Raw genomic sequence first — 207,148 nt, forward strand, 5'->3', positions numbered from 1 at the left:
CCAAAGAGGAACCTCTTTGGTTCCTCCTTAGATTAGAGAATCATATTCATGTTCTAAGGGTTACTCTTTGGTAATGGTAAATTTCGACTTTCTTTCCGAAGTGCACTGCAGCCCACAAATTGATTACGAATGCAGTTTTATTATTTTAATTTAGTTTCAAGAATGAGTATAAAAGTTCAGATCAATAAAAAATTTATTCATCTGAAAAGTTGAAAGCCATTGAACTAAACTTTCTTCAGTTCAATGTTGATAGCTCTTTGAAATCGGCAAAAAATATTATTTCGTACTCTGTGCGCGTTCTTGATTCCAAACCATAGACATAGAGACATAGAGTCTATATGTCTATGTTCCAAACACAGAACACTAATATAACCTGTAAATAGAAATAACCTCACATTTTAAATTTGAAATATTTACCCACTACAAGATATTAAGTTTTTTTATTAAAATTATTAGTTGAAACGCTACTTAATTGAAAAATGGATACAGTGTGTGATATGGATTTAGACAAAGAAACTGAAACGCATAACAATTCGGATATTCCTACCTTTGAAAAGAAATTGAGGAAATTCTCTGGCAAAGAATTCAGAAAACGATTGAAAAGCAATGAAAAATTGAAAGGTGAGAGGTAATATAACTATGTGAGTTTTTTTCTCATGATTCATTTTAGCTCTACAGGAATTCCTTCATAATATTCAAGGGAACAGCTCTCAAGATGTTGCTCTTGAATATCTACAACATGGGGGAAGTCTTCAAGAACTACTACAATGCTTAGAAGAAGACTCATCGTTGTCTCCAGTTTTGGTATTGGATATTGCTAATAATTTACTATTGAAAATAATCAAATGTAAATTACAATGTGAAGACATGGCTTTCCAAGCATGCCAATATTTTCTGCAAAATTTTGCTTTAGTTATTGATAAAATGTTGAGCCTTTCTTCTTCTGCAGCCGAACGAATTGTGGTTCTAAAATTCCTAACAACAATGGCAACAAATTCTTCTCATCTATCTAAAGATATTTTAACACATGTTAATTTCAATCTGTCAAGAATTGAGTTTTTGAGTCTGAGCAAAATGGAAAACAAGGCTGTGAGAAAACATTTTGTATACTTTCTGACTGCTCTATTGATTGATATTGAGTATCCTGTGTTGTCCTTGCTATTGAGCAAAAAGGGTTTGTTAACCAGCATAATTCCTGGACTTACCTATGATGAAGCCGATACTGTTTGTTTCATACTAACAGCAATGAAAAGTAGTATATTGGAAAATCCAGCTGTATCAAAAACTATTAAGATGAAGACCTTTAATACAATTGTAGTGAAGAACATTGTGAATCTTTACAATTGGAAAGGACCTAGAAATTTGAAGTCTTTGAAGGGAGAAGAGCCAAAAATATCGGTGAGTTTATTAAAATTGAAAAATTCCAAATAATTAGAACTTTAATTAATGATTGTTTCAAAAAGTAAACTTTTTACGAATTATATGAAAAAAGTGTTCGTTGAAAGAACCGTCAACTTCTGGTACATTTTTTGACTGTACCAGAACTTATAAATTACTTGAATGATCTTGAACAAGTAAATCAAGCATGCAGTTGATGCGGAGATAATTGGTTTAGAGCATAATGCATGAGTCTCTCTGAGTAAATTCAAAGGCTTATCTTATGTTGGGTTATGCAGCCTGGTAAACCTGTAAAATCAACAAGTGACCTTGAGATGCCATTAAGTGCATAGATATAGAGACATGGACTGTGCCTTCCCTTTCTATCTATGCATGAAATACGGTAAAAAAAGGGACAGAGAGAAACTGAACATCTGGCATGCAGTTGTCTTTTTCTAGAATTTTGATTGGTCCTCACTCACCTCTATGTGAACACAAAAGAGACGATCATTTCTCTCTTTCTATAAAATAGGCAATTTCATGCTGGCATTGCTCAGTCCATGTCGCTATGTCTATGATTTACTTATTTTAAGTGTTACGACAAAGTCACAGCTATGTTGCCAGATCTGAAAATTTATCGGGCATTTGACGAATGTTGGTTCATATTCTTTTGCATAATGAAAAATGATGTACATATATTATATGGTCTGTAAATTTGAGAAAGTTCTCAGTGAATGTTTTATTTGCTCCTTAAGCCAAGCAAGTCGAAAATTAGAATAAATTTCTTTGAAAAATGTTTCTTCTATATACATATATATATATATAGAAATATATCAAAAGAATATATGTATATATATATTATATATAGGGTGAGCAAATTATCTCTGGTCAACTTTCACAGAATAATTCTATAGGAAATTTGTCAGAGATGTTTTTCTAGAGTATGGACCTATTATTTTCCATCTTAAAGTTACACAAGACTCTAATATTCAGTGAGGTTTCATATTTTTTCTGTTGAACATAGCATAACTTGAAAACAATAATCTATAATTCACTGTATATTCCTATTGCATAGGAGTCATTGCCGATATGGATTCAAGATATGCCTATTTTGAGTAAAAAATATCGAGGAAAAATATTTGAAGCAATACAAAATATGAGTTATTATTATTGTAACGTTTTCTTCGCTTGATTAAAACGTCCAACTTATTAAAATTATTTATTTACACTTAATACACTTACGACTCACAAACTAACTATTACACTACTATTTATTTCCACTCGCTTGCTCTGTTAACTATAGGCGCTTTCTTTTTGGTGCTTCATGCACCGGTACAGCTCCGGGCTTCTCGCCCCTGAGCTGTTCCAAATAAAACGGTTATTAGTGCGCCAACTGCGCGCAGCGAGTTGGATGATCAGCTGTTGAGCAAAATCATGATATAAGAAGTGTTCTTGTATCATGAGCAAAATGACAAGAGACAAGTCCGGATTCGCGGTTATTTGGATTATTTGTTTTCAGTTTGACGTTAAAGTCGTTGATTATTAATAAGTTTCACTATTTTTTCGGAATCTATTGCCATATATTTGGTTGAAAAACTTGATTTACCGGGTAAACATTACCCTTTCTTTGCTATGGAGAGTAAAAATATACGAAATACTGGATATGTCTGTAGATATAAAACTTGAAAAAATTAATAACAATGATTTCATCTCTTAAACCTTCGTTAATAATCCTCTTTGGTAAACGTAGGTAAAGAGTGTTCTGATTTTACGAAAATTGCATTCAAGTACGTGAAATATCAACTTATTTGAAAAGAAATGCTACATTTCACTGATGGGCACTACTAAACTGAAGCTTGTCGTTTATTCATTTGATCGATCTCTAAAAATTATGCATTCATGAAAAAAATGATTAGTTCACTCTTCAAACCTGAAAGAACGAATCCTATCTTCATTCAAAATCATTCAGTTCTAATTCCATCTAACATTGATTCTTTATTCATTTACTCTATAAAAAAACTAACTGACAGCTTCAATTGACGAAAAAATCAATCTTAGGTGGTCCATACGGTGTATTACAGCCTTTTTATAGTATTAATCCACAAATTTCAACAATACACGACTTCTAATATTTGTTGACATATGTAAACATAACCAAAAAGTTTGTTTACGGGCTTCAAGCCCTCGACGTGCACCAGCATTTCGGTTGGTGCAAGAGGGGGCAGGGGAAGGGAACGCGAGCTGCTCCGGTGCTTCACGCCCCAATCAAAAAGAACGCGTCGGTGCTCGAGTGAGATGCACCGGAGCTGCCCAGGAGCTGCTCAAACGGTCAAAAAGAAAGCGTAATATATCTGTACTTCTACTTGTACTTGCCTTTGCCTACCTGCTCCTCCGCTGGGCTTATATAGGCGCCGGAAACATTCAGGTACCTTCGCGAACCTTTCGCGAATCTTCCAGAAGGAAGCGACCGCCCTGGTTCTCGAAAGGTCCGACCGCAAGGGCCGGACTGTTTACATTATTATTCTATACAATCAATCTGTGAAATTTGGCCATAGATAACTTGCACATATATAGGATGACAAAAATTCTTTAGAAAAACCCTCTAGAAATTAAAAAGTTGACGAAAGATTCCCAAGCCGTAGATAATAATAAGAAAATTTCCTTTTCCTTACCTTGTGTTTGAGAAAAAAGGCCTAAATTGATCCAAGTTATTTAGATTATTAAGAAATTTTGTATAAGTAACCTATCAGTTTACACCTATGTCTCAATTTATAATTGCCTGAATGACTTTACTAGGATTTACCTTTGAAAAAAGAAATGAAAATATAGTTATCAACTATGAAATGAAATAATTTTATTCCAATCAATTATATAGATACAGTGTACTGTGTGCGCAATCTGAAAACAAAAACGCAGAAATGACCTTGTCGTGGCATGCATTTTATGTTCCTTATGTGGCTCTTGAAGGCCACGTGACGATTCTGCAGGATTGCAGCCTTCCTAAGCACTTAGAAATCAATCTATTGGAGATTTCTCCTCAATTTGGGTTATAAGTTGGAAGTTAAAACTGAATTATTGTGAATAAGTTATCTTAATAAATTTTTCAAATGCTCTATTCAAATATTATGTTCTTTTGTGTTCTGATGAAAATATTTTTCTCACAGGTAAATGAAGTTCAAAAAGCAAGAGTTAGCCAATGTGTTCATGAGTTTCTTATGATTCTGTGCACTTCCCATAAATATGGAGTTATATTTAGAGATCCTCTGGTTGGGATTGGTAAAAAAACACAAAATGCCTTGATATATACTGTTGTAGATAGTATGGATTCTCCTTGGGAACATTCCTATGCCTCTGAATTGGTGATTAAGATTTGTTCTGCATGTCCTGATATCACTAAATATATATGGAATAACATCAAAACAGTATTAGAACCTAGGTTTTCGCCTAAGTGGTTGAAACTTGTTGAGTTCGTGAAGAGATTACTTGTGGAGCTGAATGCATCTTGTTTGGAACCATGTATAAAAAAATTGACTGCTCAGCAGGTAGGTGGAAAATTGAAATTGTCAACTATTTAGTTTCTATCTACCAACTGGGATCAGAAGTGATATCAAAATGTATATTCTTCAGCCTGTAAGATATACTTGGGGCCGTGGGATATTAGGTTGTTAAATATATATTTATTTTTTTATTAAATATATATTTTACAATTCAATTGATCAATGTTGATTAGATTTTAACAGTTTTACGAATTTCGAATCATTTTTATAGGATCTAAATTCTAAATGATAAGAGCTGAGTATTTCTTTATACCTTCCTACTTAAATGGGACTCTCCAACTCAGTGTTAACTTTCTCAAGATGAAAAATATTCTTGTTTCTTGTGTTATGTCCATGGGCGTAGCCAGAGTTTTCTTTCTAGAGTGGGCCTGGGAAGCTTAATGTAGTTTTATGCTTGCTTGCTCGAAAATTAAGTCGATTTCAGTACCTTTGATGGTGGGTGGCACCAGGAATGCTGAGGGGGGAGGACCGTGTCTACCATGGCCCCAACGTTCATGTCGTTATATTCCACCTACTTTTTCCAACACAGCCTCTTACTTTTCATTAAGAAAGGCAGCTAGTTTGAATTTTCATTTTTTGTTACTACATTTCGTTTGAACTACTCATTAGAATTTTCCCTACGTTCTTGATATTATTTTCTGCTGCATCGATTTGCTCTGTTTCGTTATAATTAAGCCACCTTCATTTTTGCTCGCTTGTTGCTAGTAAAAAGTTCTTTATCATTTCCCCAAATGTCTGTAATTTTGAGCTGATACTGGCCTCAAACGATTGTTTCTTAAGATACGGTGTAGACCCACCGTTTTAGTGGTCAGTTCAAAAAGAGAAAATGAATATCTTACGTCAAAAACCACTAATTTATATAGGGTTTTCATTATTATTCAATTCAATCAGTTCGTCACCTCGAAAAGTCAGAAATTTTTTTATTCGTGAAACGAAAAAAAAATTTTTTTTTCAAAACAAATATTCATTCATATTATTAACTTTCCGAGTGGCAATTATCTCTTCTATGAATTTCCACATGAAAAAATTTCTCGAAAAGTCTCGCCAGTGGCAACAATTCGTATCCTGGTGAAATTGAAAAAAGACGTTCTTTAAGAGCTGCCATGTTTTCGACGAAAATGAAAACTATTGTAATATTCTTAACTTCTACTTATCGTTCAAGTGTTCCGGCAACACCCCACATTCTGGTAGTCTTTCCCCCTTTACGCCTTGTACGGATGGCGAGAAAGTCCCGTGGTATAAACTCCTCTTAAACATTGATGAAGAATTCATAAAAGAAAAAGAAAGAGCTAGGGACGTATAAACGAGGCATCAACGAACCCAATGTTCAATTTGGTTTACAAAAACTTGCCAAAATGGTATTCAAAACACGATCATTAGGGTTTATCAGTGCTTCATTCTTAAATTTCATAAATACAGGGTGCCGCAAAACAAGGTAAATGGACATACTCATGTTTTTTTATGGAATACTCCGTTCTATTACATTTTCAGATTGCATTGGAAAATGGACCCAAGTTTGTGGAACATTTCTCGTACTTCACTCCTCATAATCGGCCGTTTTCAATAAACCTATCTATCTGTTGTTTCAGTTACTGAAGATTTTAGAATGGTTTCCAATCCTCAGTCAGTGAAACGATGGATAAATAGGTTTATTGAAAACGGCTGTATGTCTCTAATGAATTGAAAAACTATTTTGTTTTCCCTTAAATTTGGATGTGACACACTGAAAGAATATTTTTCAGATATCTGAGAAAGAAATTGACTGCGAAAATTTCAGTAGAGTTGGATTTTCATAACTTCACCATTAGGGAGAATAATAAAATAGATAACGCCTTGAAGACCAAGGCAGGCGTATAATGAGAGAAATCAATTCAGATACATAACATCTATTGATATAAAAATTAACAAATTTTACCATCTAAATCGCACTAGCCTCAAAGTATGAACAGAGTCCATTCCGACGTGGTAGAGGTCGTAAGATTTATTGATTTTTATATTGATGGATGTTATTTGAATTAATTTCGTTCATTAGAAAGAATAACAAAAAATATCTATAAGCCCATAGAGATAATAACATCTATTTTGTTCGCTTTTTTTTCACATGTGTACCCAATCGATTTCTTTTCAGATTTGTACGGTAATAACAGCTCTTGTTGCACCAATTCCAGTCTTAAAGGTAATGATTTCCGAAAATGGCACTTATGATTTACAGTCTGTGAAGTATCAAGTCTTCTCATTGATATCCTTAATGTTAAAATCAATAGAAAGTTATCTTTCAGCGTGTAAAAATTGGCTGAGTATAGAAAAATACAATAAACTGAAAAATTACTTGGCTATTCATATTGAGAGAAATTTTCCAATGAGTGATGTATTACTCAAGAATTGGAACACTGAAACGAAAAAGGAAGAGGACAAATCATTCAACTTGCTTGAAGGTTTATCTATAGTTTTTGATATTTTTGAGCATTATATCAATCTGTGCCCAGAATTGTTGAGTACTCTGGGCTTTTCACATGATGATTTGAAGAAATTTCTAGAATCTGTAATGTCCTTGAGCAGCGGTGATAGTAATGGAGAAAAAGAAAAACTTCAAGTTCAAATAATTGATATCTATCTCAGTTGTAATCCTTCTCTTTTTGCTTTAGAGTCGGATTCTTTTGATTTTTTCTTATCTCTTTTGTTCAGAATCTGCTATGAAAATGTGGAAAATAGTGATTTCAAAGGTATTTCTGTTCTGAGAAAGCTTCTTAAAAGTACTGGAATATTTGACTATGCATTAGATAGAGAACTGAATGTTTGGATCAATGGTATATTCAGTCTCAAGTCTTATAAAGACACAGTACCTGAATTTATAGCCGCTTCCATAAAACTTGCTAATCTCAAAGCTACAGAATATTTTGAGGTAATTTCTCAATACCAGGAATCATTTGACGATGACAATAATTATCCAGTTTCTGGTTTGGGTCCCATGTTTCTCGGAATTTTAGATCATTTTTGTACCATTACTGCTGAAAAAAGTATATTGTCCTACATGAACTTTGTAATTCCAAATTTGATATTCCTTCAGTATGATTTTCGTATTATTTCTCAGATTATTACAAATCGACAATCATTGTATAGTCCCCTTCAGGAGTATATTGATTCAATTCTATCTGATGTACCAGTTTCATTCGAAATTCCAAAAGTTTTACGGATACTTGGTAAAGAAAATGTGTTTAACTGTTTCAATGTAGCACTTGCAAATGATTCCTTCGAATCATTTCTTAATGAAAATCTTAAAATACTGTATCCAGATTTACAATTGGATTTATTGCAAATGGGTATATTTTATCTTTCAAGATTAATGGTTTCGGACAATCCGCAGAAAGTGAAGTACTCTAAAAATTTGACGATTTACATAAATTTTATATTAGATAAAACCCGTTTTGATCCTGATATCATATTAAGTAATTCATCGTTCATCCAAAATTTCTCTATTCTAGAAATGGACTCTAATGGAGAATTGAATTTTTGCACCAATTTTTTGATAGATTTCATCAAATGCTATACAGAAAAATTTGATTTACTTGACTCTCATATGAAGTTTTTCCATAAAAAAATTCTGAGAATGACCTTCAAAATTCTTAAGCACCCCAAGAAATATAATGATTTTCAAGTCACACATATAATGAACTTGTTTAGACTGAGTTCTGAAACATACTTGAAGATTCTGATTAAAATTTCGGACTGTGTTCATGAAAATATTGATAAATGCAAATTCAAAGTTTTTTACTCAATTTTGGTACACTCATTGGAAAAATATTGTCAATCAAATGTAGAGCAATTTCAATGTTTATCCGAAGATGTTTTATCTAATTTACTCACGTTTTGTATATCCCTGAATCAACAAGGAGAAATTAAATCATTCGAATTATCAAAACAATTTTTGACCTATTTCTCTTTATTTCCTGAAAAAATTGAATGCGTAGGTTCAGATTTTGTCAGTTCTATAGTGAGTCTGAAGGAATATCAAAAAGCAAATACAGATCTGATTGTATTTATCCTCAAAAGAAGGGATGATCTATTCCCCTCTGTTGAGGAAAAATTAGAGGATATAATATTTGTGAAAGGAATGTTTTATCCAATTTTACAGTTATTGAATGACAAATATTTGGAAGTTCATAATAACAGAAAAGAATGGCTTCAAGAACTTTTTCGCAAAATTTATAATAATTTTGAAGAGGTCCTTCACAAAACGTTGAGAAAACCGCAGAAGGCCAGTCAACATCTTGATGACAATTATCGGGGCGTTTGTCTTTTGATTGATCTAAATTTTCAAAAGGAAAAATTTCAAGAATATATTTCAAAAGTTTTGAAATTTGAAGTTACTAAAATTTTTCATGTTCACCTTCTGAATACAATATTTAGAAAATTTATTGCAACTGAAATCGATAGCTCTGAAGTTAATAATCAGATACTAACTTTTGTCCATCTACTTCTAAATGCTCTAAAAAGAATTCCCAAAAATGAAGAACATATTGAAGAAACACTCAATACTGTTTGTGATTGTCTCATAACTTATTTGGATGATTTGAATGGGTCTAAAAATAAATCAGATTTCACAATTATACGGAATAATGAATCCTTCAAAGTGATGTTAAAGTTTCTATTGAAATACGGAGTCTGCGATTATGAAAAACTTTTACAATTGCTGTGTAGTTTTATTTCCATTTTTGATCGAAAATTTGATCACAGTCAAATAGAATTGATTATGGAAATGCTGATTTCACATTCTGGATTCTTGGATGTGCTTCTGAGTGAAAATCATAAGTGCAAAAAGGGAGTTTTATCTTTAATGACAATTATTTGTGAAAGCTGGCCCCAGTTCATGGCAAGGAGTCACATTCCGAAATTACTTGCTTCTTATGGAGCTACTATGACTGAAACTGATCGAATGATTTTGAAACTCATCAAGATGTAAGTACAACATTCTTATTATCAAATAATTATATTCTTCAGTCAAATTGTGTTTTATAAATTTTTCAACGGAGGGTTTTACCAATTTTTCATTACCTGATTTATCATTTGACCAACCCCTTGGTTGAAGCTCAAAATCCTACCACTTCGTATTCTACATCTTTACCCTCACAGAGACAAAATACATGATGTATCATTACTGAATGGAGTTATTTCATCTATAGAATCCCTCAAAATATGAATTTCTAATCAAAATCATGTGCAGGGTGTCCAAATTGCTTGATTTTAGGTTTTTCTGCTACTTCTAGGCCAGATAGACCAAAATGTTGAATGGACATTCATTTGTTTAGGAGATATGGGGCATTTCGTATTAGCTGTCTTTGACAAGACAGCTATTTTTCCAAAGGGGCTGAAATTTTACCTTATGAAGTGTGGGTTCAGTTCTTTTTTTGTGATTTCAAATGGTTTTTAGAAATTTTCTGTGAAAATTATGTTCACTGAATATTATTCAACCCTCACTGGTGGAGTGAAAGTGCGGTTTTGGGATCATAAATGTCACAGCTGGTGTCGCTGAGAGGCACACAATCCGAAATGCCTCATATGCCCAGTTGCAGAAACGTCCGTTAAAACTTAATGCTCCATTAAAATTGTAATCCTCCATTATTCCCTTAAAAAAGGACAGTTGCAAATTTTAATGGGACAAGTTCCTGCAACTGGTCTATAGTCAAATTTTTATAATTTGTTAATTTCAATGCAGTATGTTGCCCGTATTCACAAAGCTTGATCGGGAATCACACATTGTAGAAGGCGGGAATGGGAATGGGAACCTCATTCGAGTATTCGCGATCGCTATCATAACGCATATACAGTGTGGGCCATCCATATTTTTCCACCACGAATTTTGAGCTTTGGGATGGAATAACGAAAAAACGCTCAGACAGGTCAAATTTTGTTGAAAGGGGGACAAATAAGGGTGTTCAAATGAGTTTGATATCACTACCCTTCTACAGAGTGACTCAGTATTCCATCAATAACTTTCACACGTCGAATTTGGATCTATGAGATGGAAAAAAAGCTCGGACGGGTCAAAAAATGAATTCGATATCACTTCCCACCTAGCCGCTACACCCTAACAGCAATTATTTCAATTTATCTCTGTTCAAAAATAATTGCTAGGTAGCGGCTAGATGGGAAGTGATATCGAATTCATTTTTTGACCCGTTCGAGCGTTTTTTCCATCTCAAAGATCCAAATTCGCCGTGTGAAAGTTATGGAATGGAATACTGAGTCACTCTGTATAATAATCAAGCGATTAAAAAAAATACACTCATGCAGGAAATTTAATTGCCTTTCCAACAAGGTGCTGCTCGACCTCTTTTCCCTATTTAAAAATGAGAGAGGGGTTGCGGCTAGAGGGGTAGTGATATCATTTGAACACCCTTATTTATCCCCATTTCTACAAAATTTTACCTGTCTGAGCGATTTTTCGTTATTCAATCCCAAAGCTCCAAATTCGGAGTGGAAAGTTATGGATGGCCCACCCTGTATATTTCGTGCCTTACATCACTTTTCGACGATTGCGACTGTATTTCAGTTTACTCTCTTTTAGGCGCTGAATAACCTATACGTCCAGCAACATCTCTGTAAATCTACAGATAATGCTTTTTTTCCATTGTCATACTTAACTGATTAAGTTTTTCTGTACTCAGGTATGAATCTGTTCGTGATGAAGTATCTTTCCAAGACTTTCGTCCTTATTTATGGGGAAATGCTGGGGCAATCCACTATTCAGTGAGAATCGATATTGGAGAAGCCCTTTTGAAACAACCAAAAATAAAAGATGTACTTAATATTTTGCAAGAACATATGGTCCTATCAACTATAAAAAATTATCATTTGTACAAAAATGGTAAAAATTCAGAGGAATTGGATGCGAATACAATTTACGATTTGGAGTTCTTGCTACCACTTTTCATCCATTTACTTTCCCCGGAAAACGTAGTTCAAACATACCAATTTGCTAGAAGTGGTGCCTTGTCACTAACACTCTTGGGACTGAGTTGTCCTGAAGAAAATATGAGAGCAGCTACATGTGATGCGCTCTCAAGGTTTTATTTCCATTTGGAGGCCAGACAAAAGGGAAAAGATAATTTCCTATATATGAAACTTATAACTGGTATTTGCATGTGGATGTCTGATACTGAAATTCCTATGAATAATTTTGCGTCAATATTTCTTTCACGGACTGCGTTGATATTGTCCAAACCATCATATAATCAAATAATGTTGCCCCAGTTATCGCACTATCTTGTTGCCAAGGATATTTTAGATCTTTCAACAATACCTGAATTATATACATATCTCCATAGTCCTGATGTCCACTATAAGGATCATCGTCAGTTCATATTTGAAATTTTAAAGGATGGTTTAATTGTTGAAAACGATTTTAAAATATTCTCGAGATCTATGTCATTGAAGCTATTAACAGAATTATATTCTACTAGAACATGTGATAGAGAAACCAGACTATCAATTTTAGATATTTTCATTGCTCTTTGTAGATCCCGTTTAGGTGTCGAATTATTTTGTACACATTCTAGTTTATTGCAATTTTTTTATATGGAAATGGAGGAAACTTTAGCTTTGAAAGAATTTGATAATTCTATAATAATCAAGATGAAAGAACTATTCAGAAGGATAAGTTTATATTTAGATTTTCTCAATGTATATGATAAAACGACTTACACAATGATTATGAACAAAATCGATAAATGTATTTAAACATCTTGTGAATATTTTGTCATTAACAATAATAATTATCATTAATAATATTTCGTAAATTGTACATCAATGTGTTGTTATTTTTAAGCTTTTTATGTACTCTCTACTTTATCTTTGTAAATAAATTATAATTTTTGAATAAATCGTTACTTGTTATTACGAAAGAACTTTGTTTGGTATTGCCTATGATGGCTTCCACCATCTAACATTTTCCTTTGTTCCGTTACTTTCCATGATGGCTTCCACCATCTAAAATTTTTCTTTGTTAATTCATATTTTCAGACAACTCATCAGTGGCGGTCCTTAGAGAAAATCAATTGGGCACTATGGAAAAATTTTATGTCACAAATAATAAGATTCTTATTATAGTATCTCTACCACTCACTTTCAGAAGTGATCATCGGCAGTTGATACCTCATCAAACTTAGTTACGTTTCATTTTCTGCAGTCAGTGGTGACGATTGCAGTTTGTCCTACCAGAGCAAAATACAGGACGTGCTTAAGGTCATTTTTCAGTAATGTTTAGTTGAGCGTGTGGCGAGTTGCGTGCGAGTTTCGAAATAAAGTAGTTTTTTTAACTTGACTACTTACAGTGTCGTTGTTGTAATTCCATACAGAACAGAACAGATTATGCGATTTTCACAAAATGAGTTTTTAAACTAACTATGACACTTTTTTCGCTATCACCCACATACAGGTGGATGAAGGTAAACTGTAAGTTAATCTTTACCCAACTAAAGACGCTATTGTGATGAACGAAACACGTGTCTTGGTCCAAAAATTTATTTTGTGAAAATCGTAGAATTTGTTTTACCTTCAATTATATTGATTTTTATCGAGTATCGTCCACATTAATTCAATAATTTCATACAGAATAAAAAATTTGAAGGTATGAGCATAAACGATGTCAGCTCATACTTATAATTATATTAATTTTGCGAGTAGCGAAGAATCGGCAAATGTGTAAATTGCGATAAGTGGAACTTCTAGCTTTGTTTGATCCTAGATGCGTATTTGAGACAAAAAATGTTCACTCTGTAATGTAGTAGAAAAAATTGGACTATTCTTCATTTACGTATGAAGCTGGAACGGAAGTGAAAGTATCCAAAATATAAAAAGAACAATTAAAAATTTTCTACCTAAAAGTTCATCATTAAGTCGAGGTTCAAAGCTCCAAGGGGTAGCATTTGGATCCTAGCGACCGCGACCTAGCATCCAAGCTGCCATAGTGCCTGTCGCCATGGTATATGCAGAGACAAGTTGTTGTCTCCGGGACGCGACCAAGGCTTGCGACACATACTGTCAAGGCCCGGGCCCGAGTCCCTGTTTATTCAGTTGAGAGAGGGTAGTTTTGCGGGTCGGTTGTTTACACACCTATATCAGACAATATCAGTGCAGACATTTCTTTCAAAATTTTAATGTACAGGGTGGGCAAAATTCGTTGTCTACTGAGAGGATTTCGAGAACTATAGCAACAAGAAGAAAACGGATGACAAATTTCCTAGCTCTTTTTCAGAGAAACAAAGAATGGTGAAAACTGCAGCCTCCTACGATACTTCGTTTTTGAGTTTGACTTGACGATTTCTTTTTTGTCTTTGAAGTTACAAGTCTGAAACTTGAACCTCCTGCAGGCACTTTTTTTACGTAGAATCCAATGATGAGCTCAAAATAAATGCCTAATAATAAATAATAAATGAATTATTAGGCAAACTTTAATCTTTGAATGCAAACTTTTATTGAATTTGTTATTTTTGAATTGGAAAAAAATCTTTTGTCAGTAGATTCAACGTATGAGAGTGCCTAAGAAGGTTCAAGTTTCAAATCTGTAACTTCAAAGACAAAAAAGTTAAGAGAACTTTTCAAAATCGTCCAAATCTCAATTTTTGTTTATAACTCGAAATCTAAAAATGATAAGCCGATTCTGTTTTCAGATTTGGATTAGTCATGAAAAAAGAGCTCGAGAATGTTTCATCCATTTTCTCTTTCTTGCTGCTATAGTTCTCGAGATCCCCGCAGTAGACAAGGAATTTTGCCCACCCTGTACAATTAAAATATATTATTGAAATCGATCACATAATTTCGGCAGTGTCAATCAATAGATTCGATTAAATTTCATAAGTTTGAACATCACATTTTTCATGAAACTAAGGGTTACTTTGAATTCACAATTTTCGTTCTCAATCTCTAACTTTTTGTTATAGAAGTACTGTCTCTTAGCAGCAAATATTTACGGCCTTAATGCTTTCTGCTCTAGCAACCGGAGTTCTAGACAAACTTCTGAAATTAAAAAAGTTTTCAATTTTATCCATTTTAAACGTTCTTTTGGTCTCTGCGCCTTTTTTTTTAATTCCGCTCCTGATGGTTTGAACTTTTTTTCGTACGAATCCATAATACGATTAAATAGTTTCAGATTTTGATTATTTATATAGGTTCGTTGATAAATTTATTTGAGGATTCAAAGTTTTTATTTCTTTGTTTATTTATTGATCAATTCGGGGGCTAGGAGCTAGATCCAATTTACATTTACGACGGGCCTTGGGTCACCATGGCTGTGGTCCGTATATATACTTTGGTTTCTTCTGGTTCTGTATCTTGTGTTCTGTAATGACAACCATAGAGAAAGGGAAAGTCTCTGATGACAACCGTCAACTTTCGCACATTTTGCTCACACACATGAGAGAGAACGTACATAGAGAGAGAAGAACGCGAAATAGTGCGCAAACAACACTTATAATAATAAATAGTAGTAGGCAAAGATTATAGACTTAACTCTTACTTCTTTGGTGGTAGGCAAAGAGAACCTTGGGAGGCACAGGGACATGTCCTCTCAAGCGTCGAAAAGCTGATTTTGCCATAGTTAAAAACCTTGAAAAACGCATCCGGAACTACTTTCATCATTCATTTAATATCATTCTGGGTGCGCTACTGTATTACTGTATACTTTTCTTAAGGAAATAATCGAACGAAAAACCTTGTTTTATACCTATTATATTAAAATTAGCTTTCTACTTTTACTTATTGAATTCGGGATTTGAAAAGCTTTTTAATCATGCCATTTTATATGGGGTGTTCCATTTGAAAATGTGGAAGCTCTCAGAAATGATCTGTAGATAAAAAGAATTTAAAGTTTAGATGTTGCTAATTTTTTTTTGGCAAAAACTCAAATTCGATAGCTAAAAAGATAATCTTTCTTACACTTTATCGAATATTGGACCATCTATAGATTCGCGTATAAGGTATACTGTCTTTTTCTAGCAGACAAAATTTAATAATAGCATTGAGTACTAGTAAGCCCAGCGATCTATTTTTTTCGGTGGATCCATCTTGTACCACCAAATCAAAAAAAAAAAAATCATAATCGAAAATGTAATCAAAATGAATCAAATCAATCCGTTTTATACTCCGTAGTTATATGTTTAGGTACTCCCGGCCGTCCAGTTTCAAGAAAGACCCTTAGAACATAAATAGATTCCACCACGGTCAATACTGTATGTCTGATATCAATTCTGCAGTCTGTTAATTTTTTCCCTTATTTAGAATAAAATGCTGAAGCGAATAATAAGCTATATGCAAAGACGGATGCAGTGACTGCTTACGAAGGATTATAAATTAGGCTTTATAATCTATAATTTTATAAGTTTTTTTTTCTATTCAGAATATTTTACGGATTACTTCTCCGGGAGAAATATCAGTTCAAAATAGACGGTCAGAGAAATTGATGGATAGAGTAAATAGAGGGATGAATAAAATATCCGGACATAATTTTTTTGTTCATACTGAAAGCCCTAGAGCTCCAACTCCATTTGCCATTTTGAATTTTGAAAAAAAAACATCCGCTCCATCGTAAAAAGAATATCGGTCCGTTTTCATCGTTGGAGGTGGTTTTTTTGAGTACATTCTAATACATTCTGTTAAATATTCGAAAATCACCTACCCGGTGACTGAATTTCTCAATGTAGGACTAAGTAATATGGAGCTATCTACATTGAGATATTGTCACCGGGTAGGTGATTTTCGAATATTTAACACATTCCTTTATCCACCATTTTTTTGGCCGGCCATTTTAAACTTCTAAAATGAGGAATATGAGCTTCATCGTAGACTGAATAGTTCATTTCGATCCTCGGAGCTGTAGTATGAACAAAAAATTATGTTAGGATATTTTAGTCATCCCTCTATGTACTTTAGCCATCAATTTCCTTCGTCGGATGTTTTGAACAGATTTATCTTCTGGAGAAGGAAATCCTTGAAACATTCTGAATAGAAAAAAAATCGGTTCATTTGATCGTTGGAGGTGGCCGTTCTAGGGCTGTCAGAATGAAACAAAATTTTCTTCTGAATACATTCTGATACATTCCTCTACCAACCAATTTTCTTGGCCGGCCATTCCGAACTTGAAAAATGAGGAATAGAGGCTTCATCGTGGACTGAATAGTTCATCTTGATCCTCGGAGCTGTAGTATGAAAAAAAATTATGTTAGGGATATTTTACTCATTCGATTCTCTATGTACTTTAGCAATCAATTTCTTTGGTCGGCTATTTTAACCTATCTTGTGGAGAAGAAATCCTCAAAACTTTCCTCTATCCACTAATTTTCTTGGTTGGCCATATTGAACTTGAAGAATGAGGAATAGGCGCTTCATCGTAGACTGAATAGTTGCACGAAAAAACTTTATGTTAGGGATATTTTAGTCATCCCTCATGTACTTTAGCCATCAATTTACTTGACGGGATGTTTTGAACTGATTTATTTTCTGGAGAAGGAATCCTTAAAACATTCTGAATAGAAAAAATCGGTTCATTTGATCGTTGGAGGTGGCGTTCTAGGGCTGTCAGAATAAAACAAATTTTTTTTCTGAGTACATTCTGATACATTCCTCTATCCATTAATTTTCTTGGTAGGCCATTCTAAACTTAAAAAAATGAGAAATATGTGTTTCATTGTAGACTGAATAGTTCATTTTTATCCTCGGAGCTGTAGTATGAACAAAAAATTATGTTACGATATTTTAGTCATCCTTCTTTAGCCACCAATTTCCTCGGCCGATCATTTTGAACTGACTTATCTTCTAGAAAGGAATTCTTAAAACATTCTGAATAAAAAAAAACAGAATATCGGTTCATTTTGATCGTTGGAGGTGGGGTTCTAGGGCTGTCAGAATAAAACATTCTACATTCTGATACATCCCTCTATCCTCCAATTTTCTTCGACGGTCATTCTGCACTTGAAAAACAGGAGGAATATGCGCGTCATCGTAATATGAAAATCAATAATGATAATGAAATCAGGGATTATAAAACATGATCTATAATCCTTGGTATGAAATGAGTCCATCCCTCCTTATATATAGCTAATTATTCGCTTCACCATATTTTTATGAATAAGGGAAAATAAATTAGTTGATTGACTGCAGCATTGATATGAGGGATCGGCCGGGAGCAAAAACACGATTATATGAGTTGAGGGAATAATATTAATTCGAGGAGGATCATACGTTGTACCTATGTATTAAAACAAATATGGTTCCATCAGGACAATAGTCTTAATCATGAATTAATTTGGAATGTTTAGAACATTACATTTTAAATGTTCCATGAGCTGTGATTTTCAGCATCAATACATTTTAGATTTCAGGATAAATAATATATCCTAACATTGAATAATTTTCCTCAGATAGATAGCTGAAAAATGTCGTCTGAGAGTGCATAAACTCTTTACTTTCTCAAGATGTTTGATTTCTATATTTTCCCTCATAAACTGTGTTAATTTGATTGTTTACGAAATTGAACATAACCTCTCAATGTAGTAATTTTTGAAAGATCTTCATTTTTAACCTACTGTATATAACTGGCATGGGAAAAAATTGTTGGGCAGTGAAAATAATGAAGATTCGAAGTTCATATTATTGCAATTTTAGGTCTAACTGAAATATAAAAGTACAAATCTTGGTCAGTTGATGACTGAAGTTAGGTCTCAGATCAATAAAAAACATTATTGATCTGACAGTTAGGTACATATACTTCATTCACTTTTATTTTAGCAGTCGGTTGGCCATGGAAATTTGACGAATTTCACTCTGTATAGTACGAAAATGTGGGGTTATGAAGCTTGTCAAAACATTTTTGGGTTTTAAATCAACGCTATGTTGCCCGTTCTACGTATTTTAGCACAATGTCGAATCTCTTCAGAAAATATGTGACGCACATAATTGAAGTTAAAACAAACTGATTGAAGTCATACCAAATCCAGTTATTTGCATGGAAAATACAAGAGATCAGTATAATATCATAATATGCACTAGCTTGAGGAGAGTTAATGTTCGTTATCTTCTTTGGCTCACATCATTTGTAGATTTCAAAAATATTAGATGAAATGCATATGATGCCAGTGGTTGGGAATGGGTATGTCTCGAAGGAATTAACAGATATGTAATTACAAGAATGTTAAATTCTTCAACAAAAATCATCTTGCATCAATATATAATAAGTAAGAGGCAGGCCCGGACTGGGACCACTTGGGGCCCTCAGCTGAGACCTTTTAAGGGGCCCTATATCGGGGGATCCGGGGCTCTACGCGGAAAATTTTTTAAAACGAATTAGGTGCTTGAAAACAATGAAAATTCATTTTTACGCTAGGTATTTATGCGAATATTATGATTTTCGACTTTTATTGACTTTATTTTTTATTAAAATTAGAAATTTTAAAATACCACTAGGAAACACATTCTGTAGAACTCAATTGTCCATGAGGTGTTAAAAAAAAGTGGAGTATTGAATTGATGTGGCCGATACATCCATAATTGAACTTGAAACAGATTATATGATTTTCACAAAAAAGGGTTGTCAAATCACGACACTCGTTCCGTTATCACAATACCATCTTTAGGTGGGTAAAGGTGAACTGAAATATATGGTACCGAACGAGAAGATATTTGAAAAAGCGCTTTACTCTATTCTAAAAATCTACAGGGGGCAGTGACAGTTTCCAGAACATCCAGAGCAATTTCATTTCAGAGTTGGTGAAAATCGGACTAGAGGGGGTAATGGTAATTTTCGGAACGTTCAGATCAATTACAAAATAGGTACCAATCGGATGATCGGTCATTAAATTATATAGCAAAGGAAACCTTCTATCAATGCATAATGATATAGAAAACTATCATCTTTCCCTAGATTTCATTTTTTATTCCTTTCGCATACAATTTTTTTAAATTTTTTTTGACAGTTTTTTTGGTTTGCTTGTTTGTTTCATATTAGCAACTAAGCAGACGAAAAAATCCTGAAATCGCTCTGAATGTTCTGATGTTCTGGAAACTACCCCCGCCCCCTCTATATTTTGAAGAGTAGAGAGTTAAATACAGAGTGTTCTCAAAGGTGAGGCTTTTTTTTTGACATATAATAGAACTCCTCAAAATAAGTCATGGTACCAAAAATCATTTATATAAAATATTCACCAGGGCTCAAGGTATGATTTCGGTAGTGCTTCGGATGCAATGCTACAGTGCTACATAATGTGACTGCAGCTTGGTAATTGCATATGGGTAGTCACATTCTGCAGCCACTATATGCATCCGACGCACTACCGAAACCATACCTTTATGCGTAGGCTTGTGCCAGCGAAAGGTCAGTATACTGGAAACCGTCAGAGTCAGCGTAAGATCTTTGTGAATTTTCGGAGTATCGCAAAGTAATTGAAAAATGCCTCACGTTTTCTCAAACAATGAAGTTGTTGACATGATTTTAATTTATGGTGAATCCAAACAGAGTGCCAGTCCGGCGTGCAGATTGTACAGTAGACGATTTCCGTGAAGAAATCACCCAACTCCTCGGATGTTCATAAACTTGGTGCAAAGATGTAGGGATACTGGACGTTTGCACTAATCCCGGGGAGCAAATGTTGGCAGGCCTGTAACATCGCAAATGGCAGAAATCGAGGAGCAAATTCTGGACAAAGTTGAGGAACAGCCGACAACAAGTACTAGATCCATAGCCAGGGTCGTCGGAGTGAGCCACAGTAGAGTTTGAAAGACTCTAAGACAAGAGCAACTGTACCCCTATATACCATTTCCAGAAAGTTCAAGCACTCCAACCAGAAGACCATACTCGAAGAAAAGAATTCTGCCTGTGGCTTTTAAATCACCAATATCTAACAACATCCATTCTGTGTACTGACGAAGCCCTTTCACAAGAAATGGAGTAAACAATTTCTACAATACCCATGTATGGTCTACAGAAAACCCTCACGCTATCAGAAGAACAAGCAAAGGTTTTTCTTGAATGTCTGAATCGGACTCCTACGTGGAATGCTTATTGGGCAATAAGTCAGGTGAAGACTTTCTCCATTTTCTCCAGAACAATTTGCCAGGATTACTAGAAAATGTTCCTCTCAATATTCGACAGAGAATGTGGTTGTTACTGGATGGAGCACCACCCCACTTTCGAAGAAACGTTCGAAATTATTTAAATAATGTGTTTCCGAATAGGTGGATAGAACGTGGCGCATCCATTTCTTTCCCCAGATCTCAACCCCTGTGATTTCTTCCTTTGGGGTCATTTGCAAACATCAGTGTACAGTGACGGTGAAGTGGATAGTGCGGACGAACTAAGAAAACGCATTGAAAATGCTTGTGAAAGCCTCACCGTAAAAACAACCTGTATTTGTCTATAAATCTCCTCGTTCGGTACCAAATTTTTCAGTTTACCCCCAACAACCTGAAGAGATCTTATTGTGATCACAAAACACGTGTCGTGGTTTACCACTCATTTTATGTGAAAATCATATATGTGATCTGTTTCTAGTTCTAAAATGCAGTATTGTAGTCACACCAAATATATGAATGAATTAGGTGAAAATAATTTTTGTAATAAAAATAATGAAAAACGGATTTTAGTGATTAGAAAAATAATACTAAAATTAAAAACAAATCTGTGTGTTTAACAGTAACAATGCTGTTATACTGGAATAGAAGGGGCTTAACTAAGATGCTTCAACATGTTACTCCACTTGGCCTGAAGTAACAGCTTCTTTGTGTGCCACTCACTTGTTGAAGCTACTTCATCTATTATCTTTATCTACGTTAGTGGGGGCCCCTCAGGCCGGGGGCCCTCCGCGATCGCGGACCTGCGGACCTGGCCAGTCCGGGCCTGGTAAGAGGAATCGAAGGAAGTTTCAAGTTAAGATGAACTTCACCTCTGAACAAAAATTTCACATGAATAAACAATGTAAGGGCAACTTGCGCGTATTTGTGGCTATTTATCTTAATACATTGATGTAATAATAATAATTATAGGTATTTATTAGTACCTCAAGACATTTACATTGTGTAGGACAAGTCAAATGAAAAATAGAAAAATCCATTGTAGGGAACTTATTCTCCGATGACATTTATCGAAAATCCTGTAGTAAACTTTCCGCATTAATTCACTCAAACATAAAATTCTCAAATGCCACCACTTTTTTTGGGTCTCCCAATAGAAGGAAATTCTTTGTCATTCTCTTCATTCACAATCTTTCTGATTGTGGAAATATCCAGCTGAAATATATGTCGTTTAGATTCAGATGAAACGTTATATAAATTCTCTTACATTGAATATGTTCGCTACCGTCTGACGTATTGTGGATTTTAGAATATCAGGGTATAACTATTTTAATGAGCGGACCTGAATTCTAAATAGCACTTCCTGAAACCCTGTCTCTTTTTTCACTCACTTTCGGCATTTTCGTAATAAAAATTGATATTAGTTGTGGCAACGGCGTTATGACATTAACGACATTTCATGAGTGCCAACCTAACTTCGTTCTAGTTACAAAAACTTGAGAAAATTATTTCATGGCCAACCGACTGCTAAAATAAACTTGAATGAAGTATACATAGATAGGTTACGTAAATGACAGTTGGTGATTTCCCTTGGCTGTTTCGCGAAAATGGATCTTATCGACTTGAGTGAATGGCACGAAGGGATCTCGAATTTTCTAAAATTCACAATTCATCTAGATAATTTGCGTCCGAATTTGGGTCACGGATTCTGCTACGGGATATGGAGAATGATTTTCTTGCAATCAGTTGTCGTTTTCTGCTTGGTTTCGTGTAGAAAAGTAGGTGGTTCTCAGAAATAATAAAACTACTCCGAAACTATAAGAAACGGCAACAGCCCCGGGTGAAGCTGGATGCGTTTACATTCGTGTTGAAAAATCTCGAATTTCTGAAGCTTTTTTCTCGTATTTCCCAGCTGTTTTCCGAGTCGAGAGTAGAACGCGCCTATGTTCCGGTTATTCGTCTTTCGTTTTGCATTTTTCGCGAACACGGACGTGCGGCTTTTCGAAGAAACAGAGAATTCCCGAACCTCTAAATCAGCTGATTTTTCCCTCTTACCTCTCCCACTCGGTGCTCACGAAATTGGTAGTACGAGATTAACCTGGGGTTGAATACTCAAAGATTATAGGTAACTAATAGGCGGGCACCAGCTTCTACTTCGCCGAACTCTACAGACCTATGGTCTACACCAAACAGGCTTCTTGTGCCTGAAGGTCCCACTTGGTACACCGATGGCTCTGTGATGCCCACAGGCAATGGAGTGGGAATAGTGGGATCTCGTTTCAATCTGTCCATCCCCCTAGGAAAGGATTGTTCCATAGTGCAGGCTGAACTGTATGCTGTTCTGGGCTGCACACTGAAAAATATCCGCAGTGGGTACTCCGGTAAACACATCTATATTTGTTGTGACAGTCAGGAAACCCAAAATCCCTTTATTCTGAGGAAAGGGTTAACTCACACCTAGTAGAGGAATGCAGGGAGGCTCTGCGGGAGCTAGGCTCTGATAACTTTGTGAATGTTATCTGGTGTCCGGCGCACGCAGGAATTCCGGGAAACGAGAAGGCATACTTGCTAAGCGGGGAGCCCGCTCAGGTTTTGTTGGTCCGGGACCGGCGCTGCCTATCTGTCGTAGATCTGTCAAGAACTCCTTTAATATATGGCTGGACTGAAAATTCTCCTTCGAATGGAGCATGAGAAGTGGTCTCTGGCAGTCGAGGCTTCTCATTGAGAGACTGTCCTCTGTATCTGAGGTCAAAAAACTCTTGGCTCTTGAAAGGAAACAACTGAGTCTAGCGACTGGAGCAATGACTGGCCATTTGTTTAATAAACACTTAGATAGAATGGGACTGACTGGCTGTTCCCTGTGCCGCTGGTGCAGCAGCACTGATGAAACGGTTGAACATATTCTGTTCATCTGCAGCAACCTTGAAGAGTTAAGGATGACACACCTAGGAAAATAAAACACACAATTCCTAAGGTGAGAGGAACTCCTCTCTTTCCACTTGTGGCCTTATTTTTAGCATGTCTCAGGCTTTGAGTCTCTCCAACTACAAGCGGACGAACAATGGGTCACTTAGGCCTCAGTTCAGCCCAGTGGGGCACCGCACGTAGAAGGAAAAGAAGAACTAATAGGCCGGTACCTACCAATGTGATCAAAATTACCTATATGATGACTCAGATAAAAAAATTTTATACTATACTGAATCATGGACTCCAATTTCCATTCGAAGAATCAACATTTTCGACCACTTATTGTCGATTGGGATATGATAAAAGATTAGATTCAATATTGTCGTTCAGGAAAAACTGTTTTATGAGTCAGTCGATTATTATAATCTGAGATAAAAACGTATATTATTGTTTAAAAATTTTTCGTATCTTATCGATCTATGAATCGTCCCTACGATCTAGAATAGAAAGTGTTGCAACTTTGAATGTAACCTAGAAGACCATATCACGAATCATTGGAATCATATTGTTGCAGTTCATACAAAAGTGCGAGAGTTAAAAATATGTGCAACTTTTGAAGAAAGTGGTGAAAATGCAAAGAAACCGAGGATTCTATAACGATAATGACACAAAACCCACCTTTGAACGCCAGGAAACAATGTAAGTGTCGTATATACGCCAAATTTACATTGAAAATGTCATAGTGTATTTCTTGGATTGTCATCGATCATAGCGAATGGCCTATATAATTTGCTCGGACAATCTAATATTTATCTGGTCTAAAGCAGATTCCAGATTCCTTACTTACTAAGGCTTGGTTGTTCAATTCAGGTTTAAGCCGAGATTTAAGTTAATCATGGATTAACGTGACAGATTTGAAGGGAAATGTCAAAATTTATCCAATATTAACTTTAATCACGAATTGGACAACCGGGCCTAAGGGTTTAATTTTTGTGCCTTTATTTCAATACTGAATTATTGGATAAGTAACGCAGTAAAATTCATAGGTACCTTCGGTGTTTACTATTTCGAGAAAAATCCTCCAAGAGGGCAATTTATATTTCAAATAACCTTACTACTCCTTTTCAATTGTAATTTCGGTATATATGTAATATTTTGGAAACTAACTGGTAATTAAGATAACAATTGAATTTTTCATCAGAGAGTATAACATGTAATTCAAAAACCGTGGTTGTTATTCAGAATTTGGTAATTCAGAAATCAAGAAATAATAATAAACAATTGCTTGTTCTGATATTCCCTATTTCTTACTTATCGCAGATGCAGATGGTTTCTAAATTACAAGTGATGTTTTCTGAATTTCAATTGACCCTTTCTGAAAAATATTTCTCTAATCTGAAACTGAAATTCAGATTACACTTTCTGAAATACATTTTACTGATCTGCATTAAGCCCGTTTATAACGGTTTCTGAAATCCAATTAACAAATATGAATTTCAAATTATACTTTCTGAGTTAGATACATTTTATTAATCTGAATTTCAAGACATACTTTCTGAATAAAAACTGTAGTAGAATTTTTTTTGAATAGGAGCCCTAACTTTTTTTGTGCCAGGAATAGATGTAGGTACTGAGTAGGTTGTTGTCCCTAGTGGTTTGGACGTTGACTTTTTTTATCTACCTTGTTTTATTAATGGTTAAATTCATTTAATTCGATTTTTTTTATATATTTTGAGGTCAATGACATACACTTTAGGAATGATTGATGTTTATGCAGTATTATCGAAAACATATACGATTATACATATAAAAGTGTCTAAGAAGGTTCAAACTTCAGATCTGTAACTTCAAAGACAAAAAAAGTATGAGAAATTTTCGAACTAGCCAAATTCTCATTTTTTGCTAATAACTCAAAAACTAATAATTGTAGGGGGCTGCGGTTTTCACCATTCTTTGCTTCTTTGAAAGAGAGTCATCCGTTTTCATCTAGCTCTTATAGTTCTCGAGATCCCCTCAGTGGACAACTAATTTTGCTCACTGGATCGGAATTAATTTCGCAATGTTTAATTTACTCTATTCCATCCATTATATTTCCGATCCGGTATCAACCCCTGACAGCAAAATCACAAAGATTCCAGAATTCGAGTTTACCACGAAGCCCTTAAATCTAAATGAACCTGTAAATAGCCAACGGAGCTCAGCCTCCTTTGCCCTATTAAAAGCTCGAAGCTCGAATATTCCCTTCAGTCCGCAAGCTCATGAGAACTGTGAACGTTCGTGCAATTATATACAAACGGTGCGGCGGAGTCAAATTGCCGAATAGACTCCACTTATATGTGTTACGGCTAAAGATAGGTGTGAGCATAAACTTAAGTTTAGCCGGCTAAACTTATGTTTATATCGGACGATCGGCAAAAGTTCGATAAAGAGTTTATTTGCGTCGCGGAATTTCATCTTTAGCCGGCTAATGTGCACATTAGCCGAAACGAACCAGCTAAAAATGTATTCGATGGACACGCGGGGCTCTGAAGTCTCGTGAATGGTCGGATAACAATAGAAGAAACAGACTACTACCAATTACTCCATAGCTCCAAAAATAGCACTCCTGGCGATGACAATATTCCATAGATTGTACTGAAAAAACTAGAAGATACAATTCATAAATATCTGATAAAAAATTATGCATTCTGTCTAAATAACTGCATATTCCCGAATATATGGAAAACAGGACACATAATAAATATCCCCAAGGCCAATTTGGACAGACAGAAAGTTGACAAATATAGACCCATCACTTTATTACCAGTACTTGGAAAATTATATGAAAAAGTTATCAAAACAATTCTTTCAACTCATATCGAACGACACATACCACAGTTTCAGTTTGGATTCAAGAATAAAAGATCCACATATCACCCACTCACCATTCTCACATCCAATATACAGAACTCAACATTGAAAGGATGGAAGACCGCGGTGTTGAGTCTTGATATAGAAAAAGCATTCGACTGTATGTGGCATAGAGGACTTCTGTACAAATTGCATAGAATCCAACTTCCATATCACCTAATCAAACTATGCAAGCACTTTCTAGAAGGCAGAACATCAGCAGTTAAAGTTGGATTATTTGAGTCTGTATACATTGCCTTGCTCAGAGCAAGGCACTCCTCAAGGTTCTCCTCTTTCGACACTCCTTTTCAATTTCTTCTGTCATGATATCATCTTGAATCACATGAACTCCTGCTACATTTTGCAATTCGCAGACGACACAACTCTGGTATTCCATGCGAGAACATTACAAAACTGCATACAGAAGCTCCAGGAACTCCTTGATGAGGTCTCCAACTGGTTCCGGAAGTGGAGAATGAAAATTAATCCTGGCAAGTCGCAGTTTATAATTTTCGACCACAAAATCTCCTCTACATCACAAATTCTTAAAATCAATGATAAGATCATAAAAGCTGCTCCTTCTATCAAATACCTTGGTGTGCACATTGACAATAAATTGAACTTCAACCTGCATACCAAGTCGATGAAAAGAAAAACCATATCAAGAGCCAAATATTTTTCCAAATTGGTTTACAGAAAGCAAGGAATAAGCATTAAAAGTGCGTCACTAATATACAAAACAATCTGCAGACCCATATTAGAATACGCCCACCCATTATTCGCAAACTGCAAGCCTCCAGCGATTAAAAATCTCACAGTAGCAGAGACAACAGCATTGAGAGCCATAACTCGAATGAGACACCCTAATAATCAACTTCATAATCCTCCGAACCATTTACTCTACCTGAAAACCAGAATAGAACCTATTGACATAAGAATGAGCAGACTTAATAAGAAATTCTATAATAAGTTACGGCAGTTAGACGATGTCATCGCCCAATATCATGAGGAAGGAAGGAACACATCCAAAAGAAAACATCCAAAATTTCCACTATTAACTCAACTCAGAAATATTCAATAGAGAGATGTAAAATATTTAACTTTCAGTTTTCACCATAAGCAATATAATTGATGTACTAAAAATTGTTAGTATTAAATTTAATTAAATGTACCAAAATTGTAAAATACAGGCTGAAGGACCGCTGGTCGATGGCCAATTGCATAGGCATTTAATAATAATAATAATGGTCGGATGGAAGGCGATAGGCGATGCGCACGTGTTGCAATTTGCTTGCAATGCTATTTTCCAGTACTGCGTCATCTTTCATAGGAATTGCTTGAGCGCCGGTCCTTTGCATTCGTTCCCATGTCAGCGTCGTCGCATAATCTAGCAGAGCTTAAAGCAAAGTTTGATAGTAAGTTTTGTGAGTTACTGACATCAAAACGAACTGATAATAGTTTTTATTTGAGTGAAGAACAATACGATAGAGTAATCCAAGAAATAAGGTCAGCAAAACTCGCCGCTAAGCGTTCAACATTGCAGTATAGACGGTTAAAAGATTTGATATTTGCACCATTGGCGGCGTAGAAGAGCTAATAGCACCAGTGACAGGACAAGACAATAGTACATATCTTATATTATGTTGAAAATTCAGATATGTTTGACGCATTGCATACCATACACATTGATACTGGTCATGGCGGAAGAAATCGCATGATAAATGAAAAAAAAGTATAAGAATGGGACACAAGAAGGATTATTATTTTATTTGAGTTTATGCGAATCTTGTCAAATGAAATCAAAAACTAATAGAAAAGGAATAGTCGTTAAACCAATAATATCATCCCAAATAAACAGCAGGTGTCAAGTGGATCTTATTGATATGCAGAGCGATCCTGATGGTGATTTCAAATTTATTTTAGTGTATCAGGATCATTTAACTAAATTTGTTCAAATCCGCCCTCTACGTACAATAACAGCATTAGAAGTAGCAAACGTACTTCTTGAAATATTTTGCATATTTGGTGCACCATCAATTCTACAATCTGATAATGGTCGTGAGTTTGCCAACAGAGTTATTACAGAATTATGCTCTTAATGGTCAGGCTTGAAGATGGTACACGGCAAACCTCGCCAATCACAGGGCAGTGTGGAACGAGCCAATCAGGATATTCAAAACATTTTGATGACGTGGATGTCCGATGAAAAATCCTCAAAATGGTCAGAAGGTCTCAAATTTGTACAATTACGAAAAAATTCAACCTACCACGACGGTATCAAGAGAACACCGTATAAAGCAATGTTTGGAAGTGAAATAAAAGTTGGTTTGAAGTCATCGTCTCTGCCCGAGGAAGTGATAAGCCAGTTAACAACGGAAGAAGACCTAGAAGAAGTTGTAGATAACTTGGATGATAACGACTTGAATGGGAAAAAGCAGACCTCTGAACTTCATATCCCAGACAATACCTGCACGCTTTGTGAAGAACATGGCATTCTAATTGAGGAAAAGACATGTCCCTCTGTACAAAAGAAGCAGATATCGAATACAATCGTTCAGAAGCAAAATTGAATTTACAGTATCAAGCCATTAAAATGAAGCAAGGTTCTGCTTCGAAGTTTCCAGAATGTCATATAGGCGATACTGTGAGAGTGAAAATACCGGAAGTAGACCGTGGCCGAGGTGATTTTAGGAATATTTTGTTGGCAGTCTTAGAAAAGAACGACGATAGACAGTATAAATTGGGCAACGAAAACGGCAGAATCGAACAGTTATTTTCGCGAAATCAGTTTGTGAACAAAAATTTGTACAATTAGAAAAAGTCTCGTCATTGAAATCGACTATTCGACAGCTTGCTAATGAGCAGTCAACATCAGGTGGACAAGGATACCAAAGACGTCACTGTAAAACAAATTGTGGTACACGAAAGTGCCGCTGCCGAATTAATAATATTCTTTGTAATTCGAAATGCCATTCTAGTTTGTCATGTCCTAACAAATAGTTCATAATTGCATTTTAATGAAGTTTTTTATTTTTTAATATCTACATAAGATTTGTAAAAAGAGTGATTTTTTTTTTTTTGATGAAAATTTTCGTTATGAAATGTGTAGTATATGATATACTGTTTTTCAAGGCCTGATCAGACCTATATGATCCCCTAAGCCAATAACAATTCACCGTGAATCATTGAAAAGCATACTAATTTGTTGAATTCACTCTTCAAAAAAGAAGTTCATAAATGAAATAAACTGTCACGAATATCGGAAAATTGCATTCCTTCACAATATTCCTTTTTTCCTGCAAACTTCTGCGATACAAACTCCGAAAACTTGCCTTCCCTAGAATCCTGCCAATGCTTTCGTTTCCTTCACATTTTTAGCCGAGGGGCTACGGTTAAACTCAAGTTTAGCCGGCTAAAGATAGAAGAAACTAACATTAGCATCTCCTCGAAGATAAACCTAAGTTTAGCCGGCTAACCTTAAGTTTATGCTCGCACCTATCTTTAGCCGCCCTTGACTCCTCTGACGGGCCGCCGTTGATATTTACTCCTTTCTCGGTATGCGGAACCTGATTTTTCATCCAAATTTCAACCTATTACCCCCGAAAGTTTCTAGTGAAAAAACTCGACTGTTCGAATTTCATGGAAGGTTGAGTACTGCCTTTATCTGACCCTATTCGAAGGATTAATAGAGATAAGAGATGAGATTTATTGTGTCAGATTGTTCCGCATGAAATATGTATTTTGGTGGTTGATATTTCGTCGACATATTTATCAGTAGGTTTTCATTAATTCGATTAGGATTCATCTGTCTCTGTGTGAAGTAAATAAATGCAGGAAATTCCTTCTATAGATAAGATTTCCAATCTCCTACTTCCAAACGTTATTTACGTTCCGAGCACTTCATTTTGGTACGTCATTTCCAATAAAATTTGAATTGAGCATATTCCTTAAATATCCATAGTCATGTGTATAAAATAAAACAATAAAAATAATATTGATAATCTGAAATGATGTGAATTTATCAAGTAATGTCATTACCTAAGGTAATGCCGTGTAACGTGTGAGGGCCACTCAAACTTCTGAAATCAGAAATTATTTTGAAAGAATATTCACTCAACATTGTTTAGTTTAATTAACATGAAAATTGCAGTTGTCGTAAATTCCGTGTATTTTTTTCTCTATACGACCCATTCGTCCCATTCATACATGTTTTAGAAAGACCGAATTTATGAAAACTTGTATAGGATTTGGTTATTATAATATAATATATCATATATAATATAATATATCATATATAATATAATATATCATATATAATATAATATCTGCTAGGTTAAGGGTGTAGTGACTCAGCAGATATTAAAAAGAAAAGGCTCTTAGTCCTGTTGGCTTTATAATATAATATATAATATTATAATAAGAATAGGCCACTCTAACCCGCTGTCAGATAGAAGTCAAAATAAAATTGTGGAGGACAAGCAAAGGTGTTGTGTACGTAGATATAACACATAATTTGGAATATTATTGTACTTTTAGTTAATCTACGTACATTGAAATAGCATTATTTTTGTTTAAAGTTTGCTAGTGGTGTTAGTCCTAGTGATTTTTCCGCTAACAGCGTTAAATTTACGTTAGTAATGGTAATTAAAGGATTCAATAACTCGGGCTAGCTAGTTACACAGTATTTTAGAAGTGAGTGAATAATTATGCCATTTTTTGCCGTGTTGTTGGATGTGGAGGCAGAGGAAACAGAGAGACTGTTAGTGCTTTCGTATTTCTGGAGGAATTTCTGTATTTTAGCATAAGGAGCTTCACATAGAAACAACTCTGGCTTCATATAAAAGACTTGACTAGGAGACAACAAATGTTTGGATGCTATCATAAGGAGAGCTGACTCATACCGGTTATATTTTTATACTCATTATATTTATGCTGTTTATTTTCTTACGAGTTGTTTTTGCACCGATTATATTTTTATACTGTTCCTGCTTTATATGTATTTATACACATAAGTGTCAGTTATGGCTGAATCCCTTAGTTGTTTTTACCAGAATGTGCGTGGTCTCAGAACTAAACTGAATGATTTTAAAACATCCTCTAGTGCAAACGATCACGACTTGGTGTTCATCTGCGAGTCCTGGCTAAATGATGGTGTGTTTGACGGTGAAGTTGTCGATCCAGCACATCCACTACATCAAGTACTCGGAGAGACGGAGGTGGTGTGTTCATTGCGGTCAAGAACAAGTTGAGGCCTTATCGAGTCCATGAACTCGAGAGTGACGCCGAGGACGTATGGGTGAAAATCTCAATAAATAATACCAAAATTTTGCTCTGTTGTGTATATGTTCCACCGACTGATTCTAATATTGTCACTATTTTCTGCAAAAAACTCTGTTCTATTATGCACGATCTTAGAGACCACATTGTATTAATTGTGGGAGATTTTAATTTTCCCAATTTAGTGTGGGAGAAGGGTACCAAGGGCGATTTTAAGGCCATTAATGTTGATAGTAGGAGTGAAAAACTTTTAGATACTTTATGTTTTTTAGAGTTATGTCAATTCAATGCCAATAAAAATAGTAATGGCAAAACACTTGATTTGATATTCTGCAATAGTTATGTAGTGAATAATGTTCAGAAATGTGATTCTCCTGCTGTCTCGGAGGATAAACACCATCCAGCGCTCGAGTTTCTGCTGGAGCTTGAAAATATCAAATCTTTGAAGAAATCGGATGAATACTTTTTCAATTTTAGAAATGCCGATTATGATTTTATCAATCGAACATTGCTTGGAATACCATGGACTGAATTGTTAGATTGCAGTGATGTAGATTCTGATGTCGAGACTTTTTACGGTTTTATTTACGATATTATTGAATTATGTGTTCCAAAGTTCAAAGTAAGAAAAAAATTCCCTTCCTATATCTCTTATCAATCAATTAAACTCATCAAGCGTAAGAATAAAATACACAAAAGGTGGAAGATTTATAAGAATATAGCGGACGAAGTTGAATATAAAACATTACGGTCCTTATGTAAATATAATATTAAAAAAGATTTTATGAAGTATAAAAATATAGCTGAAAACGAAATTAAAATTGATCCTAGGAGGTTTTTTAAGTTTGTTTCCGTCAAAAGTAAAGTTTCCGGTTTTCCCAACTCTATGTCTTTCAAAAATAAAACAGCAAATGCATGGAGGGCAACAAATAAGCGATTTATTTGCTGAATACTTCGAAAGTGTGTATGCTCATTCACATCTCCACAATCAATCTGGTAATACTGATACTCCTGATGAACTCAACAACTATTTTCTTAGTGGAGTTGAAATCGACGTTGGAGATGTGGAAAAGAGTCTTAATTCGTTAAATGTGAACAAGGGTGCAGGACCCGATTTGATACCCATTTGTTTTATTCGAAACTGTAGCGAAGCACTTTCTATTCCCCTAACTATAATATATAATAAATCATTAAAAACAGGAGTGTTTCCGAAAAAATGGAAGGAGGCTACCATTGTACCTATTTATATACAAATCAGGTAAAAAGGATTTTATAAACAATTATAGACCTATCAGTAAACTCTGTATTTCTGGTAAAATATTCGAATCAATTGTGTATCCTCACCTCCTTCATCTAGTTCAAACTCAAATAATTCCCGAACAACATGGATTTTTTAAAGGACGGTCCATTGAGACTAATTTAACTACTTTCACTGAATACCTTCTTGAAAGTTTAGATAAAGGCATTCAGGTCGACGCTGTTTACACTGACTTTAGCAAAGCCTTTGATAAAATAAATATTCAATTTCTGATCACCAGGTTGAGGGAGGTTGGAGTATGCGGTTCCCTTTTACGTTGGTTCATATCCTACTTGAATAAAAGATCTCAATATGTTTCAGTAGAGGGATTCAAATCTCGGTATTTCGCACCGACTTCAGGGGTGCCTCAAGGATCCCACCTGGGTCCACTCTTATTTATTATATATATAAACAATATTATAAGGTATTTCAATACTTGTAAAATACTCCTCTTTGCCGACGATCTCAAAATTTACTTCAGAATCAATGACTATAATGATTGTACAACCCTACAGAGAGAACTATGTAAATTTGAGGAATTCTGCAAAAGGAGCGGACTCATACTGAACTTGAGTAAATGTCAGGTGGTCTCTTTCACAAGAAATAAAAATATTATTCTCTTTCCCTACTCAATTCAGGACGTCGTGCTTGGTCGTTCAACTCATGTGAAAGATCTGGGAGTTGTATTTGATTCTAAGCTCAAATTTGATTTACATATCGACCATGTCACCTCATCCTGTAACGTGTTGCTGGGGTTTATACTGAGACAGAGCCAATGGTTTTCCGACCGAAGAACTGCAGTTATTCTCTACTATAATTACGTTTTCAGTAGACTAAATTTTGCCTCTTGTGTTTGGAGTCCCAAATACGACGTATACATAAACCGTCTCGGGAAAATTCAAAGAAGGTTCCTCCGCACTTTGGGGTACAGATATAACTTGAGTCTGACTCGGGGAGATCCCAGTAACTACTCCACTAGATTGAAGTTTTTTAACATGATAAGCCTCGGTGATCGCAGAGTTGTTGGCGATATTGTTTTTGTCTCTAAATTGTTGAGCAATCGTGTAGACTCTCAAGACATCACTGGGCTGATTAACTTGCATGCGCCAATTCGAAGATGTAGATATCCGGAAACCTTCCATCTACCTTTAACGCACACCAACAGCGCGAAAAATTCCCCTATTTCCAGGATGCTGCGTCACTGCAATCATCTAAAAGATCAAATCGATGTATTTTTCCAGAGTGAAAAAACCTTGAAAAATTCACTTAAAAGGGCTTTTCTATCCCGCTATTGAGTTGCCTCACCCCTAGCTCTACATTTGTTATTTTTCTCTTTTTTTTTTTCTTTGTTCCAATCTTTCACTTATTATTAGGTATATATATAGGGTATTAGTAATAAGGCACTTTTGTTGATTTTTTGTACTATTACTTTGTGAACACTGATTTGGGTATTGGGTTACCTGTTTGTGTTCCTTGTAAATAAATAAATAAATAAATACACCTTTTCAATAAAACATTGCATCTTTTAATTCCTTTTCAAGAGTATTTTAATACAACTAAATTGCATAGTTCGGATTCAGAGGCGTTTTTTTATCAGCCTATTCACTGAACTCGCACCCAAAATACATATTATTTCTGAGCATTGGAATGGAAAAGATTATTGAGTTATTTCGGAGACACCCTATCATAAAATAGGGTGCCTCATATAAATGATCTTTCTCATGAGGATTACGAAAATATTCGGAAGAAAGAAAAGTTTTGGGGAGAAATCGGAAAAGAAATTTGTGAAGAGGGTGAGTGTAATAATGTATGATTTTTCGAGATTACGTATAGGTACTTATTTCCATACAAACGGAAAAGTATATGAAAGTCTAATTTATCATCTTTCTGTATTAAAGAAAGTAACAAATTGATCTCGTACAGAGAATGCCAATCTTGATGCTCTCCTTGGATCATTTGCGAAATTTTGAAAAGCGCCAGGTTCTGGTCCTACTGGATCTAAAAGTTCAATCAATCCATCGTCAGATTTTTTCGTTATTAAGAAATTATGTATATACATGTTGATTTCCCTACAAGAATGCTTGTATCATCTTTTGTCCCCATTGGTCTGAAGAAAACACGCCATTTTTGAACTAATATTATATTCCAGAAGCGTTTTCTACCACTCTTCTTGTCCTACAAAGTCTGCGATTAGAATTTCCATTACCATTATCCACTTTACTTTGTTTACAAGGGAAGGGTCTTAGCAAATATGGTTTTAATGCAAATGCTTCGTCTCCCTATCCCTATAATTTGTGTCCCACTTTCGGATATCATTTTCTATAATATTTAAAAGTTCATCGAAACACTCTATTGTCATTCTAAAATATACGTAGAATCATGTCTGATCCTCTCTTAACAGTGGCATTAATGTATGGAATTCCCCATATTGTTGTGTTTCTTGATTCATTTCGTGAATCCATTTCCTCGTTTTTCTACTATAAAATACGTGGTATATTGAACCTATGTATATAGAAGCTTTTTCCGTGAACTATCTTCCTGCACTGCAAGCAAAAATAGTGCTCCTTCTTGATCTGATACATTTTTCAATTAATGATTTTCATATACCGTTACGTTTTTCGACAAGAGTACCTCTACTTATGTCAGATGATATTCGTTTTGGTATTCCAAAGGATATTCGCAACGAATTTTCGTCACGAATTCGGCGCGGTTTTTCGCGTTGGTTTGTGGGAGCCTTTAATCTTCAACAAAATACATCTTTGATGGAAATAATTAGAAACAATCCATTCTGAATGAAACTACAAAAAACGGTTTTCATTTTTTTGTAACGTTCGTCCACCGTCTTTATCCTAGAAACAAATCTTGATAAAAATCCTTTGAATTTGATAAATAAATCGAAGACTTACCTAACTTATAATATTTCAATTTGATTTTAGCGCTCCCAAAAATAGCGAAAATAATAAACCTATGTCTGAAATCTGTACTTTCTAACTTGACCATATTTTTTCAGACAAGAGCCGGAGGAAGATGCCTCTTGGAACATATTCGAAGATACTCCAAGAAAACCAGACACAGGTTCAAGCAATGATTCTGAAAAATACGAGTTTATGGTGAAATCTCTCAAAATAGTGGCGTACATAGTTGTTTTTCTCGTCGTTCTCTCTAGTGCAGTAGTATCAAAGGGGACGCTTTTGTTGATGACATCACAAGTGAAAGCGAATACAATAAGACCGTTCTGCAATCAAAGCTTGGGTAAGTTATGGAGCAATTTTTTCCATCAAATACATCAAATTTCACCAAATTATGGAGCGTTCGGTGTAAAAATAAAAACGGAAAATCTTTTTCTTAGTGTTATTGAAAGAGATACTTAACTATTACAACGTGTGTCTGGATGCTCCGAAGTGATAACAGAATTCTCTTAAGCAAATCAAACCCGACATACATTTTCAATTCAGGATTATAAACTCCTGACATCCCGGATTTTGGATGAAGAGAAAAAGTTTAGATTATACAGTAGATCTATTGTAAGTGAGGCGGTGTTTTTGCTTGAGGTATAAAGGAATGTCAGATAGAGACAATATTTAAAGGACACAACGTAAGACCACTAGAGTCCAAACGAACTTTCGGTTTCGTTTTCGGTTTCGGCCTAGTTTCGGCCAAAAAAAACAGGTTTCGGCTCAGTTTCGTTTTCGGCCAAAATCCAGCCGAAACTACAGCCGTAACCGAAAAAAGTTCGGTGCAGCTGCGCTGCTAAGGGTTATCCATAGAATGGGCAAGTTTCCTAAAACTCCAAAACCGAATTTGAGATTATTTATGGAAAGCCTTTTCTACTAGTTATTCAACACGTAAAAGATTCGCTTCCAAATTCAGACATTTCAGAAATACACCCTTCGAAACTTCGACTATGTGAAAGCTTGTGACGTAGAATGCCTTTATTAAAGTATAGTAATTTTTGTTAATTCGACAACGCTGGAACCGATCAAGAAGATATCCACAGATTACAAAAAATTGTTTCTGTAATCTGTGTCTTTACCATAGACAACTTGTCTATGGTCTTTACCTGTTTAAAACCGATGACATTTTGTGTCATTGTGTGTTTTTCTTGTCAAATGTGAATAATGTGATCATCAAACTTGATATTTATTACATCTATGGTTATCAGAAAACTTTCATGACCATTACTGACACAAATGGGCGTTGCCGGATTGTAAAAATGACGTAGAATGTTCACAAGAGCATTTCTGAAATCAGAATTTTCGTAATCGAATACAGACAAAATGCAATATGTTAAAATTCGAAAAAAATATATTTTGAGATATTTGAGTTATAAGGATTTTTATGACATATATTTTGAAATTTAGGAAAATACCCCATTGTTACCCTTTCGTTATTCATGCGCTCATTGTAATTGTCCTCGCTGGATGATATCGAATCATTTGCGTGACTGGTCTTGGCGCAGCGAACTTTGCATTAGTGCTGTTTGCTGTTAAATTTCGGTACGGCTATCATGACCTATAAATTACAACATTATCTCGAAACGATAGAAGAAGACGAAGACAAAAGTCTTATTTTCTATTGGTTTCATTCACATCATGTATATGAAATAAAATCTACAATATCATTCACGTTGTCGTCAATAGCGGATTTGCAACCCGCTAGGCACTTAGCCCTATTGAATTTAGTCAAATTATTTTCACCTACTCTGTTTTTGTCACGAACAGCCGCCCTATCAGACCTACTTTTTGGCCTTAAGGCAAATCCGCCACTGGTTGTCGTTAAATAACGTTGAATAAAGATCTCTACAGCTTTTTTGATCGGCATTCTGAGTTAACTTTGGTTCGTTGACAAGATAGTCATCAAAATGAGCAAAATTTAGAAGATATTCTCTTTTCCTAAAGCATTATTGAAGTTTCGGTTTCGGTTTCGTTTTCGGCCGAAACTGAGACCGCAGCCGAAATTCGGTTTCGGTTTCGGTTTCGGCCGTAAAAACTAGTTTCGGTCGGACCCTAAAGACCACTAAACATAAAGATACAAGGAATGACACTGCTGAGCCAAGATGCGATCCCAGATAAGAACAATACGAACGCAAAAAAAAACAAAAATTAAGCTAAATGACAACGAAGCTGATAGTAGGAGAAAAGAGTAATATGTACGGACATAACAAAGACGTAATTAAATAAGTGACGGAAAGAGTTATAAATCCAGCCACATTGTATGATTCTGAATATGGTAATTAAAAGCAGATTAGAGGCAAAATAAGAGATAAGAGGCATACCGTTCTGGTGGCTTGAGGGAATAATCCGCCACGCCACAAAAAACTGTATGCACAACGAAAAAACAATACGAGAGACTTGGACCAGAACTATATAGATCACACCGTTCATGGACACATTTAAAGACCATATCAACAAAGCAACATAGGTAAAAAAGAACCATACACGAAATACAATGAATGGTAACAAAACTGCGACGAAGTTGTGACAAAAAATTCACGAGCACTACATAGAGACTGGCGACAGGTCAGAACTTCTCAATGAGATGGCAATAAGATGTTTGAATACCTGAAAAAGGTACACACTGACGGACACTGATAGCAAACGTACAAGCACAATCGATAATGGATAGGATGAAGATTCACAACACGTAAAGAACAATTGAACGCTGATGCACAGACAAGACAAAATATTAGTCATAGTATGACTGAGAGCAAATGGAAAGTGAAATGAGTGGACATGAATAAAATAAATGAGTAGCAGAGCAGAGACTGTCATTCTGAACAAAAGACAGCCTAGAAACTAAAAAATAATTTCCCTTTCCAGGTCTTCCACATTCAACTACCTACTATTTTCCTCGCCTTTTCCAAAGGTATATATTTTCCATGAGACTTTGGGTAGAGTGGTAGATGTTGGAAATTCAAGATGATTTTGTTAGTATGTTTTCTTACTCTCAGCCCGCAGGCCGTTCTCAAGCATATTTGAAGTTGTCCAAATCGATGTCATCAGTCGATAAATACGAAAATTTCAATACTCTTGGGAGTTATATATCAACTCTTACTCTTTGAATTAAGAAGATCAGGGCCAAATAGATCGACAGATCTTTTAAACAGCGTCCGCAGCTTGGTGGTTAGAAACGTCGGCTCAGTATTCGCAACCGCAAGGTACCTACCACAGAACACAAATATCACCTATTGAGTTCGATACCGGGCTAGAGAAGGAATTCTCTAGTCCATTCGGGTACGGGCCACCATTCACTGTTGGGTTCAGATTAACAGTGCTGTGCCTAAGGTGGCTTAAGGACACGGTAACAAAGCCTACACAGAACACAACTGGTTCTCCGAACTCGTACAAGCTCACAGAGCTTCTGAGGGGTACTTCGGTACCTACAGAGAATCAGGATAATATGATGATATCTTTCATCCCCTTGAACTTGTATTCAATTGAATCATAATATCATAATTACAAGAACCTTTCTCCATCTTGCAGATTTGCTCATTTCAAATTGTAGATATGGTTTCGTACATGAAAAAACAGGAAAATATTCCTCATGATTACTGATTATCCTTCTGAAAAATTAAACACATTTTTGGCATACTCTGGTTCAATATAGCATCTTCATACTGTTTAGGTACGCATTATGTTAATCTACATATAATCTTTTCTTTGATTTCAGACGTAGAAAGAAAATTTACCGTTGAATTACCGAAAGAGGAAAGAGTTGTTTGGATATGGGTACTAGTTTTCGTTTACTTCATACCTCAGTTTGGAACATTCTTTAGGTCATTACGCGTGTGCCTATTCAAAACATGGAAAAAGGATAATTTACTGGAGATGTTTCTTCCACTTTTCATTACTGAAACTCTACCAGCCATAGGTAGTGCAATTCTAGTCTTTTGTGTCTTACCTGAATTGGATGTCCTTAAAGGAGCTATGCTCACTAACGCATTCTGCTTCGTACCGGCAGTTATAGGTAAGTAAAGACTGAGATCATAAGAAGACAGTTAGTTATCTAATGAATATGTGAAATAACTTTTATCGGCAATAGATCAGTTTATCTAGCTGCACTTTTCGGGTAGGTATTTACTAAATATAATAAGTACCTAGGTACTTACTTATTCCACTTTTCTGGATAGCATGTGTAACTTCCGTTACCTATAAGTGTGTATTACTGGTTCGTAATTTTTATCCTTCGATTTCAAAGGTTCATTTGAAGAAAAAAATTCACTTGAATAGGTCACCCTTCTGGAATTATCAGAATATTTAGCCATAGAAAAGAAAATCTATAGGTACACTTCACGAATTTGTTTGGCAAATAACCATTCTACTGTTGAATGAACATCTTGAGTCTGTAATCTTTGTTTATTTTCTCACTTGCTGAACTTTTTCAGCGTTTATATCCAGAAATCCCGATAACGTGAAGAAAATTGACGCATCAACAGTGATGATCTTGGACTTTCTTTGCATTCTGGCACAATTAACATCCTTCTTCATGTGGCCTTTAATAGAACGGAATTCGACGTTGATCCTAATACCAATTTCTGGAATCTTCATCTCGTTCGGTTGGTGGGAGAATTATGTAGACGAAAATGCCAAGTTTGAATTTATTCGAAAGTTGGCCATTGATAGAAGAGTTTTCGATAATAAGACTTATTTCCTGTACATATTCACCTCTATCACCAATTGTCTTATCTTTTTCGCCACAACTGTTGTGATTTTCTGGATGAAGGAGGGAGAATTCAATTTTCTTTTCGAAAATTTCGATGACGCATTTTCCAACAGATTGATCAACGTAACTGAGGTAAGTTCATACCACAATTATCTAATACTATTCTATACTATTATTATATAAAGAGGTGAAGTTTGTGAGTTTGTGGGTTTGTAGGAACTAGTTTCGGGAACTAACGAACCGATTTTCAAAATTCTGTTACCTGTAACGGACTGGCATCTTTGTTGATAATATTTTGTTTTCAGGTTAAAATGTATGTGGAAGAATTGTCCCCAGCAGGCTTAGATGACACATTCACTACTATCAACCCAACTGTAGAAGCCAACGTATGGACCCCCCTGACCATCCTTATAATCAACTTCCTTTCTTCCTATATATGCTATGCATTCACAAAATTCGCTTGCAAAGTTTCAATACAGGAATTCAGTTTCGCTTTCGCAATTAACCAGACTGTACCAGTTCTTATTAGCATTCTGATTGTGATGACGGGAAAATATCTCGAGGATGAATGCTCGCATACAGATCTATTTCCTGCATATCTATTTTTCAACCCTCCACCTTTCTATGTACTCAAAGATTTTCTGAAACAACAGTATGCTTGGATCTGGTTGATTTGGCTGTTCTCCCAAGTATGGGTTACAATGCACATATGGAATCCTAAATGTGAAAAACTCTCCAAAACGGAGAAACTGTTCATGAAACCAATGTACGATGCGTTCCTCATTGACCAATCAGTTTGTATGAACAGGAGAAGAAACGACAGTACTTTGCAGGCAGACAAAATGGAAGAAGGTAAGGTTTCTGCATATACCTGTATAATAACTCTAATATCCTTGATAATAATGCATCCGAGTGATTATAATTATCGATTGAATGTGGCAATCTTAATATTACCATCATAACGAGTATAACCAACAAGTATGCCATTGAGTATTATACTCGATGGTTAAGCTCAACTATTAACTGGATTACGCCGTTCAATACCTTTCGAGTAGCAGTGTAGTTTCAAAGGACATGCTTTGTAGTCTAGTCTTCCTCTTAGCATAATATCTATGTGAAAGGAATTCATGAACCCACCTAAGATAAAAGAATAATTACATACATACTACATAGTCTTTATAAATGATAATAACATCCCAGTTGTCTTTGATTTACTCGCACTGCTCTTCTCAATGTCCAATATTGAAAATCTTGTTTGAAGGCTCTGTATTGTATAACAACGCCTTAGGCCACCTACATTATACATCAAATACTCCGGCTGGGCTCCGATTTCATAAATAAATTGGACGAAGTACATTGCGTTTTCGAGAAATACACAGCTTCTTGAAGGTGTTCAAAAGTTATTTTTATATAAAGAAATGGTGAAAAATTAAAAAAGATAACTATAGGAAAGTACACAAAATTAACGTATATCAAAAAATATATTAGAATATGCAATAAAATAGTGGATAAACCTAGAAATTTGAGTTACTCAAAAGGAGGGAGGAGGTATGTGAATTACATTGCACTGCGAAATCTCCAATCCAATTGATATAATTATTTTAAATGGGAGGCGACTTTACAGAGATTGAGGCATTTATTTTTCAGCTACAAACCCTAAAGTCTATGTATGTGCAACCATGTGGCATGAAAATGAAGAAGAAATGCAGACCTTCCTCAAATCCATAATGAGACTTGATGAAGACAATTGTGCACACCATATAGCAAAATATCACATGCATGCTGATGTACCCACCTTTTACGAACTGGAATGTGAGTATGAGTTAGATGTACGTACTCCAAACCAAATAATATAGGCCATCTTACAAAATCATTGCACTTGTAGATGGATGCATTGAATTTTGATCATAAATTACATCCATTGTATGTTATCAGAAGATATTCAATCGACATTTATAAATAATTGAATCATGTGAAGAAGCATATGTTGAAGTTAGTGCAGTAGTCGTTCAGTAGGAGCGAATTATTCCTACTCTCGAAATGATAGAACCCTACTGCTCAAAATTCCAAATGACTGCAAAAAACACGTATCTACGATAGTTTTATTGAATGCACATGATTTTTCTTAATATGTTGTGGCCATGTTGGCAAATTGTCAATAAAAAACTTCTGCGCATGCATTCTTGTAGTTGAATTTGTATTGGGTTTTCGTGTCGAGATGTTAATCTTTTTATTTTCAAGAACAAATCCGATCAAAAGTATTTGCTTGATTCCTGAAACTTTCGAGAATAAATCTCTGGGTTTTCTGTAATATCGAAAATTTTCCAACTTTGCAGGTAACATATTTTTCGACGACGCTTTCATACGAAAGAAAATGAAAGATGAGAAGAAAATAGATAACGATCCTATGCTGAACAGCTATGTATTGACACTGTTTTCCCAACTTACGAAAGCAGCTTCAGATGTTCATGGGGTGGATATGGAATTGAGGCCACCAAAGATATACTCTACTCCTTACGGGGGTAGAATTGTGTGGACACTTCCCGGTAGAACGAAACTGATTGCACATTTGAAAGATAAGGCCAAAATCAGGGCTAAGAAGAGATGGTCCCAAGTGATGTACATGTATTATCTTCTAGGTTATAGGTGAGACTATTTCCAGAATATTGACTAAATCATGCCCACATCACGCCAACTTTAATTGGTTGAGTATCCACCAACCTACGAACCTTTCATTCATTGCTTCCAAGGTCGGTCCATTAGTTGGTATGTGAGTAGCCGGTTGCAGGAACCTTCGAAACAATACCCTCTTCTCGAATTTTTCAGTCCTTGAACAAACTCGGTACCCTGATTTTAACTGCCTCCTAGTATCTGGAGCTCTGTCTATTGGGCTACAACTTCGAGTATCACCCGCACAACTTTCTGATCAAGTTGATCAAGATCACCACCCAACTTTGATATATTCAACCAGTATCTGAATTTTATTTCCGGTGTATAGATGATTTGGGAATTAAGTTGGTGCCACTTGATTCAAGCCGATACCTGAAGGAAGGAACTTAAAACATACGATTTACACAAAATGAGTTTTATAGTCCATACATAGACATTTGTATCGAAAACTTTAATGTTTGCTTGAAGATAAGATTTAAATCTAAACCTACATTAGGCTTTATTAAGCTAGCTATCTTTATTTAGATATTGGAATAACGCTCATTGATGACAACAGCTATAGGCTCTCGTGAAAAACTTGTGATTCCAATTTAGTAATGAAACCACGTGATGGGTTATAACGCCTGTGTGTTGGACAATGGCGCCCAACAGTTAACTGGGCGTTATTATGGAAGTGGACGGTATTGCTATGCTATTTTGAACGTTTTCCACAAAACCACGCAAATAGACTTTAAATTATTCGAAACGTGAAGGGTAGTTACCAACACTAAGACACAAATATGAAATTTTATAACAAACATAATAAAATAAATAAAATTTTACAACTTTGGCGGAGCAGTTTTTATAATTACAACATCCGTGACCAAAAGTGATTAAAGTACAGCTTGTTTCTGGTAAGCTGTCGGATTGTGAGAATTGCGCACAGGCTAGGCGTTTTCCTATTGGTCTGCTGTATGTGTGCATCAGTCAGTATGAATAGAAACATGTTTTTTTTTGGTTTAGCGATATTTAACAGAGACTACAGAGAGTCTTAATTGGCTCAAGTACCTTATGAAATGTCTTTTCTAAAGTTGAGTATCCAGTATATTGGATTTTCTTAGCACTCATTTATATTTTTCTGGAAAGGCATGATCACGTGTTATTGTATTTATTTGAAAATACTCTCCAATTTCAGGCTAGTTCCAGAAATGAAACGGGGTAAGGCCTCTTCGAAGAATACATATATTCTTGCGTTAGATGGAGATATCGACTTCAAGCCAGAAGCTATGCACCTTCTCATAGAATACATGAGGAAGAACAATAAACTAGGAGCAGCCTGTGGCAGAATTCATCCGGTTGGGAGTGGGGCTATAGCTTGGTATCAGGTCTTTGAATACGCTGTAGGTCATTGGTTGCAAAAAGCTACAGAGCACGTAGTTGGGTGTGTCCTTTGCAGTCCTGGTTGTTTCTCTCTCTTCAGAGCTGAAGTACTCATGCAGGATCGGGTTATGAAAAAATACACTTCGATAGCAAATCTAGCTAGGCATAGGGTGCAATATGATCAAGGTAAATGTCTAGAATGATAAAACTTTACGACTATTATACAAATACTCAATAATTGAATTGATGTTGATTGATGATGAGAATCTATAATAATCAAACGCAAGACTGAATTACATGAACGTTCCCATATGTGAAGTTATCAAACGAATATAATGTACGACACAGCAAACCCAGATGGAGAACCTGAAGATACCCTGCGCTGAATGGCCGTAAACACTCGTGTGTTTTTGATGGCTAGTCAGATAATAAGAATGATACTAAGCAGGATAACTTGCTTGTTGTTATTTTTGGTACTTCAAGCCGAATTATTCGTCCTCCTTTCTATAAATTTTGATTAATCTTGTGGCTGCTACAGTTCATTTTACTCGATCGCGTCAGGAAAATTTTCGTTCGCATTTATATATATGTACTTATGTACTATGTTTTAACACGTTCTTTGATCTCTACACCAAATGGCTTATTGTCTTTCAACTTATGCAGTGTCTTTATGTTCGTCCTAATTGTGTTATTTTTTGAATTCGTTTTCATGAATTCCTTGTTATATGAAGTACGTTGAAATAGTTTGTCGTCGAGTAGGACAGGTAATTCAGAGGGTCGATAATGATTGCTTGAATGTAAAGCAGGGCTTAGACGAAGCGCGTCTACTAGCTCACCAGCCTCCCTTTCGGTTTCGCATAGTGCAGTGACCAAAGATTATAGAAACTCTATAATCTTTGGTAGTGACGGTTTTTAGTCGCGCATTAAAGAAGACTGGATGTGCTGGTAAATCGGACGAGACAGGGAAAAGGGAATAGGGGTCACCACTAGCGGCGTTACCCTAGCAGGAGTAGCAGGGCATCTCAAAGAATTTTTAAAATTTCAATTCCCCCGTTTCGCTCTCGTTTTGCTCACAACTCAGTTTATTTTGCTCAAAGTGCCCTGCTGGTGTAATATTACACTAGCAGGGCACCTCAACGAATCATTCATTCCATTATTGGTTTCAGTCGAAAGCTCTCGTTTTGCTCATTATTTTTTCAGCTTGTGGGATATCTACGTTTTGCTCTCATTTTGCTCTTTTCAAATCTGCATTCAGTTTTTCTCTACCACTTACCGTTACCGAGATATAGATAATTAAAAGTGCCCTGCTGGTGTAATATAACACTAGCAGGGCACCTCAACGGATATTTCCAATATTGAATTCAATCGAAAGCTCTCGTTTTGTTCATCACTCCGTTCGTTTTGCTCATTTATACTTTACGAGTATTTGGAGAATTTTTTTTTCACCTCCAGGGAAATATGTAGGCGTTTCCTCTGGTCTCTATGATTTGTTCTTTCAATTTTGATTTGGTGAAGCTAATACTACGAATATAATGCGAAGACTATGGAAATAACGAACCTTTATGTATGTGTATACTCTGCAGAATCTTCATTTGTTTTTAGGAATCTATATGTATCAAAACGAAAACTGCGAGAATTTAATAGTGTTTTTTTAATTGCAGGGGAAGACAGATGGTTATGTACCCTTATTCTACAAGCTGGCTATCGTGTCGAATATTCAGCAGCATCGGACTCCTATACTCATTGCCCAGAAGGTTTTAATGAATTCTACAATCAGAGAAGAAGATGGATACCCTCAACCATGGCTAATATAATCGACGTACTGAGTGACTACAAGCATATTGTCGAAATTAATGACGACATTAGCATGATATACATATTCTACCAGGTTTGTTTTCTAATATACGTCTTGATCTTTTGACAACTCGACGGTCCCATATGCACATTATTTTACATCAACACAACATACACTATTAATTTCATATTAACAAAATAGTGAAACAATATCAAGAATTAATTCAGATACATACCGACATATCGACAGGTGTTACGATCTGAATGAGCTTGTCTATTTGTCAACGTCAGGGCTACCAAATGGAGTACGCTCCACCGAAGAAAAGCATATGCTGACCATGGTTTCGGTCTCGAAACTAACCTAACTTAACCTAACCTAGCTTCTTCTCTAATAGAGTAACGTGTGGAATGGGCGCACCCTTATTCAATACTGGCACGGGCTACTATCCATGTAAACCAAGAGCGCCACCCAGTATTGCCACTTCAGTTTTAAACCCAGACCCCCCACACGCAAAGATTATAGAGTTATAATAACTATAATCTTTGCCCAGACGAAGACAATAGCATATGGTTTCAAACTGGAGGGGATTGAATCGGTTCACGTTTCATACTGGGTAGCGCTCTTGGTTACTGGATAGTACTCAGTAGCGCGTGGCAGTATTGAATAAGGGTTCGTCAATTCCAAAAAGTACTTTCTCGGAGAAAAAACTATCTTGCTCTGATGTGGTCAAATCATCAAATCATCATCATCAAATCAAATATTGAGAATGATCTTGAATAAAAACAAATATACAAGAACAGCGACTCTCCACGATTCTTCTGGAATTGTGATATTTAAGGAACACATAGACAAATTAGCTTCCAAATTTTATGAAAAATCATGTAATGTGAGCGATTCCGTCAGTCGGATAACAATAACTCGATCAACAAATAAGAGTCGAAATGAAAAGCATGTTCTCCCTTACGAACATCTGCCAATCTTTCTCGAAAAATACGAGCAATATCCGAGTTCTTTCATTGATTGAAAGTGCATAATTAAATAATGAAAATACAATTCTGAAGAAATTGTAAAACCAAGAGCAGGGTTTTTTTACTTTTATTTTCCCTGCAAAATTAATCAAAATCACAGTATTCTAACACAACGTAAAATATGTTAATACTTTGAATTATTATAAGGTTTTGTACCATTGTTCCAAAAAGATAGGTAAACATATATATGTAGGAACTATCATTGGTGTTCTTTATAACACAAAACAATTTCATTGTAAATACTGTATATAATAACGTTTAATAAAGTCTATCTCTCTCTCTCTCTCTCTGATGTGGTCAAAGAAGACCGTACCATGGTCAGCATCTGCTGATCTGCTTTTCTTTGGGGGAGCGTTTTGCAGCACTGACGATCTGCTCATTCAGATCGTAACACCTGTCTATATTCATATCGGCGGGTGGTATGCATGCATCTGAATTAATTCTCATTATTTTATCCATTGCCTCTAGGCGTGATCCTTTCATTAGTGTAAAACAATATTTTTTAATACTCATTTCGAAACTTGCCAGGTGGTTTTGTTGATTGGTACAGTGATAGGACCTGGAACCATTTTCATGATGTTGGTTGGAGCAGCCGTAACAGTTTTTCAAATGGATCAATGGACAAGCTTTCTGGTTAACTTAGTGCCAATTCTAATATTCATTTTCACGTGCGCTTTATTCAATGACAAAATACAGGTAAGAATGTGAATTTAATAATTCAATGAGACTTGGTTCATTGCAAATGAATTGTATTTAGCTCATGGTTGCCGGAATCCTCAGTAGTATTTATGGATTGATAATGATGGCAGTGATGATAGGAGTCTTACTGCAGATACATGACGACGGTGTCTTGGCCCCTAGTTCACTTTTCTTCTTTTTCATGTTATCGGAGTTCTTTGTTGCTGCCATACTTCATCCTAAAGAGTTCTATTGTCTCAAATATGGAATCATATATTATGTCACAGTGCCGAGTATGTACATGCTTTTGATGATTTTTTCAGTTTTTAACATGAACAATGTAAGTTGGGGGACAAGAGATATAACAACAGTACCTGAACAAGTAAGAGAGAAGCAAATATTTAAGAATGAATTCTTACTAGAATAATTTCAAGGTTCCACAAGAAGAGAAGAAAGAATCTGCCACTGGAGAAAAGAAAAAAGAAGGATTTTTCGCTTTTCTCGAGGATCAAAAAGACAAAATAAAAGAGGAAGGATCTTTAGGTATTGCTTGCTCAGGATTATTCAACTGTCTTTTCTGTACACACCCCAGTGAAGAATATGAAAAATTGATAGCCATCAAAGTAACTCTTGAAGAAATCAATAGAAAGTTGGGAATCATTGAGCACAAACGAATTCTAACAGAGCAACCTGTAAAGGTGGAAGCAACTACAGAAAAGGAACCATCAGATGATTTCGTCATGAGCAATAGTTGGTTTTACCATAAGGAGATCATGAATGGACAAGTTGAGTGGCTAGATGATAGAGAGGAAAAATTTTGGCATTCCCTCATAAAGGAATATCTGTCTCCTCTGGATGAATCACATAAACAGGTACCAAGACACGTTAGGTAATTGATAAACATAAATTTCAGCCTATTAAACTTAATAGGGATCATATATTTGTTCAGTTCGAATATATTACAAGGATACACGATTATTAATAGAACAGATCATAATGTGAAAGTCTATGGCTCGTGGCTCTCTAGGGACATGAACCTTTTTCTCTCCATTTGGATGATATTCCGTAGATTTCCGAAATAAACAACATTTGTTTGAAGTTGACTCAGTGAATGCAGATTGCTTGAATTTTTATAATCCTCATTGTTGATTTTGTTTGTTTTTAGAAAGCAATAACACAAGATCTCAAGAACCTTCGGGACAAAATGGTTTATACCTTCTTTATGATCAATGCTCTCTTCGTTTTAGTGATATTTATACTCACTTTGAAAAAGGACATCATCCATCTTAACTGGCCCTACAACCCGAAAGTCAATTTCACTTATGTGGATAATGAAAACGAGGTGAATATTATTATATATGAGTAGGTATTGGAACTGTTTCATCTTTATTTCTTCAAGGTACGAATAATGAAAGATTACCTCCACCTAGAACCCATTGGATTCGTATTTCTGATTGGTTTTGGAGGATTACTCATAACACAAAGTATTGGAATGTTTGTTCATAGATTTTCAACATTTTCTCAAATATTATCCAACACTGTAATAGAATGGAACATACTGAAGAAAGACGTGAGTGCGAACAATTTTACTATCATTTCGAAATGCTCCATGAATCTCAAACTTTCAGTTGAGTAATGACCCAGATGCTCTTAAAAAAGGTGTGACTAAGGAAAATGCAGTTAGAATTGCGAAACAGTTGCAACGGCTCTATGAGGTGAACAAGAGTAAAGATGAAATCGAAAATGAAAAATTACCAGCTGGAAAGAGAAAATCTGTGATTATGACAGCTTTACCGAACAAACAGAAGCAACGGATATTCGATCTTGTGATAGCTTATAAAGCCAAAATGAAGATGTATGATGACGAAGGTAACTTTTTTCATACTAAATGATACGAAAACACACTCACAACAGTTGAAATATGTTTTGGCGAGGTATTAAGGCGGAAACACATTATTAACACGCGACGCGAGCTGACGCGTAAATTGTACGCGAGTGGCGTGGCGTCGGGTGTTCATAGTATGATTCTCTGGTCTATAGAAAACAATACATTTGATTCGACTCAACACGCGTCACGTTTCATCAGCTCGCATCGCGTGTTAATAATGTGTTTCCGCCTTTATAATTATAATTATAATTATAAAGGCGGAAACACTATTAAAACGCGACCCGAGCTGACGCGTCTGGAACGGGTGAATTGTACGCGCGTGGCGTGGCGTGGCGTCGGGTGTTCATAGTATGATTCTGGTCTATGGAAAACAATACATTTGAGTCGACTCAACACATTTCATTTCATCAGGTCGCGTCGCGTTTTAATAATGTTTCCACCTTTATTATTATATATTTATGAATCTACACTCTTAGGGCCGGTTGTTCAATAGTTGACTTAACTAGACTAGACTTAAATAGAGTTTTGCTTAATCCAGCGATTACGAACTGTCAAGCTATTGTTCATTCATAGGTTAGGCAAAAACCAATAGTTTTCTTTGGCTTAAGTTAACCATTCGAAAATTAAGGTTTAACTGATAAATATATCTTATTTATAACGTCAATGTTTTGACAGAACGAAATTAAATAGTCTTTTTTGTGTTGTTTCTTATGCTAGGAGAGGATCCTTAGGAACAGAAGAGGATATCTTTCACGTCCAGGCAGTTTGTGATTCATCATTGAATTTTCTGAATATTGTTTGTCGTTTGCCTGGACCATCGTTTTGCACATTATGTGTCACTATACTCCATTCATTTTTATTTTAGCACTCGGTTGGCCATGGAAATTTTACACATTTCACTCTGTATAGAACGAAAATGTGGGGTTATGACGCTTGTCAAAACATTTTTGAGTTTTAAATCAACGCTATGTTGCCCATTCAACGTAAAAGTTTCTGTAATTATGTATTTTATCACAATGTCGAAGCTCTTCGGAAAATATGTGACGAACATAATTGAAGTTTATACAAACTGATTGAAGGCATACTAAATCCAGTTATTTGCATGGAAAATGCAAGAGATCAGTATAATATCATATTATGCACTAGCTTGAGGAGAGTTAATGTTCGTTATCTTCTTTGGCTAAAGTTAGAATACGTTACATCAGGTGTAGATTTCAAAAAAATTAACCCGAAGATGAAATGCATATGATGCAGTGGTTGGGAATAGGTATCTCCAGAAGGAATTAACAGATAATTACAAGAATGTTAAATTCTTCAACAAAAATCATCTTGCATCAATATAAGTGAAAGGAATCAAAGGAAGTTTCAAGTCAAGATGAACTTCACCTTTGAACAAAAATTTCACATGAATAAACAATTAATAGGACAACTGGCGCGTATTTGGGGCTGTTCATCTTAATGCATTAATATAATAATAATAATAAGGTATTTATTGGTACCTTAGGACATTTACAATGTATAGGATGAGTCAAATGAAAAATAGAATCAATTTTCAGGAAATTATTCTACGATGACATTAATCGAAAATTATGTAGTAAACTTTTCGCATTAATTCACTCAAACATTAAATTCTCAAATGATCCACCACTTTTTTGGGTCTCCCAATAGAAGGAAATTCCTTGTCATCCTCTTCATTCACAATCTTTCTGTTTGCGGAAATATTCAGCTGAAATATAAGTCATTTAGATTCAGATGAAACTTTATATAAATTCTCTTACATTGAATATGTTCGCTACCGTTTGACGTATTGTGGATTTTAGAATATCAGGGTATAACTATTTGAATGAGCGGACCTGAATTCTAAACAGCACTTCCTGAAACCCTGTCTCTTTTTTCTGTCAATGATGAAATCAAATTAAACCTTTATATTTCTGGAGCATTCACGGAACGTTAGACGTTAAAACAGTGACTGAAACTAATACTAAGACTTAAGACCGTGATAATGACGATGTCAATTATGCTCATACATAAATAGGTTCTCACTTTATGATGTGACTGATATTGGTTATCATGCTTCCACGCTTCCGAGAGGCCATTGAGGATATGGATTCGAATCCTCGCTGACTTCACTATTGATAGTTCCAAACTCAACAGTTCATAACAATTTTTTATATTTGCAGATTTCCAGGGTCCAGTAGATAGAAAAACGGTTCAATACATAAAAAGGAAGCATACGCAAATTTTGCGACAGTCCAGAGTAAATTTCCAAACACCATCATCTAGCAAGGACAATCAACCATCAATGTATGAGATATCCGGTGTAGATGCAGGAGGGACGACTAGTTGATGATAATTTTGGACTATTTCTAATAATTTAAGATTGTTTCTAATAAAAATACCCGAGAAAAATATTTTTCCTAGTCATATGAGTAATAGAGAGGTCTCTATAAATTATTGTAACATCGCAGTTGGCTTAGAATTAATATGTGCTACTTGTCACTGAAGCGGATTGAACTGAGCATTATTAAATTTCAAAATCAGCGCTCACTGCGATATTATAGTCATTTAATCGGTTCATATTTCAGAGCTGCAGATTATTCATCTTCAATTCATCTGGTATCTCCGTTGAACTGATGAGGTTTCGTAGATAATTGTTCGGTACAGAATTGTTCAATAGTTTCCTTTGGTGGCGACTTTCCGTTTTCTCCAACAGATGATGTGAGTGACCGGCAGAAAGTTTCTTCCGACTTCTCAAATGTATTATTGTACCTTTTCCGGCTATAATAACTCTTAAATCTCCTCAGGCGTTCTGCATACAGAGTTAACTTCTGCTTCAGCGCGTCGAGGCAGTGGTGAGCTGTAGCATTCTTCGTCTCTCGTTCTGTGTGTGACCTGTTCCTATTCATGATTTCTTAGGCAAGTTTCACAACCTTTCTTCCGCGATTCCCCTTCAAGTAATCCGTCAATTGTTCAATTTCTTTTCTAAGCCTGTCTGTTTTGTTTTGTAGATGTTTCTTCCATGGTAGCGTGTGAAGTTTAAGTAATCTGGAAACATCAGTGTTAATTCGGCAAATTTTTGCTCCTATGATTTTCGCTGTTGTTAGCGCTGCACAATAAAAAACTAGATGCAGAATGTATTTCCGTTCTGTAGGAGGTCAGGTAAAACGTCCTTATTGTCGATGTCGATTATGGGTGACAGTTTCTTGGATGTATTGAGTCGAGGAGGTGCTATTCGATGAAGAGGATCTGTTTCTTCCAGTTCGGCAACGTATCTCTTAATGTCAGAATTATGGAGTCCATAGTCAGAATCTATTTATCGGCAGAGCTCTTCCCTATCGTCCTGATGTTCAGACTTGGTTCATTTCTCAAAATTACGCGTTATTGGTCTGCCACTCGTTGTTGAGTGACATTATAAGATTTGGGTAGGCGTTGCAGAATTCCTCATGGAGCCTTCTTGTAATTGTATTCTGCCCTAGTTCCGTGATGGTGTTATATATTATAATTATTATTAACACCTGCAAACCACCCGTAAATTACGGGATGCGGTAACAACGTTAATATCGCCCGTTATTCTGAAAATACGCATGCATCGTAACGCTAATCACGCTATAACCGCACGATGCGACGTTGCAGATCCTTCTTTATTATCTCTAGTTTTTTATTATATCTAGTTTCGTGGGCTCGTAAACCTTACTCTAACGTAAACGTTAAAAACTGATGAATGCGCATGCGTAGATGTCGATTATAACGTCAACATTCTAGATCATACCACCCTAGTAACGAGTTTAGGAGCTTAGGTATAAGATTATTCATTCTCTTAGCCTAATTGAAAGAGTTCTGAATCTGTACCTCAAAATAAACAGTAGTTGTAACTTGAGAATTTTAATTCAGCTGGTTGCCTCAAGGGCATAATCGGAATCAATGACAGAGTGAGTTTTCTTGAAAACATTTTTTTCCATGAAATTTTTCGTAGGCTCGTGAAGAAAGATTCGAATAATACCTGCGATGGACTCATAGGTAGAAAAATAATATCATCAGGATATCTTAAGCTTTATGCCTAAATGAACTATAGCGACAAATGACATATGAGCCTTATGCAAAAAAAGATACATCATTTCCACTGTCGCCATTTCTTTCACCAATATTCAACTGATTTAATGATATTATTGATAATAGAGCCACTGACAAATCCAACAAATAAATTTCCATATTTATCAGTACGCGCAGACCTTGTATCAAAAATGACGAAACTATCAAAATGGTGACTTTCTTTTAAAAACTCAGCAGTGGCAAGCAGTATATGATGATTGTGTATTGTTTCCTACTTATTAAAATCCTGTTGAGTTTCTCACACTGATTGATCATTTAAAAATCCTCCGATGTTTCTTAAGTAAAAAGGAAAAGTGACATAAAATAAAACAGAAGAATATATTTATATTTCTCATGATTGATACATCTAAACCATTGGAGCACAAGGATATGAAATCGATTTTTAAACACATGGCAAGGTTGCAATATATTCAAACCATCATCAGACATCAGTATCGAGTTTATTCAGAAATAGAGACTCGCTCGAATCATCTTCTGAATCTTCCCCTTCGATGGTAACATTTCGAAATTCGAAATTTCTGGTGATCTCATCAGTTTTGCATCTTACCAAACACTACACTTATTGATTGGATTCATTGCAGATCCTGGTGGACAATTGTAAGCTTCTGCAAAGTCTTTCGAATTTGAAAGTGGGCCTAAAACTCTTATAGGACCTGGCGAGTGAACGCTACTTCTTATTTTGGTTAAAGCATCTTCTGGTCTCATGGAACCACACCATATCTGTGCGTAATTCAGGAAAAAAAGTTGATTGTGCGTCAGATTCATTCCAGGCAAATATGGTTCTTCACCATGCTGTTCGACCCATTTTTGATACGCCTGGAAGAAAACCGTTTTATTCAATGGTGGTAATTATTGAGATTCTATGAAAGAATTCTTAAGATGCTGTTTAAAATGGCTACTACTACTATTACAGCAAATTCCATTTATAAAACGGTTGCCAACAGAGTGCATATTTTGAATTAAGATTTACCATTGGAAAGACCTATCATAGCCAATTTCATTACTAATGCATCGTAGCTCATGTTCTTCGAGTTAAGGCGGCCATTAACTAACGAAATTTTCGGACGGCTAACCGATCTACAATGATCCCGGTTCGAATAATAATAAACGAAATAAATTCAGATACATAATATCCACTGATATAAAAATCGTGAAATTACGGAAACAAATCTGATAATGGGGCTCTACTGAAACACGAACAACTTCGAAGTTTTGCATTGGAATAGGGGAGACAGGAGATAGTTGACCAACTTTTAGCTAAAAGGCTTCTATTTTATTCAAATTTTTATTCAAATATCTTGAATTTGTACAGTGTTAATAGAAACCGGCTGAGTGAAAGGATCACATAAACATAATGTGCCGTGTTTCAGACTCGGCTGAATTGTTATGATGTTGCTCATATCTGTCATTTATTGAGTGTTTCTGTCTCGTATACTTTTAAGTTTAAGGTCCGTTCTAATTTATAATTTTTATTGTAAATATTGACGATGATTTTATCTGCACCCTATGTGTTCAATGGTTTATGTTTTACACCTTTAGCCGACAACAATTAACTAACGGTGAGCCTCCACAAAAAGTATTTCAAACATTTTGTAATAACTTATTGTTTTTTAGCTGTGAAGAAGTCTAAATATATGGACGAAACGTCGCTCTGTTAAGAAGTTGTGTTTCATAGGCTGTCCTATTTCCCATTATCCTTTTTGACTTCTATTTTAATTTCTTTAGAGTATATTAATTTAAAAACGAGTTCAGTTAATAGATTGATTATTAAGCTTTGGAAAAAAGGGACAGAAAGCACGTTATTCACGTATAGAGTGCAGGCCAGTTCTTGTATAATTAGAAAAACTAGTCGACCTACCCCATGCCTTTTCTTTGAGAGTTAATCAACCTACGCCTATAGTCAACCATCCCAGGTCTCCCCTAATGTCCTTGTTGCAATGGTCAAAATTACAAATCACGATACAGACGGTCACAAAATCGGTTGACAATCTCGTGAAAACTCATTTTTTTTTAATCAGAACGCAATTTTTAGCCATAACAAGCTTTAATCTAAGCAGAAAATCAACAAAATGCACTATGAAAAATGAAATCGAAAATAAATAATAAATCAATAATCAGCATAGTAAAATTAGTAAGCATGTAAGGAAAACTCTTAAGAGGACTTTAACAATTCCCTACGACGTTATCACTTATTAAAATCCTAGTCCAAATCGAAATGATCGTGCTTTTTCTTTAACCTTAACTCGAAGAAGCCGTGACGTTTCTTGCCTAAATTCGTATTTCTTTAACCTGTCATATCTCGCGAAATATCCGAAGAAAACTGCACAGAACATACCCTTGACTTACTTTATGGAAAACTGTAGTGTAGAGGAGCATTAAATAAAAATAAAATGCCGCAGATAAGTTTCTAATTTATTTTCATACTAATTCATTCCATGTATGGAGGGTAGACCCTCCATAATTCCATGCCAGTCAAAAGCTTGACCAGGTGCCCCGAGCACCCTCTGGGTGCGCATATGGTCTACGCACATTTGTTTCTGGTACAGAAAGCGACTTTTTGAACCATATTCAACAGTACAAAAGTTGCTTTTGTTCGAAACTACAGCTTAACAGTATCCTATTTTAGTTTGGCAAGGTTTCCTCTGAAGAGATGGTTTCGTCTTACAGGTGAATATACTTCGTACATATTTATTTTACTCTCCCTTATTTATTTAACTATTCTATTACGTTTGCTTTTAGTCAATCTTTTCAACATATGCGTACTGCTGTTGGTGTTTTATTTGCCACATATAGAGAAGCATGTCAACGTTTGCAATTGCTTGAGAATGACACTTATCGAGATTGCATGCTCGCACATGTACAGTGCGTCAAATGCTCATCGAATTGGGAAAATTGTTTTCAATTATCATCTCAACATGCAACCTACGGCTTTGCAGAATGAATGCAAAGAGGTTTGACAATATTTTGCGCTATTGAAGCATTCACAAAAGGAAATAATAATAATAATAACTGTACTTTATTGGCCATCGACCGAAGTCCTTCAGCCTAGTGAATTACAAAAATACAAAAAAAAAATTCATTCTATTTCAGTTTCTTCACTGCATCTCAGATAGTCTGTCCATCACACTTCGAGTTGGAAATTTTCGGTGTGGGTTAGTTACCGGGGGGTCCTTGTGGAACATGATTTCAACATCCTCTATTTCTTTCAATCTTTGTGCAAATCTTCTATTCAGTTTCTCTAGTCTCTCCTTGATTGGCTGTATGTTGGCTTTTTCATATAATAGTTCATTTGATGGGTTGTGGAGTTTATTAAGTGGGTGTCTCAGTCGAGTTATAATTCTTAGTGCTGATCTTTCTCCTACTTCTATATTTCTCATTACCGAGTCCGCAACGTTTGTATATAGTGGATGTCCATATTCTAAAATTGGTCTACAGATGGTTTTGTAGATTTTGATGGAATTTTCCAAACTTATTCCTTGGTCGTTATATGTGAGGCATCTGAAATGTTTAGCTCTTGCTATTGTGTTTTTTTTGGCTATGTTGGAATTCAATTTCATATTGGCCTTGTTGTCTACTTGTATGCCTAGGTATTTTATTGATGGAGATGGTGATATGATGTTGTTTTCAATCTGGATTGTTGGTGAATTTGGACGTATCTTATGATTGAATATTATCAGTTTTGATTTGCTTGGATTAGGTTGAAGTCGCCATTTGTGAAACCAGGAAACTAGACTGTTTGTGTAGAGTTGTAGGCCTTTCGGGCATTTTTGTTCTGTTTTTTCGTGTGAAATAACTATTGTGTCGTCAGCATACTGTAGAAGGTATTGTGATTGGCTGGGTGCATTATATATATCGCTGCAGTATATGTTATAGAGGAACGGGGACAGTGGTGAACCCTGTGGTGTGCCCTGCTCTGGGGAGAACCAGGAAGAGGTCGTCTCATTTATCTTAACTGTCAGTTTTCTTTCTTCCAAGAATTCCTTGATTATTTTTATGAGATAGTGAGGAGTGTCGAGTTGGTGTAATTTAAACAGTAGTCCTCTGTGCCAAATGCTGTCAAATGCTTTGTTGATGTCTAGGCAAATCGCAGCTGTTTTCTTTCGATTTAGTTGAGCATTTTGTGTGTTAGATATAAATATGGTAATTGGCAGAGTAGTTGATTTTTTGGTCCGAAATCCAAATTGGTGTTTAGGTATGACATTTTCCAGTTGTTCCTCAAGTCTACTTTTTATGATCTTCTCCAGCAGTTTACCCAGCACAGGGAGCAGTGTTATTGGCCTATAGTTTTGTACCTTTTGATGATCCGTGTTATGTTTCGGTATGGTTATTATAGTGCCTACTTTCCAAATATTAGGGAATAATCCAGTATTTAAGCAGTGTTCATATATTTTGATTATTTCGTTATGTACTTCTTTTTGTAGCATTTTCAGAACGCTCCATGGAATATTGTCAGCTCCTGGAGCACTGTTCTTGCTCTTATGTAAAATGTCATAGTAGACTTCCTCCTCAATTTTAATGTTTTGATTTCTTGTTGATGTTTGTGGATTATTGAAATATTTGTTGTACCAGTCGTTAATATCTTTTTCATGATGTTTGTCAAACTTGAGGTTTTTATCATATTGAAATGAGCTGTTGAAATGCCTGGAGAATATTTCTGCTTTTTCTTTATCTGTGTCTCGTGTCTCGTGAACAGCACGGTTTTGTTCCTAATCTACTGAGCTGCCTGAATGATTGGACTCGATCCTTGGATCGGGGCTCACCTGTGGATGTACTGTACTTGGACTTCTCCAGGGCGTTTGACCGGGTCCCGCATCGTCGTCTCCTGTTCAAGCTGCGGCACCTGGGCATTAGAGGTGGGTTGCTCTCGTGGATCAAGGCCTTTCTCTCCAATAGAACGTTTCGAGTGAGAGTGGCAGATGTTCACTCATCTGCAGACAATTTGATGACCAGTGGTGTTCCGCAGGGATCCGTCTTGGGCCCCATTCTCTTCTTGTTGTACACGTCTGATCTGCCTCGACTTCTGAGATCTCCATGTGCTCTTTTTGCGGATGACACAAAAATATATAACAACTCATCGAATGCGAGGACTTTACAGGACGATTTGCGGGCTGTGGAGGATTGGTGTCGAGCATGGTTGTTGCCACTGAACACTAGCAAATGCCGAGTTTTACATCTAGGTAGAGGTAATCCGAAGTTTCATTACGTGGTGGATGGTCAACGTTTAGCCCCTGTTGACCACTATAATGATTTGGGTATCATGGTGTCCCATGATTTGAGCTGGTCCCAACACGTGGCGGCTACCGTGGCAAAGGCAAGACAGATGACCTATATGATTCAAAGGTCGTTCAGGGGTTGTAGCTTGGAAACTTGTCGGATGCTCTATTGCAGTTACGTGCGCCCTTTGATGGAGTATGCTGGACCGGTGTGGTGTCCTTCTCTCAGGAGCGACCAACTTCTCCTCGAGTCTGTGCAGCGTTGGAATACAAGAATTCCTTTTGGGAGGATAAGGCCAGACTACCAGGCTCGTTTGAGGTTAATGAACCTACAATCCTTTGAGGATCGACGTAACAGAGGAGATCTTATTGTTACCTACCGGGCTTTGCATGGATTCTTCGGTGTGAATCTTGATCACCTCTACATGAGAAGCAGCACACAACTCCGTGGCCATGCCTTCAAACTGGCGAAGGAGAATTTCAGGACCACACTGCGACAAACGTTCCTTTCCAACCGGGTTTTTGACAGATGGAATGGGCTGCCTCACACTGTTGTTGACGCTGATTCGGTTAACACGTTCAAAAACCGACTCGACCGGCTTATTCGCGACCAGAATTGACTTTTTCATGTTACTGTGAATAGGTGCTTATTTCTCGGGTTTTGTTTTTTTTTTTCATTTCTTTGTGCCCATTGCATTCGAGTGTTTTTTTTTTCTCTTTGTAATTTTGAGTTTATGGGTGAAAACCCCTACTCTTTTTGTTTATTAATAATAATAATAATAATAATAATAATAATAATAATATATTTTGCCTGCCTCATTTAAGGTTGGTATACTATGGTATGTTTTGTATTTGGAAAGCCTGTTTACATGTTGATAGAATGTTCGTCCCTTTGTCTTATTTATTTCATTGCACGCGCTTATCCATGTATGTTGTCTGTATTGCTTGATCATGTTGTGAATGCTCTTGTTAATTTCATTTATGTTTCTTTTGAAATCGGGATTTGGCTGTTGCTGGTATTCTCTGTACATTTTTCTTTTTGTCTTGATGAGCTTTATGATATAGGGGGGGAGTTCATGAAGAGATGGATTATGTCTAGCAATGGGGGTGTGTTTTCTTATGTTGTCTGATAAATAGTTGTTGAATTCTGTGATGTAGTCTTCGTTAATTTCTCTTCCCTCATTTTGTTTTATGAAGTTCATTATTTCTCGATTGACTTCTTTCATATTACATTGCCTAAAGTTATATGTTGTTTTCTTGGGTATATCTTCTGTTATTTCCAACATATCAAAGGTGATTACCATTGCTAGGTGGTTGGATCCCAGGTCTGGAACAAGCTCAACATTCTTGACATTGCTTCTCAGGTTAGAAGTGTATAATATTAGGTCCGGAGTACTGTCTGGATTGTTGCCCATAATAAATGTTGGATTTGTCAGGTGTTTAGTGAATATCCCGTTCTGCAAAAATTTGCTTAGCTGTTTATTTTTACTTCTGTTAACGTTGAAGTCTCCTATGATTATAGCGTATTTGTATAGTGCTGCCTTGGTGAATATTGTTTCTTCAATAGCGGAGTGTGGATGTATGTACACCAAAAATACATGCAGCTTCTCATTTTTGAATGGTATAGTGAAGTGGAGACATTCATTCCAATGTTTCTTCAGCACTGGTGGGTTTTCCTTTCCTATTTTCATGTTTGGGTGGCCTTGCACAATACTTTCTCCTCTTTTGTTTATTGTTTTGTTTCCTATTTTTTTGATGGTTTTCCAATCCCTGTATGTCACTTTATCATCCTCTTCAATTTTTGCCTCCACAAACATAGCACATTTGATGTCATTATTTTCAATGAAGTTATTTATAATTTGTTTTTTCGGAACATAGCTGTTAATGTTGTTGTAAAGAATTTTCACTTCAGAATTGAATTTGAATGCTGTTATGGGTTGGCTCTGTTGGTGACGGATCTTCTGGGTTCTCCATGTTAAACATCAAAATATACACTCTACTCCCTGAAAAAACGGCGACAGTGTCGATTTTATATTGGTTGATGAATCTTCTTTTTAATTTGTTGATTAGTTCTTCCCTATTGGTATTTTTAGGTTTGTTTAACTTCCTTATATATGTATTAACTATATCATCATGAATAGTAATTGTGCCGTGAATTCTGCTCTGTTTCTTGTTTAGTTCTTCTATGTTTCCTGATTTTTTGTTGAGTGGTTTGATTGAGACGTTAGGTATTCCCTCTAACGGTTTTCTGGGGTGTTTTGGGCACTTAGGGGACCATGATTGGTGATCTTCTGAGCCACATGACTTGCATTTGGGAGGGAGGGTTGTTTTGCATTGAGATTCTCTGTGTGGGCCCTGACATTTAATACACACAAGAGGACTTATGCAGTTCTCGGTTGTGTGATCAAACAATAAACATCTGCTGCACGGCATTGGTGTGGGTTTAGGTGGGTTACTAGGGTAGACAAGGTAGTGTCTGTTTTTATAAAACATCCCCTCATTTAACAGTTTTTCAAATGTTGCTTCCTCTCCAGTTATTATTCTTATATGCCCTGTTTGTGTATTTGTTGCTCTTGATGTTATTCTCTTACAGTATCTGTGTTTTAGATTGAGATTGTTTAGGTGTTGGCTTATGTCTTTTTCATCAATAGATTTTTCTACGGCAGTTATAACTACTGAGAAAGTTTTTTGTGGTTCTTTTCTTTCCTTTGTTCTTTCGTATGGTCTTGTTTCGTTATATTTAATTATAATCTTGTCGATTTTCATTTCTTCTAGGGCAGCTTCGAGTTTTTCTTTATTACCATTTGATTTTAGCAGATAGCCCAGTTTGGTTCTCAGAATAATGTCTGTTGATTGCGGAAATTTTTTATTCCATTCTTCAGCCATTCGAATTCTGTCTTTTATAATGGACTCGTCGACTGTTAGATAGAAAAGAAATTCGTATTCAGCATTTCGAATTTCATTCATTCGTGTGGAAAGCGAGTTGAAGTTTTTGTCAATTTTCCGTGAGTGAGTCATTCTTTGTTGATTATTTGTGTTTATATTTTGTCGCATTGGCATATCCTGTTGTGTTATCTGATTTCTTCTGTTGTCCGGATGCGTTCGATAGTCGCACCGTATTATCGATTGTGGAATTTCTTTATCGCATGAAGGTACTTTTTTGTTGGGTCCAAGTTGCGTGGGAGAGGTTGGATCTCTTATCCTCTTTTTTCTCTGTCGGATTTTTTTCCATTCACCATTTTCTTCTATTTCCATCACAGTGAATTCTCCATCACTTGAAGAATTCATAATGAATTCAGGAGATCAATATAAGTTTATTTAAAAACAACGGAATCGCAGGTTTATCGACCGAACGCGACAGATGCACATTGGAGAATGACAAAAGGAAACTCTGATAAGAAATTGAGTTTACATCTTTACGAAATTCTCATGTCAACTTCAACAATGATTTGTAATCTCCTGTATCATGATTCGTAATTTTGACTATTGCGACGAAACAATTATTCTCATTTATTATGGAAGCTCAAAAACGCTTATTTTCTAATGGAAAACCAGAATTTTTTTTGTAATTTCACTTCAAAAAACAATTTTCTGGTGGAAATGCGAAAACAACGGAAAAGAAGAACCAATTGTCATTTGTCATACCTAACAGAATATAGGGAAAACCTTTCGAAAAACGAAAGTTGGTGAAACCGAAAGTCCGACGACGAGTCTCTATACCTTAAATCCGAAATCGGAAACAAAAATATTTCGAACGGAATTCATGTGATATCCTGTAGTGTATTATAAGTCAATAAATTTTCATCTTATTTGGAAAAATAAATCATGGAAATCGTGTTAATTCAAAAGCGACTGAAAATATTTTTTCTTTCTTCATTTTTCTTTCCTGAAACTGAAATTTTTTATATCGATTCATACGTACCCTGAATGATTGCTTGAGTCCACCATTATCGGCAATATTTTCTCCTTGCGTCATTCTCCCATCTATGTACATCCCAACTTCGTCAATTTTGTATCTGGAGTATTGATCTATGATGCATTGTGTTCTTTCTCTGAAAGCTTTAATGGTAGCATTATTCCACCATTGCATCATGTTTCCATCTTTGTCAAATTGCCGGCCTGCATGAAAGGAGAATTAATGGAAATTGAGTAAGCAAAAATTTATCAGAAGGATACCAGAGGAATTTCAAAATTTGTAACGTAGCTTATCAACTGAGCTGGATATTAACAAAATTATCGGAAAAGATGCTTCATCTCATTCTAAACCAAAATAGAAAAGTTGTAAATAAATACAGATCAAAAGTTTTTAAATTCATTTTATTCTTACCCTTGTCATCGAATCCATGCGTTATCTCATGTCCTATAACAACTCCTATACCTCCATAATTAAGGGACTTCGGAAAATGTTGACTATAAAACAAAGGTTGCAAAATACCAGCAGGAAAAACTGAAACTATGACTGTGAGTACTGATGGAACTGACACATCTTTTAGACTCACCTATATCGTTTTTATTTGGATTATAGAAGGCATTAACGACTGCTGGTTCGGTAGACCATTTGTCTTTGTCCACTGGTTGTCTTAATTTAGACAGGTTCTGATCTGCGTCGAACTTCAGAACATTAAAAATGTTCTGCATGAAATTATGTTTTGAAATATTCAACTGAAATTATGGAAATAAACTTCAGTCTACAAGCGACAATAATGATTAAAATGTTTCTCAAGGTCTTTGAACGATGTTTAATTTATAGAAAAAAGATATTTGAGACCTCAAGTGTACCTATCGTATTTCTCATTAATTCTTATACAGCCCTTAAATAGGGGGAGGCATCGTAAGGAAGAATGTTGCCAGACTTACAGTTATGTACTCTTCAATAAGTTTAATCCTATCAGTAATTATGGTAGGATATCCTATCCGTTCATTCATGGCATTGGCTTTTTCCTTGGCCACAGCTCGCGTTTCATCATCCATCCAATCATTATCCGACAAAAGTTCATTAAACGCCTCTCTTATTGTGTGAATCATAACTAAAGCAGTCTCCTGAAAAAAGATGATAATGGAAAATTTTCCACAACGGATTCATTCGCATACTTTGCTCTCCTGATTGAAGTTATCCTTAACAAATAAAGCTCCTACAGCTAATCCTAGCTTTTTGTTGGTCCACTCGACACACTGTGACCATCTGTGTCTTTCGCTCAGCACACCCTGCAGAATTTTACGGAACTCAACTCGTTCTTTTTGATAGTCCCCTATCATATGTGATGAAATGCTCATAACGAATCGCCATAATATGTAATTATGGATAATTCTGAAAAAAAAATTGAATAAGGGTCGCACATAATTGAAAGTAAGCAAATATGTTGATCACATTCATGAGGTATTTTTTCGACAGAATTTAAGGATTCATTATTTCCAAGATACTTAGCTGAAATAAATTGCAACCTGTCTGTAGAGTATTAAAGAATGAGTAGGGAAAACTATTCTTAATTAAAATATGTATACAGGGTGTTTCATTGGGAAATGCGCATACAAACAGGTAAATAAGATTCAGAGCAATTTATTAATTTTCCTCATTTATTCAATTAATCATAATTTATGAACCACTCTACACATTTCTCCAAAATTTGGTCCATATATTCTTTGTCCACAAAGATAATAACGAAAGTCCTACTCCAAGTTCGGCGTTAAAAAAATTAATAACTAGGTTTCGAGGCGAAACCACACCAATATTTTGAAATTTTATTCACAAATTTGGAAAGAGCAGAAAAAAATGAGTAGGACTCAATGTGTTTTGTTTTTCACTCTTTAACTTTTTAGCCCAATCTAGATATTTCGTTGATGAGGTGGCAGAAAAATGAAAAACAATCATTTTTCTGCAATTGATAATTTCCTAGAGTTATTTAATAAAAACATCAACTCTTTCTTATTTTTCTTATTCTCCTTATGACTGGATCCCAATGAAAAAAACTGAATCTTCACATTGAAGAAAACTGTGGAAAGCACTGACACTATATTTAGTGTCAAGAAAGACAATCGCTCGGCGTGGTTGCCTTTTCTTCGATCTGTTGGAAGCGAAATGTGGGCAAAATTCTAATCTCTGAGGCTGGGATATCTATTCAAAGCACTGTGGGAATCTGGTTGTAAATGAAAAGTTGCGAAAAAATTTGAGGGGTGATTGCTAGTCAGAAAACAGTGTGGATTTTGCATATTAATTTTTTTTTAGTAACATCTGCGTAGATACACTTCCTTCTTTATTGAAGAAAATGCCAACAAAATAGTTTTTGGGCATATTTGAAACGAATGTGTTTTCTGTGAACAGTGAAACTAGAGAACAGCTATAATATGTGTATTGAATATTACTTCAACAAATATTGTTAGACCAGATGGAGAGACACTACAAACCATAAGACAAACTATCAACCGGTCGAATAAATATCTAGAAAATATATGAAAAGCGGTTGTTTGAATATCTTTTATGTAGATCAAAAAACGCACACGGTCAGAATTCATTAATTGAGCTGTGTATTTAGCTGTGTAATTGGGGTGGAAGGATAGGAACAAATATCTAAGCTATTTCATGATGTTAATTTGGTAGGTGGTATTAGTATATATATTAGTAGTGGGAAGCTCTATTAAATCAAAATCATAGTTATATTATTCCTATTTTGGTCAATTCATTGGGTGCACCCTTTTGCATGATAATATTTTTAGGCAGAAATTATGCATTGATTGCACTTAAGTACACATGTTGACTCAGGTAAGATTAGGATCGCCTGTTTTGGTACAAAAACAGTTGATTTGAAAGGATATCATGAAGAATATTCAATTTGAAAGTAATTGCGACATTGAAACCAATCTTACCTTGAATTTGTCTTTTCTAGTATGGAACCCAATTCAGCAAAATAGGATAATCCATAAACGACTATGGGTTCTTTCTCATCAATTGTTATTCCTAAAAATGAATTGAAATATTTCAACCAGTCAATTTGGGGAACCAGCTGTTGTAGTTCACCCACAAGAAGTTTTCGATATATTTCGCTGGTGTCATGTCGATCGGCTTCGGGTATTGATGCCTACGAAATTTTTTTAAATTTAATCCTAGTTTGTTATCATATTATTGGGAATAATTGGAAAAATCAAAGAATTTTTGTCGAAATTCTTTTCACTCAGTATCGGAGTTAAAGACCTAATCAACTGATCAGAGTTGCCAACCAGAATTCATACATATCGAGAATTTAAAACATTAGGAATACAAAAAATTTATATTGGTTATAATTTCAGATGAAAAGTAGTATTTTGATAGAGAAAATATAGCAAAGGAGGTGAAATAAAGTTCCATTCCGATTGGAAGGGTGATACCTAACGTAAAAACTGGCAATGTAAAACTTTCTGACAGAATGACAATGGGTAAAGTTCGAATGAAGATAATTTAGAACGCCTTCAACTTTTGTGCGAAGAGTTTTGTTTATCTAATGAATAAGTCTCCGTATGTCCTGCGGATACTTTCACATGTTGACGAATTAGTGGATTTTAAAATTTAAAAAATGTATATCACGACACCGCTAATTTCTGGATTTAACGTTCATACATATATATCTCAGAAATTGTTTCAAGTCAAAATATGAAGAAAACTGGGAAAAGCACTGTATGACGGTTTTGAATTTGATCTTAGAAGTTGTCCCCTTGGAATCAAAAACTTTGACGTGTCTAAACGTTTTTATATATGTAATTCGGTTCTGCCAAACATCATCAGAGACGCTGTTTCGTTTTCAATGGCCCACTATGCATATTTTCGCACAATATTTTGCTTCAAACTCAGTGGAAATCATGAATTTTCTGTAGTTAGGTATGAAATAGTACACTAATAAAAATTAATTTTTTGAATGCTCTAATTATTGTTCTAAATGGAGTTGAATCTATATTGTATTTCGAATCAACAAAAATGTTTAATTTTCCAACCTCCTGAAAAAGGAGTTACCGACGCCTATGCGACGGCTAAGCCAAAGATCCTCGAACAACATTTAATTGAAATGGGTATTCATCTACCCAACAGATATGCAAACAATAAATTATCACTTCATGACATACTCACGTTTGCTAAAGCAATTTCCAAATTCAGGACATCCTTAAGCTCATCCGCGGCAGTGCTTTGATTAGCTCCGAGCACTACAGCTATATTCGTCATGTACGTGTGATAAGCATCCAAATCACCCTTGCTGATGGGTTTGAGATAATAATCTCGACTTGGAAGCGCCAGCTGCATCTGATCAATCTGAAAATAAATTGGATTGCCTCTTCATATGCACAGCGGGAATTCATTTATATGGCAAATTAGAAGCACATAATATAGCTGAAAATTGAACAGCGGTTTCATTATAATGTTGATACTCTCTGTACTCCTTTCTATATCCTCCCCTTTTACATAAAATATTGATTTCTGGTCCGTATACGTTTTCTTGACATTTCCATTCCAGATTATTATTGCTTATGTTACTATTTTTACGTTTCAATTTCAAATCCTATCCTCAACATTATTCTCAGCATTAAATGAGGAATATTTTGTTTGTAGTGAATCGATTGAATGCGAAAGGAGACTAGATGAATAGACAAGCATATACAGGGTGGGCTTTTTAAAACGAAACAGACGAAACAACCACCTTAATTGTTGAGGAAAGTAATCACCAATAATAATTATTTCGTTGTCTAATGTTGACAATTAACTGTTACCATCGTAACCACAGAATGAATTAGTCAAATAATTGATGATTTCACATAGCATGGTTAGCGGAATGACTGGTACTGTACGAAATTCAAAATTGAATATCTCGAAAATGAATGCATTAAATGAGAAAAAAATTAATATGCTGAATTCAGGATAAAAAGGCCTTTCAAATGAGGTATCACTCACCCTATCTTTTCTATTCAAAATTTAGGGGTTGGTGTTCAAGGGTTGAAGCGAGCGATATAGTTGTGAATTTGACCTCAAAAGTTGTCCCCCTGGAAACAAAAATCGATGTGTCCGAGCATTTTTTCGACATAAATTTATTCCGCCCGTTATCTCGTCTGTTTCGTTTTGAAAAGCCCACCTTTTATGCAGGTATATTTATGTTTTTCTATTGATGCTTTATTTTCTTTCATCAATTTACCCCCTTTTTAATCCTTCACTGTTACGGCTCAAGATAGGTGTGGGAATAAACTTAAGATTAGCCGGCTGAACTTAGGTTTATATTCGAAAACCGGCTAAAGTTCGATAAAATATTCATCTGCGTCAGGGCATTTCATCTTTAGCCGGCTAATGTGCACATTATCCGAAACGAAACGGCTAAAAATGTAGGTACCTATTTGATGTCTTTCGAATGGTCGGCTAGGAGAAGACGAACGCATGCGGCCACGTTTTTGTTTCAATTTTTAGAATTGAAATATGCAAAATAGCATCGAATGCTATTGTATTGAGGTTTCGTGACATAACGCCCATTGATTTAACATTTAATGAGTTATTTTCAACTGTTCAGGATATTGATGCTCTTCAAATCGAGCCTGAGTTTTTTAAAATCAATTCACATATACAGAAGTTAGATATACATTTTTCCACAGGACACTAGGAACATGTATAAGTCAATTGTCCTGTGAAAAACCAGAATATGACCTCAGAAGGAAATTTAATGTTAGACATTAGATATAAAGTATTTTTTCTGTGAACAAAAGTATATTTTCCATACAATACAATAATTGGGTTTATGGAAAAATTTTCTACGAAATAGAAACGATAGTTTCTAAAATGTTGCAATTTCATTCTAACCTCAATACTTTTGCAAAAAAAAAACAAAAAATTATGAACATGAAAATAGTTGAAAAAACTTTTTCTAGCTGATATTTCTTCCCAAGTCATTGAACACCTTTGATGAATCATTCGCGTCACATTTCTTGTCTTCATTCTCTCCTTTTGCTTATTCAATTCCCTTGCAAATTATGCATAATAACAAGATGACAGATAACCATTAACTCTACAGTTTTCCCTCACACTCAAAATAGCATGTTCGTCCCAAATTTTGTCATCAGGCGTTTAGATTTTTAGATTCGCTAATAAGAATGCGTTGAGTCACAAATAGAAACAAATATATTATGTTAATTCTCAATTTCTCAACTGCTTAACAGATTGCTTTTCTGATATTAAAAATGTGTAAAATTGATAAAAAAATGCATTGCATTAATTGTTTGATTATATTACTATTTCTTTAAATATTTTAGTGGCCCAAAAATTTGTGCCCCTCAAGCCTTGGCAATACTTTTTTTTTTCTATTAGCTTCTACATTTTTAGCCAATAGGCTTTGGTTACACATAAGTTTAGCCGGCTAAAGATAGAATAAACTAACATTAGCAAATACCCGAAGCTAAACCTAAGTTTAGCCGGCTAATCTTAAGTTTATGTTAACACCTATCTTTAGCCGTAACATATATACCAGTAAGTCAGGAGATCCACCTCGTACGTAGATTCGACTGTTCAGGCTGATTCGCCTCAGACGTGGCACACAGCCCTTTGAAGAGGGCTGTGCCTGCGACCTACGTGTCGAAATAATCCGTCGTTATTCGAATGGTAAAAAACGAAAGCCCCTCTATGTGTCCCATCGATGTAAAACGTCCCGTTCTGTGATCGGTGCCAATTTTCTCCGATCATCGATCGTCACATAGGTGACACTTGTGCTTCGTCACACAGGTGACACTTGTGACTTGTGCTGCGCCATGACAGCTGTTGATATTCTATGGATATTCTTTTTCTAGAATTTTGATTGGTCCACACTCACGTCCATAGAAAAGAGACAAGTATTAGCCGCATCATAGTTTCCTCTCTTTCTACAGAGCAGATACTTTCATGCGGGTATTGCATGGTGTTGATTTTAAGCCTAAATAAATGTTTCCTAAGAATGAAGAACACGCACTAGGGTACCTAACAGCAGGTTGGTATCGTATTTCACCACTATCGCCCAATAAAATAAAACATAATTTAAGCTTATGCGCTGATTAGAGTCGTTTCCGCCAAATCCTTCTCCTTGCCCAAAATTTTCAAGAGTTATCGACCGATCGAACACTGTTGCTGTTGACTCACCCAGTGTAGTATATAATGAGAATGAACCTTCATTTCCAAATTAGTCTAGCTACGCACATACAGTGTACGTATAGTAATCACCGCAAATATGTAATTTCGATCTCTCATCAGTAACGCCACCCCACATGCATAAATGTTTTGGATGTGATAAATTTGCCACATGTTCTAGGTGTACAAATAAGTTTCCGCGGTTTTTTATAAAAAATTAGGAATTTATTGTAAAGGAAAAGTACATTACGTTTTATTCAAAGTATTTTCCATCATTTGCCACTACTTTTCCCCATCTTTCTGGCAACATTCGGATACCCCGTCGAAAAAACTCTTCATCTTTTGACGCTATCCACAAATCTACCCAATTTTTGGTGTCTTCATATGATGTGAAGCGCTGCTCAGACAGACCATGTGCCATCGACCGGAACAGGTGATAATCAGAAGGGGCTAAGTCTGGTGAATACGGCGGGTGGGGTAAAACTTCCCAGTTGAGTGTTTCCAAGTATGTTTTTACCGGCGCCGCAACATGTGGACGAGCATTATCGTGTAAAAGAATAATTTTGTCGTGTCTGGAGTAGTAATGGGCGCGTTTTTCCTTAAGTGCCCGACTCAATCTCATCAATTGTGTTCGGTAGAGAGCTCCAGTAATGGTTTCGCTTGGTTTCAGCAATTCATAATACACGACACCAAGCTGATCCCACCAAATACACAGCATGAGTTTTTTCCATGAATATTCGGCTTAGCTGTCGATGTTGATGGTTCGCCGGGCTTAACCCATGACTTTCTCTTCTTGGGATTCTCGTAGTGAATCCATTTTTCGTCACCAGTGACTATACGATGCAAAAAACTCTTTTTTTATTCCTGGCAAGCAGCATTTCACTCATGCATAATCGGCGTTCAACGTCTCTCGGCTTTAGTTCATATGGAACCCAATTTCCTTGTTTTTGAATCATTCCTAACGATTTTAAACGATGTGAAATTGCTTGTTGAGTCACTTGTAGAGTAAGTGCAAGTTCTTTTTGCGTTTGGGACGAATCTTCCTCCAATAGTGCTTCTAATTCCATGTCTTCGTACACTTTCGGCCTTCCACTGCGTTCTTTGTCTTTAACGTCAAACTCACCGTTCTTAAACTTTTGAAACCATTCCTGACAACTTCTCTCACTTAAAGCAGCTTCACCATATGCTTCTAGAAGCAATCGATGCGCCTCAGCTGCAGATTTTTTCACATTAAAGAAGTAAATCAAAAGTTCCCGCAAATGATGCTTATTCGGAATAAAACTTGACATTTTTGCACGAAAAAAATTACGTGATGCTGATACGGAATCACTAGTACTTTAAGGTTATGGTGTTGCCAGATGACTAAACTTGGGATATTACGTTTTACATCTGACAATTTCTCCATAACCTTCTGGTGGGGCCATCTTTTGACAAACCGCGGAAACTTATTTGTACACCATAGAATATGCCGATTCTCATTATTGACACGAATCCAGAATCGGATAATCAGGTTATTCACTGATGAATATGTACTCACAATATTTAGAATATTCACGTATAACACGTTATTATGCTTTACAACCTACACCTTCTTATGAATGATTGATTTATTCTGCTTCCATGTCTTATTTCAGTTGCTAAAAATTTTAAAAACAAAGCTTACAAAACAAGGCTTCGACTCATTGTAACAGAAATTTTTTTTGCATTAAATGCTGAAAATACACTGAGTTATACCATTTCGGAATCTAAATGAAATAGGCATGTTTTTTTTTACTTTAGCATTCAGGTAACCATATTTTTTATATCAAGTAAGGTTAAGCTCAGGAAAAAGAAAATCAAAACTAGAAGTTTGAGTGAGATCTTTGCATGCGCTCCAACGCATCTATTCAGTAAAACTATCCAAAAAAAGGTTGAAAAAATTCCTTCCTTTGGAGTCTGGCCACCAAAAAGAGTGACAGAGGGTGTAATTTTTCTGAATTTTCCAAAATCTCTAATATCTGGATAACTAAACATATTTTTCTGAACCGCCACAACGTCCTCCACCACCACCCTCAGGTACCATATAACTATTCATTACGCTACTCCCTGTATATATCTCCTTCTGAAAGGTGATTTCAATTCTGTAATGAATAGAGGAAAACTTCATCAAGTGTTCCTGATGATGATAAAGAATTTGTTGAAACATTGACCTCAAAGCAGTAGTTTTCTTGTTCTTCTTGTAAATTTAATCTTTTCCAGTAACCAATTCACTATTCAGTAATCACACATGTCATAAGCATAAAAATATAATTATGCGGAGATATAGATAACGGAAGTAAAGCACAAGTAAATTATCCAATTGGCGTATTCTCAAAACAGCAATGACGAACCATATCAATAATTATGTTTGCTTACCTACCTGTATTATGTTAGCAGAACTATTTTTGTCATCTGGTCCAACCCATTGTTCAATCAATATACCCTCATTATAAACACCTCGAATTTTTCCCAAAAGGACTTCAATTCCATTTTTTGGGGCTGTCCAATTTTTTGTTGTCACAGGCCAACCTCCTAGGGATTCAAGGACTTTTCTCAGAGGAGTATCGCCGGTCTTACGGATCTGATCTAGAGAAATGATTAATGAAAACCAGAAACTTTAATCAAATTCGTTCTTTATGCATTTGTAACCAAAGATTATAGAACTCTATAATCTTTGTTTGTAACCATATCCAGTTCTTTGAAACGGGCCTGGCGATAGATTTCCTGCTCACTTTACTTTTTCGACTTGAAATTGAGACCTAATACTATAAAATTGAGAACTAACATATTGAAATCAGTAATAAGAATTAAATCAGATGCATACCACCCGCCGATATGAATATCAACTAGTTACGATCTGAATTGAACTAGCAAATTTTCCATCGTCAGGGCCGCTAAGTGGAGAACATTCTCCACCGAAGAAAAACAGATGCTGACCATGGTTTGGGACTCATTTCACCTCGTCAGAGGAACATAGCTTCTTTTCCGATGGAAAAACGTTTGGAATTGATGGACTCATTCAATACTGGCAGATGCTACTGAGTACTATCGAGTAATACCACACAGAAAGAGGAGTTAATCTTTGGTAATACAGAGCGTCATCCAGTATGAAACGAGAACGTATTCAATCTCCTTCAGATCGAAACCCAAACAAAGACAAAATATGCGCTATATTTCCTCTAATTCATTTCCACACTGTTTTAGGCGTGATCCTTTTCATAACTCAAATCAGTGTTCTATGCTCCGAGGAGGTTAAATGAGACCAAAACCACACATTGACTGATAGTGATTTGTTAGTTCGATTCAGTTCGTAACATTTGTTTATTTTATATCAGCGGATGTCATGTGTCGGAATTGATTTCCTTCATTATTCACCGTTTATGGCGAAATGCATTTATGATTATGATTTCCGTGGCAACGTACTGCCGACAATTCGAACGTTTTCCAACGTCCTCTCTTCCTACTGGATTATAGTGAAAATAGATACGATTCCTGCAATCTGAGAGTTTGGGCAAATAGATACGTGCCATCTTCACTCTGAGGGGCGTTAACCCTTCATGATTAAGAGATTTGCAACTCAATTGAAGTTTGGAGAAAACTTAAGTTTTTTGGTGTATCACACACCCACGTATACAATTTTGGATCACAATCCTATGCAAATACTTCATAGTGTTCGACCGATCTCCATATGTTCGGTAATTTTTTAAAATTTTGTTCCTGTTGCGTATTCATTTTTTACAATGTTGTAGAGTCCCGAAGAAGGCTAGTTATCACAGCAGAAACATCGATAAAAAATAAGCATATTTAACTGTAAATTCCCATTATTCCCCTTAAACCATTATCCTTATAATAGTATTGCGATAATGTAAAGTTGCTTTTTAATTGGGTCCATACTTTGTATACTCTAGGATATTAATCCATGTCTAATTTCAAAGCAAAATATTCATTTATGAGCAACGTAAACATTTTAAAAGAGGTTTTTGGTTGAGATACTCATAATACAACGTAGACAACTTTTGATGAACGTAGAATTCGTATATGCAAAAATATGCATCAGTTCAGCTGAGTCAAGAATGTATCTGCTTATGCTATCTGAATGAGGTTTGGTTTTGGTGGCCGGTGGTTAAGTATTGAAGATTAGTTAAAAATAGAAAAAGCGATTCTATGTCCGAAAACATGAATATTTCATGAAGTAATAATCTGAGAGCTGGCAACGAAAATCGGCAAGAGTTTTGAAAAGATTTGTAAAGATGTAACACCTAGCGGCGGAGTGCATTGATGTAGGTATATAAAATTACAACATACTCTACAATTATTTTGTAATGATTGAAAATTGTCTCTAAACCAGTTTATAGAACAGAAAACTTGAGAAAGTGGTCAGACCCAATTTTAGTGAAACACATTGGGTCATTACACCACAGAAGCTGCTGCCTTAATGATCTCGTTTCAAGAGATTTGTAGTGGCTGAAAATTAATTTATGGCTCAAATATGATATATTATTTGAGAATAAAATAGTCAGACGACATATCAATAGAACAGAGGCAGTCATCAATCACCCAAAGTGTCGATATTGTAATTTTACATAAATCAAAGAGCGTCTCCGCCAGATGTTCCACTACCTGACCTTGAGAGTGGGTGCTGACCATAGACCTAATAAAATTTACGCTTTCTTTTTGACCGTTTGAGCAGCTCCTGGGCAGCTCCGGTGCATCTCACTCGAGCACCGACGCGTTCTTTTTGATTGGGGCGTGAAGCACCGGAGCAGCTCGCGTTCCCTTCCCCTGCCCCCTCTTGCACCAACCGAAATGCTGGTGCACGTCGAGGGCTTGAAGCCCGTAAACAAACTTTTTGGTTATGTTTACATATGTCAACAAATATTAGAAGTCGTGTATTGTTGAAATTTGTGGATTAATACTATAAAAAGGCTGTAATACACCTTATGGACCACCTAAGATTGATTTTTTCGTCAATTGAAGCTGTCAGTTAGTTTTTTTATTGAGTAAATGAATAAAGAATCAATGTAAGATGGAATTAGAACTGAATGATTTTGAATGAAGATAGGATTCGTTCTTTCAGGTTTGAAGAGTGAACTAATCATTTTTTTCATGAATGCATAATTTTTAGAGATCGATCAAATGAATAAACGACAAGCTTCAGTTTAGTAGCGCCCATCAGTGAAAATGTAGCATTTCTTTTCAAATAAGTTGATATTTCACGAACTTGAATGCAATTTTCGTAAAATCAGAACACTCTTTACCTACTTTTACCAAAGAGGATTATTAACGAAGCTTTAAGAGATGAAATCATTGTTAAATAGTTTTTTCAAGTTTTATATCTACAGACATATCCAGTATTTCGTATGTTTTTACTCTCCATAGCAAAGAAAGGGTAATGTTTACCCGGTAAATCAAGTTTTTCAACCAAATATATGGCAATAGATTCTGAAAAAATAGTGAAACTTATTAATAATCAACGACTTTAACGTCAAACTGAAAACAAATAATCCAAAGAACCGCGGATCCGGACTTGTCTCTTGTCATTCTGCTCAACAGCTGATCATCCAACTCGCTGCGCGCAGTTGGCGCACTAATAACCGTTTTATTTGGAACAGCTCAGGGGCGAGAAGCCCGGAGCTGTACCGGTGCATGAAGCACCAAAAAGAAAGCGCCTGGACAGGCCCTGAGAGAGAGAGGTCACGAGTAGTACGTTAGAAAGAGATGGACATATGGTAGAAAATGTCAAAATCATATGTTTATTGTTTACTGTTCAGCTACCGTGTTTTCAATCGATATTTCATTCTCCTCACAAGCAATTTAGCAGAAAACTAGGTTTTTAGAATCGACTTCTACATGCTAATAAAGCGAAAGAGATTTATTTTTGGAAATAATAGACCAATAAAGGAGTTTCTTTGTTATTTCATGTACATATAAGACATGATTTACCAACAATCACAAGGAATAGGAAGTCTACTACCTATATTTCATAAGGCCACAGCAAGAATTTGTAGAGGTGAATTGAATTTCGAGATAATGGATATTATTGAATATTATAAAGAATGTTGTTTTAAACGAAGTAGTTACATATCTACCATCACATTCTATTTCAAGGCATGTCCGAAGAAAATACTAAACTCCAATCTGGATTTAATATTAGAAAGAGAAAAGATGTAAATCATGTTGATATTCAGTAAGCCCTGTGACATCGGCAAACTCAAAACTCAATATTTTCTGTTGATCAGTGTCACAGAAATCTAACACTGTAAAGCCACACGATAAAGAAATAGGAACAGTAAAATATTAATGCCAGGAGTGCCAGAGAAGAGAAACTAAACCACCTGATGGAGAACCTATCAAAATAATTGAAAAAAAAAATTATGAATGATTAATCATCATATAAATATTTCCGCAGCAGGAAATTTTGTATTATTTGTGAAAGTATCAATAAACATCCTACTTAAAATTATTGCCCTTTTCTCTATACCACACATGTTTTTGCTCAAGGAAGGTGAAATGCTAAAAAAAATTCACTTCAACGATTAATTTTTCTCTTTGTTGCCAGAACCCAAAGCAGGGGTCCTTTTATCTTAACAAATCACGAGTAATTTCAGTGTATATAAAATCAGACCCTGGCGAATGAGATAATATTGTTTTACACAACTCCCAAGTTTTTCTACATTAATAAAAACCAGAAAAAAAATTTTTCAGGTAGTATTTTTTTTTAATAAACTTTTTAGGGTTTTCACTCCCGATCTCTGAAATTATTATTTTATCAGCACTTGAAAGTTTCAAGTACGAGAAAAATATAGTTGATTTGATAACATTTTCGAAGTTGATTTCAGTACAAAAATTGCTACATATTAATAGAAAATCTATAAATCTACCGCCAACAACCCAAAAATGCAACATGGAGGATCAGCGGACTGGTAGAATTCCCGAGTTTACTCGATAACTTGGTTGAAGCGGCAACGTTGATTTATTCTCTACCAGCTACCAGCTACCAGCTTGACGTTTACTACCAGGGACTGTTGTTATCTCTCTTTTCTACCACCCCCCTCTCTCTCGTGGGTATTCCTCGATGCGGTGAACGGGAAAACCACGTGAAGGCCTGTCCATGTATTATTAGGTCTATGGTGCTGACTCATGTACATCACCAAAACTAACTAATATTTAAATATGGGCCATTTTAAAACTCTTGCCGATTTTCGTCGCCAGCTCTCGGACTATAATATAGGGACGAATATGTACTTCTTGTTAGATAATTTTGTGTTCGTACAGTTTGCTAGAACAGTCTCGTTGCCACCTGATTACATGTTGGTTTCACTCGACATTGTGTCATTGTTTACAAATGTTCCCAAACAGTTAGTTCAGGATATAATTAAAAAGAACTGGTCTGTTATTTCAGCATACACGGAGATACCCTTTAGGCTGTTTAATAACATTATTGTCCACATTTTTGAGACTAGTTACTTCACCTTCGATGGCATAATATATAAACAACTTGATGGGACAGCCATGGGTAATCCTGCCAGTCCGATTTTGGCTAATTTGGTTGTGAATGAGGTGATTTTTGTTGTGCTCAATACTTTGAGTTTTAGGGTGGAATTTTTGAAGCTATATGTCGACGATACTATTGCGGCTATTCCAAAAAACGCAACGAGCGAGCTATTGGATAAATTTAATGGTTTTCACCATAAGTTGAAATTCACCATGGAATTGGAAGTGGATCAAAAGATCAATTTTTTGGACTTGACAGTGATGAGAAATTCTAATGGTTCGATTTGCACCAACTGGTATACAAAACCAACTGCTTCCGGTAGAATATTGAATTATTTTTCGGAACATTCCACAGTGCAGAAGGTGGGCATTATCAAAAACCTTATGTTTCGGGCTTACTCTCTTTCTGATGTTGACTTTCATAGAATAAATGAGGTGGTGATCAAAAAATTGTTGAGGGACAACAACTATCCAATTAATTGGGTCAATAGGATAATGAATAACTATCGACATAGGTTGAATAATAGAACTCCAACAATATCAAGAGGAGAACAAACGGCGAAATCTAGTCATATTGCACTTCCTTACGTTAGAGGTTTGTCTGAGAATATTTGTAGGATTCTTCGAGATAAGATCCCGGAGGTCTCGTGTGCTTTCTATCCGGTCAGGAAGGTGGGTGAGATCTTTTCGAAAATTAAAGATTCGACTCCCAACATGTATAGATCCAACGTAGTATATAGGATTGAATGTGGCGGATGTGACAGGTGTTACATTGGAATGACTAAACAATACTTGAAAAACCGTTTATACCAACATGAATATGACTGTAGATTGAGCAACAAGTATAAGAATGACAAAACAGCGTTGGCGGATCACCATTTTCAAACAGGGCATTTATTTGGATTCGAAGACGTGAAAGTTGTAGACTTTGAGAGAAATTATTTCAAGCGATGTGTCTCTGAGATGATTAACATATACATGAACAACACCGTAAATTTGAGAACAGATATTCAAAACCTGAGTGCAATATATGCTAACGTGTTGGAAAATTATGGCTGAGTATGGTTGTCATAGGTATGCGGAAACTATGTTCGGAAACTCAGTCAATGAGGGGAAAATTGTTGAATACACTCTATCCACCTAATCAGTTGGTATTTCGTGTTGCCTAGTTCCAGGTGGAGGAGTTATTTTGGACTATTCTGCATGTGTTATCTTTCACTTCTTCATTTCGTTTTTGCCTGTATTGGAGTCTACGTTGTTCAAGGAACGCATTTACCTGAAAACTTCATTTTAATTCTTGTCATTCCAAAAACTATTCGACATAGCAGTTTTGTTACAAGAGTGAACTGGCGAGTGTGAGTTTTCTTTCTGGGTTGTGCAATGCTCAAGAGGTGCCTTTGAATGCCTGCATGGACCTAATCGAGATCAGGGTGGGTCTAGCATGAAATTTAATGAGGAAATTTATAAAACCCAATAAATAGGTGAGTCTCATACTTATCTATGAAATCTAAGATCAATGACTATTTTTAATTAATAAATATACATGTATTCTTTTATTGTTTCGACTTCTTGGGCGACTGTCATCTGGCTTAGTGAGGTTTTTATTCCTTATATAGTTATATCGTGTTTTTATTTTTTACAAAAAACTTTATATACTGATGATTTACTCAACCTGTTTTGTCGTTTGTTCTGTTCCTCTAATGAGATATCACTTAATATTATATTTTTGTGTATTTTTGTAGCCCTGATGAAGAATCAATAAAGATTCGAAACGTTGGCAATTTTAACAAGGGTTTTTTGTTTCCCGTTGATGTTTCACCAGTCCTCAAGCTGAGATTACCCATTGTTGACTAATTATAAGGACGAGATTTGATAACCAATAATTTTGTGTCAAAAATCACATGAATGAAAATTTTAACGAAATATCTCCTATCCTTTTAATTTAATTGACATATGACATCTCAGAAGGAGTATGAATGCATGTTTCTTCCCGAAATATTTAGAAAATGTTTTTTTACCTTCACTTAACATTCTTGATCTACATATGAAATATGAACAATAATTAATCATTGCTATCAATGACAATGCTACCAGTTCCGTTCGATAAACTATTCATCGTTTACTGCGATTAACATAAATTTATCAATGTATTCGTGAACATACTCGATGGTGAAAACATACTCACATATATCCATGCAGCTGTTGTAAAATAATTTTGCTTTCCTAGTCGCGTCATTGTCCTCCAAATTCATTGGCTTTTCTAACACTTCTGGAAACATAGAATGTTAATATTTTGTAATTATACCGAGAATTTCGAGAAATTATCTGATGTGTTCTAGAATTGTGGGATTATTTGTACATATCAGATAGAAAATTCAACTTCCCCTTTTGTATTCGAAACTTATTGTGTTAATAATATTATGCTTCGGTGAACCTAGTGGCCACTATATTTTTTTGTTTCTATAATAATATTCGAATATTTGCAATTTTTGCTCGATGTTAAACATATCGATGAAATTAAATGTCCCTCTTTGCACCAGCAAATGTCGGCCAGTAAATTTGATTGATGGAGCAGTTCCTCAAGTCGTGAAATTTCTATTGACGCTGTTTTATTGCCCAACAGTATTTGCATGCATGCTTTCACAGTTTTCACCTTTCGTTGGTATGTCAGCTACTTTGTAGATACCGCGTAGATTTGGGTGACTTGGGACGATTGTTAAATTCAACTTGTCATATTTTAAAAACGGTGACCTATTTTTATCTGAAAAACAGGTTCAAATATGCTTAATGACTCAGACAATTGATTAGGATACCATTGATTTCTCAACTCTCAAATGAAATAGGTGACTTTGGACGGTTTATAGTTCAAAAAAAATTATAATTCGTGCTTATATAGTTGAAATTCGGTAAGGAAATCATTGAAATCAAATGATAAATCCCTATTCCAGCCAAAGTAAATATGTTGAAACTCAAATGTAAAAAACTAAACAAAATAAGGGAACTTTGATTTCTTTGGAGATGTATTTGTGAGAATAACGTAAATAATAATATCCTGAGAAAAATCGATATATTTTTTGCGGCCAATGAGCCGCTTGTATTTATTTGGCATTGTCCCAATCCACCCTATGAAACAACAAAATAAATGAATGAGATCCGTGTTTCCGTTTGATTTGTACCTAAACAACCTTGTTTCATGACATATCTATAATATCCCACGTATCCAGAAAAAAAATTGCATATACTTGAAAGTATAAGGGCCATAAAAAACGCGCTTTTACTCTCCTGAATTCGTTAATTTTTCCCGTCGATTCAAAAGCACTGGTCACGATGAACTCAACAGGAATTAATTGTTAAACTAACCGAAAAGATGCTACACAATCTTATAAGTTTATTCCTTCACTCATAAATGGTAAGAAACAAAGAAATCTGCTGGAGGGGTAATTGTCCCAAGTTACAGGACTGTCCAAGTCACCCGAATCTACCGGTACATCTTTTTGGCTTCATAACCGTCAACCTATGACAGTTCGACACGAAATCACTTTTCCAGTAACATATTATTTCTCAAGAGTGAATATGTTCTCATTGAGTATTCAATTGAATACTTATGTTAATTCTTGTCCTCAAGAACATTTAAAGCCCTTGAGCATCACTCTTGCTAGTGGATAATTCTCTGCCTGTCTATAGCCTAAATATCGACTCCATATTTGAAAAATACCTCGCAAAACATTCGACTTCAGCTTGGACTGAACTTGATAATTAGGAATATACCACTTCGAATGTTATTGAACATTCAAGTGAATCTACAATTAGTGGTTCGCAGAGAGTTCATCAGAGTTGAGACTTTCTGAAATCAACTTACTTCTCCATGTATTATGTGCAACATTACCTTTCAGAATGAGTTGTAGCTGATCTGCCATCACTTCGAAAGTGCTGATTGAACTCCTATCTTCTGGTATCAAATGTTTTTTGTTCCACGTTCCACAGGCATACTGAAAAAAATTGTGGCATGGATCTACATTGTGGTCCATTGCTGATAGCAAAGAAGCGGCTAGAAAGCAGAATTTTTTTCAGTCTAATAAAAGGGTATAGTCTTAGATTTACCTGTTCTCACACATTCTTCTGTCAGGCATACAGGTCTTCTAGGGGAATCTGGAATTTCTGTTTAATCTTAGAATTCAGTTATAATATTAATAAAATATAAAAGTCGGACTTTTCCTTATATTATATCATCGTTACATCCGTCAACGAAGAGCAACAAATATTCACATAATTTTGGCATAAATGGATGAGTATCAAGGTTTCAAGCTACTTCTCAAACTCTGCGTACATAATGGAAGAAAAGTTGGATAAGATGAATAGTCGAATGTTAAAAAAAGAAGTGCGAAATAAAAAATTTAACACGTTGAGCGCCACAGCGGTCCATAAGGACCGCTGATAGACTTACTTGTAGGGCCACGTCGTTCCGTAGGGACCGCTGTTTTGGAATTTACGACTACTAACAATTCGAAAAAAATTGAGCAGGTGTTGTTATGGTTATAAAAAGGAGATTGGACTCGACAAATATCGATATTTTTGATATCACGCGATATTGCACTTTTAGGGAAAATCTGACCAAAGGGATTATTCATATGATATAAGAGCAAAACAAAATATCGACCGAAAAAATTTGGCCCAACAAGAAAGTATAGCGATATTTTGATGGCGCTTAACGTGTTTAAAGTACAAGTAGGTATACAGATTCGGAAAATACTGCTTAATGTATAGGATATTCAATGCACAGAGAGAGTAAATTGAAATGAATTTGTGAATAATTCTCGTTCCTTCCAGAATGCCATGAGCAACCAATCTCGGTCTAAGACGATAAAAAAGAAAAATTTGTATTCCTAGAGCAACGTTTCGGAGCTATATTTCGCCCTCCTCAGCCTACAATGAAAAAAAGAAATGAACAAAAAACTATCAATACGTAAATGATTATGTGGCTGGAACAATTCAGAAAACTCTTGAAAACACCATATGAAAAAGAAAACTTTTAAAATTACCTTCAGTTGAACTTTATAACAATTCACATGTTGAAAACCGACTAGATCACATTTCGTAAATAAGTTCACCGGTATTTCCTACCTGAGAAATCTTTCTTTCTCTTTTATTGCTAACTTCATGCTTCATCAAAAACTTTTTGCCACAAAAATACATCCTCATTAGAATTTCCTATTGTATTCTTTGGACCTGATATTTTGGACTTATACATCTGCAACTGTGGAAGCCCTTCGTTGTTTGAAACCATTTTCAGCTTGTTGGGCTCTTTTTCGACCTAATTTATTTGCGATATAGTAAATACAGAAGTTTACGCGTTACTTTTTTCTGACTCTATAATATTACTAATCACAGTACAAGTTTAGTTCAATATCGAATTATTTATTGAGTATCTAGTTAAACTTGTTTGCTTCTTCCTTGAATACGAGTATGCCATCCGAATTCCTAAGGAAACTATAAAAGAAACATTTTATTCTTTTCCGATCCAATTTAAAATTTAAAAGGTTGTGCTATTCTCTGTAGAGTGGAAAGACAAAATCCCTTCGGAACTTCTCCATTCGAAACAATCCGAAGTCAACAAAGTTACGCTCTTCCAGTTCGTTGGGTCAAATTAAACAGTAAACAAAGAATAAAGTCGAGCTCGAAGCCACCGGAGCATATATACATGGGGGATTATGTGATGTCTCTTTTCCCCAAGTTCCTGCTTTATGTATGCCTAATGAAGGGAAATCGGGGAAAGTGACAAATCTGCGCTTGTTCCACAAACGTTTAATTAGTGAAAACTTGTTGTTGAGGGTTGTTGAGTTTTCTTTGTAAATAGAAACCCTAACTTTTTGTGAAGGAAATGGATAGGCATTTCTGTTCCTGAAGATGATTTGGTCATTATTGATGGTTTGGTTCATCAAAGCTTCCTTATTTTGAAATTGTTGAGAATCTACGTGCGGAAGGAATATATGAAAAATATGATGTATTCGAATTGAAAAATTCGAATTGAGACGTTTTACTGGCTTCGTTTTTGACTTCTTCACAATAATAATACTGAATGACGCGAGTAGTGCATTGCCGTAAGGTAAATGGATGAACTTACGACAGATTTTTCTTATAAGGCTTTTAGTATTGCTGAAAGTTCGATAAGAACGCTTATCTACTAGGATGTATTATGTATTGATATCTAGTTAGCCTAGACCAGTTCCATGCATAAAAGAAATATTGCGTTACCATAGCAACGAACAATAACTCATTTGAAGTGTCAGTGTGAAGTTATTTGGGGTCAAAAAATTAAACCAGAGTTACGCTATAAATTTAAAAAAAGAAGATATCAACCGAAATTGTGAAAATCGAAAAATTGGAATATCGAGCCATTATCAAGTATGTACCTGTATTTTAAGGGGTTCAGATGTAAGCAGATTTACGAAAATATGCCCAATACCCTTGGTGATCAATGTCCTTCGTATGCGAACGTAAAAAATTGGACAGCAAGCTTCAAAAGAGGTAAATTTGAAAACGATGTAGACTTCCTAAACCGAATTGTTACTATGGATGAGGCTTGGGTACATTTCTACGGTCCAGAAACAAAGCAACAACCGATGGAATGGCGACACTCTGGTTCTCCAAGACCTAAGAAGTTTCGTGTCCAAAAACGTGCTGGAAAAGTTCTTGCTTGCAGTTTTTTGGGATTGCTATGGAGTAATCATGATTGATTTTTTGGATAAGGGTAGAACAATAACCGGAGATTACTATTCAACATTACTGACCACTCTACGAGAAAAAATTAAAGAGAAAAGACGCGGAAAGCTATCCAAAGATGTTTTGTTTTTGCAGGACAACGCCCCTGCACACAAATCTTATGTTGTTATGCAAAAAATTTGTGATTTAGGGTTTGAATTTCTATAACAACCCCCTTATTCACCAGATTTGGCTCAATCCGACTATCATCTCTTTCCTCAACTCAAAAAAAGTTTAAAAGGTCGTTAATTTTCTTCCAATGAGGAGGTTTTAAAAGCTGTGGAGATCTGGTTTGCAGAGCCAGAAGAAACATTTTTTTTTGAAAGGTCTAGAGACGTTGCAGGTTATGAGGAGAATATGTTGAGTTAAGAAAATATTTTGACATTGAAATTTTGTTTGGTTCTATAGTAGGCTAAGAATTTTTCATTATATCCTCGTAAGCATTCTATGTAGATTAATATTCACGCTCAAAAAATATTGGACTTGAGGCACCTATAAGGTAGCGCTGATTTATACCTCGGAACCCAAGGAACATTTTTATGATAAAATTAATTTCGGCGGCATTCATTTTTTGTACTTTATTTGACAATACTCACCAAGAAAATTTGAGGTTTATTTCCAATTTCCGTCATTTAGTTTGTTTATAAATGAATAAATAATAGGAATCACCAATCTGATAAGCAGTTAGAGAATTGAATTTGAGCAAAAACGCAGCATAAAATCTGGAAAATCAATAATTTTCTAGTAATTTTCGATTGAGACCTGAGATCTTTTATTGGAAAAAGTCACGTTTTTGAAGGGGCTCTCACAAATTACTCAAAAACTCTGGATTTCATCGAAAAACTTGTTATATACAAAATTGTAGCGAATTGAAAAATGAAACGAACTATAATAAGTTTTTTGTGAACTCATCTGTGACTCATCACTCATCTATGTTGTTGCAGACTACTGAATTTTATATGTTCAACATCAAATAGCAGAAGAACAAAGACAAATTCAGAACAAATATATAGGACCTTTCTTGAAATACTTTGGAGCGTCAAAATTAGCTTTACTAGAAATGAGTTGTGCTGATATTGACGGAGTTTTAATATTCGTAACATTAGTATTGTTTTTTTTTCAGCGTAAAAATACCCCACCATTACCACCAGAATCAAAATTAGACGCAATCCTTCTTCACTTCTTATCACTTGAGTACTGTTAAAGTTATCCAGAAATTTGGAGCATCTTAGGTGCCTGGTTAAAGAAAAAAGAAAAAGTTGAAGTCAAGTGAGAAGAAACTTTTGGAATTCCAAAATGTTAAGCTATTTTTGAATTACTCAAAAACTAGTTCATATAAGAGAACATAGCAGGAAGTCAAAAACTAAGTATTCAATTCACTACGAAACGGCTTTTTTATTATTTATGTAGCATCAAAAATTACTGAGCTATGAACGTTTGAAGTTTGAATGTTATACATTAAGAGTTCGCTTCTGCCATGCATTTGAGATAATAATTTTAAAAGTGATTGAAGGGATCTTATAGCTACAAGAATTCTCAACAAAATGGTCCAAACTTGGGTGGCATACCTCGAAAACTAATCGAGTTGCGGGTTGAAGCAAGTGGAAAGCAAATTCCACTCTCATTCTACCATTTCGCTTATTTGAGTGATGGGTGTTTGCCATTTATGTAGTGAAATATCCTTAGATGCCATGACATCACGTAGTATTTCCATCTTGCAAATTGCTTTTTCCGAGAGATGAAAATTATACCGTGATATTAGAAACAAAATTTCGTTATCCAATTGAATCTTGAGCGAAATGATTGCACCCTCGATGGAGTAGCGAAATTACGTGAAGAAGGAAAAAAAGGGAAAATGTGGATGAGTTTCCATGCTCATCTTCTACAGTTAATGAAAAATGGCAACGGAAACGAGTCTTCCAATTCCAATCTGATTCCGCTCTCTGATTGAACCTTTATTAATTTCGATCTGAAACATTATTGCGTCGATTCGTCCTTATAGTAAAAGTTGATAAATTTTGAACATTTCATTCATTTATTGTGTGATCCTGAACTTATGTTCGATTTATATGTGTCCATCATTTAATGAATTTGACATTTTCATCCATCTTGTTCTTGTAACTAGAAAGGAGTGAGATTGGCACTCATGAAATGTCGTTAATTTCAGAAAGATTGTGAATTAAGAGGATGTCGAAGAGTTTCCTTTTATTGGGAGGCCCAAAAAGGTGATGGCTTTTGAGACCTACATTTTAGGTCGAACGAAAACAAAAAGTTACTACAGGATTTTCGATTAATGTCATCTTAGAATAAGTTCCAGAAAATTAATTTTTCTATTTTTCGTTTGACTTGACTTAGGTATACATTGTGTATACTCGATTCACTTTTATTTTAGGACTCGGTTGGTCATGGAAATTTGACACATTTCACACTGTATAGTACGAAAATGTGGGGTTATGACGCTTGTCAAAACATTTGTGGGTTTCAAATCAGCGCTATGTTGTCCGTTCTACGTAAAAGTCTCAGTAATTACGTATTTTATCAAAATGTGGAATCACTTCGGGAAATATGAAGTCGAAAATATGTGACGAACATAACTGACGTTTATACAAACCGATTGAAGGCATACCAAATAGTTCATTGCATGGAAAATACAAGAGTTACGAGTTCACTTTTTAAATATCTATTTTTGCTATATGGAGGAAAATTGAATTGTTGACATATAATATGGAGTAGCTTGAGGAGAGTTAATGTTGGATATCTTATTTGGCCAAAGGTTGAAAACGTAACACAGTTGTAGATTTCAAAAAAGTCAAACCGAAAGCATCTCTCGAAAGAATTTACGATAATAACGATAATTACAAGAATGTTAAATTCTTCAAAAAAAAATCATCTTGCATCAGTGGAATCATTTTGTACAATGGAAGTTTCAAGGCAAGAGGAACTTCATCTTTAAGCAAAAATATCATATGAAAATAGGACACAACTGGCTCGTATTCATGGTTGTTTATTTTTATTACTTTGATATAATGATGATAATAATAATTATATATTTATTGATCCCTTAAGATATTTACAATGTATAGGAAAAGTCAAATGAAAAATAGAAATATTTATTTTCTGGAACTTATTCTACTTGACATTAAACGAAAATCCTGTAGTAACTTTTCGCTTTCGTTCACCCTAAAATGCAATTCTCAAATGCCACCACTTTTTTTGGTCTCCTAATAGAAGGAAATTCTTTGTCATCCTCTTCATTCACAATATTTCTGACTGTGGAAACATTCAGCTTAAATATATAAGTCATTTAGATTCAGATGAAACAATAATAATTTACTTACATTGAATATGTTCGCTACCCTATGATGTATTGGAATATCAGGATTAACGGTTAACTACTATTTGAATTCTAAATGGCACTTCCTGAAACCCAGTCTTCCCTCTTTTTCAATCACTTTCAGCGTTTTCGTAATAAAAATCGATAGAAGTTGTGGCAACGGCGTTATGACATTAACGATATATTTCATGAGTGCCAACTTTACTCCGTTCTAGTTACAAAAACTTATTTCATGGCCAACCGAGTGCTAAAATAAAAGTGAATGGAGTACATGTCTTAGGGGAATAATAATAGATATATTATTATTACATCGAACAGCCATAAATACGAGCCAGTTGTCCTGTCAATTTTTAATTTATGTGAAATACTTAATTGTTCTCTCGTCTTAGAACTTCCTTTAATTATTTTGACTTCCATTGATGCAAGGTGATTTTCATTGAAGAATTTAACATTCTTGTAATTATCCGTTAATTCCTTTTAGAGAAGTATGCATCAGATGCATTTCACCTTTGGGTTGATTTTTTTCAAAATTCTACAACTGATGTAACGTGTTCAACAGATTAATAAATAGTAGGGGAGACTAGGGAGCATTGATACATGGGGAGGCTTGATACAGGCATATATCCGCGATCTGTAGCCGTTTTCAAAAGTATTATACTAGTGAACACTATTCTTTGGCAGAGGGCATTGCGTGACGTTAATCTGTAGGGCTAACAGTAGTTTGTTTGTGAAATATTCAACGAAGAGTGTTTCGAGGTGAGAAATTGTAAGTTTTTACTCAAGTTACCTAAGGGTTTTATGATCATGCATTAATTCTTCGGCATAAACAAACATTTCACTGGGAAATATGCATAAATCTACTCAATTTACAGTTTTATTCGCTTTTCAAAATATATGAGTGTAAGATGAAAACAAAAATCACTTTAATAATTGCTTTCAGGGAGGTTTGAGACATTTGTCGTGGGGGGGCCTGATACATGTATCACCTTCAAAAAATATTCCGTAGCTAGTTGGATAGGCCTACATGAAGGCGTTTTCACCACCAACATATTAAAGGGATTTTTAACAACTGGAATTTATCCGTACAATCCCCATGTATTAACGATGCCGACTTTTCGTGTGCGGAAGTGACTAACCGACCATTTCCTGATTTTTCTACACCTATGGGACCAAAGCAAGCCAGTATCATTGCTGACCTACCTACTGAGCTGAATAATCCTCTCGATTACTCTCCCAGTACATCGTATCAATCCTCCCATATGTGGGGAGGCTTGAGACAGTTTGCATGTTTTTATGTTCAACGTTCTGTACAGAATAAGAAGTTTATGTTTTGAGACTTCTATATTTATTTTGTTGAACGATTAATTGAAGAATTATATAATATAAGAAAAGTCCTGTTTCTTCATATAATTCAGTTTCCAGAATAAAAATTCCAAAAAACGTATCAACCCTCCCCAGTCTCCCCTATTATATTCTTCCATAGCAAAAATGAATATATTTGAAAACTGATCTCTTGTACTTTCCATGCAAATAACTAGAATTGGAATACCTTTAATCAGTTTGTATGAACGTATAGAATGTTCATCACATATTTTCGACTGATATGACGTGATAAAATACAATTTTCCATGACCAACTGAGTGTTTTTATGAAAATGAATAGAGTAAACTTCGTTTAGTCTGATATTAGGGAGGTGCGGATGTTTTCGGACAATAACACAATGATTTGCCCCGCAGCTACTTCAAACTAGCTAATTATAATACGCCCTTCTAAAATCAAATGCCGATTTTATAAATGCGATCAAACCGATAAAATTGAGCTCAATTATTTTTTATGTGTCATCCGTTTACTTTTAGCTGCTATAGTTCTCGAGATATGGTCAGTAGACAACGATTTCTGACCATAATGTACACAATTCAGAATTGATACTGCTTATTCAATTTTTTTTTCGAACGTTTCAATCAAATAATTGAGATGAATTAGATCCATTTCATTCTATTTTGAACAATTATGTACATTATTAAGAAAAAACAATCAAACCAAACAAACATTTTTCAGGATGGGATTTAAATCGGCCTAATTCCAGTCAATTATTTCACTAAAACGAAACAATATCCAAGCAATATCAATTTTGAATTATGTACCAACAGGGCGTTTATTTATTTTCTTCAAATTACAATAAGTACTTGCAAAATGAAAAATGGGTTGGTTTGCAACTATAAAAAGTGGAACCAATGTATTCAATCATAAATTAGTGATTTCAAAATAATAATGGGTTCATTGGGTTCAATATTTCTAATAATTATTACTGGTTATATAACCAGTTTCCGGTATCAAAGTTCTCAAAATCACTACACATTTAGGTTAAAAATTGGTACAGTAAAATTGTCTGCCCAGAAATGTATAAGGCAAAAGTTTCATTTACGTTTTTTGTTCTCTTTTCGAATGTGCAAACGAATTTTCAAAATTTACAGTACAGGGTGTTTTTTCAAGGATACGATCGTTTCAAAATTTTATTTAATCCGGACCTGGATTTTTCTTGTGATTATCCGCTTTTACATTTTCGAAGTCGAAGAATGTGGAAATATCGTACATTGCCTGAATTTTAAAAAACTTGTCACAGGGTGTTTCAAGTGTTGTGTAAAAAATTTGGATCGAGTTCTGCCCATAACTTTCGTTTTTCAAAGGAGGACCCTATTTGTTATGATTGTTTTATTCATTTAAATTCTGTACTTTACTTTTTTCTTCAAATATGTAAGTGAATTCAGAAAATAGGTCTGTCACTTGTGGATTAATGGAAAACTTTCTTCTATGACCTATGACGATAGATTATTGATATGAAACAGATTTTATGAATAGTACTCTACGTACGACATAAATTCAGAAAATCCTAAATATCACAGGAATTATTCATTTTAAGAACATTGACATATATTAGAACACTACCTATCATTACGTTATCATAAAAAATTCGTGTTCTAATTTGAAAAACGAAAGTTATGAGCAAATGTTGATCCAAATTTTTGACACAACATTTGGAACACCCTGTGGCAAGTTTTTCAAAATTCAGGAAATGTACAGGGTGGACAAAATTGGAGATACCTGAACTAGAACTTTTTCAACCCAACTAGATAGATGATTGAGGAAAATGAATGGCACATTACGTTTTTCTTTTTTCGAGAAACTTATAATGCCATCAACTTCAACTGCATTCCACTATCTCCTTTTGTTTTCGAATTATAGATAGGCCAAAATTGAAATTTGGCCGATTTCAACTTTGATTATTATCTCCGTTTCTGTTTGTGCTAGGATGGAAATCAAAACATTATGGAGACACTTTTTTGATAGAAATCCATTGGCGTACTAGGATTTTTTCCAACAGGTTTATTTGCTGAGCTATAATATGAAGTAGTGTTTTTTTGTATGAAAATAGTATAGTTTAACATGACTTGGAAAGAATCGCATTTTGTTTCCCGTTTCAGAAACATATACATCGCCCTCAGTCTTTCTAAGTCTTTTCAAATTACTGCTTCATAAGAAAAAACACATCTTTATGTTGAAGCTCAGCATATATACCTGTTAAAAAAAATCATACTACACCACTGGATTGCTATAAAAAAAGTCTCTGTATAATGTTTTCGTTTCAACATTGTAGCATAAATAGAAACGGAGATAATGACCAAAGTTGAAATTTTAAGGGGCCAATAAGTCGAAGAAGATAGAGGAATGCAGTTGATTTCATTATTAGTTTCTCGAAAAATGATGACCGTTAATGTCAAATGTTTTTTCCTCTATCTGGTTGGGTTGAAAAAGTTGTAGTTCAGGTATCACCAATTTTGCCCACCCCCTACAATATTCCCACATTCCCACATTTTCGATATTTTTTTGACACAGATTTTTTTAGATGGCGAATACTTACTTTTACAATTTATGGTGTTAACCACCACTAAGGCAAGAGTCACTATTCCACAAACTATAAGAAACGCGGGCACAATAATCAGAAGATATGTCCTCTTGAGTGTTTCTTTTTCGTTTGCTACAATTGTTTTAGTTCTTTCACCAGAAACAGTGACAACAGATGCTTTGATATTGCTGCCCACTATACATTTGCTATCGCTTATAGAACTAAGGTAGCCATTGTAGGATTTCTGCGATGTGGAATCGGTGCTCAGAACTTTGCCATCAGGAGTGTTATTCATTTTGACGTGGAGTCACTGAAACAAAGATAATTCCCTTCAATGAAATTATTCTCGCTATTAGGTGATAGCTAATATGGTTGAAACTGTAGACTATTCAGTCAAAATTTTGACACGTTTAACTGAATAATTTATTTTTCTACACAAGTGTGCGCTTTCACCTCTTTTGCGGTAAAAGCGCTTTCATAGGCGTGCGGGATATAAATAGCAGAGGTTTTTCCCGCACTCAAATATTTATAGAGCACAGAACATAAACATCATATAGAGTAAATTAAATTCTGTTCTATCTCTATGCACCGAACGCCAACGATGAGATATAACCATGGTAACGACATGCAGAATTACGTCTATCATTATTTTATGGATTAATAATATCAAAGCTGTATTATGGCATGAATACTTTTCAAAAATATATCACATAGACAAATCGCTATCAATCGCTTGTCATATCGCGATGTGAAGCTTTCAAAAACTATTCATAATCAGTGACGTCACTCAGAATATAATACACACACCGGCAAATTTAAAGGAACGGAGATATACTTTCGTACATGAATCATGAAAGGTATTTTTGCCTTATTTGGTTTTTGTGCTGCCTAGATCTAGAAGCCATCTAATTCTTACACAATTGTGTAAGACCCTTTTACCCCTGTACCCTGCAATTGAAGGTAAAAGGAGCTCATGAGCATTATGTTTTTCCATCAGAGCGTGTTTAAGTTTGAAATTGTAGTTTGCGAACGCTGCGTTGCTTTTTTCAAGTTTTCGAAATTTTTCTTAAGGATTATAAATAACAAACTACGTTAAATATTTGAGACAGTTTATATTTCTCCGAACAAAGAAAAATTAAAAAAAACTCTTACAACTACAAAAACTACAAGGGAAAAGGGGGTTCATTTCATTGAAATGAGCTCGTTCTTTCACTGTATAGTTTTTTTTAAGTGAAGATATCTCATTAACCAGCCCGTTTTATCTAGTTTGGAAGCTGAGAGGTGATAATATATGAAAAATACTATCCATCCTGAATATAATCCCACTTTTGGCCAAAAATGCGATGAGCTCCTTTTAACCCTGTACCCTTCAATTGTCATTCATTTTGCACATTTTTATCAAGTTAGTATACGTCAAAGCCAAATCAAAGCTAAAATATCTGTCGATTGGTACATTACATTTGAAACGCGTATTTTCTCAAAATAGAATTTCCTAGTTTTTTCGTAAGTAATTGTGTGAGTTTAGTTGGTTTTTATTGGTTTTTGACTGTGAAACTGTAAATAATGAGTGATTTAGCACCCACTGAAATCGCTAGGGCAGTAGCAATGATCGAAAATTGCCGATCTTACAGTGATGTTGTCAACATGTGTGGGAAATCAAAATCGACGATTTTTCTCAAAGTAAGCAAACTTTTGAGCCACAGTGCTTATCGATCTCAACAACAACATGATAACCACGCATCAGTCAGTAGACTTTTGAACCATAGTGTAAATACTGCTATGAGTACGACAGGACTGTCTTTAATTATTTTCTTGATAATTTTATTTTTTGTTTCTTAAGTACTAAAATTCATGAAATAGAAATATATAGAGATTATAATTTTTTTAGTCCCTCACTTTTTCGCTTCGGATTTGAGCACTCTAATCCGTAGGCTCTTACTGTGAATAAAGTGTAAGAGGTTTTTTGAATTTCTTTCTCGTTTTTTCCTATCCTTTAATGAGTAACTGGTTACTCATTACGTTACGCACTGATATATCTATGGGAGATGATTACCCAACTTAAGGGTCCTGTAGCGTCCCTCCAACAACTGAAGAACAGAAGAATCATCACTTGGAACCTGGTTGAATGACCCTTCCGGTAAAAGACAAGATTTGAAATAGTACTGATTTCAGTACTGAAGGGATTTCTTACGACGAGACAAGCGTTTCCCTTTCTGTAGTACCCTTGTTGTTATTGTTCGAAATAGTATTCCACAGTATACTCTTCGCCACCTCACTGCTCGGCTCGGGTTGAAACTGCATACCAGTATCTTCGTTCCCGTTCTATTAAAAATGACCTCCAGTATGTTTCGAACGATTCAGTTGAGTTGATCTAGTCCACAACCCAACTTTGGCACAGTTAGCTTCTTCACCTTCAGCTTTGTGAAATCACTTCTCAGGTTCAAAAAGGTATCCCACATACTTCTATAGCTCGTAGAATCTCTTGGTTACCAGGTATAAAAGGTAACGAAGGCCATCAGCTAGGCTCAGAGCTTTCCCGGGACCGAAGTTGTTGTTTGAAAAGCACAGGTACAAGGCCACATTCTTCCTGATAACGAATGCTACTCCTCTGGACATATGTAGGTCTTCGGCAACAAAATGGGCTAGTGCAGTGGCGTATATAGCTATTATTTGCGGGAAGGGGGGCGGCGAGACGCTTAGCCCATCGAATGGTTAGGTTAGATACAATTTTTTAATTGGGAATGAGATTCAAAGGATAATTTTGCACCTAGTCTCCCTGTCAATAATATTCATTTCGAGGGAGGGGGAGGCGGCCCCCCTATATACGCCCCTGGGCTAGTGAATAATCTTCAGGTACAAAAAAAGAACCTGCTGCTGAATGATAACTCCAAAGATTGCTCTCCCAGTTCCTCCATAGTTTGTCATGAATTGGTCGAAACTCATCTCTTCATGCTTCGCTTTCTGGGTGGTCCTTCTCAGATGGGTTTCGTCAAACCGTCGTCAACCGCGTGTCAGATTAAGATATATGTGGTTAATTACACGTTGAAAAGTAAATATTCTCTTCATCCTTTAAGCGCGACGAAAATGTGTGGGAGGGCGTCAAAATTGCAGAAAAAAGTCACGTGTACATTCTCGAGCGCGTTGGCGTTTTTTTATTTAGAAGCTAATGATTCAAGAATAACGGAAAAAATATAATGTGACAGTTTCAGCAATCCGAAACAATAAAAATTGGCCATAAAGGTCACAAAAATCAGTTTTTTTGAATTATCTCCTCCCCTGGGCTTCAAATCTTTTCCGCATTCATTATAAAAGTTGTAGAGCATCACATTTCCTACAAATTTTGCCCCAAACAATTTTTTTTACGTTCAAACGTTTTTGAGATATATGGCGATTAATGTAAATTAGACTGGGTTTCAACATTGACCTTGGCCTTTCGTATGTGTGGCTAAGCTCCTCGCCCTTATCGCCCTCTAACTCGAAAACGGTTAAGAGTAGGCAAAATTGCTTCAGACATTGTATAGAATTTTATTATCTACAACTTTCATAATGAATACAAAAACGATTAGAGGTACAGGCATATTCGAAAAAAATGCATTTTTAACATCTTCAAAGTGTCAGATTAAGAAAACCCCTCCTGATTAGTGTCAGATTAATGGGTCCACACGTCTAAAACACCAAGATTAACCATCTGTATGTAAATCTGACACGCTCGAGTATGTACAAGTAACGATTTTTTTACATTTTCTAAGGACCGCTGTGAACTTGCGTCACGTCCAAATTGTCAGTCCCTTGAGAAGTAGCTTCCTTTAGGTCCAATTAATATATCCTCCAAAAATCTGACACGTTCGAGATTTTTTTTTCCAATTTTCCACTCTTCCGTACGGCCTGCCTCACCGCGCAAACTGTCAGATAAGCGTGAATTCATTATCAGAGACACGAGGAAATATACAATATCTTAATCTGTCACGCTCGAGTAGGTATGTACACCTGACGATTTTTTTTACATCTTTGAGAACCTACATACGCTTTCTCCACTGCTGAGAGAGCATACTTCATAGAACCTTTTTTTCTTTCTACGATCTAATCTTCAAAATCCATTAGGTTTCCACGACGCTCGAGTAAATCCCGATTTAGCAACAGTTTGATTACAAGCGGTTTGACATACGCACACATACGGAATCTTTTAGTTTGTGTCGAGGCTGAAACTATTCGATCGCAAAACTTTTCGCGGCCCCATATAAATGCATTGTACTCACTTCTGCAACTAAACAGTTGCAAAACTAAAAATTGCATGTCTACGGCAGGCCTAAATGATAATTTGGAATTACAATGGGTCCCCGGTAATCCTCCTTGTCTAACGGACATACGGATACTTAGGAACACGAAGAACATTTGAATGACATTAATGAAAACAATCCAAATAACATAAAAACAATGCAGCAATTCTCGGTTCTATTATATCCTGAATACTCATTGTACTGCGGTTTCTAATAACATAGTCGAAACTACCATTCGGTTCGAAAATGCAATTTCTTTTTTATATCGGCACGGCACTATCCTTAACTGTGGTTGCAATCGTCTTTTTATTACTCACAGCAGCAGTTCCTAGGTTCTTAATTAACATGAAAATCTTCATTCCTAGGCAACATTGGTTGCACATTACTTGACAGATATCACTTCTTTATCGTTTGACATTGTAATCAAAGATTATATTATTGACTAAAATGATGTGAGCGCCATCTGTGTTTCAAATGTGTTTCGCCCTAAGACTCTAAAACCGGTTAAAATATCAATTCGAGGGCCATTTGCAGAAACATGAAATTTTGTAAAATTTCAGATGCATATTTTGGTCAAAGAGGTTTTGAATGTTTTGATTTTCGTACCGCCTTTTGTTCATCTAGCTCGTTCTAGTTGCTGATTATTGATTTTGTTCGTCTAATTTCTTGGTGAAAACCTTTAAGTATCGTATAATTACATGGTGAATTTGTTGTATGCAGAAAGAGCATATTCAGAAATGTAAAGGTTTTATTGATTTCATGAGAGATCATACCATAAAGAAATCATAAGAAAATCATAAAGAAACTATACTGACAGGCTAACATATACAGGTTTTGTAAACCTCTGTAAGGTTGTGTGGTTCTGAACATTCTCTAAATATTATGTAAGTAACTGAAATGCTTATGCTATGATGGTATATTGAATATTGGTTTATATTAATTTCTGATATCTGTATGTATGTTGTACAAATTCAAATAAGTTTATTGATTCAAAACTACCTATTGCACAGAAATAACACCTTTTATAGCAGATCACCATATACTCTTGTGTCCTAGTCGAAGTTCTATTCGTTATCCATCGTTCGAAATTTTTGTAAATTTTTATAAATTACAAATAAAAATATAGCACATCCAACAGCGTTTTTCATTGATATCAATTGATTCCAAACAATGTTCAGATGGAAACTAACATTCTGGTCACGAAACAAAACCATACTTTTGTTTTGTCGCACAGGCTGTTTGTTTTCCGGTCTCAACAAAGTCGAAATTGAATACAAGAAATCGAATTCGAATTTCGCCTCTTCAATAACAAAACAGGAAACGGATATCAACCATTTTTTCTGTATTGACAGTTAGAAACGAGACAGTGGCGACAGTTGGAAATTTAGCAAGAATATGGCGGCTTAGAAGCACAGATTTCAATGCTGATCTCTAATTCGGAATGCAGATTGGCTCACGTCACGTCACGTTACAAAATCCGCCATATTCTTGCTAAAACGATGAAAAACGAGACCACAATTGTCGTCACTGTCTCGTTAGAGTCACTGTATTGACAGTACGTTTTCAGCGCCATCTCATTGTCAAATATTATTGTTCAAATCGTGGGATCGGAATGGGTTAGGAATAAGACACATCATTCCTTTGAGCGACGTTTCGCAACTAATTTGTTGCTTCTTCAAGTTGCGAAACGTCGCTCAAAGGAATGAAATAGTGACTTATTCCTAACCCATTCCGATCCCACGATTTGAACAATAATATTAGAAAGGAATACGAAAATAACTCAATTGAATTGTCAAATATGTTTTCACTGGCCAAAATGTAGTTGGTTTTTAGCACTAGAGATATGAGGGCGTTTCCCATCTTTCTACTCTATGATCTTTGTTTGTGATATTTTATTCAATATCTTCGTTGATATCTTAGTTTCACAGGTTACATCAGTATTATGTGAGCGCTACCCCACCTTACACTGATAATCTACAAGTTTATAACTTCAAAACGTTTTGAAACGTTCGAAAACAATGCTCGTTTGATATAAATGCACCTTAAGACAAATAATGCAAATCAGATGGTTCCACAAAGTTTCAAATGCAGAAGTCTCGCAGCGCACGAGTTCTATAACAATACTCAAGTAACTAGAGCCCGACCCAGATGGAGCGGCCATATTCTGAGGATGCAAGACACAAGACTGCCCAAAATAGCTCAATACGGCGAATTCATAGAGGAAGCTATCTGTAGGTCACGGTTGGGTCTCTTCAGTCACAGTCGCAAGTAGCCCTAAGAAATTATAAGTTTGATCGCACCGATACTTTTGTTTTTCAGTCTTTTAGTAGATAACGGGATTCAGAAATGAATGAAGTCACAGAACGAGAACGAGTCGATACGCTGAGAAGATGCGCTCATATAGTGAAAAAAACCGATTTATTACGGAAAATAGGGTAAAATCTAAATCATTTTCACATTGCCGATTGATTATGAAGGCATCGCGATATTCATTTCAGGCAGAGCCCGAAGTAATAAATAATTTCAAGCTTGTCCGTAAGCGAACCGGCAATTCGCGAAATGCCTAGGCACTTGAGCTGCATTCGTAATGAATTCGCGGGCCGTAGTAGTTGGCACGAAACTCACCACTCACGATAATCTTCGGACAAAATACTCAAATGAATTAAACATGTAACTTTATAGAAGTGGAAATACTCTTCCAACCGGGCACCTCGGAAATATCAAGTACCTAATGCGAGCTAGTCATGAAAATATTTAAAACCAACTGTAGACTGGTTTCGGGATCATTGTCCCTCATCGGTACAGTGTAGTGCTAGATTGAGGGACAATGATCCCCAAACCGGTCTACAGTTGTTTTTAGATATTTGCAACTTCTCTGTGATTTCCGACGCTTGTTCATGACTAGCTCGCATTATTAGAGCGACAATTCTACGGAATTGTCGTTCTCAAATTTGAAAAGAGTGTAACTGATCAAAACATAAGCATAAGCATGATCCATGGCGTTAAATTGAAAAATTCACATTTTTCCTATTTATTCGTACTGAAAATTGATGTGACCCTGATGTCCAAATCAACTGTCTCAAATGTGTTTGGCGACACTAAGCAACTATCTCACTTCAGTATTTGGAATGTTTTCATCTATTCCTATCTCTCACCAACCTAAAATTTTCTATTCTTATCTGAAAAAAATCTTTTTTTGGTGGACTATTCCAATCCACTGAGGTAAATTTTCGGAAATAGGTTTGAAAATCATATGAAAATTCAGTGCAAGCGAGGAATCGAGGAAAGAATTTCGGGTCTTGGGGGGGCACGTGCCCCCTGTGCCCCCCCCTGGATCCGCTACTGCATGTATCTATGTTCTAAGGACTGAATGGGCCGTTACCAACATATATATTTTATTGTAATGATAGTTTTAATGTCTGGAAATATAATGTAAGGAAGGTTTTCAACGGCTTGTCTGCATGCCGTTAAAAACCTTCCTTACAATACAGGGTCTTTCACGAGGAACCTCACCCATATTTATACGAGAAACTACTGAACGTATTTTCATGAAATGCAGCACTTATAAGTATTTCACGATGCTGATGAAATCTAAAATATTTTCAAGGCATGAGCACCTCCGGTTTTTCCGGAAATGACGTCAACTTCCGTTTTTCAAATTAGAACATCATTTTTTTATTGCAGGAATAGATTCCTTAGAAAATTTCAAGTTATTTTGCTGTAACATTTTTCAGTTTTGGTTGAAAAATTCTCTTTGAGTGGGAAAATTCGAAAAAAAAATCGAAAATAGAGCTCCGCTGAAACAAGAATAACTTCGAGGGTTTTGGATGGAAAATTGTCATTTTTGGGATTTTTCAAGATGTAAGATTGATGTATCCACTTTAAAAATCGAAATCGCGATTCATGATACAGGGGGTGAAAAAACCGCTTTCAAAGTTAGGGATGACAAAATCGTGAAAAATCAATTTGTTCAAATTAGAACCCCATTTTTTTTATGGCAGATATTGAATCTACGTTAAAAAATAATGTGAGTGTATGCATCACACCCTTGCCCTAAAGTGGATATTTTCTGAGTTATTCACAAAAAACTGTTTTTCGTCTTGAATTTTCAGCTATTTCTTTTCCCTTCACGCCAAAAAGATGAAATTTTCAGGAACTGTTACTTAAACCATGTTTTAGATTTTACTACCCTAATATGCAAGAGAAAAAAGTTACAGGTTGTTCCTAAATAGATGGCGAATTTTGATTCGAATTTGTATCGGAAACCTCTTTATTTCAACTAATCGGCCATCGGTTTTCTCTCCAGTGATAAATAAATAATTCCTTATGAACCATATGCAAAAACTTACCATGTTTTACATTCTTTTTTTTTAATGATAGATATCATTAATTACATCTGCCAAATTCCTCTTTATTCAGTAGCATTTTGTGTTTACTATTAATTCGGTGATAATTCGTATTAAGTTATAAAATCGATCACTATGCCTAATTTTACCAATGAAGATTATTCAAATCTCATTCTACTTCATGGAGAATGTAATAAAGTTGTAGATAGAACGATTCGACTGTTCATTGAGAGGTTTCCTGACCGACCCAGACCAACGGGAGATACCATTAACAGAACCATGACAAACTTGAGAAATGTTGGATCTTTCGTTAAGAAAACTATACACAGAGAAAAAAGTGTAGTAGAAGATGAGAACAACGAAATTACAGTTCTTGCATATTTTCGTGTGAATCCTCAAAATTCTCTCAAAGATGCCGAGATTGATCTGGGATTATCTCAATCGAGTGTTTGGAGAATATTAAAAAAACATAAAATGCACCCATATAAATTCAATAGGGTACAGCATTTGAAGGAAACTGATTTCGTCAGGAGAACAGAGTTTTGCGAAGCTATGATGATTCGATTTCAAGAGAATGAAAACTTTTTGGACTGTATAATTTGGACAGATGAATCTAAATTCACAAAGAATGGTTCTTTCAATAGGCATAACAGTCATTATTGGGATGAAGAGAACAACCACCACTTCAGACAATGGAACTTTCAAGAGACATGGAGTTTCAATGTTTTTTGCGCCATCCAAAATAATGCAATTCTCGATGTTCACATTTATGATGGGTCTTTAAACTGGTGAGATAGAACACTACACATGTTTGCATTATTTAAAGAATGTTCTCCCTTAGGAGATAGATATTCTGACATATTGACTCAAATAATTGAGCCGCTAGTACAGAATCATAATGACTTATGGTATCAACAAGATGGCAATTCAGTCAATGTGTCAAATATCCTCTACAGGCTATTTGCAGATCGATGGTTGGCGAACAATGGTCCACATCTTTGGCCACCACGTTCTCCCGATTTAACTCCTTTAGACTATTATGTTTGGGGTAGGATAAAAAATATTGTCTACTCAACTCCCCTGACTGATAAAGAGGACTGCATAGAACGAGTCAGAAATGCGTTCAGGTTTGTTTAGATTTTTAGATTCATAGTTTTGAAACTCAATTTGGTTTTTAAACACTTTTGCAGATCTCTTCCTCCCGATGAAATAAGAAGAGCAACGCACGAAGCATTCCTGAGACGTATAAATAAATGTCTAGAAATTAACGGTCAAAACTTTGAGCATCTTCTCTAGTTATAACTGCGAGAGTTTGCCATGGTTCTCCTAATAGTAACTTGAAGTCGGTTTCAAGAAGGGGTGAAAAATTTACAGCATGGTTTAAGTAACAGTTCCTGAAAATTTCATCTTTTTGGCGTGAAGGGAAAAGAAATAGCTCTAAATTCAAGACGAAAAACAGTTGTTTGTGAATAACTCAGAAAATATCCATTTTAGGACAAGGGTGTCATGCATACACTCACATTATTTTTTAACGTAGCTTCAATATCTGCCATAAAAAAATGGGGTTCTAATTTGAAAAAATTGATTTTTCACGATTTTGTCATCCCTAACTTTGAAAGCGATTTTTTCACCCCCTGTATCATGAATCGCGATTTCGATTTTTAAAGTGTATACATCAATCTTACATCTTGAAAAATCCCAAAAATGCAAATTTTCCATCCAAAAACCTCGAAGTTATTCTTGTTTCAGCGGAGCTCTATTTTCGATTTTTTTTTCCCGTTCAGAGAGAATTTTCCAACCAGAACTGGAAAATGTTACATCAAAATAACTTGAAATTTTCTAACGAATCTATTTCTGCAATAAAAAAATGGTGTTCTAATTTGAAAAACGGAAGTTGACGTCATTTCCGGAAAAACCGGAGGTGCTCATGCCTTGAAAATATTTTAGATTTCATCAGCATCGTGAAATACTTATAAGTGCTGAATTTCATGAAAATACGTTCAGTAGTTTCCCGTATAAATATGGGTGAGGTTCCTCGTGAAAGACCCTGTATATATTTTATATTTTCCATATATCAATAATTCCTGAATGAAGTATAATTATTAATTTTAATATTTTTAATGTTTTTGAACACCTGAATTCATGTCGTTTATGTTGGTTTTTAAATCCAACATAATAATAGTGACTACTTTGAAATTTTTTTTATGAATTCGTCTTAGTTATCTATATAACTGCGAATATCGCAGTTAACTATTGAAATTTCGGAAGGTGTTGAAATTTATTTTGTGCTCGATTGTAAGAGTGCAGTGTTGCAAATATTAAACGAATGAGTCCACTCACCATCCACCCTCAAAGCGTAATCAGAAATTTCTTTAATGTGGAGGCGGGGGCATTCCCTCTAATATACAGGGTGTTTCAAAATAAGGTGACCTCGTCTCTAGGATAAGTGGAAAACTGAAAAATAAATGAGGTTTGCTTAGTGAAAACCATTTGTTACGCCTTCCGTATTCAAGATAAAGAGCGTCAAAGAAAAAAAAGTTAATACAAGAAAGGAAAGCCCTCAATCCCCATTTTTAACATGCATTCGTTTTATCGATGGGGTCTCATTCACGCGACAAAAAATTTTCACTTAACACTTCATAATTACTATATACCAGCAAATCGTTGATTTCATTTTTAATTGATTTTGTTTCAGAGATTGGGAGTGAAAACCCTAAAAAGTTTATGAAGAGATCGGTTATTACTGCATAGTTTTCAAATCAAAATATTCCGAAAAAAATGGACACAGTATCGACTATAACCAAGAGTACCTTTTTGGTGTAAAATTGAATTATGTTCAGGTTCACTTGAAATTTTTATTAATAAATCAAACCTAAAAATTTTTGTGTTCGATAAATCTTGGAACTAACCTTGCCTTCTATGAGAGTCAGATATAAAAACAAATTCATGGAATGATTCAGCTTCCAAAACATATTCGTATAGAATATTATATCAATGTTGAGGCAAAATCATAAAAAATGTGTATCATTTATCTTAACTACGGATAGCCTCATGAAAATTTTTTATTAATGTGCAAACCACAAATAATTTTTATTTTTCAACCTAACCTAACCTAACCTAACCTATGCTAGAGACGGGGTCATCTTTTTTTGAAACGCCCTGTATTTAATAAATATTTCAATACATTCGTGCACTTGTTGGACGAAATTACTTCAGAATTCGATGGAAAATCCCACAATGTACTAATTGATTCGATTGAGCCTACCATTTGAAAAAAGACTTTGATAGCTATCAGGGGTTTTCCACGGTGGGTGGCCTATTAGACGTTTATGGTGAACGATTCATAGTATTGTTCTGAAAGTTTGGGTAATAGGGTTTACCCTTCTGATCTATCTAATTGAAATATTCTCAATATTGAAGAGTTGCCGCTTATACGAAAAAATACTACAGACTTCGTTATTTCAATTGAGACACCCTATTTTTTTCTTTTCTATTCCCATCTGAGTATTTTTCCTACTTCCCTATACCTATTCCTGATACTTTCGGAAGTATTAATGGTTTTCCACAAAATAATACCAAAAACATGAACACAATGAAATAGGCACAGAAAAGACATTTCATATTTTGAGAAGCTGAAATTTCGAAAATTTATCCCTGAGATCCCGAGGATCAGTTTCGTGTAGAAAAAACTTGGTTCGTGAGATATATACAGGCATCAAAACTCTGAAAGAAAGTGCGGGTTTTCAGTTCTGAGTAATGAGAACTTTTCAAAATTGCCAAAATCTTGTTTTGCTAAGAACTCAAAAACGAAGGTTTCTGGGTAGCTATCGTTCTCACCATTCTTTGTTTCCCTGAAATAAAACTTAGAGAGGGACCATGTGTTTAGTTCTAGACTCTCAGTCCCCTCACTGGACTGGAAATTTAAATTTGTACAACCTGTATAGAAACGCAACGGTAGCGAGACATAATCGTTATCTTGAAAAAAAATTTCCTAACAAGTGCGGAAAGTAGTACTTTCTCGCACGAAACTGCAATTAGCAGTTAGAATAAGGAACATTAATTATTCTACAAGCGTTTCAATAATCTTTAATATTTGGGTGCGGGAAAAGCCCGCATATGAGTGCGGAAATGTGACTCTTTGCGACTTGAAATGAGTGCGGGAAAAGGATTGAACGCACACGTTTGTAGAAAAAATATTTTATTTCTGCAAAGACATTATTTTTTAGTATTTCACTCATAGCTAATTCAGCCAACTAGGTATTTCAGACTTACGTCCAGTTTCATGATCAAATTTAAAGTCACTTTAAGCTTAAAGCTTTCTTTAGTGTCATTTTTAGTAGGGTTAAAGGAAGCCTTTAAATTAAAGCGACTTAGGTTTGATTATGAAACCCGCCGTTATCCATTTATTCTTAATACTACCTACTTTAAGTTACATTTCATTCATTTGGATGAAGCCTTATGTAAGTGAAAATTTTATATGAACGAAGCTGCAGCAAAGTGCTGCTTCACAACAAGACCGAATATTTCTCAGTTAAGTACCTAAATAAGGACATATATCAAAATTTCATGAAAATTCTTATTATGCGGAAGCCAAAAAGATTTGAGGTTTTAATATATTGAAATCTCCCTCTGGGAAAATCTAAAACAATTGAAGCAATTTTTATATATCAGTTGGCTGTTCGATGTTTGCCTATTTCAAAAAGGAAATTGAGAGGATTATTTTTCAAAAAACCTCATCAAAGCGCAACTTTTTTCCAACATTTTCTAAATAGAAATGAATGAGAGGTACGTTGGTGACAAATACAATATCCTAATAGATTTGATGAGATTACAAGAATTTTTGAAATACGAAGAGAAATTCCATGATCCTTTCATTCAAAAAGCTCAAAATTAATGATATGATTCAATTATAGCGACTGATAGATGTTTTCTGAAGATTTCTAATCAAGAGTAATTCAGCGGAAAAATAACCACTACGTTAATCAAAGTCAAATTGTAAACACTCTCGTAACCTACATTTATAATTCATCGTTTTTCAAATTTAATCATAGAGAAAAGGAACAAAACTGTGCAGAAGGACATGACATCACGTGCAAATTGATACATTACCATTTGAGATCAGAAGAAAAACGGTGAAAATTCTTCAGAACATTTTCTTAATAGGAATATAAACAATGATATTACGAAGTCTATCGATTGAAAGGTGTTGTATTTCGGCTCATGTCTTGCGTTAAACTGATGGAAAATTGTGCAGAATCGTGTGCTTTCATACCTCACCACCTGTGCTTCGGGAAAAATCGTTAGGGTGGCGTAGATTGCCGATGGGAGTTCCATGCTCGGTGTTCCACCCCCAGTTCATTTTATGTTAGTCTACACACAATTTATTCGGAAATAAAATTATATTTGATATGAATCGAGATGGTGTAGCATCACAAAATTGAGCCTTTATACACGCCGAAACTAAATGGTGTGATTTTTCAAATATATATATTTAAAAATCGGCAAAATTAGAGCAACCTATAAAATCTCAAAGAAGATTTTGTAGTTCAATTTCTCTTGAGCCTTTTGACTGATTTCAGATTTTTTTTTAATTGTAGCATGAATTTTAAGAAACATAACTGTTCAGATGCCGTCTTCAATGACTTGGTTTTTTGTTATACACAGAGGTACCTGAAGGAGAATTTTTGCCGATACTCAGACCTCCTCATCGCTATTCTGAACATTCCTTTCCTTATTGATTCATTCATAATAATAGTTATTTAATCAACTAATTCATTAATGATAATGACATCGATTAATCATTGAGATTTTTTAACGTGTGCGTCTGCCTCTTTTCCGATGCCAATCCACTCTTACGAGGATATATTGAAAATTTTTTAGCCTACTATAGAACTAAACAAAATTTCAATGTCAAAATATTTTATTACTCAACATATTCACCTCTTAATTGGACATTTATTAGAGCAAACCTACAACTCTCTAGTCTCTAGACCTTCCTTCTTGCTCTGCAAACCATCAGACCTCCACAGCTTTTATTACCACCTCGTTGGAAGAAAATTTACGCCCTTTTAAACTTTTTTTCAGTTGAGGAAAGAGATGATAGTCGGATGGAGCTAAATCTGGTGAATAAGGGGGGTGGAGTGTTCTAGTAATTCAAACCCTAAATCACGAATGGCAACATGAGATTTGTGTGCAGGGGCTTTGTCCTGCAAAAACAAAACACCTTTGGGTATAGCTTTCCGCGTCTTTTCTCTTTAATTCTTTCCCGTAGAGTGGTCAGTAATGTCGAATAGTAATCTCCGGTTATTGTTCTACCCTTATGCAAAAAATCAATCATGATTACTCATTGGCAATCCCAAAAAACTGAAGCAATAACTTTCCCAGCAGATCTTTGGACACGAAACTTCTCAGGTCTTGGAGAACCAGAGTATCGCCATTCCATCGATTGTTGCTTTGTTTCTGGATCGTAGAAATGTACCCAAGTCTCATCCTTAGTAACAATTCGGTTTGAAGTCAACATAGACATAGAGACATGGACTGAGCAATGTCAGCATGAAATTGGCTTTTTTACAGAAAGAGAGAATAAATGATCGTCGGGCATTTACCTGTCTCTTTTTTGTTCACATAGAGGTGAGTGTGGACCAATCAAAATTCTAGAAAAAGACAATTTCATGCCTGATATTCAGTTTCTCCTTGTCAATTTTTTTGACCGTATTTCATGCATAGATAGAAAGCGAAGGCACAGTTCAGGTCTATATGTCTACATCGTTTTCAAATCGAGCACAGATCGAACGCGATGCTTCTACCCTTGCACGCTTTTTGGTCAACATTCAAACATTTGGGGATCCATTTTGCAGCAATTTTTCCCATGCCCAAATTGACGTGAACTATATGATGAACGTATGAATTATTCAGTGCTTCAGATATCCCAATTCGACGGTCTGATAAAATCATGTCATGAACTGCATCGATATTTTCGGGGACTGATACAGAAACTGGACTTCTCGATCGGTCATCATGTTCAATGGAAATTTTATCTATTTTGGAGCTTGCAGTCGATTTTTCACGGTCGCATACGAAGGACATTGATCACCAAGGGTATTAAGCATATCTTCGTAAGTCTGCTTACCTCTTTATCCTTTTAAATACAGAAACAGGTACTTGATGATGGCTCGATACACTCCAATTTTTCGATTTTTACAATTTCGGTGGACATCTTCTTTCTTTTAATTTATTGCGTAACTCTGGTTTACTTTTTTGACCTCAAACTTATTCACACTGACACTTCTAATGAGTTATTGTTCGTTGCTATGGTAACGCAAAATTTTTTTTATGAATGGAACTGGTCTAGGCTAACTATATAGATATCAATACATCCTAGTACTTTCTCGCACGCTTTAAAATTTCACCATGGTTATCTGAGATGGTTATATGTTTTTCTTTGATCAAATATTGAAAATTAATTAAATATTCTAATCGTCTATCACCAGGAAGACAGTTAAATCAGCCAACTTGCAGTATTCTTAATTTCAATACTGAAGGGATTTCCGACGACGAGAGTGATCCTCCACAGTGTAATTATTTTTCTGTCCAAAGTAAACGGACTATAATTTTGATTGACCTCAGTCTATCGTGAATTTTTAAGATCGTTACCGGTGTTAGCGCAATTCAAGTCAATTTTAATTTTTCAAATATTCGCGCTGGCTCCCGCAACATAGTTTCTTAGACAGACACGCTACATGTGTTGGGGGAAGAGATAACGATTCATTCTGCGTGGGTCTTTTCGTATCGAATAAGTTTTTCCGTTGTCTTCGTGGGTGGATTTTTCAAAAATTTCGGCGAAAATTAAGGTGAACGTGGTCGGTGGTGTTAAATAACAGAACCAGAGAGGGAACCCCCAGGAAGATTGCCTGCCAATCCTAAGTTAGGTGTCGAAAAAAAGATTGTGGTGTTAGCGATTATTTTCCTTATTTCAAAACAGTCCACTCTTACTTCGAAAGCTAACAACAGGTGTGTCAAAGCGATTGTGAATTAAAATGGTGTATTCCGTAGAAAAAACGGTGAAATGATAAAACTATTTTTTTTTAATAACGACTCTGCGCATAGCCTACTAGAATTAGTACTTCTAGTAGGCTATGCTCTGCGCGAAGAACAGCGGCTTTATTTAACTAACGTCATACGGGCTGCTTACATCGTGCAACTGGTTGCCAAATTTGACGCTACTGGTTCAGTACTTAACGTTACTGGTTCAGTTCACACCTGTTGTTGTTGTTAGCTTTTCTACGTAGGAAACAAAGAGAGTGAAGTATATTTCTTATCCCATAGTGATTGGAAAAATTACATCGAATTATTTTGTTTGGGGACATCTTTTGACGTATATTTGAGACTTCAACGAGCAAACCCCTAAGAGGGGGCGCTTCAACCCTTCAAAATTGAATAGGGGAGAGGGGTTGAGTGATACTTCATTTGAAAGGTCTTGGAAGCCTCTTCACAACGGTGTATAAAAAACGTTCTTTTGATGAACCGTTTTCGGCAAACATAAATTTTTTAGCTCAAAGGAGCTACCTTGAATATTATGGTTATTTTTACAACGTACAACCCCATTTTCATTGAACCCTTTTCACAAACTTTTGCTACCGTACAAGCAATGGTGGGTCTTGAGAGCAGGCCCGTATCTAGGGAGTGGCAAAGGTGGTACTGGCTCAAGGTCCGCGGGGGGCCAATGAAAGTTCACAACTCGGGTTTCTTCTCGCAACGTGCGCTGCCGAGTGCCTCTAGAAATCTGGAAACATAAATATTTGTGGCCGGCCCTAGATTTTGACATACCTAATAATGCTAAAATAATCACAAGATCAGCAAAACTTCAATTTAAGAATTTTATTAAGAAATAATATAAATACGGTTATGTTAAAACGTGCCGCAATCAAGTCATAAATATTTCTGACAAAATTTTATAACAATCGGTTTTTAAGACCTTCAGATCAGGCTTTGATATTCCAGAAATTGTTTTCTTTTTCGAATCACCAATCAGAATTTTGAACCCCAAGAAGAGGTAAAAATATATAAATACGAGACATCCTAAATATTTCTATTCTGACGAAAAAACTATTGTGACGAGGCAGATTTTGCCCCGCCACGAAAAGGAAATTTCTTTACCTATACTTGTATAATAAGACCTATCAACCGAAATATTTTCGAAGAAAACGGTTATGTTATCATAGGGGGTCTTTACCGATTGATATTATGTCATTGTTTTCCACCGACCAGTACCATATTTGTAGCGGAAACCGTAAATGTCTTTTGTTTTCAGAATATTTTAGAATTCTTTCCGTTCAACCGTACTTTCTCTGACTCGAGAGAGGTCTTTCAACTTGTTCAGTTTTTCCTTCTCTTCAATTGTTTCTGTCTCTTTCCGAGCCGGCTGATTGACCGAACAATTGGAGTGCATCAAATGGGGAGGTGAGTTGCCGATAGTGGGGCAGTTTTCCCGAGGAGTGGTACTTCTTCGAGCCCTGCGCGGAAGGTCAAGAGCGGGGTCAGTGGAGATCGAGCTGCCGAGAAAAGTGCGTAAGGTGTTATTAACGTGAGTTGGAAATTACGTCAAGAAATTTGAAAGTTTAAGGCAAGACACTTGTAGCATTATTGTTCCTTTCGTAGTGCATACCTGAGGGCTATTTTCCGCTTTCTTGAGTCCGTTGGACTGGCTGAAAATACTTACCTACCGTTTAAACTTGATCTAGTGATCGTAGACTGTGTAGGGTGCCGGCTTCCGCGTCCGTTATTCGACCGCCGTTGGGTCCCCGGAGGACTTGGTGTTCCTACCGTTTTTTGGTGCTTATTTTGTTAATAGATTGCCGACTTCCGACCGATCAAGTTACAGGTTGACAGCTTCTTCCGACCTGCTGTCTGATTGGCAGCCATTTTGAGGGTCACAGAGAGAGAGAAGGAGAGAGAGAGAGAGAAGGAGAAAGAGAGAGAAGGAGAGAGAGAAAGAAGGAGAGAGAGAGAGAGAGAGAAGGAGAGAGAGAGAGAGAGAGCACTGCAATTGGACTGAGACCAGCCACTGAACCGTCTATTTCCACCGTACTCCTCTGGAGTGACCGCACAAAACTTGACCTTATTTACCGTCTATTTCCACCGTACTCCTCTGGAGTGACCGTACAACATTTAACCGTATTTACCTTCTATTTCAACCGTATTTTCCTGGAGAGACCGTATTTCATCAGCCGCCCCCACACCGACCAGGCCGTCGGTTGACATCAATATTTGTTATTATTACTTGTACATTTCTGTATATAATTTAATCCAGTAGAAATAAAGGACTAAACTTTTTCTTTGTTGCCAGTAATTTTTGCCAGTGAGAGACAGTTCCCTAAATCAGTTAGAACTAGATTTTCGTTAGAAGAGGTAGGTACTCTTTTTGAACAATTAAAAACCGTCAGAAAGCAGAGACCAAGAAGACGCTACCACCCTAGTTTTCACTGCTACCCTTCTCCACTGATCATTCAAGTCTACCCGGGCTCTCTAATTTTTGGAGATTCTGTGAGAGACTTGGGGTTCCACTGATTGACCCACTGGCGCCCGAGCAAAGGTAAAGAGCGTCCAGGGTGAGAGAAAAAGCCCATCACACTATCCCAGGTGACCATATGTCATAACAGTTATGGAGCAGAATTGTGCCCACGCTCCTTGTTTTATAACAGATATATCAAACTAAACTAAGAGTACAAATACAGAGCGCTTATGTAGCAGCAATGCTCCTATGTCCGCCTCAAACAAGGAAGACATCTCCTTTCTGAAAAGAGCATAAATAGTGCAAACATGGATCATGCAAATATTTATTTCATGGGAGATCTATATGAATTACCTTCATGTGTTATGTTTCATTTGTTATTGAGAACGCTTAATCATCAAAAAGTAAAAAATTATGGAAATTAATATAAACAATTGCTATAATATTGAACTCGAATTAAAATGTTTCATTTAGTGTGCCTTTATCTATCATTGTTGAAGAGAGAATTCAAAAATATCTCACATCAATTCGGTGAGGTATGTAAACGAATGAACTCATGTTCAAAAACAATATACTTTCATGAATTTCTGATCACAAAATTGATGTCGAAAGGTTAGCGCACATGTTAATAGAACTAAAAAGAATAAATTACATCATGCAAACTGCTGGGTTCATGATTACTATTCTCCAAGAAAGATAAGGTCAGGTCTTTCTGGTCTTTGCACTTTCATGCATTCCATAAAAAAATTAATCAACAGTTCACTTATCTTTTGGCTGAGGTGCTTTTACTTGGATATCGGTGAGAAATTATTGGAATTTACTTTGAAATTTAAGAAATCGTTCTCGAGAGTTAAAATGTTTTTATGTAGATTTAAATCATTTATGAGATCCCTAAATTGTCAAGCACACAATTGTTATAGAGTTAGAGTTTTATACTTTTCACTTTTCATTACTGATTTCTTATTCACTTGAGTCAGAAAAAATTATTCGAATTGTGCCCCCTTTCAAATAACTGTTTGATCTGAAACTCGGCACTTGTCTTCAGTTTCAGTCACAATACAATTTTGTATTGTGATTTTTTTTCAACTATTGTCTCGATAACATAGGCCATGGGCAATGTGAGTCCAGTTCTAACAATTTAGCCTGATTTTGTCCGCAACAATATCATCTTATAAGTACTTTCATACATTTGGATATGCTACTGTCATAGCGAAACACGTGTAGTTTAAATAATAACTTCATTGAGTGAACTATATCCTAGAGAGAATCAGGTAATTCAGTTTCTGGCTCAATAGAATTATTGAAGTCTTGTCCGAAAAAGCGATACTAATCTTCGTGTTCCAGAAAGTTGTGTTATGGTAAACTTACTTTTTGCCTTAATGCCAAATAATACGTTAGTTAATATTGACGCCATGAAATCAGACCACGTGTTCATTCCAGTTATTGCCGTCATTGCAGCCAACTAAAAGAGAACAGGCCAACACATGCGGTAACAAGATTTTTTAAGACCACCTACTCAAAATACCCCCAAAGGTGAAAGAATCTGAAACCGGTTTTTGACTTGAATTCGGGGAATTATGGGCCTAACTTACCTGCGGCCAACCATAGGTAGCTTTATTTATCTCCAAAAAATAATAGTTGCTCGCTTTGAAAACCGGATATTGGAATATGATTGGTACAACTGCAAACTTGTGAGGAGCAAGCCTTGTTTCAAAAAGTAAACTGGAAATAAGTCAGGTAAAATTTCAGGGCTGGTCATGCAAAAATAAACTCCGACATCCTTAAAAATATTTTTAGTAGAAACATTACATACAAAGTACTGAACATATATAAATATTGCAATGTAGTCGTAGTCGAAGTATTATCATATATACAATTCTTTTTTAAGTGTTGTTTTTGTGTATGACAACATGGAATAGTATTTACCATCCTTTTTCCATTTCAAAGTGGAAACTGTGTCTGTTACAAGAGTGCAGATGTCCAAAAAATGCTTCCTGCAAAAAATCAAAGGCCAGATTAGTATATTGCAGAAAATCTATGAGCGGTTAACTTTCTCTTTGTCAGAAAACTTCGCTTCAAACAGGTGATACAACAGGAAAACTGATAGCGTATTCTACCGAAATGCTCTGGGAGAACTGCTCTGACGCCTGTGTCGAACATAATTCGCTATATGAACCTATACATATTTCATTTCAATCTTCATATGCTCTTTTCGTTTGTTTTTTCTTATTCAGTTTTTGATCACTTAATTTGTTATTGTTGATTGAATTGATTTTTTTTATTGCATGTGTTTTTGCGACCTTTCATTGGTGTTCATATGAGTCTTTTGTTTCATCAGTATTATATTTTTGTAATTTTGTATTGTTTTAGACTGAAGACGGCCCAATGAAGGTGACGAAACGTTGCTGAAAGAACAGTTTGTATATGTTCCTTGGACCGATTAGAGTTCCTATTGAATCTCCATCTTCAGGCACAGCTAATTATGTAAGTATTAACCTACTTGAGTACTCAAAGGTACGACTCAAGGTTGACTCTCACTATACCTTCTCTCAGTCTACACTGTTACTGAAAATGGAAGTAAGCACACTATACTTTCGATCTTCTTTTCCATATCCATACCGACCACACCATATTGTTGCCAACGTATTTTCGACGAGAAATAATATTTTTTTATGGATCTTCAACGGCCTTTATCTTTTGAACTGAGCCGATTCGGAAAAAATGGTAAAGGAAAGAGTGTTCCTTTTGACCTCAAGAATCTACTGTTAAAATATATGTACCAGTCAAAGGCTTACCCTGTATATGGAGGGTATAGTGAGAATCAACCTCAGAGTGGTTGACATAACATCCTTTAGAAGCAACACAGCCATCGTTCAGTGTATAACGGCGGTGTGCGTACTTTTAGGCTCGGCGCAAATTGAACCCAGTACGAGTGGTGAGTCTATGAAACACAGTTTTGCATGTTCTCAAAAAGTGAGGTTCGCACTAACTTGAAGTCGGGAGCTATTGCACAATAATAAATTAAAAACCAGAGAGGTTGCTCTTAACTCCCTGCATGCCGCTTGGCTTTCAGAAAATAAATCCTGAAGTTGAAAACGAGTAACCCAAATTCTGCTGACTATATAGTTGAACTTACTTGTCTGCATATTTTTCAATTTGGTCGCAAAGAGCTTGAATAAACCATGAACCCTTTTTCTTATGCCTGATCGAAGCAAATCCAGGCACTGTGGATGAAAACACAAGAAAGTTCGGCGATTTGGGATCTGCGCCATTGGAAGAATTACCATCTGTAGTTAATTCTTCATCGTAAACTGAAAAAATTAAAAAATCTGATACTTAGCTGAAAAACTGTTTCGAAAGGACCCCGCACACTTACTTAGGAAAAGCGGGTCCAGTGAATTTTCCCCATTTTTACATATTATATTGATATCAACCGTAAGAACAATATATCAGATTTTCACGAGGGTCTTACATCTGGTTTGTTCCATAGGGCGTTCCAAAATTTTAGCTACGGAAAAATGAATCTTTAAATTTTGATGATAATTCTTCAAATTTTCAGAATTTCATCATGATGACTTGGGTTCTGCATAACAAGATATCACAGATATCCAAACACCGTCCACCACGTTAAGTTTCGCTATACAGGCTGTTCCATGAAGCTGTATAAGTAACTGAATGTAACTTTGTTAGTGACATTGGGACCATCCTGAGTTTTTCAAAATATGATACCATGATGTATGTCCACCTCTGTAGGAAGTTTCATTAATGTACAAACAACAGTTGCAAAATTATTCAGGTTTAAATTCGGATTTCATACAATTTTTCTTTAAAACTTGTCTGTAGTTGAGATTACTGTCAATTATTTGATTTTTTATTAATTCTGTAGGCTACTTAAACGGTTGGTTTGCTTTCCTTCTGTTAAGTAGTTTTCAGGTAGTTTTTTTTAATCGTTGCGACCATTATTGGTATAAAGTTATAGAAGGTGAATGTGAAAAGACAGCAGTGAATGCGCGAAATAAATATGCATGTTTCCTATGTGATCATAAGTTTCCATTAAATAACCTGATGATGTCGATAAAAGAAATCTGGCTGTTTTGAATCGTGAAGTATTAGAATTACCGGTAGTTGAAGTAACCCAATTAACGAGATTGTGCATTAATTGTTTGAAAGAGATAACTGAAGAAATCAACGACATAAATGATGATTCTACAGTACCAGTTAAATTAAATACTTTGTATCAAACTCCAAGTCATGCGTGCTTCATTTGCAATGAAGACGGTGAAGATCTTTGCAGGTTAACACTGAAGTGAGTGAAAATTTTCATAGCACATGACTTATATATAGTAATATATAAATTCTAGCATTCTCAGTAGAGAATGCTAGAATTTGCAGACACCACATGATTGAGAATCTTTTTATACCTCGTCCTCTCCTTGTCGGTTTACGATACACCAAGAAATACATTAGAATGAACGGAATTCAAATCTATACATTTCTACAAAAAAATGCGCGAATGCCATAGAGAAGCCCTTAAATGGAGGTATCATGTCGAGAAGGACTTTACTGATGAGGAATTCAAAGCCCTTTGCCCAATTACATAAGACGAATTTCTTGATTTGTTTAGACAATGTTTGGCAGTTGTCGAAGATGAAACTAAGTCAAGGCACATTTCTAAGAAAGATCTTCTCACTTTTCTATGCAAAATAAAACAAGGATTGTCAGATGATTTATGTAAATTGTTGATAATTATTATTTCAAGTAGGTAATGAACTAGAACCTGATTTGGCAACAATCTTTTAATTATTTATATACGAGTGAAATTTTTCACAAATGTCGACATACTTTTATGGTATAATATTCAAAAAAATATGCATCCTTAGAGTGCTCAAAGATACAACAAACTGGAATGATAATACTGTTTTTCTATAGAAACAGATTTTGAGATAGCAAAACCGCATTATGTCCATCCTGTACATTCCTGAATAGAAACACCTTTCGACCGACCGTCAGTACCTACCTTTCATAATAATTATACTGAAATATAATATTCCTTGACAGCAATCTCAACTACAGATAAGTTTTGAAGAAAAATTGTATGAAATCCGAATTTAAATCTGAATAATTTTGCAACTGTTGTTTGTACATTAATGAAACTTCCTACAAAGGTGGACATACATCATGGTATCATATTTTGAAAAACTCAGGGTGGTCCCAAAGTCACTAACAAAGTTACATTCAGTTACTTATACAGCTTCATGGAACAGCCTGTATAACGAAACTTAATATAATATAATATAAATATAATATTCCTTGACAGCAATCTCAACTACAGATAAGTTTTGAAGAAAAATTGTATGAAATCCGAATTTAAATCTGAATAATTTTGCAACTGTTGTTTGTACATTAATGAAACTTCCTACAAAGGTGGACATACATCATGGTATCATATTTTGAAAAACTCAGGGTGGTCCCAAAGTCACTAACAAAGTTACATTCAGTTACTTATACAGCTTCATGGAACAGCCTGTATAACGAAACTTAACGTGGTGGGCGGTGTTTGGATATCTGTGATATCTTGTTATTCAGAACCCAAGGCATTATGATGAAATTCTGAAAATTAGAAGAATTATCTTCAAAATTTAAAGATTCATTTTTCCGTAGCTGCAATTTTGGAACGCCGTATAGAGCAAATCGGATGTAAGACCTTCTTGAAAATCTGATATATTGCTCTTAAGGTTGATATAAATATAATATGTAGAAATGGGGAAAATTCACCGGACCCGTTTTTCCTAAGTAAGTGTGCGGGGTCCTTTCTTAACGGATATAATTTGCAAGATTTTGTGTTGATATGGTAAATATCGCTGGCTTTGTACATGACATGTAAGAAATCTTCGTAACGTCAAATAGCATGTGTGGACAACTTGTTCATCGGCGTTACGAGGATTTCTTACATGTCCTGTACCCAGCATGCAACTTCGTATCTTCGACTCTAACAAAATTGTTGCTCGACCATTCGTATCTCTGTTGCATTTTTGTATCAAGCTTGAAATTATTGAAGTATAAGGTCAGGGTAAAACTGGCAAGGCAAATATTACATATCGTGCGACACAGTCGATTTGGAAGTTGGCAGTTCGCATTATAGGTCTGAAGAATTCCGTCGACTTTCAGATATCGATTGAAATTTAATCTGGGGGAACTCTGCATCTTCTAAAATTCTTTAGGGTTCTCACCACCAGTCTTTGAAACAAAATCAATAAAAAAATTGAAATAATCCATTTGCTCCTGACAAATTAGCGCAAGAATTAACGCAGGAGCAAATCGATTATTTCAATTTTTTTATTGATTTTGTTTCAGAAAATGGGACTGAAAAGCCTGAAGAATTTCAGAAGATTCCGTCGTCTGTCGGTAAAATATCTCAAAATTGTTTCGTGTTGGTACGTGGTGGAGAGAGTACGAAATGGAGCACCATCCACACAGGTTAGTTTTACCCTACTGATGACTCGTCGGCGTCGTTGCGATAGTAATCCTGCTCGAGGAACCGCAGGTTCGGACATTTGGTTCACGCACTCGCTCGGGCGGGCGGTGGTGCGAAGCTACCATCCGTGGGATTATGCCTGAACGCCTCTAAGGCCGTATCCTGTCTAGTCAAATGTGGCAACGATACCTTTTAAAGCTTCAATGAGTCGAAAGACTCAAAACAATGTGACTTTACTGGGCATCAGACGTGTTCGTCTGGTGTCGCACGAGCCAAGATGGCCGTTTGGGGCTGATGGTCGACGGCGGGATCGATTCTTGCCACGTTCGACCTGGCCCCTTGACGGTCCATCATGGGTCAACTATTTCGATGTTGAAGCTTTGAATTGTCTGTAGACGCCTTACGTACCTGGCAGGGTGTTGTACTCGGTAAAGCAGTTTCCACGCTGCGATCTGTTAATACTCAGCCCTTAGCTTGGGGATTCGTCGATAAGACGAAACCCCGGTGGTAAAGAGACTGCGACCGATAAGAAATACCGCAGCTCCGTCTCGAAGATGTAACACTTCGTATTCGGAGCGGGTATGACTTTCGGCCGTCTCGTCGTTCGAATAAGTCAGTATATCGACGACGACGATCGTTCTCGCCACGGTCCTCCGGTTACGGTCTTTCAAGCCGTAAATTCGGGGATCGTACGAGGACTCATCGTGAAATTTCAAATTACCGAAAAAAGATTCAAAACGTAACGTTTTTCTATTTTATCAACCAACTTGGCATCGAAAAATACGAGAATACATATATAACAAACTTACACTTCATAATAGAAAATCCTTCTAAGGTCTGGCATATATGAGCAACATTATTACGCTAGAAGGTTCCCGATGCTGGCAGGCAAACAGCATAGTTAAAAACTAATGGAAATATTTCACCCGCAAATCATAAAATATAACGAATTTCCGATGGGGTGATGTTAACTTGGAAGGCGTACGACCGAGAAAGGCGTGCTGAAACATTTTCTCTCGAAGATCAAACTTCACGCTGCCTGGCCAACAGCGTATGATATTGGCCGTCTGTTCCGATATTCCTGAACAGTACTGTCAGTATTTCAAAGACGATGCCTATTGGCCCAGTCGTTCGAGTTCTATTGTTATTCGATTGCTGGCCAGTAAAACTAGCAATATCGGAACAGGCCCTGGGTATGGTATTGGGAAGAAGCGGTCTCCCGAATATCGTAGGCGAAAATGAATTCGCAAACGGTGAGAGTGCAAAGTGCTCGACACGCGAAAATTCAGAAAATTATTGATGAGTAGAATTCACTCACTTAATATACTCGTATTTGCGTGAACTAATTCGAAAAAAAAATCGAAAATAGAGCTCCGCTGAAACAAGAATAACTTCGAGGTTTTTGGATGGAAAATTTTCATTTTTGGGATTTTTCAAGATGTAAGATTGATGTATCCACATTAAAAATCGAAATCGCGATTCATGATACAGGGGGTGAAAAAATCGCTTTCAAAGTTAGGGATGACAAAATCGTGAAAAATCAATTTTTCAAATTAGAACCCCATTTTTTTATGGCAGATATTGAATCTACGTTAAAAAATAATGTGAGTGTATGCATCACACCGTTGCCCTAAAATGGATATTTTCTGAGTTATTCACAAAAAACTGTTTTTCATCTTGAATTTTCAGCTATTTCTTTTCCCTTCACGCCAAAAAGATGAAATTTTCAGGAACTGTTATTTGAACCATGCTGTAGATTTTTCACCCCTTCTTGAAACCGACTTCAAGTTACTATTAGGAGAACCATGGCAAACTCTCGCAGTTATAACTAGAGAAGATGCTCAAAGTTTTGACCGTTAATTTCTAGACATTTATTTATACGTCTCAGGAATGCTTCGTGCGTTGCTCTTGTTATTTCATCGGGAGGAAGAGATCTGCAAAAGTGTTTAAAAACCAAATTGAGTTTCAAAACTATAAATCTAAAAATCTAAACAAACCTGAACGCATTTCTGACTCGTTCCATGCAGTCCTCTTTATCAGTCAAGGGAGTTGAGTAGACAATATTTTTTATCCTACCCCAAACATAATAGTCTAAAGGAGTTAAATCGGGAGAACGTGGTGGCGAAAGATGTGGACCATTGTTCGCCAACCATCGATCTTCAAATAGCCTGTAGAGGATATTTGACACATTTAGTGAATTGTGTGGAGGCGCGCCATCTTGTTGATACCATAAGTCATTATGGTTCTGTACTAGCGGCTCAATTGTTTGAGTCAATATGTCAGAATATCTATCTCCTAAGGGAGAACATTCTTTAAATAATGCAAACATGTGTAGTGTTCTATCTTACCAGTTAAAGTCCCATCATAAATGTGAACATCGAGAATTGCATTATTTTTGATGGCGCAAAAAACATTGAAACTCCAGGTCTCTTGAAAGTTCCATTGTCTGAAGTGGTGGTTGTTCTCTTCATCCCAATAATGACTGTTATGCCTATTGAAAGAACCATTCTTTGTGAATTTAGATTCATCTGTCCAAATTATTCAGTCCAAAAAGTTTTCATTCTCTTGAAATCGAATCATCATAGCTTCGCAAAACTCTGTTCTCCTGACGAAATCAGTTTCCTTCAAATGCTGTACCCTATTGAATTTATATGGGTGCATTTTATGTTTTTTTAATATTCTCCAAACACTCGATTGAGATAATCCCAGATCAATCTTGGCATCTTTGAGAGAATTTTGAGGATTCACACGAAAATATGCAAGAACTGTAATTTCGTTGTTCTCATCTTCTATTACACTTTTTTCTCTGTGTATAGTTTTCTTAACGAAAGATCCGACATTTCTCAAGTTTGTCATGGTTCTGTTAATGGTATCTCTCGTTGGTCTGGGTCGGTCAGGAAACCTCTCAATGAACAGTCGAATCGTTCTATCTACAACTTTATTACATTCTCCATGAAGTAGAATGAGATTTAAATAATCTTCATTGGTAAAATTAGGCATAGTGATCGATTTTATAACTTAATACGAATTATCACCAAATTAATAGTAAACACAAAATGCTACTGAATAAAGAGGAATTTGGCAGATGTAATTAATGATATCTATCATTAAAAAAAAAGAATGTAAAACATGGTAAGTTTTTGCATATGGTTTATAAGGAATTATTTATTTATCACTGGAGAGAAAACCGATGGCCGATTAGTTGAAATAAAGAGGTTTCCGATACAAATTCGAATCAAAATTCGCCATCTATTTAGGAACAACCTGTAACTTTTTTCTCTTGCATATTAGGGTAGTAAAATCTAAAACATGGTTTAAGTAACAGTTCCTGAAAATTTCATCTTTTTGGCGTGAAGGGAAAAGAAATAGCTGAAAATTCAAGACGAAAAACAGTTTTTTGTGAATAACTCAGAAAATATCCACTTTAGGGCAAGGGTGTGATGCATACACTCACATTATTTTTTAACGTAGATTCAATATCTGCCATAAAAAAATGGGGTTCTAATTTGAAAAAATTGATTTTTCACGATTTTGTCATCCCTAACTTTGAAAGCGATTTTTTCACCCCCTCACAGATTGCAATAATCCTTCACATATGAAATACACAATATACATCGTTTACGGCCATACCACGCTGACAATGCCAGTTCTCGTCAGAACACTGAAGCCAAGCAGCGTCGGGCGCGGTTAGTACTTGGATGGGTGACCGCTTGGGAACACCGCGTGCTGTAAGCTTTTTTTTCTTTGCGCGATCGGTCAGGTTGAAAATGTTACAATTATAAATGTTCAAACATTCTTCCATTGACCGTTCACATCATAAAATTACAAATGTATATAAACATGCAATTTTATGAAGAAACATGATTTTCTTATTTTTCAAAAACTACCGGAGCAATGTTCGGAAAACTTCTCAGGAAGTAGTATCGTACCTAATTCAACCCAAATCGACGATAAAAACCATAGGTCACGCTTCATATATAAAATCGTGAAAAATCAATTTTTTCAAATTAGAACCCCATTTTTTATGGCAGATATTGAATCTACGTTAAAAAATAATGTGAGTGTATGCATCACACCCTTGCCCTAAAGTGTATATTTTCTGAGTTACTCACTAAAAACTGTTTTTCGTCTTGAATTTTCAGCTATTTCTTTTCCCTTCACTCCAAAAAGATGAAATTTTCAGGAACTGTTACTTAAACCATGGTTTGGTGTTCTAATTTGAAAAACGGAAGTTGACGTCATTTCCGGAAAAACCGGAGGTGCTCATATGCCTTCAAAATATTTTAGATTTCACCAGCATCGTGAAATACTTATAAGTGCTGAATTTCATGAAAATACGCTCAGTAGTTTCCCGTGAAAGACCCTGTATACGTAATATTATACGAAACCAGCTCATCTTCGTGTTGTTATTCTTTTATAAGCCTTCCTTTATGATCTTCACAGATTGCAATAATCCTTCACATATGAAATACACACAATATACATCGTTTACGGCCATACCACGCTGACAATGCCAGTTCTCGTCAGAACACTGAAGCCAAGCAGCGTCGGGCGCGGTTAGTACTTGGATGGGTGACCGCTTGGGAACACCGCGTGCTGTAAGCTTTTTTTTTCTTTGCGCGATCGGTCAGGTTGAAAATGTTACAATTATAAATGTTCAAACATTCTTCCATTGACCGTTCACATCATAAAATTACAAATGTATATAAACATGCAATTTTATGAAGAAACATGATTTTCTTATTTTTCAAAAACTACCGGAGGAATGTTCGGAAAACTTCTCAGGAAGTAGTATCGTACCTAATTCAACCCAAATCGACGATAAAAACCATAGGTCACGCTTCATATAAGAAACTTTTTCGGACTCTGAAAATTCCACATACAGGGTCTTTCACGAGGAACCTCACCCATATTTATACGGGAAACTACCGAACGTATTTTCATGAAATTCAGCACTTATAAGTATTTCACGATGCTGATGAAATCTAAAATATTTTCAAGGCATGAGCACCTCCGGTTTTTCCGGAAATGACGTCAACTTCCGTTTTTCAAATTAGAACACCATTTTTTTATTGCAGAAATAGATTCCTTAGAAAATTTCAAGTTATTTTGATGTAACATTTTTCAGTTTCGGTTGGAAAATTCTCTCTGAGCGGGAAAATTCGAAAAAAAATCGAAAATAGAGCTCCGCTGAAACAAGAATAACTTCGAGGTTTTTGGATGGAAAATTTTCATTTTTGGGATTTTTCAAGATGTAAGATTGATGTATCCACTTTAAAAATCGAAATCGCGATTCATGATACAGGGGGTGAAAAAATCGCTTTCAAAGTTAGGGATGACAAAATCGTGAAAAATCAATGTTTTCAAATTAGAACCCCATTTTTTATGGCAGATATTGAATCTACGTTAAAAAATAATGTGAGTGTATGCATCACACCCTTGCCCTAAAGTGGATATTTTCTGAGTGACTCACAAAAAACTGTTTTTCGTCTTGAATTTTCAGCTATTTCTTTTCCCTTCACTCCAAAAAGATGAAATTTTCAGGAACTGTTACTTAAACCATGTTTTAGATTTTACTACCCTAATATGCAAGAGAAAAAAGTTACAGGTTGTTCCTAAAAAGATGGCGAATTTTGATTCGAATTTGTATCGGAAACCTCTTTATTTCAACTAATCGGCCATCGGTTTTCTCTCCAGTGATAAATAAATAATTCCTTATGAACCATATGCAAAAACTTACCATGTTTTACATTCTTTTTTTTTAATGATAGATATCATTAATTACATCTGCCAAATTCCTCTTTATTCAGTAGCATTTTGTGTTTACTATTAATTTGGTGATAATTCGTATTAAGTTATAAAATCGATCACTATGCCTAATTTTACCAATGAAGATTATTTAAATCTCATTCTACTTCATGGAGAATGTAATAAAGTTGTAGATAGAACGATTCGACTGTTCATTGAGAGGTTTCCTGACCGACCCAGACCAACGAGAGATACCATTAACAGAACCATGACAAACTTGAGAAATGTCGGATCTTTCGTTAAGAAAACTATACACAGAGAAAAAAGTGTAGTCGAAGATGAGAACAACGAAATAACAGTTCTTGCATATTTTCGTGTGAATCCTCAAAATTCTCTCAAAGATGCCAAGATTGATCTGGGATTATCTCAATCGAGTGTTTGGAGAATATTAAAAAAACATAAAATGCACCCATATAAATTTAATAGGGTACAGCATTTGAAGGAAACTGATTTCGTCAGGAGAACAGAGTTTTGCGAAGCTATGATGATTCGATTTCAAGAGAATGAAAACTTTTTGGACTGTATAATTTGGACAGATGAATCTAAATTCACAAAGAATGGTTCTTTCAATAGGCATAACAGTCATTATTGGGATGAAGAGAACAACCACCACTTCAGACAATGGAACTTTCAAGAGACCTGGAGTTTCAACGTTTTTTGCGCCATCAAAAATAATGCAATTCTCGATGTTCACATTTATGATGGGACTTTAACTTTAACTGGTAAGATAGAACACTACACATGTTTGCATTATTTAAAGAATGTTCTCCCTTAGGAGATAGATATTCTGACATATTGACTCAAACAATTGAGCCGCTAGTACAGAACCATAATGACTTATGGTATCAACAAGATGGCGCGCCTCCACACAATTCACTCAATGTGTCAAATATCCTCTACAGGCTATTTGAAGATCGATGGTTGGCGAACAATGGTCCACATCTTTGGCCACCACGTTCTCTCGATTTAACTCCTTTAGACTATTATGTTTGGGGTAGGATAAAAAATATTGTCTACTCAACTCCCTTGACTGATAAAGAGGACTGCATGGAACGAGTCAGAAATGCGTTCAGGTTTGTTTAGATTTTTAGATTTATAGTTTTGAAACTCAATTTGGTTTTTAAACACTTTTGCAGATCTCTTCCTCCCGATGAAATAACAAGAGCAACGCACGAAGCATTCCTGAGACGTATAAATAATTGTCTAGAAATTAACGGTCAAAACTTTGAGCATCTTCTCTAGTTATAACTGCGAGAGTTTGCCATGGTTCTCCTAACAGTAACTTGAAGTCGGTTTCAAGAAGGGGTGAAAAATCTACAGCATGGTTCAAATAACAGTTCCTGAAAATTTCATCTTTTTGGCGTGAAGGGAAAAGAAATAGCTGAAAATTCAAGATGAAAAACAGTTTTTTGTGAATAATTCAGAAAATATCCATTTTAGGGCAAGGGTGTGGTGCATACACTCACATTATTTTTTAACGTAGATTCAATATCTGCCATAAAAAAATGGGGTTCTAATTTGAAAAAATTGATTTTTCACGATTTTGTCATCCCTAACTTTGAAAGCGATTTTTTCACCCCCTGTATCATGAATCGCGATTTCGATTTTTAAAGTGGATACATCAATCTTACATCTTGAAAAATGTATACGTAATATTATACGAAACCAGCTCATCTTCGTGTTGTTATTCTTTTATAAGCCTTCCTTTATGATCTTCACAGATTGCAATAATCCTTCACATATGAAATACACACAATATTCATCGTTTACGGCCATACCACGCTGACAATGCCAGTTCTCGTCAGAACACTGAAGCCAAGCAGCGTCGGGCGCGGTTAGTACTTGGATGGGTGACCGCTTGGGAATACCGCGTGCTGTAAGCTTTTTTTTCTTTGCGCGATCGGTCAGGTTGAAAATGTTACAATTATAAATGTTCAAACATTCTTCCATTGACCGTTCACATCATAAAATTACAAATGTATATAAACATGCAATTTAATGAAGAAACATGATTTTCTTATTTTTTAAAAACTACCGGAGGAATGTTCGGAAAACTTCTCAGGAAGTAGTATCGTACCTAATTCAACCCAAATCGACGATAAAAACCATAGGTCACGCTTCATATAAGAAACTTTTTCGGACTCTGAAAATTCCACATACAGGGTCTTTCACGAGGAACCTCACCCATATTTATACGGGAAACTACCGAACGTATTTTCATGAAATTCAGCACTTATAAGTATTTCACGATGTTGATGAAATCTAAAATATTTTCAAGGCATGAGCACCTCCGGTTTTTCCGGAAATGACGTCAACTTCCGTTTTTCAAATTAGAACACCATTTTTTTATTGCAGAAATAGATTCCTTAGAAAATTTCAAGTTATTTTGATGTAACATTTTTCAGTTTCGGTTGGAAAATTCTCTCTGAGCGGGAAAATTCGAAAAAAAATCGAAAATAGAGCTCCGCTGAAACAAGAATAACTTCGAGGTTTTTGGATGGAAAATTTTCATTTTTGGGATTTTTCAAGATGTAAGATTGATGTATCCACTTTAAAAATCGAAATCGCGATTCATGATACAGGGGGTGAAAAAATCGCTTTCAAAGTTAGGGATGACAAAATCGTGAAAAATCAATTTTTTCAAATTAGAACCCCATTTTTTATGGCAGATATTGAATCTACGTTAAAAAATAATGTGAGTGTATGCATCACACCCTTGCCCTAAAGTGGATATTTTCTGAGTGACTCACAAAAAACTGTTTTTCGTCTTGAATTTTCAGCTATTTCTTTTCCCTTCACTCCAAAAAGATGAAATTTTCAGGAACTGTTACTTAAACCATGTTTTAGATTTTACTACCCTAATATGCAAGAGAAAAAAGTTACAGGTTGTTCCTAAAAAGATGGCGAATTTTGATTCGAATTTGTATCGGAAACCTCTTTATTTCAACTAATCGGCCATCGGTTTTCTCTCCAGTGATAAATAAATAATTCCTTATGAACCATATGCAAAAACTTACCATGTTTTACATTCTTTTTTTTTAATGATAGATATCATTAATTACATCTGCCAAATTCCTCTTTATTCAGTAGCATTTTGTGTTTACTATTAATTTGGTGATAATTCGTATTAAGTTATAAAATCGATCACTATGCCTAATTTTACCAATGAAGATTATTTAAATCTCATTCTACTTCATGGAGAATGTAATAAAGTTGTAGATAGAACGATTCGACTGTTCATTGAGAGGTTTCCTGACCGACCCAGACCAACGAGAGATACCATTAACAGAACCATGACAAACTTGAGAAATGTCGGATCTTTCGTTAAGAAAACTATACACAGAGAAAAAAGTGTAGTCGAAGATGAGAACAACGAAATAACAGTTCTTGCATATTTTCGTGTGAATCCTCAAAATTCTCTCAAAGATGCCAAGATTGATCTGGGATTATCTCAATCGAGTGTTTGGAGAATATTAAAAAAACATAAAATGCACCCATATAAATTCAATAGGGTACAGCATTTGAAGGAAACTGATTTCGTCAGGAGAACAGAGTTTTGCGAAGCTATGATGATTCGATTTCAAGAGAATGAAAACTTTTTGGACTGTATAATTTGGACAGATGAATCTAAATTCACAAAGAATGGTTCTTTCAATAGGCATAACAGTCATTATTGGGATGAAGAGAACAACCACCACTTCAGACAATGGAACTTTCAAGAGACCTGGAGTTTCAACGTTTTTTGCGCCATCAAAAATAATGCAATTCTCGATGTTCACATTTATGATGGGACTTTAACTTTAACTGGTAAGATAGAACACTGCACATGTTTGCATTATTTAAAGAATGTTCTCCCTTAGGAGATAGATATTCTGACATATTGACTCAAACAATTGAGCCGCTAGTACAGAACCATAATGACTTATGGTATCAACAAGATGGCGCGCCTCCACACAATTCACTCAATGTGTCAAATATCCTCTACAGGCTATTTGAAGATCGATGGTTGGCGAACAATGGTCCACATCTTTGGCCACCACGTTCTCTCGATTTAACTCCTTTAGACTATTATGTTTGGGGTAGGATAAAAAATATTATCTACTCAACTCCCTTGACTGATAAAGAGGACTGCATGGAACGAGTCAGAAATGCGTTCAGGTTTGTTTAGATTTTTAGATTTATAGTTTTGAAACTCAATTTGGTTTTTAAACACTTTTGCAGATCTCTTCCTCCCGATGAAATAACAAGAGCAACGCACGAAGCATTCCTGAGACGTATAAATAATTGTCTAGAAATTAACGGTCAAAACTTTGAGCATCTTCTCTAGTTATAACTGCGAGAGTTTGCCATGGTTCTCCTAACAGTAACTTGAAGTCGGTTTCAAGAAGGGGTGAAAAATCTACAGCATGGTTCAAATAACAGTTCCTGAAAATTTCATCTTTTTGGCGTGAAGGGAAAAGAAATAGCTGAAAATTCAAGATGAAAAACAGTTTTTTGTGAATAATTCAGAAAATATCCATTTTAGGGCAAGGGTGTGGTGCATACACTCACATTATTTTTTAACGTAGATTCAATATCTGCCATAAAAAAATGGGGTTCTAATTTGAAAAAATTGATTTTTCACGATTTTGTCATCCCTAACTTTGAAAGCGATTTTTTCACCCCCTGTATCATGAATCGCGATTTCGATTTTTAAAGTGGATACATCAATCTTACATCTTGAAAAATGTATACGTAATATTATACGAAACCAGCTCATCTTCGTGTTGTTATTCTTTTATAAGCCTTCCTTTATGATCTTCACAGATTGCAATAATCCTTCACATATGAAATACACACAATATTCATCGTTTACGGCCATACCACGCTGACAATGCCAGTTCTCGTCAGAACACTGAAGCCAAGCAACGTCGGGCGCGGTTAGTACTTGGATGGGTGACCGCTTGGGAACACCGCGTGCTGTAAGCTTTTTTTTCTTTGCGCGATCGGTCAGGTTGAAAATGTTACAATTATAAATGTTCAAACATTCTTCCATTGACCGTTCACATCATAAAATTACAAATGTATATAAACATGCAATTTTATGAAGAAACATGATTTTCTTATTTTTCAAAAACTACCGGAGGAATGTTCGGAAAACTTCTCAGGAAGTAGTATCGTACCTAATTCAACCCAAATCGACGATAAAAACCATAGGTCACACTTCATATAAGAAACTTTTTCGGACTCTGAAAATTCCACATACAGGGTCTTTCACGAGGAACCTCACCCATATTTATACGGGAAACTACCGAACGTATTTTCATGAAATTCAGCACTTATAAGTATTTCACGATGCTGATGAAATCTAAAATATTTTCAAGGCATGAGCACCTCCGGTTTTTCCGGAAATGACGTCAACTTCCGTTTTTCAAATTAGAACACCATTTTTTTATTGCAGAAATAGATTCCTTAGAAAATTTCAAGTTATTTTGATGTAACATTTTTCAGTTTTGGTTGGAAAATTCTCTCTGAGCGGGAAAATTCGAAAAAAAATCGAAAATAGAGCTCCGCTGAAACAAGAATAACTTCGAGGTTTTTGGATGGAAAATTTTCATTTTTGGGATTTTTCAAGCTGTAAGATTGATGTATCCACTTTAAAAATCGAAATCGCGATTCATGATACAGGGGGTGAAAAAATCGCTTTCAAAGTTAGGGATGACAAAATCGTGAAAAATCAATTTTTTCGAATTAGAACCCCATTTTTTATGGCAGATATTGAATCTACGTTAAAAAATAATGTGAGTGTATGCATCACACCCTTGCCCTAAAGTGGATATTTTCTGAGTTACTCACAAAAAACTGTTTTTCGTCTTGAATTTTCAGCTATTTCTTTTCCCTTCACTCCAAAAAGATGAAATTTTCAGGAACTGTTACTTAAACCATGTTTTAGATTTTACTACCTTAATATGCAAGAGAAAAAAGTTACAGGTTGTTCCTAAATAGATGGCGAATTTTGATTCGAATTTGTATCGGAAACCTCTTTATTTCAACTAATCGGCCATCCGTTTTCTCTCCAGTGATAAATAAATAATTCCTTATGAACCATATGCAAAAACTTACCATGTTTTACATTCTTTTTTTTTAATGATAGGTATCATTAATTACATCTGCCAAATTCCTCTTTATTCAGTAGCATTTTGTGTTTACTATTAATTTGGTGATAATTCGTATTAAGTTATAAAATCGATCACTATGCCTAATTTTACCAATGAAGATTATTTAAATCTCATTCTACTTCATGGAGAATGTAATAAATTTGTAGATAGAACGATTCGACTGTTCATTGAGAGGTTTCCTGACCGACCCAGACCAACGAGAGATACCATTAACAGAACCATGACACCCATATAAATTCAATAGGGTACAGCATTTGAAGGAAACTGATTTCGTCAGGAGAACAGAGTTTTGCGAAGCTATGATGATTCGATTTCAAGAGAATGAAAACTTTTTGGACTGTATAATTTGGACAGATGAATCTAAATTCACAAAGAATGGTTCTTTCAATAGGCATAACAGTCATTATTGGGATGAAGAGAACAACCACCACTTCAGACAATGGAACTTTCAAGAGACCTGGAGTTTCAATGTTTTTTGCGCCATCAAAAATAATGCAATTCTCGATGTTCACATTTATGATGGGACTTTAACTTTAACTGGTAAGATAGAACACTACACATGTTTGCATTATTTAAAGAATGTTCTCCCTTAGGAGATAGATATTCTGACATATTGACTCAAATAATTGAGCCGCTAGTACAGAACCATAATAACTTATGGTATCAACAAGATGGCGCGCCTCCACACAATTCACTCAATGTGTCAAATATCCTCTACAGGCTATTTGAAGATCGATGGTTGGCGAACAATGGTCCACATCTTTGGCCACCACGTTCTCCCGATTTAACTCCTTTAGACTATTATGTTTGGGGTAGGATAAAAAATATTATCTACTCAACTCCCTTGACTGCTAAAGAGGACTGCATAGAACGAGTCAGAAATGCGTTCAGGTTTGTTTAGATTTTTAGATTTATAGTTTTGAAACTCAATTTGGTTTTTAAACACTTTTGCAGATCTCTTCCTCCCGATGAAATAACAAGAGCAACGCACGAAGCATTCCTGAGACGTATAAATAATTGTCTAGAAATTAACGGTCAAAACTTTGAGCATCTTCTCTAGTTATAATTGCGAGAGTTTGCCATGGTTCTCCTAACAGTAACTTGAAGTCGGTTTCAAGAAGGGGTGAAAAATCTACAGCATGGTTCAAATAACAGTTCCTGAAAATTTCATCTTTTTGGCGTGAAGGGAAAAGAAATAGCTGAAAATTCAAGATGAAAAACAGTTTTTTGTGAATAATTCAGAAAATATCCATTTTAGGGCAAGGGTGTGGTGCATACACTCACATTATTTTTTAACGTAGATTCAATATCTGCCATAAAAAAATGGGGTTCTAATTTGAAAAAATTGATTTTTCACGATTTAGTCATCCCTAACTTTGAAAGCGATTTTTTCACCCCCTGTATCATGAATCGCGATTTCGATTTTTAAAGTGGATACATCAATCTTACATCTTGAAAAATGTATACGTAATATTATACGAAACCAGCTCATCTTCGTGTTGTTATTCTTTTATAAGCCTTCCTTTATGATCTTCACAGATTGCAATAATCCTTCACATATGAAATACACACAATATTCATCGTTTACGGCCATACCACGCTGACAATGCCAGTTCTCGTCAGAACACTGAAGCCAAGCAACGTCGGGCGCGGTTAGTACTTGGATGGGTGACCGCTTGGGAACACCGCGTGCTGTAAGCTTTTTTTTCTTTGCGCGATCGGTCAGGTTGAAAATGTTACAATTATAAATGTTCAAACATTCTTCCATTGACCGTTCACATCATAAAATTACAAATGTATATAAACATGCAATTTTATGAAGAAACATGATTTTCTTATTTTTCAAAAACTACCGGAGGAATGTTCGGAAAACTTCTCAGGAAGTAGTATCGTACCTAATTCAACCCAAATCGACGATAAAAACCATAGGTCACACTTCATATAAGAAACTTTTTCGAACTCTGAAAATTCCACATACAGGGTCTTTCACGAGGAACCTCACCCATATTTATACGGGAAACTACCGAACGTATTTTCATGAAATTCAGCACTTATAAGTATTTCACGATGCTGATGAAATCTAAAATATTTTCAAGGCATGAGCACCTCCGGTTTTTCCGGAAATGACGTCAACTTCCGTTTTTCAAATTAGAACACCATTTTTTTATTGCAGAAATAGATTCCTTAGAAAATTTCAAGTTATTTTGATGTAACATTTTTCAGTTTTGGTTGGAAAATTCTCTCTGAGCGGGAAAATTCGAAAAAAAATCGAAAATAGAGCTCCGCTGAAACAAGAATAACTTCGAGGTTTTTGGATGGAAAATTTTCATTTTTGGGATTTTTCAAGCTGTAAGATTGATGTATCCACTTTAAAAATCGAAATCGCGATTCATGATACAGGGGGTGAAAAAATCGCTTTCAAAGTTAGGGATGACAAAATCGTGAAAAATCAATTTTTTCGAATTAGAACCCCATTTTTTATGGCAGATATTGAATCTACGTTAAAAAATAATGTGAGTGTATGCATCACACCCTTGCCCTAAAGTGGATATTTTCTGAGTTACTCACAAAAAACTGTTTTTCGTCTTGAATTTTCAGCTATTTCTTTTCCCTTCACTCCAAAAAGATGAAATTTTCAGGAACTGTTACTTAAACCATGTTTTAGATTTTACTACCTTAATATGCAAGAGAAAAAAGTTACAGGTTGTTCCTAAATAGATGGCGAATTTTGATTCGAATTTGTATCGGAAACCTCTTTATTTCAACTAATCGGCCATCCGTTTTCTCTCCAGTGATAAATAAATAATTCCTTATGAACCATATGCAAAAACTTACCATGTTTTACATTCTTTTTTTTAATGATAGGTATCATTAATTACATCTGCCAAATTCCTCTTTATTCAGTAGCATTTTGTGTTTACTATTAATTTGGTGATAATTCGTATTAAGTTATAAAATCGATCACTATGCCTAATTTTACCAATGAAGATTATTTAAATCTCATTCTACTTCATGGAGAATGTAATAAATTTGTAGATAGAACGATTCGACTGTTCATTGAGAGGTTTCCTGACCGACCCAGACCAACGAGAGATACCATTAACAGAACCATGACACCCATATAAATTCAATAGGGTACAGCATTTGAAGGAAACTGATTTCGTCAGGAGAACAGAGTTTTGCGAAGCTATGATGATTCGATTTCAAGAGAATGAAAACTTTTTGGACTGTATAATTTGGACAGATGAATCTAAATTCACAAAGAATGGTTCTTTCAATAGGCATAACAGTCATTATTGGGATGAAGAGAACAACCACCACTTCAGACAATGGAACTTTCAAGAGACCTGGAGTTTCAACGTTTTTTGCGCCATCAAAAATAATGCAATTCTCGATGTTCACATTTATGATGGGACTTTAACTTTAACTGGTAAGATAGAACACTACACATGTTTGCATTATTTAAAGAATGTTCTCCCTTAGGAGATAGATATTCTGACATATTGACTCAAACAATTGAGCCGCTAGTACAGAACCATAATGACTTATGGTATCAACAAGATGGCGCGCCTCCACACAATTCACTCAATGTGTCAAATATCCTCTACAGGCTATTTGAAGATCGATGGTTGGCGAACAATGGTCCACATCTTTGGCCACCACGTTCTCTCGATTTAACTCCTTTAGACTATTATGTTTGGGGTAGGATAAAAAATATTGTCTACTCAACTCCCTTGACTGATAAAGAGGACTGCATGGAACGAGTCAGAAATGCGTTCAGGTTTGTTTAGATTTTTAGATTTATAGTTTTGAAACTCAATTTGGTTTTTAAACACTTTTGCAGATCTCTTCCTCCCGATGAAATAACAAGAGCAACGCACGAAGCATTCCTGAGACGTATAAATAATTGTCTAGAAATTAACGGTCAAAACTTTGAGCATCTTCTCTAGTTATAACTGCGAGAGTTTGCCATGGTTCTCCTAACAGTAACTTGAAGTCGGTTTCAAGAAGGGGTGAAAAATCTACAGCATGGTTCAAATAACAGTTCCTGAAAATTTCATCTTTTTGGCGTGAAGGGAAAAGAAATAGCTGAAAATTCAAGATGAAAAACAGTTTTTTGTGAATAATTCAGAAAATATCCATTTTAGGGCAAGGGTGTGGTGCATACACTCACATTATTTTTTAACGTAGATTCAATATCTGCCATAAAAAAATGGGGTTCTAATTTGAAAAAATTGATTTTTCACGATTTTGTCATCCCTAACTTTGAAAGCGATTTTTTCACCCCCTGTATCATGAATTGCGATTTCGATTTTTAAAGTGGATACATCAATCTTACATCTTGAAAAATGTATACGTAATATTATACGAAACCAGCTCATCTTCGTGTTGTTATTCTTTTATAAGCCTTCCTTTATGATCTTCACAGATTGCAATAATCCTTCACATATGAAATACACACAATATTCATCGTTTACGGCCATACCACGCTGACAATGCCAGTTCTCGTCAGAACACTGAAGCCAAGCAGCGTCGGGCGCGGTTAGTACTTGGATGGGTGACCGCTTGGGAATACCGCGTGCTGTAAGCTTTTTTTTCTTTGCGCGATCGGTCAGGTTGAAAATGTTACAATTATAAATGTTCAAACATTCTTCCATTGACCGTTCACATCATAAAATTACAAATGTATATAAACATGCAATTTAATGAAGAAACATGATTTTCTTATTTTTTAAAAACTACCGGAGGAATGTTCGGAAAACTTCTCAGGAAGTAGTATCGTACCTAATTCAACCCAAATCGACGATAAAAACCATAGGTCACGCTTCATATAAGAAACTTTTTCGGACTCTGAAAATTCCACATACAGGGTCTTTCACGAGGAACCTCACCCATATTTATACGGGAAACTACCGAACGTATTTTCATGAAATTCAGCACTTATAAGTATTTCACGATGCTGATGAAATCTAAAATATTTTCAAGGCATGAGCACCTCCGGTTTTTCCGGAAATGACGTCAACTTCCGTTTTTCAAATTAGAACACCATTTTTTTATTGCAGAAATAGATTCCTTAGAAAATTTCAAGTTATTTTGATGTAACATTTTTCAGTTTCGGTTGGAAAATTCTCTCTGAGCGGGAAAATTCGAAAAAAAATCGAAAATAGAGCTCCGCTGAAACAAGAATAACTTCGAGGTTTTTGGATGGAAAATTTTCATTTTTGGGATTTTTCAAGATGTAAGATTGATGTATCCACTTTAAAAATCGAAATCGCGATTCATGATACAGGGGGTGAAAAAATCGCTTTCAAAGTTAGGGATGACAAAATCGTGAAAAATCAATTTTTTCAAATTAGAACCCCATTTTTTATGGCAGATATTGAATCTACGTTAAAAAATAATGTGAGTGTATGCATCACACCCTTGCCCTAAAGTGGATATTTTCTGAGTGACTCACAAAAAACTGTTTTTCGTCTTGAATTTTCAGCTATTTCTTTTCCCTTCACTCCAAAAAGATGAAATTTTCAGGAACTGTTACTTAAACCATGTTTTAGATTTTACTACCCTAATATGCAAGAGAAAAAAGTTACAGGTTGTTCCTAAAAAGATGGCGAATTTTGATTCGAATTTGTATCGGAAACCTCTTTATTTCAACTAATCGGCCATCGGTTTTCTCTCCAGTGATAAATAAATAATTCCTTATGAACCATATGCAAAAACTTACCATGTTTTACATTCTTTTTTTTTAATGATAGATATCATTAATTACATCTGCCAAATTCCTCTTTATTCAGTAGCATTTTGTGTTTACTATTAATTTGGTGATAATTCGTATTAAGTTATAAAATCGATCACTATGCCTAATTTTACCAATGAAGATTATTTAAATCTCATTCTACTTCATGGAGAATGTAATAAAGTTGTAGATAGAACGATTCGACTGTTCATTGAGAGGTTTCCTGACCGACCCAGACCAACGAGAGATACCATTAACAGAACCATGACAAACTTGAGAAATGTCGGATCTTTCGTTAAGAAAACTATACACAGAGAAAAAAGTGTAGTCGAAGATGAGAACAACGAAATAACAGTTCTTGCATATTTTCGTGTGAATCCTCAAAATTCTCTCAAAGATGCCAAGATTGATCTGGGATTATCTCAATCGAGTGTTTGGAGAATATTAAAAAAACATAAAATGCACCCATATAAATTCAATAGGGTACAGCATTTGAAGGAAACTGATTTCGTCAGGAGAACAGAGTTTTGCGAAGCTATGATGATTCGATTTCAAGAGAATGAAAACTTTTTGGACTGTATAATTTGGACAGATGAATCTAAATTCACAAAGAATGGTTCTTTCAATAGGCATAACAGTCATTATTGGGATGAAGAGAACAACCACCACTTCAGACAATGGAACTTTCAAGAGACCTGGAGTTTCAACGTTTTTTGCGCCATCAAAAATAATGCAATTCTCGATGTTCACATTTATGATGGGACTTTAACTTTAACTGGTAAGATAGAACACTGCACATGTTTGCATTATTTAAAGAATGTTCTCCCTTAGGAGATAGATATTCTGACATATTGACTCAAACAATTGAGCCGCTAGTACAGAACCATAATGACTTATGGTATCAACAAGATGGCGCGCCTCCACACAATTCACTCAATGTGTCAAATATCCTCTACAGGCTATTTGAAGATCGATGGTTGGCGAACAATGGTCCACATCTTTGGCCACCACGTTCTCTCGATTTAACTCCTTTAGACTATTATGTTTGGGGTAGGATAAAAAATATTATCTACTCAACTCCCTTGACTGATAAAGAGGACTGCATGGAACGAGTCAGAAATGCGTTCAGGTTTGTTTAGATTTTTAGATTTATAGTTTTGAAACTCAATTTGGTTTTTAAACACTTTTGCAGATCTCTTCCTCCCGATGAAATAACAAGAGCAACGCACGAAGCATTCCTGAGACGTATAAATAATTGTCTAGAAATTAACGGTCAAAACTTTGAGCATCTTCTCTAGTTATAACTGCGAGAGTTTGCCATGGTTCTCCTAACAGTAACTTGAAGTCGGTTTCAAGAAGGGGTGAAAAATCTACAGCATGGTTCAAATAACAGTTCCTGAAAATTTCATCTTTTTGGCGTGAAGGGAAAAGAAATAGCTGAAAATTCAAGATGAAAAACAGTTTTTTGTGAATAATTCAGAAAATATCCATTTTAGGGCAAGGGTGTGGTGCATACACTCACATTATTTTTTAACGTAGATTCAATATCTGCCATAAAAAAATGGGGTTCTAATTTGAAAAAATTGATTTTTCACGATTTTGTCATCCCTAACTTTGAAAGCGATTTTTTCACCCCCTGTATCATGAATCGCGATTTCGATTTTTAAAGTGGATACATCAATCTTACATCTTGAAAAATGTATACGTAATATTATACGAAACCAGCTCATCTTCGTGTTGTTATTCTTTTATAAGCCTTCCTTTATGATCTTCACAGATTGCAATAATCCTTCACATATGAAATACACACAATATTCATCGTTTACGGCCATACCACGCTGACAATGCCAGTTCTCGTCAGAACACTGAAGCCAAGCAACGTCGGGCGCGGTTAGTACTTGGATGGGTGACCGCTTGGGAACACCGCGTGCTGTAAGCTTTTTTTTCTTTGCGCGATCGGTCAGGTTGAAAATGTTACAATTATAAATGTTCAAACATTCTTCCATTGACCGTTCACATCATAAAATTACAAATGTATATAAACATGCAATTTTATGAAGAAACATGATTTTCTTATTTTTCAAAAACTACCGGAGGAATGTTCGGAAAACTTCTCAGGAAGTAGTATCGTACCTAATTCAACCCAAATCGACGATAAAAACCATAGGTCACACTTCATATAAGAAACTTTTTCGGACTCTGAAAATTCCACATACAGGGTCTTTCACGAGGAACCTCACCCATATTTATACGGGAAACTACCGAACGTATTTTCATGAAATTCAGCACTTATAAGTATTTCACGATGCTGATGAAATCTAAAATATTTTCAAGGCATGAGCACCTCCGGTTTTTCCGGAAATGACGTCAACTTCCGTTTTTCAAATTAGAACACCATTTTTTTATTGCAGAAATAGATTCCTTAGAAAATTTCAAGTTATTTTGATGTAACATTTTTCAGTTTTGGTTGGAAAATTCTCTCTGAGCGGGAAAATTCGAAAAAAAATCGAAAATAGAGCTCCGCTGAAACAAGAATAACTTCGAGGTTTTTGGATGGAAAATTTTCATTTTTGGGATTTTTCAAGCTGTAAGATTGATGTATCCACTTTAAAAATCGAAATCGCGATTCATGATACAGGGGGTGAAAAAATCGCTTTCAAAGTTAGGGATGACAAAATCGTGAAAAATCAATTTTTTCGAATTAGAACCCCATTTTTTATGGCAGATATTGAATCTACGTTAAAAAATAATGTGAGTGTATGCATCACACCCTTGCCCTAAAGTGGATATTTTCTGAGTTACTCACAAAAAACTGTTTTTCGTCTTGAATTTTCAGCTATTTCTTTTCCCTTCACTCCAAAAAGATGAAATTTTCAGGAACTGTTACTTAAACCATGTTTTAGATTTTACTACCTTAATATGCAAGAGAAAAAAGTTACAGGTTGTTCCTAAATAGATGGCGAATTTTGATTCGAATTTGTATCGGAAACCTCTTTATTTCAACTAATCGGCCATCCGTTTTCTCTCCAGTGATAAATAAATAATTCCTTATGAACCATATGCAAAAACTTACCATGTTTTACATTCTTTTTTTTTAATGATAGGTATCATTAATTACATCTGCCAAATTCCTCTTTATTCAGTAGCATTTTGTGTTTACTATTAATTTGGTGATAATTCGTATTAAGTTATAAAATCGATCACTATGCCTAATTTTACCAATGAAGATTATTTAAATCTCATTCTACTTCATGGAGAATGTAATAAATTTGTAGATAGAACGATTCGACTGTTCATTGAGAGGTTTCCTGACCGACCCAGACCAACGAGAGATACCATTAACAGAACCATGACACCCATATAAATTCAATAGGGTACAGCATTTGAAGGAAACTGATTTCGTCAGGAGAACAGAGTTTTGCGAAGCTATGATGATTCGATTTCAAGAGAATGAAAACTTTTTGGACTGTATAATTTGGACAGATGAATCTAAATTCACAAAGAATGGTTCTTTCAATAGGCATAACAGTCATTATTGGGATGAAGAGAACAACCACCACTTCAGACAATGGAACTTTCAAGAGACCTGGAGTTTCAATGTTTTTTGCGCCATCAAAAATAATGCAATTCTCGATGTTCACATTTATGATGGGACTTTAACTTTAACTGGTAAGATAGAACACTACACATGTTTGCATTATTTAAAGAATGTTCTCCCTTAGGAGATAGATATTCTGACATATTGACTCAAATAATTGAGCCGCTAGTACAGAACCATAATAACTTATGGTATCAACAAGATGGCGCGCCTCCACACAATTCACTCAATGTGTCAAATATCCTCTACAGGCTATTTGAAGATCGATGGTTGGCGAACAATGGTCCACATCTTTGGCCACCACGTTCTCCCGATTTAACTCCTTTAGACTATTATGTTTGGGGTAGGATAAAAAATATTATCTACTCAACTCCCTTGACTGCTAAAGAGGACTGCATAGAACGAGTCAGAAATGCGTTCAGGTTTGTTTAGATTTTTAGATTTATAGTTTTGAAACTCAATTTGGTTTTTAAACACTTTTGCAGATCTCTTCCTCCCGATGAAATAACAAGAGCAACGCACGAAGCATTCCTGAGACGTATAAATAATTGTCTAGAAATTAACGGTCAAAACTTTGAGCATCTTCTCTAGTTATAACTGCGAGAGTTTGCCATGGTTCTCCTAACAGTAACTTGAAGTCGGTTTCAAGAAGGGGTGAAAAATCTACAGCATGGTTCAAATAACAGTTCCTGAAAATTTCATCTTTTTGGCGTGAAGGGAAAAGAAATAGCTGAAAATTCAAGATGAAAAACAGTTTTTTGTGAATAATTCAGAAAATATCCATTTTAGGGCAAGGGTGTGGTGCATACACTCACATTATTTTTTAACGTAGATTCAATATCTGCCATAAAAAAATGGGGTTCTAATTTGAAAAAATTGATTTTTCACGATTTAGTCATCCCTAACTTTGAAAGCGATTTTTTCACCCCCTGTATCATGAATCGCGATTTCGATTTTTAAAGTGGATACATCAATCTTACATCTTGAAAAATGTATACGTAATATTATACGAAACCAGCTCATCTTCGTGTTGTTATTCTTTTATAAGCCTTCCTTTATGATCTTCACAGATTGCAATAATCCTTCACATATGAAATACACACAATATTCATCGTTTACGGCCATACCACGCTGACAATGCCAGTTCTCGTCAGAACACTGAAGCCAAGCAACGTCGGGCGCGGTTAGTACTTGGATGGGTGACCGCTTGGGAACACCGCGTGCTGTAAGCTTTTTTTTCTTTGCGCGATCGGTCAGGTTGAAAATGTTACAATTATAAATGTTCAAACATTCTTCCATTGACCGTTCACATCATAAAATTACAAATGTATATAAACATGCAATTTTATGAAGAAACATGATTTTCTTATTTTTCAAAAACTACCGGAGGAATGTTCGGAAAACTTCTCAGGAAGTAGTATCGTACCTAATTCAACCCAAATCGACGATAAAAACCATAGGTCACACTTCATATAAGAAACTTTTTCGAACTCTGAAAATTCCACATACAGGGTCTTTCACGAGGAACCTCACCCATATTTATACGGGAAACTACCGAACGTATTTTCATGAAATTCAGCACTTATAAGTATTTCACGATGCTGATGAAATCTAAAATATTTTCAAGGCATGAGCACCTCCGGTTTTTCCGGAAATGACGTCAACTTCCGTTTTTCAAATTAGAACACCATTTTTTTATTGCAGAAATAGATTCCTTAGAAAATTTCAAGTTATTTTGATGTAACATTTTTCAGTTTTGGTTGGAAAATTCTCTCTGAGCGGGAAAATTCGAAAAAAAATCGAAAATAGAGCTCCGCTGAAACAAGAATAACTTCGAGGTTTTTGGATGGAAAATTTTCATTTTTGGGATTTTTCAAGCTGTAAGATTGATGTATCCACTTTAAAAATCGAAATCGCGATTCATGATACAGGGGGTGAAAAAATCGCTTTCAAAGTTAGGGATGACAAAATCGTGAAAAATCAATTTTTTCGAATTAGAACCCCATTTTTTATGGCAGATATTGAATCTACGTTAAAAAATAATGTGAGTGTATGCATCACACCCTTGCCCTAAAGTGGATATTTTCTGAGTTACTCACAAAAAACTGTTTTTCGTCTTGAATTTTCAGCTATTTCTTTTCCCTTCACTCCAAAAAGATGAAATTTTCAGGAACTGTTACTTAAACCATGTTTTAGATTTTACTACCTTAATATGCAAGAGAAAAAAGTTACAGGTTGTTCCTAAATAGATGGCGAATTTTGATTCGAATTTGTATCGGAAACCTCTTTATTTCAACTAATCGGCCATCCGTTTTCTCTCCAGTGATAAATAAATAATTCCTTATGAACCATATGCAAAAACTTACCATGTTTTACATTCTTTTTTTTAATGATAGGTATCATTAATTACATCTGCCAAATTCCTCTTTATTCAGTAGCATTTTGTGTTTACTATTAATTTGGTGATAATTCGTATTAAGTTATAAAATCGATCACTATGCCTAATTTTACCAATGAAGATTATTTAAATCTCATTCTACTTCATGGAGAATGTAATAAATTTGTAGATAGAACGATTCGACTGTTCATTGAGAGGTTTCCTGACCGACCCAGACCAACGAGAGATACCATTAACAGAACCATGACACCCATATAAATTCAATAGGGTACAGCATTTGAAGGAAACTGATTTCGTCAGGAGAACAGAGTTTTGCGAAGCTATGATGATTCGATTTCAAGAGAATGAAAACTTTTTGGACTGTATAATTTGGACAGATGAATCTAAATTCACAAAGAATGGTTCTTTCAATAGGCATAACAGTCATTATTGGGATGAAGAGAACAACCACCACTTCAGACAATGGAACTTTCAAGAGACCTGGAGTTTCAACGTTTTTTGCGCCATCAAAAATAATGCAATTCTCGATGTTCACATTTATGATGGGACTTTAACTTTAACTGGTAAGATAGAACACTACACATGTTTGCATTATTTAAAGAATGTTCTCCCTTAGGAGATAGATATTCTGACATATTGACTCAAACAATTGAGCCGCTAGTACAGAACCATAATGACTTATGGTATCAACAAGATGGCGCGCCTCCACACAATTCACTCAATGTGTCAAATATCCTCTACAGGCTATTTGAAGATCGATGGTTGGCGAACAATGGTCCACATCTTTGGCCACCACGTTCTCTCGATTTAACTCCTTTAGACTATTATGTTTGGGGTAGGATAAAAAATATTGTCTACTCAACTCCCTTGACTGATAAAGAGGACTGCATGGAACGAGTCAGAAATGCGTTCAGGTTTGTTTAGATTTTTAGATTTATAGTTTTGAAACTCAATTTGGTTTTTAAACACTTTTGCAGATCTCTTCCTCCCGATGAAATAACAAGAGCAACGCACGAAGCATTCCTGAGACGTATAAATAATTGTCTAGAAATTAACGGTCAAAACTTTGAGCATCTTCTCTAGTTATAACTGCGAGAGTTTGCCATGGTTCTCCTAACAGTAACTTGAAGTCGGTTTCAAGAAGGGGTGAAAAATCTACAGCATGGTTCAAATAACAGTTCCTGAAAATTTCATCTTTTTGGCGTGAAGGGAAAAGAAATAGCTGAAAATTCAAGATGAAAAACAGTTTTTTGTGAATAATTCAGAAAATATCCATTTTAGGGCAAGGGTGTGGTGCATACACTCACATTATTTTTTAACGTAGATTCAATATCTGCCATAAAAAAATGGGGTTCTAATTTGAAAAAATTGATTTTTCACGATTTTGTCATCCCTAACTTTGAAAGCGATTTTTTCACCCCCTGTATCATGAATCGCGATTTCGATTTTTAAAGTGGATACATCAATCTTACATCTTGAAAAATGTATACGTAATATTATACGAAACCAGCTCATCTTCGTGTTGTTATTCTTTTATAAGCCTTCCTTTATGATCTTCACAGATTGCAATAATCCTTCACATATGAAATACACACAATATTCATCGTTTACGGCCATACCACGCTGACAATGCCAGTTCTCGTCAGAACACTGAAGCCAAGCAGCGTCGGGCGCGGTTAGTACTTGGATGGGTGACCGCTTGGGAATACCGCGTGCTGTAAGCTTTTTTTTCTTTGCGCGATCGGTCAGGTTGAAAATGTTACAATTATAAATGTTCAAACATTCTTCCATTGACCGTTCACATCATAAAATTACAAATGTATATAAACATGCAATTTAATGAAGAAACATGATTTTCTTATTTTTTAAAAACTACCGGAGGAATGTTCGGAAAACTTCTCAGGAAGTAGTATCGTACCTAATTCAACCCAAATCGACGATAAAAACCATAGGTCACGCTTCATATAAGAAACTTTTTCGGACTCTGAAAATTCCACATACAGGGTCTTTCACGAGGAACCTCACCCATATTTATACGGGAAACTACCGAACGTATTTTCATGAAATTCAGCACTTATAAGTATTTCACGATGCTGATGAAATCTAAAATATTTTCAAGGCATGAGCACCTCCGGTTTTTCCGGAAATGACGTCAACTTCCGTTTTTCAAATTAGAACACCATTTTTTTATTGCAGAAATAGATTCCTTAGAAAATTTCAAGTTATTTTGATGTAACATTTTTCAGTTTCGGTTGGAAAATTCTCTCTGAGCGGGAAAATTCGAAAAAAAATCGAAAATAGAGCTCCGCTGAAACAAGAATAACTTCGAGGTTTTTGGATGGAAAATTTTCATTTTTGGGATTTTTCAAGATGTAAGATTGATGTATCCACTTTAAAAATCGAAATCGCGATTCATGATACAGGGGGTGAAAAAATCGCTTTCAAAGTTAGGGATGACAAAATCGTGAAAAATCAATTTTTTCAAATTAGAACCCCATTTTTTATGGCAGATATTGAATCTACGTTAAAAAATAATGTGAGTGTATGCATCACACCCTTGCCCTAAAGTGGATATTTTCTGAGTGACTCACAAAAAACTGTTTTTCGTCTTGAATTTTCAGCTATTTCTTTTCCCTTCACTCCAAAAAGATGAAATTTTCAGGAACTGTTACTTAAACCATGTTTTAGATTTTACTACCCTAATATGCAAGAGAAAAAAGTTACAGGTTGTTCCTAAAAAGATGGCGAATTTTGATTCGAATTTGTATCGGAAACCTCTTTATTTCAACTAATCGGCCATCGGTTTTCTCTCCAGTGATAAATAAATAATTCCTTATGAACCATATGCAAAAACTTACCATGTTTTACATTCTTTTTTTTTAATGATAGATATCATTAATTACATCTGCCAAATTCCTCTTTATTCAGTAGCATTTTGTGTTTACTATTAATTTGGTGATAATTCGTATTAAGTTATAAAATCGATCACTATGCCTAATTTTACCAATGAAGATTATTTAAATCTCATTCTACTTCATGGAGAATGTAATAAAGTTGTAGATAGAACGATTCGACTGTTCATTGAGAGGTTTCCTGACCGACCCAGACCAACGAGAGATACCATTAACAGAACCATGACAAACTTGAGAAATGTCGGATCTTTCGTTAAGAAAACTATACACAGAGAAAAAAGTGTAGTCGAAGATGAGAACAACGAAATAACAGTTCTTGCATATTTTCGTGTGAATCCTCAAAATTCTCTCAAAGATGCCAAGATTGATCTGGGATTATCTCAATCGAGTGTTTGGAGAATATTAAAAAAACATAAAATGCACCCATATAAATTCAATAGGGTACAGCATTTGAAGGAAACTGATTTCGTCAGGAGAACAGAGTTTTGCGAAGCTATGATGATTCGATTTCAAGAGAATGAAAACTTTTTGGACTGTATAATTTGGACAGATGAATCTAAATTCACAAAGAATGGTTCTTTCAATAGGCATAACAGTCATTATTGGGATGAAGAGAACAACCACCACTTCAGACAATGGAACTTTCAAGAGACCTGGAGTTTCAACGTTTTTTGCGCCATCAAAAATAATGCAATTCTCGATGTTCACATTTATGATGGGACTTTAACTTTAACTGGTAAGATAGAACACTGCACATGTTTGCATTATTTAAAGAATGTTCTCCCTTAGGAGATAGATATTCTGACATATTGACTCAAACAATTGAGCCGCTAGTACAGAACCATAATGACTTATGGTATCAACAAGATGGCGCGCCTCCACACAATTCACTCAATGTGTCAAATATCCTCTACAGGCTATTTGAAGATCGATGGTTGGCGAACAATGGTCCACATCTTTGGCCACCACGTTCTCTCGATTTAACTCCTTTAGACTATTATGTTTGGGGTAGGATAAAAAATATTATCTACTCAACTCCCTTGACTGATAAAGAGGACTGCATGGAACGAGTCAGAAATGCGTTCAGGTTTGTTTAGATTTTTAGATTTATAGTTTTGAAACTCAATTTGGTTTTTAAACACTTTTGCAGATCTCTTCCTCCCGATGAAATAACAAGAGCAACGCACGAAGCATTCCTGAGACGTATAAATAATTGTCTAGAAATTAACGGTCAAAACTTTGAGCATCTTCTCTAGTTATAACTGCGAGAGTTTGCCATGGTTCTCCTAACAGTAACTTGAAGTCGGTTTCAAGAAGGGGTGAAAAATCTACAGCATGGTTCAAATAACAGTTCCTGAAAATTTCATCTTTTTGGCGTGAAGGGAAAAGAAATAGCTGAAAATTCAAGATGAAAAACAGTTTTTTGTGAATAATTCAGAAAATATCCATTTTAGGGCAAGGGTGTGGTGCATACACTCACATTATTTTTTAACGTAGATTCAATATCTGCCATAAAAAAATGGGGTTCTAATTTGAAAAAATTGATTTTTCACGATTTTGTCATCCCTAACTTTGAAAGCGATTTTTTCACCCCCTGTATCATGAATCGCGATTTCGATTTTTAAAGTGGATACATCAATCTTACATCTTGAAAAATGTATACGTAATATTATACGAAACCAGCTCATCTTCGTGTTGTTATTCTTTTATAAGCCTTCCTTTATGATCTTCACAGATTGCAATAATCCTTCACATATGAAATACACACAATATTCATCGTTTACGGCCATACCACGCTGACAATGCCAGTTCTCGTCAGAACACTGAAGCCAAGCAACGTCGGGCGCGGTTAGTACTTGGATGGGTGACCGCTTGGGAACACCGCGTGCTGTAAGCTTTTTTTTCTTTGCGCGATCGGTCAGGTTGAAAATGTTACAATTATAAATGTTCAAACATTCTTCCATTGACCGTTCACATCATAAAATTACAAATGTATATAAACATGCAATTTTATGAAGAAACATGATTTTCTTATTTTTCAAAAACTACCGGAGGAATGTTCGGAAAACTTCTCAGGAAGTAGTATCGTACCTAATTCAACCCAAATCGACGATAAAAACCATAGGTCACACTTCATATAAGAAACTTTTTCGGACTCTGAAAATTCCACATACAGGGTCTTTCACGAGGAACCTCACCCATATTTATACGGGAAACTACCGAACGTATTTTCATGAAATTCAGCACTTATAAGTATTTCACGATGCTGATGAAATCTAAAATATTTTCAAGGCATGAGCACCTCCGGTTTTTCCGGAAATGACGTCAACTTCCGTTTTTCAAATTAGAACACCATTTTTTTATTGCAGAAATAGATTCCTTAGAAAATTTCAAGTTATTTTGATGTAACATTTTTCAGTTTTGGTTGGAAAATTCTCTCTGAGCGGGAAAATTCGAAAAAAAATCGAAAATAGAGCTCCGCTGAAACAAGAATAACTTCGAGGTTTTTGGATGGAAAATTTTCATTTTTGGGATTTTTCAAGCTGTAAGATTGATGTATCCACTTTAAAAATCGAAATCGCGATTCATGATACAGGGGGTGAAAAAATCGCTTTCAAAGTTAGGGATGACAAAATCGTGAAAAATCAATTTTTTCGAATTAGAACCCCATTTTTTATGGCAGATATTGAATCTACGTTAAAAAATAATGTGAGTGTATGCATCACACCCTTGCCCTAAAGTGGATATTTTCTGAGTTACTCACAAAAAACTGTTTTTCGTCTTGAATTTTCAGCTATTTCTTTTCCCTTCACTCCAAAAAGATGAAATTTTCAGGAACTGTTACTTAAACCATGTTTTAGATTTTACTACCTTAATATGCAAGAGAAAAAAGTTACAGGTTGTTCCTAAATAGATGGCGAATTTTGATTCGAATTTGTATCGGAAACCTCTTTATTTCAACTAATCGGCCATCCGTTTTCTCTCCAGTGATAAATAAATAATTCCTTATGAACCATATGCAAAAACTTACCATGTTTTACATTCTTTTTTTTTAATGATAGGTATCATTAATTACATCTGCCAAATTCCTCTTTATTCAGTAGCATTTTGTGTTTACTATTAATTTGGTGATAATTCGTATTAAGTTATAAAATCGATCACTATGCCTAATTTTACCAATGAAGATTATTTAAATCTCATTCTACTTCATGGAGAATGTAATAAATTTGTAGATAGAACGATTCGACTGTTCATTGAGAGGTTTCCTGACCGACCCAGACCAACGAGAGATACCATTAACAGAACCATGACACCCATATAAATTCAATAGGGTACAGCATTTGAAGGAAACTGATTTCGTCAGGAGAACAGAGTTTTGCGAAGCTATGATGATTCGATTTCAAGAGAATGAAAACTTTTTGGACTGTATAATTTGGACAGATGAATCTAAATTCACAAAGAATGGTTCTTTCAATAGGCATAACAGTCATTATTGGGATGAAGAGAACAACCACCACTTCAGACAATGGAACTTTCAAGAGACCTGGAGTTTCAATGTTTTTTGCGCCATCAAAAATAATGCAATTCTCGATGTTCACATTTATGATGGGACTTTAACTTTAACTGGTAAGATAGAACACTACACATGTTTGCATTATTTAAAGAATGTTCTCCCTTAGGAGATAGATATTCTGACATATTGACTCAAATAATTGAGCCGCTAGTACAGAACCATAATAACTTATGGTATCAACAAGATGGCGCGCCTCCACACAATTCACTCAATGTGTCAAATATCCTCTACAGGCTATTTGAAGATCGATGGTTGGCGAACAATGGTCCACATCTTTGGCCACCACGTTCTCCCGATTTAACTCCTTTAGACTATTATGTTTGGGGTAGGATAAAAAATATTATCTACTCAACTCCCTTGACTGCTAAAGAGGACTGCATAGAACGAGTCAGAAATGCGTTCAGGTTTGTTTAGATTTTTAGATTTATAGTTTTGAAACTCAATTTGGTTTTTAAACACTTTTGCAGATCTCTTCCTCCCGATGAAATAACAAGAGCAACGCACGAAGCATTCCTGAGACGTATAAATAATTGTCTAGAAATTAACGGTCAGAACTTTGAGCATCTTCTCTAGTTATAACTGCGAGAGTTTGCCATGGTTCTCCTAACAGTAACTTGAAGTCGGTTTCAAGAAGGGGTGAAAAATCTACAGCATGGTTCAAATAACAGTTCCTGAAAATTTCATCTTTTTGGCGTGAAGGGAAAAGAAATAGCTGAAAATTCAAGATGAAAAACAGTTTTTTGTGAATAATTCAGAAAATATCCATTTTAGGGCAAGGGTGTGGTGCATACACTCACATTATTTTTTAACGTAGATTCAATATCTGCCATAAAAAAATGGGGTTCTAATTTGAAAAAATTGATTTTTCACGATTTAGTCATCCCTAACTTTGAAAGCGATTTTTTCACCCCCTGTATCATGAATCGCGATTTCGATTTTTAAAGTGGATACATCAATCTTACATCTTGAAAAATGTATACGTAATATTATACGAAACCAGCTCATCTTCGTGTTGTTATTCTTTTATAAGCCTTCCTTTATGATCTTCACAGATTGCAATAATCCTTCACATATGAAATACACACAATATTCATCGTTTACGGCCATACCACGCTGACAATGCCAGTTCTCGTCAGAACACTGAAGCCAAGCAACGTCGGGCGCGGTTAGTACTTGGATGGGTGACCGCTTGGGAACACCGCGTGCTGTAAGCTTTTTTTTCTTTGCGCGATCGGTCAGGTTGAAAATGTTACAATTATAAATGTTCAAACATTCTTCCATTGACCGTTCACATCATAAAATTACAAATGTATATAAACATGCAATTTTATGAAGAAACATGATTTTCTTATTTTTCAAAAACTACCGGAGGAATGTTCGGAAAACTTCTCAGGAAGTAGTATCGTACCTAATTCAACCCAAATCGACGATAAAAACCATAGGTCACACTTCATATAAGAAACTTTTTCGAACTCTGAAAATTCCACATACAGGGTCTTTCACGAGGAACCTCACCCATATTTATACGGGAAACTACCGAACGTATTTTCATGAAATTCAGCACTTATAAGTATTTCACGATGCTGATGAAATCTAAAATATTTTCAAGGCATGAGCACCTCCGGTTTTTCCGGAAATGACGTCAACTTCCGTTTTTCAAATTAGAACACCATTTTTTTATTGCAGAAATAGATTCCTTAGAAAATTTCAAGTTATTTTGATGTAACATTTTTCAGTTTTGGTTGGAAAATTCTCTCTGAGCGGGAAAATTCGAAAAAAAATCGAAAATAGAGCTCCGCTGAAACAAGAATAACTTCGAGGTTTTTGGATGGAAAATTTTCATTTTTGGGATTTTTCAAGCTGTAAGATTGATGTATCCACTTTAAAAATCGAAATCGCGATTCATGATACAGGGGGTGAAAAAATCGCTTTCAAAGTTAGGGATGACAAAATCGTGAAAAATCAATTTTTTCGAATTAGAACCCCATTTTTTATGGCAGATATTGAATCTACGTTAAAAAATAATGTGAGTGTATGCATCACACCCTTGCCCTAAAGTGGATATTTTCTGAGTTACTCACAAAAAACTGTTTTTCGTCTTGAATTTTCAGCTATTTCTTTTCCCTTCACTCCAAAAAGATGAAATTTTCAGGAACTGTTACTTAAACCATGTTTTAGATTTTACTACCTTAATATGCAAGAGAAAAAAGTTACAGGTTGTTCCTAAATAGATGGCGAATTTTGATTCGAATTTGTATCGGAAACCTCTTTATTTCAACTAATCGGCCATCCGTTTTCTCTCCAGTGATAAATAAATAATTCCTTATGAACCATATGCAAAAACTTACCATGTTTTACATTCTTTTTTTTAATGATAGGTATCATTAATTACATCTGCCAAATTCCTCTTTATTCAGTAGCATTTTGTGTTTACTATTAATTTGGTGATAATTCGTATTAAGTTATAAAATCGATCACTATGCCTAATTTTACCAATGAAGATTATTTAAATCTCATTCTACTTCATGGAGAATGTAATAAATTTGTAGATAGAACGATTCGACTGTTCATTGAGAGGTTTCCTGACCGACCCAGACCAACGAGAGATACCATTAACAGAACCATGACACCCATATAAATTCAATAGGGTACAGCATTTGAAGGAAACTGATTTCGTCAGGAGAACAGAGTTTTGCGAAGCTATGATGATTCGATTTCAAGAGAATGAAAACTTTTTGGACTGTATAATTTGGACAGATGAATCTAAATTCACAAAGAATGGTTCTTTCAATAGGCATAACAGTCATTATTGGGATGAAGAGAACAACCACCACTTCAGACAATGGAACTTTCAAGAGACCTGGAGTTTCAACGTTTTTTGCGCCATCAAAAATAATGCAATTCTCGATGTTCACATTTATGATGGGACTTTAACTTTAACTGGTAAGATAGAACACTACACATGTTTGCATTATTTAAAGAATGTTCTCCCTTAGGAGATAGATATTCTGACATATTGACTCAAACAATTGAGCCGCTAGTACAGAACCATAATGACTTATGGTATCAACAAGATGGCGCGCCTCCACACAATTCACTCAATGTGTCAAATATCCTCTACAGGCTATTTGAAGATCGATGGTTGGCGAACAATGGTCCACATCTTTGGCCACCACGTTCTCTCGATTTAACTCCTTTAGACTATTATGTTTGGGGTAGGATAAAAAATATTGTCTACTCAACTCCCTTGACTGATAAAGAGGACTGCATGGAACGAGTCAGAAATGCGTTCAGGTTTGTTTAGATTTTTAGATTTATAGTTTTGAAACTCAATTTGGTTTTTAAACACTTTTGCAGATCTCTTCCTCCCGATGAAATAACAAGAGCAACGCACGAAGCATTCCTGAGACGTATAAATAATTGTCTAGAAATTAACGGTCAAAACTTTGAGCATCTTCTCTAGTTATAACTGCGAGAGTTTGCCATGGTTCTCCTAACAGTAACTTGAAGTCGGTTTCAAGAAGGGGTGAAAAATCTACAGCATGGTTCAAATAACAGTTCCTGAAAATTTCATCTTTTTGGCGTGAAGGGAAAAGAAATAGCTGAAAATTCAAGATGAAAAACAGTTTTTTGTGAATAATTCAGAAAATATCCATTTTAGGGCAAGGGTGTGGTGCATACACTCACATTATTTTTTAACGTAGATTCAATATCTGCCATAAAAAAATGGGGTTCTAATTTGAAAAAATTGATTTTTCACGATTTTGTCATCCCTAACTTTGAAAGCGATTTTTTCACCCCCTGTATCATGAATCGCGATTTCGATTTTTAAAGTGGATACATCAATCTTACATCTTGAAAAATGTATACGTAATATTATACGAAACCAGCTCATCTTCGTGTTGTTATTCTTTTATAAGCCTTCCTTTATGATCTTCACAGATTGCAATAATCCTTCACATATGAAATACACACAATATTCATCGTTTACGGCCATACCACGCTGACAATGCCAGTTCTCGTCAGAACACTGAAGCCAAGCAGCGTCGGGCGCGGTTAGTACTTGGATGGGTGACCGCTTGGGAATACCGCGTGCTGTAAGCTTTTTTTTCTTTGCGCGATCGGTCAGGTTGAAAATGTTACAATTATAAATGTTCAAACATTCTTCCATTGACCGTTCACATCATAAAATTACAAATGTATATAAACATGCAATTTAATGAAGAAACATGATTTTCTTATTTTTTAAAAACTACCGGAGGAATGTTCGGAAAACTTCTCAGGAAGTAGTATCGTACCTAATTCAACCCAAATCGACGATAAAAACCATAGGTCACGCTTCATATAAGAAACTTTTTCGGACTCTGAAAATTCCACATACAGGGTCTTTCACGAGGAACCTCACCCATATTTATACGGGAAACTACCGAACGTATTTTCATGAAATTCAGCACTTATAAGTATTTCACGATGCTGATGAAATCTAAAATATTTTCAAGGCATGAGCACCTCCGGTTTTTCCGGAAATGACGTCAACTTCCGTTTTTCAAATTAGAACACCATTTTTTTATTGCAGAAATAGATTCCTTAGAAAATTTCAAGTTATTTTGATGTAACATTTTTCAGTTTCGGTTGGAAAATTCTCTCTGAGCGGGAAAATTCGAAAAAAAATCGAAAATAGAGCTCCGCTGAAACAAGAATAACTTCGAGGTTTTTGGATGGAAAATTTTCATTTTTGGGATTTTTCAAGATGTAAGATTGATGTATCCACTTTAAAAATCGAAATCGCGATTCATGATACAGGGGGTGAAAAAATCGCTTTCAAAGTTAGGGATGACAAAATCGTGAAAAATCAATTTTTTCAAATTAGAACCCCATTTTTTATGGCAGATATTGAATCTACGTTAAAAAATAATGTGAGTGTATGCATCACACCCTTGCCCTAAAGTGGATATTTTCTGAGTGACTCACAAAAAACTGTTTTTCGTCTTGAATTTTCAGCTATTTCTTTTCCCTTCACTCCAAAAAGATGAAATTTTCAGGAACTGTTACTTAAACCATGTTTTAGATTTTACTACCCTAATATGCAAGAGAAAAAAGTTACAGGTTGTTCCTAAAAAGATGGCGAATTTTGATTCGAATTTGTATCGGAAACCTCTTTATTTCAACTAATCGGCCATCGGTTTTCTCTCCAGTGATAAATAAATAATTCCTTATGAACCATATGCAAAAACTTACCATGTTTTACATTCTTTTTTTTTAATGATAGATATCATTAATTACATCTGCCAAATTCCTCTTTATTCAGTAGCATTTTGTGTTTACTATTAATTTGGTGATAATTCGTATTAAGTTATAAAATCGATCACTATGCCTAATTTTACCAATGAAGATTATTTAAATCTCATTCTACTTCATGGAGAATGTAATAAAGTTGTAGATAGAACGATTCGACTGTTCATTGAGAGGTTTCCTGACCGACCCAGACCAACGAGAGATACCATTAACAGAACCATGACAAACTTGAGAAATGTCGGATCTTTCGTTAAGAAAACTATACACAGAGAAAAAAGTGTAGTCGAAGATGAGAACAACGAAATAACAGTTCTTGCATATTTTCGTGTGAATCCTCAAAATTCTCTCAAAGATGCCAAGATTGATCTGGGATTATCTCAATCGAGTGTTTGGAGAATATTAAAAAAACATAAAATGCACCCATATAAATTCAATAGGGTACAGCATTTGAAGGAAACTGATTTCGTCAGGAGAACAGAGTTTTGCGAAGCTATGATGATTCGATTTCAAGAGAATGAAAACTTTTTGGACTGTATAATTTGGACAGATGAATCTAAATTCACAAAGAATGGTTCTTTCAATAGGCATAACAGTCATTATTGGGATGAAGAGAACAACCACCACTTCAGACAATGGAACTTTCAAGAGACCTGGAGTTTCAACGTTTTTTGCGCCATCAAAAATAATGCAATTCTCGATGTTCACATTTATGATGGGACTTTAACTTTAACTGGTAAGATAGAACACTGCACATGTTTGCATTATTTAAAGAATGTTCTCCCTTAGGAGATAGATATTCTGACATATTGACTCAAACAATTGAGCCGCTAGTACAGAACCATAATGACTTATGGTATCAACAAGATGGCGCGCCTCCACACAATTCACTCAATGTGTCAAATATCCTCTACAGGCTATTTGAAGATCGATGGTTGGCGAACAATGGTCCACATCTTTGGCCACCACGTTCTCTCGATTTAACTCCTTTAGACTATTATGTTTGGGGTAGGATAAAAAATATTATCTACTCAACTCCCTTGACTGATAAAGAGGACTGCATGGAACGAGTCAGAAATGCGTTCAGGTTTGTTTAGATTTTTAGATTTATAGTTTTGAAACTCAATTTGGTTTTTAAACACTTTTGCAGATCTCTTCCTCCCGATGAAATAACAAGAGCAACGCACGAAGCATTCCTGAGACGTATAAATAATTGTCTAGAAATTAACGGTCAAAACTTTGAGCATCTTCTCTAGTTATAACTGCGAGAGTTTGCCATGGTTCTCCTAACAGTAACTTGAAGTCGGTTTCAAGAAGGGGTGAAAAATCTACAGCATGGTTCAAATAACAGTTCCTGAAAATTTCATCTTTTTGGCGTGAAGGGAAAAGAAATAGCTGAAAATTCAAGATGAAAAACAGTTTTTTGTGAATAATTCAGAAAATATCCATTTTAGGGCAAGGGTGTGGTGCATACACTCACATTATTTTTTAACGTAGATTCAATATCTGCCATAAAAAAATGGGGTTCTAATTTGAAAAAATTGATTTTTCACGATTTAGTCATCCCTAACTTTGAAAGCGATTTTTTCACCCCCTGTATCATGAATCGCGATTTCGATTTTTAAAGTGGATACATCAATCTTACATCTTGAAAAATGTATACGTAATATTATACGAAACCAGCTCATCTTCGTGTTGTTATTCTTTTATAAGCCTTCCTTTATGATCTTCACAGATTGCAATAATCCTTCACATATGAAATACACACAATATTCATCGTTTACGGCCATACCACGCTGACAATGCCAGTTCTCGTCAGAACACTGAAGCCAAGCAACGTCGGGCGCGGTTAGTACTTGGATGGGTGACCGCTTGGGAACACCGCGTGCTGTAAGCTTTTTTTTCTTTGCGCGATCGGTCAGGTTGAAAATGTTACAATTATAAATGTTCAAACATTCTTCCATTGACCGTTCACATCATAAAATTACAAATGTATATAAACATGCAATTTTATGAAGAAACATGATTTTCTTATTTTTCAAAAACTACCGGAGGAATGTTCGGAAAACTTCTCAGGAAGTAGTATCGTACCTAATTCAACCCAAATCGACGATAAAAACCATAGGTCACACTTCATATAAGAAACTTTTTCGGACTCTGAAAATTCCACATACAGGGTCTTTCACGAGGAACCTCACCCATATTTATACGGGAAACTACCGAACGTATTTTCATGAAATTCAGCACTTATAAGTATTTCACGATGCTGATGAAATCTAAAATATTTTCAAGGCATGAGCACCTCCGGTTTTTCCGGAAATGACGTCAACTTCCGTTTTTCAAATTAGAACACCATTTTTTTATTGCAGAAATAGATTCCTTAGAAAATTTCAAGTTATTTTGATGTAACATTTTTCAGTTTTGGTTGGAAAATTCTCTCTGAGCGGGAAAATTCGAAAAAAAATCGAAAATAGAGCTCCGCTGAAACAAGAATAACTTCGAGGTTTTTGGATGGAAAATTTTCATTTTTGGGATTTTTCAAGCTGTAAGATTGATGTATCCACTTTAAAAATCGAAATCGCGATTCATGATACAGGGGGTGAAAAAATCGCTTTCAAAGTTAGGGATGACAAAATCGTGAAAAATCAATTTTTTCGAATTAGAACCCCATTTTTTATGGCAGATATTGAATCTACGTTAAAAAATAATGTGAGTGTATGCATCACACCCTTGCCCTAAAGTGGATATTTTCTGAGTTACTCACAAAAAACTGTTTTTCGTCTTGAATTTTCAGCTATTTCTTTTCCCTTCACTCCAAAAAGATGAAATTTTCAGGAACTGTTACTTAAACCATGTTTTAGATTTTACTACCTTAATATGCAAGAGAAAAAAGTTACAGGTTGTTCCTAAATAGATGGCGAATTTTGATTCGAATTTGTATCGGAAACCTCTTTATTTCAACTAATCGGCCATCCGTTTTCTCTCCAGTGATAAATAAATAATTCCTTATGAACCATATGCAAAAACTTACCATGTTTTACATTCTTTTTTTTTAATGATAGGTATCATTAATTACATCTGCCAAATTCCTCTTTATTCAGTAGCATTTTGTGTTTACTATTAATTTGGTGATAATTCGTATTAAGTTATAAAATCGATCACTATGCCTAATTTTACCAATGAAGATTATTTAAATCTCATTCTACTTCATGGAGAATGTAATAAATTTGTAGATAGAACGATTCGACTGTTCATTGAGAGGTTTCCTGACCGACCCAGACCAACGAGAGATACCATTAACAGAACCATGACACCCATATAAATTCAATAGGGTACAGCATTTGAAGGAAACTGATTTCGTCAGGAGAACAGAGTTTTGCGAAGCTATGATGATTCGATTTCAAGAGAATGAAAACTTTTTGGACTGTATAATTTGGACAGATGAATCTAAATTCACAAAGAATGGTTCTTTCAATAGGCATAACAGTCATTATTGGGATGAAGAGAACAACCACCACTTCAGACAATGGAACTTTCAAGAGACCTGGAGTTTCAATGTTTTTTGCGCCATCAAAAATAATGCAATTCTCGATGTTCACATTTATGATGGGACTTTAACTTTAACTGGTAAGATAGAACACTACACATGTTTGCATTATTTAAAGAATGTTCTCCCTTAGGAGATAGATATTCTGACATATTGACTCAAATAATTGAGCCGCTAGTACAGAACCATAATAACTTATGGTATCAACAAGATGGCGCGCCTCCACACAATTCACTCAATGTGTCAAATATCCTCTACAGGCTATTTGAAGATCGATGGTTGGCGAACAATGGTCCACATCTTTGGCCACCACGTTCTCCCGATTTAACTCCTTTAGACTATTATGTTTGGGGTAGGATAAAAAATATTATCTACTCAACTCCCTTGACTGCTAAAGAGGACTGCATAGAACGAGTCAGAAATGCGTTCAGGTTTGTTTAGATTTTTAGATTTATAGTTTTGAAACTCAATTTGGTTTTTAAACACTTTTGCAGATCTCTTCCTCCCGATGAAATAACAAGAGCAACGCACGAAGCATTCCTGAGACGTATAAATAATTGTCTAGAAATTAACGGTCAAAACTTTGAGCATCTTCTCTAGTTATAACTGCGAGAGTTTGCCATGGTTCTCCTAACAGTAACTTGAAGTCGGTTTCAAGAAGGGGTGAAAAATCTACAGCATGGTTCAAATAACAGTTCCTGAAAATTTCATCTTTTTGGCGTGAAGGGAAAAGAAATAGCTGAAAATTCAAGATGAAAAACAGTTTTTTGTGAATAATTCAGAAAATATCCATTTTAGGGCAAGGGTGTGGTGCATACACTCACATTATTTTTTAACGTAGATTCAATATCTGCCATAAAAAAATGGGGTTCTAATTTGAAAAAATTGATTTTTCACGATTTAGTCATCCCTAACTTTGAAAGCGATTTTTTCACCCCCTGTATCATGAATCGCGATTTCGATTTTTAAAGTGGATACATCAATCTTACATCTTGAAAAATGTATACGTAATATTATACGAAACCAGCTCATCTTCGTGTTGTTATTCTTTTATAAGCCTTCCTTTATGATCTTCACAGATTGCAATAATCCTTCACATATGAAATACACACAATATTCATCGTTTACGGCCATACCACGCTGACAATGCCAGTTCTCGTCAGAACACTGAAGCCAAGCAACGTCGGGCGCGGTTAGTACTTGGATGGGTGACCGCTTGGGAACACCGCGTGCTGTAAGCTTTTTTTTCTTTGCGCGATCGGTCAGGTTGAAAATGTTACAATTATAAATGTTCAAACATTCTTCCATTGACCGTTCACATCATAAAATTACAAATGTATATAAACATGCAATTTTATGAAGAAACATGATTTTCTTATTTTTCAAAAACTACCGGAGGAATGTTCGGAAAACTTCTCAGGAAGTAGTATCGTACCTAATTCAACCCAAATCGACGATAAAAACCATAGGTCACACTTCATATAAGAAACTTTTTCGGACTCTGAAAATTCCACATACAGGGTCTTTCACGAGGAACCTCACCCATATTTATACGGGAAACTACCGAACGTATTTTCATGAAATTCAGCACTTATAAGTATTTCACGATGCTGATGAAATCTAAAATATTTTCAAGGCATGAGCACCTCCGGTTTTTCCGGAAATGACGTCAACTTCCGTTTTTCAAATTAGAACACCATTTTTTTATTGCAGAAATAGATTCCTTAGAAAATTTCAAGTTATTTTGATGTAACATTTTTCAGTTTTGGTTGGAAAATTCTCTCTGAGCGGGAAAATTCGAAAAAAAATCGAAAATAGAGCTCCGCTGAAACAAGAATAACTTCGAGGTTTTTGGATGGAAAATTTTCATTTTTGGGATTTTTCAAGCTGTAAGATTGATGTATCCACTTTAAAAATCGAAATCGCGATTCATGATACAGGGGGTGAAAAAATCGCTTTCAAAGTTAGGGATGACAAAATCGTGAAAAATCAATTTTTTCGAATTAGAACCCCATTTTTTATGGCAGATATTGAATCTACGTTAAAAAATAATGTGAGTGTATGCATCACACCCTTGCCCTAAAGTGGATATTTTCTGAGTTACTCACAAAAAACTGTTTTTCGTCTTGAATTTTCAGCTATTTCTTTTCCCTTCACTCCAAAAAGATGAAATTTTCAGGAACTGTTACTTAAACCATGTTTTAGATTTTACTACCTTAATATGCAAGAGAAAAAAGTTACAGGTTGTTCCTAAATAGATGGCGAATTTTGATTCGAATTTGTATCGGAAACCTCTTTATTTCAACTAATCGGCCATCCGTTTTCTCTCCAGTGATAAATAAATAATTCCTTATGAACCATATGCAAAAACTTACCATGTTTTACATTCTTTTTTTTAATGATAGGTATCATTAATTACATCTGCCAAATTCCTCTTTATTCAGTAGCATTTTGTGTTTACTATTAATTTGGTGATAATTCGTATTAAGTTATAAAATCGATCACTATGCCTAATTTTACCAATGAAGATTATTTAAATCTCATTCTACTTCATGGAGAATGTAATAAATTTGTAGATAGAACGATTCGACTGTTCATTGAGAGGTTTCCTGACCGACCCAGACCAACGAGAGATACCATTAACAGAACCATGACACCCATATAAATTCAATAGGGTACAGCATTTGAAGGAAACTGATTTCGTCAGGAGAACAGAGTTTTGCGAAGCTATGATGATTCGATTTCAAGAGAATGAAAACTTTTTGGACTGTATAATTTGGACAGATGAATCTAAATTCACAAAGAATGGTTCTTTCAATAGGCATAACAGTCATTATTGGGATGAAGAGAACAACCACCACTTCAGACAATGGAACTTTCAAGAGACCTGGAGTTTCAATGTTTTTTGCGCCATCAAAAATAATGCAATTCTCGATGTTCACATTTATGATGGGACTTTAACTTTAACTGGTAAGATAGAACACTACACATGTTTGCATTATTTAAAGAATGTTCTCCCTTAGGAGATAGATATTCTGACATATTGACTCAAATAATTGAGCCGCTAGTACAGAACCATAATAACTTATGGTATCAACAAGATGGCGCGCCTCCACACAATTCACTCAATGTGTCAAATATCCTCTACAGGCTATTTGAAGATCGATGGTTGGCGAACAATGGTCCACATCTTTGGCCACCACGTTCTCCCGATTTAACTCCTTTAGACTATTATGTTTGGGGTAGGATAAAAAATATTATCTACTCAACTCCCTTGACTGCTAAAGAGGACTGCATAGAACGAGTCAGAAATGCGTTCAGGTTTGTTTAGATTTTTAGATTTATAGTTTTGAAACTCAATTTGGTTTTTAAACACTTTTGCAGATCTCTTCCTCCCGATGAAATAACAAGAGCAACGCACGAAGCATTCCTGAGACGTATAAATAATTGTCTAGAAATTAACGGTCAAAACTTTGAGCATCTTCTCTAGTTATAACTGCGAGAGTTTGCCATGGTTCTCCTAACAGTAACTTGAAGTCGGTTTCAAGAAGGGGTGAAAAATCTACAGCATGGTTCAAATAACAGTTCCTGAAAATTTCATCTTTTTGGCGTGAAGGGAAAAGAAATAGCTGAAAATTCAAGATGAAAAACAGTTTTTTGTGAATAATTCAGAAAATATCCATTTTAGGGCAAGGGTGTGGTGCATACACTCACATTATTTTTTAACGTAGATTCAATATCTGCCATAAAAAAATGGGGTTCTAATTTGAAAAAATTGATTTTTCACGATTTTGTCATCCCTAACTTTGAAAGCGATTTTTTCACCCCCTGTATCATGAATCGCGATTTCGATTTTTAAAGTGGATACATCAATCTTACATCTTGAAAAATGTATACGTAATATTATACGAAACCAGCTCATCTTCGTGTTGTTATTCTTTTATAAGCCTTCCTTTATGATCTTCACAGATTGCAATAATCCTTCACATATGAAATACACACAATATTCATCGTTTACGGCCATACCACGCTGACAATGCCAGTTCTCGTCAGAACACTGAAGCCAAGCAACGTCGGGCGCGGTTAGTACTTGGATGGGTGACCGCTTGGGAACACCGCGTGCTGTAAGCTTTTTTTTCTTTGCGCGATCGGTCAGGTTGAAAATGTTACAATTATAAATGTTCAAACATTCTTCCATTGACCGTTCACATCATAAAATTACAAATGTATATAAACATGCAATTTTATGAAGAAACATGATTTTCTTATTTTTCAAAAACTACCGGAGGAATGTTCGGAAAACTTCTCAGGAAGTAGTATCGTACCTAATTCAACCCAAATCGACGATAAAAACCATAGGTCACACTTCATATAAGAAACTTTTTCGGACTCTGAAAATTCCACATACAGGGTCTTTCACGAGGAACCTCACCCATATTTATACGGGAAACTACCGAACGTATTTTCATGAAATTCAGCACTTATAAGTATTTCACGATGCTGATGAAATCTAAAATATTTTCAAGGCATGAGCACCTCCGGTTTTTCCGGAAATGACGTCAACTTCCGTTTTTCAAATTAGAACACCATTTTTTTATTGCAGAAATAGATTCCTTAGAAAATTTCAAGTTATTTTGATGTAACATTTTTCAGTTTTGGTTGGAAAATTCTCTCTGAGCGGGAAAATTCGAAAAAAAATCGAAAATAGAGCTCCGCTGAAACAAGAATAACTTCGAGGTTTTTGGATGGAAAATTTTCATTTTTGGGATTTTTCAAGCTGTAAGATTGATGTATCCACTTTAAAAATCGAAATCGCGATTCATGATACAGGGGGTGAAAAAATCGCTTTCAAAGTTAGGGATGACAAAATCGTGAAAAATCAATTTTTTCGAATTAGAACCCCATTTTTTATGGCAGATATTGAATCTACGTTAAAAAATAATGTGAGTGTATGCATCACACCCTTGCCCTAAAGTGGATATTTTCTGAGTTACTCACAAAAAACTGTTTTTCGTCTTGAATTTTCAGCTATTTCTTTTCCCTTCACTCCAAAAAGATGAAATTTTCAGGAACTGTTACTTAAACCATGTTTTAGATTTTACTACCTTAATATGCAAGAGAAAAAAGTTACAGGTTGTTCCTAAATAGATGGCGAATTTTGATTCGAATTTGTATCGGAAACCTCTTTATTTCAACTAATCGGCCATCCGTTTTCTCTCCAGTGATAAATAAATAATTCCTTATGAACCATATGCAAAAACTTACCATGTTTTACATTCTTTTTTTTAATGATAGGTATCATTAATTACATCTGCCAAATTCCTCTTTATTCAGTAGCATTTTGTGTTTACTATTAATTTGGTGATAATTCGTATTAAGTTATAAAATCGATCACTATGCCTAATTTTACCAATGAAGATTATTTAAATCTCATTCTACTTCATGGAGAATGTAATAAATTTGTAGATAGAACGATTCGACTGTTCATTGAGAGGTTTCCTGACCGACCCAGACCAACGAGAGATACCATTAACAGAACCATGACACCCATATAAATTCAATAGGGTACAGCATTTGAAGGAAACTGATTTCGTCAGGAGAACAGAGTTTTGCGAAGCTATGATGATTCGATTTCAAGAGAATGAAAACTTTTTGGACTGTATAATTTGGACAGATGAATCTAAATTCACAAAGAATGGTTCTTTCAATAGGCATAACAGTCATTATTGGGATGAAGAGAACAACCACCACTTCAGACAATGGAACTTTCAAGAGACCTGGAGTTTCAATGTTTTTTGCGCCATCAAAAATAATGCAATTCTCGATGTTCACATTTATGATGGGACTTTAACTTTAACTGGTAAGATAGAACACTACACATGTTTGCATTATTTAAAGAATGTTCTCCCTTAGGAGATAGATATTCTGACATATTGACTCAAATAATTGAGCCGCTAGTACAGAACCATAATAACTTATGGTATCAACAAGATGGCGCGCCTCCACACAATTCACTCAATGTGTCAAATATCCTCTACAGGCTATTTGAAGATCGATGGTTGGCGAACAATGGTCCACATCTTTGGCCACCACGTTCTCCCGATTTAACTCCTTTAGACTATTATGTTTGGGGTAGGATAAAAAATATTATCTACTCAACTCCCTTGACTGCTAAAGAGGACTGCATAGAACGAGTCAGAAATGCGTTCAGGTTTGTTTAGATTTTTAGATTTATAGTTTTGAAACTCAATTTGGTTTTTAAACACTTTTGCAGATCTCTTCCTCCCGATGAAATAACAAGAGCAACGCACGAAGCATTCCTGAGACGTATAAATAATTGTCTAGAAATTAACGGTCAAAACTTTGAGCATCTTCTCTAGTTATAACTGCGAGAGTTTGCCATGGTTCTCCTAACAGTAACTTGAAGTCGGTTTCAAGAAGGGGTGAAAAATCTACAGCATGGTTCAAATAACAGTTCCTGAAAATTTCATCTTTTTGGCGTGAAGGGAAAAGAAATAGCTGAAAATTCAAGATGAAAAACAGTTTTTTGTGAATAATTCAGAAAATATCCATTTTAGGGCAAGGGTGTGGTGCATACACTCACATTATTTTTTAACGTAGATTCAATATCTGCCATAAAAAAATGGGGTTCTAATTTGAAAAAATTGATTTTTCACGATTTTGTCATCCCTAACTTTGAAAGCGATTTTTTCACCCCCTGTATCATGAATCGCGATTTCGATTTTTAAAGTGGATACATCAATCTTACATCTTGAAAAATGTATACGTAATATTATACGAAACCAGCTCATCTTCGTGTTGTTATTCTTTTATAAGCCTTCCTTTATGATCTTCACAGATTGCAATAATCCTTCACATATGAAATACACACAATATTCATCGTTTACGGCCATACCACGCTGACAATGCCAGTTCTCGTCAGAACACTGAAGCCAAGCAACGTCGGGCGCGGTTAGTACTTGGATGGGTGACCGCTTGGGAACACCGCGTGCTGTAAGCTTTTTTTTCTTTGCGCGATCGGTCAGGTTGAAAATGTTACAATTATAAATGTTCAAACATTCTTCCATTGACCGTTCACATCATAAAATTACAAATGTATATAAACATGCAATTTTATGAAGAAACATGATTTTCTTATTTTTCAAAAACTACCGGAGGAATGTTCGGAAAACTTCTCAGGAAGTAGTATCGTACCTAATTCAACCCAAATCGACGATAAAAACCATAGGTCACACTTCATATAAGAAACTTTTTCGGACTCTGAAAATTCCACATACAGGGTCTTTCACGAGGAACCTCACCCATATTTATACGGGAAACTACCGAACGTATTTTCATGAAATTCAGCACTTATAAGTATTTCACGATGCTGATGAAATCTAAAATATTTTCAAGGCATGAGCACCTCCGGTTTTTCCGGAAATGACGTCAACTTCCGTTTTTCAAATTAGAACACCATTTTTTTATTGCAGAAATAGATTCCTTAGAAAATTTCAAGTTATTTTGATGTAACATTTTTCAGTTTTGGTTGGAAAATTCTCTCTGAGCGGGAAAATTCGAAAAAAAATCGAAAATAGAGCTCCGCTGAAACAAGAATAACTTCGAGGTTTTTGGATGGAAAATTTTCATTTTTGGGATTTTTCAAGCTGTAAGATTGATGTATCCACTTTAAAAATCGAAATCGCGATTCATGATACAGGGGGTGAAAAAATCGCTTTCAAAGTTAGGGATGACAAAATCGTGAAAAATCAATTTTTTCGAATTAGAACCCCATTTTTTATGGCAGATATTGAATCTACGTTAAAAAATAATGTGAGTGTATGCATCACACCCTTGCCCTAAAGTGGATATTTTCTGAGTTACTCACAAAAAACTGTTTTTCGTCTTGAATTTTCAGCTATTTCTTTTCCCTTCACTCCAAAAAGATGAAATTTTCAGGAACTGTTACTTAAACCATGTTTAAGATCTTACTACCTTAATATGCAAGAGAAAAAAGTTACAGGTTGTTCCTAAATAGATGGCGAATTTTGATTCGAATTTGTATCGGAAACCTCTTTATTTCAACTAATCGGCCATCCGTTTTCTCTCCAGTGATAAATAAATAATTCCTTATGAACCATATGCAAAAACTTACCATGTTTTACATTCTTTTTTTTAATGATAGGTATCATTAATTACATCTGCCAAATTCCTCTTTATTCAGTAGCATTTTGTGTTTACTATTAATTTGGTGATAATTCGTATTAAGTTATAAAATCGATCACTATGCCTAATTTTACCAATGAAGATTATTTAAATCTCATTCTACTTCATGGAGAATGTAATAAATTTGTAGATAGAACGATTCGACTGTTCATTGAGAGGTTTCCTGACCGACCCAGACCAACGAGAGATACCATTAACAGAACCATGACACCCATATAAATTCAATAGGGTACAGCATTTGAAGGAAACTGATTTCGTCAGGAGAACAGAGTTTTGCGAAGCTATGATGATTCGATTTCAAGAGAATGAAAACTTTTTGGACTGTATAATTTGGACAGATGAATCTAAATTCACAAAGAATGGTTCTTTCAATAGGCATAACAGTCATTATTGGGATGAAGAGAACAACCACCACTTCAGACAATGGAACTTTCAAGAGACCTGGAGTTTCAATGTTTTTTGCGCCATCAAAAATAATGCAATTCTCGATGTTCACATTTATGATGGGACTTTAACTTTAACTGGTAAGATAGAACACTACACATGTTTGCATTATTTAAAGAATGTTCTCCCTTAGGAGATAGATATTCTGACATATTGACTCAAATAATTGAGCCGCTAGTACAGAACCATAATAACTTATGGTATCAACAAGATGGCGCGCCTCCACACAATTCACTCAATGTGTCAAATATCCTCTACAGGCTATTTGAAGATCGATGGTTGGCGAACAATGGTCCACATCTTTGGCCACCACGTTCTCCCGATTTAACTCCTTTAGACTATTATGTTTGGGGTAGGATAAAAAATATTATCTACTCAACTCCCTTGACTGCTAAAGAGGACTGCATAGAACGAGTCAGAAATGCGTTCAGGTTTGTTTAGATTTTTAGATTTATAGTTTTGAAACTCAATTTGGTTTTTAAACACTTTTGCAGATCTCTTCCTCCCGATGAAATAACAAGAGCAACGCACGAAGCATTCCTGAGACGTATAAATAATTGTCTAGAAATTAACGGTCAAAACTTTGAGCATCTTCTCTAGTTATAACTGCGAGAGTTTGCCATGGTTCTCCTAACAGTAACTTGAAGTCGGTTTCAAGAAGGGGTGAAAAATCTACAGCATGGTTCAAATAACAGTTCCTGAAAATTTCATCTTTTTGGCGTGAAGGGAAAAGAAATAGCTGAAAATTCAAGATGAAAAACAGTTTTTTGTGAATAATTCAGAAAATATCCATTTTAGGGCAAGGGTGTGGTGCATACACTCACATTATTTTTTAACGTAGATTCAATATCTGCCATAAAAAAATGGGGTTCTAATTTGAAAAAATTGATTTTTCACGATTTTGTCATCCCTAACTTTGAAAGCGATTTTTTCACCCCCTGTATCATGAATCGCGATTTCGATTTTTAAAGTGGATACATCAATCTTACATCTTGAAAAATGTATACGTAATATTATACGAAACCAGCTCATCTTCGTGTTGTTATTCTTTTATAAGCCTTCCTTTATGATCTTCACAGATTGCAATAATCCTTCACATATGAAATACACACAATATTCATCGTTTACGGCCATACCACGCTGACAATGCCAGTTCTCGTCAGAACACTGAAGCCAAGCAACGTCGGGCGCGGTTAGTACTTGGATGGGTGACCGCTTGGGAACACCGCGTGCTGTAAGCTTTTTTTTCTTTGCGCGATCGGTCAGGTTGAAAATGTTACAATTATAAATGTTCAAACATTCTTCCATTGACCGTTCACATCATAAAATTACAAATGTATATAAACATGCAATTTTATGAAGAAACATGATTTTCTTATTTTTCAAAAACTACCGGAGGAATGTTCGGAAAACTTCTCAGGAAGTAGTATCGTACCTAATTCAACCCAAATCGACGATAAAAACCATAGGTCACACTTCATATAAGAAACTTTTTCGGACTCTGAAAATTCCACATACAGGGTCTTTCACGAGGAACCTCACCCATATTTATACGGGAAACTACCGAACGTATTTTCATGAAATTCAGCACTTATAAGTATTTCACGATGCTGATGAAATCTAAAATATTTTCAAGGCATGAGCACCTCCGGTTTTTCCGGAAATGACGTCAACTTCCGTTTTTCAAATTAGAACACCATTTTTTTATTGCAGAAATAGATTCCTTAGAAAATTTCAAGTTATTTTGATGTAACATTTTTCAGTTTTGGTTGGAAAATTCTCTCTGAGCGGGAAAATTCGAAAAAAAATCGAAAATAGAGCTCCGCTGAAACAAGAATAACTTCGAGGTTTTTGGATGGAAAATTTTCATTTTTGGGATTTTTCAAGCTGTAAGATTGATGTATCCACTTTAAAAATCGAAATCGCGATTCATGATACAGGGGGTGAAAAAATCGCTTTCAAAGTTAGGGATGACAAAATCGTGAAAAATCAATTTTTTCGAATTAGAACCCCATTTTTTATGGCAGATATTGAATCTACGTTAAAAAATAATGTGAGTGTATGCATCACACCCTTGCCCTAAAGTGGATATTTTCTGAGTTACTCACAAAAAACTGTTTTTCGTCTTGAATTTTCAGCTATTTCTTTTCCCTTCACTCCAAAAAGATGAAATTTTCAGGAACTGTTACTTAAACCATGTTTTAGATTTTACTACCTTAATATGCAAGAGAAAAAAGTTACAGGTTGTTCCTAAATAGATGGCGAATTTTGATTCGAATTTGTATCGGAAACCTCTTTATTTCAACTAATCGGCCATCCGTTTTCTCTCCAGTGATAAATAAATAATTCCTTATGAACCATATGCAAAAACTTACCATGTTTTACATTCTTTTTTTTAATGATAGGTATCATTAATTACATCTGCCAAATTCCTCTTTATTCAGTAGCATTTTGTGTTTACTATTAATTTGGTGATAATTCGTATTAAGTTATAAAATCGATCACTATGCCTAATTTTACCAATGAAGATTATTTAAATCTCATTCTACTTCATGGAGAATGTAATAAATTTGTAGATAGAACGATTCGACTGTTCATTGAGAGGTTTCCTGACCGACCCAGACCAACGAGAGATACCATTAACAGAACCATGACACCCATATAAATTCAATAGGGTACAGCATTTGAAGGAAACTGATTTCGTCAGGAGAACAGAGTTTTGCGAAGCTATGATGATTCGATTTCAAGAGAATGAAAACTTTTTGGACTGTATAATTTGGACAGATGAATCTAAATTCACAAAGAATGGTTCTTTCAATAGGCATAACAGTCATTATTGGGATGAAGAGAACAACCACCACTTCAGACAATGGAACTTTCAAGAGACCTGGAGTTTCAATGTTTTTTGCGCCATCAAAAATAATGCAATTCTCGATGTTCACATTTATGATGGGACTTTAACTTTAACTGGTAAGATAGAACACTACACATGTTTGCATTATTTAAAGAATGTTCTCCCTTAGGAGATAGATATTCTGACATATTGACTCAAATAATTGAGCCGCTAGTACAGAACCATAATAACTTATGGTATCAACAAGATGGCGCGCCTCCACACAATTCACTCAATGTGTCAAATATCCTCTACAGGCTATTTGAAGATCGATGGTTGGCGAACAATGGTCCACATCTTTGGCCACCACGTTCTCCCGATTTAACTCCTTTAGACTATTATGTTTGGGGTAGGATAAAAAATATTATCTACTCAACTCCCTTGACTGCTAAAGAGGACTGCATAGAACGAGTCAGAAATGCGTTCAGGTTTGTTTAGATTTTTAGATTTATAGTTTTGAAACTCAATTTGGTTTTTAAACACTTTTGCAGATCTCTTCCTCCCGATGAAATAACAAGAGCAACGCACGAAGCATTCCTGAGACGTATAAATAATTGTCTAGAAATTAACGGTCAAAACTTTGAGCATCTTCTCTAGTTATAACTGCGAGAGTTTGCCATGGTTCTCCTAACAGTAACTTGAAGTCGGTTTCAAAAAGGGGTGAAAAATCTACAGCATGGTTCAAATAACAGTTCCTGAAAATTTCATCTTTTTGGCGTGAAGGGAAAAGAAATAGCTGAAAATTCAAGATGAAAAACAGTTTTTTGTGAATAATTCAGAAAATATCCATTTTAGGGCAAGGGTGTGGTGCATACACTCACATTATTTTTTAACGTAGATTCAATATCTGCCATAAAAAAATGGGGTTCTAATTTGAAAAAATTGATTTTTCACGATTTTGTCATCCCTAACTTTGAAAGCGATTTTTTCACCCCCTGTATCATGAATCGCGATTTCGATTTTTAAAGTGGATACATCAATCTTACATCTTGAAAAATGTATACGTAATATTATACGAAACCAGCTCATCTTCGTGTTGTTATTCTTTTATAAGCCTTCCTTTATGATCTTCACAGATTGCAATAATCCTTCACATATGAAATACACACAATATTCATCGTTTACGGCCATACCACGCTGACAATGCCAGTTCTCGTCAGAACACTGAAGCCAAGCAACGTCGGGCGCGGTTAGTACTTGGATGGGTGACCGCTTGGGAACACCGCGTGCTGTAAGCTTTTTTTTCTTTGCGCGATCGGTCAGGTTGAAAATGTTACAATTATAAATGTTCAAACATTCTTCCATTGACCGTTCACATCATAAAATTACAAATGTATATAAACATGCAATTTTATGAAGAAACATGATTTTCTTATTTTTCAAAAACTACCGGAGGAATGTTCGGAAAACTTCTCAGGAAGTAGTATCGTACCTAATTCAACCCAAATCGACGATAAAAACCATAGGTCACACTTCATATAAGAAACTTTTTCGGACTCTGAAAATTCCACATACAGGGTCTTTCACGAGGAACCTCACCCATATTTATACGGGAAACTACCGAACGTATTTTCATGAAATTCAGCAGTTATAAGTATTTCACGATGCTGATGAAATCTAAAATATTTTCAAGGCATGAGCACCTCCGGTTTTTCCGGAAATGACGTCAACTTCCGTTTTTCAAATTAGAACACCATTTTTTTATTGCAGAAATAGATTCCTTAGAAAATTTCAAGTTATTTTGATGTAACATTTTTCAGTTTTGGTTGGAAAATTCTCTCTGAGCGGGAAAATTCGAAAAAAAATCGAAAATAGAGCTCCGCTGAAACAAGAATAACTTCGAGGTTTTTGGATGGAAAATTTTCATTTTTGGGATTTTTCAAGCTGTAAGATTGATGTATCCACTTTAAAAATCGAAATCGCGATTCATGATACAGGGGGTGAAAAAATCGCTTTCAAAGTTAGGGATGACAAAATCGTGAAAAATCAATTTTTTCGAATTAGAACCCCATTTTTTATGGCAGATATTGAATCTACGTTAAAAAATAATGTGAGTGTATGCATCACACCCTTGCCCTAAAGTGGATATTTTCTGAGTTACTCACAAAAAACTGTTTTTCGTCTTGAATTTTCAGCTATTTCTTTTCCCTTCACTCCAAAAAGATGAAATTTTCAGGAACTGTTACTTAAACCATGTTTTAGATTTTACTACCTTAATATGCAAGAGAAAAAAGTTACAGGTTGTTCCTAAATAGATGGCGAATTTTGATTCGAATTTGTATCGGAAACCTCTTTATTTCAACTAATCGGCCATCCGTTTTCTCTCCAGTGATAAATAAATAATTCCTTATGAACCATATGCAAAAACTTACCATGTTTTACATTCTTTTTTTTAATGATAGGTATCATTAATTACATCTGCCAAATTCCTCTTTATTCAGTAGCATTTTGTGTTTACTATTAATTTGGTGATAATTCGTATTAAGTTATAAAATCGATCACTATGCCTAATTTTACCAATGAAGATTATTTAAATCTCATTCTACTTCATGGAGAATGTAATAAATTTGTAGATAGAACGATTCGACTGTTCATTGAGAGGTTTCCTGACCGACCCAGACCAACGAGAGATACCATTAACAGAACCATGACACCCATATAAATTCAATAGGGTACAGCATTTGAAGGAAACTGATTTCGTCAGGAGAACAGAGTTTTGCGAAGCTATGATGATTCGATTTCAAGAGAATGAAAACTTTTTGGACTGTATAATTTGGACAGATGAATCTAAATTCACAAAGAATGGTTCTTTCAATAGGCATAACAGTCATTATCGGGATGAAGAGAACAACCACCACTTCAGACAATGGAACTTTCAAGAGACCTGGAGTTTCAATGTTTTTTGCGCCATCAAAAATAATGCAATTCTCGATGTTCACATTTATGATGGGACTTTAACTTTAACTGGTAAGATAGAACACTACACATGTTTGCATTATTTAAAGAATGTTCTCCCTTAGGAGATAGATATTCTGACATATTGACTCAAATAATTGAGCCGCTAGTACAGAACCATAATAACTTATGGTATCAACAAGATGGCGCGCCTCCACACAATTCACTCAATGTGTCAAATATCCTCTACAGGCTATTTGAAGATCGATGGTTGGCGAACAATGGTCCACATCTTTGGCCACCACGTTCTCCCGATTTAACTCCTTTAGACTATTATGTTTGGGGTAGGATAAAAAATATTATCTACTCAACTCCCTTGACTGCTAAAGAGGACTGCATAGAACGAGTCAGAAATGCGTTCAGGTTTGTTTAGATTTTTAGATTTATAGTTTTGAAACTCAATTTGGTTTTTAAACACTTTTGCAGATCTCTTCCTCCCGATGAAATAACAAGAGCAACGCACGAAGCATTCCTGAGACGTATAAATAATTGTCTAGAAATTAACGGTCAAAACTTTGAGCATCTTCTCTAGTTATAACTGCGAGAGTTTGCCATGGTTCTCCTAACAGTAACTTGAAGTCGGTTTCAAGAAGGGGTGAAAAATCTACAGCATGGTTCAAATAACAGTTCCTGAAAATTTCATCTTTTTGGCGTGAAGGGAAAAGAAATAGCTGAAAATTCAAGATGAAAAACAGTTTTTTGTGAATAATTCAGAAAATATCCATTTTAGGGCAAGGGTGTGGTGCATACACTCACATTATTTTTTAACGTAGATTCAATATCTGCCATAAAAAAATGGGGTTCTAATTTGAAAAAATTGATTTTTCACGATTTTGTCATCCCTAACTTTGAAAGCGATTTTTTCACCCCCTGTATCATGAATCGCGATTTCGATTTTTAAAGTGGATACATCAATCTTACATCTTGAAAAATGTATACGTAATATTATACGAAACCAGCTCATCTTCGTGTTGTTATTCTTTTATAAGCCTTCCTTTATGATCTTCACAGATTGCAATAATCCTTCACATATGAAATACACACAATATTCATCGTTTACGGCCATACCACGCTGACAATGCCAGTTCTCGTCAGAACACTGAAGCCAAGCAACGTCGGGCGCGGTTAGTACTTGGATGGGTGACCGCTTGGGAACACCGCGTGCTGTAAGCTTTTTTTTCTTTGCGCGATCGGTCAGGTTGAAAATGTTACAATTATAAATGTTCAAACATTCTTCCATTGACCGTTCACATCATAAAATTACAAATGTATATAAACATGCAATTTTATGAAGAAACATGATTTTCTTATTTTTCAAAAACTACCGGAGGAATGTTCGGAAAACTTCTCAGGAAGTAGTATCGTACCTAATTCAACCCAAATCGACGATAAAAACCATAGGTCACACTTCATATAAGAAACTTTTTCGGACTCTGAAAATTCCACATACAGGGTCTTTCACGAGGAACCTCACCCATATTTATACGGGAAACTACCGAACGTATTTTCATGAAATTCAGCACTTATAAGTATTTCACGATGCTGATGAAATCTAAAATATTTTCAAGGCATGAGCACCTCCGGTTTTTCCGGAAATGACGTCAACTTCCGTTTTTCAAATTAGAACACCATTTTTTTATTGCAGAAATAGATTCCTTAGAAAATTTCAAGTTATTTTGATGTAACATTTTTCAGTTTTGGTTGGAAAATTCTCTCTGAGCGGGAAAATTCGAAAAAAAATCGAAAATAGAGCTCCGCTGAAACAAGAATAACTTCGAGGTTTTTGGATGGAAAATTTTCATTTTTGGGATTTTTCAAGCTGTAAGATTGATGTATCCACTTTAAAAATCGAAATCGCGATTCATGATACAGGGGGTGAAAAAATCGCTTTCAAAGTTAGGGATGACAAAATCGTGAAAAATCAATTTTTTCGAATTAGAACCCCATTTTTTATGGCAGATATTGAATCTACGTTAAAAAATAATGTGAGTGTATGCATCACACCCTTGCCCTAAAGTGGATATTTTCTGAGTTACTCACAAAAAACTGTTTTTCGTCTTGAATTTTCAGCTATTTCTTTTCCCTTCACTCCAAAAAGATGAAATTTTCAGGAACTGTTACTTAAACCATGTTTTAGATTTTACTACCTTAATATGCAAGAGAAAAAAGTTACAGGTTGTTCCTAAATAGATGGCGAATTTTGATTCGAATTTGTATCGGAAACCTCTTTATTTCAACTAATCGGCCATCCGTTTTCTCTCCAGTGATAAATAAATAATTCCTTATGAACCATATGCAAAAACTTACCATGTTTTACATTCTTTTTTTTAATGATAGGTATCATTAATTACATCTGCCAAATTCCTCTTTATTCAGTAGCATTTTGTGTTTACTATTAATTTGGTGATAATTCGTATTAAGTTATAAAATCGATCACTATGCCTAATTTTACCAATGAAGATTATTTAAATCTCATTCTACTTCATGGAGAATGTAATAAATTTGTAGATAGAACGATTCGACTGTTCATTGAGAGGTTTCCTGACCGACCCAGACCAACGAGAGATACCATTAACAGAACCATGACACCCATATAAATTCAATAGGGTACAGCATTTGAAGGAAACTGATTTCGTCAGGAGAACAGAGTTTTGCGAAGCTATGATGATTCGATTTCAAGAGAATGAAAACTTTTTGGACTGTATAATTTGGACAGATGAATCTAAATTCACAAAGAATGGTTCTTTCAATAGGCATAACAGTCATTATTGGGATGAAGAGAACAACCACCACTTCAGACAATGGAACTTTCAAGAGACCTGGAGTTTCAATGTTTTTTGCGCCATCAAAAATAATGCAATTCTCGATGTTCACATTTATGATGGGACTTTAACTTTAACTGGTAAGATAGAACACTACACATGTTTGCATTATTTAAAGAATGTTCTCCCTTAGGAGATAGATATTCTGACATATTGACTCAAATAATTGAGCCGCTAGTACAGAACCATAATAACTTATGGTATCAACAAGATGGCGCGCCTCCACACAATTCACTCAATGTGTCAAATATCCTCTACAGGCTATTTGAAGATCGATGGTTGGCGAACAATGGTCCACATCTTTGGCCACCACGTTCTCCCGATTTAACTCCTTTAGACTATTATGTTTGGGGTAGGATAAAAAATATTATCTACTCAACTCCCTTGACTGCTAAAGAGGACTGCATAGAACGAGTCAGAAATGCGTTCAGGTTTGTTTAGATTTTTAGATTTATAGTTTTGAAACTCAATTTGGTTTTTAAACACTTTTGCAGATCTCTTCCTCCCGATGAAATAACAAGAGCAACGCACGAAGCATTCCTGAGACGTATAAATAATTGTCTAGAAATTAACGGTCAAAACTTTGAGCATCTTCTCTAGTTATAACTGCGAGAGTTTGCCATGGTTCTCCTAACAGTAACTTGAAGTCGGTTTCAAGAAGGGGTGAAAAATCTACAGCATGGTTCAAATAACAGTTCCTGAAAATTTCATCTTTTTGGCGTGAAGGGAAAAGAAATAGCTGAAAATTCAAGATGAAAAACAGTTTTTTGTGAATAATTCAGAAAATATCCATTTTAGGGCAAGGGTGTGGTGCATACACTCACATTATTTTTTAACGTAGATTCAATATCTGCCATAAAAAAATGGGGTTCTAATTTGAAAAAATTGATTTTTCACGATTTTGTCATCCCTAACTTTGAAAGCGATTTTTTCACCCCCTGTATCATGAATCGCGATTTCGATTTTTAAAGTGGATACATCAATCTTACATCTTGAAAAATGTATACGTAATATTATACGAAACCAGCTCATCTTCGTGTTGTTATTCTTTTATAAGCCTTCCTTTATGATCTTCACAGATTGCAATAATCCTTCACATATGAAATACACACAATATTCATCGTTTACGGCCATACCACGCTGACAATGCCAGTTCTCGTCAGAACACTGAAGCCAAGCAACGTCGGGCGCGGTTAGTACTTGGATGGGTGACCGCTTGGGAACACCGCGTGCTGTAAGCTTTTTTTTCTTTGCGCGATCGGTCAGGTTGAAAATGTTACAATTATAAATGTTCAAACATTCTTCCATTGACCGTTCACATCATAAAATTACAAATGTATATAAACATGCAATTTTATGAAGAAACATGATTTTCTTATTTTTCAAAAACTACCGGAGGAATGTTCGGAAAACTTCTCAGGAAGTAGTATCGTACCTAATTCAACCCAAATCGACGATAAAAACCATAGGTCACACTTCATATAAGAAACTTTTTCGGACTCTGAAAATTCCACATACAGGGTCTTTCACGAGGAACCTCACCCATATTTATACGGGAAACTACCGAACGTATTTTCATGAAATTCAGCACTTATAAGTATTTCACGATGCTGATGAAATCTAAAATATTTTCAAGGCATGAGCACCTCCGGTTTTTCCGGAAATGACGTCAACTTCCGTTTTTCAAATTAGAACACCATTTTTTTATTGCAGAAATAGATTCCTTAGAAAATTTCAAGTTATTTTGATGTAACATTTTTCAGTTTTGGTTGGAAAATTCTCTCTGAGCGGGAAAATTCGAAAAAAAATCGAAAATAGAGCTCCGCTGAAACAAGAATAACTTCGAGGTTTTTGGATGGAAAATTTTCATTTTTGGGATTTTTCAAGCTGTAAGATTGATGTATCCACTTTAAAAATCGAAATCGCGATTCATGATACAGGGGGTGAAAAAATCGCTTTCAAAGTTAGGGATGACAAAATCGTGAAAAATCAATTTTTTCGAATTAGAACCCCATTTTTTATGGCAGATATTGAATCTACGTTAAAAAATAATGTGAGTGTATGCATCACACCCTTGCCCTAAAGTGGATATTTTCTGAGTTACTCACAAAAAACTGTTTTTCGTCTTGAATTTTCAGCTATTTCTTTTCCCTTCACTCCAAAAAGATGAAATTTTCAGGAACTGTTACTTAAACCATGTTTTAGATTTTACTACCTTAATATGCAAGAGAAAAAAGTTACAGGTTGTTCCTAAATAGATGGCGAATTTTGATTCGAATTTGTATCGGAAACCTCTTTATTTCAACTAATCGGCCATCCGTTTTCTCTCCAGTGATAAATAAATAATTCCTTATGAACCATATGCAAAAACTTACCATGTTTTACATTCTTTTTTTTTAATGATAGGTATCATTAATTACATCTGCCAAATTCCTCTTTATTCAGTAGCATTTTGTGTTTACTATTAATTTGGTGATAATTCGTATTAAGTTATAAAATCGATCACTATGCCTAATTTTACCAATGAAGATTATTTAAATCTCATTCTACTTCATGGAGAATGTAATAAAGTTGTAGATAGAACGATTCGACTGTTCATTGAGAGGTTTCCTGACCGACCCAGACCAACGAGAGATACCATTAACAGAACCATGACAAACTTGAGAAATGTCGGATCTTTCGTTAAGAAAACTATACACAGAGAAAAAAGTGTAGTCGAAGATGAGAACAACGAAATAACAGTTCTTGCATATTTTCGTGTGAATCCTCAAAATTCTCTCAAAGATGCCAAGATTGATCTGGGATTATCTCAATCGAGTGTTTGGAGAATATTAAAAAAACATAAAATGCACCCATATAAATTCAATAGGGTACAGCATTTGAAGGAAACTGATTTCGTCAGGAGAACAGAGTTTTGCGAAGCTATGATGATTCGATTTCAAGAGAATGAAAACTTTTTGGACTGTATAATTTGGACAGATGAATCTAAATTCACAAAGAATGGTTCTTTCAATAGGCATAACAGTCATTATTGGGATGAAGAGAACAACCACCACTTCAGACAATGGAACTTTCAAGAGACCTGGAGTTTCAACGTTTTTTGCGCCATCAAAAATAATGCAATTCTCGATGTTCACATTTATGATGGGACTTTAACTTTAACTGGTAAGATAGAACACTACACATGTTTGCATTATTTAAAGAATGTTCTCCCTTAGGAGATAGATATTCTGACATATTGACTCAAACAATTGAGCCGCTAGTACAGAACCATAATGACTTATGGTATCAACAAGATGGCGCGCCTCCACACAATTCACTCAATGTGTCAAATATCCTCTACAGGCTATTTGAAGATCGATGGTTGGCGAACAATGGTCCACATCTTTGGCCACCACGTTCTCTCGATTTAACTCCTTTAGACTATTATGTTTGGGGTAGGATAAAAAATATTGTCTACTCAACTCCCTTGACTGATAAAGAGGACTGCATGGAACGAGTCAGAAATGCGTTCAGGTTTGTTTAGATTTTTAGATTTATAGTTTTGAAACTCAATTTGGTTTTTAAACACTTTTGCAGATCTCTTCCTCCCGATGAAATAACAAGAGCAACGCACGAAGCATTCCTGAGACGTATAAATAATTGTCTAGAAATTAACGGTCAAAACTTTGAGCATCTTCTCTAGTTATAACTGCGAGAGTTTGCCATGGTTCTCCTAATAGTAACTTGAAGTCGGTTTCAAGAAGGGGTGAAAAATCTACAGCATGGTTCAAATAACAGTTCCTGAAAATGTCATCTTTTTGGCGTGAAGGGAAAAGAAATAGCTGAAAATTCAAGACGAAAAACAGTTTTTTGTGAATAACTCAGAAAATATCCATTTTAGGGCAAGGGTGTGATGCATACGCTCACATTATTTTTTAACGTAGATTCAATATCTGCCATAAAAAATGGGGTTCTAATTTGAAAAAATTGATTTTTCACGATTTTGTCATCCCTAACTTTGAAAGCGATTTTTTCACCCCCTGTATCATGAATCGCGATTTCGATTTTTAATGTGGATACATCAATCTTACATCTTGAAAAATCCCAAAAATGAAAATTTTCCATCCAAAAACCCCGAAGTTATTCTTGTTTCAGCAGAGCTCTATTTTCGATTTTTTTTTCGAATTTTCCCGCTCAGAGAGAATTTTCCAACCAAAACTGAAAAATGTTACATCAAAATAACTTGAAATTTTCTAAGGAATCTATTTCTGCAATAAAAAAATGGTGTTCTAATTTGAAAAACGGTTGACGTCATTTCCGGAAAAACCGGAGGTGCTCATGCCTTGAAAATATTTTAGATTTCATCAGCATCGTGAAATACTTATAAGTGCTGAATTTCATGAAAATACGTTCAGTACTTTCCCGTATAAATATGGGTGAGGTTCCTCGTGAAAGACCCTGTATAGTAAAATGTGAGGTTCGAGCGACATGAGTTTCTTATTTTTCGAAAATTAGCAGAGGTATGAACGGAAAACTTACTAGGGAGTAGTATGGTACCTTACTGTATCGACTCTGCGTTCTTGAGTTGTTTCGTCAGATTCTCTAGCGATTCCACGAATTTCTTAACGTTGACGTGTTCATTAACCTTCTTGATATATGCTCCTATTTGCGCGAAGTCGTTAATGCATTCCTTCACCGTGTTCATATTTCCTTCGGCGGGTGGGAGGCTTCTGGGGGCTTCTTTTTCTTTCTCCTGGACCAGTTGGTTTCTCGCTCTGGCTCTCTCTTCCCATATGTTTGTCGCTGGTGCTGGCGCTGCTGCATATGTAACTTTTTGCGTTTGTCTTGGTTCGCTATTGTTGAGTTGTATGATTTGTTTGTTTTCCAGTGCTCTCTGGTACATTGGACAGCTTTTGCTGTTCGCGGGATGGTCGCCTTTACAATTCACGCATTTTGCTGGCGATGTTCTGTCCTTAGTGCAGTCTTTAGTTCTTTAGTTGCGTAGTTTTCCGCGCATTTCAAACACGCTACGGAACGAAAACAGTTTGTTGTCACGTGGCCCCATGTCTGGCACCTGTGACACTGCACGATTTCGCGGTTCGACTGGTAGCGATCCCACCTTACACCTTACTCGCGATATCTACCCCTGTCTGAAGTGCCCCGAGAGATGACAGCGCGGATTGGAGACCTGGACCCGGCAGGAGGCAAAGAAGAACATTGGTTCCAAAGAAGAACATTGGTTCGTCGAGGGGGGGATCTCTTCCGTGCGGGAAGCTGAAAGGGGCGAGGTGGTAGGTGCCAAGTGGAGGATCGTGTGGTGTCGTCGCCCGCATGTGTGACAACACTGATCCGAACTGCACGCAACTGTAACATGGAAAGCCGACATGCAGTTTCTACACAATTGCCTCTCAGTCACGAAAGCTCGGCTCTGGTGGATGTTCATGGCCTTGAATTCTCGACACTGGCGAATGGAGTGATTCGCGGAGCAATACACACAGGCTAAGGACGAACTAGATGAAGCAGAGGGGCGTACTCCAGCATATGCATGGGGGCGAGAGGATGGACCAGGGGATGATTGACCAGACGATAGAGGAACAGACGTTGAGGCCGCTGGTGATTGAGGTCTTGACGATCTCCTGGGCGCAGACGATCGGGCCGAGGTGAGAGGAACTTTCTAACACTCTCAACTGTCGAGATGGTTCATCGAGGTTACGCAATGACATGGATAGCAGAAGATAGTCTGCCAGATCTGATATTGGCAGCGCCTTGATGGCATTTATGGCGTTCTGATGGGTGATAATGAACCGCTTCAGTTGTGTCAAAAAAGACACAGATGCTGGCCGGGACTCTAAAATGTGGTTCACGTAAAGATCTGCCAGACGCCGGGGATTCTGGTAGCGGGAGTGAAGGGCTTGATAAGCCAGAAGATAGTTGGCCGAATACATTTCGAATCCAGAGATCACGGATGCGGCGTCACCGGAAAGAGCCGACGACAGTAGATGAAATTTCTGAACCAGAGAGTTACTTTGGTGCACAAGGGCGTCGAAGAGAGCAATAAATCCGGGCTATTCCTCGATATTACCGGAAAAGCAGGGCAACTCAACCCGAGGAATCGGAAGCTCAAGCGACGATGAGGAAGTCGCGGCAACAGACGAAGATGCAGTTATGCGGCTGTGGGCGGCACGAATATGCAGGCAAGTTGCGAAGAATGCTGCAAATCTTTGAAGGTGATTGTCTCGCTCAGAATCCTCCAACTGAGAGTTGAGTCTGACTATCAAGTCATCAGTCTCCCTGAATGATTTTTCCACCCTGGTCAATTCAGTCAGGCACATGTTAGCTACCTGGACCTCAGTGGTCAAACCCTTAACTAAATTGAGCAGGGTGGAAGCTGTGGCGAACGCAAGATGCGAATTTACTTCGAAAGAATTCCGGAATAAATACCTGATGCATACGCTTATCGCTGAAGATAAAGACAGATGACAGCGTGATAAGGATTGTCGTGTAGTAAATTCATCCGAATGAAAACAAAAGGACGAATTTGAAATTAAATAATCAAATGAACAGAAATGGAAAAAATAGACTGAATTTAGGAGATTTTAGATTAATTCCTGGGTTTCACGGCACCAATAATTGATCGCAAATCAGTTTGCGATCAACTTCAGATGATTTATTGATACTGAGCAACTGAACAGGTGAAAATGCTCCTACCTACCCCAACTGGCTTAAGTCGAAACTCAGATGAATCTCCACTGGTAGCAGAAAGAAGGCTCCTAAGGGAAGGGAAACACGGAACTAACCATCCTTCTGCACTTAGCTTCGTGGCACGATAAAGGCTGATGAAGAACACGCGGCATTTCACTTAAAGTTGCTCAATATCACTTTGGTTCACTCAATATACAGAGATGATAAATGGTGCGATGATTTCGGCGATATATAAGAAGATTATTTTAGGTGTTTGGGAGAAAGATTTCGGCATAACGTCGGCGCCTGACAAACCGGAGTCAGACAACCCAATTCACGATCGAACACCTTGCTAAGTGGAAACCTAACTCCAATATTAATTTCAACTGAATTCAATTATCAATCTTTCCCAAATTATTGCCTGTTTTCAATGCAAAATTGAGAAAACTTACCATTTTGTAAGATAGGCCCTTGACATGTTTGAAGAATAAGAACTTTCGGGATGTGTATCAATTTTTTGTGAGACATTATTTCAATAATAGTTGAAATCTCTACATAACAACTATTGGCACAATATACCACACCTGTAAGAAAAAGAGGTTAAATAAATAAACATGCGTGTATTCTCAATGAAACATGTATAGAAGTATAAATTTGAAGCAGTTCTGGGAGTTTAATTCGTAGTTTTCAAACAGAGGTGGAGTTTGTACCTTTTTCCATTGTTGCTTCAAACCAAATAAGCCAGCAGTTGCCAATTTCTGTTTGTTGGGACGAAAATAACAACAGTTCATACTTCATCGAATACACCTAGTTAGTCCAACGTGGGTTTTACTAGTCCAACTTGAAAAAAGTTTCAACAAAGGTTATTTTTAATTCATGTCAATTTTGCTCTAAGTGGGGCGTGGCGACGCTTCGGAGGTTGTTTAAACTTTTCAAAACTTACTCAGGAAACATGAAATGACCTGGCTATCCAGAAGAGCTCATAGATAATGAATATGGAGCAAAGTTATCTTATAATGAGACGAATAACACGTCGATATCAATATCAACCAATTTCACGGTTGAATCGAGCAAGCCACATACACCACCGGGAAGGCCATCCCATCGAATAAGAGTGGATGCCTGATTTCGGTATTATTTGAACTCATCAGAGTACCAAAACTACCACTCCGATATCTAATCCCTAATTAAATACTATACTGTTATTAGTAGGGGTTCTGAATTATTAGTATTCTCAATTCCCCCTCTGTGACGGTCAGAATGAAGACAGCTGAACGACTACGGCCGTCATCAGTACCGGATGACTCAGTCGATAATGATAATCAAAATGAATGAACTTGCACTCCAAGCGACAAAGAAATCCTGAGTTTTCACAAAATAGATGTGAAATCTAGCGGAGAAATGTCTACACTTCAATCCAACAGTTCTTTTAAAAAAATGTAGCTCTCTTCATGTATTCCTTTATCACTGGGGCGTTTGAAGGAACTGTTGAAATGAAGTGTGGACATTTCTGCGCTAGGCGTCACATCTGTTTTCGAAAAACTCAGTTGTTCATTCTGGCGTCGAATATGAGTCCTGCATTTCATTTTGGCGAGTCCCGTGAAATTGCTTTTGGAACAAGTTACATAAAATATTTTGTCAGCAGCCTTACTTTCGCTACTCGTTTTCATTTTTTGGATTTGAAAAGAAGAGAAATACATAACAATGTTGCATGACAAGCGCTGTCATAATAAAATAAAAAGCTCATGTTATTGTCAAATCCGTTCCCATAGATACGCAAAATAGTCCCGAAAGTGAAAAGTGGAAAAAATCGTCCCGAAAATGCTTCTTCAGGTACTGTTTTTGCAAGCTGTTACTTTGGCAGAAAAATTCAATTCACAATTAGCCTCACCTTCATCGCCGTGAGATAAAATTATCACAAAAAGGCAAGAACATGTCTTTTTGTCGATACTTTCTATCATATTCTGCAGTTCTGAGATCATTTTCAAGTGACTGAGATTCTCCTTGGGTGTGACTTCGAAATTTCTGTTCTCAAACACAGATTTTAGACGATGTAAATCCACTTCAGACCCAGATCTTTTATGTAACATTTCGTCTTCAATGTTTGGTGGCAAAAGATGCTACAACAAAAACAGTAGATGTCAATTTTGTAATTGGAATTTATTCGAAACCAATCACCTGGTCGGAATTTTCAGAAAGCACATCTTTTTTTGATTTAACTTGTCGGGGCTATTTCAAACTTTTTAGTGCTAAGGTACGAATGTTATTTGTAAGCATCAAAAAGGTTAATCTAAGTGGGAAATACTCAGAAAAATGATTGAAAATTTCAACCAAATAATGTATAGTAATGAAGCAACGGGCTAACACCTAAACAAAATTTATGAAAAATAGTTGCAGTTTATTCTGAATATCTTATTTCATCCAAGTATTTTCCTATTATTACAAGAAAACACAACAGTAAATGATTAAGGAAATTTAGAAACAATCGATATTGGAAAACTAATTCTTTTGACTATTGGGGTAGTACCACGAATACTGCCGATAACAATCTTGAGAATAATCAACGTGATCGCGTTTCAAATTTTCAAACACGAGATGTTATTGAGAAAATTGAGAGTGTGCAAATGTTTTCACAAAAAAAACATACTTTGCTTGTAAATGTTTCAATTTGAACAAATAAATCATCAATTTATTGGCAGAGAAGATATTTATAAGCAACTCATCAATTTATATTATTCAGTTAGATTTTTCATATGCATAATTTTGTATTTATATTCGCAGTTGCCGTGACGACGCGACGTGGTCTTACGGGCTCTAAAGGAAGTAACAGCATGCTATCGAGGCCCATCATTCTGATTAGTACCTATAACGCAGATAAATAATTCGTCGCTAAAAAGGCCATTTTATTTTGGTAGATATTCTATGATAAAGCGCAACATTTAGCTTCTATGTGTATTCACCGAAAGTATGACATGACGTCACGAACGGCCGATCAATTAGCCAACTGTATCCATTTTGGAATTCGCACAAAATCGAGCAATTTCTCACAATTTGTTCTGTTTTACTCATGGTTCTACACAATAAGTATAATGTATTTTGCATGTATGAATTTCCATGTGTTTCTTCTGTTCTCTGTATGCATAATATATTTTCTTACAGAAAAGTGATCAGTTTTCATTTCCTTTATTTGTGCTCATTATCTTGTGTTGATACTAACAAAAGCTCTCAGTTTAACAAGTCGTTCAAGTTCAGGCGCCTAATTTTTATTCGAATATTACAGATTTTGTTAGAATTAGAAAATTTAATTCAAGTGTTATAGTTATAAAAAAACAATAAAATGAGCTTTCACCTTTCCAATGACATAAAAATTGTTTATTCATTCGATAGCGCAATTTTGAGTTGGCGCAGTGAACTGCGCTTGAGTTACTGTGTTAGCACAAGAAATTTAGCTGAGTTGCACATCTCTATTCTTGATGTAAGCTATCATCAATATGAAACTCGCCAAATTTTTCAAATTCGAATAAGCTGTCACGAGCACGAAAATTTTATCAACAGAGTATTGGTGACCTATCTAGCTTACTCAAATTCGTTAATCTGCATGCATCATTCATTACCTTTTCGCATTACGATCATGCAAAAACTCACTTTATATTTTGTTTCCACTTCGGTATAGAAGTTTATCTGATTGATAATAAAACATTTTTTGCTCCCAGCAATTTTATAAATTCCATGAGGAGACGGTTCTCGCAAGACACTTTTTCTGTTGATGGAGGCATTGTCTTGAGTAGAATCGCTGTTAGCCAATGATATGTACTCTTCATCTTGAAGTACCTTATCAGAGGAAATATTCTTACTGGATTGTGAAATCAATTTTTTACTATCAGCTTTCATTTTCTTCGGGATTATGTCATCCTCAGTTTTATCTTCAATAGTTTCGAATAAGTCAAAAGCTTTTTCGAGGTCTAACTTCTTCACTATTCTGGCACAATCGCGGGTATTTTTTGGAGACAAATATTTAATTTTGAGTAGGTATGAAAAATACATTTCCATCTGGGAAAACTCTGGCAAATATTTATTTTTCATCCTAAGCTCCTTCCTCAACTCCTGAATAAATAATTTTTCATCCTCCAGTTTGAAATCTTCACAAATGAAAAATAATCCCTTTCTGAACTTGGAAATATGTTTTGTGAAGAATTTGTTGAAAGGAAAATATTCTTCGACGAGCTCCTCCTTAGAGAACCCTGAAATGAAATCTAAACTTCAGTGTTTAGCTTCCAAGAGGGGTGAAAATTCAAATAACGACACTTTGAGCAGGTGGAAAAGGCACAACAAATAAAAAATTATTCGAAATCGAGGGAATCTTATATCTAAGAAACAAAATTATGATGAATTCGCAGCGTACAGACAATAATAATTTAATTCTGACAAAAGAACCTCTGCAGGTACTAGCATTCCAGAGATATAATAAGATGTCCCGAAAGTGAACTGCCAAACGCTAACCATGAATTCAAAATCAAAATATCACTCTGTTTCTCTATAAACCATATTCCAAAACGGCTTCGTTTTGGATTTACAGGGTGTTAAAGTTTAAAGGACAACCAGAAAGAAACAACAAAATTTATTGTTCATGCTAATAATTCAAGTCATGTCTACAAAAATTGCTTGAAACTTTGTTCATTACTTCTGATGCACGCCTCTGAGCGTCTAATTATTTGTTGAGTTTACAATAACTTAATTAGTAACTAAACAACGCACCCATCACAGTCATCTTATAACAAGAAGACGGATTATCTTACTGATCGAACAATAAGGCTGTACAGGGTATCCCAAACTGCTCGATTCTGGCTGTTTCTGGTACTTCTTGACTATATATAGGTAAAAACGTTGGAAGGAGTCCTGCCCTCGATTTTCGTGAAAAGACCATAAGTGGAAACAGTTTAACGCATTTACCTTGAAGAACGAAATTTTGATATTGTGTCTATTTAGAAAATGTGTCATAACTTCACGAAAATCATTCAAAGAGTTTATTTTTGGGGACAAAGTGCTTTTTTTGGAAAAACGTACCGCTTTTACAATCGATTTTTAAATAAGACTCTATTATTATTTTTATAGATGTAATTGAAATAGAAGCATAAACGTACAAATACCCAATCTACAAAAAAGGAAAAAAAATTAACCTGAGTTAAGAAATGAAAAAACCCACTCGATATATCCCCAAAGCAAGGCAAATCATAATAAAATAAATCATGGTTATAGTCGATTATCGGCATTCTTGAAGGCATTCGTACTGGTTGCGTAGACTAGGCTGCCAGGTAGACAATTCCAATAATGAAACACTCTATTGGACTAATGGGTAAGAACGTCTCTCGGACGTTCAAAAATTTTCCCTCCTACCAAGCTTGAACGAATGGCCACGAAGATAGTTCCGATTCAATGTCAACAGAGCGGATCCCCAAAATGTCCGTGAGAGGATTCAGAAGTAAATGTCAGATCTCGCGTTCTCCAGCCCTCAAACATCGGTATGTTGAATATTCTAACCAGAAGAAACATAGGGAATTCTGGAAACCCATATTTGCAGTAGCTATAATTTGTTCTTGCCTACCTAGAAGGACGGCTACCATGCAGGCATATTCTATGATTGGACGAACATAGTATCGGTAGAGAGGAAGTTCTGGTATAGCAACCTCTGAAGCACTTGAAGATAAGAAAGGCAAGTTGTCTCGATTTAGAGGTGATTTTACTTATATGTATAATCCGTCCAAGTTAGGTCATTGGAAACTGTAATTCCCAGATCCCTCTGGCTTGTGACCATACGTAAAAGCTGACCATTGATGGTGTAGTTTTGATTATTGGGATATTTTTACCAATATACAGTGCACTTCTCTGCATTAAACAGCAACATCCAATCCAACACCACTTACTCAATATATATAAATCCTTTTGCAGGGTGTCTGAGTCGAGATAGTTATACACTTTAGAGTCACCATCGAAAAGCACACTTTTAGATTTAAGGAGAAGGATAGATCTGACGCCGGAGATAACGGGAGTATGAAAGAACTGTTGAAGCTGGAAAGGTTTTTCAGCAAGCATTCGTCTATTTTGGTTCTATGATAATTGTATATTTCATTTAATATCAAAATACATAGGACTTGTCAATAAAAATAAAAAATAAGGTGTCAATCAATTTGTCAATTATAATATTGTAAAACTTTATTCTGAATAAAATATACTTCAACATGGTAGCAGACCATGGAGGAGATAGTGAAACAGGACGTTCCACTTCGGGCGTTTTATGCATGTATGCTGGTGGAGCTATATCTTGGCTTAGTCAACGTCAAACATCTGTAGCAATTTCCTCAACAGAGGCAGAAATAGTGGCTGCTAGTGAAGCTGCACGAGAAATGGAATGGCTAAAGCGGTTATTTAAGGAAATACTCAGTGTTCAGTCAGTTCCAACATTGATGGTGGACAACGAAGCTGCTATTAGACTGAGCCAAAACCCAGAATTCCACAGACGCACTAAACATATACACATAAGACATTTCTTTGTGCGTGAACTTGTTCTAGATGGAGAGTTGAAAGTTGAAAAAGTTTCAACAGAGGATCAACTGGCAGACTTAATGACAAAACCTCTGTTCAAACCAAGACTGCATACTCTCACAAAGAAAATGGGATTAACCAAAATATCCCAATGAGGGAAGGTGTTGAAGCTGGAAAGGTTTTTCAGCAAGCATTCGTCTATTTTGGTTCTATGATAATTGTATATTTCATTTAATATCAAAATACATAGGACTTGTCAATAAAAATAAAAAATAAGGTGTCAATCAATTTGTCAATTATAATATTGTAAAACTTTATTCTGAATAAAATATACTTCAACAAGAACTAGTAGGTATCACATACTCCAACACGAAAAGTTGTATTTGTGTGGAGGGCGCCTATCCATCTCAATAAATTACCTTCCATGAGGTACGCGGTCGAAAGCTTTGGCAAAGTCACGGCACACCACGACAACAGGATCCTCACGGTCCCACATTGGTGCCCTCCAGTCGGATAAACAAGATAGTAACACGCCGTATAATTATTTATTCATTTATCTTTTCACATCCAACAGGCAAATGCCCAATTACATGTGTACACAGGTAACATAAACATACATTCATATATACATGATAATAGCTCAAGCCGTCGTCAGCCGAGGTTAAACCAAAAAAGCCTCAAAGAAAAATTAGTTTCTTATTAATAAAAACAATTGTTTCCTAAATTGAACAGCATTAAGAAAAACCACAACTGAGGGTAAATCATTCAAGCTTCTGGAAGTGGATGCTACATTTCCACAGGACTATGAAAATGAGGTTGACGTACTAGACACTAATTCTTAACGTTAAAGTTCTGTATATAAAGCGGGGTGTATTGGAATTTAGAGATAGCAGATACATCGAATCGACTCGTCCATTAACTAATTTGAATGCAAATATTGCACCCGAAATTCCTCTCCTCTTTCTCGAACTCACAAAGTTGAACTCAACCAGTAGATAGTTATAGTTATAATGGCGAATAGGGTAAACGTTATGTTTTTTATAGCACAAAAATTTCCAAAATTTTTTTACACATATTTCAACGCTATATCGTATTTTTCGAGAGTGGGATTCCATACTGAAGCACAGTATTCAAGTTTGGTGCGAATTAAACTGAAATATACTGACTAGATCGCTAATATATTCGAAAATTCTTTGAAATAGCCCAAAACGAAACCCAAAAATCTATTGGCTTCACAGATAATCATACTGATATGGATGAATGAAAGCTTGCTATCGAATAAAACACCAAAATCCTCACAATCGTTTACCCTTTTCAGGACATCGTTGTTAACATTATAATTGAAGTCTTCGATTATTAATTTTCTTGAAACTTTACATTTACCAATATTTAAAGGCAGTTGATTCACAGTGCACCATTCATATAAACGTCCATTATCTTTCTGAAGCATATGACAATCCTGTATATCGTGAATCACGCAAACAAAAATTTCTTCAAGCCAATTACACTGCATACTTCATCAATAAATATTATAAATAAGAGGGGCCCCAAATTAGAACCCTGAGGTACCCCTGAGCGCACAATAAAATTTAATTATTTGACGCTTTTCATTCAAGATATAAAATGTCTACCAATGAGAAACGATTTCAACAAAACATATCTATGTTCGGTGAAATACCAAAACGACTTAACTTCCTCAGAAGCAATCTGTGTGCTACCCTGTCGAGAGCTTCACTAAAGTCTGTGTAAATTACATCAATCTGTCTACGATTATCTAATCAATCCGACACATTGTGCAAAAGTACAAAGGTTTGTAACAATACTCCTCAAGCGCATGAAACCATATCGATTGAAATTCAATCTAGGAGGATTCTGCATTTTCTGAAACTTTTTAGGGTTTTCACTCCCAATCTCTGGAAAAAAATCAATTAAAAAATTGAAATAATATAATAATATCAATAATAATTGTCATCAAGATAAATTCGCCTCACCATCTTCTGTTATCGTCCTAATTTCCACCTGTTTATCTCGTGTAACTGGTATATTGGAATATGTGATTTCTTATACAGGTCAACTCTGCAACTGTAACTTCCCACCCTGATTTATTTGACCATCTGAGCACTTTTATAGCTCAACGAAAGCAGTTCTCACAATTCGCAAGAAACAAAGAATTTAACAAAATTTTATGTCGATGACTCCAATCGATTCGAAACGAACCATTTTTGGCCTCTAGATTACTAGGAAACATAGTTATTCCATTCAATTTAGATTTTAAATTCATGGTTAACGTATGGCGGTAAACCTGTAGAGTGAATTCCATTGGTAGCACTAGTGCTGCACGTACTAGATCATCTAATACTGCGTTCTTTTTGACCATTTGAGCAGCTCCTGGACTGCTCCGGTTCATCTCGCTCGAGCACCGACGCGTTCATTTTGGTTGGGGCATGAAGCACCCAAGCAGCTCGCTTTACCTATTGCTATTTCATAGTGGAGTAAACCTGTTTTTGCAACTACGGTTAGAATTTCCATTTAGGCTTTCCATTATAAGAACGTGCTTGAACCAAATTCCCGATTTGAAAAGATCTTACTACTTCTCTTGGTTCCAACTTATTTTCATCCGTTTCGGAAACCACATTCCATTTAACCAAATCGATACGTTTACTGAATTGTCTTTTGGACATGAGTTCAGCTGGGCGCTTTCCAGTGGTGCTATACGGATCAGAAATCTGTCATATCTTGAAAATGGCTGGATCGAAAATTAAATAAAATCATATTTGATTTACTCGAGTTGAAACTAGCAAATAATTCCTCATTATTGAAAATGGCAATTTCTCAATTTTTGTTCCTAATTCAAAATCTAGAAATGATAGGCTGGTCCTGTTTTCAGATTTGGATTAGTCAGGAATGAGAGCACCAGAATATATCGTCCGTTTTCTTCTAGCTGCTATAGTTCTCAAGATCCCCACAGTAGACAACGAATTTTGCCCACCCTCTACACTACTCCTATTTACCGTTTTTTAATTCGGTTCCCTACCTTCGTGCAGTTACTGTATATGCTGCGCAGACACCTGAATAACCAATAGAATAATCAACAATTTGGGAGAGAAAAACTCCAAATTAATTCAGATACTAAACACCCCATATAAATATCAAAAAATATAACGATATAAATAGAACTAACTAACACCATCCATCCATCTAAGGCAGAGTTGTGTTACACTTAGTTTGTTCGACGTGTCTGTTTGACTCACCGGACCTGCCACCGCGACCAGTACGGTTTATTGTGACACACAAACAAGCTCAAAGGGCCAGACTACCCACCCAAGTCCCATCTTCTTGAACAACGAGATTGCTTTCAAGAGGATGAAAACTTAAGGGGAACTCTAGCTCTTTGAACTTGTTTGTGTGCCACAAGAGACCGCACTGGCCGAGAGTTGTGATGCTCTGATGAAGTCGAATAAAAGCGAAATCATGGTTTCGTTAGCATCTACTTTTTCTCGAAGGAATGATCTTTCTGTTTATATCCCGAGTGATGGCGTGTTGGCTAGTTGGATTTGAATAGTAACAGTTGCAGTTCTGCACTGGTAATCGAATGCAGATCTAACCTCTCCAAATTGGGAAGTCACAACAGACTGCAGCTTATTTGAGTGACTTGACACTCAGGCTGCGGAGGCAACGAATTATCCGAAGCTCTGGCCAGAGAAGATGCAACCTCAGCGTATATAGGCCCGGAACCAACTATAGAAATTTCTAAGTCCTTGATCAAGGAACGAAACAATAGCTGGATAAGGCAGATGCAGAGGGTCTTGGAATATTGGCACAACCGTCACTCGCACAGGGCCACCTCAGTGCCTCCCAGCTTATATACCAACCAATGGCATTGCAGGGTCAGAGCTCAATTACACTAACTCAGTATCGTCAATGAATTACTCTGCAGGTTCTGCCCAGAGGATGTCGAAACTATTGAGCACTGTGACTACCCGGCGGCAGACAGGGTCGGACGTGGTGCCTTTGTCTCTCACAAACGGAATGTAGAGGAACTCAAGAATTATTCCCTCCCTGACATGATATCCTTCCTCAGTAAGATGGGACAGGAGGGAGAGGTTTTATTCAGCTCTTCAAGCTTGTTGGTGTGCCACAATAGACCGTTTTGGACCGGAGGCAAGTTTGCCAAGTGGGTCCGACCAACACGCCCAACAATATGTAATCTGTAACATTTGTTGATATTTATATAGATGGATGTTATTCAATGCCACTTCACCTTGCAAAAACCTACGTGTTCTCACTTTATTGCCGCATAATACAATGTTGGTGTAGTCTGCAGCATTGTCAAGTAACTCATTTCATAAGTAATTTCAAAGTCAAGTCAATAGAAAGTTCGTTTTTCTAACTGATACTTATGAAGTATCTGGGAACAGCTAAAAAGTACACCAAAGTTAAATTAAATCCATAGAAAATCATCCAAACACACAAAGACACAAATAACTGAGTAGACATTTATTGGTCAAACAAGTTATTTATACTTGTCATATATCATCAGTCACTCACCGAACACCCCATTCAATGAAATATTCTATAATCAATGAAAGACATTAATTAATGATCAATTCAATTTGAAAATAAATAATTTCAATGTTTAACGAATGTTGATAAAATCTCTTTTGATCAATTGGCAAACACTTCCCCTCAATAGCAATCTAACATATCTTACTAACACAGCAGAATACAACCACTTTTTATGCAGAAACTGAAGCAGACAAAATGAAAATACTCACCAAATTTTTTTGGTAACTGAAAATTCTTAATGATTGCCAATGCTTCCAAGAGCTTTTCTGACCAGTCAGGATATATCAATATTTGTTCACTTGCCCATTCTGATAATTTTACCTTATTTATGCAATGCTCAGGGTCCTCACTCAACAAAAAAATTAGTGATGTCTGCAGAAATTTCAACTCATGATTTATTTCAGAAAAGACAATAGAGTCACTTTATAAACAAAGCAGCAAAGTGGGACAGCTGAAGATTTACCTAAGTTTTACTATTTATGACTTTGGCATTACTTTGGTGATGTTGGATATTCACCCTGAGATGCAAAGCATTATCCATCCCTGTATGCCACTGGCACACAGTATTTTTTTTTCAATCTCTTCTTGTTGTACAGAGTGTGAATGTAAAGCAGCCAAAAATGTTCGTTTTTCAAAGAAGAATTTGGGAATAGCAGAGGATCTTATAGTTTTTTTATGGTGGGTGGAACCTCGGGACGTGTTTTCCATATTTTGAATAAAATGCGTTGCTATGGAAATAACGTGGTATTATGCAATCGCCTTTTTTCATTAAAATTCTGAATCTAATAGCTTCGACATTTCTTCGCCAGTTTTATAAAGCCTCCTTAGATTCTCGCAATTGGCTCAGGGTATCTTTTTTTCAAACTCTCCTCTTGTAGAGGGTGTGTATATAGGGATGTGAAATATTTCCGTTTTTTGGTGAATTATTCAGAAACAGTGAGGGCTCTTCTCATTGTTGGGAAGTTTTTGTCATTTTTACGATACATTGTGTTGAACTGGAAATACCGATATTTTATGTAATTCTGTTTTTCTCGTGAAATTCGTCTCCTTTCGTGAAACAAACAATAGTATAGATACGTGTAAACTGCGTGAAGGAATACTCTGTAAGTAATGAAAAATGAAAATGATGAAAAACAATGCCCTGCATAATGTGGTATGTAATATAAAAAAAATCTCAATTCTAATTGAAATTTTGTAGTTTTGTTGAATGTTATATTTTGAAAGAATCTATAAATATAATGAGTTCCATTCAGAGGCTTTCAAATTGGAGTTTATAGTGAAAGATTTCACTTGAGAGTTTCTAGTTGACATTCCTTTAGAAAAACTTGCAAGGGGATCAGGAAAAAACTACTCCCTTTATGAAAGTCAATACAGTTGATCATTTCAATTTTAAGATATCCATGATGCAGTTTAGACAGTGGCAGAGACATCCTCAGGTGTTGACCTAACCTAACAATCTATCTAGATAACTCTTTCAGGCCCTCTACTATTACCAAAATCTTCGCCAAAAAAAGGAAAATTTGAGATGTCCTGCACACCCTGTACAAAAAAAGGGATTGAAAAAAATTAAAAAAATAAAAATACCTTGAGTCAGTGGCATACAAAGGACAACACTTTGCACCTAACAATGAAAATCCAGCATCGCCTAAGTAATGTCGAAGTTATAGCTAGTCAAGGAAAGGCAATTTTTTAACTGAATCACTTCATTTACTGCCTAGTTAATAATGCATTAATTAAGTTATTGGTATATGATTTGGAAGGGAGAAATCATCATAATCTTCATTTTAATTATCTTACCTTCTCACAATCATCAAGATTTTCCTCAATATGTCTAATATCTGGAATACCAAAATCCACTGAATGTGTTCCTTGTCTTCTCCTTTCAAGATAAACAGCATCCGTAACTAACATTTGATCAATATCTGAAAGGATTTATAGTGAGTTTCATCCCAGAAGATCATCCAGAGGCTGTGCCTGTCTGATCTCAGTGCATGTTGTTTCTGATGTTAAAATTCCTTCCCATCTTTATCTTATTTTATAAAACTTCGTTATCTGGATTAGACAATATAGACCTCAAAACATTGTAATGAATAGATAGAAAAAATTTAACAGATATAGCTTTCTGAGAAATATTAACTGTTAAATTTTTTCTATTTGTTTCAAACTCTTTCCTCATTATTCCACCTTAAAATTATCTTGAAAGCAGTGAGATTTTCATTTGGGAAATTCTGATATTCTCATCAAACACTAATATTGTACAATTGTATTTGAATATTCTACCAGGCACCCTGTATGTGTAAGTATGCGGAGGTTGCACAAAGTCCACAGCAATACCAAACATGAATATTATGATATCTCATTTATCAGGATGAAATCTTGGAAAAGTTTCCGCAGATTGAGTTTAATACCATTCGATTCCTCAAAAAATTCTATCTACAAAAAAATAATCAACAAAATCTGAGGAGGGATATAGATAGAAGTCGAGCCAAAGTTTTAAACTAATCATAAATCACTCTTAATTATTGTTTCAACTTACTTGACTTTGGAATTATTTCAGAAGAATTTTGTTCAGTTAGCATATCTTCACTATCGGAAGAATCAGACGAATTAAACTCGTATTTACTTTTACGTTTCGTACTCCTAATCCAAAAGATTAACAGCACGATACTCACTCCAACAATGGTATAATATATAATTAACATCTCAAACCAATAAAAATATATTTCAAATCAAGGTTGAAAATTGGAAATAAACCTGTGGTGTGAATCACCGAAGACGGGTAAAAACCATATAAATTAACACCATAGATGTAAAACCTAATAATTTCTATGATTATCACATATGTGTTCTGTGGTAAAAACCACAGAACATCCAATCTCAATAAGGGATTTTTTAGCGAGCTACCGTATCATAAACGTAACTGTAAAGTATTAACCGCTATCACAGGTTGAGGTAGTTCCGATATCCCCTTAACAGTATTGTAAGAGACGATGCCCAGACATGATATGTTGATTTTCAGTTTGAAAACTCATGTGTTCTTGTTCTGTTTAATGAAAAATGAAAATGAAATAGAAAAAATGCAGAGTATGGAAGAATATGTAGAAATAACTCTCAATAATCAAGGAGAAGATTTAACGATGATTGCCAATAAATCCTTGAATGTATGTACTTATATCCATTCTTAATAGTTGAAAGAATACTAGAAAAATTTTCTTTCACTGGTTGTCTCGCATGTCAATCTCTCCAAAACAAGAAGTAATTGGGCGATTTTTAATCCATAATATGGGTTACTAGATTTTTGATTATGTAAATAAAATAATCACTAAATAAGAACTCCTGAAGGCAAGGAACCACGACTACTGTAGGGCGACTTATGATATTAGAGAGGTTGAAGTGCGCACAGAACGTTAGCCTGAACGTAAACGTTAACGTGACAAATAACGTCAAATATAACGTTGTTGTAATGAAATTTGAGTTGAAGTGCTGCCATCATGAAACGTCAGACGTTAAACATAACCTATCAATTTGGATTTTGATTTCATTTTGGTGGAACTCTCTTTTATCCAAAGATATTACACACTTTGCTTTTATCTGATATCTAATATTGAGCCTCGACAGCTGGAATAATATTTGAAATATTGATGTTCTAATGATTATATGCATAATAAAGAGAATTTTCAACTTGAAAGTATTTTATTATCAATGAAATGTTCAAGTGTTAGAGAAAAGAGAATCGCAGTTGAGTTTCAGCCATTTCCTTACTGAATGTAATCTGATAACGAAGTTTCATAACTAAATCCTTTTGATAACTTTAAAATCAATGCTGATTTCCTATAACTTTCATTCATTATGAGAAAATACATGGGAAATATAAACAATGACTGTTCGAGGTTATTGAGAATTGCATTCAACAGTCAAAATTCGGCCATTCGCAAGTCATCGGTGCTACTCGTTTAACGTTCGATTAACGTACGTCGATGTTTAAGATATACGTGGGAGACCGCTAGTTTACGTAGGCCGTAAAGCTGACGCTAACGTTAACGTTAAAAACTGACGAATGAGCATGCGTAGATGTCAATTATAACGTTAACGTTTACGTTCATGGCAGCACTTCAACTCTCTATTGCTGATGCTACTGGCCACATTCAAAATATTCAAATTACAATAACCGAACGACCAGGCCTGCCCAATAGCCATCGTCACTGGCAGTACTGTTCGGGAATATCGGAACTAGCCCACAGTTATGAAGGGTAGAGAGGGTAGAGTCTCTAACCTCCATACCCACAGTATTCATTACTTAAATATTTTTGAATTTGAAATAAAAAATCAAACCGTCTGTAACAGTACGATATTATTGACATTGAACTAAAGTTTCAGCTTCTTTAGTTCAATGATTATTGAGAGCCGTTAAATCATTTTTATGGAGGAGAAAAATTTAAGAATGACAGCAGTGGTGGAAGTAACTGCTCGGTTACTGGCGGTTACTAACGATTAACGATATCTCGCTAAAAAATAGCTTAAGCTTCCTTTGTCTATGATTTTATCATAGATTACAGATTACCGAGAGACATCTGTCTGTGGATTTTATTTCTAACCTCACTATACTACCTCACAACAATTTTGAATTTTTGGTTCATGACTTTTTTTACATTCTTTCTTGAATTTGAATGTCACTTCTTATGGTTCTTGAGATATTTCAAAAAATGAAAGTGTGTTAATTTGAAAGCTGGTTAACTCAATTTTCTGAAAATAAAAACCAGTGTTCCTTACATGTACATGATGTTTTAAACTTTTAGATATGAATACCCATACAAATAGTAATGAATCTGATGATTCTGGCAAACCGAAGTGAGTATTTAGCAAACAAAAGATTAGTACAACGAGGTTGGTAATGTCCTATAATGGTTAACTGCTGAATTATTTCGTTATTTCATGGTAAAAATTTTAATGGGAAATAAATGGGAATCAAATATATGATTATTCACTTTGAAGCTACATACATAATTTCATAGTTGAACCTCAATAAAAGGAGCAATAGTTCAAAAGTGACCATAAAAATCATTTCAGAAAGTATGAATTCATACCTCTGGATCTCGATCTGGAAATGGAATTGGCCATGAATGAGCCATTACCGGAAGTTATGCCTATGGATGAGGATGAAGAATTGGAAAGTGATATTAAAGAATTAGCAAATATCAAGGAGGATTCAGAAGATGGGGCTTCGGTAAACAATACTCCAATAACAGAAGCAGCCACTGGAAATATTTTAGATGAAACTCTTGGATGCTATTCTATTGAAACACCTACTAAAAGTCAAGTAATTTATACAAGTCTACCTAGTGAAACTTCAAAAAAAATTGAGAACAAAAGACTCGCAGAACATTTAAATTCTGGCATTGGAAAACTGTCCCTGTATACGCCAGTGAAAACTGGCAAAATAGAAACACTGACTCTCCACCCAAAATCATCTCTTCAGTTAGCTTCTAAAGAAACAAACAGATCTGAAACTCCTATTAATCACCTGAAAATCAACTTAGTACCTACTAACAATTCTCAAAGAAAGACAGGGATGTTTAGGACACCCATACATCCTCCAAGTTTAATTAAACCAAGGGAACCAGCTTCAACTTCAAAGATTCCTCAAAGACAGGTTGAGACAAAATTTTCTAAAGTGGTAGTAAGAGGAATATCTTATGTTATTCTAAAACTACTTGGGAGAGGTGGTAGTTCAGAGGTTTATCAATGCTTCGATTTGGTCAAAAAAGTGAATAGAGCAGTTAAATGTGTCAATCTTGATACAACATCTCGTGAAAGCTTTTTGAAAGAAATCGATTGTCTCAATCGATTACAACGTTTTGATCGTATTATTAAGCTATATGATTAGTAAGTATAATAATATGATGTCATATTTGTGAAGTTTGTTTTTACTAATTTTTTTCAATATTGAAAGGAAATATCCTTTCCTTTGAAAGGAGGCTTCCCTTCCCATTATCAAATAGGATGATAACCAAAGCCTGGCAAAAAATAGTATTTGATTGGAATATGACTTTCGGTTAAATTTCCTGAATTTTTGGCATATTTCGCATTTGACCTCCACAGAGAAAATGACCACAAAAAATCGTATGACTAAATTTTTAGATACAGGATGATAAAGATGACTTCCATCATTGGAACGACAATTCTTCGGAATTGTTGTTTCCAATTTGCTTTTTTTCAAATTTGAAATTATTTTCGTAATTACCACATAATTCACAGTGAAAATGTTGTCTTGAGTTTTTTACTTGCGATAAACACTTTTTGAGATAAAAAATAAAATGAATTTCCATCTAAGAGAGCTACGGAATTCTATGATTACTTCAGAATTGTCTAGACACAGGTTGAGGCAGCTCAGTAGGCTTCATATTTGACGTTTACTCATTCAATTATTTCGTTTATTGCGACATTGAAGTTAACTGCTGATTTTACAAAAAGAAATTAATTTTTAAATTTCCACACTCTGTATCTCAGAGACCCATATTCCATGGATTCTTTGTATCGTAAAATCATCCGATGAATAAGATTCCGAATTTACGGAACTTAATTCTGAAACACCCTGTATTGGTTAAAGGAACTTGAAGAAAACGTCCAACTTACCCAGCAACGTTTCAGCGGACTTTCAGTACACCAGTGTAATACCGGTCATGCATTTGATTTTGGCGACTTGGGATTGTGATTTCTTTAAGCGTTTATTGAAGGGGATTTGCGGAATTTGCGGATATTATAATAGTTTCAATTTCAGCAGGTTTTGAATCCAATGGCGAAACTTTTCGAGAAATTTTTCATGTGAATGCACTTTCCAAGGAGATATGATCCAGCCTTCGAGTGCTACACATTGGCTTGTAGGCATTTATTTAGCTGTGCCATCACCTGACGTCGCAGAATTCTTCCCTATAATGGACCCTTTCCTTGCCGTTTTACCAGCAGTCCTTGGTACGGTGTGTGACCTGCGGACCTTTACTCGTGGTTGGAGTAGAGTCAGACCTCTCGAGAGTGCACCTCCCTGGAGTAGAGTCAGACTCGACGGTTGCCCGCTGAAGGTTCTGGCAGAGGAGGCAGCAGTAGTCCCTCTCTTATCTTTGTTTCCGGAGGTATCCGGCTCATTGCCGCTACCCGTCCGGAAGGTAACGAACTAATCCCGGACTCTTTTTCTTCTCTCTAAGGTTCTGCGTCAGAATGGCGCATTGTACCAGGTTAAGCTGCTCAGTAGATAGATTGGTTTCGGGGTTCTTGTAGATAAAACCGACCATGACCTTATCAGGAGTACTGCCATCAGAGCGCAGCCTTTTCGAAGTTTTGGCTGCAAGTGTAGGGAGATTTGATTTCCTTTCCTTTGCTGCCTCCTTTTCTTCGCCATGACGCAGTACTTTCTCTAGGGCGGTTTCACCCCAAGATCTGCACATTCATGTTTCGAGGTTTCTGCACATTCTTCTTTGGAGGTTTGGGTCGTCGCGATTGAATTGGCCCCAGTCTCGACTAGTTTTTCAGGTTTTAAGCGGTGAACACATATATGAGCGGCCGCGGCCACGATCACGATCGTGACAACCGCGACTGAACGCCGCTATATCGCTGAACAGATCGTGATATTATGTGCGGAATAATACATTTGCATGGGACGGCTTCTCGATCGTGATCGTCATCGTGGCCGCGGCCGCTCATATGTGTTCAACGCCTTAAAGTTTCTTGAGATTAAAACATGGTCTCACGAGAAGGAGAGAAATTAACGTCCGCCAGGGTAAGACTCCCTTACCCTGGTAACGGCCGTTTTCCATAAACCTATCTATCCATTGTTTCAGTTACTGAAGATAGAAAAACCATCTGATTCCTTTGCTATGATCTATCTGTAGATATATTCTAGAATGGTTTCCAATCGTCAGTAAGTGAAACGATGGATAGATAGGTTTATTGAAAATGGCCGTAAGCCAAATTGAAACCGGAGTTCGCCTATTAGGAGCTCATCTTAACATAATGAGCCACTCCAAGAGTAAATTCTTCGGCATGAGATGTTCTACTTTGCACTTTGCATGGTTTTTCAATCCCCACCACTCATTGACTGCCCGAAAAGTTTATATCGTTAATCCTGTGCAAGCCCTTAGCCACGACACTACAGCTGAGCAGGAGCAGCAAAAGTCCGCCGAAACGTTGCTAAGGAACGTTGAAGTTTCTTCAACCAAGAGTATATTCTCAATATATTATCATTGTGAAACGAATTGCATATTCGAAAGCTTTCAGTTGTAATGAACTCTATTAAATTGGTGTAGCCGATATTTGATGAAAATCCATAATTAAACTTAAAACAGATTATATGATTCTCATAAAATGAGTGAAGGTAAAATGTTTACCCTCACTCACCTGAAGATGCTATTGTGAAAGCGAAACACGTGTCGTGGTTCAAAAACTCATTTTGTGAAAATCGTATAATGAACTCTTATCATAACTTACTCTCGAACTGTATAGCACTATTTAGTTGCTAATCGCATTGATTTTTACATATTCATTTTACTCAGATTTTATGCTTTCAAGTGAACATTTGGTGAAAGAAAAGAAACTTTATGTTGTTATGGAGATGGGTAGTGCGGACTTATCCCAAATCTTGAGAGATTTATCATCGAATAATAAGGAAATGTCTCCACCTTACTTGATTCTTTTTTATTGGATGGAAATGTTACGTGCTGTTCATCAAATACATACAGATGGTATGTATATTAAATATGTTCAATTCTTGATTTTTTCTTGCATTTCTAACATATATGAAATTAAAACTTTTCAAATATGTATATTTTCAGGTATTATACATTCTGACTTGAAACCAGCTAATTTTTTGATGGTGGATGGTAAACTGAAATTGATTGATTTTGGCATTGCAAGCTCACTTTCGAATGATAGCACAAGTGTTATCAAAAATGTTTCAGAAGGATCCAGTAATTATATAAGCCCTGAAGCTTTGAATTGCGAATATAGTGCAAGTGACTCAAGCCCAAACTATGGAAAACCGAAATATAAAGTAAATACAATTATGCCAGGCACAAATAGAAACGCAGGTTAGTGAGGTGACGCAGCGTGAGTTTTTGTAAAACATAGAAAAGAACAAGACGCGCAAATAAAGTGTGACAGTGACTTGTCAGATAGTTCGTGCAGCGCAGGAAAAGCTGCGTCACCTCACCAACCTGCGTTTCTATTTGCGCCTGGCCTAAGAGTCTATATACATATATCAGTACTAGCTGTTAAATTTGTTTTGAGATTGAGGATTCTCCAGATCATAAACACCATAACTCATACAGAAAATTATATGTTTTATCTGAGCGAAAATTATCACAATAAAATTAGTTTCATGTGAACAAGTACAGCATTAGACGCAGCGTTATTGACCAGTACGTAAGGTACGTTTCAAGCTGAATTCGTAATCAATCGCGGCCGAAGTGAACTTTGGCACGGAAGTTGAGCAGATGGCGTTCTCTGTTACCATTCGTAATGAAATTTAAATCGGCAAAAAAATTCTTGAAAGCTGCAAACTATCACTTCGGCAAGGAATTTCGTGCCGGCTATGGATCATGCTAATGCTTATGTTTTGATCAGTTACATGTTCAATTCATTTTGAGTAGTTTGCTCCAAGTTTATTGCGTTTGGTAAATTTCGTGCCAACTTCCGTGCCGAAGTGCACTTCGGGCCTCGAATTGATTACGAATGCAGCTTCATGCTTGCATTCGCCTGGTCGATTCCGGTATTCAAACAACGCGCAATTTTATTTTGGCATCGAGAGTCTATTTTGACTCTCCTCTGTAATGTAAAAGAATATGTCCCTATGTTTTAGTTCGAGAATACAGAATCTGCAATTCCATAGGAAATGTCACTTTTTCCATGCCAACCCATGCATTCCTACATTCGAGAATCAGGCGCTAGTGTTATTTGATAAACATGATATAACCCCATTCTTTGACAGTTTTGAGAGTATAGTAGAGTCGTTCTATCTCATTCAGGAGTCCACACTCTGTTTTTAAGGCCAGTTCATATCTATGAAGACAACCAATCATCAGTTCAAGGGGCGCTGATGATACTAATTTGTGCACAAAAAACGAAGCAATTTAAAATCCCATATTTGAAATATGAATATGCAGCGAATTTGTAAAATTCATGAATTTTCAATAATAATCCAAATTGAGGAGAATAGTAAAATCATTTGCACAGTTCAATTCACGATCAGTGATGAAAAAAAGTTATTTTGTATCCCCTTCTTAATTATATAAAAAAGGTAAGACTTCGCTTAGCGGTCAAATTATCCACCAAAACATTTGTAAAGTTGTAAAAATGTCGGTCCAAAACCCGGTGTCAGACGACAGCCGTCTATAGAGACACCTACTTAATACGGTTGTCTGACATTCCTAAAATGAATAGATGTGTATGCAGGATGGTTATACATAAACTAAAACTTTTTAACTCTTACGGCCGGTTTCATAATCAAACCTAAAGTTCTTTCAATTTTAAAGCTTCCTTTTACCCTACTAACGTCCAGTTTTATAATCGGATTTAACGTCACTTTAAGCTTAAAGGTTCCTTTACAGTCATTTTTAATGACTGAAGGACTGAAGCTTTAAAATTAAAGGGACCTAAGGTTTGATTATGAAACCGGCCGTTAAAATGACAGTAAGGGTACGTTCATATCGAAGATGCCTGGATGAGCGCGGTGGAGGTCGCGGTCGCGATCTTTACATCGATGTCAAAACAAACCTTCATATTCTAATGAGACCGTACATACCAAGGATGTTTCACCCGTTCACCCTCGCCGCTTATCATCGCGGTTTTCAGCGATGTCGATAGCAGAACAAAATAGTTTGATTTTATATGGCGATCGGGCTGTTGCCGCGAGGTACCTTGCACGCTTATTGGCGCTCTTCAAATCACGTGACATTCACCAGGGTAACGTATTTATTTTTCAGTTCGTTTATGAGCTTTGACTGAAAGGAAAGCATCTTCGACATGTACTGCCAGGCATCGAAGTAAACCTCGTCCGCGACCGCGACCTCCACCGCGCTCATCCATGCATCTTCGGTATGAACGTACCCTAAAGGAAGCTTTAAGCTCAAAGTGACTTTAAATTTGATTATAAAACTGGACGTCAGAGATATAAAGAAATGAATGTCATATTGATACAGTTATCTTTCTTCAAGAAAGAAACTCTGCTGCAATTTTCAATCTTCATTATTTGTATTCGAGTTATGAGCCAAAATTTATATTTTTGAAAATATCCGTTTCTGTTCATGTGAAATGAAAACAATAGATCCTTTTTTTATATATGTTACGGCTAAAGATAGGTGTGAACATAAACTTAAGATTAGCCGGCTAAACTTAGGTTTAGCTTCGGGTATTTGCTAATGTTAGTTTCCAAATACCAAAGGTTAAATTCTAGAAAAATATAAGTAGAAGTACCCAATCTTGTTTGTTGTTAACCGGACTACTTGGCTCAAAGATTATAGAGTTAACTCTATAATCTTTGATTTGGCTGATAACCTTTACGATTAATGCACTTGTATCCCCCGGGATGATTCAAGGGTGGCGACACGCCATATTTTGGAAGCCGTATGTTCAATGACTCGGGAAGAAATTTTTAACAAAATCAGCCAGAGAAAGTGTTTTCAACTATGTTCATGTTCATAGTTTTTTTTTGTTCTTTTTTACGAAAGAATTGGTTGGAAAGAAATTGCAACTTTAGAAACTATAGTTCCTATTTCGTAATTTTTCCATAAACCCAATTATTGAATGGTAGGGAAAATATACTTTTGTTTGCGGAAAAAATTTCCTGTCTAATATCTCATTTTCTTGTAGGGTCATATTATGGTTTTTCACAAATTAGGCTCGGTTTGAAGAGCATTAATCTCCTAAACAGATGAAAATAACTCGTTAAATGTTGAATTGATAACCCATGGGCGTTATGTAATACAATTCGATGCTCTTTTGCATATTTCAATTCTAAAAATTTAAACAAAATAGTGGCCGTGTGCGTTCGTCCTATCCCATCCGACCATTCATGAGACATCCCCTCTCCGCGTGTCCGTTTTTAGCCGAATACATTTTTAGCCGTTTCGTTTTGGTTAGTGTGCACATTAGCCGGCTAAAGATGAAATGCCCTGACGCAGATGAATATTTTATCGAACTTTAGCCGATCCTTGAATATACACCTAAGTTTAGCCGGCTAATCTTAAGTTTATGCTCACACCTATCTTTAGCCGTAACATATAGATATAAAGTTTCTTACTCTGATTTTTCCCTAGGAGTTTCTTTGCTGAGCTATTACATGATTGTGATTCCCTTCTTATTGAAAAAATAGTTCATTATGACTTTGGGGGAATTATTAAATTTTTGTTTGCAGCTCGCCTGAGAAAAAAATTTATTTTTGATATGTTATTTGTCTCTCCATGAATACTCACATCTTCAAATGAGCTCCGTAGTTTGCGTATAGAAGATTTTCATCAAAACTATTCTGAGCATAAAAGACTTCCACAACGATTCATTTTATGGCAAAAACGAAAGAGACAAAATGTCCCTTGTTTTTTACGAAGAATACGTTTGATAGGTACTAAATAATATTAGAACTAGTTTTCATTAACATATTATGCAACAATATTTTGTCAGTTTTCAAATTTTATGGATACACCTTTGCCTTTAGCGTCCACGATCATAAGTATAAAATCTGAAGATTGATTAATTACCGAGCAGGCACTTCTTTCGATTTAGCGCGATTTCCCAGTACTCAATCCATAGCCGTAAATATCGCCGATTAAGCAAGTTAAACCAGTGTTGGCTGCAGCTAATATATCGTCGGGCAAAAATCTTGCATTATTTCAATGATAACTTTTCGACATAAAACCCATAGACATAGAGACATGGACTGAGCAATGTCAGCATGAAAATGTCTTTTTTATAGATAGAGAGAAATGATCGTCGGGCATTTACCTGTCTCTTTTTTGTTCACATAGAGGTGAGTGTGGACCAATCAAAATTCTAGAAAAAGACAACTGCATGCCCGACGTGTGTTTCTCTCTGTCACTTTTTTTGACCGTATTTCATGCATAGATATAAAGAGAAGGCACAGTCCATGTCTATATGTCTATGATAAAACCTTAGATTAATAAAACCTTTTGTATTTCTATGCTTCTAGTTTTATTTTCGCATCGCCGTTGTCAATGATATGATAAAGCTCTGAATGTAACTCGATTATTAGCGATCTCGGATATTGCGGGTGACTCGGCTGTTGCCTCCTCACCTAACAATGTCCTCGAATATTATAAATCGTATAATAATCTCGTTATATCAATAACTATAATTGTCCCCATTTCCTTATGTGTTTCAGCTATAATTATATGTGGTTAACAGGTGTAAAGATATGGACCTTCAATTTTTTTCAGCTATACCTGGAGACTTGATGGCGGAATACTGTGTACATCCTGACCGAATGCGGTCTGCCCTTTATACTCTCCGAATAGTTTTACTTTCGTCTACTACAGGTCATGTGGTATTTTTTGGGAGTCACGCATGTGTGTAGCATTCTACAGAGTAAGTGAGGCTTGGTTCAGTCTTGATGGGACAGGTGTCGCGTTGTGATGGGGTGAAAAATATCCCTCATGGCGGCCCCCCTTTCTCGCTTAAGGACATCATCCTCCGGTTGGGATGTGTTGCATTGCACTTTGCTGGCGAGGGACAATAATCCCGAAACCGGTCTTCTTCAACTTCTTCTTCTTCAACAGCCTGTTCGTATCCACTCCTGGACATAGGCCTCCCCTTGTGAAACCGGTCTACAGATTGTTTTTATGTTCCAGCTTCTCTTGGAATTCCTTCGCTGATTCATGACTAGCATTCGACAATTCTTCGAATTGTCATCTCCAATTTACATACTAGTTGCCCTAGTTGGAATCAACCTACTATGGATTTACATCCATACACCATACACCAACGGTCGTCCTTTGAACTTGCAATCATGTACAATAGTATGTCCAGACAGTGTTTCACTGTCAAGGTTCATTTTCCTTTGTTATTCTATGTCATTCGAATCTGTGGTGCAAATATTCAGTATTTCCTGATTTTTTTCAGATCAGTGTCAAATCGGATGTTTGGTCATTAGGATGTATACTTTATCAGCTTGTTTACAAAAAAACACCATTCCAACATATCACACACCCAATGAAGAAATTGATGGCCATAGCAAATCCTTCGATTGCCATAGAATACCCCCAGGATTATAAAGTACCTAACAAATTCATAGCAACGATAAAAAAATGCCTTATTTTCGACGCAAAATCTAGAGCCACAGTTGATGAATTGATTGCAGAATACCAACACTTCGATGTTTAACTCATATTTATTAAGTAAAATATTCCATATTTTTTTAAAGAAATTTGTAAATAAAGAACAATTAATTTGATATAAATCAGTGTTTTTATTAATGATTTCTTCTTCTTTCTTCTTATCTAGCAACTATAAAAAAAAGCCTTATTTTCGACGCAAAATCTAGGAGCCACAGTCACAGTTGATGAATTGGTTGCAGAATACCAACACTTCAATGTTTAACTTATATTTATGAAGTAAAATATTCCATATTTTTTGATGAAATTTGTAACTAAAGAACAATTAATTTGATATAAATCTGTGTTTTTATTAATGATTTCTTCAAGCCTTGCTTGCCAAATTTAAGTCTTCTGATTAGGGCGAGATATAATCATCAAAATTAATTATTCAGATATAATAATATCCATTGATGTAAAAAAATACAAATTCTCTAATCGAACTAGCCAATTACCATAACTCGGGTTCAATTACCATCAAATCGAGGAATAGAAGATGCTGACAATGGATTTCGGTATTATTTGGCCTCATCAGAGCAACACAACTACAAAACCGATGGAAATGGAACGAATTGATAGCTATTTCATTAGATGCCAGCAGCTTTCAGGAAGTAGAGTTATACCCCAACACACCTAGGATGTAACGAGGTCCTACTCAATTATCCTTTTAACCA

General features: G+C 35.6%; 5 protein-coding genes and 20 non-coding genes across 31 annotated transcripts; 23 read left to right on the forward strand and 2 right to left on the reverse strand.

The window, feature by feature from the left end:
* The first annotated feature begins 361 nt into the window (after nucleotides 1-361).
* LOC123314371 lies at nucleotides 362-12,814 on the forward strand. 4 transcript variants are annotated; one of them, XM_044899631.1, is made up of 6 exons: nucleotides 362-621; nucleotides 671-1,398; nucleotides 4,542-4,919; nucleotides 7,063-7,110; nucleotides 9,789-9,890; nucleotides 11,600-11,739. In XM_044899631.1, exons 1-5 carry the CDS (start codon nucleotides 480-482, stop codon nucleotides 9,855-9,857), a joined length of 1,365 nt encoding a protein of 454 aa, XP_044755566.1. In that variant the 5' UTR covers nucleotides 362-479; the 3' UTR covers nucleotides 9,858-9,890; nucleotides 11,600-11,739. The 4 variants fall into 4 exon arrangements, with proteins under 4 accessions (XP_044755566.1, XP_044755563.1, XP_044755564.1 ...); XM_044899629.1 differs by having other exon boundaries at nucleotides 479-621; nucleotides 671-804; nucleotides 950-1,398; nucleotides 7,063-9,890; nucleotides 11,600-12,814; XM_044899628.1 differs by having other exon boundaries at nucleotides 363-621; nucleotides 7,063-9,890; nucleotides 11,600-12,814.
* An 11,535-nt stretch (nucleotides 12,815-24,349) lies between these two features.
* LOC123313116 (chitin synthase chs-2-like) lies at nucleotides 24,350-52,843 on the forward strand. Of its 2 annotated transcripts, XM_044897835.1 has the most exons (16): nucleotides 24,357-24,596; nucleotides 36,371-36,612; nucleotides 40,030-40,326; nucleotides 40,745-41,154; nucleotides 41,328-41,874; nucleotides 42,670-42,834; nucleotides 43,359-43,668; nucleotides 44,867-45,237; nucleotides 46,713-46,939; nucleotides 48,403-48,570; nucleotides 48,632-48,934; nucleotides 48,987-49,424; nucleotides 49,718-49,894; nucleotides 49,952-50,122; nucleotides 50,181-50,421; nucleotides 52,621-52,843. In XM_044897835.1, the coding sequence occupies exons 1-16, from the start codon at nucleotides 24,529-24,531 to the stop codon at nucleotides 52,785-52,787; spliced, it is 4,302 nt and encodes a 1,433-aa protein (XP_044753770.1). In that variant the 5' UTR covers nucleotides 24,357-24,528; the 3' UTR covers nucleotides 52,788-52,843. The 2 variants fall into 2 exon arrangements, with proteins under 2 accessions (XP_044753771.1, XP_044753770.1); XM_044897836.1 differs by lacking the exons at nucleotides 49,952-50,122; nucleotides 50,181-50,421; nucleotides 52,621-52,843 and having other exon boundaries at nucleotides 24,350-24,596; nucleotides 48,987-49,441; nucleotides 49,718-49,810.
* A 2,011-nt stretch (nucleotides 52,844-54,854) lies between these two features.
* Nucleotides 54,855-114,624, reverse strand: LOC123312726 (neprilysin-1). Of its 3 annotated transcripts, none has more exons than XM_044897176.1 (14): nucleotides 114,293-114,624; nucleotides 92,380-92,674; nucleotides 82,469-82,516; nucleotides 82,254-82,415; nucleotides 80,553-80,636; nucleotides 73,254-73,459; nucleotides 67,856-68,035; nucleotides 66,625-66,836; nucleotides 64,855-65,071; nucleotides 64,621-64,803; nucleotides 64,263-64,425; nucleotides 64,091-64,210; nucleotides 63,686-63,882; nucleotides 54,855-55,366 (listed from the first exon to the last, which is right to left on the reverse strand). In XM_044897176.1, exons 2-14 carry the CDS (start codon nucleotides 92,657-92,659, stop codon nucleotides 55,094-55,096), a joined length of 2,325 nt encoding a protein of 774 aa, XP_044753111.1. In that variant the 5' UTR covers nucleotides 92,660-92,674; nucleotides 114,293-114,624; the 3' UTR covers nucleotides 54,855-55,093. The 3 variants fall into 3 exon arrangements, with proteins under 3 accessions (XP_044753111.1, XP_044753110.1, XP_044753112.1); XM_044897175.1 differs by lacking the exon at nucleotides 114,293-114,624 and adding an exon at nucleotides 106,097-106,215 and having other exon boundaries at nucleotides 82,469-82,525; XM_044897177.1 differs by lacking the exons at nucleotides 92,380-92,674; nucleotides 114,293-114,624 and having other exon boundaries at nucleotides 82,254-82,356; nucleotides 82,469-82,507.
* LOC123312727 (caspase-8) lies at nucleotides 113,276-194,909 on the reverse strand. The gene is made up of 8 exons (XM_044897178.1): nucleotides 194,642-194,909; nucleotides 193,903-194,027; nucleotides 192,315-192,477; nucleotides 184,645-185,240; nucleotides 182,891-183,119; nucleotides 181,452-181,583; nucleotides 114,634-114,808; nucleotides 113,276-113,491 (listed from the first exon to the last, which is right to left on the reverse strand). The coding sequence occupies exons 1-8, from the start codon at nucleotides 194,805-194,807 to the stop codon at nucleotides 113,362-113,364; spliced, it is 1,716 nt and encodes a 571-aa protein (XP_044753113.1). The 5' UTR covers nucleotides 194,808-194,909; the 3' UTR covers nucleotides 113,276-113,361.
* On the forward strand, nucleotides 121,589-121,707 carry LOC123314620. The gene has a single exon (XR_006537858.1). It is a non-coding gene; the product is annotated as a 5S ribosomal RNA (ribosomal RNA).
* LOC123314601 lies at nucleotides 122,459-122,577 on the forward strand. Its single transcript, XR_006537840.1, has one exon. It is a non-coding gene; the product is annotated as a 5S ribosomal RNA (ribosomal RNA).
* On the forward strand, nucleotides 125,545-125,663 carry LOC123314600. Its single transcript, XR_006537839.1, has one exon. It is a non-coding gene; the product is annotated as a 5S ribosomal RNA (ribosomal RNA).
* Nucleotides 128,630-128,748, forward strand: LOC123314602. Its single transcript, XR_006537841.1, has one exon. It is a non-coding gene; the product is annotated as a 5S ribosomal RNA (ribosomal RNA).
* On the forward strand, nucleotides 131,521-131,639 carry LOC123314603. Its single transcript, XR_006537842.1, has one exon. It is a non-coding gene; the product is annotated as a 5S ribosomal RNA (ribosomal RNA).
* On the forward strand, nucleotides 134,411-134,529 carry LOC123314612. Its single transcript, XR_006537850.1, has one exon. It is a non-coding gene; the product is annotated as a 5S ribosomal RNA (ribosomal RNA).
* On the forward strand, nucleotides 137,496-137,614 carry LOC123314604. The gene has a single exon (XR_006537843.1). It is a non-coding gene; the product is annotated as a 5S ribosomal RNA (ribosomal RNA).
* LOC123314606 lies at nucleotides 140,387-140,505 on the forward strand. The gene has a single exon (XR_006537844.1). It is a non-coding gene; the product is annotated as a 5S ribosomal RNA (ribosomal RNA).
* On the forward strand, nucleotides 143,277-143,395 carry LOC123314618. Its single transcript, XR_006537856.1, has one exon. It is a non-coding gene; the product is annotated as a 5S ribosomal RNA (ribosomal RNA).
* Nucleotides 146,362-146,480, forward strand: LOC123314607. The gene has a single exon (XR_006537845.1). It is a non-coding gene; the product is annotated as a 5S ribosomal RNA (ribosomal RNA).
* LOC123314608 lies at nucleotides 149,253-149,371 on the forward strand. The gene has a single exon (XR_006537846.1). It is a non-coding gene; the product is annotated as a 5S ribosomal RNA (ribosomal RNA).
* LOC123314619 lies at nucleotides 152,143-152,261 on the forward strand. The gene has a single exon (XR_006537857.1). It is a non-coding gene; the product is annotated as a 5S ribosomal RNA (ribosomal RNA).
* LOC123314609 lies at nucleotides 155,228-155,346 on the forward strand. The gene has a single exon (XR_006537847.1). It is a non-coding gene; the product is annotated as a 5S ribosomal RNA (ribosomal RNA).
* Nucleotides 158,119-158,237, forward strand: LOC123314610. The gene has a single exon (XR_006537848.1). It is a non-coding gene; the product is annotated as a 5S ribosomal RNA (ribosomal RNA).
* LOC123314611 lies at nucleotides 161,009-161,127 on the forward strand. The gene has a single exon (XR_006537849.1). It is a non-coding gene; the product is annotated as a 5S ribosomal RNA (ribosomal RNA).
* Nucleotides 163,899-164,017, forward strand: LOC123314613. Its single transcript, XR_006537851.1, has one exon. It is a non-coding gene; the product is annotated as a 5S ribosomal RNA (ribosomal RNA).
* On the forward strand, nucleotides 166,789-166,907 carry LOC123314614. The gene has a single exon (XR_006537852.1). It is a non-coding gene; the product is annotated as a 5S ribosomal RNA (ribosomal RNA).
* On the forward strand, nucleotides 169,679-169,797 carry LOC123314615. The gene has a single exon (XR_006537853.1). It is a non-coding gene; the product is annotated as a 5S ribosomal RNA (ribosomal RNA).
* LOC123314616 lies at nucleotides 172,569-172,687 on the forward strand. Its single transcript, XR_006537854.1, has one exon. It is a non-coding gene; the product is annotated as a 5S ribosomal RNA (ribosomal RNA).
* LOC123314617 lies at nucleotides 175,459-175,577 on the forward strand. The gene has a single exon (XR_006537855.1). It is a non-coding gene; the product is annotated as a 5S ribosomal RNA (ribosomal RNA).
* A 1,768-nt stretch (nucleotides 194,910-196,677) lies between the features above and the next one.
* Nucleotides 196,678-206,560, forward strand: LOC123313832 (dual specificity protein kinase Ttk). The gene is made up of 5 exons (XM_044898879.1): nucleotides 196,678-196,953; nucleotides 197,173-197,988; nucleotides 200,665-200,837; nucleotides 200,928-201,145; nucleotides 206,224-206,560. Exons 1-5 carry the CDS (start codon nucleotides 196,904-196,906, stop codon nucleotides 206,482-206,484), a joined length of 1,518 nt encoding a protein of 505 aa, XP_044754814.1. The 5' UTR covers nucleotides 196,678-196,903; the 3' UTR covers nucleotides 206,485-206,560.
* Nucleotides 206,561-207,148: the final 588 nt, after the last annotated feature.

Source organism: Coccinella septempunctata, chromosome 5, assembly GCF_907165205.1.
Source record: "Coccinella septempunctata chromosome 5, icCocSept1.1, whole genome shotgun sequence".
NCBI classification, from domain to species: domain Eukaryota; kingdom Metazoa; phylum Arthropoda; class Insecta; order Coleoptera; family Coccinellidae; genus Coccinella; species Coccinella septempunctata.

Coding starts and splice junctions, on each gene's coding strand:
- LOC123312727 (XM_044897178.1), bottom strand. CDS start 194,807: ATGTTAATTATATATTATACCATTGTTGGAGTGAGTATCGTGCTGTTA. Junction 192,478..193,902: donor ATCTTGATGATTGTGAGAAG/GTAAGATAATTA, acceptor AAATTTCTGCAG/ACATCACTAATTTTTTTGTT. Junction 185,241..192,314: donor TCAGTTACCAAAAAAATTTG/GTGAGTATTTTC, acceptor ATTTCATTTCAG/GGTTCTCTAAGGAGGAGCTC.
- LOC123312726 (XM_044897175.1), bottom strand. CDS start 92,659: ATGAATAACACTCCTGATGGCAAAGTTCTGAGCACCGATTCCACATCG. Junction 82,526..92,379: donor TAACACCATAAATTGTAAAA/GTAAGTATTCGC, acceptor AAGATTAAACAG/AAATTCCAGATTCCCCTAGA. Junction 64,426..64,620: donor TTATTGAAGAGTACATAACT/GTAAGTCTGGCA, acceptor CCATAATTTCAG/TTGAATATTTCAAAACATAA.
- LOC123313832 (XM_044898879.1), top strand. CDS start 196,904: ATGAATACCCATACAAATAGTAATGAATCTGATGATTCTGGCAAACCG. Junction 196,954..197,172: donor GATGATTCTGGCAAACCGAA/GTGAGTATTTAG, acceptor AAATCATTTCAG/AAAGTATGAATTCATACCTC. Junction 197,989..200,664: donor ATTATTAAGCTATATGATTA/GTAAGTATAATA, acceptor TATGCTTTCAAG/TGAACATTTGGTGAAAGAAA.
- LOC123314371 (XM_044899628.1), top strand. CDS start 480: ATGGATACAGTGTGTGATATGGATTTAGACAAAGAAACTGAAACGCAT. Junction 1,399..4,541: donor GAGAAGAGCCAAAAATATCG/GTGAGTTTATTA, acceptor TTTTTCTCACAG/GTAAATGAAGTTCAAAAAGC. Junction 9,891..11,599: donor ATTTTGAAACTCATCAAGAT/GTAAGTACAACA, acceptor TTCTGTACTCAG/GTATGAATCTGTTCGTGATG.
- LOC123313116 (XM_044897835.1), top strand. CDS start 24,529: ATGCAAAGAAACCGAGGATTCTATAACGATAATGACACAAAACCCACC. Junction 24,597..36,370: donor TTTGAACGCCAGGAAACAAT/GTAAGTGTCGTA, acceptor ATATTTTTTCAG/ACAAGAGCCGGAGGAAGATG. Junction 50,123..50,180: donor GGAACATACTGAAGAAAGAC/GTGAGTGCGAAC, acceptor TCAAACTTTCAG/TTGAGTAATGACCCAGATGC.